The 288,358-nt window shown below is 37.3% G+C and overlaps 1 protein-coding gene across 2 annotated transcripts; it reads left to right on the forward strand.

Moving 5' to 3' along the window:
* The first annotated feature begins 89,866 nt into the window (after window positions 1-89,866).
* On the forward strand, window positions 89,867-212,058 carry LOC108704954 (testican-3). 2 transcript variants are annotated; one of them, XM_041589255.1, is made up of 12 exons: window positions 89,867-90,004; window positions 90,115-90,306; window positions 151,164-151,172; window positions 151,311-151,356; window positions 168,810-168,924; window positions 179,575-179,701; window positions 188,702-188,816; window positions 201,893-202,012; window positions 203,003-203,224; window positions 206,625-206,687; window positions 208,231-208,368; window positions 209,206-212,058. In XM_041589255.1, the coding sequence occupies exons 2-12, from the start codon at window positions 90,115-90,117 to the stop codon at window positions 209,361-209,363; spliced, it is 1,305 nt and encodes a 434-aa protein (XP_041445189.1). In that variant the 5' UTR covers window positions 89,867-90,004; the 3' UTR covers window positions 209,364-212,058. The 2 variants fall into 2 exon arrangements, with proteins under 2 accessions (XP_041445189.1, XP_041445192.1); XM_041589258.1 differs by lacking the exon at window positions 151,164-151,172 and having other exon boundaries at window positions 89,868-90,004.
* Window positions 212,059-288,358: the final 76,300 nt, after the last annotated feature.

A 288,358-nucleotide genomic window follows, 5' to 3' on the forward strand; every position in this document is an offset into this window, starting at 1 on the left:
GTCTATTGCATTAAGTGTTTCCTTAAAGGGTGGTTCAACTTTATTTTAACTTTTAGTACATTATAGAATTGCTAATTCTAAGCAACTTTTCATATTTTTTTTATAGTTTTTGAATTATTTGCCTTCTTCTTCTGACTCTTTCCAGGTTTGGTGGTCACTGAACCCATCTAAGAACAAATGCTCTGTAAGGCTACAAATGTATTGTTATTCCTATCCTAGCAACCGATTGCTGAAGCTGCAAACTGGAGAGATGCTGAATAAAAAAAAACACAAATTAGAAATGAAAAACAATTGCAAGTTGTCTCTATACTAAAAGTAAACACCTTTTAGGAAACTTTTAGTATGTTATACATTGGCCAGTTGTAAGCAACTTTTCAATTGGTTTTCATTATTTATTTTTTATAGATTTATAGTTATTTGCCTTTTTCTTCTAACGCTTACCAGCTTTCAAATGGGCGTCGTTGACCCCTTATAAAAAGCAAATGTTCTGTAAGGCTACAAATGTATTGTTATTGCTACTTTTTATTATTCAACTTTCTATTCAATCCCTCTTCTATCCATATTCCAGTCTCTTATTCAAATCAATGAATGGTTGCTAGGGGAATTTGGATCCTAGTTGCCAGATTGCAAAATTGAAGAGCTGCAAATTGAAGAGCTGCTGAATAAAAAGCTAAATAACTCAAAAACCACAAATAATAAAAAATGAAAACCAATTGTAAATTGTCTCAGAATATCACTCTCTACATCATACTAAAAGTTAACTCAAAGGTGATCAACCCCTTTAAGTACTCTTGAAGCATGAAACACATAAGGCAATAGAGATGTTGTTCAAATAAAAGTTGTTTTGCTTTTAACTCATTTTTTGTTGACCTTTGTGGGTTTTGAGTGCCTAATTCCCGATTGGTAGTGGCAAACCAAAACAGTTAAAAATTACCATAAGAATTTATAAAATGATTAGGTACAGTTTATCGTTGCATTTAGATGATATTTATTAGTGATGGGCGAATTTGGGGTGTTTCGTTTCACCGAAAAATTCGAAAAACGGTGCCGGCGTCTAAATTTTTTTGGCGAAATTGCGCCAGCGTCAAACAGATGCCGGGAAATTTTCGCTGGCAAATTTTTGCGGTGGTTTCGCAAATTTATTCTCGGGCTGCGAATTTGCAGCGAATTCGCACCTGGCAATTAAATTTGCCCATCACTAATATTTATCCAAAACTGTGTATAAATACAAGAATTGCCTTGTATAATATCAGTTTAGCACTGATATCTGAGTTACAACAAATTCACTTTGAATAATAGGTGTCAGATTTTTCCACAGCATCGTCTCATTTCTATAAATACAGTATAGTGTATCCAAGAAACCCTATTACTAATGTACACGCAGAACTCATTCGAATTAAAAATGTTGGCATCTTGGCAACTCTCTGCTGGGCATTGCCGTACTATTGCAAACAATCAAATTCAGACACACTATACATCTGCCATGTTTTATAATCAAAACTGCCTCAAGTAGCATTTATATTTTATAATGAACAGATAGCATCTGAATGTCAACCAGAAGATGCAAGATTATTTGCTGATTTGCTAGTCATCAGCTATGAGACATTACATTTTTTTAGCAGCCGCTACCAGTGAATTATTGAAGCTCTTATCGTTCCGAAAATGGATCACATCACTAGGGTAATTAGCACCCTGCCAGTTCTGCCTATCACAGTTAATGTATCACGAGAGAGATAACTGTTGAGCAATTTTTCTCTTTGATGGCTGCCTTTGTTTACAGCCCATTCGGTATATTTAAATTACATTCTAGCACCTAGAGACTGTGACTGTGACTCTCATTCCGGAATATTGTATTTCTCCCTCTGCATAAATGCCTTTGTAGAATTCAAGAAGTGTGTTTAGGGTCATTGGGGGTCATTTATCAACACTGGGCAAATTTGCCCATGGGCAGTAACCCATGGCAACCAATCAAATTGCTGCATTCATTGTTCTACTTGCAGCTGGCTTTAAAAAGCTATTCACTGATTGGTTGCTATGGGTAACTGCCCATGGGCAAATTTGCCCAGTGTTGATAAATGAGCCCCACTGTCTTGTTGGAATAGCCAACCCCTGCGTAACTTCAACTTTGTGACTGATGCTTGAAAATTATCCTGAAGAATTTGTTGATATTGGGTTGAATTCATCTGATCCTCAACTTTAACAAGGGCCCCAGGCCCTGAACTAGCCACACAGCTCCACAGCATGATGGAACCTCCACCAAATTTGGTAGCAGGTGTTTTTCTTGGAATGTGGTGTTCTTCTTCCACCATGCAAAGCACTTTGTTCGAAAATGACTGTGGCTTGTCTAAATGAGCTTTTACATACAACAAGCAACTCTGTGGCATGAGTGCAGAAAGGGCTTCTTTCTCATCCCCCTGCCATACAGATGTTCTTTGTGCAATTTGCTGTGAATTGCAGAACAATGTACAGATACACCATCTACAGCAAGATGTTCTTGCAGGTCTTTGGAGTTGATCTTTGGGTTGTCTGTAACCATTCTCACAATCCTCCGCATATGCTGCTCCTGTATTTTTCTTGGCCTGCCAGACCTGGGTTTTACAGCAACTGTGCCTGTGGCCTTCCATTTCCTGATTCCATTCCTTACAGTTGAAACTGACAGTTTAAACCTCTGAGATATCTTTTTGTAGCCTTCCCCTAAACCATGATACTGAATCAATCTTTGTTTTCAGATATTTTGAGAGTTGCTTTGAGGATCCCATGCTTTCACTCCCCAGAAGCACAACTTGCAATTGGCCACCTTAAAGGGGAACTCCACAAAAACATAACTTAAGCTTTTTGAAAAGTAAACATAATTTTAAGCAACTTTGCATTACACATTAGTAAAAAATATGCAGACCTTTTGTGATTTTTAATGGTTTCTGACAGTTCCCTAAGCCTAGCCCCCTGCTCTCCTGCTGTTCTTTCTGACTACTTTGCTGAGCTGACTGACTACTGTTACTTTGAATAAACAGCCAGCTGTCCTTAGCCTGCATCCTCCAACCCCATAAATTCCCTGCACATGTGATTTCAATAAGGAACAGAACATCACAGTGCAATGCATTGTGGGTTATGTAGTTCCTGCATGCTGTCTGTAAGCCATGGAGACGTTATAACAATTTCAGTGTTTTAGTTCCTCCTTCCCTGCCAGGATTTCAAATGATGCAGAAAGAGAAGAACAGCATAGAACATGGCATTTATTCATACTTTTTGAAGAAACAGGTAACTGTGATGGATATATTAGGGGTTTCTGTGTTATGTTGGCCTCTTTATAAAATTTTGGTTTGGAAGCCGGAGTTCCTATTCTCATGATTGGACATACCTGCCTATGAAGTTCAAGACTTAACAAGCTAATCCAACCAATTTGGTGTTGTCAGTAATCAGTATTGAGCAGTTACATGCATTGAAATTAGCAAAATTACAAGGGAAGCCACATTTTTGCACAGCCCGTTTTTCACATTTGATTTAATTTCACACAACTGAATACTGCTAAAAATCTTTGTTCAGAAAACACCCCAGTATGGGAAATGAAAGACATACCACTGTTATCTTTTTTGTTAAAAGTGGAGTAAATTATTATGCAGGCTGAGAGGGGTTCCCAAACTTTTTCATATGACTGAATCAGGTTCCAGGGTGCAACACAATGGGCCCATGATCTAGCTTTTTTCAATTATTGTTTGTAGTTTCTTTTCTTCTTGCCAGCAACTGGTGATCCCGGAACCCAACGCGTCTTAGAGAGCTCAGAATCATGCCACACACTTACATGCCTTGCCTGGCTGCCTAATCTTCTCCCAGCAGGTACAGTGCACCCATTCTGACTTGACCCAATCCCAGCAGCGTAGATAATATAAATAAACATTTTTTGAAGAATATAAAAATAATAATTGGGAAAACTAGATGAACCCCTAATGACTCTGGGCCCCTTGACTACTGTATATCCTAGGTGTAGCCTATTGAACAATCCACCCCTGTACCTACAGCTGCCTGTGTGACACAAACTCCTTGTGTGGTCTCACACCCCCAATCTATTGCCTCTCTAGTTACAAGCACTCCATAGCATTATTAATACTGTAACTGGGCTCTCTACATGGTTGCAATTGGGACACATTTTAAGGATCATATCAGGACGAGTTCACCCTTTTGAACTCATAGCTTCATCTGGACAAGTACAAGCAATGTAAGGGCTATTCAGGGCCTCAGTAAAACAGATACCTAAGCTTCTGATATTTACCTCTTTGGCATTCACCTCTGGGGCTTAAAGGAGAACTAAAGCCTTGCTAAAGACGTAGGCTAGAAATGTTGTACATTATGTATTGGGCTTCTGTACCAGCCCAAGGCAACCACAGCCCTTTTGCAGTAAAGATATGTGTCACCGAAGATGCCCCAGTAGCTCCCCATCTTCTTTTCTACTGATTCACTGCACATGCTCTGTGCTACTGTCACTTACTGAGCTTAGGAATCCACTCACAATATACAGTACATTATAATGCAGATTATTACTACATGGCAGCATAACACCCAGTGCAACTAGCATCATAATTTAATAATCAGCCCTGTAGCATCAGTTTATATTACAGACAAACCTCATTTTCTGCTTGATAATTTGTGATGACTCCTAAGCTTAGCTTCTCAACAGCTGCTCAGAGCCCACTGAGCATGTGAGTGTCACAGACACTTTCCAAGATGGTGACCCCCCTGTGACAAGTCTGAATTGCTGGATCATTGCTGTTATTGACAAGCTGAAACTTTAGGCTGGTGCAATAAGTTCATAATACAAAATATGGCATTTTAACAATATTAATTTTTAGGGTTTAGTTCTCCTTTAAATAATTTTAAGAAGAGTATAATACATAACTTTAATGGAACCTCAAGGAACAAGGTAACCATAAATATATTTGTTTCTATCAACAAGGAGAAACAGTAAATACTATAAGTGGTGAGATGCTTAAACTGGTTGTTCACATTTAAATTAACTTTCAGTATGGTGTAGACTGATTGCAATTGGTCTTCACTTTTTATGATTTCATAGTTTTTGGTTTTTGAATTACCTTTTTATATCTGCATCTATCTGATTGCTAGGTTTCAATTCAATCTGCCAAGCAGGCAGTGGTTTGAATGACAATAGTGTTGTACCTGTGAATAGCGTCTGTATAGAAAAACAGGGAGCAAAAAAAGTAACAAAATTGTAGCCTCGTGGAGCAATAATTTTGGTTTTAGGTGGGGGGGGGGGGTCAGTAGAAAAAAGCAGAAGAGAAGGTAAATAATTATATAAAAAAAAAAAAATGTCATCTTGTATTGTAAACTACACCTTGCATAATAAGTTTATTCAGTCGGGGTTATATAGAAGTGCATACTAACTCTGTTCTTCCTATGCTAAGAAATGTATGGTCTTAAAGTGGATGGTAACTAGAACAGCATTAGCCATGATCAACTCTTCTCCCCTCTCTATCAGACTGGCTTAACTGGTGCAAGGTTGTCATTGACCCCCTCACCTTGTTTCACTGTCTCACCACCACTATTACTATGAAAAGGGGATTCTAAGCCCCAGATCCCATCATTTTCCAAAGGGAGTGAACGGTTGGATTACACTATAAGCCTATGGAATTATAGGGAAACAGTCATGCTGTATGCAATCAGCTTCTACGTGTGACATTACTTACATTAGATTTAGCGCATCCGACGTAACGCCTGCTATTAGTCTCATTGCATCGGAAAGGAAGGTATCGCAGGTAAACTCGCCTGTGGAGTTCTACCCTAAATGTGTTTTTTGTTATATGTTCAGATAAACAGGGCAACCAAGACATTGAAACTATTAAAAATGTCCAACTTTTTGATTCTTGCCACAACTGTGGGAGGGAATTGTAGCAGAATGCCACGTCTTATTAAGTCACAGGTAAAGGAAAGGGTGGTACTGTATATTCAGTGTTCATTATCTCTATTTAAAGAAAATTATACCTTCTGAATGAATCAACAGATAATTTATACCATAATCAGTGACATATTAATATCAGTAATTGTTGCCATTTTACTGGTCTGTGTGCTCCCTTGGAGATCACTGGACAGAAAATAATGCAGCTTTTACTGTAACAGGAAGTGTGGGAGTAATAGACTCAATTCATAACCTAACAAGTATGTGTGTGAACACAGCAAATCGTATGAGCTAGGGGACAGCCCACAGTTTATAAAACGGCATTACATATATTACATACGAGCTGTTTGATGTAATATATTTTTATAGATATATGTTCATGGGTATAGTTTCCTTTTAAACAAAGTCAGTCAATTATAAGTGGGTGGATAACAGGTAGAAACAAAGCAATGATCAGTTAGTGCTTTATAAATAGATTAAAAATGTTTTATTTCAGGGAAAGGTAATAGGGATATACCAAACCCACTATTTTGAATTTGACCGAACCCCCTTAACCCTTTGTAAAAGATTTCACCGAATACCAAACCGAATCCTAATTTGCGTATGCAAATCAGGCAAGGGAAAAAAGGAGAACAGCATGTTCTACAACATTTTTTTACTTCCTTGTTTTCTGACGAAAACCAAGTGATTTTAAAGATTCAGTTCGGCCAGGCACGAGGATTTGGCCAAATCCGAATCCTGCTGAAAAAGGCAGAATCCTAGCCGAATATCGAACAGAATCCTGGATTTGGTACATACCTACTATGTAGTGGCTGTACCCCATACCAAGCATGTCAGCCTGCATTTGCATCTCCATTTAAGTATGGAACCAGAATGGCAACATATAGTTTGAGTTGGGTATATAGTGAGATAATTATAACAAATATACTAAAAAGTTATTTTGGGAGAAACCATATAACCTTGACAACAGACATATATTAAGAAAAAAAAGTTTAATCACCAAAAAGTCTCATATACAATATAAAGTTAAATAACAATTTCCCTTTTAATCAGTGCATATTTATGAGACAGCTCCTCCAAAAAAATAGTCTAGAAAAATATTCTAGCGAAAAAAAAAGGGTGCATTCTGGAATACTGTGTGTAGAAAGAAAGCTGTATGAAAGCTTTTTTATCTGGTGTTTCATATCTTGCTCAGTCCTCAAAGCCACCTGCATAATGATGAACTCTGAAGAAAATAAAAAGTTTTTTGTTAGCATACTATCCTCTTTTGGCCTTGTGCTTTTATATCCTTATAATAGGATCTGAATGAGCTTGTGGGCACTCACTAGGTTGCTCATCTGCCTATGAACTACAGTCTTAACAAAGAACAGAATCAACACCTTTTCTGTGCTTCACCTACTAGTGCTCTCCTCCCAGCCACCAGCCTCACACATAAAACAGCCACTGCAGGCTACAACTAAAACCAAAAATCTGCTCCGAGTTACTCTTAAAAATGCCAAATCAATTCACCTAGTTAGTGACCAGCTTAAAGTGGATCTGATTTGCAAGTCTAAATTTGCCTCAATGTTCCAGGTGATGGTGTGAGCCAATGAGTCTACAAAGCTCAATATAACACAATCAGGTTAGTATGTTGGGCTGGATGTTGCTATCAGATTTGTGTTATATAATTATTATTAACAGCTTTCTTGCCTTGAATTCCAGCGAGACAGGAGAATATTAAAGTGCTGGTTTTCTCTGGCATTTTCATTTGATATTTTTTTTCAAAGCAGTAGGATCTAGTGATGTGTGGGCCGACCCGAGGCCCGCGGGACCCGCTGGTCTGGTGGGTTCGGGCCGACCCCTGGACAAAATGTGCGGGTCGCGGGTCGAACTCTTCTCCTGCTCTCTCCCCTTTTGTGACATCACTGCGGGGCGGGGAGGGTGCGGGTCTATAAATAAAGGGGAGCAGCGGGCCCGGGTTGGATGCGGGTAGGGAGTGGGCGGGTTAGGGTCAGGTGTGGGTCGAGAAATTCTCAACCTGCACATCACTAGTAGGATCCAACTGCAGTGCCGGAACCAAATCACCTGCTACAGAAACAGGAAATGGATTGTGCATTTAAATGTTTTTGTCCAAAACATCAACAATATTTATTATAAATAAAGTGGCAGTTTCATTCTAGGGCACACACAGAGGTCCCCCAAAACTACGTTTAGGAAAAGCAAACGGTTACTAGTTCAGTGGTGAGTAGCACATAGACCTGATTTGGATAAAGGCTTGAGTTGTGTTGAGTAAAACATTGACGTGGTTACAAAAAGTAAATGTGTACAAAAAAAAAAAAACAGGCACTCTTTTATTATTACAGAGAAAAGGGAAATATTTTTTTGAAAATGTGGATTATTTAGATAAAATGGAGTCTATGGGAGACAGCGTTCCTGCAATTCAGAGCTTTCTGAATAACGGGTTTCCAGATAACAGATCCCATACCTGTATTGTGTTCTTGTATTGTCAAGACCAAAACAGGGGACTGCTGATTTTCTAATATCGGTTTATAGTCCTTAAAGGAAAAAATATAATGTGGTGCAAATATAATCCAGAACCAGCAAGATAGCAATGCCTGCATAGTGTATGCTAAGCAATAATACACTTTCCAGGGTTTGCTCTCCCTCTGTTATAATAACGAAACAATGTGTAATTTATGTAAAACAGTGCATGATAAATCCATCTTTATGGAAAGTGATAGAGTTTTTTAAAGAATGCAATGTGTCAGACTTGATGCCTTAAATAATGGGGAAAATAATTGTCAAAATCAGCCCCAATTATAAACTGAACCCAGGATTTAGTTTGGAATTTAATTTCTTGGATTTGACCACATCTTTAGTGTTCCGCTGAACACAATCTCAATTCTTTAAAATGTGCGACTTTAAATCTCTGGATAATTTCTCAAATTTGAATATGCAAATGAGGATTCAAATTTGGATTGCTATTTGGTAATTCTCACCTACAATGAATTTAATGCATATATCATTCTTTCATGTATACCTACTTATTGTTGATTCCCCTATAACTACATTCATACTTTCACATGAAATCCTCTCAGTTTAATGCTTACATGGAGTGTTCAAAGACCCCTTGATAACACCATATTCTTTCACTTCCCACGGCTCCCGCACATCTATGAGAACAGCACCCTCTTTTTTCAGCACGTCTTTTAGTTCTTCGAATTTAATTGTTTGTGTTGGAACAGTGGAAAACCCGCGAGCCATAGACCATGCTGAACAGCGAATGCAAATAAATACAATTCACAAATATTATACACAGTTATATATATGTGTGCTGCGCCAAAATAAAAAGATAAGAAGAAAGATTTACTCAGAGCCAGTGCAATTTTCTGCTAAATGGCTGCTGACCTTAAGAGTAGGGATGGTTGAATTTTTTCGCCTTGTTCCGCTGCAGAAATGATGCCCATAGACTTGTATGGTGTTGTGCGTCAAAAAAAAAAGATGCGCGCCAAAAATTTTCAACCGCCCATAGATTTTAAAGGGCATTAATGGGTCAAAATTGCCCATCCCTACTTAAGAGGTGATTCTTGGTATTTTGCCGGAAGGTATGGCACAAGTTGACTGGGAGGGGAGCCTGTGGGAGGAGTGACTGTTCGCGTTAGGACCCCCAATAGATTATTTTGCGGGGGGCCTACAAGCCCAGTTACACCACTGTATATATATTCATTCATTATATTAATAAGTAAATGTATATATAATATACAATGATGTGCCCTAAAACTTGTATGTTTTTTACATTTTCAATTAGATACACCCTATTTTTTTTCCAGCTGGCTTTTTCTATAATTGATCATGTTATCACTTATGTCGCAATGTCCACTGCAGATAAACACTCTCTGGAGTTGAATGCTGGGAGAGTTCAGTGTGGGTCATGTGACCAATGATGTCATAATGCTCACTCCAGATAAACACTCTCTGATATCTTTTAGCTGCCTCAGTTTGAGTGTGGAAGCTAAAGAGTGTGGCTGTGCAGGTAAGAGACCTACAATATTTTTATATTTGTGATGATCTAAAATAAATGTTAGGGCATCATGGCCATTCACACCACTTAGGTAATGTACTGAAAGAGAATGTGGTGTTCCCCACACTACAACTTCTCCAAAAGGACTGTTTAAACAGATGGTTTAGTTAGGAGTTGAATGCAGGGGGAGTAAATACAGACTTCATAGTGGGTCATGTGACCAATGATGTCATAATGCTCACTCCAGATGCAATCTCTCTTATAGCATCTGATTTCAGTTGTGTCAGTTAGAGTGAGAAGCTGAAGAGTGTGGATGTGCAGGTAAGAGATCTACAGTATTTTCATATTTGTGATGATCAATAATTCATGTTAGGGCATCATTGCCATTCACACCACTTAGGTACTAACATAGAATGTGGTGTTCACAACACTATAACTTCTCCAAAAGGACTGTTTAAAAAGATGGTTTAGTTAGGAGTTGAATGCAGGGGGAGTTATAACAGACTTCATGGTGGGTCATGTGACCAATGATGTCATAATGCTGACTCCAGATGCAATCTCTCTTATAGCATCTGATTTCAGTTGTGTCAGTTAGAGTGAGAAGCTGAAGAGTGTGGATGTGCAGGTAAGAGATCTACAGTATTTTCATATATGTGATGATCAATAATTCATGTTAGGGCATCATTGCCATTCACACCACTTAGGTACTAACATAGAATGTGGTGTTCACAACACTATAACTTCTCCAAAAGGACTGTTTAAAAAGATGGTTTAGTTAGGAGTTGAATGCAGGGGGAGTTATAACAGACTTCATGGTGGGTCATGTGACCAATGATGTCAAAATGCTGACTCCAGATACAAACTCTCTTACAGCATCTGATTTGAGTTGTGTCAGTGTGAGTGAGGAAGCTGAAGAGTGTGGCTGTGCAGCTAAGAGACCTACAACTGAACTGAACAGAAATGTTCAAATGTAAAAAGGGTCACTTTTATCTGAATTGCACAAATTAAAAAAAATATATATAATTTATTCCTGATTGTGTTGCCATTGTTTTTTGATATTACTGTATTATGCGTATGTAATTGCAAGAAGTTTATTTGCCTTGTCATGTTTTCATATTGTGTGTTCATTATATTGTTTAAGAAAGTTATAGAGTTGTTGTCGCTAAGAATGTGTTGACATGCAGAGGATGTCTTTTTGAGGTTGATATAGTGCTTTATGTTGTTGTGGTCATTTGAAATCGATGCGGTGTGGAAATAGGTGCAAATAGGCAGTATTGTAGGATTTGTGAACATAGAGGGGCGGAGAGAGGTGGTATCAGTGGGGGCGATGTGTGCCTGGGGCTTTTGCTTTACACACAGGTTGCTCCATGGCCCATTCTTTTACTCTTGGATCATCCTAGAGCAAAGTGATGGGACCTGCTGACAATTTTGTTCACTTGTGACTTGCACTAGTCTTGCACTTGGTCTAAATCTGCACCTTTTTGTCAGATTACCAAAAATGTTGTATTTATTCCTGATTGTGTTGCCATTATTTTTTCATTTTACTGTATTATGCGTATGTAATTGCAAGACATTTATTTTCCTTGTCATGTTTTCAGATTGTGTTCAGAATATTGTTTAAGAAAGTTGTAGAGTTATTGTCGCTAAGAATGAGTTGACATGCAGAGGGTGTCTAACTGAGGTTGATATAGTGCTTTATGTTGTTGTGGTGATTATTTGAAATTGATGCGGTGTGGAAATAAGTGCAAATGGGCAGTAATGTAGGATTTGTGAACATACAGGGATGGAGAGAGGTGGTATCAGTGGGGGCGATGTGTGCCTGGGGCTTTTGCTTTACACACAGGTCGCTCCATGGACCTTTCCTTTACTCTTGGATCATCCTGGGGCAAAATGATTGGACCCTCTGACAATTTCATTTACTTGTGACTTGCAAAAGTCTTGCACCTGGTCTAAATCCACACCTTTTTGTCAGATGACCAAAAATATTGAATTTATTCCTGATTGTGTTGCCATTGATTTTTGATATTACTGTATTATTTATATGCAATTGCAAGCAGTTTATTTGCCTTGTCATGTTTTCATGTTGTGTGTTCAGAATATTGTTTTAGAAAGTTATAGAGATAAGAATGAGTTGACATGCAGAGGATGTCTTATTGAGGTTGATATAGTGCTTTATGTTGTTGTGGTCATTTGAAATCGATGCGGTGTGGACATAGGTGCAAATAGGCAGTATTGTAGGATTTGTGAACATAGAGGGGCAGAGAGAGGTGGCATTAGCGGGGCGGATGTGTGCCGTGGCCCTTTCCTTTACTCTTGCATCATCCTGGAGCAAAGTAATGGGACCTGCTGACAATTTTAAAGGCTAAGCCGAGCATATGTTTAATTTGACTTTTCTCCTTCTATGAAGTAGTAGGTAAAAAGCGCTGAGCGGCTCAAAGGCTAAGCCGAGCATAACTTTAATTTGACTTTTCTCCATCTTTCAAGCAGTGTCGGACTGGGACACCAGGGGCCCACCAAAAAAAACCTTAGACCAGGGGCCCACCAAAAGTTTTTAGACTAGGGGCCCACCCTCAGTACTATTTTCTTCCTCTCCTCACTCAACCTCTCTTCTTCTAGTCTCTTTTCTTTACATACTATAATCTATTATTCCACCTATTTAGCCTCTTTTTTCTCATAGAATAGGGAATGACCATGAAATATGCCAAAAGTTTAGCAGCATGAGGGCCCACTGACACCTGGGCCCACCGGGAGTTTTCCTGGTATCCCTTTGGGCCAGTCCGACATTGCTTACAAGTAGTAGGTAAAAAACGCTGAGCGGCTCAAAGGCTAAGCCGAGCATAACTTTTGACTTTTCTCCTTGTAATAAGTAGTAGGTAAAAAGCGCTGAGCGGCTCAAAGGCTAAGCCGAGCATAACTATAATTTACCATTTCTCCTTGTAATAAGTAGTAGGTAAAAAGCGCTGAACGGCTCAAAGGCTAAGCCGAGCATAACTTTAATTTGACTTTTCTCCTTGTAATAAGTAGTAGGTAAAAAGCGCTGAGTGGCTCAAAGGCAAAGCCAAGCATAACTTTAATTTGACTTTTCTCCTTCTTACAAGTAGTAGGTAAATAGCGCTGAGCGGCTCAAAGGCTAAGCCGAGCATAACTTTAATTTAACTTTTCTCCTTGTAATAAGTAGTAGGTAAAAAACGCTGAGCGGCTCAAAGGCTAAGCCGAGCATAACTTTTGACTTTTCTCCTTGTAATAAGTAGTAGGTAAAAAGCGCTGAGCGGCTCAAAGGCTAAGCCGAGCATAACTATAATTTACCATTTCTCCTTGTAATAAGTAGTAGGTAAAAAGCGCTGAACGGCTCAAAGGCTAAGCCGAGCATAACTTTAATTTGACTTTTCTCCTTGTAATAAGTAGTAGGTAAAAAGCGCTGAGTGGCTCAAAGGCAAAGCCAAGCATAACTTTAATTTGACTTTTCTCCTTCTTACAAGTAGTAGGTAAATAGCGCTGAGCGGCTCAAAGGCTAAGCCGAGCATAACTTTAATTTAACTTTTCTCCTTGTAATAAGTAGTAGGTAAAAAGCGCCGAGCGGCTCAAAGGCTAAGCCGAGCATTCGATTAATTTGACTTTTCTCCTTCTAAGAAGTAGTAGGTAAAAAGCGCTGAGCGGCTCAAAGGCTAAGCCGAGCATAACTTTAATTTGACTTTTCTCCTTTTAATAAGTAGTAGGTAAAAAGCGCTGAGTGGCTCAAAGGCTAAGCCGAGCATGCCATTAATTTGACTTTTCTCCTTCTTACAAGTAGTAGGTAAATAGCGCTGAGCGGCTCAAAGGCTAAGCCGAGCATAACTTTAATTTAACATTTCTCCTTGTAATAAGTAGTAGGTAAAAAGCGCTGAGCGGCTCAAAGGCTAAGCCGAGCATACCATTAATTTGACTTTTCTCCTTCTTACAAGTAGTAGGTAAAAAGCGCTGATCGGCTCAAAGGCTAGGCCGAGCATTTGGTTAATTTGACTTTTCTCCTTCTTACAAGCAGTGTCGGACTGGGACACCAGGGGCCCACCAAAAAAAACCTTAGACCAGGGGCTCATCAAAAGTTTTTAGACCAGGGGCCCACCCTCAGTACTATTTTCTTCCTCTCCTCACTCAACCTCTATTCTCCTAGTCTCTTTTCTTTACATACTATAATCTATTATTCCACCCATTTAGCCTCTTTTTTCTCATAGAATAGTGAATGACCATGAAATAGGCCAAAAGTTTAGCAGCATGAGGGCCCACTGACACCTGGGCCTACTGGGAGTTTTCCTGGTATCCCTTTGGGCCAGTCCGACACTGCTTTCAAGTAGTAGATAAAAAGCGCTGAGCGGCTCAAAGGCTAAGCCGAGCATTCGATTAATTTTACTTTTCTCCTTCTAAGAAGTAGTAGGTAAAAAGCGCTGAGCGGCTCAAAGGCTAAGCCGAGCATTCGATTAATTTGACTTTTCTCCTTCTAAGAAGTAGTAGATAAAAAGCGCTGAGCGGCTCAAAGGCTAAGCCGAGCATTCGATTAATTTGACTTTTCTCCTTCTAAGAAGTAGTAGGTAAAAACGCTGAGCGGCTCAAAGGCTAAGCCGAGCATTCCATTAATTTGACTTTTCTCCTTCTCAGAAGTAGTAGGTAAAAAGCGCTGAGCGTCTCAAAGGCAAAGCCGAGCATTCCATTAATTTGACTTTTCTCCTTCTTAGAAGTAGTAGGTAAAAAGCGTTGAGCGGTTCAAAGGCTAAGCCGCGCATAACTTTAATTTAACTTTTCTCCTTGTAATAAGTAGTAGGTAAAAAGCGCTGAGCGGCTCAAAGGCTAACCCGAGCATAACTGTAATTTGACTTTTCTCCATCTTACAAGCAGTGTTGGACTGGGACACCAGGGGCCCACCAAAAAAAACCTTAGAACAGGGGCCCACCAAAAGTTTTTAGACCAGGGGCCCACCCTCATTACTATTTTCTTCCTCTCCTCACTCCACCTCTATTCTCCTAGTCTCTTTTCTTTACATACTATATTCTATTATTCCACCTATTTAGAATCTTTTTTTCTCATAGAATAGTGAATGACCATGAAATAGGCCAAAAGTTTAGCAGCATGAGGCCCCACTGACACCTGGGCCCACCGGGAGTTTTCCTGGTATCCCTTTGGGCCAGTCCGACACTTCTTACAAGTAGTAGGTAAAAAGCGCTGAGTGGCACAAAGGCTAAGCCGAGCATTCGATTAATTTGACTTTTCTCCTTCTAAGAAGAAGTAGGTAAAAAGCGCTGAACGGCTCAAAGGCTAAGCCGAGCATTACTTTAATTTAACATTTCTCCTTGTAATATGTAGTAGGTAAAAAGCGCTGAGCGTCTCAAAGGCAAAGCCGAGCATTCCATTAATTTGACTTTTCTCCTTCTTAGAAGTAGTAGGTAAAAAGCGTTGAGCGGTTCAAAGGCTAAGCCGCGCATAACTTTCATTTAACTTTTCTCCTTGTAATAAGTAGTAGGTAAAAAGCGCTGAGCGGCTCAAAGGCTAAGCCGAGCATAACTTTAATTTGGCTTTTCTCCATCTTTCAAGCAGTGTCGGACTGGGACACCAGGGGCCCACCAAAAAAAACCTTAGACCAGGGGCCCACCAAAGGTTTTTAGACTAGGGGCCCACCCTCAGTACTATTTTCTTCCTCTCCTCACTTAACCTCTATTCTCCTAGTCTCTTTTCTTTACATACTATAATCTATTATTCCACCTATTTAGCCTCTTTTTTCTCATAGAATAGGGAATGACCATGAAATAGGCCAAAAGTTTAGCAGCATGAGGGCCCACTGACACCTGGGCCCACCGGGAGTTTTCCTGGTATCCCTTTGGGCCAGTCCGACATTGCTTACAAGTAGTAGGTAAAAAGCGCTTAGCGGCTCAAAGGCTAAGCCGAGCATAACTTTAATTTGACTTTTCTCCTTGTAATAAGTAGTAGGTAAAAAGCGCTGAGCGGCTCAAAGGCTAAGCCGAGCATAACTTTAATTTAACATTTCTCCTTGTAATAAGTAGTAGGTAAAAAGCGCTGAGCGGCTCAAAGGCAAAGCCGAGCATAACTTTAATTTGACTTTTCTCCTTGTAATAAGTAGTAGGTAAAAAGCGCTGAGCGGCTCAAAGGCAAAGCCGAGCATAACTTTAATTTGACTTTTCTCCTTGTAATAAGTAGTAGGTAAAAAGCGCTGAGCGGCTCAAAGGCTAAGCCGAGCATACCATTAATTTGACTTTTCTCCTTGTAATAAGTAGTAGGTAAAAAGCGCTGAGCGGCTCAAAGGCTAAGCCGAGCATAACTATAATTTAACATTTCTCCTTGTAATAAGTAGTAGGTAAAAAGCGCTGAGCGGCTCAAAGGCAAAGCCGAGCATTCCATTAATTTGACTTTTTTCCTTCTTACAAGTAGTAGATAAAAAGCGCTGAACGGCTCAAAGGCTAAGCCGAGCATAACTTTAATTTGACTTTTCTCCTTGTAATAAGTAGTAGGTAAAAAGCGCTGAGCGGCTCAAAGGCTAAGCCGAGCATTCCATTAATTTGACTTTTCTCCTTGTAATAAGTAGTAGGTAAAAAGCGCTGAGCGGCTCAAAGGCAAAGCCGAGCATTCCATCAATTTGACTTTTCTCCTTCTTACAAGTAGTAGGTAAAAAGCGCTTAGCGGCTCAAAGGCTAAGCCGAGCATAACTTTAATTTGACTTTTCTCCTTGTAATAAGTAGTAGGTAAAAAGCGCTGAGCGGCTCAAAGGCTAAGCCGAGCATAACTTTAATTTGACTTTTCTCCTTGTAATAAGTAGTAGGTAAAAAGCGCTGAGCGGCTCAAAGGCAAAGCCAAGCATATCATTAATTTGACTTTTCTCCTTGTAATAAGTAGTAGGTAAAAAGCGCTGAGCGGCTCAAAGGCTAAGCCGAGCATAACTTTAATTTGACTTTTCTCCTTGTAATAAGTAGTAGGTAAAAAGCGCTGAGCGGCTCAAAGGCAAAGCCAAGCATATCATTAATTTGACTTTTCTCCTTGTAATAAGTATTAGGTAAAAAGCGCTGAGCGGTCAAAGGCTAAGCCGAGCATAACTTTAATTTGACTTTTCTCCTTGTAATAAGTAGTAGGTAAAAAGCGCTGAGCGGCTCAAAGGCTAAGCCGAGCATTACTTTAATTTGACTTTTCTCCTTGTAATAAGTAGTAGGTAAAAAGCGCTGAGCGGCTCAAAGGCTAAGCCGAGCATAACTTTAATTTGACTTTTCTCCTTGTAATAAGTAGTAGGTAAAAAGCGCTGAGCGGCTCAAAGGCAAAGCCGAGCATAACTTTAATTTGACTTTTCTCCTTGTAATAAGTAGTAGGTAAAAAGCGCTGAGCGGCTCAAAGGCTAAGCCGAGCATAACTTTAATTTAACATTTCTCCTTGTAATAAGTAGTAGGTAAAAAGCGCTGAGCGGCTCAAAGGCAAAGCCAAGCATATCATTAATTTGACTTTTCTCCTTGTAATAAGTATTAGGTAAAAAGCGCTGAGCGGTCAAAGGCTAAGCCGAGCATAACTTTAATTTGACTTTTCTCCTTGTAATAAGTAGTAGGTAAAAAGCGCTGAGCGGCTCAAAGGCTAAGCCGAGCATTACTTTAATTTGACTTTTCTCCTTGTAATAAGTAGTAGGTAAAAAGCGCTGAGCGGCTCAAAGGCTAAGCCGAGCATAACTTTAATTTGACTTTTCTCCTTGTAATAAGTAGTAGGTAAAAAGCGCTGAGCGGCTCAAAGGCAAAGCCAAGCATATCATTAATTTGACTTTTCTCCTTGTAATAAGTATTAGGTAAAAAGCGCTGAGCGGTCAAAGGCTAAGCCGAGCATTCCATTAATTTGACTTTTCTCCTTGTAATAAGTAGTAGGTAAAAAGCGCTGAGCGGCTCAAAGGCTAAGCCGAGCATAACTTTAATTTGACTTTTCTCCTTGTAATAAGTAGTAGGTAAAAAGCGCTGAGCGGCTCAAAGGCTAAGCCGAGCATAACTTTAATTTGACTTTTCTCCTTGTAATAAGTAGTAGGTAAAAAGCGCTGAGCGGCTCAAAGGCTAAGCCGAGCATAACTTTAATTTGACTTTTCTCCTTGTAATAAGTAGTAGGTAAAAGCGCTGAGCGGCTCAAAGGCTAAGCCGAGCATAACTTTAATTTGACTTTTCTCCTTGTAATAAGTAGTAGGTAAAAAGCGCTGAGCGGCTCAAAGGCTAAGCCGAGCATAACTTTAATTTGACTTTTCTCCTTGTAATAAGTAGTAGGTAAAAAGCGCTGAGCGGCTCAAAGGCTAAGCCGAGCATACTTTAATTTGACTTTTCTCCTTGTAATAAGTAGTAGGTAAAAAGCGCTGAGCGGCTCAAAGGCTAAGCCGAGCATAACTTTAATTTGACTTTTCTCCTTGTAATAAGTAGTAGGTAAAAAGCGCTGAGCGGCTCAAAGGCTAAGCCGAGCATAACTTTAATTTGACTTTTCTCCTTGTAATAAGTAGTAGGTAAAAAGCGCTGAGCGGCTCAAAGGCTAAGCCGAGCATAACTTTAATTTGACTTTTCTCCTTGTAATAAGTAGTAGGTAAAAAGCGCTGAGCGGCTCAAAGGCTAAGCCGAGCATAACTTTAATTTGACTTTTCTCCTTGTAATAAGTAGTAGGTAAAAAGCGCTGAGCGGCTCAAAGGCTAAGCCGAGCATACATTAATTTGACTTTTCTCCTTGTAATAAGTAGTAGGTAAAAAGCGCTGAGCGGCTCAAAGGCTAAGCCGAGCATAACTTTAATTTGACTTTTCTCCTTGTAATAAGTAGTAGGTAAAAAGCGCTGAGCGGCTCAAAGGCTAAGCCGAGCATAACTTTAATTTGACTTTTCTCCTTGTAATAAGTAGTAGGTAAAAGCGCTGAGCGGCTCAAAGGCTAAGCCGAGCATAACTTTAATTTGACTTTTCTCCTTGTAATAAGTAGTAGGTAAAAAGCGCTGAGCGGCTCAAAGGCTAAGCCGAGCATAACTTTAATTTGACTTTTCTCCTTGTAATAAGTAGTAGGTAAAAAGCGCTGAGCGGCTCAAAGGCTAAGCCGAGCATAACTTTAATTTGACTTTTCTCCTTGTAATAAGTAGTAGGTAAAAAGCGCTGAGCGGCTCAAAGGCTAAGCCGAGCATAACTTTAATTTGACTTTTCTCCTTGTAATAAGTAGTAGGTAAAAAGCGCTGAGCGGCTCAAAGGCTAAGCCGAGCATAACTTTAATTTGACTTTTCTCCTTGTAATAAGTAGTAGGTAAAAAGCGCTGAGCGGCTCAAAGGCTAAGCCGAGCATAACTTTAATTTGACTTTTCTCCTTGTAATAAGTAGTAGGTAAAAAGCGCTGAGCGGCTCAAAGGCTAAGCCGAGCATAACTTTAATTTGACTTTTCTCCTTGTAATAAGTAGTAGGTAAAAAGCGCTGAGCGGCTCAAAGGCTAAGCCGAGCATAACTTTAATTTGACTTTTCTCCTTGTAATAAGTAGTAGGTAAAAAGCGCTGAGCGGCTCAAAGGCTAAGCCGAGCATAACTTTAATTTGACTTTTCTCCTTGTAATAAGTAGTAGGTAAAAAGCGCTGAGCGGCTCAAAGGCTAAGCCGAGCATAACTTTAATTTGACTTTTCTCCTTGTAATAAGTAGTAGGTAAAAAGCGCTGAGCGGCTCAAAGGCTAAGCCGAGCATAACTTTAATTTGACTTTTCTCCTTGTAATAAGTAGTAGGTAAAAAGCGCTGAGCGGCTCAAAGGCTAAGCCGAGCATAACTTTAATTTGACTTTTCTCCTTGTAATAAGTAGTAGGTAAAAAGCGCTGAGCGGCTCAAAGGCTAAGCCGAGCATACTTTAATTTGACTTTTCTCCTTGTAATAAGTAGTAGGTAAAAAGCGCTGAGCGGCTCAAAGGCTAAGCCGAGCATAACTTTAATTTGACTTTTCTCCTTGTAATAAGTAGTAGGTAAAAAGCGCTGAGCGGCTCAAAGGCTAAGCCGAGCATAACTTTAATTTGACTTTTCTCCTTGTAATAAGTAGTAGGTAAAAAGCGCTGAGCGGCTCAAAGGCTAAGCCGAGCATAACTTTAATTTGACTTTTCTCCTTGTAATAAGTAGTAGGTAAAAAGCGCTGAGCGGCTCAAAGGCTAAGCCGAGCATAACTTTAATTTGACTTTTCTCCTTGTAATAAGTAGTAGGTAAAAAGCGCTGAGCGGCTCAAAGGCTAAGCCGAGCATAACTTTAATTTGACTTTTCTCCTTGTAATAAGTAGTAGGTAAAAAGCGCTGAGCGGCTCAAAGGCTAAGCCGAGCATAACTTTAATTTGACTTTTCTCCTTGTAATAAGTAGTAGGTAAAAAGCGCTGAGCGGCTCAAAGGCTAAGCCGAGCATACTTTAATTTGACTTTTCTCCTTGTAATAAGTAGTAGGTAAAAAGCGCTGAGCGGCTCAAAGGCTAAGCCGAGCATAACTTTAATTTGACTTTTCTCCTTGTAATAAGTAGTAGGTAAAAAGCGCTGAGCGGCTCAAAGGCTAAGCCGAGCATAACTTTAATTTGACTTTTCTCCTTGTAATAAGTAGTAGGTAAAAAGCGCTGAGCGGCTCAAAGGCTAAGCCGAGCATAACTTTAATTTGACTTTTCTCCTTGTAATAAGTAGTAGGTAAAAAGCGCTGAGCGGCTCAAAGGCTAAGCCGAGCATAACTTTAATTTGACTTTTCTCCTTGTAATAAGTAGTAGGTAAAAAGCGCTGAGCGGCTCAAAGGCTAAGCCGAGCATAACTTTAATTTGACTTTTCTCCTTGTAATAAGTAGTAGGTAAAAAGCGCTGAGCGGCTCAAAGGCTAAGCCGAGCATACTTTAATTTGACTTTTCTCCTTGTAATAAGTAGTAGGTAAAAAGCGCTGAGCGGCTCAAAGGCTAAGCCGAGCATAACTTTAATTTGACTTTTCTCCTTGTAATAAGTAGTAGGTAAAAAGCGCTGAGCGGCTCAAAGGCTAAGCCGAGCATAACTTTAATTTGACTTTTCTCCTTGTAATAAGTAGTAGGTAAAAAGCGCTGAGCGGCTCAAAGGCTAAGCCGAGCATAACTTTAATTTGACTTTTCTCCTTGTAATAAGTAGTAGGTAAAAAGCGCTGAGCGGCTCAAAGGCTAAGCCGAGCATAACTTTAATTTGACTTTTCTCCTTGTAATAAGTAGTAGGTAAAAAGCGCTGAGCGGCTCAAAGGCTAAGCCGAGCATAACTTTAATTTGACTTTTCTCCTTGTAATAAGTAGTAGGTAAAAAGCGCTGAGCGGCTCAAAGGCTAAGCCGAGCATAACTTTAATTTGACTTTTCTCCTTGTAATAAGTAGTAGGTAAAAAGCGCTGAGCGGCTCAAAGGCTAAGCCGAGCATAACTTTAATTTGACTTTTCTCCTTGTAATAAGTAGTAGGTAAAAAGCGCTGAGCGGCTCAAAGGCTAAGCCGAGCATAACTTTAATTTGACTTTTCTCCTTGTAATAAGTAGTAGGTAAAAAGCGCTGAGCGGCTCAAAGGCTAAGCCGAGCATAACTTTAATTTGACTTTTCTCCTTGTAATAAGTAGTAGGTAAAAAGCGCTGAGCGGCTCAAAGGCTAAGCCGAGCATAACTTTAATTTGACTTTTCTCCTTGTAATAAGTAGTAGGTAAAAAGCGCTGAGCGGCTCAAAGGCTAAGCCGAGCATAACTTTAATTTGACTTTTCTCCTTGTAATAAGTAGTAGGTAAAAAGCGCTGAGCGGCTCAAAGGCTAAGCCGAGCATACATTAATTTGACTTTTCTCCTTGTAATAAGTAGTAGGTAAAAAGCGCTGAGCGGCTCAAAGGCTAAGCCGAGCATAACTTTAATTTGACTTTTCTCCTTGTAATAAGTAGTAGGTAAAAAGCGCTGAGCGGCTCAAAGGCTAAGCCGAGCATAACTTTAATTTGACTTTTCTCCTTGTAATAAGTAGTAGGTAAAAAGCGCTGAGCGGCTCAAAGGCTAAGCCGAGCATAACTTTAATTTGACTTTTCTCCTTGTAATAAGTAGTAGGTAAAAAGCGCTGAGCGGCTCAAAGGCTAAGCCGAGCATACTTTAATTTGACTTTTCTCCTTGTAATAAGTAGTAGGTAAAAAGCGCTGAGCGGCTCAAAGGCTAAGCCGAGCATAACTTTAATTTGACTTTTCTCCTTGTAATAAGTAGTAGGTAAAAAGCGCTGAGCGGCTCAAAGGCTAAGCCGAGCATAACTTTAATTTGACTTTTCTCCTTGTAATAAGTAGTAGGTAAAAAGCGCTGAGCGGCTCAAAGGCTAAGCCGAGCATAACTTTAATTTGACTTTTCTCCTTGTAATAAGTAGTAGGTAAAAAGCGCTGAGCGGCTCAAAGGCTAAGCCGAGCATAACTTTAATTTGACTTTTCTCCTTGTAATAAGTAGTAGGTAAAAAGCGCTGAGCGGCTCAAAGGCTAAGCCGAGCATAACTTTAATTTGACTTTTCTCCTTGTAATAAGTAGTAGGTAAAAAGCGCTGAGCGGCTCAAAGGCTAAGCCGAGCATACTTTAATTTGACTTTTCTCCTTGTAATAAGTAGTAGGTAAAAAGCGCTGAGCGGCTCAAAGGCTAAGCCGAGCATAACTTTAATTTGACTTTTCTCCTTGTAATAAGTAGTAGGTAAAAAGCGCTGAGCGGCTCAAAGGCTAAGCCGAGCATACTTTAATTTGACTTTTCTCCTTGTAATAAGTAGTAGGTAAAAAGCGCTGAGCGGCTCAAAGGCTAAGCCGAGCATAACTTTAATTTGACTTTTCTCCTTGTAATAAGTAGTAGGTAAAAAGCGCTGAGCGGCTCAAAGGCTAAGCCGAGCATAACTTTAATTTGACTTTTCTCCTTGTAATAAGTAGTAGGTAAAAAGCGCTGAGCGGCTCAAAGGCTAAGCCGAGCATAACTTTAATTTGACTTTTCTCCTTGTAATAAGTAGTAGGTAAAAAGCGCTGAGCGGCTCAAAGGCTAAGCCGAGCATAACTTTAATTTGACTTTTCTCCTTGTAATAAGTAGTAGGTAAAAAGCGCTGAGCGGCTCAAAGGCTAAGCCGAGCATAACTTTAATTTGACTTTTCTCCTTGTAATAAGTAGTAGGTAAAAAGCGCTGAGCGGCTCAAAGGCTAAGCCGAGCATAACTTTAATTTGACTTTTCTCCTTGTAATAAGTAGTAGGTAAAAAGCGCTGAGCGGCTCAAAGGCTAAGCCGAGCATAACTTTAATTTGACTTTTCTCCTTGTAATAAGTAGTAGGTAAAAAGCGCTGAGCGGCTCAAAGGCTAAGCCGAGCATAACTTTAATTTGACTTTTCTCCTTGTAATAAGTAGTAGGTAAAAAGCGCTGAGCGGCTCAAAGGCTAAGCCGAGCATACTTTAATTTGACTTTTCTCCTTGTAATAAGTAGTAGGTAAAAAGCGCTGAGCGGCTCAAAGGCTAAGCCGAGCATAACTTTAATTTGACTTTTCTCCTTGTAATAAGTAGTAGGTAAAAAGCGCTGAGCGGCTCAAAGGCTAAGCCGAGCATAACTTTAATTTGACTTTTCTCCTTGTAATAAGTAGTAGGTAAAAAGCGCTGAGCGGCTCAAAGGCTAAGCCGAGCATAACTTTAATTTGACTTTTCTCCTTGTAATAAGTAGTAGGTAAAAAGCGCTGAGCGGCTCAAAGGCTAAGCCGAGCATAACTTTAATTTGACTTTTCTCCTTGTAATAAGTAGTAGGTAAAAAGCGCTGAGCGGCTCAAAGGCTAAGCCGAGCATAACTTTAATTTGACTTTTCTCCTTGTAATAAGTAGTAGGTAAAAAGCGCTGAGCGGCTCAAAGGCTAAGCCGAGCATAACTTTAATTTGACTTTTCTCCTTGTAATAAGTAGTAGGTAAAAAGCGCTGAGCGGCTCAAAGGCTAAGCCGAGCATTACTTTAATTTGACTTTTCTCCTTGTAATAAGTAGTAGGTAAAAAGCGCTGAGCGGCTCAAAGGCTAAGCCGAGCATAACTTTAATTTGACTTTTCTCCTTGTAATAAGTAGTAGGTAAAAAGCGCTGAGCGGCTCAAAGGCTAAGCCGAGCATAACTTTAATTTGACTTTTCTCCTTGTAATAAGTAGTAGGTAAAAAGCGCTGAGCGGCTCAAAGGCTAAGCCGAGCATACTTTAATTTGACTTTTCTCCTTGTAATAAGTAGTAGGTAAAAAGCGCTGAGCGGCTCAAAGGCTAAGCCGAGCATAACTTTAATTTGACTTTTCTCCTTGTAATAAGTAGTAGGTAAAAAGCGCTGAGCGGCTCAAAGGCTAAGCCGAGCATAACTTTAATTTGACTTTTCTCCTTGTAATAAGTAGTAGGTAAAAAGCGCTGAGCGGCTCAAAGGCTAAGCCGAGCATAACTTTAATTTGACTTTTCTCCTTGTAATAAGTAGTAGGTAAAAAGCGCTGAGCGGCTCAAAGGCTAAGCCGAGCATACTTTAATTTGACTTTTCTCCTTGTAATAAGTAGTAGGTAAAAAGCGCTGAGCGGCTCAAAGGCTAAGCCGAGCATAACTTTAATTTGACTTTTCTCCTTGTAATAAGTAGTAGGTAAAAAGCGCTGAGCGGCTCAAAGGCTAAGCCGAGCATAACTTTAATTTGACTTTTCTCCTTGTAATAAGTAGTAGGTAAAAAGCGCTGAGCGGCTCAAAGGCTAAGCCGAGCATAACTTTAATTTGACTTTTCTCCTTGTAATAAGTAGTAGGTAAAAAGCGCTGAGCGGCTCAAAGGCTAAGCCGAGCATAACTTTAATTTGACTTTTCTCCTTGTAATAAGTAGTAGGTAAAAAGCGCTGAGCGGCTCAAAGGCTAAGCCGAGCATAACTTTAATTTGACTTTTCTCCTTGTAATAAGTAGTAGGTAAAAAGCGCTGAGCGGCTCAAAGGCTAAGCCGAGCATAACTTTAATTTGACTTTTCTCCTTGTAATAAGTAGTAGGTAAAAAGCGCTGAGCGGCTCAAAGGCTAAGCCGAGCATACTTTAATTTGACTTTTCTCCTTGTAATAAGTAGTAGGTAAAAAGCGCTGAGCGGCTCAAAGGCTAAGCCGAGCATAACTTTAATTTGACTTTTCTCCTTGTAATAAGTAGTAGGTAAAAAGCGCTGAGCGGCTCAAAGGCTAAGCCGAGCATAACTTTAATTTGACTTTTCTCCTTGTAATAAGTAGTAGGTAAAAAGCGCTGAGCGGCTCAAAGGCTAAGCCGAGCATAACTTTAATTTGACTTTTCTCCTTGTAATAAGTAGTAGGTAAAAAGCGCTGAGCGGCTCAAAGGCTAAGCCGAGCATACTTTAATTTGACTTTTCTCCTTGTAATAAGTAGTAGGTAAAAAGCGCTGAGCGGCTCAAAGGCTAAGCCGAGCATAACTTTAATTTGACTTTTCTCCTTGTAATAAGTAGTAGGTAAAAAGCGCTGAGCGGCTCAAAGGCTAAGCCGAGCATAACTTTAATTTGACTTTTCTCCTTGTAATAAGTAGTAGGTAAAAAGCGCTGAGCGGCTCAAAGGCTAAGCCGAGCATACTTTAATTTGACTTTTCTCCTTGTAATAAGTAGTAGGTAAAAAGCGCTGAGCGGCTCAAAGGCTAAGCCGAGCATAACTTTAATTTGACTTTTCTCCTTGTAATAAGTAGTAGGTAAAAAGCGCTGAGCGGCTCAAAGGCTAAGCCGAGCATAACTTTAATTTGACTTTTCTCCTTGTAATAAGTAGTAGGTAAAAAGCGCTGAGCGGCTCAAAGGCTAAGCCGAGCATAACTTTAATTTGACTTTTCTCCTTGTAATAAGTAGTAGGTAAAAAGCGCTGAGCGGCTCAAAGGCTAAGCCGAGCATAACTTTAATTTGACTTTTCTCCTTGTAATAAGTAGTAGGTAAAAAGCGCTGAGCGGCTCAAAGGCTAAGCCGAGCATAACTTTAATTTGACTTTTCTCCTTGTAATAAGTAGTAGGTAAAAAGCGCTGAGCGGCTCAAAGGCTAAGCCGAGCATAACTTTAATTTGACTTTTCTCCTTGTAATAAGTAGTAGGTAAAAAGCGCTGAGCGGCTCAAAGGCTAAGCCGAGCATAACTTTAATTTGACTTTTCTCCTTGTAATAAGTAGTAGGTAAAAAGCGCTGAGCGGCTCAAAGGCTAAGCCGAGCATAACTTTAATTTGACTTTTCTCCTTGTAATAAGTAGTAGGTAAAAAGCGCTGAGCGGCTCAAAGGCTAAGCCGAGCATAACTTTAATTTGACTTTTCTCCTTGTAATAAGTAGTAGGTAAAAAGCGCTGAGCGGCTCAAAGGCTAAGCCGAGCATAACTTTAATTTGACTTTTCTCCTTGTAATAAGTAGTAGGTAAAAAGCGCTGAGCGGCTCAAAGGCTAAGCCGAGCATAACTTTAATTTGACTTTTCTCCTTGTAATAAGTAGTAGGTAAAAAGCGCTGAGCGGCTCAAAGGCTAAGCCGAGCATAACTTTAATTTGACTTTTCTCCTTGTAATAAGTAGTAGGTAAAAAGCGCTGAGCGGCTCAAAGGCTAAGCCGAGCATACTTTAATTTGACTTTTCTCCTTGTAATAAGTAGTAGGTAAAAAGCGCTGAGCGGCTCAAAGGCTAAGCCGAGCATAACTTTAATTTGACTTTTCTCCTTGTAATAAGTAGTAGGTAAAAAGCGCTGAGCGGCTCAAAGGCTAAGCCGAGCATAACTTTAATTTGACTTTTCTCCTTGTAATAAGTAGTAGGTAAAAAGCGCTGAGCGGCTCAAAGGCTAAGCCGAGCATAACTTTAATTTGACTTTTCTCCTTGTAATAAGTAGTAGGTAAAAAGCGCTGAGCGGCTCAAAGGCTAAGCCGAGCATAACTTTAATTTGACTTTTCTCCTTGTAATAAGTAGTAGGTAAAAAGCGCTGAGCGGCTCAAAGGCTAAGCCGAGCATAACTTTAATTTGACTTTTCTCCTTGTAATAAGTAGTAGGTAAAAAGCGCTGAGCGGCTCAAAGGCTAAGCCGAGCATAACTTTAATTTGACTTTTCTCCTTGTAATAAGTAGTAGGTAAAAAGCGCTGAGCGGCTCAAAGGCTAAGCCGAGCATAACTTTAATTTGACTTTTCTCCTTGTAATAAGTAGTAGGTAAAAAGCGCTGAGCGGCTCAAAGGCTAAGCCGAGCATAACTTTAATTTGACTTTTCTCCTTGTAATAAGTAGTAGGTAAAAAGCGCTGAGCGGCTCAAAGGCTAAGCCGAGCATAACTTTAATTTGACTTTTCTCCTTGTAATAAGTAGTAGGTAAAAAGCGCTGAGCGGCTCAAAGGCTAAGCCGAGCATAACTTTAATTTGACTTTTCTCCTTGTAATAAGTAGTAGGTAAAAAGCGCTGAGCGGCTCAAAGGCTAAGCCGAGCATAACTTTAATTTGACTTTTCTCCTTGTAATAAGTAGTAGGTAAAAAGCGCTGAGCGGCTCAAAGGCTAAGCCGAGCATAACTTTAATTTGACTTTTCTCCTTGTAATAAGTAGTAGGTAAAAAGCGCTGAGCGGCTCAAAGGCTAAGCCGAGCATAACTTTAATTTGACTTTTCTCCTTGTAATAAGTAGTAGGTAAAAAGCGCTGAGCGGCTCAAAGGCTAAGCCGAGCATAACTTTAATTTGACTTTTCTCCTTGTAATAAGTAGTAGGTAAAAAGCGCTGAGCGGCTCAAAGGCTAAGCCGAGCATAACTTTAATTTGACTTTTCTCCTTGTAATAAGTAGTAGGTAAAAAGCGCTGAGCGGCTCAAAGGCTAAGCCGAGCATACTTTAATTTGACTTTTCTCCTTGTAATAAGTAGTAGGTAAAAAGCGCTGAGCGGCTCAAAGGCTAAGCCGAGCATAACTTTAATTTGACTTTTCTCCTTGTAATAAGTAGTAGGTAAAAAGCGCTGAGCGGCTCAAAGGCTAAGCCGAGCATAACTTTAATTTGACTTTTCTCCTTGTAATAAGTAGTAGGTAAAAAGCGCTGAGCGGCTCAAAGGCTAAGCCGAGCATACTTTAATTTGACTTTTCTCCTTGTAATAAGTAGTAGGTAAAAAGCGCTGAGCGGCTCAAAGGCTAAGCCGAGCATAACTTTAATTTGACTTTTCTCCTTGTAATAAGTAGTAGGTAAAAAGCGCTGAGCGGCTCAAAGGCTAAGCCGAGCATAACTTTAATTTGACTTTTCTCCTTGTAATAAGTAGTAGGTAAAAAGCGCTGAGCGGCTCAAAGGCTAAGCCGAGCATAACTTTAATTTGACTTTTCTCCTTGTAATAAGTAGTAGGTAAAAAGCGCTGAGCGGCTCAAAGGCTAAGCCGAGCATACTTTAATTTGACTTTTCTCCTTGTAATAAGTAGTAGGTAAAAAGCGCTGAGCGGCTCAAAGGCTAAGCCGAGCATAACTTTAATTTGACTTTTCTCCTTGTAATAAGTAGTAGGTAAAAAGCGCTGAGCGGCTCAAAGGCTAAGCCGAGCATAACTTTAATTTGACTTTTCTCCTTGTAATAAGTAGTAGGTAAAAAGCGCTGAGCGGCTCAAAGGCTAAGCCGAGCATAACTTTAATTTGACTTTTCTCCTTGTAATAAGTAGTAGGTAAAAAGCGCTGAGCGGCTCAAAGGCTAAGCCGAGCATTACTTTAATTTGACTTTTCTCCTTGTAATAAGTAGTAGGTAAAAAGCGCTGAGCGGCTCAAAGGCTAAGCCGAGCATAACTTTAATTTGACTTTTCTCCTTGTAATAAGTAGTAGGTAAAAAGCGCTGAGCGGCTCAAAGGCTAAGCCGAGCATAACTTTAATTTGACTTTTCTCCTTGTAATAAGTAGTAGGTAAAAAGCGCTGAGCGGCTCAAAGGCTAAGCCGAGCATAACTTTAATTTGACTTTTCTCCTTGTAATAAGTAGTAGGTAAAAAGCGCTGAGCGGCTCAAAGGCTAAGCCGAGCATAACTTTAATTTGACTTTTCTCCTTGTAATAAGTAGTAGGTAAAAAGCGCTGAGCGGCTCAAAGGCTAAGCCGAGCATAACTTTAATTTGACTTTTCTCCTTGTAATAAGTAGTAGGTAAAAAGCGCTGAGCGGCTCAAAGGCTAAGCCGAGCATAACTTTAATTTGACTTTTCTCCTTGTAATAAGTAGTAGGTAAAAAGCGCTGAGCGGCTCAAAGGCTAAGCCGAGCATAACTTAATTTGACTTTTCTCCTTGTAATAAGTAGTAGGTAAAAAGCGCTGAGCGGCTCAAAGGCTAAGCCGAGCATAACTTTAATTTGACTTTTCTCCTTGTAATAAGTAGTAGGTAAAAAGCGCTGAGCGGCTCAAAGGCTAAGCCGAGCATAACTTTAATTTGACTTTTCTCCTTGTAATAAGTAGTAGGTAAAAAGCGCTGAGCGGCTCAAAGGCTAAGCCGAGCATACTTTAATTTGACTTTTCTCCTTGTAATAAGTAGTAGGTAAAAAGCGCTGAGCGGCTCAAAGGCTAAGCCGAGCATAACTTTAATTTGACTTTTCTCCTTGTAATAAGTAGTAGGTAAAAAGCGCTGAGCGGCTCAAAGGCTAAGCCGAGCATAACTTTAATTTGACTTTTCTCCTTGTAATAAGTAGTAGGTAAAAAGCGCTGAGCGGCTCAAAGGCTAAGCCGAGCATAACTTTAATTTGACTTTTCTCCTTGTAATAAGTAGTAGGTAAAAAGCGCTGAGCGGCTCAAAGGCTAAGCCGAGCATAACTTTAATTTGACTTTTCTCCTTGTAATAAGTAGTAGGTAAAAAGCGCTGAGCGGCTCAAAGGCTAAGCCGAGCATAACTTTAATTTGACTTTTCTCCTTGTAATAAGTAGTAGGTAAAAAGCGCTGAGCGGCTCAAAGGCTAAGCCGAGCATAACTTTAATTTGACTTTTCTCCTTGTAATAAGTAGTAGGTAAAAAGCGCTGAGCGGCTCAAAGGCTAAGCCGAGCATAACTTTAATTTGACTTTTCTCCTTGTAATAAGTAGTAGGTAAAAAGCGCTGAGCGGCTCAAAGGCTAAGCCGAGCATAACTTTAATTTGACTTTTCTCCTTGTAATAAGTAGTAGGTAAAAAGCGCTGAGCGGCTCAAAGGCTAAGCCGAGCATAACTTTAATTTGACTTTTCTCCTTGTAATAAGTAGTAGGTAAAAAGCGCTGAGCGGCTCAAAGGCTAAGCCGAGCATAACTTTAATTTGACTTTTCTCCTTGTAATAAGTAGTAGGTAAAAAGCGCTGAGCGGCTCAAAGGCTAAGCCGAGCATACTTTAATTTGACTTTTCTCCTTGTAATAAGTAGTAGGTAAAAAGCGCTGAGCGGCTCAAAGGCTAAGCCGAGCATAACTTTAATTTGACTTTTCTCCTTGTAATAAGTAGTAGGTAAAAAGCGCTGAGCGGCTCAAAGGCTAAGCCGAGCATAACTTTAATTTGACTTTTCTCCTTGTAATAAGTAGTAGGTAAAAAGCGCTGAGCGGCTCAAAGGCTAAGCCGAGCATAACTTTAATTTGACTTTTCTCCTTGTAATAAGTAGTAGGTAAAAAGCGCTGAGCGGCTCAAAGGCTAAGCCGAGCATACTTTAATTTGACTTTTCTCCTTGTAATAAGTAGTAGGTAAAAAGCGCTGAGCGGCTCAAAGGCTAAGCCGAGCATAACTTTAATTTGACTTTTCTCCTTGTAATAAGTAGTAGGTAAAAAGCGCTGAGCGGCTCAAAGGCTAAGCCGAGCATAACTTTAATTTGACTTTTCTCCTTGTAATAAGTAGTAGGTAAAAAGCGCTGAGCGGCTCAAAGGCTAAGCCGAGCATAACTTTAATTTGACTTTTCTCCTTGTAATAAGTAGTAGGTAAAAAGCGCTGAGCGGCTCAAAGGCTAAGCCGAGCATAACTTTAATTTGACTTTTCTCCTTGTAATAAGTAGTAGGTAAAAAGCGCTGAGCGGCTCAAAGGCTAAGCCGAGCATAACTTTAATTTGACTTTTCTCCTTGTAATAAGTAGTAGGTAAAAAGCGCTGAGCGGCTCAAAGGCTAAGCCGAGCATAACTTTAATTTGACTTTTCTCCTTGTAATAAGTAGTAGGTAAAAAGCGCTGAGCGGCTCAAAGGCTAAGCCGAGCATAACTTTAATTTGACTTTTCTCCTTGTAATAAGTAGTAGGTAAAAAGCGCTGAGCGGCTCAAAGGCTAAGCCGAGCATAACTTTAATTTGACTTTTCTCCTTGTAATAAGTAGTAGGTAAAAAGCGCTGAGCGGCTCAAAGGCTAAGCCGAGCATAACTTTAATTTGACTTTTCTCCTTGTAATAAGTAGTAGGTAAAAAGCGCTGAGCGGCTCAAAGGCTAAGCCGAGCATAACTTTAATTTGACTTTTCTCCTTGTAATAAGTAGTAGGTAAAAAGCGCTGAGCGGCTCAAAGGCTAAGCCGAGCATAACTTTAATTTGACTTTTCTCCTTGTAATAAGTAGTAGGTAAAAAGCGCTGAGCGGCTCAAAGGCTAAGCCGAGCATAACTTTAATTTGACTTTTCTCCTTGTAATAAGTAGTAGGTAAAAAGCGCTGAGCGGCTCAAAGGCTAAGCCGAGCATAACTTTAATTTGACTTTTCTCCTTGTAATAAGTAGTAGGTAAAAAGCGCTGAGCGGCTCAAAGGCTAAGCCGAGCATACTTTAATTTGACTTTTCTCCTTGTAATAAGTAGTAGGTAAAAAGCGCTGAGCGGCTCAAAGGCTAAGCCGAGCATAACTTTAATTTGACTTTTCTCCTTGTAATAAGTAGTAGGTAAAAAGCGCTGAGCGGCTCAAAGGCTAAGCCGAGCATAACTTTAATTTGACTTTTCTCCTTGTAATAAGTAGTAGGTAAAAAGCGCTGAGCGGCTCAAAGGCTAAGCCGAGCATAACTTTAATTTGACTTTTCTCCTTGTAATAAGTAGTAGGTAAAAAGCGCTGAGCGGCTCAAAGGCTAAGCCGAGCATAACTTTAATTTGACTTTTCTCCTTGTAATAAGTAGTAGGTAAAAAGCGCTGAGCGGCTCAAAGGCTAAGCCGAGCATAACTTTAATTTGACTTTTCTCCTTGTAATAAGTAGTAGGTAAAAAGCGCTGAGCGGCTCAAAGGCTAAGCCGAGCATACTTTAATTTGACTTTTCTCCTTGTAATAAGTAGTAGGTAAAAAGCGCTGAGCGGCTCAAAGGCTAAGCCGAGCATAACTTTAATTTGACTTTTCTCCTTGTAATAAGTAGTAGGTAAAAAGCGCTGAGCGGCTCAAAGGCTAAGCCGAGCATAACTTTAATTTGACTTTTCTCCTTGTAATAAGTAGTAGGTAAAAAGCGCTGAGCGGCTCAAAGGCTAAGCCGAGCATAACTTTAATTTGACTTTTCTCCTTGTAATAAGTAGTAGGTAAAAAGCGCTGAGCGGCTCAAAGGCTAAGCCGAGCATAACTTTAATTTGACTTTTCTCCTTGTAATAAGTAGTAGGTAAAAAGCGCTGAGCGGCTCAAAGGCTAAGCCGAGCATACTTTAATTTGACTTTTCTCCTTGTAATAAGTAGTAGGTAAAAAGCGCTGAGCGGCTCAAAGGCTAAGCCGAGCATAACTTTAATTTGACTTTTCTCCTTGTAATAAGTAGTAGGTAAAAAGCGCTGAGCGGCTCAAAGGCTAAGCCGAGCATAACTTTAATTTGACTTTTCTCCTTGTAATAAGTAGTAGGTAAAAAGCGCTGAGCGGCTCAAAGGCTAAGCCGAGCATAACTTTAATTTGACTTTTCTCCTTGTAATAAGTAGTAGGTAAAAAGCGCTGAGCGGCTCAAAGGCTAAGCCGAGCATAACTTTAATTTGACTTTTCTCCTTGTAATAAGTAGTAGGTAAAAAGCGCTGAGCGGCTCAAAGGCTAAGCCGAGCATAACTTTAATTTGACTTTTCTCCTTGTAATAAGTAGTAGGTAAAAAGCGCTGAGCGGCTCAAAGGCTAAGCCGAGCATAACTTTAATTTGACTTTTCTCCTTGTAATAAGTAGTAGGTAAAAAGCGCTGAGCGGCTCAAAGGCTAAGCCGAGCATAACTTTAATTTGACTTTTCTCCTTGTAATAAGTAGTAGGTAAAAAGCGCTGAGCGGCTCAAAGGCTAAGCCGAGCATACTTTAATTTGACTTTTCTCCTTGTAATAAGTAGTAGGTAAAAAGCGCTGAGCGGCTCAAAGGCTAAGCCGAGCATAACTTTAATTTGACTTTTCTCCTTGTAATAAGTAGTAGGTAAAAAGCGCTGAGCGGCTCAAAGGCTAAGCCGAGCATAACTTTAATTTGACTTTTCTCCTTGTAATAAGTAGTAGGTAAAAAGCGCTGAGCGGCTCAAAGGCTAAGCCGAGCATAACTTTAATTTGACTTTTCTCCTTGTAATAAGTAGTAGGTAAAAAGCGCTGAGCGGCTCAAAGGCTAAGCCGAGCATAACTTTAATTTGACTTTTCTCCTTGTAATAAGTAGTAGGTAAAAAGCGCTGAGCGGCTCAAAGGCTAAGCCGAGCATAACTTTAATTTGACTTTTCTCCTTGTAATAAGTAGTAGGTAAAAAGCGCTGAGCGGCTCAAAGGCTAAGCCGAGCATAACTTTAATTTGACTTTTCTCCTTGTAATAAGTAGTAGGTAAAAAGCGCTGAGCGGCTCAAAGGCTAAGCCGAGCATAACTTTAATTTGACTTTTCTCCTTGTAATAAGTAGTAGGTAAAAAGCGCTGAGCGGCTCAAAGGCTAAGCCGAGCATAACTTTAATTTGACTTTTCTCCTTGTAATAAGTAGTAGGTAAAAAGCGCTGAGCGGCTCAAAGGCTAAGCCGAGCATAACTTTAATTTGACTTTTCTCCTTGTAATAAGTAGTAGGTAAAAAGCGCTGAGCGGCTCAAAGGCTAAGCCGAGCATAACTTTAATTTGACTTTTCTCCTTGTAATAAGTAGTAGGTAAAAAGCGCTGAGCGGCTCAAAGGCTAAGCCGAGCATAACTTTAATTTGACTTTTCTCCTTGTAATAAGTAGTAGGTAAAAAGCGCTGAGCGGCTCAAAGGCTAAGCCGAGCATAACTTTAATTTGACTTTTCTCCTTGTAATAAGTAGTAGGTAAAAAGCGCTGAGCGGCTCAAAGGCTAAGCCGAGCATAACTTTAATTTGACTTTTCTCCTTGTAATAAGTAGTAGGTAAAAAGCGCTGAGCGGCTCAAAGGCTAAGCCGAGCATAACTTTAATTTGACTTTTCTCCTTGTAATAAGTAGTAGGTAAAAAGCGCTGAGCGGCTCAAAGGCTAAGCCGAGCATAACTTTAATTTGACTTTTCTCCTTGTAATAAGTAGTAGGTAAAAAGCGCTGAGCGGCTCAAAGGCTAAGCCGAGCATAACTTTAATTTGACTTTTCTCCTTGTAATAAGTAGTAGGTAAAAAGCGCTGAGCGGCTCAAAGGCTAAGCCGAGCATAACTTTAATTTGACTTTTCTCCTTGTAATAAGTAGTAGGTAAAAAGCGCTGAGCGGCTCAAAGGCTAAGCCGAGCATAACTTTAATTTGACTTTTCTCCTTGTAATAAGTAGTAGGTAAAAAGCGCTGAGCGGCTCAAAGGCTAAGCCGAGCATACTTTAATTTGACTTTTCTCCTTGTAATAAGTAGTAGGTAAAAAGCGCTGAGCGGCTCAAAGGCTAAGCCGAGCATAACTTTAATTTGACTTTTCTCCTTGTAATAAGTAGTAGGTAAAAAGCGCTGAGCGGCTCAAAGGCTAAGCCGAGCATAACTTTAATTTGACTTTTCTCCTTGTAATAAGTAGTAGGTAAAAAGCGCTGAGCGGCTCAAAGGCTAAGCCGAGCATAACTTTAATTTGACTTTTCTCCTTGTAATAAGTAGTAGGTAAAAAGCGCTGAGCGGCTCAAAGGCTAAGCCGAGCATAACTTTAATTTGACTTTTCTCCTTGTAATAAGTAGTAGGTAAAAAGCGCTGAGCGGCTCAAAGGCTAAGCCGAGCATAACTTTAATTTGACTTTTCTCCTTGTAATAAGTAGTAGGTAAAAAGCGCTGAGCGGCTCAAAGGCTAAGCCGAGCATACTTTAATTTGACTTTTCTCCTTGTAATAAGTAGTAGGTAAAAAGCGCTGAGCGGCTCAAAGGCTAAGCCGAGCATAACTTTAATTTGACTTTTCTCCTTGTAATAAGTAGTAGGTAAAAAGCGCTGAGCGGCTCAAAGGCTAAGCCGAGCATAACTTTAATTTGACTTTTCTCCTTGTAATAAGTAGTAGGTAAAAAGCGCTGAGCGGCTCAAAGGCTAAGCCGAGCATAACTTTAATTTGACTTTTCTCCTTGTAATAAGTAGTAGGTAAAAAGCGCTGAGCGGCTCAAAGGCTAAGCCGAGCATAACTTTAATTTGACTTTTCTCCTTGTAATAAGTAGTAGGTAAAAAGCGCTGAGCGGCTCAAAGGCTAAGCCGAGCATAACTTTAATTTGACTTTTCTCCTTGTAATAAGTAGTAGGTAAAAAGCGCTGAGCGGCTCAAAGGCTAAGCCGAGCATAACTTTAATTTGACTTTTCTCCTTGTAATAAGTAGTAGGTAAAAAGCGCTGAGCGGCTCAAAGGCTAAGCCGAGCATAACTTTAATTTGACTTTTCTCCTTGTAATAAGTAGTAGGTAAAAAGCGCTGAGCGGCTCAAAGGCTAAGCCGAGCATAACTTTAATTTGACTTTTCTCCTTGTAATAAGTAGTAGGTAAAAAGCGCTGAGCGGCTCAAAGGCTAAGCCGAGCATAACTTTAATTTGACTTTTCTCCTTGTAATAAGTAGTAGGTAAAAAGCGCTGAGCGGCTCAAAGGCTAAGCCGAGCATAACTTTAATTTGACTTTTCTCCTTGTAATAAGTAGTAGGTAAAAAGCGCTGAGCGGCTCAAAGGCTAAGCCGAGCATAACTTTAATTTGACTTTTCTCCTTGTAATAAGTAGTAGGTAAAAAGCGCTGAGCGGCTCAAAGGCTAAGCCGAGCATAACTTTAATTTGACTTTTCTCCTTGTAATAAGTAGTAGGTAAAAAGCGCTGAGCGGCTCAAAGGCTAAGCCGAGCATACTTTAATTTGACTTTTCTCCTTGTAATAAGTAGTAGGTAAAAAGCGCTGAGCGGCTCAAAGGCTAAGCCGAGCATAACTTTAATTTGACTTTTCTCCTTGTAATAAGTAGTAGGTAAAAAGCGCTGAGCGGCTCAAAGGCTAAGCCGAGCATAACTTTAATTTGACTTTTCTCCTTGTAATAAGTAGTAGGTAAAAAGCGCTGAGCGGCTCAAAGGCTAAGCCGAGCATAACTTTAATTTGACTTTTCTCCTTGTAATAAGTAGTAGGTAAAAAGCGCTGAGCGGCTCAAAGGCTAAGCCGAGCATAACTTTAATTTGACTTTTCTCCTTGTAATAAGTAGTAGGTAAAAAGCGCTGAGCGGCTCAAAGGCTAAGCCGAGCATAACTTTAATTTGACTTTTCTCCTTGTAATAAGTAGTAGGTAAAAAGCGCTGAGCGGCTCAAAGGCTAAGCCGAGCATAACTTTAATTTGACTTTTCTCCTTGTAATAAGTAGTAGGTAAAAAGCGCTGAGCGGCTCAAAGGCTAAGCCGAGCATAACTTTAATTTGACTTTTCTCCTTGTAATAAGTAGTAGGTAAAAAGCGCTGAGCGGCTCAAAGGCTAAGCCGAGCATAACTTTAATTTGACTTTTCTCCTTGTAATAAGTAGTAGGTAAAAAGCGCTGAGCGGCTCAAAGGCTAAGCCGAGCATAACTTTAATTTGACTTTTCTCCTTGTAATAAGTAGTAGGTAAAAAGCGCTGAGCGGCTCAAAGGCTAAGCCGAGCATAACTTTAATTTGACTTTTCTCCTTGTAATAAGTAGTAGGTAAAAAGCGCTGAGCGGCTCAAAGGCTAAGCCGAGCATAACTTTAATTTGACTTTTCTCCTTGTAATAAGTAGTAGGTAAAAAGCGCTGAGCGGCTCAAAGGCTAAGCCGAGCATAACTTTAATTTGACTTTTCTCCTTGTAATAAGTAGTAGGTAAAAGCGCTGAGCGGCTCAAAGGCTAAGCCGAGCATACTTTAATTTGACTTTTCTCCTTGTAATAAGTAGTAGGTAAAAAGCGCTGAGCGGCTCAAAGGCTAAGCCGAGCATAACTTTAATTTGACTTTTCTCCTTGTAATAAGTAGTAGGTAAAAAGCGCTGAGCGGCTCAAAGGCTAAGCCGAGCATAACTTTAATTTGACTTTTCTCCTTGTAATAAGTAGTAGGTAAAAAGCGCTGAGCGGCTCAAAGGCTAAGCCGAGCATAACTTTAATTTGACTTTTCTCCTTGTAATAAGTAGTAGGTAAAAAGCGCTGAGCGGCTCAAAGGCTAAGCCGAGCATAACTTTAATTTGACTTTTCTCCTTGTAATAAGTAGTAGGTAAAAAGCGCTGAGCGGCTCAAAGGCTAAGCCGAGCATAACTTTAATTTGACTTTTCTCCTTGTAATAAGTAGTAGGTAAAAAGCGCTGAGCGGCTCAAAGGCTAAGCCGAGCATAACTTTAATTTGACTTTTCTCCTTGTAATAAGTAGTAGGTAAAAAGCGCTGAGCGGCTCAAAGGCTAAGCCGAGCATAACTTTAATTTGACTTTTCTCCTTGTAATAAGTAGTAGGTAAAAAGCGCTGAGCGGCTCAAAGGCTAAGCCGAGCATAACTTTAATTTGACTTTTCTCCTTGTAATAAGTAGTAGGTAAAAAGCGCTGAGCGGCTCAAAGGCTAAGCCGAGCATAACTTTAATTTGACTTTTCTCCTTGTAATAAGTAGTAGGTAAAAAGCGCTGAGCGGCTCAAAGGCTAAGCCGAGCATAACTTTAATTTGACTTTTCTCCTTGTAATAAGTAGTAGGTAAAAAGCGCTGAGCGGCTCAAAGGCTAAGCCGAGCATAACTTTAATTTGACTTTTCTCCTTGTAATAAGTAGTAGGTAAAAAGCGCTGAGCGGCTCAAAGGCTAAGCCGAGCATAACTTTAATTTGACTTTTCTCCTTGTAATAAGTAGTAGGTAAAAAGCGCTGAGCGGCTCAAAGGCTAAGCCGAGCATAACTTTAATTTGACTTTTCTCCTTGTAATAAGTAGTAGGTAAAAAGCGCTGAGCGGCTCAAAGGCTAAGCCGAGCATAACTTTAATTTGACTTTTCTCCTTGTAATAAGTAGTAGGTAAAAAGCGCTGAGCGGCTCAAAGGCTAAGCCGAGCATAACTTTAATTTGACTTTTCTCCTTGTAATAAGTAGTAGGTAAAAAGCGCTGAGCGGCTCAAAGGCTAAGCCGAGCATAACTTTAATTTGACTTTTCTCCTTGTAATAAGTAGTAGGTAAAAAGCGCTGAGCGGCTCAAAGGCTAAGCCGAGCATAACTTTAATTTGACTTTTCTCCTTGTAATAAGTAGTAGGTAAAAAGCGCTGAGCGGCTCAAAGGCTAAGCCGAGCATAACTTTAATTTGACTTTTCTCCTTGTAATAAGTAGTAGGTAAAAAGCGCTGAGCGGCTCAAAGGCTAAGCCGAGCATAACTTTAATTTGACTTTTCTCCTTGTAATAAGTAGTAGGTAAAAAGCGCTGAGCGGCTCAAAGGCTAAGCCGAGCATAACTTTAATTTGACTTTTCTCCTTGTAATAAGTAGTAGGTAAAAAGCGCTGAGCGGCTCAAAGGCTAAGCCGAGCATAACTTTAATTTGACTTTTCTCCTTGTAATAAGTAGTAGGTAAAAAGCGCTGAGCGGCTCAAAGGCTAAGCCGAGCATAACTTTAATTTGACTTTTCTCCTTGTAATAAGTAGTAGGTAAAAAGCGCTGAGCGGCTCAAAGGCTAAGCCGAGCATAACTTTAATTTGACTTTTCTCCTTGTAATAAGTAGTAGGTAAAAAGCGCTGAGCGGCTCAAAGGCTAAGCCGAGCATAACTTTAATTTGACTTTTCTCCTTGTAATAAGTAGTAGGTAAAAAGCGCTGAGCGGCTCAAAGGCTAAGCCGAGCATAACTTTAATTTGACTTTTCTCCTTGTAATAAGTAGTAGGTAAAAAGCGCTGAGCGGCTCAAAGGCTAAGCCGAGCATAACTTTAATTTGACTTTTCTCCTTGTAATAAGTAGTAGGTAAAAAGCGCTGAGCGGCTCAAAGGCTAAGCCGAGCATAACTTTAATTTGACTTTTCTCCTTGTAATAAGTAGTAGGTAAAAAGCGCTGAGCGGCTCAAAGGCTAAGCCGAGCATAACTTTAATTTGACTTTTCTCCTTGTAATAAGTAGTAGGTAAAAAGCGCTGAGCGGCTCAAAGGCTAAGCCGAGCATAACTTTAATTTGACTTTTCTCCTTGTAATAAGTAGTAGGTAAAAAGCGCTGAGCGGCTCAAAGGCTAAGCCGAGCATAACTTTAATTTGACTTTTCTCCTTGTAATAAGTAGTAGGTAAAAAGCGCTGAGCGGCTCAAAGGCTAAGCCGAGCATAACTTTAATTTGACTTTTCTCCTTGTAATAAGTAGTAGGTAAAAAGCGCTGAGCGGCTCAAAGGCTAAGCCGAGCATAACTTTAATTTGACTTTTCTCCTTGTAATAAGTAGTAGGTAAAAAGCGCTGAGCGGCTCAAAGGCTAAGCCGAGCATACTTTAATTTGACTTTTCTCCTTGTAATAAGTAGTAGGTAAAAAGCGCTGAGCGGCTCAAAGGCTAAGCCGAGCATAACTTTAATTTGACTTTTCTCCTTGTAATAAGTAGTAGGTAAAAAGCGCTGAGCGGCTCAAAGGCTAAGCCGAGCATAACTTTAATTTGACTTTTCTCCTTGTAATAAGTAGTAGGTAAAAAGCGCTGAGCGGCTCAAAGGCTAAGCCGAGCATAACTTTAATTTGACTTTTCTCCTTGTAATAAGTAGTAGGTAAAAAGCGCTGAGCGGCTCAAAGGCTAAGCCGAGCATAACTTTAATTTGACTTTTCTCCTTGTAATAAGTAGTAGGTAAAAAGCGCTGAGCGGCTCAAAGGCTAAGCCGAGCATAACTTTAATTTGACTTTTCTCCTTGTAATAAGTAGTAGGTAAAAAGCGCTGAGCGGCTCAAAGGCTAAGCCGAGCATAACTTTAATTTGACTTTTCTCCTTGTAATAAGTAGTAGGTAAAAAGCGCTGAGCGGCTCAAAGGCTAAGCCGAGCATAACTTTAATTTGACTTTTCTCCTTGTAATAAGTAGTAGGTAAAAAGCGCTGAGCGGCTCAAAGGCTAAGCCGAGCATAACTTTAATTTGACTTTTCTCCTTGTAATAAGTAGTAGGTAAAAAGCGCTGAGCGGCTCAAAGGCTAAGCCGAGCATAACTTTAATTTGACTTTTCTCCTTGTAATAAGTAGTAGGTAAAAAGCGCTGAGCGGCTCAAAGGCTAAGCCGAGCATAACTTTAATTTGACTTTTCTCCTTGTAATAAGTAGTAGGTAAAAAGCGCTGAGCGGCTCAAAGGCTAAGCCGAGCATACTTTAATTTGACTTTTCTCCTTGTAATAAGTAGTAGGTAAAAAGCGCTGAGCGGCTCAAAGGCTAAGCCGAGCATAACTTTAATTTGACTTTTCTCCTTGTAATAAGTAGTAGGTAAAAAGCGCTGAGCGGCTCAAAGGCTAAGCCGAGCATAACTTTAATTTGACTTTTCTCCTTGTAATAAGTAGTAGGTAAAAAGCGCTGAGCGGCTCAAAGGCTAAGCCGAGCATACCATTAATTTGACTTTTCTCCTTGTAATAAGTAGTAGGTAAAAAGCGCTGAGCGGCTCAAAGGCTAAGCCGAGCATAACTTTAATTTGACTTTTCTCCTTGTAATAAGTAGTAGGTAAAAAGCGCTGAGCGGCTCAAAGGCTAAGCCGAGCATAACTTTAATTTGACTTTTCTCCTTGTAATAAGTAGTAGGTAAAAAGCGCTGAGCGGCTCAAAGGCTAAGCCGAGCATAACTTTAATTTGACTTTTCTCCTTGTAATAAGTAGTAGGTAAAAAGCGCTGAGCGGCTCAAAGGCTAAGCCGAGCATAACTTTAATTTGACTTTTCTCCTTGTAATAAGTAGTAGGTAAAAAGCGCTGAGCGGCTCAAAGGCTAAGCCGAGCATAACTTTAATTTGACTTTTCTCCTTGTAATAAGTAGTAGGTAAAAAGCGCTGAGCGGCTCAAAGGCTAAGCCGAGCATAACTTTAATTTGACTTTTCTCCTTGTAATAAGTAGTAGGTAAAAAGCGCTGAGCGGCTCAAAGGCTAAGCCGAGCATAACTTTAATTTGACTTTTCTCCTTGTAATAAGTAGTAGGTAAAAAGCGCTGAGCGGCTCAAAGGCTAAGCCGAGCATAACTTTAATTTGACTTTTCTCCTTGTAATAAGTAGTAGGTAAAAAGCGCTGAGCGGCTCAAAGGCTAAGCCGAGCATAACTTTAATTTGACTTTTCTCCTTGTAATAAGTAGTAGGTAAAAAGCGCTGAGCGGCTCAAAGGCTAAGCCGAGCATACTTTAATTTGACTTTTCTCCTTGTAATAAGTAGTAGGTAAAAAGCGCTGAGCGGCTCAAAGGCTAAGCCGAGCATAACTTTAATTTGACTTTTCTCCTTGTAATAAGTAGTAGGTAAAAAGCGCTGAGCGGCTCAAAGGCTAAGCCGAGCATAACTTTAATTTGACTTTTCTCCTTGTAATAAGTAGTAGGTAAAAAGCGCTGAGCGGCTCAAAGGCTAAGCCGAGCATAACTTTAATTTGACTTTTCTCCTTGTAATAAGTAGTAGGTAAAAAGCGCTGAGCGGCTCAAAGGCTAAGCCGAGCATAACTTTAATTTGACTTTTCTCCTTGTAATAAGTAGTAGGTAAAAAGCGCTGAGCGGCTCAAAGGCTAAGCCGAGCATAACTTTAATTTGACTTTTCTCCTTGTAATAAGTAGTAGGTAAAAAGCGCTGAGCGGCTCAAAGGCTAAGCCGAGCATAACTTTAATTTGACTTTTCTCCTTGTAATAAGTAGTAGGTAAAAAGCGCTGAGCGGCTCAAAGGCTAAGCCGAGCATAACTTTAATTTGACTTTTCTCCTTGTAATAAGTAGTAGGTAAAAAGCGCTGAGCGGCTCAAAGGCTAAGCCGAGCATAACTTTAATTTGACTTTTCTCCTTGTAATAAGTAGTAGGTAAAAAGCGCTGAGCGGCTCAAAGGCTAAGCCGAGCATAACTTTAATTTGACTTTTCTCCTTGTAATAAGTAGTAGGTAAAAAGCGCTGAGCGGCTCAAAGGCTAAGCCGAGCATAACTTTAATTTGACTTTTCTCCTTGTAATAAGTAGTAGGTAAAAAGCGCTGAGCGGCTCAAAGGCTAAGCCGAGCATAACTTTAATTTGACTTTTCTCCTTGTAATAAGTAGTAGGTAAAAAGCGCTGAGCGGCTCAAAGGCTAAGCCGAGCATAACTTTAATTTGACTTTTCTCCTTGTAATAAGTAGTAGGTAAAAAGCGCTGAGCGGCTCAAAGGCTAAGCCGAGCATAACTTTAATTTGACTTTTCTCCTTGTAATAAGTAGTAGGTAAAAAGCGCTGAGCGGCTCAAAGGCTAAGCCGAGCATAACTTTAATTTGACTTTTCTCCTTGTAATAAGTAGTAGGTAAAAAGCGCTGAGCGGCTCAAAGGCTAAGCCGAGCATACTTTAATTTGACTTTTCTCCTTGTAATAAGTAGTAGGTAAAAAGCGCTGAGCGGCTCAAAGGCTAAGCCGAGCATAACTTTAATTTGACTTTTCTCCTTGTAATAAGTAGTAGGTAAAAAGCGCTGAGCGGCTCAAAGGCTAAGCCGAGCATAACTTTAATTTGACTTTTCTCCTTGTAATAAGTAGTAGGTAAAAAGCGCTGAGCGGCTCAAAGGCTAAGCCGAGCATACTTTAATTTGACTTTTCTCCTTGTAATAAGTAGTAGGTAAAAAGCGCTGAGCGGCTCAAAGGCTAAGCCGAGCATAACTTTAATTTGACTTTTCTCCTTGTAATAAGTAGTAGGTAAAAAGCGCTGAGCGGCTCAAAGGCTAAGCCGAGCATACTTTAATTTGACTTTTCTCCTTGTAATAAGTAGTAGGTAAAAAGCGCTGAGCGGCTCAAAGGCTAAGCCGAGCATAACTTTAATTTGACTTTTCTCCTTGTAATAAGTAGTAGGTAAAAAGCGCTGAGCGGCTCAAAGGCTAAGCCGAGCATAACTTTAATTTGACTTTTCTCCTTGTAATAAGTAGTAGGTAAAAAGCGCTGAGCGGCTCAAAGGCTAAGCCGAGCATAACTTTAATTTGACTTTTCTCCTTGTAATAAGTAGTAGGTAAAAAGCGCTGAGCGGCTCAAAGGCTAAGCCGAGCATAACTTTAATTTGACTTTTCTCCTTGTAATAAGTAGTAGGTAAAAAGCGCTGAGCGGCTCAAAGGCTAAGCCGAGCATAACTTTAATTTGACTTTTCTCCTTGTAATAAGTAGTAGGTAAAAAGCGCTGAGCGGCTCAAAGGCTAAGCCGAGCATAACTTTAATTTGACTTTTCTCCTTGTAATAAGTAGTAGGTAAAAAGCGCTGAGCGGCTCAAAGGCTAAGCCGAGCATAACTTTAATTTGACTTTTCTCCTTGTAATAAGTAGTAGGTAAAAAGCGCTGAGCGGCTCAAAGGCTAAGCCGAGCATAACTTTAATTTGACTTTTCTCCTTGTAATAAGTAGTAGGTAAAAAGCGCTGAGCGGCTCAAAGGCTAAGCCGAGCATAACTTTAATTTGACTTTTCTCCTTGTAATAAGTAGTAGGTAAAAAGCGCTGAGCGGCTCAAAGGCTAAGCCGAGCATAACTTTAATTTGACTTTTCTCCTTGTAATAAGTAGTAGGTAAAAAGCGCTGAGCGGCTCAAAGGCTAAGCCGAGCATTACTTTAATTTGACTTTTCTCCTTGTAATAAGTAGTAGGTAAAAAGCGCTGAGCGGCTCAAAGGCTAAGCCGAGCATAACTTTAATTTGACTTTTCTCCTTGTAATAAGTAGTAGGTAAAAAGCGCTGAGCGGCTCAAAGGCTAAGCCGAGCATAACTTTAATTTGACTTTTCTCCTTGTAATAAGTAGTAGGTAAAAAGCGCTGAGCGGCTCAAAGGCTAAGCCGAGCATAACTTTAATTTGACTTTTCTCCTTGTAATAAGTAGTAGGTAAAAAGCGCTGAGCGGCTCAAAGGCTAAGCCGAGCATTACTTTAATTTGACTTTTCTCCTTGTAATAAGTAGTAGGTAAAAAGCGCTGAGCGGCTCAAAGGCTAAGCCGAGCATAACTTTAATTTGACTTTTCTCCTTGTAATAAGTAGTAGGTAAAAAGCGCTGAGCGGCTCAAAGGCTAAGCCGAGCATAACTTTAATTTGACTTTTCTCCTTGTAATAAGTAGTAGGTAAAAAGCGCTGAGCGGCTCAAAGGCTAAGCCGAGCATACTTTAATTTGACTTTTCTCCTTGTAATAAGTAGTAGGTAAAAAGCGCTGAGCGGCTCAAAGGCTAAGCCGAGCATACTTTAATTTGACTTTTCTCCTTGTAATAAGTAGTAGGTAAAAAGCGCTGAGCGGCTCAAAGGCTAAGCCGAGCATAACTTTAATTTGACTTTTCTCCTTGTAATAAGTAGTAGGTAAAAAGCGCTGAGCGGCTCAAAGGCTAAGCCGAGCATAACTTTAATTTGACTTTTCTCCTTGTAATAAGTAGTAGGTAAAAAGCGCTGAGCGGCTCAAAGGCTAAGCCGAGCATAACTTTAATTTAACATTTCTCCTTGTAATAAGTAGTAGGTAAAAAGCGCTGAGCGGCTCAAAGGCTAAGCCGAGCATAACTTTAATTTGACTTTTCTCCTTGTAATAAGTAGTAGGTAAAAAGCGCTGAGCGGCTCAAAGGCTAAGCCGAGCATAACTTAATTTGAACTTTCTCCTTGTAATAAGTAGTAGGTAAAAAGCGCTGAGCGGCTCAAAGGCTAAAGCCGAGCATAACTTTAATTTGACTTTTCTCCTTGTAATAAGTAGTAGGTAAAAAGCGCTGAGCGCTCAAAGGCTAAGCCGAGCATAACTTTAATTTGACTTTTCTCCTTGTAATAAGTAGTAGGTAAAAAGCGCTGAGCGGCTCAAAGGCTAAAGCCGAGCATAACTTAATTTGACTTTTCTCCTTGTAATAAGTAGTAGGTAAAAAGCGCTGAGCGGCTCAAAGGCTAAGCCGAGCATAACTTTAATTTGACTTTTCTCCTTGTAATAAGTAGTAGGTAAAAAGCGCTGAGCGGCTCAAAGGCAAAGCCGAGCATACCATTAATTTGACTTTTCTCCTTGTAATAAGTAGTAGGTAAAAAGCGCTGAGCGGCTCAAAGGCTAAGCCGAGCATAACTTTAATTTGACTTTTCTCCTTGTAATAAGTAGTAGGTAAAAAGCGCTGAGCGGCTCAAAGGCTAAGCCGAGCATTACTTTAATTTGACTTTTCTCCTTGTAATAAGTAGTAGGTAAAAAGCGCTGAGCGGCTCAAAGGCTAAGCCGAGCATACATTAATTTGACTTTTCTCCTTCTTAATAAGTAGTAGGTAAAAAGCGCTGAGCGGCTCAAAGGCTAAGCCGAGCATAACTTTAATTTGACTTTTCTCCTTGTAATAAGTAGTAGGTAAAAAGCGCTGAGCGGCTCAAAGGCAAAGCCAAGCATATCATTAATTTGACTTTTCTCCTTGTAATAAGTATTAGGTAAAAAGCGCTGAGCGGTCAAAGGCTAAGCCGAGCATAACTTTAATTTGACTTTTCTCCTTGTAATAAGTAGTAGGTAAAAAGCGCTGAGCGGCTCAAAGGCTAAGCCGAGCATTACTTTAATTTGACTTTTCTCCTTGTAATAAGTAGTAGGTAAAAAGCGCTGAGCGGCTCAAAGGCTAAGCCGAGCATAACTTTAATTTGACTTTTCTCCTTGTAATAAGTAGTAGGTAAAAAGCGCTGAGCGGCTCAAAGGCTAAGCCGAGCATAACTTTAATTTGGACTTTTCTCCTTGTAATAAGTAGTAGGTAAAAAGCGCTGAGCGGCTCAAAGGCTAAGCCGAGCATAACTTTAATTTGACTTTTCTCCTTGTAATAAGTAGTAGGTAAAAAGCGCTGAGCGGCTCAAAGGCTAAGCCGAGCATACTTTAATTTGACTTTTCTCCTTGTAATAAGTAGTAGGTAAAAAGCGCTGAGCGGCTCAAAGGCTAAGCCGAGCATACATTAATTTGACTTTTCTCCTTGTAATAAGTATAGGTAAAAAGCGGCTGAGCGGCTCAAGGCTAAGCCGAGCATCTTTAATTTGACTTTTCTCCTTGTAATAAGTAGTAGGTAAAAGAAGCGCTGAGCGGCTCAAAGGCTAAGCCGAGCATACCATTAATTTGGACTTTTCTCCTTGTAATAAGTAGTAGGTAAAAGCGCTGAGCGGCTCAAAGCTAAGCGAGCATTACTTTAATTTGACTTTTCTCCCTTGAATAAGTAGTAGGTTTAAAAAGCGACTTGAGCGGCTCAAAGGCTAAGCCGAGCATAACTTTAATGACTTTCTCCTTGTAATAAGTAGTAGGTAAAAAGCCGCTGAGCGCTTCAAAAGGCAAAGCCGAGCATAACTTAATTTGACTTTTCTCCTTGTAAATAAGTTAGTAGGTAAAAAAGCGCTGAGCGTGCTCAAAGGCTAAGCCGAGCAATTACGTTTATTGACTTTCTTCTCCTTGTAATAAGTAGTAGGTTAAAAAGCGCTGAAGCGGCTCAAAAGGCTGAAGCCGAGCACTATACTTTAATTTGACTTTTCTCCTTGTAATAAGTAGTAGGTAAAACGCTGACACGCTTCAAAGCTAAAAGGCCGAGCATAACTTTAATTTTGAACTTTCTCCTGTAATAAGTAGTAGGTAAAAGCGCTGAACGGCTCAAAGGCAGAGCCGAGCATTTCCATTAAATTTGGACCTTTCTTCCTTCTTACAAGTAGTAGGTAAAAAGCGCTGAAGCGGCTCAAAGGCTAAGCCCGAGCATAACTTTTAATTTAACATTTCTCCTTGTAATAAGTAGTAGGTAAAAAGCGCTGAGCGCTCAAAAAGGCTAAGCGAGCATAAACTTTAATTTGACTTTTCTCCTTGTAATCAAGTAGTAGGTAAAAGCGCTGAAGTCGGGCTCAAAGGCTAAGCGAGCAATAAACTTTATTTAACATTTCCTCCTTGGTAATAAGTAGTAGTACAAAGCGCTGAGCGGTCTTCAAGGGCTAAGCCGAGCATACCATTAATTTGACTTTTCTCCTTGTAAATAAGTAGTAGGTAAAAAAAGCGCTGAGGCGGCTTCAAAGGCTAAGCCGACATAACTTTAATTTACAACATTTCTCCTTAGTACATAATTAGTAGGTAAAAGCGCTGAGCGGCTCAAAGGCTAAGCCGAGCATACCATTAATTCTGATTTTCTCCCTTGTAAAAGTAGTAGGGTAAAAAGCGCTGAGCGGCTTCAACCGGCAAAGCCCGACATAACTTAATTTGACTTTTCTCCTTGTAATAAGTAGTTAGGGTAAAAAGCGCTTGAGCGGCTCAAAAAGGCGAGACAGCGGAGCATAACTTTAATTTGACTTTTCTCCTTGAATAAGTAGTAGTAAAAGCGCTGAGCGGCTCAAAGCTAAAGCGAGCATCAACTTTATAATTTGACTTTTCCTTCCTTACAATAGTAGAATAAAAAGCGCTGAAACGGTCAAAGGCTAAGCCGAGCTAACTTAATTTAACATTTCTCCCTTGTAATAAGTAGTAGGTAAGAAGCGCTGAGCGGATCTCAAAGGCCTAAGCCGAGCATAACTTTAATTTAAACCATTTCTCTTTAAGTAAGTAGTAGTAAAAAGCGCTGAGCGGCTCAAAGGCTAAAAGCCGAGCCATAACTTTAATTTGAACTTTTCCTCCCTTGTAAAAAAGTTAGTAGGTAAAAAGCGCTGAGCGGCTCAAGGCAAAGCCGAGCATTCCATTAATTGACTTTTCTCCTTCTTACAGTATAAGGTAAAAAGCGCTGAGCGGCTCAAAGGCTAAGCCGAGTATAACTTTTAATTTACATTTCTCCTTGTAATGAAGTAGTAGGTAAAAGCGCTGAGCGGCTCAAGCTAAGGCCGACGCATAACTTTAATTTAACATTTCTCCTTGTAATAAGTAGTAGGTAGAAGCGCTGAGCGGCCTCAAAGGCTAAGCCGAGCAAACACTTTAATTTGACTTTTCTCCTTTAATAAGTAAGTAGGTAAAAAAGCGCTGAAGGCGGCTCAAAGGCTAAGCGAGCATAACTTTAATTTTGACTTTTCTCCTTGTTAATAGTAGGTAAAAAAGCGCTGAGCGATCACAGGCTAAGCCGAGCATACCATTAATTTGACTTTTCTCCTTGTAATAAGTAGTAGGTAAAAAGCGCTGAGCGGCTCAAAGGCAAAGCCGAGCATAACTTTAATTTGACTTTTCTCCTTGTAATAAGTAGTAGGTAAAAAGCGCTGAGCGACTCACAGGCTAAGCCGAGCATACCATTAATTTGACTTTTCTCCTTGTAATAAGTAGTAGGTAAAAAGCGCTGAGCGGCTCAAAGGCTAAGCCGAGCATTACTTTAATTTGACTTTTCTCCTTGTAATAAGTAGTAGGTAAAAAGCGCTGAGCGGCTCAAAGGCTAAAGCCGAGCATTACCATTAATTTGACTTTTCTCCTTGTATAAGTTAAGCTAGGTAAAAAGCGCTGAGCGCTCAAAGGCTAAGCCGAGCATACCATTAATTTGGACTTTTCATCCTTGTAATCAGTAGTAGGTAAAAAGCGCTGAGCGGTCTCAAAAGGCTAAGCCGGACATAACTTTAATTTGACTTTTCTTCCTTGTAATAAGTAGTAGGTAAAAAGCGCTGAGCGATCAAAGGCTAAGCCGAGCATAAAACTTTAATTTAACAGAATTTCTCCTTGTAATAAGTAGTAGGTAAAAACGCCTGAACGGCTTCAATAGGCTAAGCCGAGCATAACTTTAAATTGACTTTTCTCCTTGTAATACGTTGTAGGTAAAAAGCGCGAGCGGCCTCAAAGGCTAAAGCGGCATAACTTTAATTTAAATTTCTCCTTGTAATAAGTAGTAGGTAAAAAGCGCTGAGCGGCTCAAAGCAAAGCGCGAGCATAACTTAATTTAACATTTCTCCTCTGTACTAATAGGTAGGTAAAAAGCGCTGAGCGGCTCAAAGGCTAAGCCGAGCATAACTTTAATTTGACTTTTCTCCTTGTAATAAGTAGTAGGTAAAAAGCGCCTGAGCGGCTCAAAGGCTAAGCCGAGCATAACTTTAATTTAACATTTCTCCTTGTAAAGAGTAGGGTTAAAAGCGGCTGAGCGGCTCAAAGGCCAAGCCGAGCATTCCATCAATTTGACTTTCTCCTGTCTTACAGTAGTAGGAAAAAGCGCTGAACGCTCAAAGGCTAAGCCGAGCATAACATTAATTTGACTTTCTCTTGTAATAAGTATAGGGTAAAAAGCGCTGAGCGGCTCAAAGGCAAAAGCCGAGCATTCATAATTTGACTTTCTCCATCTTACAAAGTAGCAGGTAAAAAGCGCTGAGCGGCTCAAAAGGCTAAGCCGAGCAAACTTTAATTTTAACAATTTCTCCTTGTAATAAGTAGTAGGTAAGAAGCGCTGAGCGGCTCAAAGGCTAAGCCGAGCATTACTTTAATGACTTTTCTCCTTGTAATTAAGTAGTAGGTAAAAAGCGTCTGAGCGGCTCCAAGGCAAAGCGAGCATAACTTTAATTTTGACTTTTCTCCTTGTTAATAAGTAGTAAGGTAAAAAGCGCTGAGCGGCCTTCAAAGGCTAGCCGAGCATAACTTTAATTTAACATTTCTCCTTGTATAATAGTGTAAAACCACGCTCAAAGGCAAAGCCGAGCAATATCATTAATTGACTTTTCTTCTTGTAATAAGTATTAGGTAAAAAAGCGCTGAGAGGTCAAAGGCTAAGCGAGCATAACTTTAATTTGACTTTTCTCCTTGTAATAAGTAGTAGGTAAAAAGCGCTGAGCGGCTCAAAGGCTAAGCCGAGCATTACTTTAATTTGACTTTTCTCCTTGTAATAAGTAGTAGGTAAAAAGCGCTGAGCGGCTCAAAGGCTAAGCCGAGCATAACTTTAATTTAACATTTCTCCTTGTAATAAGTAGTAGGTAAGAAGCGCTGAGCGGCTCAAAGGCTAAGCCGAGCATAACTTTAATTTGACTTTTCTCCTTGTAATAAGTAGTAGGTAAAAAGCGCTGAGCGGCTCAAAGGCTAAGCCGAGCATTACTTTAATTTGACTTTTCTCCTTGTAATAAGTAGTAGGTAAAAAGCGCTGAGCGGCTCAAAGGCTAAGCCGAGCATTACTTTAATTTGACTTTTCTCCTTGTAATAAGTAGTAGGTAAAAAGCGCTGAGCGGCTCAAAGGCTAAGCCGAGCATACCATTAATTTGACTTTTCTCCTTGTAATAAGTAGTAGGTAAAAAGCGCTGAGCGCTCAAAGGCAAAGCCGAGCATTCCATTAATTTGACTTTTCTCCTTCTTACAAGTAGTAGATAAAAAGCGCTGAACGGCTCAAAGGCTAAGCCGAGCATAACTTTAATTTGACTTTTCTCCTTGTAATAAGTAGTAGGTAAAAAGCGCTGAGCGGCTCAAAGGCAAAGCCGAGCATAACTTTAATTTGACTTTCTCCTTCTTACAAGTAGTAGGTAAAAAGCGCTGAGCGGCTCAAAGGCTAAGCCGAGCATAACTTTAATTTAACATTTCTCCTTGTAATAAGTAGTAGGTAAAAAGCGCTGAGCGGCTCAAAGGCTAAGCCGAGCATAACTTTAATTTGACTTTTCTCCTTGTAATAAGTAGTAGGTAAAAAGCGCTGAGCGGCTCAAAGGCTAAGCCGAGTATTTCATTAATTTGACTTTTCTCCTTCTTACAAGTAGTAGGTAAAAGCGCTGAGCGGCTCAAAGGCTAAGCCGAACATAACTTTAATTTAACATTTCTCCTTGTAATAAGTAGTAGGTAAGAAGCGCTGAGCGGCTCAAAGGCTAAGCCGAGCATAACTTTAATTTGACTTTTCTCCTTGTAATAAGTAGTAGGTAAAAAGCGCTGAGCGGCTCAAAGGCTAAGCCGAGCATAACTTTAATTTGACTTTTCTCCTTGTAATAAGTAGTAGGTAAAAAACGCTGAGCGGCTCAAAGGCAAAGCCGAGCATTAACTTTAATTTGAATTTTCTCCTTCTTACAAGTAGTAGATAAAAAGCGCTGAACGGCTCAAAGGCTAAGCCTAGCATAACTTTAATTTGACTTTTCTCCTTGTAATAAGTAGTAGGTAAAAAGCGCTGAGCGGCTCAAAGGCTAAGCCGAGCATAACTTTAATTTAACATTTCTCCTTGTAATAAGTAGTAGGTAAAAAGCGCTGAGCGGCTCAAAGGCAAAGCCGAGCATAACTTTAATTTGACTTTTCTCCTTGTAATAAGTAGTAGGTAAAAAGCGCTGAGCGGCTCAAAGGCTAAGCCGAGCATACCATTAATTTGACTTTTCTCCTTCTTACAAGTAGTAGATAAAAAGCGCTGAACGGCTCAAAGGCTAAGCCGAGCATAACTTTAATTTGACTTTTCTCCTTGTAATAAGTAGTAGGTAAGAAGCGCTGAGCGGCTCAAAGGCTAAGCCGAGCATTCCATTAATTTGACTTTTCTCCTTCTTACAAGTAGTAGGTAAAAAGCGCTGAGCGGCTCAAAGGCTATGCCGAGCATTTGGTTAATTTTACTTTTCTCCTTCTTACTAGCAGTGTCGGACTGGGACACCAGGGGCCCACTAAAAAAACTTAGACCAGGGGCCCACCAAAAGTTTTTAGACCAGGGGCCCACCCTCAGTACTATTTTCTTCCTCTCCTCACTTAACCTCTATTCTCCTAGTCTCTTTTCTTTACATCCTATAATCTATTATTCCACCTATTTAGCCTCTTTTTTCTCATAGAATAGTGAATGACCATGAAATAGGCCAAAAGTTTAGCAGCATGAGGGCCCACTGACACCTGGGCCCACCGGGAGTTTTACTGGTATCCCTTTGGGCCAGTCCGACATTGCTTACAAGTAGTAGGTAAAAAACGCTGAGCGGCTCAAAGGCTAAGCCGAGCATATGTTTAATTTGACTTTTTTCCTTCTAAGAAGTAGTAGGTAAAAAGCGCTGAGCGGCTCAAAGGCAAAGCCGAGCATAACTTTAATTTAATATTTCTCCTTGTAATAAGTAGTAGGTAAAAAGTGCTGAGCGGCTCAAAGGCAAAGCCGAGCATAACTTTAATTTGACTTTTCTCCTTGTAATAAGTAGTAGGTAAAAAGCGCTAAGTGGCTCAAAGGCAAAGCCGGGCATTCCTTTTTTTTGTAACATATTTTTATTTGCTTTTACTAAAAAGCATTCACATTGAAAGATACATAAATTCTTTTTTAAATCATGTATCAAACATTTACTGTTATATCATTTCTAATAAAACATAAATAAAATGTCATTCATATTATAATACATATCGTATTTTGTGTCTTTCTTTTATACAATACCTTCCGCATATTATACTTTAGTTACATTAGCTGTTAGAATCACATGTTGCTTATTCCAAACCAGAATTAACAAAAATTCTTAATTAACAGTAAACACTAATTCATAAGGCTGGTTAAAGATGTTAAAGGAAGATATATATACATAATAATGGATTTTTTCATGCTGAATATATAACCCTAACAATAAGGTCAGAACTTTTAATCATAAACGGTACAAATCATTTGTTATAACCATGCTTCCTATTTCCCTAACACTTTTATTACCAAATATCATTCTAATGCCTGTTCAATTGAAATTAATTCCCTTGCTGACCATATCTTCAAGTAGATTGGGCACTGTGTTATTGATAAGTGCAATCATATGTTCAAAGTTTTTATTACTGTTTACTTTCTGATAAATTTCTCTTAGAGAGGGGATGTTTGACGTTTTCCATTTAGCTGCAATGGATATCCTAGCTATAATAAGTACATGATCTAGTAACCTGTTGAGCGTTAGCTAGCTTTATTACAGGTTTACCCTAGTAGTTTTTTTGGCTTCTAATATCAGCTTTCCCCATTTAAAAGCTAGAAAGAGTCAGAATAAGAATGCAAATAAGTAAAAAATGAAGACCAATTAAAAAGTTGCTAAGAACTGGTCATTGTATAACATACTAAAAATTAAGTTCAGTGGCTTTCAGGTCATAAATGCATATGTGGCAGCACTGGTAGAAATATAATTGTTTGTTTTGAATCTGACATTGAATCTGTTGCAATGAAATTTGGAAATTGAGATTAATTTTCGGCAACTTCAGGCAATATTTACCATACTCACCTAATTTTAGATCTGTTATTCATGTTTTCACATATGTTTAATCGCATCAAACTCTATACAGTGATTTAGTACAGATAGGGGATTAATTATGCAGAAATCCATTATCCAGAAAGTGCTGAAATACAGGTGTTCAATTTAAAAAAAATGTCTACAATATTTACTATTTAAAAATATATTTATACACCCTGTCCCTGATGGTAGCTAAGTTAGCATTATTCTATGTTGGTGGCAAAACAATTTATTTGTCATTTTCAAAGGTGTTTTTGGAAGCCTTAAAAGAGAAAGAAAGCTACAGAGGCAGTTTATTGGCAATATATTAGCCACAATAGTGCAAGCTAGAATGCTATATTTATTCGGTACAATGCTTTACCAGCTCTAGAAACTCTCTCTGTTTGTTTGGATAGCAGCTGCAGTATTAGCTTGCTGTGACATCACTCCCTGCCTCCGTCTCTCCCTGCTCACTCATAGCTCTGGGCTCAGATTACAGTGTGGAGGGGAGGAGGGAAAGGGAGGGGGAGAGGGAGAGAGGAGCAAACTGAGCATGCTCAAGCCCAAGCCCTGGAGGTTAAGCTGAAAACAGGAAGTCTGATACAGAAGCAGACAATAGAAGGACAGATATGTAGCATTTCTTTTGACAAAGAACCTTTCTGATAAAGCTTACTTAGTTTTAACCTTTCTTCTACTTGAAACAATGGTGTTCAAAATCACAAAACACAGGAAAACCCCAAGTCCCAAGCATTGCAAATATCAGATCCCATAATTAGTACTTATTTTAGTGTTTTAATACTACATTATTCATGTTATTGTAAAGAGGAATAAGAGACAATATGAAAGTGATTATTCTTCTTTATATAGCACAATCGCTCCCCCTAGCACTTTAAAGGGATACAAATACAAGACCAAATGGTTTACATATCAAGATAAAATTGATCCATAGTTTTAACTGGATATTTTTAGGAGACAATTGGGGAGCACCCTGCTCGAAATAGCTTATAAGTGGTTGATCTTTGTAACTTTTTTGAGAGATGATGAGACAGTAGACTAATAACTGTTTCCCAAATCTAGAATAGATTTTAACACCACTTTTTTGGATAAGCAGCACAGAACATATTTTCAGTTCCATTGGATCAGTACATTTACAAACTAAGGATATAAATATATATATATATATATATATATATATATATATATATATATATATAAAATGTCCAAACAGTACCTGCACTCTTTCCGTTATAGTATCTGTGGGTGCTATGGTCAAAGAGACAATATGAAGGCTATATATATATATATATATATATATATATATATATATATATATATATATATATATATATATATATATATATATATATATATATACTAGGTCCTATACTGGAGCACAACATTCAAGCGCATCAACTGCCTGGGTGCTGGTTAAAAATCCATACATATACACCCCACCTGAGGAAGGTTCTCGTATTTGGAACTGAAACGTCGAATAAATACTTTTAGCACTTTTTGCATTTACAAGTCCTGTGTGGTGCGGTTTTTTTGATTGGTGTATATATATATATATATATAGTTCTCAAGTAGAAAGCACTCATAGCATAATTTTCATAAATAGTTAAAAAACCTTTATTCCTCAGACCACATGTCAACGCGTTTCGGACCGTCATCAGGAGATATATATATATATATATATATATATATATATATATATATATATATACACAAATATATATAAATAAATATATATATATATATATATATATATATATATATATTATATATATATATAAAACAAGGGAAAGTTGTGCTCACCACTAATTTTTAAAACCATTAGGCGGGGGTGCAATGAGGCTGTGACCACAAAATACATATAGTCAAATACAAGAGTCCTCTGCATATATATATATATTATATATATATATATATATATATATTATATATATATATATATATATATATATATATATATATATATCTTGTTGTAGTGGACAGCACTCCGTTCCAAGACCTTTGTCTGGGTGCTCGGTAAGACAGTATATAAAATAAAAAAAGACCAGCAACACCAGGTTTTTTGTAAGTAGAAAAGTGTTATTGCATATGTAACCGACGTTACGTTTCGGTCCCCTTTGGGACCTTTCTCAAGGTCCCAAAGGGGACCGAAACGTAACGTCGGTTACATATGCAATAACACTTTTCTACTTACAAAAAACCTGGTGTTGCTGGTCTTTTTTTATTTTATATATATATATATATATATATTATATATATATATATATATATATATATATATATATTATGGAATGTGATATAAAAAATGGCATCCCACATTATGTGGAGTCCACTTATTGCAAATATAGTTCCATATAAAACCTGTATTAGTTTGTAAATATGGACAGTATATAATGGGGATTATTTATTAAAGGTCGAGTTGGTGAGGTTTATGAGGTTTTTTTCTACCTAGAATAAACTCACAACTCTAATGTTTGCTTATTTATGAAAAAACACAAATGTAAAAAACTCTCGATTTGATCGAGTTGTCAGCTAAAAAACCTTGAATTCATTGAGTTTTTGAAAAACACCCAAAAAACATCTTCAAATAGTTAAAGGGACCTCTGCCATTCCCTTTTACATGACCTTGACAGGTTGTAGCTGGAGTATTTTCGGATTTGGACTTTTAGCAGCTTCTGGGCATAATAAAGGTCCCCATAGACGCAACGATTCTTCTTGCCGAACGACCGATTTTCGGGAAGTCCGACCAATCCTTCGAAATTATCGTGCGGTTAGTGGGATTCGAACGATCGTACATCTTACGATTTTTCGGCCGTCATCTGTCAGGAAATTGATCGGCCAGGTCAAAAAATCTTTGTCGGTCCCAATGCAATCTATCTATGTTTGCAGGGCCAAGCAGGCAGCTCCCCTTTGTTTTCCTGGCAAATTGGTCTTTTTAGTTGATGGTAAATTCGTACGATCGTTCTGAGAAGATCGTGGTCTCACGATCAGGATCTGATCTTTTAAAAATCTCAACATCTATGGCCAGCTTAAGTCTTGAAAAATTCAAGAAAAATTCAAGAAAAATTCAAGAAAAATTCAAGAAAAATTCAAGAAAAATTCAAGAAAAATTCAAGAAAAATTCAAGTAAAATTCGAGCTTTTAGTGATGCTACCCTCAAAAAAAATTTTCAGAAAAACACAACTTAACTTTTAGGGGGTTATTTACTAAAATCTAGGGATGTAGCGAACGGCGGAAAAAATGTTTGCGAACATATTCGCGAACTTGCGTCAAAAATGCGAACGGTTCGCGAACGTCGCGAACCCCATAGACTTCAATGGGAAGGCGAATTTTAAAAGCTAGAAAAGACATTTCTGGCCAGAAAAATGATTTTAAAGTTGTTTAAAGGGTGCAACGACCTGGACAGTGGCATGCCAGAGGGGGATCAAGGGCAAAAATGTATCTGAAAAATACATTGTTGACACAGGAATGTGAAAAAGCTCACACACCTAGGTGGCACTTGGTTAAAGACTGGGCAAACAATGCCTGCAAGGGCAACGTATACAGTAGTGGGTACGGAATATATTATTGCTGCTGTAAAAACATCACTCAGGTGATGTTTACGGACACGGAATTATTATTGTTATTATTTAGACAGAATGTGAAAAAGCTCACACAGCTAGGTGGCACTTGCATACCTCCCAACTGTCCCTCTTTTGACCACTCAACCCCCTGTCCCTCTTTTGTACTGGAAAGTCCCTCTTTTCTCTGCACTGAACAGCCAGAAACAAAAAAGTTTCTAACTTAATTAGCTTTTGGCAGAGAGCTCAGAACAGCTAACAGGTGCAAATAAGATACTTTGTAACAATTTTGACTCTGGTTGGTGCTGGTGGTGGTGAACTACTAGGAGGAGCAGCAAACCAGTCCCTCTTTTCTCTGAACTGAACAGCCAGAAAAAAAACAGTTTCTAACTTAATTAGCTTTTGGCAGAGAGCTCAGAACAGCTAACAGGTGCAAATAAGATACTTTGTAACAATTTTGACTCTGGTTGGTGCTGGTAGTGGTGAACTACTAGGAGGAGCAGCACACCAGTCCCACTCCCCAACACAGCTAGACTAATAGCACTGGGCTCTTACAGTAGCAAAGTAAAAAAAATAAAAAAGAAAATAAAAGCAGTCCTTACAAGGACTATTGGGTTACAGGCAGCAGTCAGCAGATGAGAGATCAGAAGCAGTGCCCACAGCAGCTACATACAGAGCACTGCAGTAGAAGGTAGATTACTAGTCAGCAAAGCTACCTAACCTAAAATGTCCCTCAAATCCCTGCAGAGTTCTGTCCCTACAATACAGAGCAGTATCAAGTAGATTACTAGCCAGCAAAGTTACTATCAACTGTCCCTCAAATCACTAACAGCTCTCTCCCTACACTAGCTCTTCCAAGCACACACAGGCAGAATGAAAAAACGCTGCAGGGCTTCAGTTTATATATGGAAGGGGAGTGGTCCAGGGGGTGTGGGGGTGGTCCAGGAGGAGAGCTTCCTGATTGGCTGCCATGTATCTGCTGCTCTGGGGTGAGAGGGCAAAAATAAGCGCCAGCTAAGGCGAACCCAAATTGGCGAACGTCGCGCGACGTTCGCGAACATTCGGCGGACGCGAACAGTCGATGTTCGCGCGAATTAGTTCGCGGGCGAACAGTCCGCGACATCCCTACTAAAATCCAAATTTATCTCATATTTTATTTAAAATAACCACTGGCTAAACCCAGTGCAGACCACGAAAACTTCAAAGTGAGATAGGTGCATCTCCCTGACTTATACAGAATGTCGCAGGTCTGAGAGTATAATAAATCTCGACAAAATGTGAGATTTTTTTCATGAAAAATTCTAGTTTCTGCCCCAAAAAGCCCGACCAGATAAAATTAAGATTTAGTAAATAACCCCCTTAATAAATAACCCCCTATATGTGTGTGATTGTGACCATAAGAAATAAACACTACTGAGAGCAAAATGTTGATCACATAGCAGACTTTCTAGTAGACTGGGAATGCATGATATTTTCTGTAATTATTTGAATTCTTAAGTATAATAATAATTATTTATCCAAGCTCAGTCAATTGTGTGGGCCATCACAATGTGCTAGGTAAACTCTCATTATCTCAAATGAAACACACATTTTTTGAGATTCCCTTTCCTCTGCACAGAACAATTGACCTACAGTCAACAACTGTGTGATTATTTCTATGCTTTCGCCTGCATGTGGAGTGTATTGTTATCACAATAGTGCATTCATTCTAATAATGTGATTTACTGATGGTCTTTGGAATAAGAGAATGATTGGGCAACAGGCACAGATTTTATCATATTTCCATTTGTTTCCTATATAATTTACAGTATATTCAAATACTTAGAACATTTATCTATGACCCACATAAGAGCATGGACATCTGCTTTCTAGTGATGAGCAAATCTGTCATGCTTTGCCCAAAAATTTGCCAAAATTTTTGTTGCAACATTTTTGTAGCAAACTACATTAGAGCCTATGGGTGTTTTTTTTTTTCTTGGCACCTTGTTTCTGCTTTGGGGCTACCAATAAAAATTTGGAGGTCAAAATCACATGCATTTTCTGCTAAGTATACTGCTACACACATGCCCTACATTAAGGGGCGGATTTATCAAAGGTCGAGGTGAATTTTGTGAATTGAAAAAATTTGAATTTCAAGCTATTTTTGTGTATCTCAACTAGGGAATAGTCCAAATTCAATTCGAATTAGAAAAAAAAATCGAAAAATCGAATATCGAAATTTATCATGTGCTATCTCTAGTACTACTTCGACCATTCGCCATATAAAACCTGACGAATTGCTGTTTTAGCCTATGGCTAACCTCCTAGAACCTACAGTATTTGGAGTCAATTGGTGGACTTTGAAAATTCGAAGGTTTTTGGGAAAAATTCGATCGAATGCTCTATTATTTTGATTCATATGACCTCTTCGATCAAAAACGGACCCATTCGACCAAAAAAAACCTTTGACTTAATTTCGGTTGGTCTTTTTGAATTCGAATTTCGAAGTTTTTTAAATTCGAAATTTGACCCTCGATAAATCTGCCCCTAAGAGAACCTCCTATCCACTAGGCTACAACTGCTTTTCCAATATAAAAAAAGCTTCCCTGTTGCAAATTTCTAAAAAACATTTCTGTGATTCTTGACCTCTGGTCGAATGGTTATGGTATCTAGTTTTGGAAAAACACTGAAGTTTGTGGCGAATCTGTTGATGGCAAAATGTTTCTCTCATCACTACTGCTTTCCTACTTGATTCCCACACTTCACCTGTACCCAAGAGTTAAACCTATGAGAACCATCTGAGCCAGTACAGACATGATTGCCCTGGGCACAGTAATTTTGTCATAAAACAGAAAACTAATGGGGGGGTGGGTTTAAACTCCAGACAAAGCTTAATGTTGGTGGAATGCAAACAGATGGTCAGATAAAGGCTGCAGACTAGCAACAGCCAGGAATCAAACAGCAGGCAAATGAATGTTCTGAGGGTTGTTCACCTTCCAAGCACTTTGTTAAGTTGTTTTCAGATTGTACACCAGAAATATAGTTTTTTCAATTACTTCCCATGTTTTATTTTTGACAGTTTTTCTGTCAAATGTTCCTGTCTCTGGTGAGTCTGGCAGCTCAATAATCCATATGCAGATGCTGAACTGTTACAATTTGCTACATTAGTTGATACATTTCTCAGCAGCATCTGTGAAATATTTGCAACTATTGAATCAATTCTAACAGCTGCCTCTAATGAAACCCAGAGATTCTGCTCAGCAGGGACAAAGATAAGAAATGTATCAACTAATGTATCAATTTAGAGCAGTTTCTGTCTCCAGATTGGAACAAATGAAGAGACATTATATACAAACAGCTTTAAGTGAAACAAACATACTTTAGCCTTGATAGAAATCACTGGTTGGCGTAAGGTCACTTTCATACAAGCAACTGAACCAAAGAAATTGTTTATTCCTTGCAAAGTCTTCTCCCTTGTTTCACATACCCCATCATCTTTTAGACTATACACTCTATACACTGAGCAGGGCCCGTTTTACCTTTTAAATCAGTTCTCAGTTGCATTTTGTATGTAATCTGTATGTTCCATATATGCACCCATCTATTGTACAGTATTGTAAAATACAAATTTATCTTTGAGCTACAAATAAATATGTTGCAGAAAGTTTCACTTTTTTTTTTCTTGTTTCTGAATTCTTCTTCTGCCTCTTTTCCATCAAAAACTATAGCTCTCTGGGTTACAACTTCATTGCTATTGTTACTTTTTTTAAAACATGTCTTTCTATTCAGCCCTCCCTTATTCATATTCCAGTCTCTCATTCCAACCACTGCCTGGTTGTTAGCGTAAATGGGACCTACCAGTCAGATAGCTGCTGAAATTCCAAACTGGAAAGCTGCTGAACTAAAACCACAATAATTTGCAATGGGTCCTCCTTTTTATTTTTTGTGTTTTAATTATTTTACTCTTTGAGCCAGATTCAATTCAGTGAGAAAACCTTTTCCTACTGAATTGAATCTGGCCCTTTATTCTGCAGCTCTCATGTTTCAAGGAATTTATGTGGCTCTGGTTGCTGCAGTTCCATTTACTCCAGGAGACAGGTAGGATTGGGAATTCATATTGACAGATAGGAGAGGTCCTCTATAGGGCAACATTTTAATAGTTACTAGGTTCAGTAAACCTAAAAAAAAGCATTTTTAACTTGCTAGACAGAAAAGGACATAATAGGAAAGACAATTATTGAATTATTATTATTTAACAAAAATGGAGTTTTTCAGGGCAACATTTTAATAGTTGCTAGGTTCAGTAATCCTAAAAAAAAGCATTTTTAACTTGCTAGACAGAAAGACAATTATTTAATTATTATTATTATTTAATTATTTTATTATTTTTTAACATAAAAAAAGCACAGGACAATCTATAACTTACCAAAATGAAATTAAGGTGAACTTGCACTCCAGTATAACAGCTTTACTGAGATTATACTGTATATTGATTAAAAACGGTGAATAGCAGATATATATCCACTAGGTTTATTTTACAAATAAATTCATGTGCTCACATAAACTGGAAAGAATAGTAACAGTGAGGCAGGATCTGAGTAGGAGTAGGAGTATGGGATATGTGGGGGCCTGTGGGGAAGGATAGCAGATAAAAGTAGCAAAGTTTGCATCAGTTCTAGTAACCCATAGCAATCAATCATCAGACAGCATGTTCTGGTCTGGAAAACTGCAACTTTTATTAATAGAGGAGGAAAGGGATAATCACTAGAGGGGGTGCAAAACTCGTAGGCACCTCCTAGTGATTATAATAGCTGATACCCAGTGCTCCTTTTCACTGGAAAGTGCTGCAGCCTGGTATATAACTGGATCTTCTATTTTCCAGGCCATGTGCATATGCACAGTTGTTTTTATTTCTAAATTACACTGTTTACACTGCAAATAATTCATTCTACCATATAAAATTTAATTTCTGAACCAATAAGTGTAATTTTAGTTGTAATATTGGTGTGTGGGCAGCCATATCAGGTAATTTTGCCTGGTCATTTGCTTTCAGAAAAAAACCAGTGCTGAACTATAGAACTGCTTTCTGACAGGCTATTGTTTTTCCTACTCAATGTGAATGAATAGGGTCGCAGTGGGACCTGGAATTTTACTATTGAGTGGGCGGGGGGTAGAGGCGTGGGGGTGATATCACTCAAACTTGCAGTACAGCAGTTTTTTAGAGCACAAGTTACATGACTGCGGGCTCCAGGGAAACTGGCAATATGTTTACCTCCATGTCAGATTTCAAAATCAAATATAACAAAATCAATTTAGCTCTTTTGAAGAACAGATTGCAGTGCAGAATTCTGCTGGAGCGGCACTATAAACTGATGCGTTTTGAAAGAAACATGTTTTCCCATGACAGTATCCCTTTAAAAGAGGAAATTAGAAGCACACAGCTGGCTTGTCACTCTACTGCACACGCACACTGACTCAGCTTATAAAAAGATTTAAGAAGAGGAAGAAGATTGCTGTCTGGTGCTCCTACAAAAGTACCCTGAACTGGTGAGCTTTCAGTAAACAGGTAAGCAATTAATCACTGGGGGGGGGCACATATACCCCCGTAAATATAACTTTATTATTACACCAATGGCTTAAGTTCATACTAAGAAGACCTAAATCTATGGGTTCCATGAGGTCAACATTGCATTATTATTTTCAGTTATTACCAGTAAGAGTTGTAGTTTGTAATTTACATAGAAACACTATTTTCTTTCAACTATGATAAAAATATGTTGGCAGCCAATTGTATATGGGCATCTCGTTACTAAGCATTTTCCATTTTCCCTAAATACTGTTATTTTGCCTTCTTCTAATAGTAATGCAGCCACTAGCTATTGTTTTAAGTCTTTTTAAATGGAGATGGTGGAAACATTACTGCAAAATTGTTGCAGGAATCATAATAAAAGAGCTGACAGGAAAAGATGAAAGAGAAATACTGTTTACTTGACTAGCTGTGTTGTCTGTATAATTAACTTGGAAATACTTCAAAGCACAATTATGTTCTATTGCATATATTTGTCAGCTAAGCCATAGGAACGAAGTCTTTTGCTCAGCAAACAAAATGCGATTAATTAAGTACACAAAATGCAGGGAAAAGGCCATAGAGATGCACAAAAATCTTAGCCTGTCATACAAAATACAGGTCAGATATGTTGCTAAAAAGCCTCTTAATAGCACGGCCTGTAAATTGAAGATAAAAAGAGCAAATTATATTTATGCTTTATGCACATGCAGTTGGGGCTTTCAATTGCTCTTGAAAATTAGAAGCACAGAAAGCAATGGTTTTAAAATTACACCATGCGAGATATGAAATTGGTCTCAGAAATTTCTGTGGCAGAAAACAGACGGAGTATGTGAACAACAATTTCAAACAAATGTGTATTGTGTATAAAGCCTTTTTAAAGGTTTGTAATAATATAGGGTGGATGAGAAAGCATTTGTCAATCTGTGGCTATGGTTAGTCCTTTTAACGTTTGAAATTCAATTTTTTAATTTAAACCCTTGTTTTTGTATTTTGGTACAATGGAACATTAGGGGGCACATTTACTTAGGGTCGAATATATTTGAACGATTTTTAGTTCGAATCGTTCGATTAGAAGTCGAAGTTGAAAGTCAAAGTAGCCAATTCGATGGTCGAAGTATCCAAAAAAATCATTCGAAATTCAAAGTTTTTTTTATTCTATTCCTTCACTCGAATTAAGTAAATGTGCCCCTAAACATTTACCTGTTTTATTGCACATTTGCATTTGTATGTCCTAAACAATTATGCTAATGAACTGTCACAATGGTGTTTTGTTTATATAGAAGTATTATCACTGTCACCACCATCAAACATTTTTTTATTCTAATATAGTATTTACAAATTATGTTAATACAGGTATAGGGCCTGTTATACAGAATGCTCCGGGCCTGAGGTTTTCTGGATAAGGGATCTTTCCTTATTTTGGATATTCATGCCTTAAGCCTGCTATAAATCATTTAAACATTAAATAAACCCAATAGGATTATTTAGCCTCCAATAACCATTAATTATATCTTATTTGGGGTCAAGTACAATGTACTGTCTTATTATAACATCGAAAAAGGAAATACAGATGAAGCCACTTGGATTTGTGAGTTAAATGCGTCATGACTCAGGGTTAATCAAAGAAACTGTGTTATCTAAAGTTATCTTAACTCATTTAATGCATTTAACCTTTTCATTAGCATACCAAAGCACCATTGTTCACAATGGGGAATGGTTTAATTAGATGGGATGCTGTGACACAATTTTCTGTGTTAAATGGGATAAGTGGGATATCTGTGTTTAGTTATTCTGTGTCAAACAGGCAAACCAAAGTGGCTGCATCTGTACTTTTTAAAAAGCAGAATTATTTTATTAAAATGGAGTCTATGGGAGATTGTTGTAATTCAGAGCATTAAAGGGTTTCAAATAGGAATGCAACCGAATCCACTATTTTGGATTTGGCCGAACCCTCGAATCCTTCACCAAAGATTCAGCTGAATACCGGCAAATTAGGGATGGGAAGGGGAAAGCATTTTTTACTTACTTGTTTTGTGACAAAAAGTCATGTGATTTTGCTCCCCGCCCCCAATTTGCATTTGTAAATTAGGATTCAGTTCGACCGGGCAGAAGGATTCTGCTGAAAAAGGCAGAATCCTGGCCGAATTCTGAACCAAATCCTGGATTCAGTGCATCCATAGTTTTAAATAACGGATCCGATACCTGTAGTAAGAATTAGTAGGAATATTCAAGTTTTTGAGCCAAACTGTTCCTCCTAGCAGAGTGAGATGTGGTAACCGGTAAATGACTTGCAGACTGAGAACAAAGATCTTCATAAAGATGCAACCTGTTGGCACTATTTTAAGTATTTAAAATTTTAAATATCACATTACTGATCTACTAAAATGAAGTACAATAAATGTCACTAGTGTACTAGTTACTGAATCATTAGCAACTGAAGAGCAAAACAGAAAAAAACTCCTGATTGTTTGGTATGGGTTGTACCAGTAAAATTAAGTATCTACTCTGGTAAATCAGTCCCAATGACCAACTGATTCTGTTTTATAAACAACTCCTGAGGAAGCCAGCCATAGCTGACAAAGGTTTTGGGATCCACTAGCCACTAGGGCTTCTGGTCTGCTAATTTGGCTTTAAACACTTTTTTTTTTTTAATTATCATGAATGTTGTTCTTCCCTCTGCTCACTTTGTAATGCAGATTGCTTTTGCACTTTGCCGTTTAGCACTTTTCAAAGGAGTGAAATGTATTTTTTAATTATGTAGCTTATTCGTTTGCGATCAACTATCATAAAATCATCACCACCATTGCCATCATACACGTTTACCTTCACATTGTTCTTTCTTCTCTAAGGAATGTTTCCAGACTTCTTAAAGAATGATCCATGCTCCATCAAAAGCAAAAGGTTTGCTGAAATCTGGATGTAACCCCAGCTGAATATGATTCATACACATTTCTATTTTAAAAATGAACCACTAAGAAAATGGTTTTAAATGGCAGAAATTCAAAAGGTTGCCTACATTTAAATTGATGGCCATTGATCATGTTCCCATGCCCATAAGGGGTGGAGACCAATCACTCCTCCTGTTGCAACGTGAGACATTTTGAATTAAAACACTGGGAACTCTATCACATAGTGGTCTCAATAAATATTGTTCGCTCAGTTGTTTTTTGGATACGCGTTAAAATAACTCATAACATGTCTGCTTTCTAAATTTTGATATGAACGATTGGCTTATACTTGTGTTAGAGTTCTCCTTTGATTCATGTAAAACCAGCTGCTATGGTGATGAGAGCACACTGGATAGTCTGAAGGGAAATTAGGGTCACCAGTGAGGCTGGACAATGTGGGTTTTAAATTTGTAACTTTATTGTTAATTGTTTTGATATGGTAATGCATCTTGAGAAAGGTTTTAGACTACTGATGTGTGGGGCGGGTTTAACCAGACCCGCACCCGACCCTAACCCGCGCTGACCCGTCCAGTTGATGATGACGCAAAAAGGGGCAGGCAATAAGGCACGCATCTATAAAAAAAGGAAGTAGGAAGCCGGCAGAAGCTGGCAAACGGAGGTGCGAGGTTAGCCTGAACCCGCCTGACCTATGGGTAAACCCCCGGGACACATGGGTATTGGGCCGGCCCGCACATCACTATTTTAGACCATAAACCGAAAAGTTGATGCACAATATGTGTTAAATAAATAAACATTTGAAAAGGAGAATGGTGTGTGGGACCATTGTTTTTATATATATATATATATATATATATATATATATATATATATATATATATATATATATATATATATATACACATACACAAGTTCTGTTGTATAAATTTTTAAAACAATGTTATCGGTTTTGAAAAGATCAGTAACTTTGGGACAAATTAAAAAAGCAGGTTAATAAATGATTATTGTATTTTTTAATAAGGTATTCATATATATATATGTGTGTGTGATAGTAAAGCTCTAAATATTTATACAAACTTACACCAACTTTATATGCCAAACAAACAACATCAATAGCGAATGAGAATGAGCCATGGAGCTCAACACAGACAGGAATCTAAGCTAAATAATTCCCTGATTGCCTGGTTGATGCAGCCCAAATTAATAAACAGTCCTGCTACTGAAATATACTATGTATTAAAGTACAGAACAAATCTGCTCTCTGCGTGTCTCATGGGTAATGAGCCACTTCTTCATAAGATAAAAGACAAGCTATAAAAATCTGATAATATTGTATCTATACATTTCTAACGGTTTAGAGGCAATTATTAGACTACAAGGAAAGATACATAAAAACTAATGTCACAATAAAATAGCACAGTGTCAGTAACAGACAAGAGATTAAAGAAGAAATCAGCACTGCATCATTACATGCTCACATAACCACTTTCCATTTCAAACAATAACCAGAACAATAGAAAAGTATTTGACAAATGCCAGCAGGTATTGAATGTAAATTATTTAAAATAATTGCATTATAGTAGTAGCATCCACATCAGCATTTGCTCTAATGATTTCATTTTTTTTAGCCTTAAATACAGTTTTATTGCATTTTTGTTGCTTTAAGAGACTCAGTTCGAATTCTTTTCAACAAATTTGGCAATACTGCAGTTGAATAAAAATCATTCGAGCGAACAATAATAGTCTGGATCGAATGATTCTAATGATATTAGCGTATGATCGAAGGATTTTTATTCGATGTGTAACGACTGAGGGGCACATTTACTATGGGTCGAATATCGAGGGTTAATTAACGCTCGATATTCGACCACAAAAGTTAAATCCTTCGACTTCGAATATCAAAGTCCAAGAATTTACCGCATTTCGTTTGATCGAGTGATTCAAAGGATTTTAATCCATTAATCGAACGATTTTCCTTCGATCAGAAAATACTTAGAAAGCCTATGGGGAAGGTCCCCATAGGCTAACATTGGTGCTTGGTTGGTTTTAGGTGGCAAAGTAGGTGGTCAAAGTTTTTTTTAAAGAGACAGTACTTCGACTATCGAATGGTCGAATAGTCGAATGATTTTTAGTTCGAATCATTCAATTCGAAGTCGAAGGTTGAAGCAGCCAATTCGATGGTCGAAGTAGCAAAAAAACTTCGAAATTCTAAGTTTTTTTCATTCTAATCCTTCACTCGAGCTAAGTAAATGTGCCCCTTAGAAAAATGTTGTAGAAGGTCCCCAAAGGCTAACATAGCACTTTGGCAGGTTTAATTTGGCAAAGTATTGAAGTTAAAGTTTTTTTTAAAGAGACTATCGAATGGTCGAATATTCAAACGATTTTTACTTTGAATCAAAGTCAAAGAAAATTCGAAGTCGTAGTATCCTATTCGATGGTCAAAGTATCCAAAAAATTACTTTGAATTTCAAAATTTTTTACTTCGAAAATTCCCTCGAATTCACTTCGACCCTTAGTAAATCTGCCCCCTAGTGTTACATTTCATAATATGTTTTGACCCTTGACGCAAACGATTTTCCTTCGATCAGAAAATACTTAGAAAGCCTATGGGGAAGGTCCCCATAGGCTAACATTGGTGCTCGGTAGGCTTTAGGTGGCAAAGTAGGTGGTCGAAGTTTTTTTTAAAGAGACAGTACTTAGACTATCGAATGGTTGAATAGTCTAACGATTTTTAGTTCGAATCGTTCGATTCGAAGTCGAAGGTTGAAGTAGCCAATTCGATGGTCGAAGTAGCCAAAAAATATTCGAACGATTTTTACTTTGAATCAAAGTCAAAGAAAATTCGAAGTCGTAGTATCCTATTCGATGGTCAAAGTATCCAAAAAATTACTTTGAATTTCGAATTTTTTTACTTTGAAAATTCCCTCGAATTCACTTCGACCCTTAGTAAATCTGCCCCCTAGTGTTACATTTCATAATATGTTTTGACCCTTGACGCAATGACCAAGGTTTTAGGCACAAGTGTTCTGCACCAATAGATTGTACTGTTGTACGAACCTTGGAGCTACTGCTTGCTTCAGAGTTGGCGCTCGGCACTCACTTCAGAACATGAGGTTACAACGTGCAATAAGTGACTTTGAAGTACTGCAGCCAACTTAGCACTACTACAACTGTACTTGCAGTTGCAAATGGTGTGTAAATTTTTCTGAACAATCCCCAAAGTACAAAGCACCGTCTTCTTTTTATTTGTCAATACAAAGCTTTGTTAATATAAAAATGGATACACCTACGTCTGTACAGTTGTCCTCAATTTTTATTCATTAGTTTATCACATGATGTGCTTTTTACTCCTAGAAATGTGGAAATGTAAACATAATTGAATATGTATTTATATACACAGATAATAAGATAATAATTTGAGCGGCAGTTTAGCTATAAATCTACCTGTCAAAAGAACAGACAATAAAGTATCTAAACGCGTTAGCAAATTTTAATCTATTTTTAGACATGATAATTAATGGGAGATTTGTTATTATGTTATCAGTGGCGCTTCAGGGGCTGCTGCCTGAAGAATTTATTAGAAAAAATATATTGAATTTTCAAAACTCTGGTGAATAGAATCGACCAGAAACTCGAATCAAATTTGAATCGAATTTGATTCAAGTTTTAAAAGCTCGATTTATGTGTTTCTCAGAAAAAAACTCCAAATTGATCCCAGCATGTCTTCCATTGACTAAAACAGCAATTCAACAGGTATTAGGTGGCAAATAGTCAAATTTGAGTTCTTAAAGCACCAGTGTTTATAAATCTGGAAATTAAAATTTTCTAAAAAACTCTAATCGAATTTTAATAATTCGCTAGTCAAATTCGACAGGCTGTAAAAGAACTCAAAAATTCTATTTCAATTTTTCACTTCAACCCTTGATAAATCTGCCCCTTAGCGCTGGAGCGGGTCCTGGACGGCCACATCGCTAGTGTAGTGAGCGCTATTGCACTTGCTGCACTAGGAGAGCTCTTAAAGTTACCAGAGACAGCTTTTTGCTGCCCCTGGTAACTGGCCACCCCATACTGTCTGAGGCAAGGTTCTCATCTTGCCTCTCGGCAGGAGGGGCCCTGCATGTTATTGTCTGTGCATAACACTTGGGGGACCATTTACTAAGCTTGAGTGAAGGAATAGAAGAAAAAAAACTTCGAATTTCGAATGGTCGAATTTGGCTACTTCGACCATCGAGTAGGCTACTTTGACTAGGACTTCGAATCGAACGATTGGAACCATTCGATAGTCGAAGTACTGCCTCTTTAAAAAATACTTCGACCCCCTACTTCGGCAAGTAAAACCTACCAAGGCCAATGTTAGCCTATGGGGAAGGTCCCCATAGGCTTCCTAACAATTTTCTGATCAAAGGAGAATCTTCGATCGATGGATTAAAATCCTTTAATTTAAAGGATTTAATCGTTCGATCGAATGTTTTTTCCTTCGATCGTTCGATATTCGAAGTCGAAGGATTTACATTCGGCAGTCGAATGTCGAGGGTTAATTAACCCTCGATATTCGACCCTATGTAAATTTGCCCCTAAATTAACTCTGTTTGGGAAAAAAGGACAGAACATTTGCAATTGCAATCAAATTTAATGCTTTTCAACTCTATAATTATCTCTACTTCTCACAACTCATCCACTGTACTGAATTAGCTGAGGTTGACACTGGGAGTTGTTGAAATTTGAGTTGTTTTTCGAAATTGAAAAAAAAAAATGGTTAAACTCAATCAATGGTTTTTTTGTGGTTTTTTCTCTATTGACTGCTAGCATATTTACAGAAAAACTTCAGTTGTAAAAACTCAATTGCAGAAAAAAAAGTGATTGTAACAATAATCTCATGTCCCATTCCTTTTTACAAGTTCCACTGTTTAAAAAAAATCTTAAAAATTGCTTGAATGTTGAGTCCAACTCCAAATCCAATTCTTTTGTATAGAAGATTGCCAGGTTTTCATTGTTGCCTAACTATTTTATTTAAACTTGGAGATTTTTTTATGATAACTCTCTAAAATTAGAAGTTTGGAAAACTTAATTGAAAAAAATTGACAAATTGCATATGATTTTGTCTCTGCGACTTTTTGCGATATACTAAATTGTGAAAAATAAAAACATTAAAATCTTGCCTCCTAAAACCTACCAAGATGCCATAGAAGTTAATGGGAAGTGTATTCTCAGCAATCAAGCCAGTTTTTTATTTTTTTTTATTTTAATGGTAGATTTGATTGTTTTAACAAGCACAAAACAAAACTACCCAAAACAAAAGAAAGTAGTGACAGTTGTGATCAGTTACAATGGTGTAGATTTGGTACTGGTACAGACTCTTGCTGTCATTGATGGTTGCTGGTGAGGAAGGTGTCGAATCAGAGAGGTCCAGGTCAGTTGTGTTTTCTTCTATTTAAGCAGGATTTTTCTTTCATTATCATGTGTTTTTTGGGACTTCATATTGTCAACACAACCTAATTCAGTCATTATTAACCTATTCAAGATTTTTACCATTAATATGAAAATCACAACAAAAGATTTTCCTTTGAGAAAGGGTTAGGGTTTGTGGTTTTCACAAAGTATGGTGGCATGTGCTTCATCCACTAATGCAGGTTCTAAAGTGGACCCGATGTATGACACAAGCACAAAAGTGGTTGTCTTTCCAGGATCATTCCACTGGTTGCCTCTGAAAAACATATACTGGTCCAACAGGCAGACTACTGATACATTTTTAATGGAACCTCATATCTGAGATTTCAATAAATGCATGTTATGCCATAGTAATTATATTACTTGCATAGCTGTATTAACCTATACGATCCTTAATCCTTTAATGCAAATATCCCATATAATTTTACAGCGTAGGCAATCTCTCAAACAATTTAATTAAACTACTGTACTGAAACACAGTAATAATTTCAGAAGATGAAAAATGTTTTTAAATTATAATAAGGTTTTGCTTCTGGAAGTCAGAACAATTTCTTAATTGCAAATGGCACAATCCAAGGAGAAATTTAAATAAAAATAAATATCTTTATAAATTATATGATTCCCCAGTGAAGGATTACCACATTTGAAATTATAATGTATTTAAAGTAATTTAAATGTAATCAAATGAAATACAAGGTTGCAAGTCCTTTTGTAGTATCTGCAAATGTGTTTTAAATATTTTTGAATACTTTGGTAAAGAAATATAGAGCATTACCTGAAAATCTTCAAGGTGTGTTTTAAATTTTTGTTGGACTAATTTTAATACATAATGCAGTCTTAGTACAATCATATAGGCAAATGTTTGTCCTCCAGCAGAACTGTTGCTTCAATGCTTACCTGTTACCAGGGCCGCCATCAGAATTCATGGGGACCTGTACAACAACATTTTCTGGGCCCGCCAATAATTAAAAAAAAAAAAAAAAACATTGGTGGCCAGCCCTCCAATAAAAAGGTTTTTTTTAAAAGAAAACATTGGTGGCCAGGTCCCCCCATAAAAGTTTTTAAACAAAAACTTTGGTGGCCAGGGTCCACTCATAAGAGTTTTAAAAAACATTGGTGGCCAGGGTCACCCCATAAAGATAAAAAAAATTGATTGCCATGGTTCCCCTATAAAGGTAAAAAAAAAATTGGTTGGCTTCGACTTCTTTCATCGACTTTGGCTCACTCTACGGCTTTGGCTTCTACTTTGGCGGCTTCAGCTCCTACTTTGGCAGTTCCAGGGGCGTAACTACCGGGGGAGCAGGGGGTGCAACTGGGCCAGGGCCCGCACCCCGGCAGGCCCCCCCCCCGGCAGATCGCGCGCGCTGCAGCCGGCTGGAGTCGACCGCAGCCACAGAGAAATATCACACGGGCGAGGGTGGGGGCGGGTGGGCCCCCACCTAGTTCCGTTACTGGGCAGTTCAGCTCTGCTTCAGCAGCTCAGCTCCTATTTCCTGCTTTAGATTCTACTTCAGCAGCGTCAGCTCCTACTTTGAAGTTTGTTTCTATTTCGCTGACTGAAAGGGGGCCCGGCTAATCCAGGAAATGCAGTACGGCCAGGCCCCCATTAACATTTAAAAGCTGCCGGGCCTGAGACAAAGGACATTCCGAGGAATGTGAGTGGGATTATGATCCCGGGTACTAATTGCCCAGAAGTAGGAAATAAGTGTACAGACCTAGTGATGTGAGTTTACCCTCAGGTTCCACTTAGGGAAAAGGCTGAAAGCTGGGTGTACCCCGAGCGGCTGTTGTGTACTTTGTCCTGTGGGGGACAGCTACCGACCAAAGGTGCTGTTAGTATATGCCTATCCACTATTCTGTAAGATCCTGCTTGTTCTGTATGTACACTCCATTGAGCATTGTTCTTGTACAAGAAATATGTTCATTGGTTAAGTTGTAAGAACCACTGGTGCCCAATTATTGCACCCTGTATCAAGTTACAGTTACACTACACCCTGCCTCCACACCGTTTGCAAGGGCTTACTCCCTAAGATTTAAGGTCTCATCTGGAGCACAATATTGGGAGTGGAGCTTATAGTCAGAGAACGGTGCACTATATTTACTTTAGCGCTACATTTATATAAATAAGTTACTGTGTAGCCATTCAAAGGAGAAAAGGGTCAGGTTACACAGCAGATAACAGATAAGCTCTGTAAAACTTAATGGTGTTGTCTGCTATCCACTATTTAACCTGTGCCATATACCCTTTTCTCAATTAGGGTCCCACCCAAATGAGGGAATTTGCCCATTAGTTCCAATTGCCCAAATAAAAGATGGCTTGCATTTAGGCAGGTTTGTTTAGACTAAAACGATTGAACTTGATGAACAGGTGTCTTTTTTCAACCCAAATTACTATATAGTATATATATATATATATATATATATATATATATATATATATATATATATATATATATATATATATATATATATATATATATGTACACAAATAGTACCTGCAAAAGATAATTTGCCCATTGGCACCATTACCCACTGTGGATTGCTTGCCAATGAAATAAACAAAATACCAAAAATACTTGTAATGTAAATCATATGTAAAAAGTGTATGTTTTACTTCCTATTAATGGGAATTGATCTTTATCAGGTATATGCAATGTGTGCCATAACCAAAACTAGAATTCAGTCTCACACTTTACATAGGAAGCATTGCCAAATGTTATATTAAAAATATTGACAATTTCTTAAAGCCACATGGATTTAATAAGTATGTTTCGTTAGTGTTTATAGCATCCTTACAATGTGTAAGCTGTATCAGTTTTTTCTAAGAAGCCCAAAATAAATGTAAGCATTGGCTGGAAACCCAAAGAAATGAAAATATATCGCTATGCTAAATATTGGAAGAGTTACAAGTTTTAAGAGGAGGTTAAACAAAGAACTATTGTTTATCCAGAAATCAATATTTTAAGAACTTTTCAACAAAAGCCTTTCTTACATTTAAATATAATCACCTATGACATGTTATTCAGGTCCAAGAACTGTATTTTTGAATACCATGCCATGTAGGCTTGTACATTTTTATTACATACCAAAACAAATCTATAACACAGAGGAGTAGTTTAGCCTATCAATGCACTTTGAAAAATAAAAGGTAAAAACTACAGACTAAAACAGTAGAAACTAGAGATGGCTTTGTACAAATGTATTTTAGAAAATGAAATGCAGTAGACAAGAGGTAGATAGTAAGCTGGTAGGAAATCAGTTTGAGCTGCTTTGAGACATTGTCTTGTGGGAAGATTTACAAGATTCCGATGTCTCCAGTTGACATACATCCCAATTGTTCCATTTTTTCAGGCAATTATATTTAAAAATTGAAAAAAAGTGAGATGTGACAAATCTGACACCAGATAAGATTTCCATATACCAAATGGACAGATAAGGTAGCAGATATATTTAAGTAATGTATTTATATTTCTTTTAACTTGAATTTGCTTAGTGCTCACACTAATGACCCTCAGCACAGAACAACTGAATTTCAAGTCATACTGTTATTCAAACTCACCCGCATTTCTCCAAATATAAATATAAAGTGATATCCAGGAAATTTCTACTCACTCAACCACACAAAAGGAAGCCTGCCTACATTAATCATGTTTTGGCTTCTTTAGATATCAGAGATAGTTCACTTTTTTCCAGTTAAAGAGATTCAGACACCAGAAAATAAACTTTTTTTTTACATTATCTTTGAATGCTATTTATAATTTTGCCATAAAAGTATTTGCCTGATGCTTTTACATTACCTTTCTTACCCCCATGTTCCCCTATGAGGGAGCTGCCATATTTGTGCAGCAGGAGTCCATTAGCATTAGAAACTCTAACTGACAGGTTGAGATGGGAAAGTCAGGTTGGCAAAACAGTCAGGTGACAATTACTTACAAAAGCAGAACTATCAGCCAAAAAGGATCAACATGACCTATAACTTTTGATGTAGATTAATATTTTGAAAAGGACATTTTTAGTTTCAGTATCACTTTAAGTCCCGGCAGTACCTGAGTAGCGGAGGGTTCCTCCCAAAGCCAAAGGTGGTTGCTAAAGGTGGAAGAGTGAGCTATGACCTTGACGTTTGCTCTGGGTTTGGGACTCCATTCGTAACACAAGTGGGAAAGGAAATGGGTTTCCTTCAGTTTCCTTTAATGTAGTATTTTGCTCTTTGTAAAGCATTGATAACTTCCTACTCATATATCTGACCTTTATGTATATAATAGGTGACCATTTAGCAAAATGAATAAAAAACTATTTATAAGTTAGATGGGCCGTTTTGCTGAATCAAAAACGTAGTCTTGCACAAATGAGAGAAATGAAAAGGTATTGCACCTGGAGAATAGTCTATTTATGTGTGTGTGGATATGGGGTAAAATAGTGGGGTATAGGAAAAAAACCTTGATCACAATGAAATTGCATTGCTTCGTTCCTTTTGATAGAAATGGCTTTTTAAAACAGATTTTTCAGGAATTCAAGTTTTTTTGCCACAATTATGGAAGAAATTGTAATTACTGCGGAAGAAACGCATTCTTGGATTTTAATAAACTTGTCCCCTAGATATTTGTTTAGCTGGTTAGGTTTAAATGTTTTCAAAACATAATTTATAAAAAGTTGTAACTTATCAGCAATATAGTTTGCATGTCTTACTTGAGAAATATTTCAAGAAAGCAACTAATGCAGTGCTAGAAACGGACAAGGAATTGGCCCATTGATATTAGCTCTGCATTCCGTTGCTGGTTGTGCCAACTTTGCTACATAACAAAAGGCCTGTACCTGTCTTAAGTATGTGGTAATTACATAGCACCTTTTGCTCCTAAAGACACTAAATTTGTGTTATTTTAATAGCATGCAATTCAAGTTCATGTAAATACATGCTCTTGTTCCAGCTACATGACCTTTCCTCTGCCCTCAGCCCATGTGCATACAGTCTACTAAATTTTGTGAAACTTTGTGCCACCAGTTCCTATGCCACAATGTCTTGCATGATTGCAGTGGACACAATTACACTCAGATTCTGGGAAAGAATGCATTGTGGGTAAAAAGGATGGTGAATTCATTAGTCACTTTGCATTTCTTTAATAAATGAGAACTTATGTTCTTTTTGAGATACATATCCTCAGTTTATCTGTTATCTGGACCTTTCTCAGGGCCTTATGTGTCAGTCAGGGCCGCCATAGGGGGGCACAGGGGGTACAGTCATATTATACAGGGGGGGGCGGCTGTGCTGCACTTTTCAAATTAGCCAGACCCCCCTTGACAGTGCCAAAGTCGTGCGCCGAACTAGCGAAGTCCCGAACTGCTGAAGACCCGAAGTCCTGAAGTGCTGAAGATCCGAAGTACCAAATCCGAAGACCCAAAGCTGCGAACAGAGCCGAAAAAATCCAAATCCACAAAAGTAGCAGAAGATGAAGCCCCAAAGTCACAAAAAGACTTAAAGCCACGAAAGGAGCTGAAGGAAACTGAAGAAGCTGTCATTGCCAATGACAAGGAAGAAGAACCCAAGGTAAGTTTCACTGAATGCCAATGAGTTTTTTATTTTATTTTATTAAACCCCTGTCCACCAATGTATTATTTTATTACTCTATAGGCCCCTGGCCACCAAGGTTTCTTTTTAACTTGTAAGGAGGGGCCAGGGCCACCAATATTTTTAAAAAACTTTTATGGGGGGCCCTGCTGCCAGAAAATATTGTTGTACGGGGCCCCTGGTGCTGGTCCTTCATGATATAATTTACTACTTCTTTAACTAGGCTTGAGAAAGTTTTGGATAGTGACAGAAATGTCAGTTGCATATACAACTTGAAATAATACTTCTTGCAAATTAGATTCCCAATGTTGCTTTTATTGATTATATTTTCTTCACTTTGCAAATGGCTGATTGGGGACGGTGTGCTGTACATTTGAATGATTTTATTAAAATTAGAATTCTATAAATACTTCTATCCCTGTTTATACACAGCTGTTTAAAAACTCAAAGGTCAAAGGGTAATATCACATTTCCTACTTTTTGTTGCAATCAAAATACTGCTACTTGTAACACCCGTGGGAACAGAAATGGGTTACCCCCATGCATGATTATTGGCAGAAGAAATCAGATTTTTTTTTTAGTCTGTAATTGCAATCCAAGTGCTGCAATGTTCTTGCCCTGTCAGTAGAAATAAACCTGTGCTGAGTGTAACATTGTTCATAAAATATAGTAAATCCAGTGGGTCAGTAATAATATAGAAGAATTTGCAGAGCTTGCTTTTTTTATTCCGTGCCTTTAGTCAGTTTTGCTAGTTCTATCCTAATAATACTATACAAAAGTCCATCTGTGTAATTAGATTATGCCTAGGGCTCTACAGGACTGCTTCTGGTGCAGCATTGCAACACACCTCACTGCATCCGAGCACTGCTATATTAGCCAAATAATTCTATGTTTCTTTGCAAAAATATACTCAACAAATATTATTTGGTGAAAAATAGCTTTATGCCCATGTCTTGATAATGTCAACGTAAAAGGGCATTAATTGCCACAGTTACTGCTGTTTATATGCAAAAGAATGGCTATTTACTTCATGTCTATTTACTTTGTGCACTTTCAACTGTAACATGCCACGGCACTGTGCACAATGTGTATAAGCACAGACATTATAATGGCACTTCACACAGGGGTGAACGAAGGATTATAAATTGTAAAAACTTGAAAAATCAAAATCTAATAATGCCCAATGCACCTTAATATAAAAATAAAAAGAATTTGTAAAAAGCACTTTGAAAACAACTTTTTTTTTAAAGTATTTTTATTATTCTTCGCAGACTGACACCCCATTGAGCTAAACACCACATTTGCTAAATAAGCATTCGTTTGAGCTCTGGTAACACTTTGCATGAAAATGTATACCGTACTAAAAAAATATCCATTATTGGCCCATAAAATGGCATTTAAATAACAGGAGTCCGTAATTACTTAGATTCCATCTAGTGTAATACAATAACTCTATGTCAATGCCAACACAGTAATATGACCGGCAGCTAATCATTTGAAACATATTGCACATTTTTAATGAAAATAAAATCTAACTTTTACTTCACTAGTTTCAGTATCAATACTGTAATATAAAACATAATTAATAACAATTATTTTGACATTATTAATCTTTGCACTTTAACTTCATGACATGATATTATTGGTTAAAATACCCAATAGAGTAAAGCCTTAAGTCTTTGATTCATTTGTTACGTAACCAGGACAGCCATTTTGGTAATATATTAGAGAAGCCAATAAATGATTCCCAGTAATGTAAATAAATGTTAACTCTACCTTTATACTACTGAAACCTTAAATCAGATGTTTAATAAAGTATTCCTTTTTTAAATATCCCAGTCTCAGCCAATAGATTTACATTTAGGGGCAGATCGAATAGGATTCTACGACTTCGAATTTACATTGAATTCGATTCAAAGTAAAAATAGTTTGAATATTCGATAATCGAAGTACTGTCTCTTTAAAAAAACTTTGACTTCAATACTTCGCCAAATTAAACCTGCCGAAGTGCTATGTTAGCCTATGGGAAAATGCTACAGCATTTTTCTACGTTTTTGAAGTCGAAGTAAAAATCGTTCGATCGTACGATAAAATCGTTTGAATAGTTTGATTTGAAGGATTTAATTGTTCGATTTTACTTAGCCCGCAGAATAGCCAAATTCTATTCAATATTCAAATTCAAAGTATTTTAATTCGATGGTCGAATTTCTAAGTATTTTTAACTTCGAAATTCGACCCTTGATAAATCTGCCCCTAAATCTTTCCTAACTTTTTGTTTTTTTTGTTACTAAACATATCCAAGGACTTTAGTTGTCCTAGACATGAACTTTAATGTGAAACTGTCTAGATTAAATCCTTACACAGTCTTGCATAAAGAAGATTAAATTGGCACTGTCAGGCTTATGTCAGACCTGCACTTTTTTTAATCAAGAATAACAGAGTTCTTAATTAGCAAACTAAAAACAGGCCACATGGTTTATAACCTTATACTATATAATCAGGCATTCGTACACTCCTATAGGGTATGTGGTCTTATTATAAACACACACACACTAACTTTAGATAATTATTGGTTTTCGTCCAATAATCTGAAAAATTCAGGGTTTTTGGGCAATAACCTGAAAAAATCTAGCAATATTGCCTCAAATCTGAAAAATGCTTACGCTACAGGTTTTTGCTTGTTTTTATCAATTTTTTTCCCAACACGACATTTTATAGTTATTTTATTGATAAATACGATAAATCGTGGAAGGAAGTTTCGAAAATTCTAATTTTCTATTCGACCCTTGATAAATCTGCCCTGTAATGTTTTAGGAAAAGAAATTTGCACTGCACATTATTTTTATTTCTTTATATTCTTTTAAAAGGGGAAATCTATGTGGGTTCAAGGCAGTTCCAAGAAATGCCTTGAAAGTACAAAATAGGTACTGCAATTACCTGTGGTGGGCAACCTATAACACATGCCCCATTGCCTATATGGGTCCTACAGCAAAGGACAAATAAATCTAGTAGCAGACAGTCCAATATAGGTTCCTAATGAAATAGAAAATTTTCCAAGAGCAGGTGCTTATCATTAGCATAAAGGGAAAACATGAATAGACTACAATCCTACATCAGATATAGCGACAATAAGCATATTTTAGTACTGATTTTGTAATGCATGTGATGGATGCAACAAATACATGAACATTATTATTACATACATTTTTGATCACATTTATATGTTGAGCAGATATCGTTGTAATGCAGCAAACTGTGGCAGTTATATAACATTTCCATGGCTATTTATACCAGCTGTACTGTAGGTATATTATTTTATGAGGAAGGAGAGCTTACAACCACCCTCAAGGTGATAGAGTGCAATCTACAAGTGACCGCAGGGCTGATACATTTATCTTACAAAATACCTTTTAAAAGATGCATTTGAAAGCTACTTCCTCATTCAAGCCCATGGGAGCTTGTGCTGTTAGTATGTCAATACAGAAAACCTCCACTTGGAAGCATTTCCTACAGTATAAGTTTAATTCCACTTAACGGTAAGGCATGATAGGACAGTTATCTAAAATGAATCACAAATACAGTACTTAAGGGGTTATTTATTGAAGCTTGAGTTTTCAAGGGTAGTTTTCAGTAAAAACTCAAATTTTAGGGTTAAAAATAAAAACTGGAATTGTTCGAGATTTATTATACCCCAAAACTTGAAATAGCTTGAATCTGAAAATACTCCAGCTAAAACCTGTCAAAGACATGTAGAAGTCAATGGCAGAGGTCCTTGAACCAATTGAAGATGTTTGTAGTCATCGGGGTTTTTTGGTGGTTTGCACTCGAAAAATCAATTAATTCAAGAAATTCCTGGGGGTTCTTTTTTTTGCTGAAAACTCAATAAATTAGAGTATTTGGGTTTTTCTCCCCGATTACACTAATTCAAGTTTTTTACATTCTAATTTTTTCATAAATAAGTAAACATTCAAGCTGTGAGTTTATTTGAGGTATAAAAAAACGGATGCACCGAATTCAGGATTCGGTTAGGGATTGTGGCTTTTTAAGCAGGATTTGGATTTGGCCAAATCTTTCTGCCCGGCAGAACCAAATCCAAATTTGCATATGCAAATTAGGAGTGTGTGGGGGGGAATCGCAGGACTTTTTGTCACAAAACAAGGAAGTAAGAAATGTTTTCCCCTTCCCACCCCCAAATTACATATGCAAATTAGGCTTCGGACTCGGTTTAGTATTCAGCCGAATCTTTCGTGAAGGATTTGGGGGTTCGGCCGAATCTAAAATAGTAGATTCTGTGCATCCCTAAAAAAAACCTAACAAACTTGACGTTAGATAAATAACCCCCTTTAAGTTAAGCTGCACGCATTAATCTAGTTTTGCTTCTAAATGCCCTGCTGGTTAATAATATATACTACACACGTAGATTTGTATGTATGTGAAACTTACATACTGGCTAAAGCAACGTTTTGCTTTTTTCAGCAAATTCACTTAGCTGTATAGCATAGTCAACACATACACATAGGCCCTTAACCAAATTACATAATTACATTTAGGTTTATGAGGGTCTGAAAAAAAATCATTGCCTCCATAAAATTTCATAACCACAACAGCTTGAATGCAAAAATTTGGCATATTAGATAATCACGATATTTTTTGTCCGGCATGGTTCCCGGCCTTGGAAAAAAATGAATAGAGCACTGTGATATTATTTTACTTACCTTTCCAAGGTGTCCCTAGAACTGATTTATACTTGTGCGTGTGCAGAAGTGAATTAAAAAACGTTACTCTACTAGGTATGAGCAAGCCAATGATGCCTGGAAATAGAGTAAAATGTTGATGAGACGCGTTGTTTTCTTTTTTCCCCAACCCTGTAATTGTTTTTCTGTAAAACTTCCCTTCTGAACAACTATCCCTTACCTTGAAATTCCCAGATGCCAATCATTCCAGATAATAGATCCCATACCTGTTTGTCCATCTGGCTAATTACACATCTACAACAAAAAAATTCTTAACACAGATACAGCCATTTGGTTGTAGGGATCAGTACAGATGAGGGTGTCATCATTTGTGTTTAACCTGGTAATTAGTGATGAGCGAAAGTTTCGCCATGAAAATGACCTCTATGGGGCAGATCTATTAAGGGTTGAATTGATAATTCGTATTCTCAAATTTTTTTGTTATGGTCAAAACTGTCAAATTGACTAGGGAATTATCCAAACTCGATTTGAAAAAAATTGAATTCGATTTTCAGCATTTATCCTACTCTGGCCATTTAAGAATTCAAATTGGACTATTCGCCATTTTTTAATACATTTCCCCAATCGAATTTCGAGTAAAATCAAATTCATGTGAGTTAAAAAAAACTCACATGAATTTGAAATTCGAATCTTGATAAATGTGCCTCCCCATGACCCATAGACATAAATTTTGCGCAATTTGTCATGCTTCAAAAAAAAATGTGTCGCCCATAGACTTCAATGCATTTTGGCAAAGAGAAAGGGGTCAGATTCACCCATCACTACTGGTAATATGCTTAAGCCATCTGCAGTAAATACATTTTATAAAATATTACAGATTTCCAGCATTTAATCAATTTTACCCCCCCCCCAAAAAAAATCTGTTTTCAGTGTATTGTATGTAATTTCAGTGGATGAAAATTTAGTGGCACATCATGACCATGATCTGATACCTATATAGCCTCAGAGGCTATAAAACAAGTATCCTTATTGATAATACTGAAAGTTAAACTGGAATCTGTTTTTTTTTTCTTAAACATGGTTATTCAGTTTAACAAAATTGTGTTTTTGAGCCTGACTACAATGAAGGCATTAGTTCTACAGGAGCATAATTCATTTCATGAGTTTTTTCATCATTCCCAGACCAGGAACTTACATTTTAATGGTGTTTTGCTTCCCGTGATTTGTCAGCTTTTTTATCTGCAAAATAACCATACATAACAGTATAGCTAGTGATCTTTTAGAACAACTTGACCTCAAGCCAAAGAAATGTCATTATTCTACCTCTCTGCCTCCTTGATATATTTCTTTTTCATTGTTGTTGCATTTCCATTTATTAAAATATTTTACCTCATTAAGTATGTTTTGAAAAATGTAACTCTCATAAATTGTCAAGCAGATGGAATTATTTATTTTGGACTCAGCACCATCAGAGTTCTTAGTAACTATGTTTCATATAGATCTTGCAAAACTTTAAATCTGACCAACTCCTAGATAATGTGTAATATTTAAAGGAGAAGGAAAGGTTAAAACTAAGTAAGCCTTATCAGAAAGGTCCATCTAAATATACCAGTAAACCCCCAAAGTAATGTTGCTCTGAGTCCCCTGTCAAAAGAAATACTGCATTTCTTTCCTTCTATTGTGTACACATGGGCTTCTGTATCAGACTTCCTGCCTTCAGCTTAAACCTCATTGCCCTGGGCAAGAGCATGCTCAGTTTGCTCCTCTTCCCCCTCCTCCTCCCTTCTCTACTGTAATCTGAGCCCAGAGCAGGGAGAGAATCAGGCAGGAAGTGATGTCACACCATGTTAATACTGCAGCTCCTATTCTAAACAAACAGAGAGTTTCTAGAGCTTTTTACTCAGGTATGGTAAAACATTCTACAGAATAAATATAGCATTCTAGCTTGCACAATTGCAGCTAATCTATTGGCAATAAAATGCCTCCGTAGCTTTCCTTCTCCTTTAAACGTATAAAGGAGAATAGTCTGTTTCGGAGAGGCAGAAAACTGATGTCTGTCACACTGATGGAATGCCTGTAACCCCTTTGCTGGACAATATGAAACGAGATTTGCAATTCCATTCACCTAAAGGAATTATTCTAATATATTATTTATATGGAGGGGTAATTCTGGCCCAGTTCCAGTGTCTCCAAAATGGAGACAGTGGTCATGAGGTTTGGGGGCAGATTTATCAAGGGTCGAATTTCGAGGGTTAATATAACCTCGAATTCGACCCTTGAAGTAAAACCCTTCAAATTCGAATACCGAATTTGAAGGATTTTAGCGCAAATGCTTTGATCGAACGATTTTAAGCGATCGATCGAAGGATTTTTATTCGATCAAATACAAGCTTAGAAGTGCTGGGGAAGGTCCCCATAGGCTAACATCGCACCTCGGTAGGTTTAAAGTGGCGAAGTATGAAGTCGAAGTATTTTTTAAAGAGACAGTACTTTGACTATCGAATGGTCAAATGGTCGAACTATTCAAGAGACTTGAGGGGGGCCACATGGGTTATATCTGTTGCTTTTGAATCTGAGCTGAATGCTGAGGATCAATTGCAAACTCACTGAATAGATATGTACCATGTGCCCCCCCCTTTAAGTCACCGACTAACTCAGAGTTTTAGAGCTGAAAAGCAGGAAGTAGTGTTCTGGCGATTATGTTACACATCCAGTCACTCCAGCCTTTATACATTACATTTTTGGCTAACTAACTATATTAGAAACATTTTTTATTTTGCACAGCCTATCTATTTACCCAGTTTTTATTTTCACACTGAACTGTTCCTTTAAAGCTGCCCCTTGGGATTATATAATTCCTGGTGCATAAAAACAATCCAAAGGCACACATACATGTTAGGTCACATGAGCCAATCAATGTGCAATGTTTACTGATATCTATATTCCAGTTTGGTAAGATTATGTAATAGATATAAACTATCTGTTGGTTAAGTATTTATTCTGAAGGTATAGTTTTCCTTTAAGAGATTGACTGTAGAATTTGACAACCCACCCACTTTTTATATTACAAAGCCACTGAGTATTTAATTTTCTCTGGTGCCTAAAAATCGTTTGTGGCAAACCACCTAAAATAATTATGTATTCAATTTAAAATGAATTTGCATTTCTACAAACTATTATATTAACCTCATCAAAATAACTGAGGGGAGAAGAGGACAAACATATAACTGTAGAACAAAGTGAGAGGAATTAATAAATTATGTACAAGGCAACAATAGTATCAATGCAGGTTTATCACCTGCATTTATACGTACCTCCATACTACAATCAAGCAATAAAAGACACAACACGAGACTTGGATCAAAAAAGGCCACCGTGTTTATTTGAATTTATTTGTTGATATTAACAGGTACAACTTCTGCTAACTCCTAACAGAGAACTTTCTAACTAAAAACGTATTCCCCTTTTGGCAGATGGCCCGTGTATAGCACTAGCCCAATGTTAACTTGTCAGCCTTCATTACACCAACTCAACAAGTGCCCCTGTCAACCTTTGTTTCTCATTCCTGCCCCTCCTGAGTCCACTGCCTGGGAGGTAGGCAACAATGCCAGTTAGAGTTCCCAAACTGTGGAAAACCTTCCCGTTATCAGCACCGTCACCTGCAGAGAGGTTGGACTCCTCAAACCTTCCTGCACTTCCACAACAACAGGGCCAACTTGGCCCCCTTATTCCAGTCAAAATTCAACATGCCATAATCTATAACTGTTGGGTGTACCCCATCAGGCCCAAAATATGTTGCCTTGTCCACCTCAAAATGTTTGTGTGTAATACATGGCTGCCTTACACACTTCTCGTTTACCGAGTTACGAGAAAGTTTGGTCTCCTTGGGTCGCTTTACACCCCCCGACACCATGCTAACTTACTCCCAGATTGGGATCCTCATATTTCCTTGATTTCCCCCGAGCTCGGACAGTTTTGATGCTTTAGTGTTGTTTCCTTTTTTTCCTTTTTTTTTTTTTTTTTTTTTTTTTCTTTTTCTCTCCCTACCCTTCCCCTTCTTCTGTCTGCTCTTTTTGTTCCCTTTTTTCTTTCTGTTTACATTTATGGAACGCTGATATTGTAAGCAATAAATCGGAAGGGCTTTCCCTTCATTGGGTTTAGGTATACCTGGGAAGCGTATGACTTCTCTTTTCTATTGTGGATGCCATGCTCTTCCCCTTCTTTCATTTTTTTGTACAATGCATAATGTGTGTTGATCTGAGGTTTGTGCTAACATTGTGCAGATTTTGTAACGTCGTGAATGTAAACTTTATGTTAAATAAAGAGTTTAAAAAAAAAAAAAAAAAATGTTTGTGTGTAATTACAGACCCCCATGGTGAACTACAAACTTCCCTGTGGCCCTATTTATTTTAATGCTGTTTCTCTCAATTGCTGGGATAGAACAAACTCCCCGCCAACGTAACCTAGAATTCATGTCTGACCAGGCTACAATCAAAATTCGGCAACACCCCCATGCCATGAGTAGGTCACATAGGTCACATTTGATATCCTTTATCGTAGCTTTCCTTGGTGTGTGCCCAAAGTTATTGCCCCCCAAATGTAACAGAAGGATGTCTGGGGCGCCTTCTGACCCTACCTTCTCTGTGAATTTTAGCAGAAAATCTCTCCAGATAAAACCCTAAACCCTACCACATTACCGCTGTTGAGCTCTTGTCAAAACGCAAATGCCTGCCATCCTGGCTCACTGCTGCCTGGCTTGCTGCATGGTGGACATATAAATGAGTCCCATTATTGCAATGATGACTGGCCACACACCTGGAACAATGGACAATAACATATACAAAAAACAGCCTGCTAACCACTCACCAGGCTAATTGTTTCTCTCAGACTTAAGGTTACACTTTCTCTTTGACTACATGTCTACGTTGTCAGTGCGCATATAGCTAAGGTGTCTGCGTAATTCCCAACTACCTACCTGACGTATTGCCTCCTCACCTCTGCGTTGCTGTTATGGCACCTAGAGTATTCTCAAGGAATGTGTCTCATATTCAACTGCTGTACAGATTTTTTATAAATACCACCAGGAATTGGTACTGAGACAAATGTTCTATCCTCATGAACTAATAAGGGGCCTTCTCCCCTAGGACTTTCATCATGTATGTTTAAAAACGCACCACTGGGCATAAATCATGTCCCAGGATTTCTTGCAAGCAGACATCTGACCCTTTCCCTCCTGGTCAGTTTTTGACTTACACATAGTGATCCTTAACTACCATGCACTGCATGTAACATCAGAGGCCACTAGCCCACCAGCCACTGATGTGCCTGGAGAAACCAGCTTACTCACTCTGACTGAATGCCCCAAAAATGCTAAACTGTATGCCAAACCAAGTAATGATACTTCAAAACCTGAAAAGCAAGGCCTTCCAAAGCTGTTCCACTAAACGGAAGGAAACTGGTTTCCTTTTATGCTGAACAATATGACCCATCCTGTAGTCTTTTGGTCTCCTTTGTCCAGGGCAACCTCTAACCCTTATATAAGAAGATAAACCTGACATTCTGGAATCTATTACCGAAACTGAGATCCATTCTCTGTACATTTGGCTGATACAGTCTAGGACTGCCTCCCGATCATCATCTCTGCCATACTAACTAAATTATTGTCTCTTGGCCTCCCATTCCTCCCACACCCTGGCATACCTGGCTCAAGTTGAAGGTGCAACAGACTGTCACCAGTTCTCCTACCTCCAGGCCCCTAGCTCCCAAAGCCATTCTGGACAAGGAAGTCCATCTCAGTTTGCAGCCATCGCTAGCTCCCCAAAAATGACTTCAATGAAAATGCAGAGAGAGCATCTGCAATGTTATTGGAAACACCAGGCACATTACTGGCCCTCACCCACATGTTGAGACAAAGACATTTCAGCACAATATATATCTTCAGCCGTACAACTCGAGTGGCAGAACCTGCCATTTGTCCTAACTCAACCTCCTTCCTAAATTTGTCATCCACTACCTCGGGATGCTCCAATGCTGACTTCAAATTTTTTCACCATGTTACCCCTGGGACTGCCTTGAATGGTATAAGAAAGCCATGGAAGAATGAGTTTGGCCATTGCTTTGTCTTTATATTCCCTTAGGTAGGGACGCATTGCATCCACGCTCACTGGAGTCTTCCCCTTTTCTGTTAAAATCCTCCCCCCCTTTTTGTCCCACTCTGCCTTTTTTGAAGCATCTGGGAAATGAATGAGGCCCACCACAACTGGAGCACTTCGGTGCTGCCAAACGTTTTGTCAACTATGACACTTGCCAGTAAAGGTATGGGACCTGTTATCCAGAATGCTTTGAACTTGGGGTTTTCTGGATAAAGGATCTTTCCATAATTCGGATCTTCACACCTTAAGTCTTTTAGAAAATCATTTAAACATGAAATAAACCCAATAGGCTGTTTTTGCTTCCAATAAGGATTCATTCTACTGTATGTACAAGGTATTGTTTCATTATTACAGAAATGGCAATCATTTGAAAAAAATTGGATTATTTGTCTAAAATGGAGTCTAAGGGAGACAGCCTTTCCATAATTCAAAGATTTCTGGATAACGGGTTTCCAGATTACGGATGTCATACCTGTATAACAAACACCAGTAACCAGTTATGAAATGTCCTAGAGATGAGGCGGTAGCACCTCTTCTCCTTACTGTCACCCAATTTTCCCCTATCTACATTGAACCTCTCTAATGGAAGGAGGGAGAATATTTCAACATAATTTGAGGTTTATCCCTAAGGGCCCTTCAAAACATTAATAGGTAGAGCCCTTGTAAAAGTCTGACATCTCTTCCCCTTTTTCCTTTTCTTTATTCCCCATCCTCTGAAGCCAACTTACTGGTTTCCTTTGCCTTGGCTGGGCCACCACTTGGGCCCCCAACAGCCTCCCACTTCCCACTTTACCAAATCCCACTAGAAAATCTCCCATTTAATTGGCACCCTCATTAAGCCCTTGCTATGCAGACTTGTAGATGTAGAAGGAAGCTGTAAAGAATATGTACTGCAGCCTTTACATATTAACCAACCCAATGGCTGACCAGCAGCTGGGACACTGGCAATCGCAGTTGTGGCCCTCTCTTGCTGTCTGTCTCTGTCACTAGCATACAGTTCTGGGATGAAGTTCCTGGGGAAACTTCTCTTGAACTGCTGCTGCTGAACACTCTTCTCCTCCTGTCTGTGCTGGCTTCCACAGGGGCTGTGTGTTCTGTGTGTCCTATCAGTGACATGCCTATTCCTACCTCTCTGGCCGGCTCTTGGATCCCTGCTCCTGAACCAGGGTTGCCAGGTCTAATTTTCAAAACCAGCTAAAAACAGCTACAAAACCAGCCCAAAACTAGCCAAGAGTCACTTCAAACATAGCCTAAAAATAGCACAATATGTGCAGTGAAAAAAAAATTCCAAAAAATAAAAATGTGAAAATACGCCTTTCTCAAATTTTCACTGATTTGCAAATTTTTCCATGAAGTAAAATGAGACAGATTCGCCTATAACCAGGGACATAACTACAGAGGGGGGCCCAGGAGGTATAGGAGCCCCATAAGGTCGTAATACACAATTTCAATAAATATTGGTAAAACAGGTCAACCTCAAGACATTTTGGTGGCCAGCAGATTTTTGCCACAAAATTGTCTAAATTTGAGAAAAGTCACCAGAAAACACAAAAATGCTTAAGAGTAATGGGAGACTGGGGTACAGAGCCCACAATCTCAGTCCCATTGCATGCTGGGTATTATAGTTTCACATTGTTAAACAAAAACTACATTACCCAACATGCATTGGGAGACACAGGCTGGACACATTAGGGCAACAACAAACTTTGGCTGGTTTCCAAAGTACAGACCAGCCAAAGGTCCAAAAAGTAGCCCAAATCTGTACCTTGGCTAGTTTGTACTTTCAAAACACGCCTGGGCTTTAAATTAGTAGCCCAATTTGGCTGGAAACCAACCTGGCAACCCTGTCCCAAACAGTTAACTGTTAAGAGCTGCTCTGAGTCACTCCTCCTTCTGGCCTGCCTGGACTGACTTGCTCTCTCACTCAGTCTGCTGGGATCCTCCCCCTCCTGCACGGACTGTTTTCTCTCACACTGCTGCCTGCCCTCTGCTCTGGGTGTCCATGCTGTTCCTGGCCTGTCTCCTGACTGCCTGGTGGATGAGCCCTGCAGTGTACCTTCTCGTGCTGCCTGAGGAGAGAGACAGTCAGAGCGTCTCCTGCTCTTTGGTCTGAAGCTTACCTCAGGGCTGAACTGTTCAGGTCGCCTTGTTCTGCTTTGCGCTCTCCTGGGGGCTCATTCTCCATGCAGTGACTTAACTAGATATTATTAGGCCTCACAGCAAATTATTTTTCAGGCACCCAAATTATCAAGAGGTTGTCCTGTTTTACCAATTTTTATTGAAATTGTATATGAATTAGGGCCTCATTGGGCCATATACCTCCTGGGCCCCCTACAGTTGGAGGGTCTGCTTCCTCTGTAGTTACGCCCGTCTCCATGATTTTCACAATATGTGGGACTGGGTCGGAGGGACACCAGGAAAAAACCCGGTGGGCCTCGGCTCTCAGAATGGCCTAGATCCGCTCCCTCGATGGACTGGCCCCCACAAAAATGATATATGGCGCCACCAGCGTTCTCACGGCACCCTGGAAGTATGGAACCTGGTGAGCCCCAATGCTTCAGTCCGACCCTGCCTCGGTGCATTATAAAAATATAAAAGTGGTAGCAGGAGATTTTGTAACTGGCTAGCCTGACAATTTCTAAGCAAGGCAATTGATGCTGCTACATATGAGCAGCTTATCTTGATAAAGGATTTAATGAAATCAGTAACTATTCAGTTTATGATTCCATGGGGCATCTCCAAATTAGACCTCTGAATGATTTCAGTAACCTTGATATTCAGCATTGACTGACTATGGGCTTGTACTCGGTGGTTCAGCACAGAGTCGAATACAAACTAGGACCCTGAAGCTGCTCCTGCTCGTGCACAGCAGAAGCCCCGCCCACTAGGCAGTCTGGCTCCCTAAAGTGGTAGGATAGAGACTTTGGCAGTGAGCTGTGTGAGAGGAGACAAGCGCAGGCAGAAGCAGCAGCAGCAGCAGTGGTCCTTGTTAGTTGGCAGCAGCGAGTTGTGTAATCAGGTGGAGGAAGAGTGCAGGGTTTCGCTAGCAAGGTGATTAGACTCTTGCCTCTCACTTGCCATTTATCCGATTGAACAGACCCCCATCCAGCCCTACTGTCTCCAGTCTGATCATGGTTTTCCCCTATTTGTGTCTCTGGCAGATGATGAAGGTAGCCTTGGTTTTTGTGTGTGCAGCAGCCTGCAGTCAGGTCCTGGCATCAGCAGCAGTCGCAGCAGCCGCCGCCTCCACTGGCAGGTCGGACAGAGGCAATTTTCTGGATGATAAACAATGGCTAACCACTGTGTCCCAGTATGACAAGGATGCTGCTGGCCACTGGAATCGATTTCGAGATGTAAGTTCACATTCCGTTGCAATTCCCTGTAGGGGTCCTTCGTTTGTGGAGCAGAAGGATCCTTGTGCATTTAGGCTGAGGGTATTTCTTGGTGACATAGGTGGCTGCTGTCATTTGCCATTAAATGCCCTTACTGCTTATCATGATGCTGATGTGTAGCACTGGAGGACAGGGCAGCGTGCTCCTAACTAATGCAGGGTACCTATAAATGATACATGCTACACAGATGTACTATATATCAAGTGTTACTCTGCAGCATATATTATTTCTCTTTTATGGATGTCTGACTGCAAGGCATTTCCAGCCGTATAATTACCGATGCTGTCCTGGTGTAGTGCTACAATCAGGGATATGACCCCCCCCCCCGGCCCTTCTGTTGTTGAACTACCACCTCTTAAAATCCACAGACTTTTCTTTGAATGTCGTGGTATGCAGGGAGTTTTAGTTCAATGACAGCTTGAGGCTTGCAGTTTGGACATAACTGCGGTATGTGATAATGGTCTCTTTTTAATGAGCTGCTAATTATAAAAGATTAAAAAAAACTCTAGTTCAAAGAAAACACTCTTGAGACGAGCATTTTTCCTCATTATTCCACGCCAGTTCCATCTGTGGAAATTGACCTAATTGCTGCAATTTGTTGATTGCCTCAATCCGACGTGTGTATTTCTTTGTTTTGTCATGCATTAACTTGTCATGATCATATAAAACTCAGAAGTTCCCAGTTAAATGAGGCTGCTAGGATTGATGACAAAGGGGTTAATCTTGCAGGAACGATGTTTAAACAGTTCTACCCAGGTGCTCTTTATTATGGGTTTGTGTGGCAGCAGCTTTTGCTTTGTACCCTGGCCTATTCTGCATGAGGAAGTGTCAGGCTATGAGCCATGATTTAGTCATACCTAGTAATTAAGCCTTTTCATGTGTTTCAGAATCCGCTGCAACAAACTATGACACTGATAAGTACAGGGTTAGAGCAGAATAAAAGGGCTATGGCACTGTGAGCAAACTGCAGAACTGAGCACATAGGCATTATCTGGGTTATGCAAAGAGTGGTCCTTGGGTGTGCCAGCTGCAGAACTGAGCACACTGGAACTATTTGGGTTATCTAGAGTGGTCCCTGGGTGTGCAGGTGGCAAATCTTGAGCACAAATGCAGTATTTGAGTATGTAGAATGGTGCTGGGTCTGCAAACTGAACATATAGGCATTATCTGGGTTATGGATCGTGGTCATGGGCTATGCAAACTGCAGAACTGCGCATAACAGGCACTCTGAGTTGTGTAGAATAGTCTGTAGAGAACAAACTGCATATCTGAGCTCACAGACACTATCTAGGTTATGCAGAGTGGTCCCTGGGTGTGCCAACTGCAGAACTGAGCACACTGGCGCAATCTGGCTTTTAAAAAGTGCTTTCAGCTTGTGCAAAGTGCAAAACTCAGCATATAAGAACTATGTAGATTATGTAAAACAGTCCCTGGAGTGCAAACTGCAGAACCGAGGACATTGGCGCTATCTTGGTTATGGAAAATGTTCCTTGGGTGTGCCAACTGCAGAACTGAGAAGAAGTACTATGTGGGTTATGTAGAATTGCTCCTGGATATGCAAACTCCAGAACTGAGCATGTAGACGTCTGGTTATGTAGAGTGGTCTCTCAGTGTGCTAGCTGCAAGTCCCTGGATTTGCAAACTACAGAACAGAAGCACTATCTGAGTAATGCAGAGTGGTCCATAATATTTGAACTACAGAATTGAATGTATAGAATTTATCTGGGTTGTGTAGAATGGTTCCAAATTGTACAAACTGCAATTCCAAGCACATAAGAGGCAACTTTGCTTGTTGGTCATACCACCAGCTATTTCAATTATTTCCAATGGAGAGGCATTTTTGGGAGATTTGTCGCTTATAAATAATCTCCCTATCGGCCACTGCCCTAAGCAGTCGCTTGGTATGTATCTCTGCATTTTGAGGCTAAAACATATATATGTTTAATCTGTAGCCCTACAGTCCTTAAAGAAGTTATTTGGCTACAGCCCCCAGTATTCACGGAAAGTTGAAATATGCTGAGCAATGCACTACAACATTTTAGAGCTGTAAGCAACTCTCTTTCGTGCTGGTTATTGGTTGTGCAGAAAGAGCTTTGTAGTAAATGTGGGGAGATCATAAATAACAATGCAGAAGGCAACAATTGATATCTCTTCACTGCTGTACATCAGGGATGTGCAACATGCAGCTGCTGTGCAACAGCAACACCCAGCATCTAACTGACAGCTGATGGCATACTGGCAGTTGTGGTTCAACAGCTGGAGGGTTGCAGATTGGACGTCTCTAATTTTCTGCCCTCTAGTTGCTGGTCTTCCTTTCCTTCTTTGACAGGGACCCTCTATTCTGTTACTTTTACTGCCCCCCCCCAACTTATCCCTTTAAGCACAAAAGTAAGTAGTAACAAGCGCATTTACTTTTTGATGCACATTCATCTCTCAGGTTCACAACCTTCTTCTAAATCCTGGTCTTGGCTTTGATAATAAAGCTAGATAGGTCATGAATACTGACTATTTCATGATGAGATCAGTCTGTATTTTAATTTGTGTTAATCAAACCCAGAGCAAGTCCTTTTTCCAAAGTGTTCTTTTTTTTTAATTCACTTTGTGGTCGGAAGAGGCTGGGGGGTAAGACTTTGAACCCAGTCAATAGTCAAATTCATCCAGGAGTAATTTATTTATTATTCCAAAAGCCATTCTAATACAATAATGGGAAATTCCATCACAAAATGACCCACTTAAAATTTTCAACAGTCTAGTTCTTAATCTTCTCTGTTATTTCATTGAGCTAAAGAATTGTGCTTGTTCTCAGCGTGTTTATAAATGTGCCATTTTGTGTTTGCTTTCAGCATTTAACAAGTTGCAGAACAATTGTGAACTATATTAAGAGTGAATTGCTTTCCTTCTCCCAAGGGATTTCATTAGAAAGCTGAAATTAGTTTAATAAGACTGGAAAACATTTTTTCTCAACCAATGCGGATGATTTAAATAAAACATACATGTGCCACGACAGTGAGGCCTTTCCTTTTATACACAAAGCATTCAATGCATCAGTTATTTAATTATGCTGAATAGCCTTTTCCATGGAGTTTGCATGTATTGATTGTGCCAGAAAATGCAGCAAGATAATTACTTCACAATGCCGGAGCATAGTTTGGATCATGAAACTGATGCTGCTTTATTAAAGAGCCATAGAGTCTGCAGAATGTGCATTTTCTTCATCTTATAAGTTTATTTTATAAGAAGTAACATTCTGATATAGTTGAAAGAAATTATTGCAACTCTGGCTGTCTAACTGGTCTTTTTACTGCCTGTTCTCAATGCTGTAAATGCTGACAATGTTCATTAATGGGCACTTGTATGGGGAACATCATGTTCCTAAGGCCCTTCTAGAGATGCTGAGGAGAGGACATTAGGAAAGGACAGCAGAGATGATGTTCAGTTAACTTGACATTGTTCGAAATATACATTATCCTTTAGTAAGATCATGCTGTTAATATAAGGGTGCAATATACACCTGTGTGTTGGGCATATTTTCTGGGAAATAATTTAAAAAAACAAACGTTCAGTAATGAAAGTACTTTAATTTCTAATTTGATATTAGAAGGTAGTTAATTAGCATTTGTCACTGTTAAACCCACTGGTTAATATAGCCTTCTTATTTGAAAGCCTGAATCACACTCAGCAACTGAACAAAGGTGGGCCCTTTTATAAAGAGCTCATTACAGTATGTCTAGTGAAAAGAACTTTCCCAGTTACAAAGAGACAGAGGTTATATTTTAATAAACCATTCTGATGTAATAGGCTGACACTTATAGACTGCAGTCTAATATTTTGTCCTCAGTGGAAATGTCTTTCAAAAGAAATGCAAGGGCAAAGCCAAACAATTAGTAAGAGGATAATGAAGATAACACACAGCCGTACATTTTTTTTATTGTAGGTGGTGCCTATAAGTATGCAAGGTAATAAAGCATATTGGTTATAATGGTCCAGCTGTAGTAAGGTAGGACTGACCTGTTTTAAATCTGATTTAATGGTAACAGATATTCATCCATAGAATTTTAAAAAATTTAAAGGGCAAAAGGATGTGCATCTAGAGCTCTGTAAGAAGAAATATATTAAAAAATTGCTGTAGGGTATGAACAAATAGTTTATGTGTAAGGAAAATTTGAGATGGTGAGAAATATTATATCTAGTATAGGTATTTAGGGTCAGGGCACACAGGCAGATTCAGGGAGATTAGTCGCCCCAAAGAAGAGGAGATTTGTCGACTAATCTCCCTGAATCTGCCTGTGTGCCCTGACCCTTAAAGTGTGTGCCTACAAGCCTGTCCACCATCTAATTAAAAAAACAAGTGTATTTACATGAAGTGAAGCTTACTAGACACTCTTTTGGAAAGTTTTCCACTAGATTGTGGCAAATTTCTTTCCATATACAGTAGCTGGAAGACTGTCTCTGATTGTGCACTGATTTTGGCTGACCAGTTAGGCATTTCTGTTCATCCCACTTTGGTTGAGGGAAGGGCTCCATCCAGGCCAGTTAGTCAAGTTCATCCACTCCAATCTCTGCAAACCATTTAATTGTGCATAGTGGCATTATCTTGCTTCAACAGGACAGGGCCTTCGCAAGCAGTTACCACAAAGTAGAAAGTGAGGAATGGAGCTTCCTCCAAAAATCTCTATGGTAAACTGTAATGTTAAGTCATAATTCCAGAAAACATTATTCCAGTGTTCAAATGCAGAGACCTGTGCACTACTCAAAGGAATGCTTGTAAAGCACATGGTCGTTAGACTTTTATGCGGCTGCTCCAAAAAAATAAAATAAAAATAATGCTCACCATGGATAGTTCTTGTGCTATCCGAGACAGTTTGTAACTTAACAGTTAAGGTGGCCATAGACGCACTGATATTATCGTATAAAACAAAGTTTTGTACAATATTCGTTGTGTATTCATGAGACGAGTCAACCAATATTGGCAAAAGACTTGGATATCGGTCGGTGCGTCGATCGCCAAGTTAAAACATTTTGATCAGATGCCTTTGAAGGCTCCCAAACATCATCAGGGAATACTGCTGAATCATCAGATAGAGGTAGAATTCTATTGTTTCTACCTGTTTATCTGACGCTTCAGCTCTCAACGTTTGGAATGAAAAGAAACGGCCAATGGTCGCAGGGAAGATCGCAATTGTTATGTTTAAGATTTTCAGCTGAGGATATGAATTGTGTCTGGACATTTCCAGACAGCTCTTCTCTCACTTTAAGGCTATGATGTGCTGATACAGGCTTCCAGTAGGCATATACAAGAAATATACAATGTGGGTATACCACATGGAAAAGGTTTCTAAGTTGAAGTAACTATAGCACAATTACAAAGGCAACTGCACTGGTGAGTCATATTGGGCTGGCTGTCAATTATCAGTCGGCTTTAAAGGATACCTGACAATCAGCACTTTGATGTGTAACAAAAGCACTAAAGAACAGAGAACCCCATCAAACAACACAGGTTCTAATGCAAAGTAAGTGATCCTTTTATTAACCCCTTAAAAATCACTTAAAAGCAAAACACAACCCTCCAGATGTGCCAAAACACCAAAAAGCTCCAGGTGTCAGCTGATAATAATTTAATATCAAAGGATTTTACACATAATTTCATAGCGTATTTATTGAATTATCTGAAATGAAGTACCCAGGTAGTATACTTAATTAAATACATATAAATATTTATAAATATATATAAATACAATATATCAAAAAAAAAAATCTGCCGTGCATAAACAAAACCTAGTAGGACATTTCAGTAGCTGGGACATATTAGTTCATAAATATAATGTCCACAGCAATACATCTTCAGCCCTAAAAACATATTGGTAATACCCAGTATACTGTACTTGCAAAAGACTGACATAAATGAAAAGAGATGTCACTGGTCTCCAACAGGGACATCAAGCTTAAACAACAGTAATAGCACCCAGTGCACATGCCTTGCCAATTATTTTGGTCTTTTCTGACGTTATAGACTTACTTACTTTGAGGTTAATAGAAAAATAAGCTCAACTATACTACAAATATGGGATCTGTTATCCAGAATGTTGGGTTTTACGGATAATGGATCTTTCCGTAATTTGGATCTTCATACTTTAATTCTACTATGTAAACATTAAATAAACCCAATAGGATTGCTTTGCCTCCAATAATTATTAATTATATCTTAGTTTGGATCAAGTACAAGGTACTGTTTTATTATTACAGAGAAAAAGGAAATCATTTTAAAAAATTTGGATTATTTGGCTAAAATGGAATCTGTGGGAGATGGCCTTTCCGTAATTCACTGCTTTCTCGATAACAGGTTTCTGGATAATGGATCCCATACCTGTACCACAGAAATCACTTACAGGCTATGTTATAGGGCCAATATACCCACCCTAAAACAGAGAAGTTTTTCAAGATAATTCTTGGCACAAAATGGGGGCATGCCATGACACCTGCACCATGCTCCCACTGTGCGCCCTCAACCTTCTCAGGCATCACTTCCTGAACTCTGAACAGGAAGTGACTTTACTTCTCATACCACAGCTACAATGTCTAGGTGTGCAGTGCTTTGCAGTGACATCACTTCCGGTCTTTGTCATGAAGACACAAAGTAATGAAAGTCATATGCACACACTAAGTAGGAGCTCTGTAGAGGAAACCAAGATGGTAGACTGCCCTGTATGACAAGGGAGGCCTGGTTGCTAAAAAAGTGTGTGCCACTGTACAGTGACATGCAGGAATATATGCATGACCAGATGATCTTATGCTGATTATTTTTAATACGTCCATAACACAGTGAGCACAATAATGAACACTACCTTAGATACACCATTTAAAGAGGTTACAAAATACAACTGAACTGCATTGGAACAAACAGGAATGACTCTTCATGTTGGCAGCCTTCCTCCTGCATGTAGCCATTCAACATCTCCACAAACAGAAACGCCATCTTCTGTATAAGTCAGTGGTTTCAGCCCATCCTGTTTAGTATTCATTGGTAGACAGTTCAGTCCTTCCATTATTTTCAATCTAGCAAGTAATTGAAGTATGTCATGTGTTCAATAACATGTTTACTGACTGGATTACTATTATTTGGACAAAACAGCCCTATGGGTCTGTGTACTTCTATTTCTCTGTCCCATTCTGTACTCACCTTCAAATAACTCTTTAGAAAATATCTAGTTTGGCACAAAATGCACACAAGGCAACAGTGTATCTGAATTTTTGATATTAATAACTACAATAGGCGTTTACCTTTAGGTCTAACCCCTCTGGAGTTAGGGAGGGGGTCCTTGATCAGAATTGCACTGTGCAAAGTGCAATTTCTGCCACAAATCGACATGATTTTTGCCCACAGTTCAGCATGTTTTCCCATAATTCCAGAGTCATTGGTTCTCTGTGGGGAGTTGATGTGATGCATCAAAATGAACCCAATTGCATATGTGTGTGGTAGTAAATCAGATGCAAGAGGTTGCTTATGTTTCAGGAGCTGGGTTTTAATCACTTCTGCTGCTTGCCATTAAAATGACATTCATCAATGATTCTATCAGTTTTCAGCTATTTACATGTCAAATAATTTCTTCTGTTATTTAGAATGTAGTCTTTAGAACTGTAAAATGTACAAAGTGTCGCTGCATAAAAAATACTTTAGTCCGATGAATACTCATTCTTATTCTAGATGTAAACTGGACCCTGCAATATATTCTTCACAACTTAATTTACAAGTGCAATTTTACCACAATGCAACATTACCCCCATATTTCCAACATAATTGCAGCTGTGACGGTGAGATGTGCCTGAAGCAATTATGTCCAATGCATCAAAATGAGCACAATTGCACTTTAAAATGAGTTATGTGTGTGATACTTTAGGTGCAATTATAATGCGCCTATTGATGCTGGCTGCTGTGGGAACCCTGGAGCTACCATTAACATTGCAGTATCTTCAGGGTTCCCCAGCATCAGTAAGTGCACATATTGTATCAGCCATGTAAGGGCCCATTATTACATATGAATTTGTTTGTACATTTGCATTATTTTCCATCTTTGGAATAAATGAAAACTTTAATTATATAGTAGTTAAGGAGAGCTTGATGTTAAATATAATACAGGTATGGGACCTGTTATCCAGAATACTTGGGACCTGGGGTTTTCCGGATAACAGATCTTTCCTTAATTTGGCTCTTCATGTCTTAAGTCTACTAGAAAATCATATAAACATTAAATAAACCCAATAGGTTGGTTTTGCTTCTAATAAGGATTAATTATATCACAGTTGGGATCAAGAACAAGCTACTGTTTTATTATTACACAGAAAAAAGAAATCATGTTTAAAAATTTAAAAATTTGGATTATTTAATTATAATGGAGTCTATGGGAGACGGCCTTTCCATAATTCAGAACTTTCTGGATAATGGGTTTAACGGATCCCATACCTGTAGTATATTTGCTCATATTTAAATATTTTATATTCAGTAATAACCTTTTTTTTAGGTAGATGCTAAACTTTTATCCCATCATTGGCTTGATATACATATTCCAACTTCTATCCTCAAAGAAAATAAATCAGATTATTTTGTTTGGAAGACTTCACAGTGAGGCTTCCAATAACAAAACTGGAAGTACTATTTAGTTTTTGTATTTTAATGGCAGGAGAGACATTTACCTCCTGCTGAAATAAACACAGTTTTATGTTGCTCAATTATCTATACTGATAAACATAATACTGATACTGTTTTTTAAGAACTTTTTACCTAGAAGAAAGTGTCATTTTTAGTAAAAGGCTAAAATTTATATATCTTGGAAGGAGCAGTTTATTATAATGCTTGGCTCCAGTTGAGATGACACCCTTTGCTTTTTAATAGAGGACATTTAAATGAATTGTGAACATGACTGGATATATAAGTGGAGTTAAAGTACTTCAGCATAACCGTTTATCTTATAAACTCAATTATTAGCCGGAGAACAATTTTTGTTAGGAGATTAGCAATTGTTTTCTTATAAAGGAGGGTAGAGTTGGCAGTAACCGCAGTTGTTTATTTCAAGTAGCTCAATGTCCTAATCTAGAAATCCCTAAACTGTGGGGCTGTTCCCCCACCCTATCCAGCAACTGGAAGACCTACATTGGTAGTTGAAAGGCCTAAACATAACAGGATACTATCTAGAGTGAATATGTTTTAAATACTTAAAAACTGTACAACTATTTCCTGTGTATCTAGCGTTTTCTGTATAGGCTGGCAATACAATTCATGCTATGGAAATAAGAAAGGAAAGTCGTTCTATGTTACACTTTACATTTTTGCCAGCAGACAAAACGTTTGTTTCCTCTCTGATCTGCACCCTGTTCAGTAACTGTCTGTCAGTGCTCATGCAGGGCGGCATTTGGTCTGACAACACACAAGTGTGTATTTTCACAATATGCCTGGCATGAGCAGAAACAGGTGGATGCCATACCTGTCAATGCTTATTGAATCAGACGCAGATTTACATTTTGCGTCCGCAGAGAAAACGTTACTAAGAGACCTTCGTTTTAGACCTTACAGTTCTATGCTTCTGGGCCTGTTACTTGATATTCTACTCTTTACTTCATTATAATCATTCTTAAAAAAGTGGATACAGTCCTTAAAGGAGATATCCACCTTTTTGTTAACAAGACCCTTAACAACAAGGCACTTAACAAAATCAATTTAAAAAAGAAGTTTGTATTTATCGGAGGGTTATAACCAGTTCTTCACAGTTTCCTAACAGTTTCCAGTATAAATTCTCTGCTTTCAAACATGATTGACCCAGCCTACCCTCAACCCCGATTGGTCCAGCCCACCCCTGCTTGATCGACCCAGCCCATCCCCAATGCCAGTGTCAAAGCCTGCCCCCAACCCAAATTGACCCAGACTGTCCTCAACCATGATTGTCCCAGCCCACCCCCATAATGAATTAAGTCTGGTGTGTTTGTGATAGAGGACAACAGAGAAAAAAGGCAATGAAAAGTGTTGAGCAGAAGAGGTACAAAGTTTGATGTAAGAGAATGGTATGAGAGAATAGGATAGTAGATGAGATTGGAAAATACAGAAAGGGAGGCCACATTGTTGATAAGAACGGCCCTTGTAGTGAGGGGTTTTATGCTGTTCTTCACAGTTTCCTAACAGTTTCCAATATACAGTCTCTACTTTCAATACTGATTGGCCCATCCCCAACCCTGATCTTCTCAGCCCAATCCGATCAACCCAGCCTTCCCCACTACCAGTGGGTCTCAATTGGTGCCCTGGTAATGAAGGTTGGCACCCCCCACACACATATATCCACTCAGACAGCGCAGAACCTAACATGGGGTAATAGCCGACTTCTTTTTCAAATCTAAAGTAAATTTGTGATTTCAGTGAAAAGTACCTATTCTTAAAATACTTACTTTGACAAAAGGGTGCTCATGTACAAAGTGATTTTGCGGAGGAATACACCTCTGCTCCTTGCGCAAATGAAAAGAATGTGGATCTTTATCTATTTTGGTGTGTTCTTTTTATGGCAAGAACAGCATTAATATCTACTGTGTGTAAGCTGAGGAGTAAATCGTATTGTAATACTCTCTTTTTAAAAGATTGGCCCTATAATCTTTTTGTAAAGAAGATAATAGCATTCCATCTTATCACGATCGTCTTTCTAAGAGCAATAATCTTTGTTTTACTTGCAGAGAGGTTGCTTAGCACATATGGAAATCCACTATTCATCTTGTCTTACCTTCCTAAATCTTATTGGGATTGACTGTGGCCATCTGTGCTCATTACTGTACTGTAGTAACGATCCTTGCAAAAAAATCGTTTTTCCTGAACTACTTTTTCGGATAAAATGTTCACCAAGTTATAAAATAGTTTCTTAAATATTTAAAAACTTGAATGCAATGCCACAGTATATTATTGGATTGCTTTGTGTTCCTTGCAAACTAAGGGATTTTTTTGAATATGGGTTAAAGAAGTCAGATTAATGAACTGTATCTCATGCAGATGCACATTTCTTCTAAATATACCCCGTGTTGAGAGACTTTTATCCTCTGACCTACTGTGATTTCTTATATGGTGTGTACACCTCAGGCTGGGAAGCATTGATTTAGCAGAATAATATTTTGTGCCGAACAATAAAATTATATAATTATATTGTAAGATGTTAGATAGAGATTTGGAGCTTTTTACACACGTACTTTTGCGAGTACAGCAAAGGAAACATCATTATAAAACTGCTACAATGGAAAACTAGTTTATCTTCAAATCTATTATTTACAATTTTCTGTACTTTTTGAAATACTGTTAGCTTAAAAAAAAAAAAAAAAAAAGCTTTTTTTTTCTTTATGAAATGAAAAAGACTGGAAAAAAATCAACATACAGCATGAACCTTAGTTTACTCTTGTTAAAAGCGATTAGCAAGGTTTGGGCACTCTCCAAACACCTAATTACATTAAATGTGTTGCTTTAGGCTCTCAGCAAGAGCATAGTTGGACCTTTATAGCCAATGCACACTGTTAACAGACACACAGTGACTGGTTTGTGCTGTAGCTGGTGAAGAAAAAGGAAGGAAGAAGTTCTAAAAGGCAGTTCCCAATAGTGAGAACAAATAAGGCACTAGGGATTCCAGAAGAACAAGGCATGGATAAATTCCTCAGAGTTTTGTGTAAATGTAATTTTATGAGGCAGGTGATAATTATACACTGAAATATTCAAGTGTTGTGCTGGTGAATGAAATGCACAGTTAAGATGTATTTGCTCTGTAGAATGTAATACAATGTATACAATGCAGTCGGGGCTTCATAGTCATGGTCCTGTGGTGAGTTTCTTTTCACCTGGTTTATTTCACGTGTCCCTAGAACTGTTCTTCTAATGTTGGTAATTCTTCATTATTCCTCTCAGTATACATCACTAAATACTGTGAATAAATGTGCACGTTGCATTCAAATGGTAATGCCTGCAACAATGGGATCCGTTATTTGGAAACCTGTTATCCAGAAGGCTCCAAATGATGGACTCCATTTTATCTAAATAATCCAATTTCTTTTCCTTTTTCTCTGAAATAATAAAACAGTGCCTTGTACTTGATCCAATATAAGATAGAATTAATCCTTAATGGAAGCAAAACCAGCCTATTTGGTTTATTTAATGTTTACATGATTTTCTAGTAGACTTAAGGTATGACGATACAAATTACGGAAAGATACATTATCCGGAAAACCCCAGCATTCTGGATAGCCGGTTCCATACCTGTACTAAAAATATTGAACATATTATACTAAATATTTAACATAAATATACTAATAGTAATTGGTGAATCTGACCTGTTTTGCTTCTCTGAAAACTCACATTTTCATTTTTTGACGTGCGAGAAATTTTTTCACCCATAGGAGTTTATGGGCGTTATTTTCTCAGCGAAACTTGGCAAAAAATCTCGCTCACCACTATAGAAATAACATATTTAACATACTTGTATATGTATGTATAACTTTATTTGTAAAGTGATGTTAAGGAGCCGCAGCACTGTACAGTGCATAAAAGTACAATATATATATATATATATATAAAAGTATACATGGGGGAGACAAATCACATAATAAATATATACAGAATCATAGGACAAAGAGCTTAAGTGTCCTGTAGAGCTTACAGTCTAAGTCTAATATGTATACATATTTCTATACTTTGTTTTATCCTGTATACTATATGTGATAGATCTATGTTGGGAAGTTAAAGTGCTGCTATCTTTAGGAATAAAACTTCAACATTACAGCCTGTTCTTTCATTATCCTCTTTGAGGCTTTGCCTGTCTTTGGTTGTCACATCGTCCTTCATATGTGTCTCTTCATTTGTGTCTTACTAAATCTCAGATGAGAGCTTTCTGTAATCACCACTCATTACTATGATGCTGTCTTCTGGCACAGCAGGGACCATCTATATTTTGATTTTACTAACCAGGTTTCCAATTTCACCTATCACAGAAAATCAAGCTCCTACTGTCTGATAACAGTTCATTATTGTGTTTCAAGAAATGTTCATGAGACGAATCCTTAGGGTAAAGTGGTCATTTTGTTGGAATACTAATGCTTTTGTGTCTGCCCGAAAAGCTAGCGTTATAGTAGGTTTAGTGTTAAATATATTCATTTTTTACGAAGATCGGCTATAAAATGAATGAAGTGTCAGTAAAGGGAATTAGTTCATCATTTTGCCTTTCATTAATGTAAAACTAATTTTGTTTACATATTTTACACAATTTAATTAATCACTGACGACAATAGTTTAATGATTCTGTTGCGGCGCAGGTCAGATTATTTTTTGCCTGAGCAAGCACATCAGTTCAAATGTCCGAGTTGTGGGTTCAGAGCTGCCTGAGCTCACTAGCTTCGCACTCAACAGGTCGCTAAGGATAAATCATTTCCAGGTCCTCAAGCAAACAGTGTACGTGTGAAATATACATGTTATCCTGACAGATGATTTCAAATGCGTATTGCAAAGCCCTTTAATGGATATCAAATATAAATAAAGGTTTGTAATTTTTATTAAAATGTATTTTGTATTATACTCCTCATATCTTAATGCTTTTAAAACAAATTGATTATAAGATAAATAACAGTATTAATGTGGTGTACAAATGGCCTGTAGATGTCACTGTGCTCAGACTTATACTGTGCATACTTCCTGACAGCTTAAAAGTGAAAGTTACTGTTGTGTAATGGCTGCATGAGAGCTTGCTAATAAAACACTGTTATACTCTACTCATCCTCATAACATAACAAATAACATAACAAATAACTAAAGCAAAAAAAGGAAAGCTGTGCTCACCATTACATTTTAAATCATTGGGTGGGGGTGTAATGGGGCTGTGACCCCCAACAGAGGTCCTCTGCACTTATTTATCAATATATATTAAGGACAATGAGACATTTTGTGCATTAAAATAGTAAAACAATCCCTGTTTTGTTTAAAGGGGTGGGCATTCTTTAGTAGCATCATGCACAAACTGTCTGAATGTCCTTAATATATTAATAATGGATTGAGTGCAGAGGACATCTTGTCTTTGTCTATAACAGTATTAACCCCCAATAAGGGGCCTGCTATATTTGAAGTCATTATATTTGTTTTGAAGTCATTATATTTATCCTAATGCTAATGGGAAATTTACTTCTGTTAGGGCATGTGTATATATAGAACAGTTTGCAGGTGCCTGCACTCTTACACAAATGAAGATGGGTACTTGACCATCACTATACGTCCCAATCAGAAACCGTGGTTATCTACTGAGGTACGTCAACTGCTGAGGTCTCGGAACCTGGCCTTCAGATTAGGTGATAAGGCAGCTCTAAGAACGGCAAGGGCAAAACTGTCCAAGGCTATCAAGGCAGCCAAACGTGCATATAGTCATAGGATACATAGCCAATTTCAAGACAGCGGGAACACCAGGCGTTCAGGCTATCACCAACTACAGGATGACAACACCAGTCTGTGGTGATGATGCCTCCCTTCCAGATATGCTAAATACATTTTACTCCCGGTTCGACGAAATGAACAACACAAAGGTGTCGAAGACCATAACTCCACAAAACGACCAGGTGCTTTGTCTAACCAAGACTGATGTGTCCTACACTATCCGCAGAATCAACCCACGTAAGGCTGGCGGACCAGACAATATCCCTGGATGAGTGCTCAGAGAATGTTCAGACCAACTGGCAGATGTTCTCACCAACATCTCCCGGAGCACTGCTGTTGTTCTGAGGTGCTTCAAGGAGTCCATCATAAATCCTGTGCCAAAGAAGCCCCATGTGTCCTGCCTAAATGACTACCGTCCTATCGCACTAACACCCACCATAATGAAGTGCTTTGAGAGGCTGGTCATGAGACACATCAAAGGCCTGCTCTCGTCATCTCTGGATCCACTGCAATTTGCCTACCATTCCAAGCGCTCAACGGACGATGCCATTGCCACTACCCCGCACTTGTTTTTTACGCTTATTTATTATTACATTTTCACGAAAATTTGCTTTGCTGGAAAAAATCAGATTTTCGTGTTTTTCACAATTTTTTCTGAATTTTCACCCAAAAACGCCAAAAACTTCAGGGTATTGCATGAATCCCAGCGCACATCAAAAAATCATTGGGACTTCTCCCATTGACTTATATGCAACCTCGACAGGTCTGAGATGCTGGATTTTCAGATTCGGACTTTTCCATCCTTAGGGTTTAATACATTTCGAAAAATGTGTGATTTTTTTAAAAGTCAGATTTTATTAAAACAATCACAAATTTTTCGCATTTGGAGTTAAGTAAATAACCCCCCATATTGTACAGTATATAAACTTATTTCAGATTAGATTGAGTATTGAGAAATAGAAGTTTATGTACTTTTAAACTAGGCAGGCTTCCTATACCCCTATCAGACAAAGATAATTGTGGATAATAAAGTTAGTGGAAGCAAGCGATGACATTCTACAGCAGTAATAGTCAGCCATAAATTAGGGATCATTTACAAAGTGCAGGACAAATGGGGGTGCAAACCCCCATGTTTTTTGTACACTTGTGTCCTGCTCTGCAGTTTTATGAATTTCTGCAGGAGAGCAATTGAGAACAAAGTCAGGTGTGCCCCATGAATCATGGTCACCATTGTATTGAAGTCTATAATAAACCAGATTATTGGGCTGACGGCATACAGGGCACATTCTCCACCAGCATTTCTTAACCAGCACTTTTCTTTTCCTATCCACTTCAATGAAGAATGAGCTCTGGAACTGGCAGTTTTCAGCCTGAAACCATTAATTTGAAGATTTTACCAGTAAAAATTGCCTGCACCAGATGCAGCACTCAAGTCTACCATATCTGTATACAGAATCTCTCTCTGGCTCTCATATATTCTGTCTTTATTGCTATCATTGTTTATTATCGATTTGCTGTTACCTCATCCTATTGAAATGTGCTTTATAGCTTTTGGGGTTTGTCATGGCAGCAGAACAGAAATAAAACAAATTAAAGAAATTAGATTTTTATTCATTTCATGCTATTATTTCAATTGCTTTGTTGCATGGGATACTTATTAACTTCCATGTAATTCAACTTTCACGTTCGGTTAAGATTGTGTCATTCCAACATTAGGAATATTTGATTTTGTCAATAATGTTGTTTACATATTAACCGGCTGTTATTATTCAGTCAATAAAGTCATATTACCCACAGAAAAAAAAGTGCAACTGGAAAACTATAATGCACTTATGTACTTTCTGAATTGACAGCTGGCCTTTCAGTTGCTTAATTTAGATCTTTTTCAGCCAGGCAACTTGCTCATTAGAGCAAGGAACCTGCCAGAAGCAGTCAGCCATGTTGAGGGAACAAAGACACTGCAGTTTACTGTTTTGTGCTTGGCATCTGTCAATATAATTTCTCAAGTTAGTTTATTTTAAATATTTCATGAGTTTGTTGGGGAAATAGATTATGCATTAATACAGTAGCTTGTTATTTGTTACTGCAATCCGACTACAAAAGTTATTAAACATTATTAAATGATATGATCGTGTAGTTACCCATGGTATCAATTGACTATGATTCATTTAATAAATTCAGGCATCACGTCACGTGCACATTGTCAGCAAAGAAACGAAATCATTTTCCCCGGTGCTATATTTGTAAAAAGATAGACCACAAACTATTTACAGGATATGTAACTTTTCTTCCAGTTATTTTTCTTATATAAACCATGAAATGATTACATAGTGTCAGTTATATTTTGGAAATGTAAGCATCTCCATTTGGTGGGATCTGAATGTAAGAGTTGCTTCATATACAGTAATCTGTCTTTATTACAACTACAGTAGGAGGGCAGCTGCAGGACCCTAGTTCATAGATGGCTAATGGGGTTTCATTTGAATCTCCGGTTCTCCACTGCTTTTGAGCATTTACCTTATACATACTTTGTTTTGGTATTCAGAGACCTTTATAAACCATGCTAAGGCAATGCCACACTGCTTGCTCGGGGGAATCATCAAGTTGTATGGATGCACTTCCTCAACTCTTTGTTCCTCTGTTTAAACTTAATGTGAGCATATAATTCTAATATATAATTCATATTCTTGGCTCCAAGGCAAGTATTTGTGCCTGGAGTGTTCATAGCCAATAAGTCATGGTCCTTGTTTACTGCAAATGTGGCCACATATTTCCAAATGTTATGTTTTTTCCATGTAGGTTATATTTGAGTTACAGGTATGGGATCTGTTATCCAGAATGCTTGGGATCTGGGTCTTTCCAGATAAGGGGTCTTTTCATAATTTGGATCTCTGTACCTTCTCTGCTAAAGAATAATTTATACACTAATTAAACCCAATAGTATTGTTTTGCCTCCAATAATGATTAATTATATCTTAGTTGGGATCAAGAACAAGGTTCTATTATTATTGAGAAAAGCGAAATCATTATAGCAACCAATCAGTGATTAACTTTTTAAAGCCAGCCAGGGGCATAACTAAAGAGGAAGCAGACCCTGCGGCTGCAGGGGGGCCCAGGAGGTACAGGGGGCCCCATGAGGCTCTCATTGATGAGCAATTTGAACATATATTGGTAAAACAGGACAAACACTGGATATGTTGGGGGCCCTAAAATTAATTTGCTGTGGGGCCCAGCAACATCTAGTTACGCCACTGAAGCCAGCTGGTTGCCATTGGTTACTGCCCATGGGCAAATTTGCCCAGTGTTGATAAATGACCCCCACTTTCTCTAAAAGCAAATGCCATAGAATTTATTAAAAGAGTTGAATAAGAAGCACAAATGAAAAAAAAAGCTCTGAACAATTTGAAAAAAAAAAATCTGAATACCTCTAAAACCTCTAAAAATTCAAGTTTTCAGACAATTCCTAATGAAAAAGAAATCAGAAAACCTAGAGTTGATTAAAAAGGTCCAATAAGATCAGTGCATCTTCCATTGACTTCTGTAGGACCTTGAGAACTTTTACCTTGTGAATTTCTGTATTAGAGTTTTTCGTGGTTTTTACACTTAATACATCTTTAGAGTTTTAAAAGAAATATAGAAAATCTGCAACTTTTTAGAGATTTGTAAATCCTGACAGAAAATACTGTAATCAGTTTTATTAGCCCTTCATTTGAGAAACACAGAATTGGAAAGATACAAACTTCTATACAGATACTTTTCTTTGTTTTACTATACTTTTTCTTTTCCCTTTTTTATGTCTCTAGATGAAAAGTGTTGGCAGATTAGGAAAGGACACAGCAGGACCTTGGAAATTAGGGGGAGGCTGAAATAGTGATGCCTTCCAAGGAAGGTTAAACATTTTGCATTAGGGAACTACTCGTTTTACTCATAAAATTGGTCTGTACTATTCATTATAAGCATTATTCTGTACTTGAAAGGGGAAAACCCATGTGGAAGGCAATCAGCGAGTATAGAAAACAACAATGTATGAATACGGTAGAATAGGCATTGTGATAAATGTGTATGGATGAGGTACTCGTAAAATAGGGTAGGAGAAAACGTTTCAATGACAGTATAGCATAACTGGCATGAATACAAAAAGATAAAGGAAACCCTAGCACATGCAGCAACATTAGCAGTGACCTTGGAATTCAGCAGAAGAAAATATAGTCAGTTTTGATAAGTAGATTTCAAGAGGGCCCCTAACAATCTGATATAATAACTCCCAACAATTCATCATGTATTGTATTAATGCAGATGCTTCGGGTTCTCTTCAAAATAAAGAATGGCATTGTATTAACACTCAGATTTTACCTTGGAATTAATTCTGCAGTATGTATGGATTTGATGTATATTTTAAAAGACAATATACTGCCCTTAAATAATGTGGTTTCACACTGAGTGGTACCTACATTTTACAGCTTACCAAAGGGATATTTCTCCTCACAAAGTAGATATTGTATAGTTTAAAATAGCTGAATTTTTAAAGAAATGCTTTTAAATATATATCTATAGACCAGATGTTTCACACAGTTCAGAAATGTGTTTTTAGGGAATAGCTGTAAATAGATGAAATTGATGACCTCTCAAAAAGGAGCGTGAAAGAAAAAGAGTGCATTTAATGTATAAAATATTATGTAATGCAGAAACCACATTATATGTAGAGGGAACAATATAGCACTATCAATCTAATCCCAGTCCATAAAAGCTTCCTTGGGGAGTAGGTACTTGAGCTGGATGCATAAAATAAGGGTCAATGTAGTAAAAAGCATCAAAAATTAAGTAAATGTATAACAATGTTGTAAACATTTTAACGTCTATTATAATAAGTGTAACCCGTTTCTTACCACACTTTCTGTAGATTTGGATCACACGCACGGTTGGGGCTGATAACTGTATGGAAATTCAGTAGACCTAGGAAAATAAAACACACAGTTGTAGTAAACCAAGATGAACTTTATATAACTTTTATATTAATAAAATAATAATGGGTTAACAATACAAATGCAATAATATTCCTGCACTGGGGTAACTGTGGTCTAGAACCTAGTACAGTCTCTCACTCCACTTCAGGTGGATAACACAGTTCAGTTTAGGGCAATTTGACCCTTCCCTAAGAGCTCTTATACCCCAGGTAGCACTACCTGCCCTTGTTTAGGCTGTAGCTCTCATGGCAGGCTCACGAGAAACACCTGTCCTCATACCGGGGACCTACAAATCGCTGAATTGGAAGCAGGGAAATCTCTCCTTCTATGATGAAGCTCAAATCTTGTCCAAGCTGAGCACGCACCTCACTTGTCACTGCTGCTCATTTACTTTCCACTCTCCTCGGATCTAGCTCTGACTGACTGCTGCAGCAGGGGCTCCTTTATCAGCTCTCTACCAACCCTGTGCATTTGGCTCCAAAGCAAGAACTGAGTCCTCCTCTTCTCCCAGGGATACACTGGGACTCCCAGCCAATCGGATTGCTCTCCAGCTTGTAACCAGGTTGGATGATGTCACAGACAGAAAAACAGGGGAAAGGCTTGTCTGATCCCTACGGTTGGGTTAGGGTCGAGGTTTTCTTGACCCACACATCACTGACTTACAAATCTATTGAGGTCTGAATGGATGCATTGCTCTCTAAATACAAATCAACTGTTAATTATTTCGCCTTATACTGGCACATTTCCCTCATTTGATATGTTAAATGCTGCTTTGCTATGTATTGTTAGCTCTGCCTGCTTATGTAAAAACTATAATACAGGTATTAGGATCTCCAACATCAGTTTTCCAAAAGCTAACTAAAAAGAAGTAGGCTTGGGGCACAGGTCTGTTTTAGTTTTTCTGTACTGGAACTGCAGATATTGTTAATATTTATATAATGTTCTACTGTTAAATTCTTAAGCAGAGCTGGAACTGAATATATATTCAAGCAGATTTAATTTTATTGTTCATTAACAGAGCACGCAGATGCTATTATCTTATTTTATAAGGAAAAGAGCTGCAATTTTTCCAGTGCTTAAATTAATGACCATAATTATCTCCTCTGACTGCATGTTCACTGCTGTGTGTGTGTGTGTTTGTAAAATGTTTGTTTCAGAATTATTTGCTGACTGAGGTTTTTCCCTTTAGTCTTCTCATCAATTAATGTAAGAATCTTTGAACATTTTTTTCATCTTTTAGTGTTTAGTGGTGTTTGCTTTACTTTAGGTTTTGGATTCCGGTCTTGATTAGTAGTGGAGGATGGCTTAAGTTCTTACTTTGTTTTTGAGATATATAAGTAACTTCCAAAATAAGCACTTGAATTAATGAGGGTTACAGATTATACCAAAAACAGGTGTCTTGGGACAGTTGTAGTCACAAATTAATTAAGGAAATAAACATTGCATAATGCAAGCAATCTGTTTTAATATGCTGGGGGAAGACAGTCTGGCCAATATTTTGTCTCTTGATGTTAATGAAAGAGACCTCACTGACTTTGAGACATGATGGCCATGTTTGGCTACAGTACTGTGACAAAGGCTTCTCAGCCAGCTGACTGTCCATGAGGAACAGTAGCTAATGGGATGTTGGCTTGAAAGCCGGATAGAAATATCATCAGAAACTGACAAGAAAGATAATGCCAATGTCTGCCTTTTCATTAATATATTATGCACATCATGAAGACAAGCAACTCTGAAACACTTGACTGCACAAGAAACTGAAGACCAGTTGCTATAGTATACTAATCCTATAGTGTACTTTGTTTCGGTAGATGTGCATTAGCATTGCTGCACATAAAAGCTGGCAGTGCCACTATTTGTATTAACTGTTGCGAATTTAAATGATTAAATCAGCAACGCACTAAAATCATCCCTCAAATTCTATGTGTTCACAGCTCTTTAAGTAGCGGTCATTAGGCATTGTATTCAATGTCCAGTGACATCCCAGCCTGTGGTTTCAATGCATTATAAGAGTTTTTCTCTGTTCCTGCCCAGTCTCATTAAAGCTTTTGAGGATTACTACTGGCTATGGAACATTCGATAATATTATACTTTTGTGGCGCACAATGTCTCTCTTTAAAAACATATATTTTAGCTAAAGGGTGGACCTTATTGTAGGATATTTTCTCTCTTTGCAAAGTCAGGCAAATTAAGTTTAGAATTGGGTCTAAAAGATCTAAGATATGTATCTCATGTTTTATATACAGTTTGTTGCAGTTGTTTGCGCTCTGTTTTTACGATTATGTCTCCTGGGTTGAAGTTTTATGGATTTCAGAGCTCTTTGTTTTGAGGTCAAATTTCTGTTTGGCAGATTTTCAGGATCTCTTGTTTTTAGATATTATTCCTCGTGCTCTGATGCACATCTTTTCCATTTCCAAGATGTTGCTTCTACATGTAGAAGGTAGTGCTTGTAACTCCTATTGGGTGAAATCAAACAAATGCAGACTTGTCCTTTTCTTTTTCTTTTATAAAGTAGTGAGTGCTTCTCAAAAGAATCTGTTACCCAGAGAGTACAGCATGTCTTAGGCCTTCATCATAGTGTTGTAATTGTAGGGATATCAAGCACTACATCTTTCTGCCTAACAGCCTTCTTCCAACACATTGTATAATAGTAGACTTCCTTCAAATTGCCTTCAAATTGGTAAAGTCAGATAGGATAGTACTATGTGAGACTCTTGTATAGACTCTGTACAGCTGATATTTCGAGTAACTGTACAGCTTACAACAGTAAAACTGGGTTTTGTGCCTTTGATACCCATGACACTACATGCAAATCATATTAATGATGCCTGCACTCTTATACTTGACTGTATCCGTAGGACTGTGAGCCTGAAGAAGCAATTGTACAGCCTCTACAAGTGGAATTCTAGATGCTATACATACCCTATACTTTATCCCCACATTACGCTAGTTTGAACAATGCTACATTTGAAACGTTGGCACATATTTGTATACAAGGTATTCACATCTTCAAAATCACTTTAAAATCTCATTGTTATTTCTATGTTTTACACATCTCAATGACTGGAGAATGAGTCATTTCTCTAAGAAAGGAAGTCTTTCATGCTCCACCTGGTAAGCACACTTCCACATACAGATGAACAATTCATTATTTTTTTAGTTCTATGCTTTTTTTTCTAATAACAACTTTATGAACGATTTTATTCTATTATGAATCCTTATTCTGTAGAGAGTATCTAATACTTCTGTTCTGTTATGTGTTGTGTGGATTTCAAAATAAGCATATATACTTTTTGATTGTAATTGAACATTTGTGCTAATAAAATGATGTTGTATTTACAGTTATATCTTTACACATGTGTATTGGGTGATTGCAATGTAAACTAACCATGGAAAACTTTTGCACACACATTTTTATAATTAGGGGAGTTTGTAACTCTAATTTTGGCACGTTGGTGTTCATATTAGTGTGAATATACTGTATGAGAACAAAAGGATGCAAGTTTTACTTATAGTCTACAGCATGCTGAAAATGATGATGATGATGATGATATTGATGGAGGTTTACGCAAAGATCTAAGTGTATGACAAATGGCCAACGTTTTGACTGCTTCTGTCAACGTTTTGGTGGCTCCTTCTCCCAAACACAAGTGGTCCTTATTAGTACAAAACACTAATAAACAAAAGTAAAAAATGGGTGTGCTCAAATATTGTAATGAACCTTCCATGCGTAAAACATAAGTGAAATATTGTACAGTTTCATGTGGCCTGTTCCAGAATGCTCGGAATGCTCGGAATTTCCGGATAATGGATCTTTCTGTAAATTGGGTCTTCATCCTTTGTCTAGTAGAAAATAAAGTTAAAATTAAATAAACCCTGGTTTTGCTTCCAATAAGGATTAATTAGATGCTAGTTTGAATCAAGTACAAGATACTGTTTTATTATTACAAAGGAAAAGGGAATCAATTCAAAAATTTGGAGTCTATGGGATATAGCCTTTTCATAATTCGGAGCTTTCTGGATAACAGGATTCCGGATAACAAATTCCATACCTGTACCTACAATAATGTAGATCAGTTAGACTTATCCAAAAAATACCTGTCTGCGTCACAGTTCAACAAGATTGCACTGGCAATTAGGGGCCAATTCACTAACTTCGAGTAAAGGATTCAAAGTAAAAAAACTTTGAATTTCGAAGTGTTTTATGGGCTACTTCGACCATCGAATATGACTTTGAGTAGTTCGTCTCTTTAAGAAAAAACTTTGACCCCCTAGTTCGCCATCTAAAAGCTACCGAACTCAATGTTAGCCTATGGGGAAGGTCCCCATAGGCTTTCCTAAGTTTTTTTGATCGAAGGATATTCCTTCGATCGTTGGATTAAAATCCTTTGAATCGAACGATTCGAAGGATTTAATCGTTCGATCGAAGTAATAATCCTTCGATCAAACTATTTGCGCTAAAACCCTTCGACGTCGATATTCGAAATCGAAGGATTTTAATTCCCAGTCGAATATCGAGGGTTAATTAACCTTCGATATTCGACCCTTAGTGAATCGGCCCCTAAATGTTTCCTTCAATGATTCAAACAGCACATTCTCCAAGGGTCCTTTACTGGATCGACATCTAATTTATACATAGAGCGTCCACCATATGGGTTGTGTGTATAAAAATCACAGTAGTTTGATATCAGAAGGGAGATTTATAATTTTTCATGGTCACAATCGCTGCAAAAGTAATGTGTCAAAACTTGTGCAACTTTTTTCCACAGTTTTTTCTTTCCCTCAATTGCTAGCATATCACATTGTTTGAAAATTTAAAAATAACCCTCAATTTAACTTGTTCGAATCCTTCAAATTACCCCATTTATGTGGTTGTTTAATTTGAATTTTTTTTTAGATTTTTTTGCATTTGACAAATCATGATTATTCAAGTATGAAACAATAACATGAATGTATTCACAATATCCTTTTTTTCCTCATTTTTATGAATTATGGAAAAATGTGATCTTCAATATTTATATATTTTACTCTCAGTGAGCTGTGGATATTGCTATGAGGTGTAATCATGCACAGAAGATTGTATGTGAATTGCATTTTTGCACAGACCATCTCATACCTTAAACATATTTTTGGCTGGTTTACATTCTGTCCTTTAAAATTTTGATACCCTTTTGGCAAATATTTTGTAAGGATCCATTGAGTGTTTCAAGGGTCCAAAATACAATTTTGTATAATAAAAAATATAACTATAAGCAAAAAAACTTGAATGTTAGGACGGCAATTAACATATTCAAATGATTCAACGGAACTCTGCCATTGACTTGTAAATTAACTAGGCAGGTTTTTCGGTGTCAAATATTTGAATTAGAAATGTTTCCATAGTTGAGGTGCTAATTCAAATACAAATTGTGGTATTGGCAATACCACTCCACAGTTACAAATAAGACCCTGCTTAGTTCATTCCACCATCTCTGTCATTTTGGTAGCAGAATTATTATATAAACTTGCTTGTGTTATCACTGCAAAGTTGGAGATGTGATGATCACAGGAAAAAATATAACAATAGGTTAGTTAAACTTCAGTTTAACAAATTACTCTTTATATTTTTCTGCCTTTCTTAGACTTACATATGACCTTCTTTTACTCTTCACAGACATTGATTAGATCAGGCTCTGTCAGGAATGCATTTTTGTTGAAGTTAATTACAAAACTGCCTAAAAAAACAGTCAGTTGTCTCCTTGTGATCATCTGCCAGCTCTGCATTTATATTTTTGTTTAACCTTGTCTGCCGTTTACCAGCCAGACCCGCATTTTAATGCTGTTACTCTCTAGGGCAGGCTCTTCAGCTGTTGCTGAACTAAATGCCTCAGAATCCCTTGCCGCAGTCACCTGCTACCCTGCCTTAAAGAACAAATACACTACCTTGAGGATACTGCATAATATTATTTCTAGATACTGCCACAAGCTTTCACATGGACAGAGTGAATTAATTGCTGGCTGTCTAGAGAGCCATACAACATTGTTGGGATTTGTCCTTGATCTGATTTTGGATAAGTTTGTTCATTTAAAATGGGTTCCTTTTATAAATATGCACTTAATGCTTCATTCGGGCTCTATAAGTACAAAAGTAAATAGTGAAGTGTAAAGTTTCATTTTTCAAATTTCTTATCTATATGAAGCAGAAGAGGGGGTCGCTGACTCTGTAAAATGTTGTAAATGTATACATTAGTTGATACATTTATTATCTTTGGCCAAGCTGAATCCCTGAGTTTCATTAAAGGGGTGGTTCACCTTCAAACAACTAGTTGTTTTCAGATAGATCACCTGATCAAATGACTTTTTTCAGTGACTTTCTATTTTCTATTTGTGATCGTTTTTCTAATATTGAAGTGTGAAGTGTAATTTTTCACCTTCTGAAGTAGCTCCGGGAGGGTGGGTCGCAGACCCTGTAAACTGGTATAATGGATACATTTAGTTGATAAATTTCTTATATGTGTCTTTGCTGAGCAGAATCTCTGGGTTTCATTAGAGGCAGCTGTTAGACTTGATACAATAGTTGCTAATGCTCCAGAGATGCTGCTGAGAAATGTATCAACTAATCGTTGCACAATTGTAACAGTTTAGAGTCTGAATTACTGAGCTGCCAGACATTAATGGGGAAAATAATGTCTCAACTAGTCTTTATTCAATAAGAAATAATTAAAGGATATTTGGTTAATAAAGGAAAAGATACCCAAAGCCATTTTTTATTAATTTCTATGCCATCATTGGTAAAACAGCACTTTGTAGTCAGAGTTAAGAGTCACATTTAGGTGTACCATTTGGATTTAGTTTCTATTGTTGCCATATATTCATGCTCCAATTTTTTCCCCAAAAGTATGTAATTCTTTTCAAAAGCACCGCCTACTCACATCTTTAATACCAATACCTGCTATATATCTGCAGGCTCAACTTTAATCCATGCCCATTGCTTCAAATGGTAAGACTGATCCCTTATCTCTGAACTTCTTAAATATGCCTACAAATTTTAAGTTTTGCAGCTTTTTGTCCTATTATAGCTCATGCATGTCAAGAGCACCATGTATATGTCAGTTCCCTTCTCTACTATTAAAATCTGACTAAAAAAGCACACTTTTTATTTCCTTCTTCAAACATGCCCATTAGGGGATCTGTATGTCATTATTTGCTGCACCTAACTCAAAGAGTTGCAGGAAGGAACATAGAAGGCCATGGCTGATGAACCTTTTTATTCCACAGTGTATGACTGAAAGTAGAGATTTTTGTACTATCTTCAGAAATAAATATTCTTTAACTTTACAGTTATCCACATATCTACTTAAAGGGCCATTACACTCACCAATTTAAAATATAGATTTCACCAAATGATTAAGTCTACAAAACAGTTATTTCTATGTGATATGAGGCTAGCTAAAGTCCAGTTTAATTGTGGTTTTCTGTTACATTATCTGCAATGAAACATGTCCAAGTACTATCCATTTGGTTAAATCAAGTGCAAATAGCAGTGCACACTATTTTCCCTGTGTTTTGGAATGGCGACCCTTCAAGCGCACAGTGTTGATACCATCATTAGTGTCTGATTCCCTTGGTGCAAGTCAGTTGTGGCTATTGACCAAGCCCACCATGAGAATAACTGCCATGTCCAAGCCGGCAGTTTTATAGTTTCAGCTTTAACAACAAAGAAAATATTGTTCCAGAGCTTAATGTGATATTGACCATGAGAGGGGACTGTTTAATTTTAGTCTAAGAATTAGGTTTATGGGGTTTATTTAATAAAACACACTAAGTTTGACCAGGTACAGTAACCTATAGCTACAAACCAGCAGTTAGAATTTACTGGTCACCAGTTTAAAAGCAAACATCTTGTTGGTTGCTATGGGTTACTGCTCCTGGGCAAATTTAGTGGCATATATTACATATGGGGGAGAATGTTTTACTGAATATAAATCCTAAAAAAATAAAACATCTGAATGAAATAAAATGGAAAAAAAAATGTTCCATGTATGTTTTTGTTTCAAAGGTGCACTGTCACAACTACAGCTATATTGTTGGCACCAAGAAAAAGTGCATTTTACAAAGTATCACATTTCATTAAATGTGGCTTTAAGTTGATATCTTGAAGATGAATATGTGAAGTATTGCCCTCCCCCACCCTATGCATACATTCCTACAAGGTTCCTACATCAACTTCAAAATAATCCAATTAAAAAAAAAGCAGAGCACACATTATATTATTCTTAACACTACAATGACTGGGAATAAAATGAAAATATGAATTCAGTTTCATACATAGGTTGTACGATTGGTACAGACGTTTTACCGCTATTAACATCATTTGTTGCTTTAATTTATTGTTGTCTTGAGAACATTCAATTGGGAGCTCTCTTTAGCCCTGTTTTAATTCCCTGACAGGCTATATATTTTTTAGTCCAACCAGCTTCAAGAAAATAATTACAACTAGTGCTCCCAGTACAGTGAAAGTAACTAAAACCTAAACATACAAAACTAAGTTGTGGCTGAGTGTGCCTTAGATAGTTTGGAATAAATTATGCAAAATCATGCAATGTTGATAAACTATTATTACTAAAATTCTTAAATATTCTTATATATTTAACTTGTTTTCTAGTTATCAAGCTAACATGGTGGAATTTAAACAACGCCATCTGGTGGTCAGTACTGCTGACTAGTGATGGGCGAATTTGCGCTGTTTCGACGAAAAATTTGCGAATTTCGCGCGAAATTTGCGAAACGGCGAAAAATTTGTGAAACGGCGCCGGCGTCTCGTTTGTGACGCCGGCACCCGTTTTTGACGCCGGCGTCCGTTTTTTCGGAAAAAAAAATTACTACTGCTGACTGGCCTGACAGTTGGGAGAAAATCTGCTTAGAAAAAAGCATAGAAGACTTATCTTACATTTATCAGATATTTTAAACAGAACAACAAAATACTTTCCTCTTTTTAAACAGAGTAACAAAAAAATACGTTCCTCTTTTTAAAGCAGAGCAACAAAGTACTTTTTATTCTTTTTACATTTTCTCCTTTTAGGTCAGTGTTACGACCTGCAGATTTTTATTGTTATTACAGTGTCATTATATTTGTGGTTTAAAAGCTGCTTATATCTTGAAAACTATAAAAAATGTAAATTGCAAAGGTGCTTCGAAGAGAATTTTACTATAATTTGGGGGTTTACATTTGCTTTAAGTGTTCTATCTAGAACTTGTCATTGTTACCCTTGATTTTTTCTATATGAAATAGCAAAATGACTCATTGCTGGTCAACTATATCATAGAAGGGAACGGGACAAAGGAAACTATCATACTCTTGTTTCCCAGTAGCATTGTCTATAACATAAGCCGTAAAAGGGTTAGCCCCTTGCTTATGCTTTACAATATTTAAACACATTTCACAAGGTAACACATTACTTCAGCAATAATCCTGTTTGTGGAGAACACTGAAAGAGTTCTGATAACATTAATAAATGTTTGCAGAGGCAGATGGCGAACCTTTCAGCAGACGTGAACCGTGAACTTTATATTTATTTTATTGGCATATAACTGCAAACATGTCTAAACATATTATCCAGCCTCCAAAGGTAATATAAAATTATGATTAAGCTGTGACTTCTAGCACAAATGGAACAAATAACGTGCAAGACGACCCTGTTCTGGTGCGTTTCGTACAAGACGATAATTGAAGAAAATGTGCCAATATAAATAAGCTATATTATGTGATACTTAATTCCAGGGCCAAGTTTTGATGACATAAATGACGTAACAAATCAGTAAGGCGTGCTCTCTGATACTTCCTGTAAATTAAAAATTGATCACCTCATTAGAGAATAAATGATGGGAACAGAGACACAATATCAGTGAAGAATAAGAAGGTTCTAGGGTGGAATTCATACATGGAACAAAAACAAAAAGCAAACAAAAACTACACTGGTCTGGGGTTATTCCAGCGAGCACCATGGAGCCCTTCTCTTCTGGCTTCTTCTTTCTTCAAATTTCCCGGGGCAGACGCATGCACAGTAGAATGAAAAAGCCGACTTTTTAGTTCGGTTTTTCACTCTAATGCCCATGAACAGCCACAAAAAGTAAGAAAAAGCTGGAAGAGAAGGGCTCCGTGGAGTATCTCAACTTGCCTCATTGGCAAAACTCCCCTGGCCGACCCTGTAAAATACTTGACCTATTGACCTTTGGTCTGAATGGTAATCATAGAGTTTATAATCACCTATTTACTCAACTGCCACTGTGGCTCCTTTTCTTTCTCTCATCTGCCGATGTCCTTTACACTGGCTCATATGGAGCATCAGCAGATGAAAATTTCAGATGTGCCCAATTGACAATATCTAATAATATCCATGGTATGATATATAATAATAATAATCTAATATCCATGGTATGAGGATATAATTCAGAATCATCTGTCCAACATATAAGTAATGGAACAATAAACCAAAATGTGCCTTATATGATTTTATTAGTCATATGGTCAACACTTTAGGTATCCCAGTTAAATAATTTGTAAAAGTGCTATATGTCATAGCTATTCAAGTGGCAGGAAAATCTGCAAGCATTTCTTTTGCAGCAAAAACAGCTTTCTTGTAACAAGCCAATAACAAACCATGGCATTCCTCATTCGCCTGACATATCACCTAACAGCACAAAACATATAGGGGCATATTTCTATGCACGGTTTGAAGCACAGAACAACACAGGAATGTGGAAGACCATCACTCTGCCTAGTGACCAGGCACTGCGTCTGATGGTGGCTGACGTGTAGATGACTCTCGAAAGAGTAAACCCACGGAAGGCTGCAGGACCAGACAATATCCCTGGCAGAGTTCTAAGAGAATGTGCAGATCAGCTGACATCTTTAACATCTACCTGATCACCTCCACGGTCCCGAAGTGCTTCAAAACCACCACCATTGTCCCCGTGCCGAAGAAGTCATCAGTGTCCTGCCTCAATGACTACCATCCTGTGGCACTCACTCCCATCATCTTGAAGTGTTTTGAGAAGCTTGTCAAGAAACACATCAAAACCTTGCTTCCACCAGCACTGGACCCCCTACAGTTCACATACCGTCAAAATCGCTCAACAGATAGCCACCATCCTCCATCTGGCCCTCTCTCATCTGGACAAAAAAAGACACCTATGTTCGAATCCTGTTCATAGACTTCAGTTCAGCATTCAACACTATCATTCCTCAGCATCTGATAGAAAAGCTGAGCCAGCTTGAACTGAACACCAACCTCTGCAGTTGGGTTCTGGACTTCCTGACCGACAGACCTCAGTCAGTCAGGATTGGAAACTTCATCTCCAGAACCACCACACTGAGCACCAGAACCCCTCAAAACTGTGTGCTTAGTCCTCTACTGTTCACTCAGCTGACGCATGACTGTGCAGCCACACACTGCACAAATCACATCATAAAGTTTGTGGTGGGTCTCATCAGCAATAGTGATGAGTCATCATAGAGAGAGGAGGTGCAGCGGTTAACAGACTGGTGCAAAGCCAACAACCTGTCTCTCAAAGTATACAAAACAAAGGAGATGGTTGTTGACTTTAGGAAGACTAGGAGTGACCACCTGCCATTTTACATCAACGGCTCGATCGTCAAAAGCACCAAATTCCTTGGTGTCCACCTGGCGTAGAACCTCACTTGGTCCCACAACACCAGCTACTTAACCAAGAAAGCTCAACAGTGTCTCTACTTCCTGCGCAAGCTGAGGAAATCCCATCTCCCACCATCCATACTCAAAACCTTCTACAGAGGGACTATCGAGAGCATGCTGAGCAGCTGTATCACTCTCTGGGCTGGGAACTGCACTGTCATGGAGTGCAAGACCCTACAGAGGATAGTGAAGACAGCAGAGAAGATCATAGGTGTCTCTCTTCTTTCCATCAAGTACATTTACACTGCTCACTGCATCCATAAAGCCACCAGCATTGTGTCTGATCCAACACACCCCTCACACTCACTGTTCACACTCCTGCCACCTGGAAAAAGGTACCAAAGCATTAGGGCCCTCACTACCAGACTGTGTAACAGTTTCTTCCCCCAAGCCAGAAGGCTCCTGAATACTCAGGGACCGGACAGATCTCTCTCTCACACACACTCCATCTGACCTTACTATATACCACATCGTTACACAGCCACTGTACGCCATTGTATAAATAAATAGCCATTGGATACAATTGTTCTCTATGAACACATTTGCACTTTATCATGTTCTTTATCATGTTCTTACTACTGTCATATCACAATGATACACCCATCATGTCTGACGTTTAGCATTATTTACTTAACATATTACATTTGCTGGGTGTGCACTGTCTTGTCCTGTCCTTGCACTATGCTGACCTGTCTTGCAGGAGTTTTGTCTGTTGTCTGGTACATCTATGTTGTGTGCAGCACCATAATCCTAGAGGAACGTTGTTTCGATACACTGTGTACTGTACAAACGTATATGGATTAAATGACAATAAACTCACTCTTGACTTGACTCTTTATTTATCAAGGGTCGAATTTTGAATTGAAAAAACTTCGAAATTCGAATTCAAAAAGACCAAAATTAAGTAAAAGTTGTTTTTTTTGGTCAAATAGGTCCGTTTTCGATTGAATAGGTAAGAATTCGAATCGTACGAATCAAAGGAATAGCGCATTAGATTGAATTCGATTCAAATTTTTTCCCCCAAAAAACTTTGATTTTCAAGTCCACCGATTGACTCCAAATAGGCTCTAGGAGGTCCCCCATAGGCTAAAACAGCAATTCGGCAAGTTTTAGATGGAATGGAATGGTCGAAGTCCAATTTTTAAAGAGACAGTACATGATAAATTATGATATTTGGATTTTCAAATGTTTTTTCAAATTTGAATCGAATTTGGACTATTCCCTAGTCGAGGTACATAAAAAATAGCTCAAAATTCACCTCCACCTTTGATAAATCTGCCCCATACAGTTAACATCCAGTTATTTATAAATTTGTATGTGAAATTACCTTTGAAGACATTGCAGAGAAACAATCTCTACTAGTATTCAGCTTTTGTTTTTAGTTCAACTTGCATTATCTGCATGTATAAGCATTACCTAGTTAAACGTGAAATAGAAGGCATTGTGATGTTTATGACTGGATACATTTATTTATTATATATCTGATATAACGATTGAAATAATCCTATAATTGAGTTATTCTGGTCACACAATGAGCAAGTTCCATCGTGCAAGGTTGAACTGATGGATCTGTCCTGGGACTAATTGATCATAAAATGCAGATGAGGCCCAGGCATGTGTAGTTGATGACCCATCTAAACATATACTGAATTAGGTCATTTTGGTTGATCTGCTTTTGTGTGCATGCACCAGAGGTTCTCCAGCTAAATCAATCATTTGGATTTGCTATACATACACAAATCAGGTTTTGAACTGACCAAACGCTAAAAATGTGTGTGTGTGTGACCTGGAGCTAAACCAATACTCAATCCCTTAAAGGCTTTATATTGGTTTTCTACTTTGTAGAAAGAGATCAATCCTTTGTGTTTTTCTGTTTTCTTTAAAAACAGTTTAGAAGTTTTAGGGGCCCTTTTATTATTGACCAAGCAATCGTAAAGGAAACCCGCAAACAAAGATTTGGCACACAACCCTGCGTTCTACTAGGATGTAACCGCATGAAGCACACTGTGTGACCACAGGGCAGGGCAGGTTAGTATTGTGAAATGGATGTGAATACTTGTAGCAGATCAGAAATTGCAGTACAGATTTGTTAGGCAAACAAACAGTAATCAGAGAAGTTCAGGAATCAGGCAGAGAGTCAAACCAGAGCAAGAATAGAAAGCCAATAGAATAACTAGATTTATCAGGGGCAAGATACAGATCTGCAGATTTTGAAAGGAAAAAGTTGGGTGGAAAGTCACACAAAATAGGCAAGCCCAGTTAATACAATTAGATGAGCAGAGATCATCATGTAATTTCAGTACCACAAATAGAGACTTGAACAGCCCGCCTCTGTAGTAATCACAAAAGCCATAGAACTGCAGTACACAAGGCCCTGGGTTTGAGCCCAACCACAGGATGTACTTCACATTTAGTTGTTTGTGAAATGGTAGAATTGTGGTTATACATCCCATGAAAGAAATGTGAATGGACACAAATACCTGGCTGCGTTTAGTTTTGCATGAGCAAAACTGTGGATGCGTTCATAAATGACTCTGTTCTATATATTTCAACTGAGATCTGTTGTGTAATCTGCAGCTGTGGTGGGCAACCTCTTGTTAAATGTGTTTACATATAATATAATTCAGATATTTATAGCTCCTAACAGAGCTCTAACTACCTCAGTACCCTACATATCTCTGTACTAAAAATTCTGCAAGGATATGTCATGTAGCTACCTGGTGGAGACAAATGTGATCCTGAACCAATGATATTACTCATAGCGATACAGAACAAATTGCAGAATTTGGTATTGTTTTTTTCCCTGCTCCATACAATGCACAAGTCATTACTGACTCACAGCGGTGTCATTTTTATTGTAGGGATAATATCATATATAATACAGTGTTTAACCTAATTTAAGAGCAATAAGTAGCTCTGTCATTTCCTGGTATCTACAGAATAGTATTAGTAAATAGTAACATTCTGCTCTATATTGATAAATATGCCCCTATATATTGCAGTAGGGCACACACACATATATATATGTATATGTGTGCGTATAAAAGCATATGTATTTCTGTACACACTTGTATATACACTTTGACTCTGTGCTGGAAACCATGCTATTCTGGAAACAGTTCTTGATTCTAATATTCAGACTGGTCAGTGCCAACCCAATGTCTTACCCCTAAAAACCTATTACTAGGGAGGCATCGAATCCACTTTTTTGGATTCAGCCGAACCCCCGAATCCTTCGAAAAATTCGGCCGAATCCTGCTGAAAAAGCCAGAATCCTGGCAGAATCCCGAACCGAATCCTGGATTCGGTGCATCCCTACCTATTACAGTGTGTAATGTGTCATAATGTGCTCGTGATTGGTGATACGTCCTCACTCTCTCTGTATTCACTCTATTTGCTATACAACCGTTCAAGTTATTATATTTGTTGTTTTGTTTGAAATTGACATTGAATACAAGTTTTAGAAAATGAGGTTAAAACATTTTTAGACAGATGTTCCCACTGAAGATGCAGCAGACCCTGGAGATTTCAATGAAGCATATCATTATTCTGATAATACATTTAATAGATTTATATTGCCATACTTGACTATATTTTCTGTGCTCAGCTGTTAACTTGTTTTAAATAGTGTTCTAATTTATTTTGTAGATTTATAAATTGCATATTTGCAGTTGAAGCTGTTGTGTTGGCTGAAGGGTTATCTTGAGTAGCAGTTAAAGAGCCTTAAGGATCCTTAAATAAATATAAGAAAAATTGTATGTATCTACTACATGTTCTTCTGCTCAACATGCTGTTTTTCCATAGACTTGGTAGCATGAGAGTGTTATTTTAAAAAATAATACAAGTGCTTTAATATATATAAAGTGAGAAACGTTGCATTCCCAACTGCTACAGTGGTCTTCAAAAGCTTATGGTGCCGGTCAAAATATGTTGTTATAAGAAGCAGTAACATTTAACTGCAACCTTCTATGTCCCCTCTATATCATTGTATTCCCATATGGGTGATGGACAGAAGGTACTATGAAACCCCTGAAACGTTTTCTCCCTGGATTTGTCAAGGATACTTTCAGACCATTACTTCAGTAATCAGTTACTCTACGTTCTTGTTTTTGTATTGGACCATTAGATCTTGCAGGAACGTAAAGGAGAAAAAAACCCTTAATGAAAAAAAACCCTACCCCCAAACCCTACAAAGACCCCCCTCCCTCCTTCCCCCCAGCCTGGCTGCCCCCCTGGGCAAATGCCCCTAACTCTTCACACACCCCTCCATACAGATTTTGTCCAGCCTAGTTCACGGCTGGAGTTCTAGTTCTTCTTCTCTTCGGTAATCTTCGGAATGAGACCGGCGAAGCAGTGCATGCGCAGTTGGAGCCATTTTCTGTTTCGCAACAACTCACGAAAATTGCCGAAGCGCTGGTCTCCTTCTGAAAATTATGGAAGCAGGTGAAGATGGCGCCCGTGAACTCCACTGGACAGAATCTGCACGGAGGGGTAAGTAAAGACTTAGTAGATCAGTAGAAGTTGTTCCACTGTGCTTAGATAAATATAGTAGTTATGTTCATGATTCAGAGTAGGGGTACACTAGAAGACCACTATAGACCTAAGTGGGGTGGAAGGAGTAATTGGGATAGTGTATTAGTAATAGTATTTCCTAAAAAACTACATGAACAAATCCTCTGTAACAGCCTAGGACAGCACAAGCTAAAAATACACCCCTGGTTATTTGCAAAAACACAATAATGGAGTAAAAACTATTCTCATGGTGGTATTTTTAATGAGCTTGAATTATTTAATTTCTTTAGTTTTATTTCATATGATATAATGCGGTATGTTTTATAGAGAAGCTTGGAAAGATGAGCTGTGAAGCGACTTCACTTATCCCACTGAACTGAGAATAATGGGTGGTTACTTTATTTTAAGCTTTGCTATTTTCTTGGAAGTATTCCTGTTTACATCACTGAACTGGAAATAATATTTGAAAAGATATTGTGGATATGTAAAAAAAACTGAACTGAGATATGTTAACAAGAAAAGAATTGTTAATGTATAACCTCAGGTTAAAACACAAATAGCACTTATTATTTGGCAGCTGAAAACCCCAACAATCATTCCAGTCAAATTATTATTTAAAATTAGCAGAGAATTCTTTTCTGTGCAGCTGTGGATTAAAACAAGAGAATGAATTATCACCAAATCTATCAAGTTTAAACATGATCTGTATTGGCCTGTTGTTAATTACATACAGTGTTCTCCTTTCACTGATCAAAATAATTTACATTTTCCACATGAGAAGACAAAACTAGCAAAAACTGATATTGGGCTCATAAATTTAACTTAATCTTTTTCATAAAGTAGTGTGGATGATATCCATGTATCTGTATTGGCTACTGGAGTAGTATTTCTATTATCTGAAATGGCTGTATAGCTCCAGTGTGTTCCATCTTGCTGCACTCCAAAACCTCTGCTTTATGTATAGTGGCCACATGGTTGGTATGATTTCCATCCATGACCATTGCTATTTAGGATTTGATAACACAGAAGAAATTAAGAATAGCCAATGGCATAACTATGATTTTATTGGATGGGGGAGTGAACAGTGGTTCACAGACTTAAAGGGGAACTATTGCATAAATGAAAACTTAACATAAGCTTCCTCATACTGAAGTAAGAAACATTCTAAGTACAATCAATTAAAACTTCTGCATTGTTTCTGAAATAATCAAGTTTATATTCACTATCCTTCTGTAACGACCACGTTGTCAGGAACCTTGGTCGGTAACTGTACCTTGCGGACATGTTCATCAACGCCCTCTTGGGGCCCCGGACTTTCTGCTGCGGAATCCAACAAGGAACTGCGTGGAAAAATCATAAGCGAGGTACCGGCAGGGTTGAAGAAAAGACGTAGTCGAAGTTGGGCAACGGTTCAAGGCAGGTGGCCGAAATCGAAGTCGAGAGTCGAGCAAAAAAGTCAAAAACCAGGAATTCAAAAATAGTTACAATGCTTATGCAGGATCTGAAAGCTGAAACCAGCTTAGGCATATTCAAAATAGAAAACTGGCATTTTAAAGCAGTTCTGGCGGCAGAAATTCAAATTTGGCACCTTAAAGTGACGTCATGACGCTCAGCGTCAATAGCGGACGTCACTGGGGACCGACATGCAGAAGTGTGCGCCTGCTCACCATCAACCTGTAAGAGACACGCCGGAAGGTAAGAGATCTTGCCAATCTCCCGGCACGTCTTACACCCTCTCTCAGCATCTGTGTCTCTTCATTCTGTCTTCATGCAGCAGTTGGGTGTCAGATGAATGATCCAATATATCTTATAGGGGGCTCCATTTCCTAGCAGATGAATTAGTGCTCACTCAAATAACTGATTCCAGTACACACAAAATCTAACAAAATAACTGCCTTCTGCACAAATTCTGCATGTAGAGAGCTATGAGGTCTTGTAATTTTAATAGAGTGAGCTCTTCTAGGCAAAAGGAGCTCCCTATAAGATATATTGGATCATTCATGTGATGCCCAACTCCTGACATAATGAAGAGAAACATTGAGAGAGGAATTGTGAAGATAAACTTGATTATTTCAGAATTGGTACAGAATTTTTAATTGATTGTATTTAGAAAGTTTCTTATTTCAGAATGCTGAATCTAATTTGCGTGACAATTCCCCTTTAAATAGCTCTATAACTAGTTATACAAACATTTGCAAGTCTCTAAAACCCTAAAATGATTAATTGGTGTAGGCCTATTTTGGAGGGGGTCCTCTGAGCACTTTTGCAATTTACATGAACTTTTTATTTTAAGGGGCTTCTGAGATATTAGCAGATTTAGACAGGTTAAGACTGCTAGGGAGAGCTCCGCTCAGCAAATCTTTTTGAAGACCCAGAGTGTTAGTGACCCTAACAGTATAGCCACTTCCTGGATTCAATTAACCTTTGGGTTGGTGACTTTTAGTTGTGCCAAAAGCTTACTTTTAACAGTCTAAAAATGAAATATCTCAGTAACCACTTAAATTCATGTAAAGTGCTCAAAGAAGCAAACTGAGTATGTTTACATGTTTAGATATTTTTAGGGTTTTTATTTGCTGGATTGAGCTTTACAAACAAAGAGAAGAATAACCTTCAAGTACGTAAGAGTCATTTCTCTTAGTCTGCAAAATGATACAAATGGGTATAATATATGGTTTTCTATGTTGTTTCCTTTTCAGAAAGGTTTTTAATTTTTAAAATTAAGAACTAAGTGATGCTGCTTTCTTTTCTCCTTCTTTTAAATAATCTTTTAACAAATTCTCCTGAAGAAAGTTCTATAATGTTCTAGGCAGACCCTTTATTTTCTGTAATATATTTAGCATTGTAATCTTTTTTTCTATTCCTTGGAGCAACTGAAACATTCTTCAAAGATTATGTTCTTCATCTCTGCCATTTTTACATTGCCTTTTTCCTGTTTCGTTTAATAGATTTAATTTTATGTCACTTGAAGGTCGTCACTGTAGCATCATCAAACCAATGCTGATTGTTGAAATAAAGATATGTTTAAGACAAAAAAGAATGGCTCTACAAAAAATGGTTTGCATAGATGAATACTAAACTGATGAATATAATTATCATGCGGGTCGTACGTGCAGAAGAGAATGTCGAATATTTAAAGGGGTTGTTCAAATTTCAGATAACTTTTACTTTGATGTAGAGAGTGATATTCTGAGACAATTTGCAATTGGATTTCATTTTTTATTATTGAAGGTTTTTGAGTTATTTAGTTTTTTATTCAGCAGCTCTTCAATTTGTATTTTAAGCAATCTGGTAACAAGGGTCCAAATTACCCTAGCAACCATGTATTGATTTGAATAAGATAGTGGAATATGAATAGGAGAGGCCTGAATAGAAGGATCAGTAATGAAAAGTAACAATACATTTTTAGCCTTAAAGAGCATTTGTTTTTTTATAAGGGGGTCAGCGATGTCCATTTGAAAACTGCAAAGAGTCAGAAGAAAAAAGGCAAATAACTATAAAACTATAAAAAAATAAATAATAAAAACTAGAGATGCACCAAATTCACTTTTTTGGATTCGTCCAAACCCCCGAATCCTTTGTGAAAGATTCGGCCTGATACCGAACCGAATCAGAAACCTAATTTGCATATGTAAATATGGAAGCAGAAAACATTTTTTACTTCCTTGTTTTCCGATAAAAAATCACGCAATTTCCCTCCCCGGCCCTAATTTGCATATGCAAATTAGGATTCAGATTCGGAACCAGCAGAAGGATTAGGCAGAATCCTGCTGAAAAATGCCGAATCCTGGATTCGGTGCATCCCTAAAATAAACCAATATTAAAGTTGCTTAGAATTGGCCGTTCTATAACATAATAAAAGTTACCTTAAAGGTGGACCACCCCTTTAAGTTTACTGCCACTAAAACTGAACAAGAAAGAGAATACAAAATTGAATTGCTTTAAATGAGTCAAGAACTTTATTTTGTTTCTTACGATTACAAAATTTGTATATGACATTTATATTGATATAAAAACACCATTGTAAGGGTTTATAAATCAAATAAAAAGACCTGTTGAATGTTATTCCTCGGAGAAGTATTACAGTAAGGTCCATTTATGAATGTGCAAAGTGGAATCTTTGATGCAAGTCACAATATTTTATGGCTATAATGTCATGATTTCCACAATTCCAAGGTAATTTCATGGCATGCGCAAATATGCGTCGTCTACAATTGTGCCAATGTTTTAAAATGCACAAAATCACGGTTGTTTACTTTTACAGATCAGATGAAATGTCGCTTAAAATTGTTGTAGCAATTCTTTCTGCTACTTGACATTGAAAAAAGTGTACAAATTGTGCAATACATGGAAGGGGCATCCCCATCCATGAGTCCTTGAAATCAGCTCAAAGCAGCTTTATACACACGTAGGGGCACATTTACTTTGGGTTGAATATCGAGGGTTAATTAACCCTCGATATTCGACCGTCGAAGTAAAATACTTCGAATATCGAAGTCAAAGGATTTACTGCATTTCCTACGATCAATTGACCGAAGGAAAAATCGTTAGGAAGGATTTTAATCCATCGATCGAACGATTTTCCTTCGATCAGAAAATTGTAAGGAAGCCTATAAGGACCTTCCCCATAGGCTAACATTGCACCTCGGTAGGTTTTAGGTGGCAAAGTAGGGGTTGGAAGTTTTTTTTAAAGAGACAGTACTTCAACTATCGAATGGTCGAATAATCGAACGATTTTTAGTTCGAATCGTTCGATTCAAAGTCGTAGTCAAAGGTCGAAGTAGCCAATTCGATGGTTGAAGTAGCCAAAAAAATACTTCGAAATTCCTTTACTCGAGCTAAGTAAATGTGCCCCACAATGTATACTGTGCAGTTTTACCATGAAAACAGCTTATTAATGCCCAGTTATAATATATTGGATATATGTAGGGTTGCCACCTTTTAACCCGGTGGAGACCGGGCAGGGGGGGCGGCTGTGATGTGTTGGGAGAGGGACCAGGACGCTGAGGGGGCGGAAGTGATGTCAGTGGCGGGGCTATGACTCATTGTAGGAAATCATGCCCAGTTTTCCAAATTAGGCAGTTTTGACCCGGGCAGCCCTTCAAAAAACTGGGCTGTCCAGGTCAAAAGGTCTTAAAAGTTCAGTCAACTTTTTTTATCACCAAAATGAATCGGGCTAAAAAATCGTGGCTAAAGTCCCAGCAAGTCAAATAATTCAAAAGCGGATCTATAGCTTTTCAAACTGTATAAATTTGCAGTTTGTCGTAATTTCAAATTAATTCTTATAAAAATATGCTTCCTGTTAACATGATGCAATCTAAATTAGCTATACATGATAGAAAAGCATAGTGAGTCAGTTCAAATAACACAGCATTGCAGTGTAATTCAGTAAAAAATATATTGCTTTTAGACTGACTGTATTTCCATTAGTTTGCAGCCATAATGGAATGTGTCAAGCTTATGTCACAATAATCGCCTCACCATAAATTATATGGCACTTACTAAAAACTGGGCTTTCATTGTATGGTACAATAAATTCACTGTCAAACTATTGCATGTACCAGCAGTCAAACGAATGTAAGCATCTCAGAGATAGCTTTTGTGTGAGTTTCAGTGGGGGTTTGTATGGTAAATGTACTTTACTACTTATTAGTGAAATACAAATATATATTTATGCACACACACAACTCCATATAATGCTTTTCTTGATATCGATTTAATAGGGGCAGTTTAGATATAGTAATGATAGATTATTTTCTCCTAGTGCCCAAATACATTACAATTTCTTTACACGTTACAGTCTAGTGAAATGGCATCACAATATGAAATTAAATTCGAGATAAGCACTTATTATGCACTTCCAGTATGTTATGCATACAAACAATCCATATATAGCCATAGACAAAATGTCAGCCATTCCAAGATGGGCAACAGTTTTAAAAAGAAAATTATCGTTGAGATAAGAGGATTGCAGTAGTTGATTACTACTGACAGGTAAGGATTTCCTTTTTTTGAAATTAATGAAGTTAGTAAAACTTTGCTTTTGTTTAGTGGAATGTATTAAAGGGGTAGTTCACCTTTAAATTAACTTTGAGTATGTTATGGCTAATTCTAAGCAACATCTAATCTGATCTTAATTTTTTCTTTCTTATACTTTTTAAATTATTTGAATTCTTTGCCTTCTTCTGACTCTTTCCAGCTTTCAAATGGGTGTCAATGACCCAATCTAAAAAACAAATGCTCTGTGAGGCTATAAATTGCTACTTTGCATTACTCATTTTTCTACTCAGGCTCTCTCCTTATTATAGTGCAGTATCTTATTCAAATCAATGCATGGTTGCTAGGGTAATTTGGACCCTAGCAACCACATTGCTGAAAATGCAAAAATGAAAACCAATAGCAAATTGTCTCAGAATATCACTTTCTACATCATACTAAAACATTAATTTAAAGGGCAGCTGCCCTTTGGTGACTTGTGTGGCTGAGACCATTTCCTTTTAAAGCAGGGCTTTCTTATTTAACGGATTTCTGCCATTACAAGTGCTCATAAACTTACTTTTTCCTTATGCATGCCATGACTTTTTTTCTGTGTATCCATTGCCCATAAAATGCAGCTGCTACATTATACTTTTTAATGGAACATATAATAGCTCTGTACTGCTCTCAGTTACTGAGCTTTGGGACCAACACACAATATACTGAATGTACTGTATATAGTATGTGTCGCTATATAAGGCTGATTAGTAAATAATTCAGATTATTGGTACATGGCAGCTCATAAACCAGAATGTAATAACAAAGCTAAGGGCAAATGTCATATATAGTGAAGGATTTTTAAGTTGTATCACATCACAGGTGCATGCGTGCCAAGTGATTTTCCTTTAAAGTGCTCAAGTACAAACAGTTGGTCAACGACCCCCACAGGTCACAATATAAATGTGCCTCCACTAATCCGAAATAAAGTATGCCTACTCGCCAAACCCAAAGTTTGTCTATAGCGTATCACAAAAAACAGAGGATGATGTCACAGGCCCCCCAATTGATCCTCATTAAATGGAAGGAAATCACCAAATGTGCAATAAATTTATTTAGATGAAAGCAAACATTCTGTTGTACACAACTCACAATATTTTCAAACAATGTCTCAGCATGTAATGATAATCCGACTGCAGCTTTAGCTCAACACATTTCCCATGATGCCTGGCTGTCATACTTCCTCAGAAGCAGCTGAAACTGCGCCTGAGGAAGCGTGCTCCTAAGCAAGTGTGGTGGACACCATGCAAAACGCATTGTGAGCTATAGCTGCAGTGGGAATACCATTACATGCAGAGACATTTTTTGGTATATGTGTTTCCTTTAAGCTTTTTTACTCGAACCAAACCCAGTCAGAGGGTTTTGAATTTGGTGGAAGCCGCAAGCAACACTTTTTGTTACACATCCATCACAAGTGGTTGATCATCTGGTAAAACAGAAGAACCACATTCAGCACTGACTTTATTTGTGTTTGCTGTATTCATCAGAATTTAATAATCAGCCGTGTAGCATCAGCTTATACAGGGCGCATAGGGAATTTAAAAAAATGATTGTATCTCCAGCGCATTCCCAGTGTTTTTGAACCAATGTGGGTGTGGTTGGGCAGCATGCCGTCCCCCTAAAATCCTGCCGCTCTAGGCCCGGGCCTAGGTGGTCTTTCCACAAATCCGGGCCTGAGCTTATATACCAGGCAACTTAATCTTTTTTTCTGTAATGGTATTTGGTTTATAACCGCATATCTCAATGTACATTGAGAAATACTCTTTTGTTTTTCTTTCATTTCTTCTTCTATGTTATGTTTTATTAAAAAGTTAATAAACTTACATTAAAAAAATAATAATTGGAGAATGTCTAGCAGAACTCAGTTCTAAATGTAAGTTAGAAACTCAGTCTGGTTTGGTCCTTACGTACAGACTTGTATTGACTTTTTTTTATGTCTTCAGAAAACAGATTATTGATTCCTCTGTATTTGGTATTGATTCCTCTGTATTTGGAAGGGGTTATCCAGAAGTTCTGAAGCAACTATAGATTTTTAATTTCACTTTAAAATGGATTATTTACAAAAAAAAAAGATTCTTAATGACTCATCCTACAACACCAGGCTAATAAATGAGATCTTGTGGCCAGGAAAGATTGCAAACAACTTGCTTATAATGGGAGCTCAGAAAAGGAAGCAACCTTTGACCTGAAAAAAGAACATCAATGTATGACTGACGTTTGCTACTTATCATCTGAGTGTAGAATATAAACTCTTTATCTGGAGGATCTGTGTGATATGTGCCATACTGCAAACAGAATGTAAAGCAGAAGACAGAACTGCAACCTTATTATAGAAGAACCTCATACCAAATGTAAAGCATGAAGGCTCTAAATGCTATAGAAATGTTGTGAAGTTAGATGAAGGCATTGCAATGTTTAGTATTGATTGCTTGACGCGTCATGGTCCTGTGCACTCTCCGCAAGTATCTTGAATACTTTGCTTGTATTTGTGTCTGTTTCCTCTGGGTATTTTGGTTTCCTCCCATAAATTCAAAAAAATGAACAATAAGGAAGTTATTTATTAAAGGTCAAGTGGTGTTTTTCCCAAAAATTTGAGATTTCGAGGGTAATTTCAGTAAAAACTCAAATTTTTCGAGATTTATTAGGCCCCGAAGCTAGAAATAGCTTGAATCCCAAAATACTTCAGCTAAAACCTGTCAAGGTCATGTAGAAGTCAATGACAGAGCTTTTTGTTGCTGAAAACTCAATAAATTTGAGTTTTTCACTCCGATTACACTGATTCTAGTTTTTTACATTTGCGTCTTTTTCATAAATAAGCAAACATTCAAACATTCAAATTGTGAGTCTATTCGAGGTATAAAAAAACCTCACAAACTTGAGCTTTGATAAATAACACCCTAGCTGTTGTAGCCAGCGCTGCACTTCCACATTTCAATACATTGATGTCTCTGTAAATTAAAAATAATTTTTTAGATGTTTCTTTTCTATTGATGAAGTGGAAATGAGTATTGGATTCCCAGATTATAGTTTTAACTATATATATATATATATATATATATATATAATGCCAACATTTCATATTGGGCTTCTTTTTTATTACCTTTTATCCACCCAACTTGCTTCTGTAGCAGTTATAATGAAGCTCAGTGTGGTTTAGCCACTTCTGAGTTAAGGTTAATGGATGTATTTGTCATTGCAAAATTATTGCTTTATATTGGAAAATAAAACGCATAACCATTAATGGCAACAGCATGCATGCTTCAGTTAGATATTAATTACTGTGTGTTGAGTGAATGACACAGAAATAAGCATGAAACAAAATCGGTATCAAAATATAGCGTGACAAATCTTTTTGTTACAATCATGCGTTTCCTTACTGTCAGAGAAAGCAGGCAGTGAGTGTTTTTCAGTTGGGTAACTTGAAGGCTACATTAGAAATACATTGATTATGACAAGGGGAATGAATTTATCGCAGGCATGTCAGCAATTGTTATTTGTTTTGCTTGTAACTTTTTTTAAATGGCTGCAGAAAAGAGATTTCACGTTTTATTTTAGAAATGTACACAAACTTTTGTGTGATGGATAGTTCCATCTAAAAAGACAGGATAACAGTGTAAAAACACTAATAATCCACAGATATTATATAAACTAATTAACACCTGCAAGTTTTTTCTTTTTTTCTGTGATTAATGTGGAGGAGTGATAAATGCAATTCTGTTGACTAGAGGAATTGAACCCACATAACACCATTGTGTAAATCCTGGTCAACCTCACTATGACTAAGTGCCCATAAATTTCTCACTCTCTCTTAATCTAATAGTCTGCCCTGCTAGCTCATTGCTTATTAAGGCAGTGTGAACTCTTTGTAGCTAAAAGGTGGGCCCATAGGCTCCTTGCACGTATTTGGTGACAGCCCCATGGTGATTCATTCCCTTCACAAGGATCTAAAGCTAAAACAAAAACAATACACATTTAAGGGCAGATTTATCAAAGGTTCGAGGTGAAGTTTCGAAGTGAAAAACTTCGAATTTCGAGCTATTTTTTTGTGTACTTCGACTAGGGAATTGTCCAACTTCGATTTGAATTTTTTTGAAGTACTGTCTATTTAAAACTTCGACTTCGACCATTCACCACCTAAAAGCTGCTGAAGTGCTGTTTTAGCCTATGGGGGACCTCCTACAACCTGTATAGAGGCAATTGGAGGAGTTTGGGAGATCGAAGGTCGAAGTTAAAAATACTTCGGATCGAAGTACGATCGAAGTACAATCGTACGATTCGAAGTACGAGAGTACGATTTGAAGTAGGCGGAATTCGGCCAACTTCGACCCCAAAAAACCTTCGACCTCCATTCGATTGGTCTTTTTGAATTCAAAGTTCGAAGTTTTTTTTAACTTCGACCTTTGATAAATATGCCCCTTATTGTGTAAAGTACCTTTAAAGTATCTTATTGATCTTAGATGTTGTTACTACCAGTTACCTTGAAGATGATCACAGGAAGAAGTGGGTTTGGACATTTTTGCACTTTTATTGTCGTCTAAAGATGGTTGAGTCTAGGCTGAAATATTTTTATTAGCTTACACCTTACAGCATGTGGCCCATTGTTGTATTTCTAGGTGCTAAAAACAGCCAGTTATTAGTTGTTAAACATCTCTAATAGAACTGTACTATGAAACAGTGTCCTGTATTTCATCAAAATAAGCAAATACTGCATATAATTAGGCACACAAGCTGAGACACAAACACATGGGCTAAAACATCTATTTTGCATTTCTGTCTCTGATGGTTGTTTTTTTTTCCTGTGACTTTTGTTTACTAATTTAATATTTTAAATCAGCCATTCGTGCTTTGTGGAGCCATAACTCATTTAGTCAAGCTTGCGTTGAATGGCTTCTAATTTATGCGTGCAATAATTTGTAATCATCACTGGGAAATGTGCAGACAAAATAAGCTGTTTGATTGGGAGGGATGACATTAGCAATCATAATCTTTGCTAATTTTTTCTACTTTTATATTTTAGGATGTACAAATAAAAGCTTACAGAACCTTTCTAGATAATTTTTTGGAGTTGTGTCTGCAAAATAATGTTGTGTTCACACGTTCCTTCTTGCCTTTAACTTACATGGAATATGTGGTGATTATATAGTCTATAGGACTTTCATATGAAGAATGTACTGTAACTTTGGTATATGTATTTATTTGTGTAGTGCTATTTCATATGCCACATATGCACTAGTACTGCAGACAGAGGAACATACTATGCAATATATAAATAATGCAATTTTGCCCCAGAGAGCTTATGATCTAATTGGGTGGGGAAACTTACAAACACAACTTACAAAATCAGTAGTGCCTTTTTAGAATGCGTGGGTCATTGGTCCATTAGAACCACCAATACTGAATAATATATTGTACTAGTTGATTTAGTGGAGGCAAGTTTTGAAGTGGTTGACCAAAAATAACTTATTGAGAAATTCCAGAGCATCAATAGAGAAGTCAGGAGATGGCATTGCATGTGGGTAGTGGGAAATGGTAGATGATTATTTAGCCTTACATTTGGAAGACATTTTGCAGATTTGAACTTGTGGAAAACTTTGTTTAACTTTGTGAGTTAAACTTTTGTCAATAATTTCTTAACTTTTTATTTTGTCCCTTCCCCATAACCTTAATGATTTGTTTATTCATTTGGTTGCTCTAAAAACCATATCTTTCAGCCATTTTTCAATATTTTTCACTGAAGAAGGCTGTCTGCAAGTTTTAATTTATGAATTAATAGACTGTTTTTGTGCTATTACACCAGGTGTTTTGGATTCATAGTTGACCAATGGGGCATAAAGGCATTGTTTGAATGTCTCCACCCATAATTCCTTAAATGAGGGTGAAGTCCTCTCATTTCTGATTTTGTAATCATGTAGTGCATGTTGCAAAAATACCTCTCCGCCCGCTCCTTAAATGAGGGTTAAGGCCACTAATTTCTGATTTTCAAACTGTGTTCTGTTTGTTGCATGTGTAAAAATATGTCTTGATAAAACAAGATTTTGTTGTTGCTATTTCATTGTTATTCTTCTTTTAGGTCAATTGTGAACTGCCCACTTCACAATTAATCCCTGTATTGCTTTTCCTCATGCAGTGTCTAAAGATATACAGATAGAGCTGGGAAACTCTGGGGCACAGGACTGGAGAATTAGAGGCAACTTTGTTATAGGGTGGGGGAAATAGTAATAGTATTTAATGAAAGATCAGGCAATATAAATAGATTAAAGGTATATGTATTTAAGTGGTTAATGAGGATGAAGGTTGTGCCAGCCCTAGAATTCATAGCATCCAGTCAAAAAATTGCTTAATCTATAAAGCTGAAATTCTTGCAGTATCTGCCCTTTGGCCACTGTAATAAATAACACTAATTTTTGCTTAAAGAGAGCTGCCTGTATATTCATTTAGATGAAAGCAACAGCTTTGATCCATGCTTAGTCTTTAAGGTATTGTAATAAATAGGGATGGGCGAGTCTGTCGAAAATTCACAAAATACGAAGTCAGTGGGTGTCAAAATAATTGTGACGCGCGTCAATTTTTGATGCGAGCAACAATTTTTATACTCACAACTATTTTGTCCAAATGCATTAAAGTCAATTGGTGTCCAACTAATTTTGACTCACTTTTTATGGACGTGACAATTTTTTTGTTGCTGTGGATTTATCGTTGTCGAATTTTCGATGCAGTTTTGAAAAAATATTTGTGGGTCGGCGAAACGCTGAAATTCACTGCGAATTCATGCCTGTCGAATTTATTCACTCATCGCTAGTAACAAACACAGATGTTTTATATGGTTAGTGGGAAAAAACAACATATATAGTTGTTGGACTTGAGACTGACAAAAGAAGGGTATTTCATAATCTACAGTCTGTTTTGCAGCATTATGTGTTGCACAATAGTGTTACAGTACTTCCCCTCATCTCACTGACTGTACATCATGGTTTCATATTATAGACAGGTAAGATGAAGCAGATCAATTGCAGCTGACACAATAAATAGATAAGTAGAGACAGAGAGGTAATTGGAAAATTTGTGTTTACATCCTAAGTAAATAGCTCTTAAAGTAACTATCAAGATGAGGCAAGTCAAGCAATGGTAAGGGAGTATGCCGATTACTGGATTAATATATGCTAAAGAACAAGAAGCCGAGTGAAACAATAGAGAATGTGACGTAGAATAGGAAAGGTAGTGTTGCTATGCATGTACAGTATGATTAACGGTTCTGTATAAGAAAACACTAAGGGGCCGATTCACTAAGCTCGAGTGAAGGATTCGAATGAAAAAAATTCGAATTTCGAAGTATTTTTTGGGTACTTCGACCATCGAATTGGTTAAATTCGTTCGAATTCGAACGAAATCGAACGAATCGAACGAAAAATCGTTCGACTATTCGACCATTCGATAGTCGAAGTACTTTCCCTTTAAAAAAAACTTCGACCCCCTACTTCGGCAGATAAAACCTACCGAAGTCAATGTTAGCCTATGGGGAAGGTCCCCATAGGCTTGCTAAACTTTTTTTGATCGAAGGATTTTCCTTCGATCGTTGGATTAAAATCCTTCGAATCGTTCGAACGAACGTTTAGCGCTAAATCCTTCGGATTTCAATTCGAGGGTTGAATTTCGAAGTATTTTTAACTTCGAAATTCGACCCTTAGTGAATCTGCCCCTAAATGTACCTTTGTGACATGTAGGGTTAGGGTTGGTCTGGATCTGAGAGGTTATATGAACGTATAGTAGCAACAGTAAATTAATTTAACATCCATGTCAGCAATTTGCAAATGTAGTTACATGGAGAGTTAAATCTTTCAAGTAGAATTCATAAAAATGGTGACATTAACACAAAATTAAAATAGAGATAGAATTATTAGATTGTTTTGTGCTATTCATAAACCAGCCCCACATTTCTAAATGTGTCTTTTAAAAACACAGTTTTCAAATGTCCTTTGTACAAAATTGTATACAGGTATATTCACAATATTTAAGTTCTCTTTATTTTTCCTAAACATGTCAGTTTGCCATGAAATCATTCTCATATATATATTATGAGTATAGTATTTGTACTAATGATTGTGCCTTTCGGAGTAATAATTCACTCCCTCTTTTATTGGTACAAAATATACCAATATTCTATTTGTTACTTGTTATACAAATACTGATGAGGCCCCTATTATTATTTTAGCGTTAGACTAACCCTAAATACATTGATGTAATTCATTTTCATAATTTGAATAGGTCTGCCGCTTTTAAATTACTGGTGTGACTGTATATCCTTACTTCCTCTGTACCATGGGGTACAAAATGTGTAAGATATCTGTATGTGGGATCTGTCCCTTTAAATAAACATTTTTTTGTTTTGAGTAATTTCCAGTTGCAGGATATTTTTTATATTTTGGCTTATATATAACACATGGTCCTGGAGGTTAAATCCCGCTCCCATAGGCACACTGCACCTGAAAAATATATAAAATGGAGATTAGGTGAGACAATGCAGAGCAGTAGAACTGAGCTGACACGGGAAATTGTTACTTTATCATTTTGATCCATTTTGATCCATTTTGATCATTTTGATCATTTTTGATCATTTACAGATCAACTCACAAAGAGTAAGTGAACTGTCCTTTACCAAAGAAAGTTTGTCAGAATTTTAGCAGATTTATGTTTGTGAATATGGAGAATTTACACCTCTTTTAGCACCAGTTTTACTAAAACATGCCAATTTTGTGAATTCCCCTAAATTCTTTGGTTCAGTCAGCTATTACCTTCCTGCTAATGACAAGTAACATGGTACTTTCTATGTCAGTGTTAACTTCCATTTTATAAATTATAAGATATATGTTCATGCTCTTTCCCTTCTCAGAAGTAAGCTTGACATTCTTAGAAATAAAATCACCCAACAGTTTATTAGATATCTGTACTGTTGCCAATGTACATAATAGTAAATTTGAAGTCATTAAATTGAAATGTCATAGTGGAACATCAGTTACATTGTTTTATGTTAATATTATTCACTCTGCCATTCAAACCAATGTCTGGTTGTTAAATATATTAAAACAGCATAGATGTGCTTTAACATTTTTGTGACTTTTATCATGGCTAGACAATGGCATTTTAAGACAATTTGCAACTGATCCCTATTTTTGTTCTTCCTTTTCAATGATTATTTTCCATCTCATAAAATTATTATATAGATAATATTTCTGATTTTTTCTGTGGTCAAGACCAGTTAGTATTTCATACAGCCATGAACTGATCACTTATTAATTTAGCTTGTGCATGTGACTTTTGTAAAACCTATTCTTATATCCTTTGAGCACTTGAAGAATAAGTTACTTTTAGATTTTAGATTGTTCTCCTATTTAACACTATTTCCTAGGTCTCCTGTGTGCTGTTGGATATCATGTGTTTTTTGAAGGGGGCACCACTGCTTGTTTGCCTTAGCAAACCAAAAACTGTAAATTATTAAATTCAAATTGCACACCCAAACTGTATTCTAAAAAAAGAAAGTATATAGTGGATATAACACTACAACTGCTACTGATGTTTTACATTGAGAATAATATGCCCCTATTGTAAAATATAAATATATTATTATACAATTATTATACAACAAAGGTATTACATGAGCATATTAAAGCACATGGACCCCGTGTAAATGTATCTAGATCACAGGACTCAGCTAATATAATATTTTAAAACATGAAGTCAATTTTTTTGATAATATATAGTATCGGTGTTTCATGTTATACACAACACACTGAGGACATCACTAAGCATCATTAATAAGGACATATTTAACAAGTTATTAAATCAGAATGTTATACAATGCAATCATTCTAATCGAGTCTAATAATAATGTGGACTTTATTAAATCTGAACTAGTTTATATGAGAATGTTTTTAATGCTTAAACTTCTTTTAAAAAAATAAAAAGAAACCCAAATATTTTTTAATGTTCTGAAAATGTTGAATTTTAATCATTATATAGTAACCATTTAATATAGGAATTATAGATTTCTTCTACAAGTTACGGTTAAGCCAAAGCCTGTGTTGGAATATTAGTACATGGCTGCTAGTAAGTGAGGAAAATTCTACTTTATTGGTTTCTGGTTTTGTATGTAGGTCATACTTTTGCTTAGTCAGGAGATAAGGAGTTTTTTGGTAGTTGGGTTTCTCAGCTTTGATTCTTTCACCATCCCTAATTAAATATTCATGCAAATGTTTGCAGCACTCCTCGAAGTTTTACCTTGGGGATTTACATTACATCTGTTCGGTGTTCTGCCTATAATTACTAAATCATATCTGTAACCTAGTTTTTGTAAAGAAGTTCGTTTCTTCTCATAGACTACAGTAAGTAAACGCCATTCAGGATACTATATTGCTTTTTATTAGAATTTCTCTTTTATTGGTTTTATTTCTTTTTATCGTTATGTTTATTAATTTTTAATATTCTGTAAAGTTGGGCACTTATGAATCATTTTTTCGTTTTTATCATTTTATACTGATTTGAATGATGATACATTTATAGTTAAGCCTCCAAATGTGTTATAGCATCAAAGAAGATTAGTATAGAAGAGTCAATAACCCCTTTAGTGTGTTGGGTCATTAAACCAGGCAATGAATAGAGCCGAATTTCTGTGAAGGATCAAATGATCTGATTAATACCCGACCAAGTTCCCAGGAAAAAAAAAACATTTATTGCTGTCTAAAAGCTCAGAGGCCTTGTTTTTGAAGCTGACTATGGTATTGTAAATTGCAAAGCTTTTAGCATTGCCTCTGTTTGGAAGAACTTTGTTCATGAGATGCAACTGGGGCAGGACATGGATGCCCCTAGCTTATGAAAGCCAAGTGCTATGTGCCATGATTTTTATTTTAATCTGGTGCAAGGTGCAGAGTGGAGACTGGAGAAGTAATTTCCCCAGATGCAGCAGGTAAGTGCATGGGCTTTTGCTCTTGTACAGTGGCGTAACTACCAGGGGAGCAGGGGGTGCAATTGGACCAGGGCCCGCACCCCCTCAGGGCCCCCTGGCAGTTCACGCGCCACTGACTTCTTCAGTGTTTCCTGGCGTAGGGAGGGGGCGGGGGCCCGGCTGCACGTCCCACGCCTGGGCCCGCCCCCTCTAGTTACGTTGCTGCTCTTGTAGGTAGGGCACTGTTAAATTACTGTAATATATTTTTGGGGTGTTGAAACTCAATCTATATTTACAGTACATTATTAGAGAAATGTAATTAAAGTCATGCATGAAAAAATATTGTATAAATAAAAGCAAAATTTTATAGGTATCACTAGGTATCTAGAAAACAGAAATAAATGGAGAGATAACGTTGAAATGTAAGCGAAAAGCACTCATTTATAAATCCATCTTAGTAGAGACACATATACATACAGTAGTGCATTCTGAAGTGTATTTTCTGTGTGGCATTAAATTAATGACCCACTTATTGCTTCACGTTACATTGATGCAGTGTAATTAGGGACTGATGAGCTGTAGCTGAAGTCCCTGACTATTGTATTTTGAAGTGGTTTCACCCTACTTACTACACATAATATCAAGAACATAAATACTTAATTTTCCTTATATGTTTTCAAACTGTATTAAAGTGACACTGACAGATTATTGAATGAATGTGCCAGAACCCCTTTAAAGAGCTCCTTGAGACACATATAATTACTAGTATGTTTTTATCAGCCAGCTGCACCTCTTCAGTTCTAATGTAAACAGTTCCCCAGGTGGGTCTTGACCCACTTCCAAGCCAGGCAGTCATGACTGAACGTGTCACCGACTAACATAGATAGAGGCAGGCAAGGAAGCTAATTAAATAGCTATAGGTGATGCCTACCATGTAAATATTAAGATCTAAGGGGCATATGTATCATCAGTTGATCCTTGAGAATGAAGTAAGGGATGTCTGAAAGAGCTATTCATCTTGCAGCCACTTTGTCAGAAATGTATTATATTTTTTCTTTGTGTTAGAATTTTTTTTAAACAATTATTTAAAAAAATAAAAAGCTCACCAGGTTTTAGGTAGTGAGCTTTTTATTTATTTATTTTTTTAAATGACAATAAAAAAAAGTCCAGAGCAGGGAGACAAAAAGGCATTTGGTGCCAGAAAGCATCAACTCATAAGGGGTGGGTCCCCCCCGAAACGTTGATGTTTGGTGACTGAATAAAAGGGGATATTCCCCGACTGCATTAATCAGCGTGTGTGCGGATCCATTTCTTATACACGTTGGTTGCTAAGGGACCCGGCCGGGTCAACGGAAGGAAGGCACCACCAATTGCAGGATTGGTGAACTACAGGTGTGCGGTAGGAGAATTACATTGATTTTGATCATTCGACATCTAAAACCTAGCCTATGGGGAACCCTAGAACCCATTTGAAGTCAATTGGTGGACTTTGAAAAATTTTTTTTTTTTGGGAGGGGGGGAAATTTTCAACTTGAATTCGATCGAATGTGCTGTTACTTCAATCCGTATGATTTGAAATTAGTTTGAAAACAGACCTATTCACCCAAAAAAAAAACCTTACATTTTTTGATAAAAAAATTTCTTTTTTAATTCGAATCTTGAAGTTATGGGAGTTAAAAAAAAAATCCCATTACTTAGAAATTCGACCCTTGATATATCTGCCCCTAACAGTAACACAGTCAGATATATTTTTTTTTAATAAAAGCAACAATCCAAAATTGATAATAGTTACTGTTTCTAAATTAATTAAGTTTGAGGAAGTTACCTAGATATCCATGTAAAAAGCTATGTAGAACATTTTAAATGCAGCTTTTATCCAAATGTCTATCATAATACTCAGGAACCCATTACCAATATGCACATGTTCTGTACCTAACTATTCTTCAATACAAAAAATGCATCAAAAGTCCATTAGCTGCATGAGCATTTACTTGACATTTTGAGTTAAAGCTTTTTTTAAGTGCTTTGTACCTGTCTGAATCAATCATTTATCATAGTTATTGCTGCAAATAATATTTAGAAACCAAAGCAAATATCAGCCACTGGCAGATAATGAATAGGTAAATTTATATTTAGATCTCTGAAATAACATGTATAAATAGGAAATCTTCAACTACAGAATATACAAACAAAATATGGGATTACATTCTAAATGAATATGTAATTTCTACCATGCCATAGGTAATGTTGAATAAATGATGCATTTGAGACTCCTAATAGATGAGAAACAATATCTCAGCCATGAAACCTGCTCTAACAGTTATTAAAGCTCATTAGAATTTGAGAATCTTCGCTAAATTCCAAGATTGAAATTTGAACCTGTAAAACAGAAGAACTTTTCATTTTCTGTTATAATTTACTCAACCAAATCTGTCTCATGGGAGTAAAAATAATTTATTTTGGAAAATAAATAGCAAGATGTGTAAAACAAAGGCATATGAAATGGGACAGTGCATGCTGAAACTGCAACTAAACGCTTAATTATAAACTAAAGGACAAATGTATCAAAATTTAAAAATTATTTTTGCATGTTACAAATGTGTCTAGAACTTTGGTATTCTTTCTAATAATTCTCTCTAGAACATCTATGAACAAAATCTTTGCTAATTTTCTATCTACTTAAAATATATATATATTTCTTAAAAAAATTTTCTCAGGTACTGTTAGGTAGTAAGAAAACATTAAAAAGATTAAAAAGATTAAAGAGGAGGTCAACTTTTGCAAATTTAAGATAAAAATTGGACAAAATAGTCACTGTCATGTTTTTTTGTAAAATTAAGAAAATATTTGCATAACTGCATAGTCACAGACCGAAGAGTCATTCATTTTTTTATGTGGCTGAATCAACTGGGGACAAAAATAAACAAAGTCCCTTAAAGGGCATGTAAAGGCAAAAAAATAAAATCCCATTTTACTTTCTTTAATGAAAAAGAAACCTATCTCCAATATGGTTTAATTAAAAAATGTGTACAGTTTTTTATAAGAAACTTGACTGTATGCAGTGAAATTCTCCCTTCATTTACTGGTGTGGATAGGAATTGTCAGACGGTCCCTAACTGCTGAACAGGGAAACAATCATACTTATGAACAGCAGGGGGAGCCCCCGCCTTACTTCCCAGCCATGCAGAACTCAAGCAGCTTTGTTTATGACGATCCCTAAGCAGCCCAGACCACACTGAGCATGTGCACAGTCTTAGTCTTGCAAAGATCTTACAAGATGGTGACCCCCTGTAGCCAACTTTGAAAGCATAAATTATTTGTTTGATTAGGCTTGTGGTGCAGTAAGTTCATGTTTATATTTAGTATACAAAATGCAACATTTCTAGCCTTGTTCTATTTTAGACTTTACATGCCCTTTATGACAATTTCCAATGATTTCTATAGAACATCATCTTGCCAATACTTGCCAAGTATATGGTTTATAGGTTTCCCAAACCTATTTGCCTTACATGTAGGGATGCATCAAGTCCATGATTCAGTTTTGGAATCACCTGAATATCAGGATTTTCACAAGAATTCTGAATAAATCATCATAACTGTTCAGTTGAACCAAACTCTTAAAAGCATCTGGCATTACAGCTCTGGACAAAATTATTTAACCTAAATCCACTCTATAATTATATAAATAATTTATTAATAATTTAAATATTGTTTTGTTTGTTTGTAGCAGCTTTCTCACAGAGCTAACAACTAACAAAATACATTTCTTCAATAATGTACTTGTAAAATGTACTTGTCTAGCACTTATGAATACACCACACACTTGTGTTAAAGCCACCACTCTGTTTTTATTTTAATACTCAAAATTACCAATAGGGGTTTTAACTAAAACCATACATATCACATACCATCATTCATTGTATGCATATACTGGAGAGTTTCTCCAGTACCATCACAGATGTGTTACAAATTAGCTTTGCAAAAGTTTTTATTTCTGAACAAATTATTGCATTCTCTTAGAGTAAAATTCAAGATTCTTTTTTAATGGAGAGCCTGAAGAATCATGTACAGGTGCCACTTTGACAATTGATAGTTATGAAATCCTGACTGCAAAAATTTTAATGAGATTGTGTTGCATGTGTTTAAACACATATTATATACATATTTATACTTTCGATGTGCAATTGCAGAAAGTTTAGCTCCCCCTCATGGCTACAATGATGCTGGAAATAAACAAAAATGCTTCATTCTGGTTCAGAAACATGGTGATTTGTGTCCAAAATGGCACTTTGCACGCTGCACTTGAGTTTGTAATTGAGCTCTATAGGGTTTTATGTTTATTTGTATCCATAATCAAAGAAGAGTAAACAAAACATTAGTATTGGAGAAATGTGTAACATGGCTCACTGGTTTTATGAAAACTCAGTCTGGAGAATCCTATGAGGGTATTTACTAAGACTCAAATTTTTGCAATCCATCCATGAATTTAATTGATTTATCAAAAAATCAGAATGAAAAAGTCAGTGTGGGAAAAGTCTCGACAAAATCATGCAACAATTCAAATCATTCTACTTTTTCGAATCTGACGCTCAAATTGTGCAACTTTTAAAATAACCTTGACTTTTTCCGATTATTGTACAAAAACCAGTGCAAATCACAATGTCAAGAAACATCTTCAAATTGTGAAAGGGACAGCTGCCATTGACTTCTACATGACTTCAACAGGTTTTTAGCTGGAGTATTTTTGGATTTTTAGCAACTTCAGGGTATAATAAAACTTGGAAAAAAATTTCTCTCAAACTTGCTATTGAGCATAAGTTTAATAAAAGCATGGCAGATAGTGAGTTTTTGATTCAATAAAATTATTTTCCCCATTACGTCCTTTTAGAAAAGCTAATAAAATAAGTTATTTCTGGGGAACATACAGCAGTTGTTATATGGAAAGAAAGCCTGTTGCCAAGTTTTGTGTGATGTTAATGATGTCTGCCCCCACCCCCAGCTGAACTGCTATGTTATATTGAGTTATATAAGTGCATGATATTAGAACCAAATTGATAAAATGCACATCATTGCAGTATCCCCATCACATACTGCATCTGCCCACAACTGAGAGCCTGCTCCCATTACTGACCAAAGTGACTGGCTGAAAGTGGTAACTTAATTTCTTAAATTATTAGGTTTGCAAGATGAAAAAATGTATGCAACCTGTAATTTGTATAATGTACTCTGGGTTTTGTTGTTCTTTATATGGTATACCTCTAGTACTGTATATGAGACTTTCTTCAGATTCTGTTTGAAGTATGATCAGAAGTGAAATTTGTGTGTAATTATTGAGGCAGATATCAAAAGATAAAATGGTGAAGCAGTGAAAGAAAAGAAGAGAATATTTGTCCTTGGAGATAGTCAAGGTTGGACGGCCCATCAGGATACTAGGAAAAGTCCCATTGGGCCCAGCAGACAGTGGACCCTCTTGCTAGCCAAACCATTTGCCTCTCATGGCAATTCTCCATTTCTAAATGAGAAGAAGAGCAGAAATAAGAGGAAAGATACAGAACAGTGAATTTAGTCTCCAAAGTAGGCTGACTGTCTAGGGTTTTCTGGTGAGCCCCTGATCCCTCAGTCTGACATTCAACATAGTCAAAGTAAACTGTAATTCTGATCAAGAATGATAAATTGATAATATGAAACATAAGGCAGAAGAATGTTCCAGAATATGAAAGCAGTACATTATTTTACAACAAATTGGCATTATGGAAGGTGTTAGAGACGTAACCGTAGAATAAATCATTATTGTTTTGGGTAAACTAAGGCTCTGCATAGACTGTGTGGCTCCACATACTGTAAATAATCACATAACACAACAAAAACTGAATACGTCTGTGTATTTCTTATCTCTAAAACAGACCTAATCCAGGTCATCCATAGAAGTGCTGACAGGCAGATGTTTGAGGGCCAGAGAACATGGGAGTAGGACAAGAAAATAAAGGAAAAGGTTTCAGAGAGTTCATTATTTTTGTGAAAATCTTTAGATGCATACATACAGTACAACTATACATGGCTACAACTTCAACATAAATTACTGGTATATGAGTAGGAAGGGGAATGTAAATGTGGACAGTAGAAAGAGAAGAGGCAAATGACAGCAGCTATGAGAACATAGTGTGACCTACTCTACTACTCTTGTCATAAAGGGATGCACTGTATGACTGTATGACCATTCTTGATAAGACTTACAGGTAAGACTAAAAAAATAAGGTTGTGACATCCAGATTTTAGCAACTGACCAATATGATCGAAAACTGACCTATTAGGCCAAAAAAAATTTCAGTTTAATTTCGAGTGGTCTTTTTGAATTCGAATTTTGAGGTTTTTCAAATTCGAAATTTGACCCTTGATAAATCTGCCCCCTATATGTAAGAAGTGTTTGCATACATTAATGAATATAAATAATGTGTGTGGCTCTTTTTTGTATAGCGTTTGTGGTCAGATGGCAAGGTCTATATTTTAAGCCTTAAACCTGTAAATCCAGGTTTCAGCTCTTTGTGACCACCCACAGGCCATTGGCAGTTCCCTGATTTGAAACACGCCCTGAATTGAAAACTCAAGTAATATTTCTACATATTGCTGCATACAATAGAAATATCTATTTTTTTTTTGTTTTGTTTTGTTTCACTGGATCTGTCAAAAACAATGATAAAGATGAATTATGTAAATATTTTGCAAAGTTAAAGCTTATTGCACATGTTGAACTGTTTGTAGATTTAAGCAGCCCAGATACTCAAATGCAAAATCTCTTATTGGCTTAAATTTCCTCTGCTCATATGTGAATATTGGTATAATTAGAATGGTAATTCTGAGTGAGGATATTTGAAAGTAAATATTTAAAGAACTTTCCCAAAGCAGACTTTTGCTTTTGCAGATGTCCCTCGCTATACAGAGAGTTCCTCGTTTGTGGTATTCAGAACATATTTTGGATAATGGCTATTAATGTTTAAGCCCATGTAGTTAGTCCCTGTCCAACAGAATTTACAATCAAATCTTAGTGGCTGGGACATAAAGAAATTAATTGGCTTCACCAAGGCAACAATTAGATGATGCAGAAGTCATCACAATAATCAGGCCTTGAATTAGAGTCACGTTGCTTAGTGAGTTATCCATTGTTGCCGATCCATTCTGTTTCCCCCGAGGTTGTGGTAGTCATTTTCTTATGTATAAGTCAAAAATAGTTATTTATTTTAAATTCACCAGCATTTCTTGGTACTTTTATTTGGAGAACATACACATCTACATGTCTTCGTGATCTAAAAAGAACTATATACCGAAAATGTGTGTTTGCATGATATATTTTCAAAAGAATGGATAACCAAACTAGAAAACTGTATAACTGCTCAAAACTATAGGGCAGATTTATCAAGGGTCGAATTGAAAATTACAATTTTCGAAATCTTTTTGTGGTCAAAACTGTCAAATTCGACTAGGGAGTTATCCAAACTCAATTCAAGTTTTTTTTTTTTTAAAAAAAATTGTATTAGATTTATGAGATATTATAATACTCTATAATTGCCCTTTAAGAATTAGAATTAGACTATTCGCCACCTAAAACTTTGGAGATGTTTGCAGCCTTTCCGGACGTTTGAGGTTTTTTTCAGAGAAAAATCTTGAATTGAGTTGGATTGAAATCGAATTTGATTCGAGTTTTCAGGTCGCTTAAATTTTGATTTTAATGATAAAGTTCGACTAGTCGAATTTCGAATTTATGGGAGTTTAAAAAAAACATGAATTCCAAATTCGACCCTTGATAAATGTGCCTCTAAAAATCTTTTACTATATCTATCAAAAATAATCAGGTTACTGATTATCTTATGTTTTGATTCTAAATTTGAATGTATGCACACAATGGATGTGAAAACAGCTGGAGCTAAAAGCATTAAAGCTGCAGAAGTGAAATTACATATTGTACCAGTTTAATTACAGTTTCTTGCAGCTTGTTTGAGATTTTTTTAAACATGTTCTAGTACAGTAGTATTTCATTGTTGCAAAATTCCCACTGTGAGAGAAGGAATAACCTGTGATGCCTTATTATGTGTTATTTTCTTTCTACAAAAAAGAATGAAAACTTTAAAAAATTCAAGTGAAACCCAATGTGACTAATACTACATTAACAAAATCTTTTCTTTATAAGTTTTCTGTAAAGTTACAAGTATTCTAACCCAGTAATCTATGCTTTTTTTTTTTTTATTTATTTTGCTTGCTTGCCCACTCAGGAGGTGGAGGTTTGTATGATTTTTGTGTTTCTTTACTATTCCTGTATATATAATATTTATCTTTTTTTTGCATGTTATTATTTAGTTGACTATTGATGTTATTTTTAATATTGGACCATTTTTAGTCATTTCTTTGTTATCTTTCAGGATGATTACTTCCGTGCTTGGAATCCAGGTAGACCTTTTGATCAAGGTAATTATATTTTAAAAACGTTTTGTTATGATTTCACGTTTAAAGACATATATTACCATTTATTACATTTTCCCACAATATTTTATTTTCTTACCTTGTGTGTCTGACAGGAGAATTAAGGCTTAACAAAGAAGTGGGCTAAAAATGCTTAACATTAATTTTGGGGTTCTATACATACCCAATAACAACACAGCTTAGTTCTCCTTGAAAATGTTTTTTTAAAAATTGTGCTTAATACTGTACAGTTTTTCTACTTGCATGCAATTCAGGCAAGGCTCGTATAGACTTCTCACTCCCCAAACATAGCATTTGCTGCCTTTTGAAGTGTCGAACAACAGGGTAACAATTGTATGTATATAGTTTTTAGGTAAAATAACAAGACAAGTGCATTATTTGCATGGAAGTACTGTCTGTGTAAAATAAGAGTTCAAGAATTAAAATAATGTACAGGTATGGAACCTGTTATCCAGATTTTTTCCTTGAAAGCAAATTTTCAGGAAAAAGTGATAATAAATAAGCGTAAAAAACCCGAGCGTATTTGATCGGAGTTTGTAGCAGAAAATGTTGAGATAAAATCGGAATTTGATAAATAGCCCCCTTAGTCTTATAGAAAATTATGTAAACATTAAAAAAACCCAATAGGCTGGTTTTGCTTCCATTAAGGATTACGTGTAACTTATTTTGGATAAAGTACAAGGTACTGTTTTTTATCCAGAGAAAAAGAAAATCGTGTTTAAAAATTTGTATTATTTAGATAAAAAGGAGTCTATGGCAGGGGCCTTTCCGTAATCTGGAGCTTTTTGAATAATGGGTTGCCAGATAACAGATCACATACCCTTATAATTGCATAGTTGGTATGAAATCAGCATATTGTAGTATAAATACATACCGCAAAATACCCTAAAGTGTACTAAGTGTAGGGCACTAAAGTGTAAAGATTAAAGCAGACACATATGGAATATGAGAAATCCCAATGTTTTAGAGCAAAGTCCTTTATCGTTTGGGTTCTGTTTGGTGCCTAAATTTTCTTGAAAGGAGAACGAAACCCCTTTGGCTCTAAAATCCCTCCCCCCTCCCCTGTGTTTAACCCCCTCCCTACTCCCCCCTGGCCTACCTCCCCCCCCCGGCAAATGGCCCTAAGTTGCTACTTACCCCTCGGCGCAGGTCCTGTCCACAGAGTTCACAGGCACCATCTTTTCCTGTGCAGTCTTCTACCTGGATTGCCCGGCATTTGGCGGAGCATGCGCAGCAGGAGGCATATGCCGGTTCAGCTCTACTGCGCATGCACCGAAAGTCACAAAGTTTTCCGATTTATTTTTTCGGAAACTGTGTGACTTTCGGCGCATGCGCAGTAGAGCTGAACCGGCAAATCCCTCCTACTGCGCATGCGCCGCCAAACGCCGGGCATTCCAGGAAGAAAACCGCACGGGAGAAGATGGCGCCTGTGAACTCTGTGGACAGGACCTGTGCCGAGGGGTAAGTAGCAACTTAGGGGCATTTGCCCCGGGGGGGGGAGGCCAGGGGGGAGGAGGGAGGGGGGGCAACACAGGGGAGGGGGGAGGGATTTTAGCACCGAAGGAGTTGACTTCTCCTTGAAGTAGAACCGTTTTGCACTCTGCACCGTAATCAAGTTCAAATAAGTATGCATTTCTCTAAAACAAGAGTTCTGCCATGTCTGAGAGTAGATTTGTTCAGAAGTTATTGCTTGGTTAATCTGATATTTTTGCTAATAAATGGCCCCGTGGGTTTCTATTTGTATGTGGTTTTTTTTAATACAAAGAAACAACATGCCTGGTGTTTCTATTTCTATTTGTGTGAGTGTGCACACAAATATTTAAAATCACTTACAATATGATGTTTAAAGTAAGCAATTATAATCCTGGAAAAAAAGGATAAACGACTGCTTAACATGGTGCTGTTTTCCTCAATATGTTGACATGCTTTCTTGTTTAAAAAATGAATGGAGCCAATGATCTGAGGTTCCATTACTCTTGGAATTACTTACCAAATCTAAGCCAAGTCTTGCGTCCCATGCTGCTTTGCATTCAGATTCTGCACCTTTTGGCTTTTGACTTGATGCAGCTTGCTAACATGAGCAAGAGCTGATTATATCAATGGAAAGGGAAATAAGAAAGCAGGATTAAATGTAAAGCAGTGAGGCGCAGTCTTTGTAAGCAATGACAACAAACTAGAAATGACAGTCTTTTAACCAAGCTGTCAACCTGAAGGATGGACCTTTTCATGTGTGCATTTAGTGGCAAGGATGATGATGGGGATAATGTGTGAGCCCACCTTTATGGGTCAGAAACACAATTTAGCTTAGAGCAATAACTTTGAAAAATTGTACAGAATATGTAAATATTAGCCTATGGTAGAATAACCTATGGAAGTGTGCACATTAAGAAGATATCCTGTAAAAGTTCATAGGGCTGATGTGGAGAAATGAGCAACTGTGTTTTAAAATTGTGACTTTTATGGGTTTTTTTGCTAGTATTGTAACTAGCAAATACAAAACAAAAATAAAGTCTTACTTTACTTACTTTGCTGGGGTCATCACAAATTATAAAGTAGAAATTGAGTTTTGCCTGTCATATAAGTTGTGTTGGTTTCTGAGCTGCCATGTACCAATGATCTGAATTGTTTGCTCATAAGCCTTATATTGTAACAATTATATTATATATATTCATTATATTGTTCATGGGTCCCTAAGCTTAGTAACTAACAACATCACAGAGCATGTGCAATGAATCAGCAGAAAAGAAGAAGGGGAGCTATTGGGGACATCTTTGGAGGCACAAATGCTCACTGATAAAGGGCAGGCCTCTGGTATCCTTGGGCTGGTACAGAAGCCTAAAATATAAAATGCAACATTTCTGCCCTACTTCTTTAGTTAAGATTTAGTTCTTCTATAAGAATATATGAATTAATGACATAGAGGCCCATTTATCAAAGTCCGAATTTATCTCAATATTTTCTGAAAAAAGCTCTGACCAAATCCACACAGGTTTTTTCACCTTATTTATTAATATTATTTTCCGAAAATGTTGTTTACGGGAAAAAAAACGTTGAAGAAATCGTGAAAAATAGGAATCATGTTTCTGATTCTTTCAGATTTTTGCCTGAAAACCATGAAATCTTTGGATTATTGCACGAAACAAACCCAGCACATCTCAAAATATCTTTGGGACTTTTCCCATTGACTTATATACAACCTCGGCAGGTCTGAGATGCTGGATTTCGGATTCTGACTTTTTCCATCCTCAGGGTATAATAAATACAGAAATATTTGTGGTTTTATTTTCTATTTTATATACTTAAAAAACACACTTTTTTTGGCATTCAAAGTTAATAAAAAGCGACCATTAAAAAATGAATGGAGCCAACCAGAGATATTGAAATTACTTACCAAATTTAAGCCAAGTCTTGCGTCCCATGCTGCTTTCGGACTTTTTCCATCCTCGGGGTATAATAAATCCTGAAATTCGGTATTCAGAGTTAATAAATAACCCCCATAGTGTCAGATGATACTTCTTCCCCCCTGTGTTATGCTTTATTTTGTGCCAGATGTTAATGGGAAAGGTGGATCATTATAGTACTTAGGAAAAAGGAGGAAGATGGTCAGATTGAGGTTTTACCAATAAATACAGATGAAAAGATAGAGCATGAAAAGTTACTTCTATGCCTTTTTCCCTACCGAAATTGTGATTAATGGATAGTGGTCATTTAACCTTGTGCAGCTGGTTTTCACAAAGCAAATATAGAAATTCCTAGTTATCAATATAGTCCACTCAAAATTGTGTACTGGTCAGAAATGATGCCCTGTTGGTGAAAAGTAATTTTGTGTAGGCAGCATTGTCCCTCTAACATTTTGACAGGGTCAATGAATTCAAAATTGTGCCACCTGGGCTGCAAAGTCATCATCCCATGACCTCACTGTGTAGGACTCATGGGGCATCACAACACCATGAACCAGTACCAATTTTAAAATAAAAAGCCGCAAAGCTACAAATGTTCAGTGCCTGAATGTAGGTAATTGTTTTCTGAGTTCCTGGGTGTGCTCGATTTTTTAGCCTGTTTCTGAGTATTCGTACTGCTACTTGTGTTTCTTTAACCTTTTAGATACTGGGTTATTTGACGTTGATTTGTTCTACAGTGTCCTGCTTCCTCCGAAGTTGGAAACCTCTACTCAAAATAGCATGTGGCGAAAATATTTTTTTACATATCGCTTGCAGAACAGGGAGTTAAAATTATCATGATACATATTTTGCTGAATTATAAATTGCAGGTTTTGCTTAATGAACAATAATCAATTTCTAATTATGCAGGTGATAACTAATGAGAGCTCTCAACCAAATGTACATTTTGTTGATAAAGTTAAATATTGACACTTGATGCAGTGTTATCTTTGATAACATAATGTAAACATGAAAGAAAGCATCAGATGAGACAAAGTGCCTTTTTACATAATTAAAACTGTAGTTTAAAGTTCCAAAGCCACCCCACCCAGTAGTAGCTGCTTGTCATTAAGGGGAATGAGAGCAGAGGGTTTCACAAGTGAACGATCTGCCATACTTCGCCAGACCAAAATTCGTTACCACTACGCTAATTCACTAAAATGCAAAGTTGTATCTGGGCAGCCGAACGCTGGCGATGTCCCTGCGGATTTGATTTCTGGCAAATTTTCGTAGCACAGGCACTTCACACCTATGACTGAAAAACCAAGGCTGGTCTCACAGTCTGAGAAATACTGATACAATATATAGGCTTTAGAGCTGATTTACGGCTCTTACCCATGAGTGTTTGGTTATGCGTTCCCCTGTGGTGGATTTTATATGTGGTTCACCGTGGAACCACATGAGTTACCTCACCCATTATTACTAATAGTAGGTGAACTCACGATTCACATGGAACCACCGAACCCAGGGAAAATTAAATTGATGTTTTCCACCTGCATTTTATGGTTCCATGGTCCACAGGGAGTATGAAAAGGAAGCAAAGAATGGTCTGTGTTCCTTTTCAGTGGGATGCATTGAAGAGCCATGATCAATTTATTTACCCTACAAAAATATGTGCTAAATTTCACAAGTGCGGTTACCAAAAACCATAAATTAGCAATTTGTTTTTAACAGTCTACTGGTTGCTATTGTCAGTTTTGCACTTGTATTCATAAATCAGCCCCATGTGTCTGCTATGCTCACTCCATGGTTTACTTGGCACAAAACTTGTTTGTACCCAAAACTTAAGTTATAACTTTACAGCTTAAAATCATCATACATTGGTTCTACAATTCACTTTAAGGCAGTGTTCAGTGTATCGTTTTCTACCATGATACAGAGGCATTAGATGTATTTTAATATTTCAAGCATGATTTTTCGATGTATAAACACCATACACTACATTTTAGTGTCAACCCTTTAAGGATGCAGCAATTGTGCTGTATAAGTTACCACTTAAACATTTGGTGAGGGAAAAAAAAAGATTTACTTTGCAATGTTCCCACATAGCTCTCTGATTCACACCAGGCCAAGATACAGCATGCTAGCAATTATTTCAATTGACATGAAATTGCAGAGTAATTATGGGTTACAGGTGGGACTGGGTCGTTCTAAAAATGGTGTTCAAGCTGATGGCTTGCAGACTGCAGTTATACTGTACATCTTAACAAATTTAAGGGTTAGCGAGAATTTTAAAGTTGGGCTTCTGTGCTGTCTCTTGATTTTATTCCATGTAAAAAGCTCTTTTTGTGCTGTATCTGAAGGCATTTGGCTCTGTAATTTATATTAATCCGCCTACCCTATGTTAGATGATGAGATTTTGTTGAATTTGTATAGTACATTCAGTCTGTGGTGGGTAAATCTAATTTTAAAAAAAGCAGTTTTAAAGAAAATGTTTATTTGAACATTGGTGCAACATTTCCTTACCATCTGTGACACACAAACACTTTGAAAATATATTAAATAAATATAAAATAATATATTGCAATGCCTCATGAAATAAGAAAAACAGTACAATAACAAATAATGCTGTTACTGGAGTATGTAATCCTGTATATATATATATATATAGTATCATTCTAGAAGGTTTCACTTTTAGCAGTTCCTGACTCTAAACCTGTAAGTTTGGCTTTATTTTGGAATGTACAAAACAAAAAGAATGCGTGAGCAGAATGGGATGAAAATGCAAAAAAAAAGGGGACAATGTGATAATAGAAGAAAAGATTTAAAAAAGAAGAAAAATGCAGATGGCCAATTAGAAACAAGGAAACAAAATATAGCTTGCAACAGCAGCACAATATTATGAGAATACAGGATTATATAAAGCAGCAATACCCATCCCGTTCTTAAGCATTTATTTTGCTTGACTCCTCTGTTTTAATATACTAATGTATTTTCCATGTTGATTGAAAGAACACAACATACAAGGCATTCTATCACTGCCAAAGCTCAGCAATTTTAAAGCTATATGAAGATGGTTGGTAGTGATGGGCGAATTTATTCGCCAGGCGCGAATTCGTGGCGAATTTGCGCGTTTCGCCGCCAGCGAATAAATTCGCGAAACGCCCGCGAAAATTCGCGAAACGCCCTCGAAGATTTGCGTCAAAAACGGGCGCCGGCGTCGAAAAAACTGCGCCGTTTTGTGAATTTTTCGCTGTTTCGCGAATTTCGCGCAAATTTTTTGGCGAAGCGACACGGCGCAAATTCGCCCATCACTAATGGTTGGCCATACAAACCTGTCACAACATGAATGAGGATACTGTTAAAGTTTGGTTCTAAATCTGTAACTAAGCCTATGAAATCTATAACTGCCTATGTCATTGTGGCTTTTTATTTTATTTATTAAAGTGGACATAAAAAGCTGTAATAAAGGTCCTAAGGCATAGAGGTGGGTCAGGCAATTAGTTTCATTTTCCTGATGTCACTCCATACATTCCTCCTCCCTCCTCACCATATAATTGTGTAGTCAGTGCAAATGCATGGGTATCATGTTCCCCATTCTGGCACATAAACAAGATTGTGGAGTGATACAAAGCTTGCCCTAATAAACGTGTCCACAAACTACTTGCTGTCTCCTTGCTGTGACTGTGAATTCCAAGACTGAAGGGAACAAGATTTAAACAATTTATATAGTTTAAGTAAATTTATTTTGTTTATCAAACACAATAAAAATTTATTTGGAATTAAGTGACGGGTCCCCTTTAAAGAAATTACAGAAAATGAAAACAAAAAGGTTATAATAACTCATCTGGACTTCACACTGGTGAAACAACTACGCACTGGGCTTTATTCTTACAGCACTTTAGTATGACTATTATTTGTGAAATAGGACAGTGTACCATATTGTATTTTTTTCCATCACAATTTAAATTTATTAGGAGTTTCAGGTATTCAGGTACCCAAAATTGTTGACTACACAGCTCTGGTTAAAAGGACAAAAGGCTATCAAGTTCAACCCCTCCAAATGACCCCCATACAAATTCTGTATATTCATCTGGTTCATTTATTTATTCTGGGGATTCAAATTCAAGAGAGTGCTCCTTAGTGCTCACTTAACAGAACACTTGGACCCCTAGGATTGGGGGCTCTACACTGAGCTTTAAAAATCCTTGAATGATGCTCAAGTTAGAGGGCGGGTGGAGAGGACACTTAGAGGTCTGCAGTCATTCTTCTAATGTCCCACGCATTGTGACATTGTTGCCTTTTATATAGTTTGCACACTGCATGGGGCACTGTGAATTACCCCTATGCAGACCTATTCAAAGCCATGTCTGCTGTTAGGCAAGCTGAGAACCTTATCTCAATCAAGTTTGTGCAAAACATGAATTTGATGCACTAGCTATGCAGCCCCCATGACCCTCTCCAAAACCAGGAAATGGCACTGGAACTATTAATGCATACATACACACACATACTATATATTGTGGTAGAGTGACCAAGAAAATGTGTAAAATGTATGTTTTGTCTTTAATTTCTCCCCAATAGGAGATGTAAGCTGCAAAAAACATGTTACTAAATGGAGAATGTTTCCTCTGTTATATTGCTGTCTGGCCCTGGAAGCTTTAGTATTCTAGAAGGAACAGGCACATTGGAGCTCACTTTCCACAGGAATGGTGTCCTGTGGAAAAGTATTTAATTGTAGTGAGAGTGTTAGGTTAGGTTTCTTGTCTGTTAGGAACTCCCAGAGGGGCTGGGGTGCTGCCTGACACTACAAGGAGCAGAGAGAGACATGACCAGGTGACTAAGAGTCAAAAGTGATTGAGGAAAGCCAGAAGAAACAGGTGCAAACAGGCCAGAGGCTGGTGAGCTGTTATCCCATGAAGGGAGAGTCAACAGGGCTTAATGAAAAGCCCAGAATATTCTGATGGAGTGTGGAAGCCATCCTGTATGGTGAGAACCCCAGAGCGGGGAGAAGTTTTGAATATGTGCTGATGAAAATGCTGATGAACTGTGTTCCTGTGACTTTATGTTGGGAAGAGTTTGCCAAAATATACCTGTGTTTTTGCCTGAAGACATGATGTCCCTGTTTATATGCTCCTGACCCTACTCTTACCTGCCTACCATAGCTAATCCCCTTAAAAAATTACGCGTACAGACAACCAGCTTGTCACATTTGGTGTTCTGTTGCGGGCTGCTTAAAGGAATTGTTCAGTGTAAAAATAAAAACTGGGTAAATAGATAGGCTGTGTAAAATGAAAAATGTTTCTAATATAGTTAGTTAGACAAAAATGTAATGTATAAAGGCTGGAGTGATTTGATGTATAACAGTCAGAACCCAACTTCCTGCTTTTCAGCTCTCTTGGTTTACACTGACTGGTTACCCTGACTACCAGGCAGTAACCCTGCTGCTGGGGGGAAAAAGGGATTGGGGTGATATCACTCCAACTTGCAGTACAGCAGTAAAGAGTGATTGAAGTTTATCAGAGCACAAGTCACATGACTTGGGGCAGCTGGGAAATTGACAATATGTCTAGCCCCATGTCAGATTTCAAAATTTAATATAAAAAAATCTGTTTGCTCTTTTGAGAAATGGATTTCAATGCAGAATTCTGCTGGAGCAGCACTATTAACTGATTCATTTTGAAAAAAAATGTTTTTCCCATGACAGTATCCCTTTAAGACAGAGACATTTTGTGCATACTGCTACTGAAAAATGCCTTACCCTTTAAACATAACAGGGATTGTTTATCCATATATTGCAATATATTTAAGCTGGCCAACTACATCAAAGTCATCCCATATCTGGCCAGTCCTATGCTCAATTTTCATCTGATTCATTAAGAATTCTATTGCTTCATTATACATTTTACAAAAGGACTAAGTTTTACCTGCAACTTACTAGCTGCTTTCAAAGTAAAACTCCCAAACTTGGCTGCCCTTTTATTAGACACCAGTGGGATCACCTGACTATAGCTCGGAAGGGCGGGAGCTACAACATGGAGCTGGTCACTGCTCCTGTATAACTATAACAAACAAGGGAAATTTGTGCTCATCACTAATTTTTAAAACCATTAGGCGGGGGTGCAATGAGGCTGTGGCCACAAAATACATATAGACAAATACAAGAGTCCTCTGCACTCAACCCATTATCATATATATATATATATATATATATATATATAAATTAGTCTGAAAGCCGGCACAGCACGTCAATAAGTCAAAGTTGCCTAGGACTTATCAAGTCAAAAATGGTGTTTATTCAGAAAAAATAACTAACGTTTCAGCTTGCACTCAAGCCTTTCTTAAAGTGAAGATACATATATATATATATATACACACACACACATCTATACTAAACTAACTGTAAATATCTCTGTAGCCTTGGTGTTTATAAACCATTTCATTTTTTTAACATGGATTGCAGTTTGTTAGGACAAGTTACTGTATGCTAAGGATATTGGCCATGATGTAGTATAAAATGAAAAATTATAGTTATACATATTGGGCAGATACATTGAGGCTCAGTCTTGCTAGCATTATTGCTTGGTAAAATATTTCCGACACCGTGTTGGTTCATACCAGCTTGGAAAATAATTGTCTGAAAGATTCACCCTTTCTGGAAGTTTTCAATATAAAATCTTATTCAAAAAAGTCTATTTGGATATTTGGATGTCACCATACAACATATAATTCCTGGAAAAAAGATCTAATTTGAAAGTTTTTTTTATATTGAAGTAAAATTGAAAGGAATTTAATAGAACTCTGTAACTTCTGTATATTTTTCTATGGGTAGGCAGCTAAGAGTTCTGTGTCACCATTTTCTTTCAATTCTCGTTGGTGATGAATCTTTCCAAATGCCACATTATCCTGTCTGATAAAATACTAAGTGCCACAGAGCAAACCTATATGTTGTTTTACAAAAAGAATTGATATCAAAATGAAAAAGGAATGTGCATTTATGTAAGAAAATAATAGTGGTACAAATAAATTGCTTTAGGTGTTAAAAACAGCTGTGTGGTTGCCATTCGGTAACCCTTCTTTCATGGCTCTTAGAATACTGAATAGTTTGAGAAACTGCAGGGGTCTTTGTTGCATGGGGTTTTTCCAGTTTTCTAACTGTAAAGTATTTTTTTGTCTGCCGAATGATTGACAATGCCTGTTTTTATTAATATCTCACAAACCATGTCTCTAGTACTTTATATTGAGTTCTAACTGCTGCAATTACTGCAGAGCAATTTCCTTTCATTTAACATAATCTCAAGATTGGAGACTTTAGGTTTGACTTCTAATGGTTTATACAAAGACAGGATGTATATTTTATCTGTCCAAAAAGTTCTGTCCTTTGCTCCCCAATGGATTCCTAAATCTTTTTTTTTTTTTTAAATAGAGGTTGAAGTCTTCCTTAATCTGTTTATTGTGCAAGAAAATATTTAATATTATATAAAAACAATATTTATGCTTTAACCTGGAAAATGTGTTCTCCTGATCAGATTTCTAATTCTTTCATACACAAAAAAACATTGAGAGGAAAAAGTATGCAGAATAATTTTTATGTCTGCTCCATCTGTATATCATGAACAAAGTTTACATCTTTGATACATGTCAGATAATTTTCTACGAAGGTGTGCTTTGTTTGCATATTGGAAAATTGTAAGAGAAAAAGATTGCGTTGGTTGAACCTTACCAGCCACCAGGGATCTACAGCTTAGGGTGAATGATTGTGCCGTTTTGAGGTAAGAACAGTAGTTCAACTACTAAATTGGGACTTCAACACAAACATCTGTAACCTCTGTAATAGGTAATGGCTTTGTATACCCAAATTCAAGCATATTAAACTTGTTTATAATTGTTGCCCTTTTTGCACATACTTTCTGAAGGGGACACAATATATAATAAAGGTCAAAAGTGAAAAAATATTAATAATAAATCTCAAAAGTGATAACAGAACAGGTATCAATCATTGTTTACTAGAACACATCAATAGTAATGAGTCAAATCAACTGGGCTTGCTGTATTTTTTTTTTCTCTTGAAGGTTCATACACTGGCCTTCTCAATTCAGAATGACTTGTACAAAGATATTTCTGTAGTCAAATATCTTTGAATCTTGCTCCAATCAGCATAATCTGTTTAGTATATCCATTATGGGTTCAGAATAATTTTGATGCGTGCATAAAAACTTTTTGAAAACATTCGCGGGTGGAGAACGCGAAAATTTGCCACAAATCAATGTCTGGCAAATTTATCTGTCCATCATTAATGAGGTGTTATTTAACCGACCAGGAAGAGGTGCACAAACATTATTGTATGTGGCAGACAATAGATGTTGCACACATTTTCACATATATACATATGGCTTCTTTTGAACCAGTCCTTTACGTCCAGAATGTGAACTTGGTCTATAAACGTGTTTCCTTTTTCCTTTAGATATAGGTACACAGCCGAGTTCTGATCAGAGGAGCTGACTCTTCTGTGCTGCTCCATTCGTTGGTGTAACTGTTTAGTTTCTTCAACATACATGTCAGAGCACTCCTCACTGCACTTCTTACATGATGTTACTCTTCATGTGCTTTGGTATTGGGTCTTTTGAATTAACCAGTTACTGCCTGTTTTTTGCTGGGTTTAAAGCAGACCGGGATGCAGTGTTTATTAAAAATGTTTTTCAGACACTTGATAATCATCACGTTACCTCCATGAGGTCTCTGACCCCACGCTGTCTACTACTAAACAGATTATGCTGATTGGAGCAAGATTCCAGGATATTTAGCTCTAGAAAGATTTTTGTACATGTCATTCTGAATTGAGAGAGCCAGTCGAATGACTAGCAAAACATCTTTAAGAAATACTGCAAGTCCAGTGGATTTGACATATTACTATAGATATACAATGAACTGGATGAATGAGAACCTTTACAAACATCTTATCTTAATAGAACACAGTTGTCTTTATGGTTTTTCTAATCTGTTCCATCCTGTTTAAGTTTGGGGGGAAACTAACATCTCTCTCAGATTTGCTAATTGCTCTGTATAACAGAAAGTGCTTTCTGTCCCATGTTACATCCTTAAATCGTATATTTCTGTTCAATAACCCAAAAAGCAAAAACAACCAATTTTTTTTCAATTTATAAGTAAAAAGTGACCTGTGATGAAAAATGCACACATATAAAACACAACACAGTTAAAATTCTGGTGCTTACCAGCCTTTACACACAATTCAGTATGTACTGCCAGTAGAGGGATTACCTGGAAATGAGTGGGCACTGGGCCCACATCTACTTGATTTTGACTAAGCCTTCAAATCCATCATACAAATATGTGTCAGTGCAGCATTTTAGCAAATATTCTGCAGCAGAGTGACTAGAGAGATAAAAGAGGTAATTTTCGTGCATGTCCTATATTTTGTTTTCAGTAACATCTCTCTGCACTTGTCCCCCACTGACTCTGCGTACAGAAGAACAAACTTATAAAACTGCAAACAATTCTATAAAGGAAGTGTGGGGGCAGGGAGGGCCTGGACCATGGGGTCTGCTTCTTTTATAAGTGAAAGTAATCCCCCCCCTCCAGCCACATCCATACCTACACAGAGGACCCGTGTGGGCAGCTGGTGGAGGGAAGGCTGGGTAGGTGTGTGTTGGGCCCCTCTGAAGATTTTTATGGGTGGGGCCTGGTGAGCCGTTGTTATTCCAATGTACTTAATTTAATACAGCGCAGCAGCAAATGAGGCATAATGCACTGGTAATAAACTTGCTTAAGGAAGGAAAAAGTTATTCAGCAACATTATTACTCATTTATTTTTAACATTGTTCAAATGATGTATTTTCTTTAAAATGCTTATATAATTTATTCAGAACACTTTGTATGCTGGTGACATTGGCATGCGTAACTGTTTCCAGATGTCTTGGTGCCTCAGTACAACATAGGATTTAATATCTTGGGAAAAAAAGATGGCCAAGCGTTTCTGTTTTTCAGACAATCAAGTGTAAGACAAAACCATCAGTCTTTCTTAATCACATTGTTATTTCAAACATTACTCACATTCACATCCGTTTGCTCTAGCCCTAAGCTTCAAAATAGCCTGACAATTCAATTTTTGGTTTCAAATAATACATCCTTTTGGATAAGTTAATAATGTGTATTTAAGACTAAATCTTGTCACATTTGGCAATAATTATAACAGGAAAAACATTTTCTTCTTCTACCAGTATTCCTAGACTGATTGATTGTAAAATACAGAGTGTTTGCCTCAATAGATGAATGTGAACGTCAGTCATTGTAAGAGTTTACCACTGGAAAAAAAACTAGGGTTGAGAGTGTAGCTCCATAAATATGGAAATATTTTTGTTACATGTGTTTAATGATTTTTTTTGCTGCATATAAACTATAAGAGCCAGTGTTAAGATACTCTGTAAATACTTACATTGACTTGGTATTGAAGGCTTTATTATACTGTCAGTGGCTGACAAAAGACACAAGAATTAAACATTAAGCAAAGTTGAAATGAACAAAGCTGTGGGATGGATAAGATGCACCCACAAGTCTCAGGTTCTGTTTCATTTGGTATGGTCCAAGTAGAATGAAGGAAAAGTAATATAATCCTGATATTTAAAATGGCTTTGCCATCTTGCTTGGCATTTATAGAAATCATTATGATTTTTATGAAGTAGGAAGTTGGACAGTGGGGTTGCATAACATGTAACATACAATTTGCTAGAGCATTTGATAATGTACCATTCCACATAAATATTTGCTCTCTAAACTAAGGTTGGTTGGTCTGTGATGCAGAGCTTCTTAAAACATCTTGCACAAAGGGAAATTGGTGATGATTTTCTAACTGGAATGGGGTTCTGTGTTTGCCATTGACACAAAACTATGCAGAACAACTAAATCCATTCAGGATGTGGCATCCTTTCAGGGAGACCTTGAAAAACTGGTGATCTGAGATGTTAAATGGCAAATTCAGTGTTAAAGGGATACTGTTGCAGGAAAACATGTGTTTTTTTTCAAAATGCATGAGTTAATAGGGCTGCTCCAGCCGAATTCTGCACTTCATTCACCCCTCCGGCTTGGGTGCTACTCTCATTTCTACCACTAGGTGGGATTTTAGCAATGTAAACATGAGCTAGGTAGTGGTATAATACAATGGGAAGGGAAGAAACAATAGCTATGTTAAAGCACTTTCATCCCGAAAGTGCTGGTTCAAAGCTCAGAATCAGACACAATGCACTGAGATGACTGCCTCCACACCAATATTACAGCTAAAAAAATACATTTGTTGGTTCAAGAATAATACTTCAAATTGTAGAGTGAATTTTTGGGAGAGAAAGATATCCCTTCCTTATTAAATGAAACGTGTTTTTAATTGCCTACAAACATCTGTAGAAGAAAAATGGAGATATATACCACTTATTATTAACAACTCATTACTATGTTTAACTGTGGTAAGATAGTTTATATGGGACTACTCAACCTTCTTAATTTTCCTTTTCCTACTTACTGATGAAATCTGAGCATTTACATTAATTTCATTGGATGAATTTGGGAAACTTCATTTTTGGCACATAATTTATCACTATTTATCAATCTTGCATATTTCAAAGCTGCACTTAGCAGTGGAATTGAATGGTTAAGTTTTGAAAATCTAAAAAACACTTTTTTTAATTTTTTTTAAAATCTTTAATTCTTTCAGTTGATTATCAACTTAGCACTGAGTCACTTTAGCTATTAACGGCACACTTAGCCAGTTTAAGCCTCATATGAGAAAATTAATGAATTGAAATAACTGAATCCACTGGCACTTTATGCAATATATGTTTTTTTATTATTAAGTGTCATCGAAGGAACCAATTTTTTGAACAATATATATAATGAGTTGTTAATAATAAGTGGTATTAATCTCCCTTTTTCTTCTTAAGTCGTCACTCTACAGATGTTCGCAGGTAATTAAAAACACGTTTCATTTGATAATGAAGGGATATCTTTCTCTCCAATCAATAACTTTGAACACACTGACGTCAGATCCCTTTCTTAGTCAATTTAATTAATATATCAGTGGATAGATCTTTTTCTCATTCAAACAAAAAGAGTGAATTATTTGCAATGTAAACAGTGTCATTTAGTAAATCATAAAAATCATGACAGAATCCCTTTAGGCTTAGTCCACACCTGGCTATTCAGGGAAATTTAGCGCCTGGCGGCTAATCGCCTCTTATTTGAGGTGACTAATCTCCCCAAACCGCTTCCTCTTCTTCTGTGCTGGCTGTAATGAGAGTCGTCTGCGTTATGACACACACGGCGCTTCGTTTTCCGAAGTTTCCTCACGAGGAGATTAGTCACCACAAAGAAGAGGAGATTAGTCGCCTCAAAGAAGAGGCGATTAGTCGCCAGGGCGCTAAATCTCCCCGAATCGCCTGGTGTGGACTAAGCTTTAAGTGTTAGGTTATGTACTTGGGATTTAAAAATCTGCAGATCACTTGACAGTATATCCTTAATGAGAATGGATGAAGAGAAAGATGAATGGAGAAGGACCTAGAAGTACTTGTGGATAGTGATAGGCGAATCTGACCGGTTTCGATGAAAATGTTCGAACAATTCCCTTTTTTTTTTTTTACGAGTGACAATTTTTTTCACCCATTGAAGTCTATATGGATGTCATTTTCAAGTTTCACTCATCACTACTTGTGGATATTTATCCAAGTTACTGCAAGCAATAATAATACAACTCAACAAGATATTATCCTGTTAAATGGGTTATTTAGGAGACAGTAGTTTGTTTACTATACAAAGCACTGGTAGGACCCCAGAATCAGAATATGTGGCACAGTTTTGATCTCAAGTAGCCAAAAGGTATACTACTGAAATATAGAAAGTCCAGAGAACAACACATACATTGTTGAAAAGCATGGAAAATACCTGTTAACAACAAAGGATGGCTATCAAAAATGGGATTGTTTACACTGTAGAACACACTTCTAGGGGGGGGAATTATCACTATGTATAAAGATATAGAAATACAAACCTCTCCAAAGATTTATGTCCCCACTTAATCTCTCCAGAGTAGACGAGGGCATCCATTGACATTGTTTACAGTGGGAGCTGTGAAGTTGTCAAAGTCTCTCCCTGAAGAGGTTGTACTGGCAGATAGGTTAGTCTCAAGGGTTGAATGTCTCTCTCTAGTGATAAATACATTTGTAAATTTAGTACAAAGTTAATACAGGGATAAATTTGATTGCAAATTGCCTTTCTTTTCCTTTCTCTGGATCATCTAGAAGTAGGTAGCATTTTAATTTAATGGACATGTCTTTTTATCAGCATTAGCTACTGTGTAACTGATGTGTTCATAGTGTTGCCCAAGATCAGGGTGACAAACAAGCAGAACCACTGTTACTATGCATTATCACCATTACCAAGATATTTTCATAAAATGCAAATAAATGACTGCATACTGTATATATTAAAAATATTGTTTTGTTTAAATGTAACTAATTCTTTTTTTATGGTAATATATTTGTGGAGCTCAAATGAACTTCCTTTCTAAAAGTAATTTTAAAAGCAGAGACTCACTAAGCCTAGTTTAGCAGCCAACTTAATCTTTGTAATTGGCTGGATTAATGAAGTGGCAGATGTATTGGATTAAAACTGGACCTGAAGTGGCATGACTAAGAGAAGACATGTAATCCTGAGCAGCAATGTGACATGGCAGTCATCCCTTTTTGAATTTAAGATGATTTTGCTCTTTATTGTCCATATTAAATGGCCTACGTTTAATCTACAAATAGATGTAGGACTGGCTCTACATCATTTATGAAGATATGGAGAATAGAGTAGACTTATAGGATTCTCTAGTGAAGGAAACTAAAATATTCTGCTATTGTTCCTAAATTATATACTACATTACCATCAGTACACTTTGCATATTAATACTTTGTTACTTTTAATTCTGTATATGTATGTATGCATGGTAAAAAAGACAAAAAACATGTAAGTGATAATTTAAAAACATGTAAGTGTTTCTATTTTTTTCAGCCTTAGATCCAACTAAAGATCCATGTTTAAAAGTGAAATGCAGTCGTCATAAAGTTTGCATTGCTCAGGATCAAGAGACTGCTGTTTGCATCAGTCAAAGAAGACTCACACATAGGTATGGATTTTTTAAATTTTATTTAATCCGATTTGCAATTGCCCATGTACAGTACCTTGAAATTGTTACTGAATACATGTATCTTATTTGTGCTTTACATAGAAAGTGGTCATCATATTTATTATTTGGGAGCACATGGCTAGTTTAATACAACTAACTACATATAGAGCAGGGATGTCCCTATTGTCTGATCTACCTGAAGAGGCTCCTTTAACTACAGTTAAATAAATATGAGAAAATTAGTAGCTTTAAATTCATTCACGGTTATGACCCACTTGCTTGGCAAAGCCATTTTTTGTAGAAAATTTACATTTTTACAACTTTTTTTTATTTTTAAAGGAAGTTTAGATTTTATCTGTGGTCAATATATTCTGAGGAATATGGAAGTGAAACTGTGGCCTTGAGGGACTAGGTCAATTATAAAGTTCAGAATTAGGGAGAACTATTTTATGAGGGGTAAGGAGTTTGGTTGAGAAGTTAAGAGGTGGAACTTGTTGCACAAGAGGCTCCTTTAACTACAGTTCTTCTGAATATGAGAAGATGAGTAGCTTTTTATTCATTCAAGGTTATGACCCACTTGCTTTGCAAAGCCATTTTAAAATATTTGAATTTGTACAACTTTTTTTTATTTTTATAGGAAGTTAAGATTTTATCTGTGGTCAATATATTATGAGGAAGATGGAAGCCAAACGGTGGCCTTGATGAACTAGGTTGATTATGAAGTTCAGAATTAGAAGGAAGTATTTTATGAGGGGTAAGGAGTTCGGTTGAGAAGTTAAGAGGCTGAACTTGTTGCACATTTGTGGGTTTTTTTTATTATTAATATGAAACCTAATAATTTCAGGTGTGGGATTTACTATATGGAAAGTGCAGGACCTTGAGTTTTCTAAATGGAGTTTTTGTGAATTTGGAGCACCATGCCTTAAGGCTACATAAAGTATTTAAAAATTAGAACAGCCAATTTTTTTATTGTCACCAAAAAGGTACTGTTTTATTATTACAGAGAAAAAAGTAATTGGACAAAAATAAGAGTATTCTGAATAATGTTTTTTTTATGTATAATAGATCCCATACATTTTCTGTGTAACTACAAGGTCAGTGGTTTCTGCCAGAGTACATTTGATTGATGTTAGCTATTGATAAGAGTATGCTTAAAGAGCAGGAAATACACCAGAGTTGTAAGGAGAACTGAAAAGATGGATTATTGCTTCAATGAAAGTTGGGGGAAGACTAGATAGAGAAGATACCAAAGCATGGAGAAGAAGACAAAGCAGGGTAAACGGACATCTCTCAACTGTTGTCACAGGATAAAAAGCAAGTGTCCTTTTGCTATTTAAAAGGACTCAGAGAATGGCACTTCAGATATGAGAGCACCATGTTTTTAAGCTTTGCATCATGGCTTCTTGATTTATTCACTGCTCCTATAGAAACCGTTGTTCTCCCAGAATGGAGCACAATCATTTTGGCTTCTTTCAGTATTCAGCACTGTAATACACTCAGCAGTTAAAAAGTGTTGTGTTGTAAACGTATTTATATATGTATAAATTGATCCTATCTTCTCACATTCTACCCACACTGTGAGTGTGAAGGAATTGCTTCCTTAATTCATCGTTGGCAAGATCAAGGTTGTTGCTCAGACACATTTAGCTGTTTGCACAAACATGAATGCAATGTAAAGGCATATACTGTATATACTGCTTCTTGATATGAGGCAGGTAAAATGCATTTGGAAGGTATTAGTCACTGAGGGTTTTTTTTACCTTCAACTGAATTAACCCCATCGTAAATCAATAGAACCAGTTTCCCCAATAATCTTCTACTGAGTCTGTTTTATATGCCTTTAAGTCTAAAACTATAACATCTGAAAATTAAAAGAGGAAAACTAGAAGAATATAATTTTGCAATAGCTCACGATTTCAGAGAGGTTTTACTTTCTACTAAATTGCAGTCATCACATACTGTATTGCAAATTTAACTTGATGTGATATCAGATGATGTACCTTTGTGCCTCAAGGCAAAATATTAAATATTTAAGGCTTCTGGAGAAAAAATGTAAAATATACTCATCCTGAAAATAGGTTTTGACTGTGTGTATTTTCCATTGTTTTATGGTCTGGGATGTGCTGTAACCTGAGTGATCAAACAGCATAACACTTGAAATGGTTCCCAGGTTGCATATTTTTCTGTCCCCATTTCCCCCTGGCATTCAGAACAATATTTTACCTCAAGTACCTTTTTTAACATGTTAGTGTGCAACTGTAGCTAACAATTTGTAGTTGAAATAGAGGAATGAGGAACAATAGATTGTTATTGCTAAAAATGATGATTCCAGGCAGAACTACATGGGGTGGTATCATTTACACCTCTTCCTTGTAGCTAGATATCACACCATCATTGTGAAGTGACCAATAACATGTACTAAAGATAATTTATCATTTATGTCATGTTATATGAGAAACCTTCACTGTCCCTTGTTCCTGGCAGAGGTGCTTTGTCTGCAGTGATCCAGCAGCAGAGTAGCACATGCAGCATATGAAGCAGTTACATTGAAGTGCTAGTCTTACTTTAACTCACACTAACCTCCCCTCATCTGCCTACATTGCCCCATCTCAAAGTACCTTCCTTGCAGGATCTTGTGTAATCTTTAGAAGGTATCACTAACTGGCCTCTGCATTGTTCAAACCTCAAATTCTGACAGTAAACTCCTGCATTGTTCATACATATAACACCTCTATTGTTCAAAGCCCTAAAGCCCTATACTGTTCACACCTCATACCCAGACTGAAAGTACCTACATTGTTCACCTGTTCTCACTTCTGGAGGGGCACCAGCATTATGTCATTGTATGTAGCACAGTTTGAAGGGTTTATTTTAGAATGGTCCTGATAGGTTTCCCTGTCTCCTGCTCTATTCTGCCTGCCCTATGATGCCTGTGTGTGCCATACTCTGCCTGCCCTATGCTCCCAGTGTGCATTATTCTGCCTGCCCTATGCTCCCTGTGTGTGCCATACTCTGGCTGCCCTATGTTCCCTGTGTGTGCTAAACTCTGCCTGTCCTATACTTCCCTGTGTGTTCCATACTCTGCCTGTGCTATGCTCCATGTGTTCCATATCCTGCCTGCCCTATGCTCCATGTGTGTGCCATACTCTGGCTGCCCTATGTTCCCTGTGCGCTATACTCTGCCTGTCCTATACTTCCCTGTGTGTGCCATACTCTGCCTGCTCTATGCTCCCTGTGTGCCATACTCTGCCTGTGGGACGTGAGCCTGGTAGTTTTTTGTTTGCAAAGAATTGTGCATCAGGGTGCAATCAGCAAATAATTTCCTAATACATGGCACTTTGCACCTATATTGTGCATTTGTCCATTTATGATGAATGAGGCCTTTTACATGTGGAATTACTTTCCCAAAGTTATTGAAAATATTGTGTTAATTACCTAAATTTGCTTCTCCATGCATGGTAGTTTTCCATTGGTTTAGTGTACCAATGTAACTGTGTTTGTAGATAAAATTAATGTTTTAAGAAACCCACATGTCTAATTAATGCAGTAGTGCCATTCCCACAACCCAGTATGCAGGGATTGCACTTGGTTTTTTTGAGAAGCCTGAAAATAAAGACCTAACTGCTGAGAAAGTACTTTATGCAGCCAGGTTGCTACAGCTTCATATAGGGGATTACTAGCAGCAACTGCTTCTGGTCTTTGTGCATTTGGGTCTATATTTTCTTACTGTGTAGCTCTTTAAAAAAAAAAAAAAGTCCTGCCGTTGGCGCTGTCATATTAGACAATAAAAAAATGAATGTCAGTGTATTTCAGTAAATATGGCTTGTGCTGAATATACTTTCTGTCTATTGTTTTAATTAATAAATATGTATGTTTTTTGTTATTCCTTAAAGAAATAATGAAATTTAAAGTCACAATCTACTTTTTGTTTTTACAAGTGCAGTAAAAAGGAGGACCAGTCAACTAGAAAGGCTCTGTATTAGCAAACCATTTCCTATACCCAACTTTGAAATATAGTGCAGTTCATTTTACAGGTGATGTCTCTGTGGACTGGTGATTTATTTTGGTTGTCCTGTTGTAAGAAGAGATGGTAGATTGCTACTTTACATTCAATTTCAGATTGTTACCTATTTAATGCAAGAAATTACAAAAACATACATAATTCCTAATTAAAACAATAGTCAAAAAGGTATGTTCAGCACAAGCCGTATTCCCTGAACAAAAAAGGTGGCATACTGCCCATAAAATGTTAATTGAGGGTTTCAAGGAATTAGGCTTTTCATTATTGAAACATAGAGGAGTTTACTTGTTTTAACGGTTTAAGTGTATTATTATGCACAATTTTAAATACAGTATATTTTAAATAGATAGAATAAAATATTATTATGGTTGAACAATGAAGAGCTTCTTGCTGAGAGAGGTAATTGAATTTGAATTGGATCTTTTCAGCTACTGATGTTTTCATTATGAAGCTCAGTTTTTCAGTTCTTTAGTAGTAGAAATAATTTTTTGTTTAGAAATAAATATAAATAAATATATATATATGTATCCAGGAAGCTCCAAGTTATTTAATGGCGGACTCCCAAATTCTCCATTTTATCCAAATGATCCAAAATTATTTTCTTTTTCTCTGTAATAATAAAACAGTACCATGTACTTGATCCAAACTAAGACAGAATTAATCGGTATTGGAAGAAAAACTAGCCTATTGTGTTTAATGCTTAAATGATTTTCTAGTAGAATCTTGTATTTGTCTATATGTATTTTGTGGTCACAGCCTCATTGCACCCCCGCCTAAATTAGTGGTGAGCACAACTTTCACTATATATATATATACACACATACATACATACATACATATAATTATTTTTTTTTCTTATATAGGAGATTTATACAGGAAATTCTCATTTTAAATGTAAGCGCCATTTTAAAAGATGCATGGGAATCATGTTTATCTATTATTGTCTAGTTATTGTAGTCATTGTACTACATTTCAGTTTGCAATTTTCATTGCCATCCCCTTTCTTGGTTCTTGGTTCTTGGTTCGGTAATCCAGTCAATAGGATTAGAATTTTAGTATATAACAACTTTTTCATTTTTATTCCTTTATATGCTTTTGCATTGTTTCATACTCATACTGCAAAGTAGAGACAGAAACTTGGACATAACAGGAAACTTTAAACAACTAAGAAAGTTTTTTTTTTTGTTTCATATCAGAATTATGTAAAAACATGACAAACTGGAAATGTCAAAGACAGGTGGTTGTATTTGCAATCTGCATTATTGGACATCTGTTATCAGACTTTGAAAACATATTTTCAAAAATAAAAACATATTATTATTATATTTCTGATGTCTATTGAAGTTTTATGTTATATTTCTGATGTTTATCGACGTTTCATGGAAAATAACAAACTTTTCTGCAAATTTAGTTCCACAGAACTTCAGCTAATGCAACAACTGATTTTTTGTTACACTTTCTAAGATCCTGTGGATTGCTCAATAGATAAGTTTTTGATACATTTCTATGAGACACTGTGGATGTAAATGTGTGTGTTTTTAAGAAAAGTTCACTAGATAAAATCTTGTAAAAATTATTTATTTATTTATTTTTACACATTTTTATATGTATTATTATATGTATTTATAGATTCTCACTTGATGTCCGAACACACAGATTTTGGATAGAGGCCTAGAAATTAGAATCACAGCATATATTTGAGATGAGCACTGTCACTTTAAAGATGCACTTTTGGATATATGAATGGTTCACACATATGGGAAATTGTAATGAGGGATTGATTCTGATTGGTTGAGGGGATGATATAATGATGTACCACACTTCCTGTCAATATCCTGACGACGACTCATGCACCAATAAATAATGTTTTGATACACGCTGGATGGCGTTCGCTGTGAGTGCTTTCATGTACTATATATATATATATATATATATATATATATATATATATATATATATATATATATATATATATATATAAAATTTAGCAGAAGGACCCGCACTCCACAGGGCACATTTACTTAGCTCGAGTAAATGAATAGAATAAAAAATACTTCGAATTTTGAACGTTTTTTTTGGCTACTTCGACCATCAAATTGGCTACTTTGACCTTCGACTTCGAATATAATGATTCGAACTAAAAATCGTTCAACTATTCGACCAGTCGAAGTACTGTCTCTTTAAAAAAAACTTCGACCACCTACTTTGCCACCTAAAACCTACCGAGCATCAATGTTAGCCTATGGGGAAGGTCCCCATAGGCTTTCTAGCCAATTTGGGATTGAAGGAAAATCGTTCGATCGATGGATTAAAATCCTTTGAATCGTTCGATTCGAAGGATTTAATCGAATTAATCGTTTATTCGAATAGCGCTAAATCCTTTGACTTCGATATTCGAAGTCGAAGGATTTAACTTTGACGGTCAAATATCAAGGGTTAATTAACCCTCGATATTCGACCCTAAGTAAATGTGCCCCCACATGTAGTGAATCAAACGTATTTATTTAACGTTGCATATCCAACGTTTCGGCACACATTAGGGCCTTTCTCAAGTCCTTGATATTTTCTCTATCTCACTCTAAGCACAATCCCTCACTCACCCCTCGCTTACACTCAGTAGAGCAATAAAACAAGTATAAATATCCAAAATAATACACTGGAGGTGGGAAAAAGATGGAATTTATTCCCCAAAAATGCATACCTATTAATATTGGTTGTCCACAAATTTGAAAGCTAGACCATGACGAGTGGTGCAAGAGACAAATTCTTGTATTCTGCTACAAACCGATGAAATGGGTTTTATAGTATGGCAATTCCTTGCTTTATAGTTTGATACTTACATTATCCAGAAGAATTGTTAGATGTACAACGTCTTTGGCAAATATCATCCTGTAACTGTAAGGCCCTACATGTCTTCTTTAATGGTATTTTTCCTGTATATTCATTTATGATTTACAAATGCATGTCATTGAGCATGTCTTCAAGTGATCTAAATGTGTTGTATAAGGGTAGCATCAAAGTATACCATTACTCACCCTCTTTAAATGAATTATTTAATAAAGTGTGAATATGTTATTCTCTTTTAAACTATATATCTAAGAAGAAGTTTTGCATATAGACCATGGTCATGAGTTCCTGTAAATTAACACTTTGAAGCTGTGCGCTAAGGCAGTATTGACCTATCAGCTTCTTGGAATTGTGATAAATCTCTCTTCTGATGATTTACAGAACCAGACCAATAGATAATGCTATAGGAATCTCCCTTAAACAACTTAGACATTTCTTATGTAGGGATGTGCTCATTGCATTAATGAATTTAAAAAAAGTGAGTCTGTAATGATTTAAAAAAACATGATAAATGCACAGATATATAGATCAAATTTATTGAACCTCCTTTTTTATTTGTAGCAAAGAGCACAAGGATGTGTTTATGTTTGAGGAGCATGTAGCAGTGTAGGTACTGATCAAATACCAGCTACTATTTTATTATTACTGAGAAAAAAAGGTCATTTTTAAAAATTAGAAGATGGAAGATGGCCTTCCTGTAATTTGAGCTTTCTGGATAACTGATCCCATACCTGCAATATTGACAGACATATATATTGACAGTTATTAAAATTAAATCCCATTTGTTTGTTGTATGCAGATGCTGGGTTGCTTTCTTCATTACAACATCTGTAGCTCAAATATTATTTATTGTACTTGAAGGTTTTCTGTCATATTTAAGCCTAACTTGCTTGACAAGCCTGGTATGATTATTACACACTCTCTTCTCTTTATTTTATACACCATTATTATTTGATGGACTGGTGGAGTAGTAACCCTTACTCTGTGGTTGCAATGTCTGTACCTTTACAGCAGTCTAATTAAAAGGAATTACTATAGTTTTAGCCACAAGTTTTAGGTATAGGATATATAATGCATAAACCTCTCAAATATGGGTATGCCATGTCTCATAGTGCCCCATTTAAAATATTTATTGATATGTAATAAATTCGGACAGTATGTTGTACTTTGTTAGTAAAAGGTATTTTAGCTAAGTTAGCATAAATCCATGCTAATGGCTAAACAATCCTAATGGACTTTCTGTTTAAATGTTTTTAAGTAGACTCAAGGAGTGTTGCTCTGTTAGCTTCTGAAAAATCCAGGTTCCAAGCATTCCAGACAATAGATTCCACACCTGTATAGGAAAGTTAGAATAAATATTTGCAAGCTCTAAGAAGAGTTACTCACAAATGCTGACTTCCAGTTTGAAATTCTTATGTTATTAGAGCTTGTCGTGCTTTACAAATTAGATAACTAAGCTACTTTTCTATAAATACGTTTATTTGTAAATTTTTAAATGGTTAATGCAGGAAAGAAAAGTCATGCAATCATGCTTATAGTCTTAATTATAATTCTATATATATGCCTGATGAGGCTGTGGGAAATAGGATTATAATTATTATCTTTTTTTGTATAGAAGCCGTGACACACACACAAAAAAACCCCCAAAACTGTTTCCACTAAAAATGAGTAGTTTTTAATATCATCCTATGTCTAAAATTTGCAATTAACTCTTCTATAGATATTAAGGACAAATACAATTTTAAGTATAATGATCCATGTTGTTACCAGATCATGTAAAAAATACATACTAGCTCTAGCACTTGATGAAGGGGCTTGACCCCGAAACGTTTGCTTATTGGGATCTCACCGAAATAAAAAGATAATGATTTGAATTGAAGCAGAAGCATTGAAGTGAGTGTGCCATTTGTTTCTATTTTTGTGGATACTAGCTCTAGTAGACACTGATTGACACTATCTAGAGCTGTACAGTCTTTAATCCACAAAACTGAATTAATTAATGCAGCCAAAATTCCATATCCCATAACTAGTATTTATTTTATTTTTACCCAAGTGGATAATATTGCATTAGTCAACACTGACCTTCATTTGCCAGTTCGCTGCCCAGTTCTCCAAATTTAGTGAAATCTTTCTACGTCCTTAGCAAACATAGAGGCAGTACTTATATTTGTGAATAAATTAAAAAGCAAAGAACCAAGGACAGACCCCTGAAGTACTCCAGTAAAAATTATAAAATATCCATTTATCACCATGTATTGTAATCTACCCTTCAGCTAGTACAAATATTGTGTTCAACGCCAAGATTCCTTAATTTATTCAGCAACCTTCCTACATAAATACAAACTTTATTCAATCCCTCTCTCCCTCCTAACAGATAATACAAAAATTCACAGCCCGGTCAAATGTTTCATTTTACCAGGTTATAGCAGAATTTTTGCATATTCTACAGTTTCGATTTCTCCAAGCAGACAACAAAGGTTACTACTTTTTAAGTCAGATTCGTTCCTGATTATTGAAGATCCTATTACCACAATCTGTATCCCAGGTTAAAAAAATCAGATCCATTCAGAACTGCCATTCCACAGTTCACACTCCCATCTTCCTGGCAAATCTGCTGGGTTGCACAAAGCAAGCATCAACCTCCACTTTTCTTTTCTTCACACTAGGTTTTGTTTCTGTCACCCAACTGATGGCCTCATTATTATGCAGCAGTTCCCACCATCACTACTTTTGTTAGCTAGATCCTGCTTAGTGAGCAAGAGAATTCAATCAAAATTTCAATCTCAGCATTGCAATTTGCTTTAGCGCCTTGAAAAGAAAAACCTTGGACAAGGTGAAACTACAACAATCAAATAAACAAACAACAAAATAGCAAAAAACAGAAGATAGTTATCCTTCATTGTTGCTTTATTCAGCCACCAGCCTGTAAGTAAACCATTGGCCAAACATCTAAATTTAATTTAAACTGTTTGAAATCACTCCAGCCATTACATTTGCAAGTATTAATTAATATGTTAATGTATTTTATATGTAAATACATATGTATATATGTACTATAAATACCACCATAGGATCTATTATGCAGAATGGTTAGGACCTGGGGTTTTCCGGATACGGGAGCTTTCTGTAATTTGAAGCACCATGCCTTAAATCAGATAAAAAATATTACACAAACTCAAATTATCCTAATCTGTAGCTTGCAGTAATATAGTGAAGCATGGCCCTTACATGTGACTTGCAAAAAGTGTTCTACGCCTTGTTTTGGCTCCAGTATGCATTTATGCAGCTTAGTTAGGACCAAGTACAAGGTACTATTTTATTATTATAGAGAAAAAGGACTTTTTTAATAACATTTTATTATTTGCTTAAATGTAGTCTAGCGGAGATGGCCATCCTATAATTTGGACCTTCCAGTTTCCAGAGATCCCATACCTGTACTCTAGGATCATAAAATCATTTAACATGAACATTGCATAATCTGCCCATACAACAATTCTTAATCATTTCTAGAAAGCATTATTTTTTAGTTATAACTGTATTTTGTTGGCATCTACATTAACATAGTTGATATAATTAAACTATGCCACAAGATGGAATGGTGGTATAACAGGCAGTAAAAGTTAAAGGTTTTAATGTATTTTATTCTGCACATTGGAGTAGAGTTCACATTAGATTATAATTGCTAACAAAATTAAATGGTAAAATTATGAATGTTTGGAAACACAGTTTAATGTTATTGTTGTGAGTTCTGTTTGGGAATAAAATCTGTATTTTTTTTCTAGCATGAAGGAAGCTGGACGAAGCTATAAATACTGGAGAGGTGTACCACTTTCATCCAGTTGTAAGCAATGCCCTGTTATAAACACAAATCCAGTGTGTGGATCTGATGGACATACATATTCATCACAGGTTAGTGCAAATATCACCATACTTACTATTTTTATTCAAATGCTTTGCTGCTGGAATTCAGTTAAATAATCTTGTAGCATGAGGCTAGTACACAAAGAGCCAAACATAATAATTGAAGCCCAAACTGTAGCAAGTCATCCAACATTCTGATAAAGTCTTAATTTGAAAATTTGCTGAAAATGTTTTAGTGTGGGAAGTAATTTTATTATAATGGATATACAGGTATAGGGAAACTCTTGATTGGGAGAAACACTTATTTTTTTTACTTATTTTTCCAGAGGAAACATTTCTTGTAAATGAAGGATTTTTATTTAGCTCATTAAAATAGTAGGAAATAATCAAGAATGTTTGCTTAATCTAAGTAAAACTGCTCTTAAAAATAAAGGCCATTAAACATATCAAATTTGGTAGTATGGTCAGGATGAGAACATATCTCTCACCTAAAAAATCAAGACTCTGCCAAACCATAGAATGTGTTCAGTCATATTAATATGTATTATTTTGTATCTTCCAATTTATGGGGCAGATTTATTAAGGTCCAATAAATGTTTGAAAAAAACAGCGCTCAATAGCACGAAGATGGGCTAACAAGGAAACAAAAGAAATAATACCAATATAGTGTAGTATTTATCAATAATATCGATACACCGCTTAGTGAGATTCAAATATTGCTAATTGGGTGCCCCCTTAAATTCTGCTTATTTCATCTGTGTGCCACTTATTACACTACTGTGCAGATCTGTGCAGTGTAGTGAATTAAATGGTGGGGTACTCACAGACGTTAAATGAGCATTAAGGAAATGTTTAGCGGTAGCCTCTCTGTGCAGCCCAAACTCCACCGCTCTATAAGAACGCATTGACATAGCGTGAAACCATTACCATTTTAATCGCTAGAAAAGTTAAAATTACACTCACAATGTTAATATTAAACCTTGCATAAAATACTTAGGGGCAGATTTACTAAGCTTGAGTGAATTTTCGAAGTTAAAAAAGTTTGAATTTCGAAGTAATTTTTTGGGTACTTCGACCATCAAATAGGCTACTACGACCTTCAACTTCGATTTGAACGATTTGAGCTAAAAATCGTTCGGCTACTCGACCATTCGATAGTCGAAGTACTGTCTCTTTTAAAATCCTTCGAATTCAATACTTCGCCAAGTTAAACCTACCGAATTGCTTTATAAGCCTATGGGGACCTTCTACAAGCATTTTCTAACTTTTTGGCATTGACTAAAAATCCTTTGATTGATCGATGAAAATCATTCAAATCATTCGATCGAACGATTTTTATTGGATCAATCGAATGCTTATTTTAGCACTAAATCCTTCGAAATCGATATTCGAATTCGATGGATTTCAATTCGATGGTCGAATTCGAGGGTTTTACCCCCTTGAAATTCGACCCTTGAAAAATCTGCCTCTTAAAGTCACCACTTCGCCGCTTTTCGGGTCCTCCAAGCAATCGCCGGCGTCTCAACTGCCGCATGTAACCCATGGCACCTGTGGATGACGTCACTGCCCGACGCATTCCGTCTTACGACTTTCTCACTTTCTCGAGCCCTTGAGAAAGTCGGAAGATGAAACGAATCTGAGGGAGAAAAGACGGCATTTAACCGGCAGAGGAAGTGGACTACCAGAACCTTAAATTCCTTTTTTACTGCAGATTTATTAAGGGTGAAATTGAAAATTGAATTTGAAATTTTTTTTATGGTCAAAACTCTCAAATTCGAATTGTCGATTATCCAAACTCGATTCACATTTTAATTCCAATTCAAATTTAGCAATTTGAACGTTTTCACGAAAAAATCGATCAATTCGAACATTTTCATGAAAAAATCGAGCAATTCTAAGGTTTTCATACAAAAATTCTAGCAATTCGAACGTTTTCACGAAAAAATCATGAAAATCTGAAATTGACACCGGCGAATTTTCACCAGCGAATTTATTCGCCGGCGGCGAAGCACGGGAATTCGGCGCAAATTTGTGCCAGGTGAATTTATCTAGGAGAGCAAATACATGTTCCCTTAAGGCAAAAGCAGGGCATATTGCCCCATTGTTGATAATTGAATGTATAGTACTCTGTCTTCAGCCTGCACTTCATAAAGGAGTCATTCCTTGTTTAAGCTCCCTAATGTTTAATCTTAAGTAAATATATAAGGACAAACCTTCCAGAAAACTCTGAAATATTGAAATCCTGCTGAAGGAAACATGTTTTTACCGATTTTCTTTTTTTTGTGTTATAATAAAACAGTACCTGGCTTGTACTTGATAGTAAATAAGCTGCATCAATCCATGCTGTGGGTAAAACAATACGTTTTCAATAAAACAGAGCTCCCAAGCATTGCAGATAGTACATCCTATTCCTATACTTATAACTTGGTACGGATGAAGCACCAACTCTGCTTTATTTTGAAATGTGTGACTTGGTACAGATAGAGGACAATTTTTTGAGCTTTACTTGATATAGGTAGAGTATAAATGGCTGAATATGCAGATTGCATAGTGGCAAAGCTATAGTAAATCTAAAAATTATCTAAATTTCAATATGCAGGTATGGGATCCCTTATCTAAAAAAAACCAATATCCAAAAGCTCCAAAATACTTGGTTGTAGACATGAGTTTTTCCACCAGCGTTTTGCGTGTTTCTGATTTGTTTTCTTCCTTGTTATCAGTGTATATTTTTCCTTTAAGGATACCAATAAGTATGACAACTTCATTTTTGATACCTATAACTTTGTTATATAGAACAATGATATACTGTATTAAATAACAATCTGTAATTTTCATTACGGTGTTACTTTCCATCACTTGAAAAGCAAAGATCCAGATATCCAAGATGCCTATTTGTATATTTCCAAATGTTGAATCACTACAATCACTAAATTGCTAAATAAAAGATTTACTTTTTGCCTTTTTTTCATAAATAGTTTGTTACATTCCTTTGGCTTTTGTTTCTATGTGTCTCGACATATTGACAAAATCTCGGAAGAATCATGTTGTGGTTTGGAAATAGCTTTGTGTGGATATTTTATCCGTCTTCATTGCTGCATTGAACTCTTACTTGTGTCTGTTGGAGACTTTGAACATTGTGGCAGGTGCCAGATTAAAGCCCCATATGGCCGTTATGGATTTATCATAATATTTTCTATGAAAAGTTTTTGCTTCTTAGGATTTATTTAATGTTTCTTCGACAATGGTAATTAATTTCCCTTTTTTTTTTTACTACACACACAAGTAAAAACAGAATTTCTTTTTTGTGTAGGGGCACTAACATTTTGGGGAAAGTCGTTCTATCAAAGTTATTTGCTAATTCTATATCAGTCATTAGATTTATTTTTTAAGTAAGATATTTTATATGTAAATATTTTTACATTTTTTACCCTTTCATATTCAGACGAATACATTTACACAATACATTTTAATAAGAGCTGTGGGATCTTATTCATTCAGTCAATTGCTCACTTTTGCAATTGTGCTTCTACAGAGCAAGGTGAAATGAGTGGCTGTAAGTTAAAAAATCCTTTCCTTACATCAAAATTACAAGACTCTACTTGTACTCAGTCAGTTATTTTCCTCAATGTATACAATTGAGGAGGCCAATTAACAGCACCACCTCTTTACAGGTGCACTTGACTCAGACCAAACAAGATGTCAGTGGCTGACACAAGATATGGTACCTAAATATTTAAGCAAAATCAGTATTAACAAGGTCTGAAAGAAAGTTGATGTAATTAATCTAATTAAAAATGGATTACAATCTCAACTTGCCAATTATAGGCCTATAAATCTGATGTTTATTGTGGGCAATCTATTCAAAGGTTTGTCAAAGAGGTGGTTCAGCTTTCAGTTTTTTAGTTATTGAATGGCTAATAGTAGTGATGGACAAATAAATTCGCCAGGGATGGATTCACGGTGAATTTCTGCGTTTCACTGGCTGCTAATGTTTTTGTGAAACTGCCTCGAAAATTCACTGGTGAAAAATCCACAGCAACAAGAAAGTTTTCAAAATTTGCGCGCTCATAAAAATTGTTGCGCGTCAAAATTCTTCAAACACTCATTGACTTTTATGCATTTGGACAAAATAGTCACATGTATAAAAATTGTCAATCGCGTCAAAAATTGTTGCACATCATAATTATTTTGACGCCCATTATCTTCAATGCGTTTCACAAATTTTCGTCGTTTTGCGGCAATCGCTAATGGCTAACTCTAAACAACTCTTCTAATTGGCTTTTATTTTTTAATTTTTATCGTTTTTGACTAATGCGCCTTCTTTTACTGACTTTTTCCAGGTTCCACTGAACCCATCTATAAAACAAATGCTCTGTAAGGCTACTCTTTTATTGTTATTGCTACTTTTTATTACTCATCTCTCTATTTAGGGCCTCTCCTATTCACATTTCAGTATTTTATTCAAATCAATGTCGGGTTGCTTCCTAGCAACCAGAAAGTGACGAGGGTTTTTTGCCATGAGATTTGTGAAGTTGTAGGATTCTCTCCCCGAAGGGATTGTATTGTTAGATACAGTAGTTTCAAGAGAGGGCTGAATGACTTTTTAGAAAGTGATACAAAAACATTTACTGAAATTATCTCTCAGTGCAAAGTTGAACCAGCAACTGGTCCAGTTGTTCTTTTGGGAGTCATCCCAGCCAACCTTTTTCACTGATGAGCAACATTCAGATTTAAAAAAAATTGGGGAGCAACACAAGCACCGAAAATGTTCCTGGGTGGTGCCAAATAAGGGCAGTGTTTGGCTATTAGTAGCCCTTATGTGGACTGACAGCCTACAAGAGACTCTGTTTGGCAGTACATCTGATTTTTAAGCAACCAAAACTTGCCTCCAAGCCTGGAATTCAAAAATAATCACCTGCTTTGAGGCCACTGAGAGCAACATGCAAGGGGCTGGAGACCAACATGTTGCTCACGAGCTACTGGTTGGGGATCACTGCATCTAAATTAACTAACTAGGCAAGGTTAAATGCCTGAAAAAGGTTGAACTTGATGAGCATGTGGCAACCTCATATACCATGTTACTGTATTACTCATTTCACTTCATCCTAAAAGTCCTTCCCTTGTTGTAAAGGCAAGCATGCATAAAAGCCATGGTACCACCTATAAAGTGTAGCAGAATCCTAAAGGATTTTGATTATGTGCACTGTATGGACAATCCATCCCAAAGGGTTGGAGGTGTATAAAACGTATTTCCGCAAGTTTGGAAACGTAGTAGGAGAACCACTCATTTTTTTTAGTATGGCAATGTACTTTATTAAAGAAGAGGACATTTTGAAAGGACAAAAATGGAAAAGAGAGCAACTGTCTTGCGGAATATCTGCACAGTTGTCCTTGCCTACTGGATTTGACTGAATTGAAGTGTTATTCCAATCATATGTGTGTTCTCCAGTAGCTGTATGAATAGGGGAATCACTCCCACTGGAGTTAAAAGGGAGAAAAAAAATTCACAGCTTGGAAACAGTGGAATCTTTTGCAGTTTTTTCATTGGCACTCAGTGCTGTCATGTATGTTCTGCCTTGAATATTGAAAATAAATTCAAACCTGTAGTTAAAAAATTAATTCTGTAAGATCTATTAATTAGATCTGCAGCTGGAATGCAAACTGTTAATATTCAAAAACACTTATAAAAATAACACATCCTTCAAATATCCTGCTGTTTGTAAAGTATTTTAGGTCACTTAGCTGTTATTACTTGACATTTACTGTAATTACCGAAATATTTAACTTGATTGTTAATGAAGACTGCAATCAGTGAATGTCAGTTTTCATGTTCCATATATTTTGCTGAGATGCAAACTCCTCTTCAATAAGCACCGAATATTAACCTTAAATCAATCAAGGCAAAAGAGCATTTACTTTAACCAATCTTAACAGCAAAATACATTTGTAGACACCCTTTTTTTTATTGATCATTTTAGGTAATAAAAGCAGATTTTTGGCTGATGGCACATAGGACATTTCCTTCTTCAGGCACATTTTGTCACCTCCAGTACTAGCAGTTGTTATCCTAACAATGTGCATAAGAGTAATATCAGGTGGTTCCCATTGAAGTCAATGAGAGGGGGCATGTATGGTATCTAGTCAGGAAAAGAGTGAGGGTGGAAGTGTGGCCTTCTTATTCAATGTTCTGTAAGCTATGGACTTCTTGCTAATGCCCCATCTTTTGTAATGCAGTAATACTCTAAACTGACCAGTCTCCTTCTGTTCCTACTTCAAGGTCCAAGATAATGAGAGGCACTTAGTTACAACTTGCATGACCAAGAGGCACTTAGTTGATTTGATACATCATGAGAATTTGCCCAACGTTTCTTAAATATTTACTAGAGTGTACTGTACCTTTACAATTGCAAAAATGCATTTATACTACTCAACGTTAAAGGAGAACTAAACCTTAAAATTGAATATGGCTAAAAATGCCATATATTATATAATGAACTATTGCACCAGCCTAAAGTTTCATCTTGTCAATAGCAGCAATGATCCAGGACTTCAAACTTGTCACAGGGGGTCACCATCTTGGAAAGTGTCTGTGACACTCACATGCTCAGTGGGCTCTGAGCAGCTGTTGAGTAGATAAGCTTAGGGGTTGTTGTTGCAAATTATCAAAAAGCAAATTAGGTTGGTCTGTAATATAAGCTGATGCTAGTTGCCCAAATTTTGATGCTAGTTGCACTTGCTTCTGTGCTGCCATGTAGTAAATATCTGTATAAATTGCAGCTTTATATTGTGAAATGTATATTCTGTGTTCACTATATATAATATTGTGAGTCAGTCCCTGAGCTCAGTAAGTGACAATAGCACAGAGCATGTGCAGTGAATCAGCAGAAAAGAAGATGGGCAGCTACTGGGGCATCTTCAGAGACACAGATCTTCCCTGCTAAAGGGCTGTGGGCTTTGGGCTGGTATTGAAGCCCACAACATAATGTACAACATTTCTAGCCTATATATTTAGTTAAGCTTTAGTTCTCCTTTAATATTTAAACTTTAAACTTTTAATCATTTTCCTACTATTTTGTGTTAATTATGACAAGTTAGCTTATCACTGTTTGGGGTAGGAACTTCCCCCATGTGTGATTCACATTTTGGGCCAGATTCTATTCGAAGAGAAAAAACTTTTCTCCAAATTAATTTTCAGTTTTTCCCATGGACTTCAATAGAGTTTTCACGTGATAAACAGCGAGATAAGTTTTTCTGAATTGAATTGCATCTCAAATTGAATCTTGTCCATGACTTTTATCATTTAATCTGGCCCGTTATTCTTAAAATGGAACCAAATTTGTTGGCTTTTGTTTAAGCCTCCAGTATTTGTTACCCTTTAAAATATATTGCAGGTGTTTCCTTTATTTGTGTACACATTGTCTCTATTTAAATGTAAAGCTATATGCTATTCTCCAGCCTCTATCACTCATATCAATTTTACGATTTACTACTTACGGTTCATTTACTCAATCTGCTATTGAGAACACCAGAAAAATAGATTTGCTGCTTTGTTTATTTGAACATGCTTTTTGGGTATGCCTTAGGATCCAATGCTACATCACATTTGTTTTACTTCTAGGTATTTTAAATGTATTTTAATGCATAAACACTATAAAAACTCTTTGTCAATATGCCAAATGTATTTGAATAATATGAAATCCTTTGCAAGACTGGTTTTGTGCTGTAATAGAAAAGTATTTGCTATCCATAAAAATGGTATAAAATATGAACTATTCATCGGATTCAAATGAACAAACATTCCTGGCATAAAGGTGACATCTAGTGATTTGAATGAAAACTGTTAAATTGTGTTTTATAGAAACAGTTAACTGTTTCCTGTAATCCCTAAACATATAGAACACGTGTTTCTGCATTATACATTAGATGGCTGAATACTGGGCCCTTATCTACATAAAAATAAGATGGGTGATGATCAGCATCTTCATTTATGCTTAAAGGAGAAGGAAAGCTAACGAGGCAGTTTATTGCCAATAGATTAGCCACAATAGTGCAAGCTAGAAAGCTATATTTATTTGGTAGAATACTTTACCATACCTGAGTAAACAGCTCTAGAAACTCTCTCTGTTTGTTTAGGATAGCAGCTGCCATATTAGCTTTGTGCAATATCACTTCCTGCCTGAGTCTCTCCCTGCTCACTCATAGCTCTAGGCTCAGATTAGAGTGGGGACAGGAGGAGGGAGGATAGAAAAGGAAGCGGGAGTGGGAGAGAGGAGTAAACTGAGCATGCTCAAGTCCTCCCCCTGGAGGTTAAGCTGAAAACAGGAAGTCTGATACAGAAGTCCATGTATACACAATCAAAGGACAGAAATGCTGTGTTTCTTTGACAGAGGACTTAAAGCAGCATTACTTCAAGAGTTAACTGGTGTATTTATATAGACCTTTCTGATAAAGCTTACATAGTTTAAACCTTTCCTTCTCCTTTAAAGGAGAAGGAAAGTGAAATTCATTAGGGGTGCCAAATAGTAGGCACCTCCCAGTGATTGTAATCACTTAACTGAAACCCTGGGCCAGTGTTTCTGTTAGCAGAGAGCTGCACCGGCCCGGGCGTGAACACCACCTATCGATCATCTTTTTTCCTTTTTTTCTCTGGTGGCCCCGTGCCAGCGAATGTGCATTAAAGTGAAAAGGCTATTATTTTGCTTAAAGTTCAACTTGCTGATGGTACTTGCTGAGATGTACCCCAGGCTGGTGCAGTTTTATGTTAACATGAGCAACTGCTAGGGGTATCAGGTTGATTATAATCACTGGGAGCTGCCCAACATTTGACACCACTGCTGATAGGAGCACCAGCCTGGGCTGTTAGGTAAACAAATACAATCACTTGGGGGTGCCTAACATTTTGCACCCCCAAGTGGAAAATAACTTTCCTTCTCCTTTAAGCAATAGATCATGTTCAGGTTCATGTGTTCTTACCCATTTCACATTATACAGGGATGTAGTGTGTGTGATGTTTTACAAAAGATTTATAGGTTTCCATTTTTATTTCAGTGTAAACTCGAATATCAAGCATGTCTCTCAAGTAAGCAGATCTCCGTGAAGTGTGAAGGACATTGTCCCTGTTCACCAAACAAATTGAAAACTGCAAGCAAAACAAATAAAAGGGGTAAGAAACCATTACATTAGAGATGATGTACATTAGCAATAAAGGGTATTTGTTGCACTACTGCCTTGCTGTTATTGTAATCTCCCTGATATATATTTTTACCTTACAGTTGTTGCCATAAATGTGTTATCAGTCAATTTATCATAGAATATTGAACAAAATTAGATCAGTCAGTTTGCTAAAGCAATAGTCATTTACTTGTGTGACCAAGCATAAACTCTGCCAGCCCTACTCATATTGATCCAGGCAAAAGCGAACAAACCCCAAATTTGTTACATGTTGTTATAATTATTATTATTATTATTATTAACAACAAGTATTTTTGGTGCATACATGAGAACATAAGAACATACAGAATTACATACATAAAACTTACAGAATTACATATACAATATAGCGACCAGTAACCAATAAAAAGGTTAGGAATGCCCTGTGCAAAAGAGTTTACAATCTAAAAGGCAAAGGGATTAAGACACAAGGTGTGGGATTGGGTAAAATCAGAAATAAGCAAGGTGAGAAATGTAGCATATGGTATTGCATTTGGTAGCTAAAAAGAATGAGGGTAGGATTCTCTAAATTAGTGTGTTTTAAGAGATCTTTTGAAAGCAGAAACGTTCAGAGAAAGTTAGACAGAGATGATTCCAGAAGTGGGGTGCAGGGCCGCTCCGGCCATGAGGCAAGGTGAGAATCTTGCCTCAGGCAGCACGGAGCGGCCAGTTACCAGGGGCGGCAAAAAGCCGCCTCTGGTAACTTTAAGAGCCGAATTTCCGTTTTTTAAAACGGAAATTCGGCTCTTCTAGCGCAGCGAGCGCAATAGCGCTCACTGCACTAGCGATGCGGCCCCTCGTCCACCCGCTCCGACGCTGGTAGTAAGAAGAGCGGAGCAGGAGGAGGGGCGGCATTGGGGCTGCTGCCTCAGGCGGCAGCAGCCCCTGAAACGTGCCTGGTGGGGTGCAGCCCTTGCAAAACATTACCTCTTGAATCTGAGTAGGTAAAGAGAGAAGAGATTGAGGAGCTGGTCAGTAGAGGTCTCACAAAGAGGGGGAACACCACCATGACCCTAAAATAGTAATTGCAAAGTTTCAGACGTAAAAATAAGATCATGTCCCCAATTTCTCTGTTTTAAATTTGTATGCCCCAACTGTAAAAGAAAAATCTCTATGCTGATATATATATATATATATATACTGTATCTCCTTTCCCGTGGTTTCTATGGATGTTCTTTAGTCAGTTCCACTTTACTTTTGAAGGAAAGCCTGCGCATAAAGACAAAACCTCAAGGACATACAAGGTCTCATTAAAGAAGATAAAGGTGTACTATGTCTCTTCCTTGTTCCTAATTTAAAAGGGCACTATCAACACACATTCAGGTTTAAGTCTAATTTCTTCCATTTGAAGGGATGCTAAATGAATATATAGAATTTAAAGCCGTACCAATAAGAAAAACATTTTGAAAATTCACTCTTTATATAGAAGATATTTTTATTTTCTATAAATTGCAAGAAATTGAACATTTCAATTATTTATAGGTGTAGACAAATAACCCATGTACTTCTTCCTTCTTGTCAGTTCTGAGTGAAATTCTGCTAAGTCAACAATTGCTTTATAATAGAACTTGACTGTACTAACCTGATGTCTAAAGTACAGAGACAATGTAAACTGTAACTCTATCTATCTGTATTGTCTTAGGGTATGGGTGGACTTAACTTTAAGTAGTTTGTGTGGTATACAGCATATACTTAATATTACTAATTATAGTACAGGTATAGGATCCCTTATCCGGAAACCCGATATCCAGAAAGCTCCGAAATACGGAATTGCTGTCTCCCATAGACTCCATTTTATCCAAATAATCCAAATTTATAACAATGATTTCCTTTTTCTCTGTATAATAAAACAGTACCTTGTACTTGATCCCAACTAAGATATAATTAATCCTTATTGGAAGCAAAACCAGCCTATTGGGTTTATTTAATGTTTAAATTAATTTCTAGTAAACTTATGGCATGAATACCCAAATTACGGAAAGATCCGTTATCCGGAAAACCCCAGGTCCCGAGCATTCTGGATAACAGGTCCCATACTTGTACTATTATTGATGTTGTCAGGATCATTTTTAATAACATGTAAAAGGGCTTAAAAGACAAATAAAAACTATTATTTGAACTGACTGACCAGTGATTTCTTTCCTGTATGACACAAAATCTATTCTTAGACACAAATGCTCTGCCGTTACTGTTTTTTTAAAGGATCATTAGCACTAAAAATTAAAGATGATAGAATTAGTTATTTGCATCCTGTGCATGTAAACGTTTTCTCCTTTTAAGCAGAAGGTTTTTTTTATTGCAGTATGTTTGCTATAAATTGTGCTGGACATCTTTTACTGGTGCCTAAAGATAGCCCATTCTATAACATACTACTAAAAATTTTCCAAAATTCCACAAACATTATCATATGATCCAAAGGGGACAGTAGGCAATGTTAGAATTCTTCTCCAACTGGTTTGATAATTCATTCTAGTGGCAGATGATGAAAATCTCCAAAGAGATGTAGATAAACACCAGAGCAATAACAACAAGATTCTATTATATTCCACTATTTAAAATAGCCATACTGTAATTGAAGGAGCTGCTTTGAATATCTCTAAATACAAATCACACACTTCCTTTCTTAAAGCCATTGTTTTGAATCAAGTATTTGATTATGAATATTCAGTATTTCGGCCCAGGACTCCTGTAGTATAAAATATGTGTATTTTTTTAAATATTTAAATTGTGTAAAAAAAAATGAGGGCTATACACAATGGTTTTGCTCTCAGGGTTGGAAGTTTTGGTTACACTGATACAAGTTCTTGCTTCTTACATGGGGTATTTCCTCTGTTTATGACGCTAAACCTAAAAGATGACAGTCCATGCCTGTTAGTGACTTGGTCAGCTCATAATGTTCCTCTCTTTCAACCCTAAGCTTTTTCTTCATGTTTTTAAAAGTAACATTTCGGTACGATTGTCCTAAATATTCATTTTTAATATTCAAAATCTTGTTGAAGTAACGGTGAAATAATTTTGCTGAGATCTCGACAGACGAATTGAGAAGATGATTTGTAATGTGAAGCTAAACATGGTGTGATTGTATTCTTAGCCTCAGGTAACAATTACCTCATCTCTGCATAAAAAGACTGAGAAAGAAAGTGATCGACCAAAAAGTGCCATTTGCAGGGAAAAGGCAGTTTGGAGTAGAAGAGATTTATGAGATGTATCTCTCTCTGAAGCAGCAATCTGCAATGCACAGGTTTAATAGTGAAAAACAAAAAAATGTTTTCAATTTGGAGACTGATGTTTCAACCTCAATGTTTTCAAAGTGCATAAACCCAAACAGAAAAGCCTAATATATATATACTTTAATATAATATAATTTATAAACATAACGCTATTTGAAGTCACCAAGAAGTCCAAGCCATATAAAGCAAGGATTCTTAATCTAGAGTTCAGGGCCCAAAAAAAGTTCTTGATGTGTTTCTAAACCAGTTTTGACTGTGCAGCCAATTCTTTATCTTAAAGAAGAAGTTGTAAATAAATGTGTAGAGAGAATTATCTTGGGAATATAAAGAATTGCACTAAATCTGACTTTTTGGGATTCCTTCAAATCCTGAATTCTTCATACAGGATTTGGTTGAATCCCTAACCAAATCCAAATTCTTTCCCTCAGGCAAGAATTGGTGTTCTGTTTCAAAGAATTGATTTGATTGACATCACATAACTGCATTGTAGAGTTAGGATTCAGTTTGGCCAGGCTCTTGGATTTGGCAAAATCCTGCTGAAAAAGGCTCGGATTCGACTGAATTTCCAACTGTTTTTCTGTGGTGAGCTTTAATTTCACATTAAATCTGCACCGTAGCATCTGAAATGTCACTGGCAATACAAAAAAAACATAAGATGAGCATCTGCTGTGGATTAACCTGGGGTTGTAGCTCAGTTTTAAAATACAATATTTTTGGGCATGTTCTTTTTTAATTGTCCTTTAAAGTTTGAGCAGTACTGCTATGGAGCATGTTACAAATTGATTGTCAATATTACTAGCACTGAAGTGGCTTAGCCTCAAATGTTTTCTGGTATCTCATCCTAGCAAAAGAAAACTTGGATTTTTTTTGCAGAAGCATTTAGTGGAATGTGCATTTGTTTCCATTTTATTTCTATGGCATGAAGGCTTGTGTTTGCAGCAGAGCCGACACTGTGCACCTCCCATCAAAAAATATATAGGGGCCGATTCACTAAGGGTCGAATATCGAGGGTTAATTAACCCTCGATATTCGACTAGGAATTAAAATCCTTTGACTTCGAATATCGAAGTCGAAGGATTTAGCACAGATAGTTCGATCGAAGGATAATTCCTTCGATCGAACGATAAAATCCTTCGATCGAACGATAAAATCCTTCGATCGAACGATAAAATCCTTCGATCGAACGATAAAATCCATCGAATCGTACGTTAATCGTTAATTAACCCTCGATATTCGACTAGGAATTAAAATCCTTTGACTTCGAATATCGAAGTCGAAGGATTTAGCACAGATAGTTCGATCGAAGGATAATTCCTTCGATCGAACGATAAAATCCTTCGATCGAACGATACAATCCTTCGATCGAACGATAAAATCCTTCGATCGAACGATAAAATCCTTCGATCGAACGATAAAATCCTTCGATCGAACGATAAAATCCTTCGATCGAACGATAAAATCCTTCGATCGAACGATAAAATCCTTCGATCGAACGATAAAATCCTTCGATCGAACGATAAAATCCTTCGATCGAACGATAAAATCCTTCGATCGAACGATAAAATCCTTCGATCGAACGATAAAATCCTTCGATCGAACGATAAAATCCTTCGATCGAACGATAAAATCCATCGAATCGTACGATTCGAAGGATTTTAATCCAACATTCGAAGGAATTTCCTTCAATCAAAAAATCCTTCGATTCAAAGTTGTAGTCGAAGGTCGAAGTAGCCCATTCGATGGTCGAAAAAAAAAACTTTGAAATTCGAAGTTTTTTTACTTCAAATCCTTCACTCGAAGTTAGTGAATCGGCCCCTTAATGTTTACAAGTAAAGGAAAAAAGAAGCTAGTGTTGTGAATATCAATATTGCTGTATATTGTACTTTGTTGATCAGGGGCTGATATTTTGTGTCAACTAGAGCTATTTGTATTTGAGCTAAGTTAGAACTTTATCAACATGTGAATGTTTTAATCTATAATTGCATTGCTTACTATATATACAGGACATGATTTCTCCAGTTATTTCCCTTTATACAGATGAGTTAAGGGGGCCTTTTGAGGTGTTTTTCACTAAATCATCATCTCTGTATGCATCACATTGCAGGGTTTGTCTTGTAGCTGTCCACAGAGACAAACTCAGTGCTACAGAATGTATACACTTTATTCATATAAAGAATGTTCTTAGCACACAGTTAGCTATTGGCTCCTGATTATTATGAAAGATACATTGGTGTATATCTCCTATAAAGCATAACAAAAACACAGAGAAAACTAAAAACAAGGAACTTTTTTAAGAACCCAATATTAAAAGGATTGGTGATGTATATTCCCCCAGCGTAAGTTAGAATAACATTGCAAAATATATTAAGATCAGTAAGTCTTTCATTTCAACTTCAGGTTAAATAAACTACACTAAGGGGTCCTCTGTAGCAGATGAGCTCATGACAGCTTTATGCCGCAATTAAAAGGAGGTCTAGAAGGACCAATAGAAAGCAGTAATATATTAGTTTGGTATTACAAATGGTTCCACTTCAGTAATTCTGGCCCCGTGGTCTTATTGTTTGTACTAGACAAGAGCAGAACTGTAGGAGACATAACAGTAAATTGTTAAGTAACCCATAGAGGCTTTGGACTCTGAAATTAATGAGATTCAACTATGCTGAACCCTTTGATTAGACTGCACTACTTGAACCTATTCACATTAAGGCTAATAGTTGGGTTACAGAAAACAGACATTTAATATAGCAATAAGTCGGGGGGAAATCTGCTTACTCCAATTTCAAATCCCTTGACTATAAAGCTGTTTCACTGGCAAGGTTTTCACATTTCTCTTACTGTATGTGCTGGAATTTAAAGGACCAGTAACACCAAAAACAAAATGAAAATACGTTTACATATATTTAAATCTAATGCACTGTTACTCTGCACTGGTACAATATGCATGTATGCTTTGGAAAATACTTCCATAGTTTATATACAGATATGTAGATATAGATATAAAACACTGAGACTGTGGTTGTACTGAAAAATCTCTTACCTTTTGTTCCTCCAACCCATTGACTCTGTTTCACCAACAAGTTGCATATTGGAATAGTTTGTGGCTTACATTTTGTGGTAACACCACCACTCAGTGGTACTTATTTAGTTAAGCTCCTGCTGGTAAAGAGACCTGTGACTACTAGTCTTTAACCTTTCTTCTGTCACCACTTATTCCTGGTTGTGTTACTGGATGAGCCTGACCATTGCTCAGAATTAGAGGACATTGGTACCCTAGGGACATACAGTAAGAGACTGTTGGTTTTGGCACCCCAAGCATGCTATACTGTGAGAGGTAGTGGGTTCTGGTACATCACCATATTATACAGTGAGCTCCGGTGCACTGATCACATTATATGGGTAGAAGCACTCAGTATTGGTACCCTAATCACATTATAAAGTGACAGATAGTGGATGCTGATAACCAAAGCACATTATACAGTGAGATATGTGGGTTCTGACACCCCAAGTACAATATACAGGTGTACGTTCACCACAAATTAATTATTCGGTAATAGCAGTGGTTGCTGGCAGTCTAGTGATGGGCAGATCAGACCGGCAAAAATTTGCGAAACTGCAAAAACTTTACCTAACGCATGGGCATCTTTTCACGTGACAAATTTTCAAACCATACATTTTTTTTAAACTATCCATTCAAGTCTATAGGCATTATGCTCATCCCTAGCTGGCATGTAAGGCACATTATACTGTTAAAGTAAGTGGGATCTGCCACCCCTTGCAACCCCTTACCCTCACCCCAAGTAGAATAACTTCAGCACCTCTCTCCTTTTGAATGTATTACTGCATGCATTCTAGGCTGATACCATGATTTGCTTGCTTCTGACCACTCACCATATTAGCAGCATGCCAACATATGGAACTTGGCAGATGAAGATTGCTCTAGTACAGTTGCAACTATTTGGTAACACTCATGTTAATATCTCACGTGCCCTTTAAAGCAACAAAATACTTGAAAATTGGGCCTCCTGTCTGATGCAGCAGCATTGACATGACTATGTCAGTCCCATTCATCCTAATATATCACTATCGGGGGAATGTAATAAAAATCGCTAACGGAAAAACTATTCGCAATGCGAAAAGTTATGCCTTTGCGCGAACAAATTTTGCTCTGTGCGAATTTAATATAGCTTTTGCGAGCCCGGAAACTGTTTAGCGACCACTTCCGACAGTGAAAGACCGTTTGCGAATTTTATAGTTTGCGCCAATGCGCAGTCAATGTAATAAAACTTCTTACTGAAAAAGTCGTTATGTTTGCTCCAAATGATTACGACACCTTCAGGCACTTCTTATGAGTGCGCAATTAAAATTCGCAATGCGCAATTAAAATTCGCAATGCAATAACAGTTTAAGGAACAATATTACATTGCGAGATGTGGATTTTTAGTCTTATTGGTGCGAATTGTTTTGCTCTTTGCGACTTTTATTACATTCCCCTGAAAATATATATTTCTTATCTGGTATTCCCTCTTTTATTCTAGTTAAGTTTGAAATCAGATCCCTGTGAATGGGATGCCTATTATATTTTAAAATATCTGTGAATATCCACGTCCCTTTAGTGCTAGTTTGCAAAATTTAGGGCATGTGTGGACGAACTGTGTCCCCATATATGTTTTTAAACAACTCCTAGTCCTAGCATCCTTCTGCATCATTAGCTGTTGGTGTGCCAAGATTTGTAGTTAACATCAGTAGGGTCACAGATTGCTTATATATGAGATATGACAAGGTATAGATTTTTAAGCTGTGTATTTTAAACTGTGGGTGCTTTGGCTCTAGATACATTCCAGTTGCTATAGTTTAATAAAACATTACTGATGATCTATAAAATAAATAAACCTATGTATATCTGCTTATTTGAAACCCCCTCTCTTTCCCTTGCTACTTATTGCGGAAAATGAGTTGTCATTTCCCTGCTGTAGGGTAGTGCTGCTCTCTGATTGGAGAAGTAGCTAGAAAGCTCCAATCAGAGCACAGTTCTCTTTTACAGACAGAGTTGGTATTTCTGTATATGTTACATGGAGCACTATCTAACTGAAACTAGTGATACACGAATGGTGACTGCTTGGAAAAGGCAAGATATTTAAATATCTGTCATCACATGGATCTCCTTCCTACCAGTTAGATAGATCGTCCATGTATAGTTACTGATAGGGCTTTCAGTCAGCAGCAGGCAAATCATAAGAAAAAATGCCTATTAGGGATGCACTGATACCACTGTGGAAAGAAAGGGGTCATACATTGCTTTTATGCACAAATATATTTTATAATTAATTAATATAATACATTTAGGGGGTTATTTATTAAGGTTCGAGTTGTGTTTTCCATTAAAATTTGAGTCTTCGAGTTAATTTTTTTGGTAAAAAAAAAACAAACTTTTTGAGATTTATTATACCCCCACCCTGGAAATAGCTCAATTCCGTAAACCTGTTGAGGTCATGTAGGAGTCAATGGCAGAGGTCCCTCCATTTGAAGCCTGCATGATATTCAAGTTTTTTTCTGAGGGCTTTGCTCGAAAACTTGAATAATTGAATTTTTTTCCTACGGATAACTCAATTAATTTAAGTCTCAGACTCGCAGAATCATGTTTTTTTCATTTCAGTTTTTTTCTTAAATAAGATACCATTCGAGTTGTGAGTACATATAAGGTATAAAAAACTTCTGACCTTTGATAAATAACCCCCTTAATAAAACATGAACTAAAAATAAAATAAGTATTACAAGTTTTTTTTTAATTAAGGCCGTTTTCTGCACACATATATATCTTCTGAAGGAAAGGGATAAAAAGAATTGTAAACAAAGATACTAATTGTAAAAGTCCACTTTCCTTTTATTTTCTACATACTATTGCAACCAGAAATATTTTTTCTTGGCTTTCTTTAGGCATAAGATACAGATGGAGGGTTACACAACTGTTTCTGACACACTGCTGATGTCATCACTGACACGGCAATCAATCAGTTTGTGTTTCAGAAATCATTCAACCAGTGTAGAAAAGTGATGCCGTTATTAGACTTAATACAGTCATTGTTGGAGAGCTGAAATGGAACAAAAGCAAGTGCACAGCTGATGGAATTTGACAGATCTCTTGAGTTGAAAGCGATTGAGCTAATAATCAACACATCAATTTCTTTAAATATTATACATGGTTTGTGATTAACAAGCAAATGTATAACTAGATAGATAATTCCCTTGCATTCATTTTGGTGCTTTTTTGTTTAAAAGAAAAGGAAAGTGCATCATTGGCTATGATTTATCATAGGAAATATATTTTTGAAGATCAGCAATACACTGCATAGTGCAAATGAGTTATTGTGTTATAACTGTATAACCTATGGTGTGCATTTTCTATACATAAACTAACCATAAGACGCAAATTATCATCACCAAATATTGAATAAAACCTAAATTATTTTATTACAATGATATCTTTTATCGTAAAATGCTATTTCATTTAAAAATAATATAGTAGGGACAGAATGAAATGTGAACTATATAAAATGGTTGTTATTGTTGTCCTATACTTTTATACCACTAACAAATAGTGGCAGATTTATCAAAATGTGAGTTTAGATTTTAATAAAAACTCACCCACATTCTATTCTATTCCTGTAGTTATATACAGTAGTTATAATGCAATATTTAAACATTCACACTCGTCTGTGGCCCAGAGAACTTCACAATTGAATTTATCTGTGCATTGATAAACTCGAATTATCAATTTTATCAAAAGCCAATTAACCTACCAGGGTGATCTTGGAATGTAGCCAATAAAACCCAATGAAAATGTGTGGGGGAACAACTACCCCTCATCTGTCTGTGAATCGAGGTCTAACCAGTTGGATGGTCTGCAAGACGATCAATCAGATCAGTGTGATAAGGCATGCATACAGTTGACAAAAACTATTTACAAAAAGGCGTTCAATGTCTGAAATGATGTAAGTTGGGGTAAACTTACCCAAAAAGATGGGGGGTCCAGGTGCTCAAGCCCCAGACCTTCAGCTCAGGGATGCAAACAATTGCAAAATAGAAAAGGCTGGCACAATCCGGACCAAACTCCACAAGTTGATGCAGTATAAAAGTATTTATTAAGCAAAAAACATCACAGCGTTTGTGCCTAGAGGCACTTAATCATAGGCTGAACAACTACCCCTCATCTGTCTGTAAATCGATGGCTAACCAGTTGGCTGGTCTGCAGGCCGATCAATCAGATTAGTGTGATAAAGCATGCATACAGTTGACCAAACTTTAAGATATTCAACAATACATGAGACTTTTGTCGGTGAACATGGGGAGGGTTATTCACTAAAATCCAAATGTATCTAATTTTTTAAATAAAAAAACACACCCAAACTCATCTGTCAGACCCATTATTATATTAATATTAATCTTTGATTTTCATGAAATGATATAGACTCTTAAAAATAACAGCAGGGTTGATAATTACTGACTGTAAGAGTATACTGGACAAAATAATACAAGGTTTTTCCTTTTCTACTATTATGCAATGGAGCTTGCTTTCTCTCCATATTCTTGAACTTTTGGATATTTAAAACAATATCACTTAATATATTTTCTGGAATATTTTTTTTCTAAAAGAAGTTCTTCTGTGAAATGGATAAGAAATGCTGAAATCTGAGAAAGAGATAAAAAAAACTAGGGAGACATAGATCAGGAAAGTCAGGTAACGACAGACAAGAAAAGACATACTGTACATATGTAGCGCTCCCCGGGGTACAGCAAGATAGTGAGTGATAAGACAGAATGAGACAGAAAGTAAAAGAAATTGAGATACAGTCATGCACACACAGCAAGAAAATATCACATTTAAGAGAAAGTACTATATAGGCAGAAACTGAAATGGAGATATGGTAGATATTATTATGAACAAATTATCGCACATTAGGCTGTTAATTTCTTACTGGGATGCAACCATGCTGCTGTATTTTACTTAATAGATATGATAATAGGAAATTGAGGCCCTAAATTGATATGGTATATTTTCCCATATAATGAATACTACAGGTAAGGCTTTAGGTAATAACTATTTAAAGATGTTGAAAAATTAATAGTACAGTGATGGTGTCTGCATACTGCTGTGTAATTCCTTTGTTGCATTTTCTCATGATATTGGCCCTTACAATAGTTTGAATTACTTCTACAGTAGATAAGAAGCAAGAACATTGTGACATTCTATGGGCAAAAAGGAATCTGGCTTTATTGTAAAACAACAACATTGTAAAAAATCTCTTGTAAATTGGCATCCAGTGGTTTAGATTTAGCAAGCAGGTTTACTGTTCCTGTTATCACCAAACCTATGGACTTTCTGTGCTTCATGTGAATTATTTACATGGTTCTTCCCAATGAAGTGAAAGCCTTCAAGATGAAATCTACTGTATTTCTCATACCTTAAAGCGGATATATTGTTGTTTATCTTGTTTTTTTCTTTAAAGAACATACAGTAATTGTAACACATCTGCTGGTTGCATTACATGTGTGGGAAGCTGATATGACATTTGATTGTTGGTTGGCTGACTTTTTTTGTAATTATCTTGTTGGATGATTTTCTACATCCAGAATAATTGTTATAGAAAAAAATAACCTTTGTGTATCTTGAATCTGCCTAATATATATATGCTTTTTTTGGTCACTGGAATTGATGAAATTCTTCGATTAGTGAAGACCTGAGGCAGTAGACAAATATTGGAGTGAAAAATTTGTCTAATTAAGTATGCATCTGTTTGATTACTGTCTAACCTTTCTCAACTTTTACTGTCTGTCTTTGGTCATTAAATATTCATTTGTAAATCTATCAAGTAAAATTATATTCAGGATAGATCTAAATTGTAGTAAGACAATTTAATGTTTAAGCTTTTTAAATGCCACTAACTGCTCTGAGTTTGATAGAAGAAAATTCTTCCCTTTTGTTGGTTAATTCATGTAGCCACTTAAAGTCCACATTTACATTTTCTGAAAGCTGGCCGATGAGAATTAAATCTATAAGTTTGTCAGCACATCTCTTTTCAGTCTTCGCATGTGCAAAAAAGTTAAATATTTTAAATAAACATTTTTCATCAGAGGGGTTTTATTAGTCACAGAAAGATACAAAAAAGATCTAAAATTATGTCAAGCTTCTGATGACTGGCTTTCTTCATGACTAAAGCTGGCCATAGACGCAAAGATCTGATCGTACGAATCGAGGATTCGTCAGATTTTTGGACTGTGTGTGGAGATCGGACAGGGAGACTATCACTAGCTTTGGTCGGACATAAGTTTCGTATGATTGCTGTCAGGGGCAGAACATTGGCTGATCTGTTCTTTTGTACTTTATTTGATCAGAATGGTTAGTGGCAGGTCGGGAGATGGGGAAGTCTGATCGTATGTTGATTCATACGATCGGATCTTTGCGTCTGTGGCCATCTTAAAAGATCTTTTACATTTACTTAAAAGTATACATTCCTATCAATGTTGGATGAGGTAAAACAAATAGATGTTATTTTGTATCTAAAAAGAGGTAGGGAAGAGTTTACTTGTTACATTTTTTCTAACACCATAAAGTTATCATGAGTTATATCATCAAAGACTCAACTTCTTGAACCTATCAGAACAACAAATGATTTGGAATTCTAAAGAAAGATTTGGTGATACGTAGATTAGTTTAACAGAAAAGTTGCTGGTTGAGGACACTTTTCCTGAAAAAACTGGTGGGAAGATCATTCATGGGATTGGATTTCTTTCTTTATTTTAGTGTGCACAGATCGGGAGTTCCGAGAAATTGCCAACCGACTGAGAGACTGGTTTAAAGCACTTCATGAAAGTGGGTTCCAGAATAAGAAGAGCAAGACTGTAACCAGAGCAGAAAGAAGCAGTAAGATGTTTCTGTGTTGTACTAATTTATGTGTCTAGCATAGGAAATGTAGAAGTCTCGCATGAAATCATGTCATTTTGTGAAGCAATCTTATGAAATATGTTAGCATGAGCTTAACAAAGTTTTATGTTAAAGCTCACATTTCAGAACTATAAGTATAAAACAAAACTATGTTTAAGTCACTATGTTATGTACGGCTCCCTAAATTCAGAACAAGTGCTAAGCTCCCTGGTAACGGCTCAATCTTCTGCCGGTAGCAGCTGCCTTTGGCCTCGAGAGGAGCCCTCAGCTACACAGATGTCGCGAGGTCTTAACTTGAGAGGAGCAAAGCAGATGTTCTGAACGAGCAAAGGGGCACCTGCGTTTCCAAGGTTTTGGACAGAAGGCATCAGTTCAAGAAGTAGACAAAAAGCGTAGTCAGACAGGCAGTGGTCGGTACAGGCAGAGTTCAAGCAAGGTAAGACAGGTCGGGGTCAGTACAGGCAGCGTTCAAAGAGTAGTCAGGCAGGCAAGGGTCAATATCGGCAGAGTTCAGAATAGTCAGGCAGGCAACTGTCAGTATTGGCAGAGTTCTGAATAGTCAGGCAGGCAACTGTCAGTATTGGCAGAATTCAGAATAGTCAGGCAGGCAAGAATCAAAACCGAAATCAAACAAGACCGAAATTACACCCAGATACTAACAAGTTAGATCTAACAATGTGCAAGGACTTCTAGCCCGAAGCCCTTTAAATAGCTTAGAGTTTTGCGCCAAAGCACAATGATGTCGCAAGGCGTGTAAAGTGCGTGCAGCGCGCGTCTTAGGAAGCCCAGGCACCAGAAGAGGAGGCAGCACTACGCGACCCCACTAGACCACCAGGGTATGTTACACACTATAAGTATATACTTTACTCCCCATGGCCTATTCCTGTTCCTAAAAGCTTTTTCAAACAGTGCAGAATGCTCTTACATACAGTATTATGGATAACGTATCTTTTTTTTTTTCGCTCATAGGGTTTGATACCAGCATTTTGCCAATTTGCAGAGATTCACTTGGATGGATGTTCAATAGACTTGATACAAACTATGATCTCCTGCTGGACCAGTCAGAACTTGGAAGCATTTATATTGACAAGAATGAGCAATGCACAAAGGCCTTTTTCAATACATGTGATACATATAAGGACAACTTAATATCCAACAATGAATGGTGCTATTGTTTCCAGAGACAGCAAGGTAAAATATGAAGGAGGGTAAATCATGTATTCTTAAAGAATACATACAAATGGGTGATTTTAGCTGTTTATTATTTGCAAAAGTATATGCAAAGCAAATCTTAATTTGATGGTTTTATTTCAACAATGGTTTAGTTGTGTGTTATATATGAATGAATGATAAATTGTAAACATTCACTTTGGAGGGTAAATCTATTTTTCCACAAGAATGTTTAATAAAATAATAGAATTAAAAAAGAAACTGCAGCAAGAATAGAGAATATTACAAATGCACAGTGGTTATCAAATAAGGAAACATGCAGTTAAACTGCATAGGCTAGCACATTTTTGCTAGAATTGTAGGGTACATAAACCATTTGTACATGATCTTATGTGTTATTGGCAGTTTTAATATGTTTTAATGGATGTTACTTCAATCTCCTATTGTTTGCTAGCGAATGTTGTTTCCCTCTTTCCCACTGGGGAAAAAAAATTAAATGTTGTGAAGGATTAAGTATCATTAAGTATTTTGTATATTTTGCTAATCTTCTTGAGTTTCACTGGATATTTATAGCATATAGACTCAAGTGGTTGTTGGATTCCAGCTCCTCTGTTTGTAAGCACTTGATTTGTATATTTTATATTTATAAAATTGAGTATTAGGTAGATTATGCTTGAAGTGAAATCTAGGAAAGAGATCATTTTGTAATGCCTTGACCCAGTCTTTCATTTTTCAAAAACTTGAGTGTGAAGGGCATAAGGGAAATCCATTAGTATTTGCTGGGTGCCACAGTTGGAACAGTATCCCATACCCAAGTATTTTCTTACCTACAGGAATATGTTTATATATTTATAGCATATAGACTCAAGTGGCAGTTAGATTTCAGCTCCGTCAGAGAGAAGGAATTGTAAAAAAAAATATATATATATATATATATATATATATATATATACTTATCACACAAACCGCACTCCAAGGACTTGTCAGGTGCAAAAATCAAAATGCCTTTATTTCTAAATAGAAATAAAGGCATTTTGATTTTTGCACCTGACAAGTCCTTGGAGTGCGGTTTGTGAGATAAGAATATAATGATAATTTTACCAGCACCCAGGCAGATGTTTTTTTGGTAGAGAGTGCACCTGACTAGGATTGTTCTATATATATATATATATATATATATATATATATATATATATATATATATATATATATATATATAAAATCATGTTTTTTTTTGTGTTATCTTAACTCCATGCTAATATATCTGAAACAATCAGTAAAACCTTAGCTTGCACCTAGGATCAAATAACCAGAAGGCTCCTGTGACTAGGTACTTAAGCATGTATTAAAATTACAAGTGAACTTTTTTATTACAACATTGGTGTAATGTATATTATCCCAAAAACCAGATCAAACCCCTAAATCTAGTTAAAGTCTCACACTTCTGCCTATTACCGCTACCTTTCCCTTCGGGAGGAGCCCTCCACTACTGGGATGCCGGCAGGTGTTAAAGTGAGAAGACCAAGGGGAGAGCTCTGGGCAGATAAAGGAAGCGAACGTGTATAGCAAGGATGAGGAACAAGGGGCGTGGTTGAGGAACAGGCTAGGTCGATACCAATCAGGCAGAGCAGTACAAAATCAGGAGTCAGGAAAGTAGTCAAGGTCACAGACCGGGGTTAAAATCAACAGTAGCACAGTACAGAAACAGGATCCGAGAGAATGGTCAATGAATGGGCAGTGGTCAGGGCAGAGGTCAAGACAGGCAGCAAATAAGGGAAGTCATGGACAGGCAAGGGTCAAAGAACAGAGATCAGAACAATAAGTGTACCCAGGAACTATTAAGAAATAGACCTAAGTTTGCCAATTCGAAATAGGTGATGGCATCTTTAAATATTAAAATTGCGCACCTTGAGCGGTGATGTAATTGCGCCAAAACATCATTGTGCTGCGGCAGAACATGTAAAAGACTGCTTGCCCAAGAAGAATGTGGACCACCGAGTACCCTTACAATTGGGTTATCTAGTTAAAAAGCTTAGACTCATCTCTTTAATATTTCACACCATTAAAATGACATGTTGAGGAGTTCATTAATAATTAGCTTCAATTTACCAAAGTATTGGCTTTCAATGTTTCGGCATTTGAAGCATATCGCTGAATATAAAATTCAGATTAAAGGTGTCTGGACACTGTTACTGTTATATGATTGTGTACACTGCCCCAAAGGAAAAAGTTGTTACTATAACAATTGCAACATTCTGTCTTGGAACTAAAAAGTCTTCGGTATAAAGAAAGCAAATTGACAACTTTCTAAAGAACCACCCTCGTACCGTGTTGTAGAGACAACTAAGAGACTATACTAAGCTCTATAGTTAGTATAGGTATGAGTATATAGAATTTAATTAAAAGTAGGGAGGGGTGTGTGTATGGATGCTGGGTTTTCATTTGGAGGGGTTGAACTTGATGTCTTTTTTCAACCCAATTTAACTACTGTATGTAACAAGAGGTCTCCCAAGAACTCAGCAGATTTTGAAGCAAGCCTCTCATTATTCTTTGTATCTGGCTGAATGACAATATTAATCTTGCACCATCCTGAGCCCTATTATGCTACAGAGTGCAGGGTTGGAAATGTTTACCTAAAGGTAAAATGGAAAGGAAAACATATTTTAGAATGTTCTGAATTAAGTAGTTTAAATGTACAGTATGGTTTTCTTTCTAGCATTTAAACCCCCATTTATTTCTGTTGCAAAATTCAAAGACTAGAAGACTCATTCAAATTAAGGTCATTTTTTAAATGAAGGTCATTTTTATTTGCATTAATGAGCAGATGAGTGGCATTGCTAATGAGAATTTCAGAAAGACATGGAACCCTTGGCTCTCACACTTAACAGCAATCATTTTCTTTATAATAATGTTATACTTGAGCCTGTGCATGATGAAAATGATTTATAACAGTTAACTGATAGCTCCAATAATTATTTAGGATATATATTCTGTTTAATTGATTTTTACAATACAATTGAAACATTTTTGTATATTTTATTTATTTGATTATGTGCTTATAGAATACAAATCAGGGGACATTTATTCATAAAGTTGGGTAAAATGATTTGCACCCAAGATCAATTGGAAACGGCCCATTTAAAAAGTTTGGTTGTTTTTACACACGCTTTGTGGCACAGTAGGAACAGTATCCCATCCCTAATCATTTACTTGTATATTTACATGTATGTGTATATAACAGCCAAATTATTCTACCAACAGAAATGAGCTTCAGTGGTCATGTTAAGTGTGTGTGTGTGTGTATATATATATATATTTATATATATATATATATATAGATATAGATATAGATATATAGATATATATATATACACCATTGAATGTGGCAACCACATCCATGTCTCATTTATTTTTTTGGCAGATCCCCCTTGTCAGACAGAGTTAGGTAACGTTCAGAAACAACAAGGAGGAAAGAAGCTCTTAGGTAAGTGAAGAAGATATTTTTTGGTGTTTTGTGTGCAACATTGGTTTATATTTTGTTTCTCAAAGGGCCAATATACAATTGTAGGCAGCATGATTATTTCATCCATATTTAATCTATTTTTGCAAATGGGTATTGATTTGCCCTTAATACCTGCATCTCTTTCCCCCAGTAATCAGGAAAGTTTGTTTGCATGTAGATCAGTGCTCTCCAACGTCTGTGATACCCGAGGCTGGAATTTTTCAGGTCTACGTGGTGGAGGGTCGATAATGGAAACCAGTGTTTACCACTCCCCCTTTTAAACCACACCCACTTTAAATCACACACATGTTATATAAAATGAATGTTAAGATCATAGCCACATTAATGGTGGTAGCACAAATGAGTTGGTGCTCACTGGGATATCACTCTTCAGTCATATGTGAAAAAAGTTTGCCTCCTCCTCCCCTGTGGATATCACAGCAACCCCCAGCACCTTGGGGACCCCCTAACAAATATTTCTAAATTCTAACAATCCCCACCAGGTTCACCCCCTACAGGCAAAGCATAGAATACACAGGCAGCACAGGGAAGGCAGAGGATGGCACACACTTACAGAGTAGGGCAGGCAGAGTATGAGACACACAGGTAGGTTAACACTCTAAGATGAGCAGTATATAATGTACTATGTAACACAATGCCAGTGCTACAGACTGTAGGAGTTGTGAACAATGTGGGCACTGACACTGTTCACATCTGAGGTGTGAACAATACAGAATCTTAAAGGTGTAAACAATAGATGGGATTACAAATGTGAACAATACAAAGCTTTTACAGCATGAAACAGCAAAAGTCATAAATATGTATTCGAGTACAGACATATTTGTTCATTAAAACATTAAACACAGGTGTATACTGACACTTTGAATCTTTTGAATTAATGTAAACATGCCATCACAACCATGTGAATCAAAACGGCTATATGAACCAAAGTGCTTTTCACCATGAACCCAGTTTTGTCCCAAACATGCCCTATTCCACCTAGAGCACACCCCTTGCTTTGCTTCTGCTAGTGGCATATATATACGGTGATTCCTGAATAATTCTGGAAAGTTGTCAAGTATATAATCATTTCATGAAGAAGGATATCTTCCTACACTACTGTGTATTCCCTTACTTGTATTCATTTCCTTGTTGTACCTGCTTTTCTTCATGAGGCATAAGATGCATCACACTCTAAAGCCATGTACATTGTATCTGTGTATCTGTGTATTGAATCTGGCACACATTTTTGACAATTTGTGTATTTGTAATATGTTTGCAGCATCTTTTGTTTTTATTTCTTTGTGGACTTTTTAAATTCCGTATGAGTAAATGCTTACTAAAACGTAAGTATTTATAAATGAGCTTGCCACCTAAAGTGTTTATGACCGTTTGCAATGAGTATCTCATGAGCAATGTGTAAAAAAAATGTGTTATTAATGTACAGTATCAAATGTAATTCATGCTTTCCTTTCATTGAGGAATTCCTGCAGCAGTCATTTTTTGTGCATATTTATTTTTGCAGGTTATTACATACCAGCATGTGATGAAGATGGGTACTACAAACCAGCTCAGTGCCATGGAAGTATTGGCCAGTGCTGGTGTGTTGACAGATACGGCAATGAAGTTTCAGGATCCCGGAAAATTGGCCCTGCAGAATGTGGTAAATCAGATATCTGTATATTTATTAGCTTCTTCTACTGTTCTCTTTAGTTTTTTTGCTGAGGATTTTAGTGATGCACCATATCTGCCATTTTTAGATTTGCCTGAATATGCCCAAGATGAATTTTAAAATTTACGCTTTATAGACCTCGTTTACTAACAGTCAGCCAATTGGCTCTAGAGCAGAATGCTGGAAACACACTTCACATTGTGACATTCATTTTTTATTAGCCCACACCTCCAGTGGAGGAAATATTTTTATGATGAAAGGGGCCCTTTAAGGTGCATATTTTCTAACGGGTAAACGTTTCAGAGAAAATATATTCTAATATAAAGTACACCTCAATCGCAACTTATGGTGTGAATGTTACCTTAGGAAATCTTTACAATCTTAGAAAATTAAAAACACTCAAATCTTTATTGAAATCCGAGTTCACTATTCTAAAGAAAACGCAAACATGAATAAACTGGAGAATTTTATTTTATTGCTATTTATTAAAGAAAAACCCTTCAAAAAGTCAAAAAAACATGGCAAGTAAAAGCAAGAGAGGCTCAATAGAAATCAATGGGAAATTAAAAAAGTTCATTAAAAAAATTCAGTTTTTTAACCTCATTAAAAATCAATGGAACAATGCGATTCCCGCTGGCATGCATGAGAATATTCTGTCAGTTTTTTTCTTAAATAAGCAAGTGTGTAAAAAATATTTGCACGAGTTTTGTCTTCTTGACCTCAAAAATCAGTAAATAGCCCTCTTGTAAGTAGATGAAGGATCGGCCCTTATTTTGCTTCCATTTTCAACAAATATTTCAGCAGAATCGTAATTTTGTTTATTAACAGGAACTGATTCTGAAACATCCGGAGATTTTGGTAGTGGGGATTTTCCCGACTGGGCAGATGAAGAGGATGATGAAGATGAAATGATGAATGATGAGGATGAAATTGAAGATGATGATGAGGATGAAGGTGATGATGAGGATGAAGATGGATATATTTGACATTAAATAAGGCAGATTTATTCTATTTTTCATGTCAACGAAAAGACATCGCGTAGAAAATACCTTTGCTCACTTAACCACCAAGATGAAAAGAATTTGAAAACAACGTGTATATTTTGTATAATCATATCAAGTATTAAAGCTGGAGTCATAGACTTTTGTTTAACAGTCATTTATGTGCTTCTGAGCTTTTATATGCTTTTGACAGAGAGAAAACACATTTGAAGTATAACCTGAAGAAAACGTAACATTTGTACTCATATTTTGAGGACAAGAATATTTTTTGAGGAAGCAAAAGCGACGAAATCATACCAGTTATTTGTTTGCTGTAGTCTGAGTTGCCCAAATGCTAACAGTCAATGAGCCACCAGATCTGGATCTCCACTCCTTACTGCAGGACTCCATGTCACGTGGGATATATTGGGTTCCAGATATGCCTACTAATATGCAAGTGAAAAATTTTGAAAGTATTAAAATATTTTTTGGCTTTGTTAACATAGAATTCTCAACTGTAAACCCAACGCATACATATTTCCTCAGATTATGCAGAAATGTGTTTAGTTTTGTGGGAGAAGGAATATGGTTTTTGGTGTGGCAGTTTAATTCTAATGAGAGTTTTTGACCTGATAGTCAGCATTGGGTATTCGCCCAGTGGTATCCAACTGAACAACTATTAATTTAGGCTGCATTCATTGTTTTTGCATGCATTATAAGATACTCTGTGTACCATGGGTGTCTAAGCTCAGCCATCCAACTGTTGTAGAACTAAGAAAGCAAAAGCTGTTTAAAAAAATTGTAGTTCAACAGTATTTTGAAAGCTGCATGTTGGACCCACCTGGCATATTCATTATATATGAATAACTAACTGTATATGCTATACCTGGTAAGAAATTGTTCATAAAGGAAATCGCATTCAGTATTATAATATTACCCTAATATGTTTTGGAATATTTCATGTTTGATATAGTTCTTTTAATTAGCCGCTTAACGATACAGAGTGTCTTTCAATCCAGTTAAACCTATAAGCGATATATATATTTTTATATATCTTTAAGCTCCTTTAGTCACATAAGTGGAAGAAATAGTGAATAGATTTCAGAGTAATTACTACAACTATTATGTTTTCAGACTGAAAGGAAATCCTGTTAACTCGAGTAATAGTTCTTTATTGCTTCTATTTACCAAGCTCAGGAAAAGAGTGCCTTGCAGCCCATTAATATGTCTCACTTGGCACATATCTCCTTTAGATATTGTTGCAGGTTTATTAGTCATTAAGGTTTGTTCCCATCTACAGTATGCTCAGAAAGTAAGGCAGCTGAATGAAATGTTCTTCTGCAATACTAACCCTCCCATAATTGTACTCCAAAGGCTATTGAGTCTCTACATATTTTACTTTATTGTGCTTAGTACAGCAGGAACCTATGCTAGATATAGGATTTGTGTTTTTTCTGAAGAAGCGATGAGCAAATGTAAGGATTTTTGTTGCACTGCTATGCCTGATAATTTCTATTACTGATCTTTTCCTTGCTGACTATGTCCTCTTAGAGCCAGGTTGTCCTCCTTGACAACGACACATGGTCCTCTGCTGGATGGCTAAGGAGATACAGAAGGTTTTAACAACAGAGAGAGAGAATAGCAGGGTCTTGTAGAAATGTAGAAGATGCTAGTTACGTCTTTGACACTTTTATGGAAGCTAGAGAAAGCAATGAAACATTTGAAATTAATTTTTCCATTAAGCGCATTCATAGGGAAAATAAAAACAGGTTTTAGTGGCACTTTTTTAACCTATACCTTTTTAAATGTGTTAGAAAGAATTGCTTTCCTTGCTATAAAGTGGCTGTTTAAAATTTAATGAAAAAATAGACTAATAGCAATGAACTTTCCCTTTCGTAGGTGCCAATTTCAACAGGGTAGACCTCAAACAGGAACCTCAGAATACTTGGGCCGAACTGGTGAGTGGGTGGGTTTGGGGCAGATCGTAAACTAGGATACCAGGAATTCTTGACCTGCATGGGCATGAATATTCCTGTACTAAATGGTGGTAACATTTGCATCAGTGATGTTTTATTTTTGGTACAATTAAGTGCATTCTTTAACTCCACAAAACGACAGAAATGTAAACGGGAATTGAAGAGCTTTATTTTTGTCAAACAGCCTAGTATAGTGCTGCAGATGTTGTTTCTAAAGGGCAACCAAGATGAAGGGCTGGACCCCATATAAAAGCTATAGGGCAAGGGCTGGCCCATAGCCCACAAAATAGTTTTTATCACTAACTGGATAACCATGGTATATTCCAAAATCTTCCAAAAGATCAAAGTGGATTTTAGTATAATTAACCACGTTGAAGTGTATCCCAATACCTTTGTCTGTTGCTACAGTAGTTAAACAAACGCATTTATGGGGTGCCTAGTAAATAAGAGAGGCTACGCAAGCATTAGGATAGTTGTAACACAAGGTACTTTATCATAAATCAAAACTGCTGCCCCTTGTAACAGCCAGAGCAGAATTCTGCAAATTTGTTTAGCAAAGGGCAGTATTGGGTCTCTTGCATCAGGCAACAAAAAAGCTTAGAAGTACCATTACCTGCAATCACCCCAGCAGTTGTGAAAGCATGCATGTGACATTTAATTTAACAGCAAAAAACAAAGAACGGATTGCACACTCGATTTGAAAAAATCATAAACAAAATTTATTACAAAGAGAAAAGGTTACAAAAAATACCAAAATAAATGGTGAGGCCAAATCGTTTCGACCATAGTGGTCTTCCTCAGGGGCACAAATAAAAAGTAATTATTTTTTATTTGTGCCTAGGTCTTCAGCTGAGATTGAAAAAAAGTCTTAGCATGATGACGTTTATATAAGATAGAAAAAGGCTACTTTAGGTATGTACCTAATATATATGCCAGTTTTCTATTGAGCTGGGCAAGAATTATAAAGACCCGTCCTGCTTGTTACTTTTTTCATGAAGATGCCTAACTGAATAAGTGTTTTGAGAATTTCAGCAGATATTGTGTCCTATGAGTGGTGCTGAGCTGTTAGTTGCACATTCCTGGTATAAACTGATAATGTATTGATACTTTATAAGCGTAATTCATGGGATGGCCAACTGCATCCTGGTGACGTTTAAATACATCTCCTCTCAGCAGAGTTACAGATTTCCCCAGCTGGCTGCATTAATTCTAGATTAGATACTGCTGCGGGGATTGAGAAATGGGTCATTTTTCTTTTTTTCTTTTACGTAGCGTGAATTGGATTATGCTTATAATTCTTGTGTATGTTTGCATTTCTTTCTTAAGCTTAAAAACGCCTTATTCTGTATAATTATGTTGGCATGTTAATTCATTAAGTAGATCTTTCAAAACTCCACTACCTTCTTGTATATTGGCTTCAAGCCCACAATAAAATGGGAAAAGCAAGTAAAACTTTCCACAATTGTTTCCTTAATTTCAATGGTGGTGCCCCTGTAATTCATCCGTTTTGTGTTACTTTCTTTTAATTTGATTTGAAGAACATTATTGAATAAAATTACTGTTTATCTTATGAAAAACTGAGAAAAATGCATTTTCTTTTATACAGTTTATGTATAGTTTGCAAAATAAAGACTCTTGTAACGAATATGTGAGTATTTATTTTAGAACTATATGATTTTAGAGTGTGGATTTGGTAAAAAATCAATGTATGCAAGACAATCTCCCTACTGATTGGACACGTTAAGTATTTCTATATTAAATCATGACGGTGGAACTGCTTCAAATGGACTACAGGATCCCTATCTCTCTCTCTCTCTCTCTCTCTCTTTCTCTGAAGTACATGAATTTAATAGAAAAACGTTTAATATGTTTCTGTAGACTGAAGATTAACTTGTGCTTTCTTCATGTATGATAAACACTAGCCTGGTCTGGGGTAACAGATGTGTATAGAAAACGGATCCGCACACACACTGGTTAATGCAGTCGGGGAGTATCCCCTTTTATTCAGCCACCAAACATTCAACATTTCGGGGGGGGGGACACACATCTTCTGTGTTACACTAGTGTGCCAGGGTTGGGGTTTAGCTGGCCGGCTGTGACGGGTGGTAGAAGGTGCAAGGGAGTCAAGTGCTGTTGAAAGGGCATCGTTGTAGAGAGAAACTGCCATATTGGGACAGGAGAGAGTATTAATATGAGATATGGATTGTGCTTATACTGTTGATAATTGTTGTGGTTCAAAGGCATTAAGGTTTCTGTACGTGTGGGTAGAGAGAGATGGTTGTGAAGGTGCAGATGAAAGCAGTATCTGAAAGGAGAGTAGATGATGGTCAGACAGAGGGAAGGGTGAGTTAATTAAGTTGGATGGGCAGCATGAGTGGCAGAATATAAGGTCAAGAGCATGACCCTCGATGTGGGTAGGTGAGTCGGTCCACTGAGAGAGACCAAATGAAGCTGTTAGAGAGAGAAGTTTAGAGGTGGCAGCAGAAGCAGAGTTGTCAATGGGGATGTTGAAGTCCCCTAAAACGAGAGCAGGTGTCTTGCTGGAGAGAAAGTATGGAAGCCAGGCAGCAAAGTGATCCAAGAAGGTGGAGTAGGGACCAGGGGGGCGATATATGACAGCAACACGCAGAGAGATTGGAGAAAACGAACATATGCTGTGGATTTCAAAAGAAGTGAAGGAGAGAGAAGTCCGTGTAGTTCGATTTTGAAACCTACATTTGGGGGAGAGAAGAAATCCCACCCCACCGCCATGACGGCCACCCAGTCTAGGAGTGTAACTAAGTGAGGGCAGCAGGTGAAGCAGTGTCTGAGGGGGAGAGCCATGTTTCAGTGATTGCAAGAAGGTGAAGGGATTTAGCTATAAAGAGGTCATGGACTGCTGTTAGTTTATTGCAGATTGACCGTGCGTTCCAGAGGGCACATGAGAAAGGCAGGGACGGTGCTGGCTTTATGTGAATTAGTCAAATACAAGAGTCCTCTGCACTCAACCCATTATCAATATATTTAAGGCAGAGACATTTTGTGCATACTGCTACTGAAAAATGCCTTACCCTTTAAACAAAACAGGGATTGTTTGTCCATATATTGCAATATATTTAAGCTGGCCAACTATGTCAAAGTCATCCCATATCTGGCCAGTCCTATGCTCAATTTTCATCTGATTCATTAAGAATTCTATTGCTTCATTATACATTTTACAAAGGGACTAGGTTTTACCTGCAACTTACTAGCTGCTTTATAAAGCAAATTACTTGTGATTATACTGTATGACCCAATGTCCAGCTTTCCCACCTTGGTTCTTTATATTTCAGCCACATAAGGGCTTGTATTTGTTACTGCTGCAAACCAGATACAGGAGGTAAACTGCAGCATTTATTAAAGTGAAAATAGATGTTGCATTTGTGAGAAATGGGGCAGAACCGAGCAAGATCTTAGAATACACTTTTATTCTATAGAAACATGGGCATTTCTAGTGGCCCAATAGCAAGTGCCTATAGTTTCAACATGCAAGAGGAACCCTGTACTCATCGCCTAGTGTTAGGTCACATGTTCTTCACTTCTGGCATTGTGGGAGTTGCTAGATGTCTGTTCTTCACCAGATCCATTAGATAAAGTTGTACAAAGTCCATAATAGTCTCATTGGAGGTAAGGATTATGCTTGTCATTTCATGCATCTAGTTTATTAACTGTAAGGCTTACAACATAAGATGTAGGATTTTTCTCCAAAATCCACTACCTTGCCCTGTTGGCATCCTTTAAAGGGGACCTGTCACCCAAAAAAATTATTCAAAATAATATTTTATCACATTAGTCAAGCAAAATAAACTTTAATTACAGTATATAAATTATTTGAATTCCATCAGTCTGGGAACTCATAATTCTAGCAAGCAGACAGGAGCCATTTTGTGGACACTGTTATTAAGGTAAGCCTTGCATCATCTCAGAATCTTGTTTGGGCACCAGAATGGGGGACACGATGTCCATTCCCATGCCCTGGCTACACAATTAAACGGTGAAGAGAACAGGGGAATGTGTGGAGAGCAGAGACATCTAGTAAGTGCTGAATGGAAAGTGAAAGCAATTGTCTGCCCCACCTCTATGCCTAGGCATAGAGGAGGGGCAGACAATATTTGATTGACAGCTCAGATTTTTAAATGAGCTTACAACAGCTCTGAATGCTTTAATAAAAAATAGAAATTGGATTTTATGTTTAATTTGAAAAGGACTTTTATTATACAGATTCTTGCATCTGGGTGACAGGTCCACTTTAACAATATTTAAACCAGCAGGTCCAGCACTTCATGCAACCTTAACCCAAGTAAGTCATAGCTGACATATAGGGTCAGATTTTTTAAGGATCAAGTTGTGTTTTCCATGAAAAGTTCAAGTTCAAGGTTAGTTATCTGGTCAAAAACCAGACCCTGGAAATAGCTTGAATCTGAAAAAACACCATCTAAAACCTGTTGAGATCATGTAGGAGTCAATGGCAGAGGTCCCTTGAACCATTTGAAGATGTTAATAGCCTACATGATGTTTGGGGTTTTCTGGTGGATTTGCTCAAAAACTCAAACAATTTAAGTGATTCGAGTTTTCAGGTTGTTAACCCCGTACCCGCTGATTCTAATTGTTTCCATTCAATTTTTTTTTTAAATGAGAAACCATTCGAGTTGAGTTCATTCGAGTTCATTCGAGGTTTATAAAAGCTCATATAACTCTAAGGGGCAGATTTATCAAGGGTCGAATTGAAAATTTGAAATTCGAATTGAAAATTTGAAATTCGAATTGAAAATTTTTTTATGGTCAAAACTGTCAAATTCAACAAGGGAGTTATTCAAATTCGATTTTGAGTTTTTTTAAAAATTCAAATTCAATTTTCGAGATTTATCATACTCTGGCCCTTTATGAACTCAAATTCGACTATTCATCACCTAAAACCTGCCAAATTTCTGTTTAAGTCATTGGAAGAGGTCCAGAGATCAATTTGGAGTTCAAAATAGAAGAGGGGAATGGTGGTTAGCTCAGCTTTTCCAAATGATATGCATCCAATTCCAAATCCAAATCCAACTTAAAAGTTGCTCTGTGCTGCAACTGCTGCAAAAGATCCAAGTATAGGAGAAGGAAGATGAACTCCAGCAGTATTACTGCAAACAACTTTTTATTCCAGGCAGTGGTAAACACAGAGATCAATTTGGAGTTGTTTGCAGTCTTTTTTCAGAGAGAAAAATCGAATCGAGGTTTTAAAATTCAAATCAAATTTGATTCGAGTTTTTGGGTCGATTCCATTCATCCGAGTTAAAAAATGTAAATTTATTAATAAATTTTGATTGGTCAACTTTTGAATTTAGGGAAGTTAAAAATTCACATAGATTCAAAATTCAACCTTTGATAAATGTGCCTCCAAAATTTGACCTTTGATAAATAACCCCCTAAATGCACAAAGTACAACATTTGAGACGCTAACTAGTTTTGAATTTGTAGAATTTACCTTTTGTCTCCTAGTACAGAAATATTGTGCAGGACATTTTTATAAGTTATGAAAATAACGTTGAACTATAATTTATCATGTAAAAGTTATCTAAGGTTTACTTGACCCTGAACACAAAGAAAGCTCAACAAGAGCTCTAAAAATGCATTTGGATGTCTTTACTTTAATAGAGATTGAATTCTCCATGTCAAGGTGACATTAATGGCATACAAAAAGATACAGCTACAATACACCATTATTGTAAATGACGTGGCCATTTCACACAGCGCATGCCATGTTCAGGATAAAGTTCAAGAAAAGAGTATCCCATTAGATCTATAATTGACATAATTAATCCCAATTAGAAATCTGCACATTTCTTATTAATTACAATCCAGTAAATAACTAACCATATCTTTCTCTTTAATAAATGTAAAAAAATGTTGACATTTTGAGAGTTTGGACAAGGATAAATGCTTGCTGCCAAAGTTCTTTAAAAAAGCTAAAAATAAAAAGGTATTACAGTTCAGGAAGAAAGGTGACAAAAATATCCAGTGTCCATGAACCCATTTAGAAGCTTCACAAAAATGAATATCTATAGGAGATATCCCAATCATAACCCACTTGTAACCAAGGCAAATATGATTATAGTTAATAAGAGACTGGAATATGAATAGGAGAGGGCTTTACAGAGCATTTGTTTTTAGATGGGGTCAGTGACCCATATTTGAAAGTTAGAAACAGTCAGAAGAAAAAGGCAGGACTTCTGGGAGGTGGGTCCATTGAGCGTTCTCAATTTTACAGGGTTCAGTGATATCCCTTTAATATCTGCCCCATCCGCACGCCCACACATACGCAGGGAGCGATAATCGCACACTTACCCCTGCACGCATATCTAGAGGGGAGCTGATGAAATTCAATCTCCCCAGAGGCTACAAGCTTCTCACTATATGAGAGATGTCCTACATAAGATGACAGACCAGGATCTTACCAATCCCCTAAACCATATATGGAAAGGAGTCAATACTGTACACTCTTACATTCACAAACTCATCAGGATAGTCCTAGATCACTGCTTTTGGGAAATGGTCAGATGCCACGTCAACTCTCACAACACCTAGGGGCCCCTTTACTTAGCTCAAGTGAAGGAATAGAGGAAAAAAAACTTTGAATTTCGAATGTTTTTTTTTGGCTACTTCGACCATCGAATGAGCTACTTTGACCTTCGACTACGACTTCGACTTTGACTCAAACTATTTGAACCTTAAAATCGTTCGACTATTCGACCATTCGATCAACTATTCGAACCATACTGTCTCTTTAAAAAAAAACTTCAACCCCCTAGTTCGCCACCTAAAAGCTACCGAAGTCAATGTTAGCCTATGGGGAAGGTCCCCATAGGCTTGGCTATATTTTTTTGGTCGAACAAAAATCGAAAGATTCTAAGGATTTAATCGCTCGATCGAACGAATATCGCTAAATCCTTCGACTTCGATATTCAAAGTCGAAGGATTTAACTTCGACAGTCGAATATCGAGGGTTAATTAACCCTCGATATTCGACCATAAGTAAATTTGCCCCCTGAAGTCATTAAATTTCACTCCCACTCTTTGAGAATGATACCATCTAGCAAATACTAGATCATACCTGACCCCTTTAAAACAATTTAAAATGGGCATACTTCCCAATTCAACATGCATAAGATGTTCAGAAACAGATGCCAATCTGATCCAATGTATATGGTTATGTCCAACTATTAATGCACTCTGGTTAGACCTTTACAAGTACTGGCACTCATTAACCAAATAAACATTCAAACCCAGCATAGAATGGGCAACATTTAGCAAAATCAGAAGGACACACTGAATATCTAAAGCCAACAAAGCATTAGCAGGAAGATTAGCAGCAACCAGAAAAGCCATACTGCAAGAATGAATTTCTCTTACCTCACCTTCCAAGAGTCTAGTAAAAAACAAATAACACTTTCTGTTCCACATGGACTCTAAATAAAACTATCCAAACGAATAGGTTCTTCAGTACCTGGACCATGTATATTCTAAGCCTTCCTCCCGACATCAGACAGCTCACGGTTTCTACTTTCTGCTATATCCCCTGGTACGACTTGGAGTGCCTGCGAGGCACTAATCCCCTGGTTCTACCCACATTGATTTCAACTTCACACTGAAACCAGTTGCCTCCCAGAGTCCATCAACATATGGGTAATTATGGACATCTTGTACATCCATACTTAGGGCAAATAATGGGCATATTTAATTTAAGTTTAACTATTTTGTTTATTTTGTTGCTACTGTTTTCTAATTAAAAAGAAAATGAGTCTTCAGCACTTACTCTATGCGGTAACTATGGAAGTGTGAACACCGCCACCCCATCCTAAAAGATTTTACACATTGTGCATCCTCTTGCATTTGTTTGTGTAAAATACATGTTGGAAAAAATGCACCCATAAGACTTTTGTATAAATCAGAATATTTTATTGGTCATTAACGTTTAATAACTTGACTGTACCATGAAACAAGTGAAATTAAATGTTTTGTGCTGGACGTCTAATAAAAACATTTAAAAAACAAAAAGGCAAATAGTTTAAAAACTATAAAAGATAGATAATGTAGACCAATTGAAAAGTTACTTATAATTGTCCATTCTGTAACATACTAAAAGTTAACTGAAAGATGAACCACCCTTTAATTGATTCAATTCCTCCTTTGAGGTTCAACAATCAAACCTTAGCCCATGACAGTTACAGATATATGAACAATTGCCATTCAGTCATAGTTCTTACAATATCCAGTACATCAAGTAAGAGTTTACCCAAAATCTTTCTCTAATTGACTCTCAAAATGGGCTTCTACCAGTATCAAGGAGAGAAAATAAGCATCTTTCCCAAACATATCCCTAAGTACCCTACAAATCTCTGACCCCCAATGGGGGGAAACCAATGCTTTAAGCCCTCATCCCATAGGACAAACATTGTTTCATTAGAGTGCTGATATATTCCAAGGCAATGATGCCTACAAGCTCTCTGACAAGTGAAATGGTTCTTGTATGTTGTGTTGTCTTGAAGAAAAAGACCACGGGTCTGGAGTGACACAAGTGACTATTCTTTTCAGCAAGTGCTATTTATAAAGTACAAAATGAGTGCAGCTGTTTTAAGCTGCAATTTTTATTTACTATTAGAGTAGAATTAAACTCAGTAACTGCTGTCCAGCTATATGTCTATTTAGAGACATATATACAATTGAGTTCTTTATGTCCCCAAAAAGTGTGATTCAAGTCTGATTCAAGTGTGAAATGGCTGCGTAAGTGTAAGGGAGGAACTCCACAGATGATTTTAGAGTGATCCAACGCGCTGCGCAAAAACGCAGGCGTCAAATCGGATGCAACGGAAATAAGGTAAGTGAATGCATTGTCGGATGGTGTCGCAGCTTTGATCAGACGTGACACAAATGTCAGATGCAGACGCTGCGTCTGCATCTGACAGTCATGACGGATCAACGAAGTGACTTCATCCGACATTTCCATTATTTACCTTATTTGTGTCGCATCCGCCGTGACTACTGCGTTTTTGCGCATCGCGTCGGATCGTACGGAAATCGTCCGTGAAGTTCCTCCCTTAAGCAGCCCCACCAGTGCTATTAATATCGTACAAATTAAGTGCAGCAGTTTTGTGTTGCAATTTTTATTAGAATAGAATGAACCTGCTGTCCTGCTATATGTTTATTTTGAAATATATATAACTGAGCGCTTTATGTCCCCAAAAAGTGTAATTCAAACCTTGCAAAAATGGTTGCATAAGTGTTGAGCAGCCCCACCAGAGTTCTGTACATTTACAATTCCTCACTAAAACTGGTATTTTCTCCCACTGAAAATAGTAGAACTTTTCTTGAGCAAGCATATATTTCACACATCACTTCCTTTGCCGGGTTCATGAGTAAAGGCTTAATCTGCCAGCACAGCGAGCAAACCAACATGCTGAGTAGTGCACATCATTATGCAACTCCTTAAGGCATTTTCTGAGGAGCATCTTTGTTAAATGTTACTTCCTTTAAAAGACTAGCAACACCTGAAATGTATTTGTTTACATGTTGCTTGCTTCCATCCTGTACATTAAAAAAAAGTGTCCTTTAAAACATAAATTCCCCTGTTTATTGTGGTGTGTTTGCTCTTTGCTCTGGTGTCTTTAAACACACTTTATGTTTTGTCTAAGCAAAGCCCTACCTGACCTACTGTGTTCAATAGAACCGAATAGATTTTCAGGCACTTGCCCCACAAACCATTGTGCATATGTGTGAACCTTGTGTATAATTGCATTTATATAATTACATTTCCTGTTGAAATCATTGAAATCATTAAAATTATTTTGCTGCCTCAAATCATATGGAATTTTGTTATATGATCATGGACACCAAATATTATAGGGGACTTTCTGCAACCTGCACTAAGGATGATCTAACCTTAAAATCAATGAATGTAAAATTTCTCAGGGCGCTTTTCTAAGCATTTTACAATTGATATTATTTATTTCTTTCGTTTCAGACCTATTTAAGTTTTTATTAACTGCCAGTATAATGAATTTTATAACAACAGTGCAACCTGCTATTACAAGTAACCCGTCATTAGCTAATTCTGCTCACAGCCCGTCTACACCAGCTGATCTTCTGCTTCTAGACTCCCTTTCGCTCATTTGCAAACAGGGGCCAGAAACCAATCAGGCAGTTTGTACAATTGTTACATTTGCAGGAGATTTTTCAAAGCTTATTGTGTATTGTTAAAAAACTGAGGACATTTTGGAAAATTTACCAATGTTTGTAATAGAGCCCCAATGTTTCCATCCTAGATCTTGTGTCAGGGCAAAGAGCTCCTGGAGGTGATGAAAATCTTCTAGCATCCTTTTATAGAGCCCAGGTCTTCCTATAACTTTCCACAAACTTAGACTCAACCTAAGGGATTGCATCTAACTGGTGAAGGGTCGAATCTGTGCGAAATGCATTGAAGTCAATGGGTGTCAAAATTATTTTGACGAGAGCGTCAATTTTTATACACACGATTATTTGGTCCAAATGCATAAAAGTCAATGGGCGTCCGGATAATTTTGATGTGTGACCATTTTCTATGCGCGCACCAGTTTTGACACGTGACAAATTTTATCGATATTCGGGATTTTTCGCGGGTCAATTTACGCCATAGTAAATGTATAGTGTATTCGTCTGCGGCGAAAAACGGAAATTAACAATAAATTTGTGTCTGGAGAATTTATGCGCCTATCATTACATCTAACCATGACCTTCTATGAAAACCAGTTACAGAGCTATGAGAATGTCCTCTATTTACCTTTCTTTTTACACGTTCTGCAAAGATTACATTATTAATTTTCTATATTTTTGTTAAATTGCAACTTTTTTTTTCTCCAGTTCAACAGCTATTGCAAAGCAAAATGCCGTTAGCTCCTTCCAAGAAATGTCATTCTAAACAGTACATTTGGTTTCGCTAATTGCTTTCTCTTATTTCCCTTCCTTCGCCTTCTTATGTGATGTAAGGTCTAAAAAGTGAATAAAAATCCTTATTTGAATTTATAGCTATTAAACAGAGTTTTATTTCATAATAATTTTTACAAAGGAATTGCTAACACACTTCATGACAGCAGTTAAAGTTCCCAGCTCATCACATTGCCTAGGTAACATGTGCAACCCCATCTGCTCCAGGGTCACTTCTTCTTTAAGGCTTGATGATATGTGGCTTTGCCCTTGGAGAAAGATAATAAGTGTTCTAAGCATGGTTATTCCTCCCTATTGTGTCCTTGAAATGGAAAAATCATATTCTAAATGCAGCTTTTTATTCCTTTAGATGCTAATATTTTTCTTCCATTCTAAGTCTGACCACTGAATGAATGAAAAAAAGAGGAATTATGGTGAGTTATGTCAATAGAAAAGGATAAATACTTAAATGGATTCCTTACAGCATTACACCACAGATGACAGTGATTAAGGTAGTGTTGGGTTGGGGTGTCCCAGCATCCCAGTCCGACCCTGAATTAAGGGGCTTAATCATAAACCATTGAAATTGAGCAAATTCTATTTCAGTGCATTTTGACATTTTTGTACAGAAACAGAATTACTGTATAAAGCATGGAAAATGTCAAACTGGAAATTAAAGAAAAGTGAAATAGTTTAGGGTCAGATTTATACCTCATGCCACTTTCCAATTTTACTCTTCCCCTATAATATGAATACTGAGAATTCTTGCCCAGTCCCAGTTTTACCCTTGCACTAAGCAAACAAACAGTAATATATAACAATATCATATACATATATGAAGCAGAGGCCCTTACATGTCTGGCTGCAGGGGGAAGCTAAAATATAATAACGCCATAAACGAAGACATAAGATTTAGAGGTACATGAATGGGACGTGTTACCCAGAATGCTCCAGTTCTGGGGTTTTCCGGAGAGCGGATCTTTCCGTAATTTGGATCTTCATACCTTAAGTCTACTAGAAAATCATGTAAACATTAACTAAACCCAATAGGCTGGTTTTACATCCAATAAGGATTAATTATATCTTCGTTTGGATCAAGTACAAGGTACTGTTTTATTATTACAGAGATTAAGGAAATCATTTTAAAAAATTTGGATTATTTGATAATAATGGAGTCTATGGGAGATGGCCTTTCCATAATTCAGAGCTTTCTGGATAATGGGGTTCCGGATAACGGATCCCATACCTGTAGATGTATGTAGCTTATGGTGCAGATTTAAATTTAAAACCAGGTCAACCCAGCAGAGTTGCAGCAATGGTACAGGTATGGAACCTATTATAAAGAATGCTCAGGACCTGGGGTTTTCCGGATAAGGGCTCTTTCCGTATATTAGACCTCCATACCTTAAGTCTACTGAAAAATCATTTATATACAAAATAAATCCAATAGGATTAATATGTTAGTTTGAATCAAGTACAAGGTACTATTAAATAAAAAAATTTAATTATTTGATTAAAATGGATTCTATGGGAGACGGTAGTGATGTGCGGGCCGCCCCGATACCCGCGGGACCCACGGGATGGTCTGGGACCATCTCGCACCCCCCTTTGCGGATGGCGGCCATGCGCTTGCTCATCCTGCCCCTTTTGTGACATCATTGTCGGGGGCGAGTCTATAAATGGAAGCCGGAAGTCAGGCTAGGAGACGGCCATTCCGTTATTCGCTTTATAAATAATGAATTCCACACTTGTACTTAAACATGTACTTTATTTTATTCAGTATTAACCAGTTCAACGTTTAGGGGGGTCTCCACCTACTTTAGTCAGGAGGGAGGTGGAGATGACTCGATTGAGACATAAGAAAGGTATCCAGGGAGCAACACCATCATTTGCCACAAGTTATTGAGGGGAAGTGCGGCCTGTTGGATAAAGGAATTCATTACTTATACTATACATATCCACCTGTGCTTTGCTCTTCTTTCTTTCCCGGCTGGAGGCACAGACACCACCTACAGCAGTTTGTAAGGTCTGTAATTACGCGCATCAGTGTCAGGACTCCTGTTTCTTCTTTCTCTATACTGCATGATGTTTTCATTCCAATGAACAGCCAGTTTGCTGTCCAGTCCCCCACTTTATTCAAAATTGTGTAAACTAGAAACATCCTGCATAGAACCTATTGTTTTGCCCAATTTAGCATGATCGGCACATCACTGGCAAGGACGGCTTCAGCATTCTCAATTTCCCTTAGAATAAAGCAGTTAAAAAACATTACATAAGCCATTTGGTATTGTGTATCCTAATTTCTAGATGCAATGAAGGTCTTTTACTAACAATCATATTACAGATTACAGCTGGGCTGTCCAACTGGAGCCCTAGAGAAATGTAGCACAACTGGATGCTTACGGCTACATTCTTTAAGAACAGGCTTGGACCATTATCACAGTGAGCTATTTAAAACCGTATGTAAGTTTTTCATTTTTGAAAGGGTAAAAATAAGATAAAAAAAAAGTCTTGCTGTGGCAATTTTTTGTACGGCCTTGCTGTGTTGTTTAAAACCCTGTAGGAGCCTCAGTAACTTTGCTTAGTCTGATGGAGTGATATCACATCATGCTGGCTGCTAGAGAATTACTGTCTCAGAGACATGGGGAAGGAATATGTCAGTTTACTATGGGAAATGATCACGGAGCACTGCTGTTCCTGTAATCTGCAGACATGCTGATAGAATGAAACATTGTAGAAAACAAGACATTACATTCATTATTACACTTCATAGTTGATCCATCTGATAACTGCTGCTTTATAGATCTTGGGAAGGGTTTAAAAAAACAGTAAATACACAGATATACTGATTTTAAAGGTGTTTATTTTCAGATTTCCTCTGGCTCCCATTCAGTATTTTACATACAGAAGCTACTTGCTGCTCTTCACTAACCCCTAAAATAATGTTTTAGAATTATGTACCCAAGAATATTTCTTGTATCTGTAGAATATAATTACAAACATTCACAAAGTACAGCGTGACGTCATTTCGGTACTTCGGCAATTTACCAACGGGTAACGGGTAACTTTGCTAGTGAAGGAGATAGACTCTAGTGGTACTTCCCTTCCAAGGCGAATTTGTGCTCTGGCGAATGGATGTAACTAAGCAAATTCACTAAGATGCGGATATTACTGAACGTTACCTGTTGCGCCAGACTTGCCTTCGCCACCTCGGACCAGGCGAAGTGCAATAGAGTAGATAGGACTTCCTCAAAATAGAGTTGAAAAATGTCCCAAAAAACGCTGGCAACTTTTCCTTTTTCCAGGGTAATAGGCTGATTCACTGCACATGCTCTGTGCTGCTGTCACTTACTGAGCTTAGGGACCCACTCACAATATACAGTACACATAGAATATAAATTCACAATATAAGACTGACTAGTAATTAATACAGATAATTACTACATGGCAGCACAGAAACCAGTGCAACTAGCATCAGAATTTAATAATCAGCCCTGTAGCATCAGCTTATATTACAAACAAACCTCATTTTCTGCTTGATAATTTGCAACAACCCCTAAGCTTAGCTTCTCAACAGCTGCTCAGAGCCCACTGAGAATGTGAGTGTCACAGACACTTTTCAAGATGGTGACCTCTTGTAACAGGTTTGAAGTCCTGGATCATTGCTGCTATTGAGAAGCTGAAACTTTAGGCTGGTGCAATAAGTTCAGAATATAAAATATGGTATTTTTAGCCATATTAATTTTTAGGGTTTAGTTCTCCTTTAATAGATTGCTTACTATAATATAAACTAGGCATAGTTTTTCTTTAACTGCTGAACAAAGTTCACATTTCATCCGTGACACTCGGCACACTTAAAATGTAAACACACAAAATAGGACATTTTCTACCAAGAAAAAAATGATAATATTTAGCAGACACTAAGCAGATATTTTATGTATATACAATATTTTACATTTCTGATGAGACTGCCCATAGATATTTGTTGATATCCACTGTAATAATTGTGTTATTATAGCTTGTTTTTTAAAGCTTATTCTAAACAAATACAATGTTCTTATGAATTGTGCTTACTATAGAGGAATATTAATGTTGTTATAGTTTTAAAAAATCAATTTGCACAGACTATATGAACATATAGGTTTATCCCTGATACATGGAAGGCTGGGTAATTCCAAAAATGTTTTTTGTTTGGCCATAAATATATTATTCCATGCTGCTACTGCCTGCCTGTGCTTCTCATTGGCATCTTTAAGGGGTAGTGACACAAGAAGAGGAATCTTTAAAGTAGAGATGCACCAAATCCAGGGTTTGGTTCTGAATTTCACCAAATCTTAGCACTTTTTTGCCGAATTTGGATTCAGCCAAACGCAAAAACAAACCCTTAGGGGGGTTATTTATCAAAGGTCGAATGTTTCAGTTTTTTATACCTCTAATGAACTTGAATACACTTGAATGAACTTGAATGGTATCTTATTTAAGAAAACAATTGAATGGAAAAAACTTGATTCTGCGAGTTTGAAAAAACTCTACATCTCTTGAATTATTCAAGTTATCGGGCAAAACCCTCCGAAAAAACCCATGAACATCATGGAGGCTATTAACATCTTCAAATGGTTCAAGGGACTTCTGCCATTGACTCCTACATGACCTCGACAGGTTTATTTTCAGATTTGAGCTATTTCCAGGGTCGAGGGTATAATAAATTTTGAAAAATGTGAGTTTTTTAACCTGAAAATGTAAGTTTTGACCAAAAACTCTAAAACTCTAATTTTTGTGGAAAACACAACTTGAACCTTAATATATAATTCCTTCAAAGTCATATTACTATAATGCTCTGGACAGCATACACTCAAGTGTTTTATTCTTCTCCACCTTGAATATGAAATTTGTAGTTTAGATTTGGTTCCATATTTGGCCCAATCACTGCATTTCTAATTGAAGTTAAAAAGGGAGGTTCTGGCAAGACAATCTGTAAACTATTGGGATTTTGCCAAGAGTGAAAATGCAAGTTGTACCTTTATAGAAGCTAAGCAAAATAATAGAGGAGAACAAATTCATATTGAGAGGAATTAAAAAATAAAATAAATACATTTCCTAGTTTAGAGACCATTCGAATTAAGATGGGATCACATCATGTATATACAGGTAGCTATAGATATGTATAGTTATAAATGTCAAAAATATTGGCATTCACAGAAGAACCTGAACTGAGTTGATTTTGTATTATGTGACCTATAATGCATTCTGATCTTATGTAATAGGCAAGAAACATAAAGAAAACATTGTCAAATGTAATTTGTTATTCATTGTTTATCACATTAATTCCCATATGTTTATATACAGTCTTACTTCCACATGATGTTGCAATCTCTAGTCTCCCTCTTAAGAACACAAATCCTAACAATACATGATTTATGTCAGACTATGAATGCTTATGTTAAAGAAATGTATTAATCAGGCAAAATCAAAATATTACGCAATCTATTTTTTAAGCTGCTCGTGCCCCATATGTGTGCACTTGGTTTGCGATGTAAAGGTGATTTGTAGTCGTTTTTGTACATTTTATATTATCCTTTGTAAACTGGACCTCCCTTATTTCTCTGCTTTGCTCAAAGTAAGAATTAGCAGTTTTCATATTGATTATTATAATGAATCATTCATGGCTCATCAAACGTATGGGTACCTCTACTGAGCTCTACACAGATTCACATTCAAGATGCTTTTTTGTTGCGGATTTATTTATTTTTAAAAGTTTTTTTTTTGCATTTAAATTTTTCATTTCTTTGCATTTCTTTCTGATTTCTGGGGCACTGTTAAAGCAATGCATTCACCTCCAGCCGTGCTCTCCAAATGGCTTCAAACACCACGGGCCTGGTATGCAAGTTTCTGCTGGGGTAAGGAGCCCCATGGATTTCCTTTTTGCTTATTTCTAATCCCAGTAACAATATCAGTATTGAAACCGTCATTATATAAATGATAAGGTATTTTTAGGGTAAGGCCACACTGGGCGTTTCGGGGAGATTTAGTCGCCTGGAGACTAATCACCTCGTCTTTGCGGCAACCAATCTCCCTGAACGCCTTCCCTCACTCTGTGCTGGCTAAAATAAAAATAATCACACGCGGCGATTGGTTTTCCGAAGTCAGCCAAAGTTTCCTCATGAGGCAACTTCGGACGACTTTGGAAAACGAATCGCCGCGTGTGATTAGCGCCCGAAAGTTTCCTCATGAGGCAACTTCGGCCAACTTCAGAAAACAAATTGCCGCGTGTGATTAGCGCCGGCGATTTTTCATTTTAGCCAGTGCAGAGTGAGGGAAGGCGTTCGTGGAGAAAGACAAGGCGATTAGTCGCCAGGCGACTAAATCTCCCCGAAACGCCCAGTGTGGCTTTACCCTTAGGTGTTGAGAGAGGTGCTAATTCAAGATTATAACCTAAACTTGTAGACAGCTTGTTTTGATCTCGCTAGTTTTTATCAGTACAAGATATTGGAACATGGCTTCTGAAGGTAACCAACAGTCCTCACCTTCAAAATCCACTTTCCAAAGGCTGAATCTGATAAGATCAAAACTGGTTATCTGCAAATTGGAATGTATCTGCGCTAGCAAAGCAGCTGTTCTGGATACATTGTTGCTGATATGTGTGAAGAATGTGAATTGAACCCCCTCAGTTCCTCCTTTTGTTTACTTTCTAGTTCATCAGAAGTCATGTTACAAATTACAATATATTGTATTTAGAAGATCTAGCGAAATCAAAACAAACTGCCTGCAAGCTTGGATTTATGGCTCTGCATCCTAAAGGTGGTCATACTCAGCCGTGCAGTGAATATGTATGTCCTTGTGTGTCCCTGTGCAAATCTTATCCTAACTGATCTTAAGTCTCCCCCCCCCCATGCCAGGGCACCCCACAGTGTTGGTACAAATGATTTATACAATGCAGACAGAGAACAAATCTTAAATTCATTAAAATAAAGTCAGAAAGACTTCAAGCTAAAAAACGGAGAAACGGCACAGGCTACTTATGAGATAACAAAGGCTCTGTAATAGAGTACAATGGGATTCTACAGAGTGCATCTGTTATCTGCTATGTAACCTGTGCTTTGAATGGCTGCCCCCATGGCTACTCAGCAGCTTGTTTATAAAAACTATATTTCTAATACTAGTATTTCTAAAGCAAACACTTCAGTTGTACCAGTGCAGAGGAAATGGTGCATTATATATTAATTACTTTATAACAATTATTATTTTTGGCATTACTGTTCCTTTAAAGATTGTTCTTTATGTGTCTCTAGGAGAGAGAGACTATATAGGCAGTGAATTGATGAACATGAAACCACTACACAGCCTAGGGCCCAGTTTTGTCTAAAACCATTTCTGCATTCGGGTGAATAGGACAATTAGAACAACAAATATAAACTCCGAACAAATGAACATCCTCTTCTAATACCTTAATCATTCAGTGTCAATCACACAACACTGTGGTGTCATCACATTTAGTGATGGGCGAAAATACGCCGGCGTCCAAAAAAACGGACGCCGACGTCCATTGTTTTTTGATGCGGGCGAATTTTCGTGGCGAATTTGCGTGATTTGCCGCCGTCGAATACATTTGCGAAACGGGCGTGAAAATTTGCTGGCGAAAACTTTCTGGTGTCAAAAAAATGGGCACCGGCGTATTTTCGCCAAAAAAACGGACGCTGGTGTCAAAAACGAGACACCAGCGCAGTTTCATGAATTTTAAGGCGAATTTAAACGGTGCAAATTCGCCCATCACTAATCACATTATTTGCATCACTAAGTAAATAGAACTTATCGTGCCACACACACTTGTAGTAGTACATTTTGCTATCATTATATTTTTATAATTCCTACTTTTGATACCATGGATTATGCTATATTTCCAGCCAAACAAAAAACATATTCAAAGCACCATGCTATAATTTTGTTAGTATCCAGTGAGTCTTTAAAAGCAAAAATCTAGGTGTTCATTCATGTGTTGTGGATTATTAAAATAGCGTTGGCAACCTTAAATGCTTTTACTGGATATCAGCTGTTTATGTTTACAGTGCTAATTACAGATATATAACTGTCTGATACTCACTAGTCATAACAGCATAATGAAAAATGTCTCTCATCACCCTGCCTACACAGCATATTTCTACCTCCCAATCTCTTCCTCATTTTTTATTTTTGGCATCAACATACACTGGAATGGTTTTATATTTTCAAAAAGAACAGGTGGAAAAACAGTGTTCTAAATGTTTGTAATTTATAAAACTCACCCCAGGCTCCAGTTTAAACTGATCAATGGGTTGGTTGAATATTGTTTCTGAAAGATGTTTTTGCTTTTATCGTTCACTAAAAATTGAATGATTTTTTTCCATTCAAAGTGAAATATCAGTTTATAAAAAACAAATAATAATATACAAAATGACTACTTTAGGGGGTTATTAACTAAACTCCTAATGCAAAAATCATGAAGAATTTGTGATTTTTTTTAATAAAATCTGACTTTTAAAAAAATCACAAATTTTTCGGAATTTATTGAACCTCAAGGATGGAAGTCCGAATTTGGAAATCCGGCATCTCAGACCTGTCGAGGTTGCATATAAGTCAATGGGAGAAGTCCCAATGATTTTTTGATGTGCTCTGGGTTTCGGGCAATACCCTGAAGTTTTCGGATTAAAATCACGAAAAAATTGTGAAAATCACGAAAATCAGATGAAAAAGTCTGAAAAATTAGTGAGAATCAGTTTTTTTCCCGCAAAGTAGATTTTCGGGAAAATGTAATAATAAATAAGCATAAAAAACCCGAGTGGATTTGATCGGAGTTTGTAGCAGAAAATATTGACTATGGGGCAGATTTATCAAGGGTCAAATTTTGAAGTGTAAAATACTTCGAAATTCGACCATCAAATTAAAATACTTCTAATTTGAATATCGAAGTTGAAGTATGTTTCACCGAATTTGGCCATTGAACAATCAAAGTAAAATTGTTTGATCGAATGATTTTAGAGTACAATCGAACGATTTTATTTCGATGTGTAAAGACTTAGAAAATGGTTGTAGAAGGTGCCCATAGCACTTCGGCAGGTTTAATTTGGCGAAGTATTGAAGTCAAAGTTTTTTTAAAGAGACAGTATTTCGATTATCGAATGGTCGAATATTCAAACTATTTTTACTTCGAATCGAATTTGTAGTATCTTATTCGATGGTCGAAGTTATCCAAAAAATTACTTTGAATTTCTAATTTTTTTACTTCGAAAATTCCCTCGAATTCACTTCGACCCTTGATAAATCTGCCCCTTAGTGTTTATATTAGATTGTATGTTCTATTATTAAAGCAGCCATGTTCCAGCCAATACCAGCTACCAACTCAACTACTCCTGAGTTATTAACGCATTGGTCTCTATAGAGTCATAATTATTACCTACTAAACTAATATCTGATCACCCCTCTGTCAGATACCTATTTTGAAATATGGAAAGTCCTGACAGATGAAGCCATATAAAGCCATTGATGCTGCCCTTTCTAATTGGATCTGCCTAGGTAAATGTGATTCAACTCTTTGTCCAATTTGGGCCACCATCATAGTGGCGAAATCATTCAGACATCAGCCCATTTTATGACCTCACCTCAGCAACTAGGGGCCTATTTATTAAACCTTGAATTTTTCCGGTTGAGTTTTTAAAAGGAAAAAATCTAATTTTTAGAGGGAAAAAAACCTCAAGATTTATTATACCCCGAAGCTGCTAAAAATCCTAATCCAAAAATACTCTAGCTAAAACCTGTCGAGATCATGTAGAAGTCAATGTCAGATGTCCCTGAAGATGTTTCTTGACATTGTGATCTGCTCTGGTTTTTACATGATAATCTGATACATTTCAGTTGTAATTCAATAAAATTGAGTTTTCGGAAATAGTCGCAAGATTGGAATTAACACACCATTCTGTTTTTTTTTTTCGCACCGACTTTTTCAAGAAGAATTATTGATAAATTCAGGAAATTTTGGTTTGGGAGTTTGGTCTATTTTTTCTTTTATTAGAGTGAGAAAAGTAGAGTTTTAATAAATACCCCCCAGTATAGAATACATCAGTGCAATAACAACATAATATTAAGCCAAACGTTCTTATAACATCAAGTTTAGAATTTGAATAACATGTAAGGCCTAGCAATAATTAAACAGAAAGTTTACATTTAAGTTAGACAATGAGGTTCTTCAAAAATAAAAATATCATGGTTTTTATGAATGATGCAAAATAAAAGTGACCAATCAAGTTTTCCATTCCCCTCCCGTTAATTTGAAAGTACTTTTTGTCTGATCTAATTTTATGTCTTTCTCTTTTGTCTCCTGGGTAAACCAACTTTATCATGCTCGCAGTGTCGTTGACATGACCTTCCCAGTTTTTAGCTTAAGTTTGATTTGATTCCTATAAATGCCACATTCGTAAATTGATTTAATATATCTTAAACTACCATGGCAGAAAATTACTTGATTCACTTTCAAATTAAAGTGCTAAAAATTGAAGCTCTGGTAATTTTAAATTGCTTTATCCTGAACACGGCAATTAAAAATAATTGCAACATTTCTAATGTTTTTTAAAGTGATTCAGTATAGAAAGGACTAGGTTTTGGCCTACTGCAATAGAAATGACGTGACTTCCAATTATAACAGTGCTTCTCATTTAAATAAATACTATAATCTGGGGCTGACGGGGTGTCAGCAACTTGCAGGCCACAGAAATAGAAAGTTATTGAGCTGTTTCAGAATCAGTAAAATATATCAAATACAATACTGCAATATGATAATTAACAGTCTTCTTTCTGGGTGCTTTATATTAGGTGATGGGGCAAGTCATTTATAGACAGTGGCCCAGTGAATAATACACAAATGCAGTTTTTAACATTGCTGTCATTTGTCACAATTTTAGAAACAATGTGACCGTGGCTGCACCAGATTGGATCTAATGATTGCAAAAGAATTGACCTAAACAATATGGCAATTCTCAGTGTGACAGTTTTCCAATCCATTGCTTAAGGCAATTGGAAATCCCATAATGAGACTAGCAGCATTATTGTAAATCTAAATCAATAATAAACTTTCTGTAATAAAAGACCTTTCAGCTTGTCCTTTATGCCATGGACATTTTAACTTGGAATAGCACAATGGCACACATTCTCAATAACAAGGATAATTTGGCATTGGGGATTGAGTTAGTGGTATGGAAGTCCATGTAAACAATTCATGTTCTGGAATGTTCTTTTCCAGAATAAGCATTTCCTTTTGTTACAAGAGTTAATAGACCTGAAATGTTCTCACTCTTTTCTAATGCTGTTATTAAAGGAGAAGGAAAGGTCTTCTAACTTGGGAGTTACAAACGTTAGGCACCCCCAAGAGATCACCTGAAACCCCGGGCTGGTGCTCCTATTAGAAGAAAACTGCACCAGCCGAGGATCCTTCCAGCGAGGACATGAGGCTCACAGAGCAGCTACTGACAGGGGCCAGTGTAGTGGGGGAGGTGGAGAAAGGACAGTGGAGTCTAATAAGAGAGGCAGGTTTGTTCCAGTCAAGAGTGGAAGTAGGAAATGGAAGGGCAGGAGGGCTGGTCCACAGCTTGTCCAAAGCAAAAGATCACATTCAAAATTATGTTCGGTAAAATGGCATCATGTGCAGTAATCAGCATGGCTTCATGAAGATATAGATCATGATAGATCATATCAGACACATTTAATATTTTTTTTGGAATTACAGTAGATTTATTTGGATTTTGCCAAAGTGTTTCATACAGTACCCCACAAACCACTGCTTTTTAAACTAAGGTCTGTTGATTTTAGTGAAGTTGTTTGCACATGGATAGAAAATTGAACTACAGAGGGTGGTTGTTAATGGGACATTCTCTACTTGGAGTAAGGTTCTTAGTGGGGTCCCTCAGGGCTCGGTATTGGGTCCACTTTTATTTAACTTCTTTATTAATGACTTAGGGGAGGGTATTGTAAGTAATGTATCAGTGTTTGCAGATGACACAAAACGATGCAGCCCAATTAATTCCATCCAGGATGTGGCATCCTTGCAACACGATCTCTACAAATTCTGGGAAGCTAAGTGGCAGATGAGATTCAATGTTTATAAATGTAAAGTCATGCACCCGGGATGTAAAAATATCCAAGCCACGTATACTCTTAATGGAACTGCACTAGGAAAATCTTTGGTAAAGAATCTTGGAGTCCTTGTAGATGATAAACTTGGCTGTAGCAGGCAATGCCAAACGACAGCTACAAGGCCAAACAAGGTCTTGAGCTGTATTAAAGGGGCATAGATTCATGGGAGGAGGGGGTCATTCTTCCACTTTCCACAGTGCTGGTACATTCATGTGGCAAGACTTTGTTTAGAAATCCCCCCCTTGGAAAACAGAAATTCTAGCTTTTTGGCTTTGCACAAAGTACTGTTTTACATATAAAATGTTGTTTACTGTGGGATGCCATAGAGTCTGGGTGGGACCAAGTTTGTTCCACATTTTTCATAGAATGATATAAATGGAGGAGGTGGTGTGGTTGTTTGAGAAAGTTATTTTCTGGGGAGCTAAACTTTAGTGAATCTACCATAAAGAAGCTAAGTGCACTTCATGTTTTCTGGGTATATATCTCCTGTGAGCTCCTAGTCACAGTACACTCCAGTTCATTGGACACAAAGGACACCCAAGGGTCTTATCAGATACCTTGACAGATACATACCTTGACATTTCAAACATTTCAGTTCATCACATGAACCTTTGTCAAGATACAAAAAAATATCAACCACCACCACTTAAAACACAAACTGGAGCTTCCCTCTGCTCTATTATAACATTCTTTAAATATGTGTATGCAGTTTAATTAACTAACATGCTTATTAACCTATGCAGCCCTGTACCCACAGTCAACAATATATTCAATTTCAAAAAAATAAAAATAATATGGATTCAGACATGATAACTATATGATATTTTAATAATATTAGTACCCCCTCCCCCAAGTACCCTATTTTCTCTACACTATTGTGTAAAACTCTCAAAGAACTAAAAATCAGGCCCGAATTTGTGGAAAGGTCACCAAGGCCCGGGCCTAGGGGGTGGCCTGCTGCCCAATTAAACCCACATTTGTTCAGAAACACTGGGGATGCGCAGGAGATACAATAGTTTTTTTTAATTTTCAGTGTGCAAATCCCCATTGCTCCTGTCCCGATGATGATATTTTGCTTGAATAAAGGGAAGGGGACAGGAGTGATGAGCGGCAGCAGGCCTAGGGTCGCCCGCTATGTAAATCCGGCCCTGCGAAGGATTGTTTTGACAAGGCTTGAAAATGAATTGTGTCCTATATAGTATTATTGGTAAACTGTGAGACAAACAAGTGATCATAATGCAACATAATTCAATAAGCTGGGAAAACCTCACAGCAAACTCCATTTTATGAAACATTCCGAAAATTTGTATTTAGTGGATGGAAAGTTCAGCAGATGGTGGCTGTATATTATGTACATATAAAGCAGCAGGCAGCTGTATTAATCTCTTTTGTTTTTCTCCTTTCTTGCCAACAATGCAGAAAGAGCTTCTGCAATTTTTGGCTTAGATGTTTATTTCGATAATAGGCTTTGCTGAAGGGTTGGGGGAAGAGAGAAAAAAAATACTTCGTTTCACGGTCAGAATCTGATAATCCTTTTGTTTGTAATATGAGGTTTGCGATGTATAAATATGGGCAAATATTTTTGGCTATAAAATGGATTCTTCATATTGTGGAGTCATATTTTAAAGTGATGCTGACACATCCCTGTGGCAGTTTTATTGTTGTATTATGCTATTAACAAAAGTGTTCCTAAATAGCCCCCAGCCCATCAGTATTTACCCTTCAACCAGGCTAAAGTTGTCTGAACAGCTGGAGTTGGGAGTGTGGTGATCCTGCCATAGGGTTGGAACATTTGGTTCACATTTATTTTCCAGTAGGTTTGCAGTTTCCCCCATGGTTGGCTTAGTATCAGTACAAATAATTACCGCTGCTCTGGTTATAGGAAAATTATCTCTTTAAATGAACTCAGATAGTTTGAATGGAAATAAAAAATGGAAGCATATTTGCCTTTGGTTCCCCAGCTGTTGCTGAGATGCAGCTTCCAATGCAACTAATCACTTGCCAGTTATTTGATATATAGCATTATGTACAGGGACTTGGTGTTCAGCATGCCCTCCTATTACTGTTTAAACTTAATTAAACATAATCAAATAAAATAGCAGGTGATTGTTTCATCAACTTAGCCAACTTCAACAATGTTGGGATGCCCTCTTGAAACTGGCACCTGTTTTCATGATTAGGTGAAGGTGATCTTTATGTGGAACAGTACAAAAACGGTATTGAAAGATTTCAATCTGATCTTAAAAGCTTCCACATTTGGGCATCCATGCCCCTCCCCCCTCCCCAGTGGTGCACATGATTTCAGTATCTCTGGTTTTCAAGTCATGGAGTTATTTCAGATATTGAATACTTGTATGTGCCAGGAATTCTGTCTGTTTTAGTGTCACAAGAGGGTTATGTAATAAAAGGCATTAAATATGCCCAGGTACAGGAACCTATAGCAACCAATCGGCAAGTAGCATTTACTAGTCACCTGTTTAAAAGCAAACATTTTAATGGTTGCTATGGGTTACTGCTCCAGGGTGGACTTAGTACCTTATTTTACAAATGGGTGATTGTGTTTCATTATATTAGAAATAAATGCATTGTTGTGTAAAGTTGTGTAGTTTTGAAACAACTTGCATTATGAAAACGTTATACAGTAGTTACATATATTGCATTCTGTGGTTGCATTGGGGAGTGTAGCTTTAGCTTTACTTGTGGTTCTACCTAAATATATTAAAGTATGGCATAGCACTTTAGCAGAACATAATGAGGGTTATTTATCAAGGTCTGAAGTTATCTCAGTATTTGTAATATCCAACTTCGAGCAACTTCCCGAATGGACCTTATTTATGAAGAAAAAATAGGGTCTGGCAAAACTCTGAAAACTTCAGAGATTTTCCCAAAAACTCCAAATTGCTCGGGTTTTTCCGCAAAAACTAAAAAATTTTTGGGAGTTTTTTTGCTCTGAATCCCCAACATCATCAGATTTCAGTATGGACATCATTGACTGATACAGGACCTCGAGAGCTTTTAGATGCCGGGGTTTTGGATTCAGAGTTTTTAGACCATAGGACTTTAATAAATCTCAAATAATTCATTGGGTTTTTTTTGCTCCGAAAACTACGAATTATTATTATTATATCAGGTTCGGATATTCGGAGCTTGATAAATAACCCCAACATCTCAAGACACATTTGCCAGAAATGGCTTTCAAAGCACTTTTATGACTTTTTTTAATATAACATCATCTTCCAAATACCATAGAATCTTAGAAAATGTTATATGTGGAAGACTGTCTCTCTCCATGCAACAAGCACACCACTGGTCTACAGGCAACAATAACATCTACAGTAAATTGAACCTGCTCCAAGTAATCTGCTACTCATATACCTAAACATATAATGATATCCCAAGGTAATATTCAAGAACAACCACTTAGCTTTTGCTTCCATTACCTTTCAAGATTTTTGCAGCAAGTCCTTGACAGTTGGCTTTAATTTGTTTCCTTAATTATGAAAGTGTGTGAAAGATTTTTTCATCAGGTGTATAAAAAAGGATGCGTTAGATTATATTCAGTATTGAACAATGAACTATTCAATAGCTTTAAGCAGATGTGCTCTTCAAATCAAGTTTAACTGGAGCACTGAGAGCCATTCACAGCTGACCTTTCCTGGGGAGTTATAATAATGCTTTAGACCATCTTAACTCACATTGCTCTTCTAAATGAGCTTTCCTGATACAAATGCCACTGATAAAGGCTCAACATGTGTCCACAACCTCAAAGAGCATTGAAGTAAAAAGGGCTCAATACAGAAAAGTATGCTATATAACAATACATTTATAGGAAATATAACTCTGACTTTAGATGAAAACATAATTATGCCTCTTTATAGGTCCCTGGTGAGGCCTCATCTGGAGTATGCAGTGCAGTTTTGGACTCAGGTCCTTAAAAAGGGATATAAATGAGCTGGAGAGAGTGCAGAGACGTGCAACTAAACTGGTTGGGGGGTGGAGTATTTTAACCAAGAGGGAGGACTGTCAGTGTTGACAAAACTGGTATAGGACCTGTTATCCAGAATGTTATCCAGAATGATTGGGACTTTCCAGATAAGGGGTCTTTCCATAAGTTGGATCTCCCTACCTTAAGGGCCCCATTTACTTAGCTCGAGTGAAGGAATAGAGGAAAAAAACTTTGAATTTCGAATGTTTTTTTTGGCTACTTCAACCATCGAATGAACTTCTTTGACCTTCGACTTCTAAAAATCGTTTGACTATTCGACTATTGGATAGTCGAAGTACTGTCTCTTTAAGAAAAAACTTCGACCCCCTAGTTCGCCACCTAAAAGGTACCGAAGTCAATGTTAGCCTATGGGGAAGGCCCCCATAGGCTTTGCTAGCTTTTTTTGGTCGAACAAAAATCTTTTCGATCGATGGATTAAAATCCTTTGAATCGAACGAATAGCGCTAAATCCTTCGACTTCGATATTTGAAGTCGAAGGATTTAACTTCGACGGTCAACTATCGAGGGTTAATTAACCCTCGATATTCGACCTTAAGTAAATTTGCCCCTAAGTCTACTAAAAAAAACATTTAAACATTAAATACCCCTGCTACCTCCATTATACCTTTATTATGTCTTAGTTTGGGTACAAGATACTATTTTCTTATTACATAGAAAAAGGAAATCAATTAAAAAAGTTTAAATTATTTGATAAAATTATTTGATTACAGCTTTCCTGTAATTCAGAGCTTTCTGGATGATAGGTTTCCGGATAATGGATCCCATGCTTATACTTAAATAAAGCAGTGCAAACTGCACACAGTGGTCACTACTGAACAGTTTATTTATGTGTCTCGGATGGAGTAGTTGTAGCAACAGGAGAGAGTAACTTTTAGCAACATTTAAAGTCCTAATAGAGAAGATTTTGACTTTGTATCCAATACACAACTATAGAGCACAATCCATACACAGGTATGGAATCTATTATACAGAATGCTTGGGGTTTTCCAGATAAGGAATCTTTCCATAATTTGGATTTTCATACCTTGAGTCTACTACAAAATCATTTAAAGATAAAATAACCCCAATAAGCTGGTTTTGCTTCCAATAAGTATTTATTATATCTTAGTTGGGATCAAATACAAGCCACTGTTTTATTATTACAGAGAAAAAGAAAATACTTTTTAAAAATATGGATAAAATGGGGTCTATGGGAGACTGCCCTTGCAGCTTTCTGAATAACAGGTTTCCTGATAACAGATATGTATGATAAAAATGTACTGTATAAGGATAATTGTGTCCAATAATTGTGTACTGAAATCAGTAGCAAAGAGGTGTATACATCATGATTTGTAATCATATATTGATTCACTTCATAGCCCATGAAAATAAAAATGTCTATCAATTGCCTGGAGGAATTAGGCAGTTTCAGGATAGTGGAGCTGAACATGAAAAAAAAATCCTGACTTAATGGCTCAGCTTGATGTAAAGAATGAGTGAATAGCATTTATCCCTCCAAAATATGTACATCCAGGGGATAAGTACGTGGAACTACTGAAATAGCAGGCATCCTTTATTGGATTTCATACTGGGGTCTGTCAACATCAAGAATATGCACAAAATGTTAATCCGCTGGTAATATTTCTCTTCCTTCAAGAATTAAGAAGCAGTGTGGGTGCTGGAACACCCTGCCTAGTTAAATCATTACACATGTGAAAAATCCACAATTCTCAGAAAGATTTAAATCTAAATATACAAGTATCAGTACTAGCCAATTGTCATGGCTGAATCAGATCTGTATAAACATCATTCCCTCTGAGGTGACAACACGTCCAAGCACCACTTCACTTTGCAGTTTCATTCAATTTATATTTGTAGGGGTCCAAGATATGTTTAACCTTGTGACTCTATGGAATTAGATTTGCTACAGTTTCTGTACAACACTGACAATAGGCACAACCTTTGTAATAAGGTGAACAAAGCTCTATAAGGATAAAAGGCCTAAGACAATAGTGCAAGAGTAAAATCTCACTCCTTAGCCTTCCTTTACACAGCACTAGGGATGGGAGAATTTGACCCGTTTCGTTTCGACAAAAATTCGCCGCCGGCGAAATGTCGCCGACGCCATGCAAGTCTATGGGCATCATTTCCGCGGCAAAACAAGGCAGAAAAATTTGCACATCCCTACACAGCACTTGTGTCTGGGGCATTGCTGTGCTCAACAAGCACCTTAAGTACAGGGCTTTGCTGCACATTCAACGCTCACTAACTTGGGAATCTCAGTAATGTTGGGGCATGTTCCCAGACGGCCATTCAAACATCATTTTGTAGGGCAAAGACTAATGCCTAGGGTGATTGGTGTGGGGCATGGCAAAAAAAGTGCAAAAATCACAGCAGTTTATGTCTTTGGACCATTCCATACATATAATGAGCGAATCTGGGCCATTTCGTTTCGGTAAGAAATTCATGAAGCTACTGAAAGATTTGCAAAATTCCCTATGCCTGACTTTTTTGTCTCTGCAACTCTTTTTGTTGCAAATAGTGACGGGCGAATTTATTCGCCAGGTGCGAATTCGGGGCGCCAGTCAATAAATTGGCGAAACGCCCGTGAAAATTCGCGTTTTTTTTCATTCCAAATGCATTGAAGTTAACGGGTGTTTTTTCTCGTGTTTTTTTCTTCCAGCTGAACTTTTGTTGCAGTTTTGTGAAACAAATCAGCTGATGGCGAAATGTGGAATTTCAATGCGAATCCAAGCATGACAAAAAAAATTCACTCAGCAGTACAATATAAAATACTAAATTCCAAGACCAAGCCAAAAAAAAAGTGCGAGCACGTTAAAAAAACATGACAAAGCACATGCAACTTTTTTCTGTTAAAGCATTTTTTTTCTTCTAGCACAACCTTATATAAGAAATAAACATGTTAAAATATTTGCTTTCTGTGACCACGACACTCAATGGGAGAACATTTACTTAGCTCGAGTAAAGGAATAGAATGAAAAATACTTTGAATTTCGAAGTATTTTTTTGGCCACTTCAACCATCGAATTGGCTACTTCGACCTTCGGCTACGACTTCGAATCAAACGATTCGAACTAAAAATCGTACGGCTATTCGACCATTCGATAGTCGAAGTACTGTCTCTTTAAAAAAAACTTCAACCACCTACTTCGCCACCTAAAACCTACCGAGCATAAATGTTAGCCTATGGGGAAGGTCCCCATAGGCTTTCCTAGCAATTTCTGATTGAAGGAAAATCGTTCAATAGATGGATTAAAATCCTTTGAATCGTTCGATTCGAAGGATTTAATCGTTCAATCAAACGATTTTTCCTTCGAACGATTTGCGGTAAATCCTTCGACTTCGATATTCGAAGTCGAAGGATTTAACTTTGATGGTTGAATATCGAGGGTTAATTAACCCTCGATATTCGACCCATAGTAAATGTGCCTCGTATTGTTCCATTTATTTTAAATGAGGCTGAAAAAGTGCAATGTTTTAATAAACTGGAAACCTGAAATTATTTCCATATTCAGTGTCGCTTCTGCTATATGTGCACAGACTGGACAGCTGCAAATACGTGCAAGCGTGCAAGTTTATGGCACCAATAACTGAGTCCATGTTTGCGTGACCGCTATTGCGGCTGTGTTTATAAATGAGCCCTAAAGCCTCTTCTTCCTTCATGTCTACTAATTGCTTTACAATACTTATGCTCTTACTTATAGATCTGACGTTATGACTATGGACAGAAAATAAGAATTTAGGAAGAATGGTGTAGAAACTCATATGGAAACATGAATGCTTCAGTGAACAAACCACTCTGTGACAAACTGCATTGAACCTCTATTTACAAACCAGGATGAGAGGCAGTAAATAGATAAATGCATTGATACTTGTAAGAGTATTCTCAGATCCGTTTGACTGGCAATTTGCTTGCTACATAAAGCACATTGTGACATGAACATCAAAGTGCTTTGGAAAACCACAAAGGTGAACATTGTCTAATGAACTGCAACCCTTTGTCGAATTTTCAAACCTTAATTATCAGTACCGCTGGCACAGAATGAAACAGATGTTTCATTTAGTCGGTTTCGTAATTAACCCATAGGCAATCATTTTTAAGCAATCCAACATCTACTTCACTCAACAGACACAGAGGTGGGTGAGGTCATTGCCAGATTTTAATAGTCGATAAGGCAGATTGCTCAGCAGTCTAGTTCTTTGTTTTACAAAACAAATATTTCCCTAGAGCTTCGAGACAGCGGGGCATAATGAAATTCTTTGTCATGCTCCCTTTTTCCAGTTTTTATTTCAAGATTTTAGGTCACTAGTGTTAACGAGCAAGGCACACTTAAGGAAACCTTTGAAAATAATTGACAGTAATTATATCTTAAGTGTTTCCCTTTTGTAAATGAGCATAAACCTCCTTTTTAACAGTAGAAAATGGGCTTTTTAGGCATTTTTTGTTCGTACTGATTGCTTTGGTTCATTTATACAGTGCGGACGCTGCTGAGGAACTGCTGAGGGGGAGCAGGATTACAGAGAGAACAGTGGGGTTATGACCAATTTCAATATTGGTTTGCAAAAATGTCCTTATTTGAAATTTTTGGGGTGCTCCAAAAGATATTTCTGCACAACCTAGTAACTTGGAATCAAAAAACAGCTGAGGGTCACTTTAAACACTCCTTGAAAATACAATAATATCCAAATCTCTGGAGTACAATGACAATAAAATTGTGAGAATCATCAAAGGGCTGCGGTCAACCACATGTGATATAGCTCCAAACTAAGATATTTTTAATCCTTATTGGAAGAAAAAAACAGCCTATTGGGTTTATTTGGGGGCAAATTTATCAAAGGTCGAGTGATAGTGGTTTTTTTTACCTCGAATCAACTAGAATGACCTCGAAACTCGAATGATATCTTATTAAAAAAAAAAACTAGAACATCTAAAATTCAAATGAATGTTTCCGACCTGCAAACTCGATTCAAATTCAAATTGAACTCGAATCGAGTTTTTCTCCGAAAAAAACTTGAATGGCAGGAAGGCTATTAAAGGTGAAGGAACTCTTTTAGAAAAAAAACCCTGTACCCCCCACCCCACATAGACCCCCCTATCTCCTCCCCCCAGGCTAAGTGCCCCCCCCGGGGAAATGCCCCATACTTTATACTTACCCCTCGGCACAGATTCTGGCAGCGGACTTTGCGGCATCCATCTTCCGGGTCCTTGTTAAGCCGACATACCGATCTCCCATCATTACCGAGGACCCGGAAGATGGATGCCACTGCCAGAATCTGCGACAAGGGGTAAGTATAAAACATGCTTGACAAAGGGGTTATGCCCCGAAACGTTGCATCCGCAAATAAACGAGCAAGGGTTTCCCTGCTAGAAATATCCTGTTGTGCCGGTGATTTTTCTCTTCTCTGACTGTTCTGGAGGTTGCCAATACCTCCTTCATCGAGCACCAGGTGTCACGAGATTCAGACGGCCAGGGTGTGCGAGGTGACTAGTCTTTCCTTCCTAAGTATAAAATATGGGGCATTTCCCCGGGGGGGCAGTTAGCCTGGGGGGAGGGGTTTACGTGGGGTGGGGGTACGTTTTTTCTCCCACAGTGTTTCCTTCTCCTTTAACATCTTCAAATGGGTCAATGGACTGCTGCCATTGACTTCTACATGAACGTTTTAGGTGGCGTACTATCAAATTTGAGTTGTATCCAGGGTCGAGGTTTGATAAATCTCAAATTCGAGTTTGGATTTTTCCCAACTCTAATTTGTGAGTTTTGACCAAAAATCCAACTCAAAAATTCAAATTTACCGTTCGAACCTTAATAAATCTGCCCCTTAATGTTTACATGATTTTCTAGTAGACTTAAAGAGATACTGACACCAGAAATAAAACCTTTTTTGCATTTATCATAATATTGGCTTTGCATGCTACTTATAATTTTGCTGTAAATTTTTGGACTGATGCTTTTCCATTACCTGTCTGACTCCCTGTGTTGATCTACATATTCTGACTTATTTGTGCAGCAGGAGTCCATTAGCATTAGAGATGGGACAGTCAGGTTGGCAAAACAGTCAGGTTTAGGAAATTCAACTAACAAAACTTACAAATTACTTGCAAAAACAGACCTCTCAGCAAAAAATGATCGACCTGACCTATAGGCCCATTTACTAAGGGTCGAAGTGAATTTTCGAATTCAAAAACTTAGAATTTCAAAGTAATTTTTGAGTACTTCGACCATCGAATAGGCCAAAATTTGATTTGAATTGAAAAAACATAGACTTCGAAAATCGAAGTACTGTCTTTTTAAAAAACTTCGACTTCGACACTTCGCCACCTTAAACCTGCCGAATTGCTGTTTAGCCTATGGGGGAACCTCCTATAACCTTTCTGAGTGTTTGGCTAAGTTTTAAGTAGTGAAAGTATTTTTTTGCAAAATACTTCGACTATCGAAGTATCAAATTCGATGGTCGAATTTCGAAGTTTTTTAACTTCCAAATTCGACCCTTAGTAAATGTGCCCCTAAATGTACATTCATATTTTGAAAGTAGTTTTTTAGTGTCAGTATCATTTTAAGTGAGAAGACTCAAATTATGAAAAGATGCATCGGGAAAGCCTCGGGTCCTCAGAATTCTGGATAACAGCTCCCTTACCTGTAATATGACTCTACAGGGTTCTGTTTCATTTAGTTTTTTGCAGTTTTATTCTGCCTGTGGTAAATAAAACCCCCATCATTGCCTTAGATACTAGTGATGGGCGAATTTCCGCCTTTTCGCTTCGCGCAAAATTCGCAAAACGGCCTTTTTTTTTACACCGGCGGCCGTTTTTTGATGCTGGCAGACTTTTTTTGGTGAAAATGCACCAACGTCCAAAAGACGGACACCAGCGTCCATTTTTTTTATGCCGGCGAATCACGCGAGTTTCGCAGATTTATTCGCCAGCGGCGAATCATGCAAATTCGCTGCGAATTTGCCATGAATTCGCCATGAATTCACGCCTGGTAAATAAATTCGCCCATCACTATTAGATACCACTGCTACATAAATGAAACCAGAATTATAGTGAGTGTGCTTGCGAGATAAAGCTACAGGTATCAGATCAGGTGTGCAAGCTGGACAAGGTACTGGAAGAGCATTTATCACTTGGTCAATTTATACTATATCTATGTTAGATACTGCAATGCCATGTAAGAATGATCATGGCTTGTATTTTGCATTATTATAATCGCAAACACAATGCCTCCTTGCACAATGCACCACAACCTCCTGCTCCTTTGTATTTATTTTCTATTTCTCAGTGCAAATCTATGACCGGCAAAGCATTCTCTGTTTCACCTCTCAACGGTAATATTATAAAAGCAATATAATTCGCAAACAGTACTAAAAGATGGAAAAGCCAAGTTCTCCTCCCTGAACAATATTTACTTGAACAATGCTAGTAGTTATTACAAGGCCACTTGTGCTTTACTATATAGGAAAGCCTTGCTAAGTGTTGATTCACAAGGGCCCATTACAGCTTTGTAACTTGTATGCTTTGTATACCTGCTGCAGAAAATATATAGCCATCAAGGTTAATGATGCAACAAAGTAAACAGCAGAATAATAAATTAATATCTGAAAATACAGGACTTCTGCTGTAGTACCCATCATGGACATTGCAGTGAGTGGGAGCAATGTGGGTAGGAGAAAGGTGTTAGAATCAGGATAGGATCCCTCTGAAACAGAATAGTTTATATACTGTATACTACTGGAACTGCACAATAGTCACAAGGCTTTGTCACACCTGTGGGATGGCATTAAAATGACATTTTTAATCTCAAAGAGATTGCAAAACAAAAAATGCATGAAAATACATATTGTTCACTCTCCATGATGGTCTCCAATTCTGAAAAAATGTGCATCATCAACTTACTGCACACCTATATATCTACAGCACGGGATAAATCTATATGCAGTGTATAGGGTTGCCGCCTTTTTTGGCCTTCCTATATTTATATCTTTATTCCCTATTAATAACATTGGCATCAAGCACCTGGCCGGTACAAAACAGGTTCAGCTCTGGGAGACAATGGGCATCAGTTACAAGGAATGGCAAGATTCATTGGTGTAAAAATGGATCAATGATAGACACAGTGAATAATTTGCAAGTTTATTCATGAACATTGAAGACCCTAAGATGCAGGTCTAAATCCTCTAAACACTATCAGTTTCATTAACCCTATAATAATAGGTATTAAGGGCAGCTAATAACCACCAAGACTTGATAGAACAAATAATGATGGAACGGAGATAAAACTGGGTTCTGAAGGATGACAATAGCATTTCCCATGGTGTAACCAAGCACATTCTTAATTTTTCAGTCTGGATTTGATTTAGCTTTTATAAGCAAACAATGTTTTGTATTTGATGGTAACTAAGTTAACATACATTTGTGCTGATGGAAAAACAATCCTATTGCTTTTTTAATGTTTTCAGTGCTCCAAATCAATGAAAGGTCTGTCGCTTTATTGTCTGGGGGCATTTCTTCTGATCGTGAATGTATGACTTGCCATAAAGCAAGACAGAACTGCTGTAATTTGTAAGAATGGGAAATAAAAAGTCAGACTAATACCAAGAAATGGATTATTTCATATATGTAAAAAAGTAACAAAAACTTCACCCCCAACTCTATACAGGTATGGGACCTGTTATCCAGTACACTTGCGATCTGGGGTTTTCCATAATTTGTATCTCTATGACTTGTCTACCAAAAATTCATTTAAACATTAAATAAAGCCCATAGGATTGTTTTGCATTCCAATAGTCATTAATTATATCTTTCATATAAAGTTATATACTTTTGGATAAAGTACATGGTACTGTTTTATTATTACAGAGAAAAGGGAAATTATTTTTAAAATATTTGATTAAAATGAAGTCTATGGGAGACAGTCTTCCTCTGATTCGGGGTTTTCTGCATAACAGGTTTCCAGATAACGGATCCCATCCCTGTACTACAGAATGCAATCAGGTTTTCAGGCAGTGGACAGTAAACACATTTTATTCTGATGTCAGTTTGAATCGATATGGAGAAATTTTTAAATAGTCTGATGTCTAAAGTTATGCTATATATAGTAAATGAAAGCTGATGTTTCCGTGTGTGTATCTGTGCAAAAGGGCTCAAATGCATGAAGAATATTTACAGCAAACAGCAGTTAATAGATTTATGAATGCATTTTGCAAAGCTCACGGCAAGTCATGTTCTTGACTGGCACAGCTCCTACAGTCTATCCGATGCACACAGTAACGTTAATAATAATATAGTCATTATTTCAGCATTAGTTATAATTGCATTTTAAAGGAGAAGGAAAGCTACAGAGGCATTTTATTGCCAATAGATTAGCTGCAATAGTGCAAGCTAGAATGCTATATTTATTCTGTAGAATGTTTTACCATACCTGAGTAAAAAGCTCTAGAAACTCTCTGTTTGTTTAGGATAGGAGCTGCAATATTAACATGGTGTGACATCACTTCCTGCCTGAGTCTCTCCCTGCTCTGGGCTCAGATTACAGTAGAAAAGGGAGGGGAGTGGGGAAGAGGAGCAAACTGAACATGCTTTTGCCCAGGGCAATGAGGTTTAAACTGAAAACAGGAAGTCTGATACAGAAGCCCATGTGTACACAATAGAAGGAAAGAAATGCTGTGTTTCTTTTGACAGGGGACTCAGAGCAGCACTACTTTGGGGCTTTACTGGTATATTTAGATGGACCTTTCTGATAAGGCTTTCTTAGTTTTAACCTTTCCTTCTCCTTTAAATGATGTTCTTTTTTAAATCAGTCTCATCATATTGAAAATGTTATGTAAGGTTAATGCAGTGTCATTTAAAGTAATACTGACTGATAAATACAGAATTTCCCTTTTTTTGCCCAAAAGGCTGCAGTTGGTTGTGTGCTGGCTTTCCAAAGGGATGCTGGGAGCTTGGACATAATCATGACACAGTGGGGCATTTACTAAGTGTAGGTCAAGTTAAAAAAAATTAGCACAATGTTTCTGATATATACGTGTCGTCATGTATATATCAGGTCTGTTAACGCCTGCTTTACTGTTTGTTGGAATGCAGTAAAAATCCACTGCACGGGAATGCACGTCAAAACAACCTTGTGTAAGAGCCCTTGTCCTGTGGCTCCTCATGTCTAATTAATTAATTACAATTCTTTATTTAACAGTCCTACATAGAACAAATCAGCCACTAAGAAAAAAAGGTACTTGTGGGCTTCTCCTAACAAAGGATTTCTATGAATTACTACCTCTCCACGGAAGCAGGCCCAACTGTTCACTCGAAACTATAAAAGCTTAAAGGGTTTTTTTCAGTTCAGTTGGTTGCACATTGTTCACCAGAAGCAAAAACTTTTTAAATTGCTTTCCAATTTTTTTATTTTTTCCCATTTTTTCCAAAATTGAAATTTGAAATGTAATGTTTCTGACTGGTGTTTCAGTCTGGCAGCTCAGTGATTCAGGTGCAGAATTGAAACAATTGTTACAATTTGCTTCATCAGTTGAGACAATTTTCAGCAGCATCTGTGGAATGTTAACAATTAGTGATGTGCGGGCCAGACCCATGGGTTTACCTGTGGTTCGGCGGGTTTGGGCCGGCTCCTGCACAAAATCTTCTGGTTGCGGGTGGGTCGGGGTTGAGCTTTTCTCCTGCTCTCTCTGCCCCATTCATGATGTCGCTACGGGGCTGGTGCGGGTCTATAAATAGAGGGGGAACGGCGGACAACAGCATTGCCAAATATTACTTGTGTTGGAATGTTTTAAGCATCATTAAAAAGAAAGCCAAATAACGCATGAATAAAATAATCTGTGTACAAGTCTCTGTACAAGTGTAGACTTGCTGTTTTGAATACGGCCATCAATCATTTTTACGATTTACAACATGCTGTAACTTTCAAAGAAAATACTTCTGAAGCTTAAGAACATGGTCTGTAGTTTATGGAAGTTAGTTGTAATTCTAGCTATTGGTTACAAGCAATGAACATCATTAACATATTTTATTGTTGCAGATAAGAGGAGCATAAAAATTTCAAAGCGATACACACAAGCTATCATTGTCATGGCACCTTACAGATGGTTGCCCTAAGTGTAGGGTAGATGTAGGAAAATCATACTTAGAGATAGAGTTCTCCTGGTTGTCCATGTGACTATTAGGATTGATAAGGGCAAAAAATTCAAAATAGTTTGAGGTCTAGACAAACAACAACATTCTCTAGTCCAGAAAATCAGGCAAGAGTTGGGCTGGTGGCAAGAGACAAGTCAGTTACCAGTCAGGAATAAAAAGATTTGATACCAAAGAAACACCTTGGAAGTAGAGGGACCTATAATGGGGCACAGACTTGGCTATTTAATCCTGAAATGCATCACCTATAGAACAACATCAACATGAAGTAATTGTTAACATAAAAAAAAAGTCAATACTGACAGATAGAACCATGAAAAATGTTTTTGGTTGACTTTCGGGTGTGCACATTGTCCTTGTCATGAAGGAGTCGGCTTTCTCGTAACCTCATTGTGCATCTACATGCAAATCCACCTCTGTCATATCATTTTTTTGGTGCTCATGCCATTTGGTCTATATTGAAAAACCCACCCATGAAGTTCAGGATAGGACCCCCAGCAATGGTCCAGAATTGCTATGGTAGAATGCCAGTATTCAAACATTTCTTAGAAAAGGTTCACCCAGCAGAAGAACCAAAAAAAATTCCAAGTAACTGATCTTTGGAATTAAAGCCTCACACAGACTAAACAATGACTCTAAGCTGTATACAGTGTAACCTCAATTTTACATACCATTTTTTGTGGTCCCACCAAAATATAATGTATAATGTATTTCCCTGATTTTACATTTTCTTGGTTTTAAATAATTTTTAGTCCAGTGAAAAATGTAATATATATGTTATATATTTATATTAAGGTAAGATACAGTTGCAGGATTTGCAATTTGCCATATTTTCAGGGAAAGAACCTGCGCCTTTCCAGTGAAAACACGGTTGTCTGCCTGCTTTCTGCAAATTAACTGCAGGTGCTTGGTGTGCAATGATCAGTGAAAATGGCTTGAAATTTAGTGCGTTGGAGCCAATGGGAAGGCAAATTTACATTGCAATTAAGATATTTTAGCTCTGCAATAGCATATATATTGCCATACTTTGCTAGAGAAGGTCAGCTGTGTTACAAATGTTCTAAAAAAAAAAAAAAAAAGGCTCACATTTTGCCAATTTCTTACAAACACATTGCTTAGACAGCTTCTCAGACAGATGGGGGGTCTTGGGAGGGCTCCAATCTGATGTGGAAGGCAAGGGGCACATAGTGATGTCTGCAAATTGTCTGCATTTTTCCAGCACAAACTCTCTCCGTCTTTTGCTATTCTCTGTGCTGTGCTTGATGTTTGAAATGGAGAAACTTTGACTAGAGCCTCTCCCTATAGCAAAACCTACTTTTCATCAGCTAGAAGAGAGCTACAGCATCCCTTGTGCCTGAGCAACAAAAAGTGATACAAGCCATTTCATCAATATCAAAAGAATAGTGAGGTACAACAACCCCCCCCCTTTTCCTCACTGTGCATTATGTCTGCAGCTAATCCTTTCCATCATTTCTGTATTATATACTGCCTGATATTCTCATTAATCTCTTCAATTCATAAACTGTATAAAGTTATACAAGAGACCCAACTTGACACCACTGTAAAATAGCACCATCAATCAGGAACATAAATGATATCATCAATAAATATTCATGACTCAACTATTTATTGTCCTTAAAAAGTCATAGTTCTGCCTTATCTGTGCTAAACAATATTTCTCTACCTATCATTCAAGGAGATGCCTTTACCAGGCCCATGGTATGTATATAAGTCAGTAGCTCACTAAAGTAAACATGACAAGGACCAACTTAACACAAATTCATTCTATTATAATTTATACAGTTGATAATGTTGATACTTTACAGTTCGTATTGTCCTCGTACAAAAATCCAGCGCAATGTCCTTACTTCTTATAATATAAAAAAACATCTGTTTTTAACGTTCTACATTAGAGCACTTATCAATGTGTGGTAGTTTAGGTCACCTCTTCATTATGAGATGTTTACACTCTGTTGCATTTCCATTGTATTATTTTGTAGATAATGACCCTTTTTCAGCCTGGTGTAATATCTCATCTTCTTCATTTTCCCTCTCTGTAGGATATCTTCAAGGCTCAATACTTGGTTGGGTAAATGAATAAATCATTTTGTTCATAATAACACCTGCATGTAAATGATAGCATTATATATCCTCCCCCTCAATTCTTCATTATGTTTATTACCCATTATCCAGACAGCTCTGAAATAGGAGAAGGCCATCTCCAATAGACTCCATTTTGACCAAATAATTTACATTTTTAAAATATTTTTTAAAGATTTTCTTTATCTGTTTAATAATACACCAGTAACTTGTACTTGATCATAACTAAGAAATAATCCTTATTGAAGGCAAAACAATCCTATTGGGTTTCATGAATGTTTCATATTTTTTTTTAGTAGACTTATAGTATGGAGATCCAAATGACAGAAAGATGCAGGAAAACCTCAGGTCCTGAGCATTCTGGATAACATGTCTTATACCTGCACTACATGTATTTTGATAGCTTTCAGAATTCATTATTTGAACACCATACACAATGATGTGCCCCTCTCTCCTTAGCTGGATGGATCTATTAATATAAACCCCATGCAGTTCAAATGTTACAGTTCTTTAGCCATCAATTTGTCAACCAAGGAAAATCAAATTCAAGATTTGTCTTGGGATTTAGGCAAACAATAGTTTTGCAGTACGACAGTCAGACACAGTGAGTGTTGAAAATTGTGTATGATCTGGATAATTGATAACAAACATTTTGCTATGAATATGTACACTTAAATACGAATATATTTGATTAGGATTTGCATTATCTGGAATTCACTCAAATATTTTGTAGAAATGTAATGTTTTTAGCTGTATCAAAAAATAATAGATAAGTAGTGATAGGCGAATCTATGGCGTTTCGCTTCGCTGAATAATTCACAAATTTTCCGCAAAATTTGTGAAATGGGGAAAATTTTGCAAAACGGGGAGTGGGAGTCCGTTTTTTTTTACACCGGCGCACATTTGCCGGCGTCCATTTTTTTTGGACTCCAACAGCGAATCGCAGGATTTCGCCGCAAATTAGGGCATGGAGAATAAATTGGCCCATCACTTTCAGCGCCAAAGTTAAACATTTTTAAAAAGAATCGGATTTTTGGCCTAAACTCAGCGCAGACCATGAAGTTGAAATAGGATCTTTGCCATTGACTTCTACAGGACCCTGTCAGCTTTGAGATGGCGGATTTTCGGATTCGGACTTATTTCAGCCCCAGGGTATAATAAATACCGAAAAAATCTGATTTTTTTTATCTAAAAAAAATCTGAATTTTTCATGATTTTGTATTCGGAGTTTGATAAATAACCCCCTAAAATAAGGCACATCATACATACAAACATTCAAGGTCAGTTACAATTTAGCTAAAGCAACAAAATAAATTGTGGGCTGCATTTGTTTTATCACACAATTAATGCTACAGTGGAACCTCAGTTTTACATCCCCTGATTTTAAGTTTTCCCTCCCCTTTTTTACATCTATCGTAATATTGTCTTCACATACTATCTATAATTTTGCCATAAAAGTATTTGCAGATGCTTTTACATCACCCATCTGATCCCCCATGTGTACCTCTCTGAGGGGGCTGCCATATTTGAGCTTTAGTAGTATGTTAGCATTAGAAACTCTAACTGCCATGTTGAGAAGGGACAGTCAGGTTGGCAAAACAGTCAGGTTTAGGAATTTCAAGTAACAATTACTTACAAAAGCAGCCCCAACAGCAAAAGACGATCAACATGAGCTATAGGTAACTTTTGATGTAGATTAATATTTTGAATAAAACTATTTTAGTGTCAGTATCACTTTAAGGTATGAAGGTCCAAATTATAGAAAGATCCATTATCCGGAAAACCCCAGATCCTGAGCATCCTGGATAACAGGTCCTGCACCTGTATAGTGCATAATTCTAACATTCTGAATTGAACATGATACTGACACCTCACCACATGCATCACTTATGTAGCAGTAAAAGTAAATCTTCTTTTTTAATTCAATTCATCCTTGGATCATGGGTCCTAGAATGAGATTAGAAGCCTCAGATGACCTTTATGTTACAGGAACTAACCAACAGGTGGCAATGTTGTTACAAAAATCATTATATTGGCAATTAATAAAAACTTAAATAGCTCTGAAACTGAAAAAAATAAAAAATGTAAATAATGTAAATTGCAAAAGCTCCCTGGGCAATGCAACACTTTTTTTTAAGGTCCGTTATCTTTTAATGAACAAGATAATGTCAGCATGTTACAACTATAATAAAGATCTTTACTTGTTTCCTCTACAATAAATGATGTTGTCTAGTAACAAAAGATGAGCTTTCTGCTGCCCTATTAATCCATAACCATCTAAAAATATTTTTTTTCATTGATTTTCTGTCATGGAACAGTCAGCAATAGAAAGGTGCATTCATTGTCAATCCCACCTGGAAAAACTGAGCTCTGTATAATAAAGGAAGACTCTCTGAAAAACCCTCGGTACAGATAATGCCTATGCAATTCATATCGATCATATATTTTCTCTACAACAAATGACATATTGATTATAGCATTGGGTTTTGGTTAATCTATATACTGAATGACTGGCAGGGATTAATCACACAGTGATCAGAAGGATTATGTTATGTGATGTTCTCAGTATTAAGCACCCAGCTTCTGCATACTGTGCATATTCTTTTATATTCCTACACCGTAATGCATTTGTGTTTATGGAGGCGGGGAATCTAACCTGTACAAATCTCTTTATATATTTGCATGTTTCCTTATAGCCAGCAGCATCTAACGATCAGTGATGTTATGGGAAATTGTGAGCAGAGAACATGAGATAGTATCTGAAATTGCATTTTGTAGACTGCGTGTGCTTAGTCAATGACCCCTATGGTATGTGGCCAGAAAAGGAGATGGAGCTTATCATAAAGAGGCAGGGTTTAATGGACTGAGTGGTTTGGAAATTTGCTCTTCATCAAAATCACTTGGGTTTAGATTAAAACTGGTAAATCCATGGGATTCATGGAGATACATCAGAAATTATTACAGGTATGGGATCCATTATCTGGAAATCCATTTTCCAGGAAACGCAGAATTACGGGAAGGCCATCACCCATAGACTCCATTGTAATCAAATAATTAAAAATTGAAACAATGATTTCCTTTTTCTCTGTAATAATAAAACAACACATTTTACTTGATCCCAACTAAGATATAATCAATCCTTATTGGAAGAAAAACAATCCTGTTGAGTTTATTTAATGTTTAATTCATTTTTTAGTAGACCTAAAGTATGGTGATCCAAATTATGGAAAGATCCCTCGGGCCCCGAGCATTCTGGATAGCAAGTCCCATACCTGTATCATTGGGCCCAACTTTATATCCTAAATGAACAGCAGGCCATTGGGCACAGGTGAAAGAGCAACGGATCTTGCAATACATTACTGAAAATGCTTAGAAATCCTTCAAAAAGGAAGGACAGTGAAATGATAATCCATCTGAAATATTGAAAGGAAAGTTGTGCATACAAGAAAGTTATCAAACAACAAAAAGTATGGAATAGTGTACTGTGTTTTTGCAGAGTTTATATAAGAGAGAGAGAGAGTTGATTGACAGAATGAAGATATTTCTGCGGGGAAGCATTTTTGCTGTTTTTTGCTAACATACTGATTGTTCAGTTTGGTGGCAAATCAAGAAATGGAGGGCTACTGTTTGGGCAACCCGGATATACAGGTTAGATTATTCACCTATTTATTCAGTCATGGCCATGGCCTCAGCTTGTACTATACTAAAAAAGGCAACAAGTAACTATTGTATTGTATACTAAATTAAAAAATGTAATTAGAATTATATTGTCATTCCAAAAATGACATTGCTTAGGATAAACTCCTAATAAATCACCACTAAAAACAATACCCCATGCAGTCATTGAAATGTAATGCAAAATACTCAAAGCAACTTAAAAAAAAACGTATTTTTCAGCTTGCTATAAAGTATGTTCTTCTGCTGAAGACTGACAGAATATAATCTACTTTTCTATAACACATTAAATGGATTTTAAAGATTTTGGAGAGATTCCAGAACTCCCCAGTGACACAGAACAGAGACACATGTTAGACTTAATGCTTTCACTGAGTGAGAAAAAAAGACACTTCTGGAATTCTATCAAAAACTACTAAGTGCTTGGAGTGGATTTCCATTTTCCAATATGCCACAAGGCAAGATAATGGCGCTTTTCATAAAGTTTTGTTTTATATGCTTGGTTGGCTGCTCATGATAGCAATTGTTCTTGTATTGTCATGAGAAAACTAATCTTTCTTACCTTCATTTTTTCTGACATTAATTTACTGAAAAAATACCAAGTGCCAAAGACAATAGAGGAAGGACCCAGTAAATGAAATAAATCCTTATACTTTCTGTAGCAATACTGAATGTCATTTCTATATGCTATAATTCAATTGACCAATCACCAACAAATTGGGCTTAAAATTCCCCATCCTTTTCAAAATAAAATAGTTAAAATTTAGAACTTGGGCTTTTCACAAAATAAGTGAAATCGAATTATATGGCATCTAAATGCATCTTCCGGTAATTGGATTGGATAATTAAAAAAAACATTTCAAAGTAAAATTTTTGGAAAGCCTGGATAAAAATATAAACGTATAGTCAGCGGGTTATGGAATACAGGATAGTTTTGAATGTTTTTTCTCTGTAGTATCTGTAGCGTTATCAGACGGAATGCCTTAAATCACTATTGTCACCAGGGAAGGGGAGTTGGATGGCTTTAAAATGCAGCATTAAGGGGCCAATTTAGTTTGTAGTTTGTACAACGTTTATTTCTCCGAATCATCCTCTTAAGCGCAAAAGAACAATTTTTTCATATAGTTACTTAATCCACAATCTTTTCATAATGTCTCAAGCATAAAAAGCAAAAAAATCTACGCATGCAAAAGTACGGCAAGTAAAAGCTTTCAAGGCCATGTAGAAATCAATGGAATTGCGGAAAATGTTCATTGTCGTACGAATTATTCTTTCTTTCATGAAAAATGTGTGGTTTACAAATTATTTCAGCAGCTTTTTTCATTCGTAGTTTTTTTTATTTGGATCTTTTAATAAATTTCATGTCACTTCCGACGTTCAAGAAATAGGGTTCAATCGTGGTTTCAAAAAGTTTTAACACCACTAAAATTCGACTTTTAGTAAATGGCCAATTGTTTTGGCACTTGATAACATTGGGCACTTCTCATGGAGTGACAAAACTCCTAAAATCATCCTGGGATTCATTACCTTTAATGTTCTGTTTATGAAGCACTGAAATTCAAAAATGTTAACATATGCCGATACATTTTGCCATCTTTTTGCCTATTTATACATCTGACAAATGTTTCATTCTAATACAGCTTCGATTCACTTCCACCCTAGTTAAAAATTAATTTGCAGACTGCTTTGATAAAAATGATTCTGGAATGCATTTGCCAATTTTGGTCTGAAAAAAAAAATCATTTTATTTCCTTTTGAAGAATGAAGAACATTTATTAGACATAGGGAGAGAATAAGTTATGAGCCAAAATCTGATAAACGTTATGTAAATGCCATTTCTACTCTGACAACTACATTACTCTCTACTACTGGTGATTTTTTTTAAGCTTTAAAAATATGCAATAGGAACTGAAATATTGAATGTGTGGCCAAGTGGTAGATGTATTACTTTGATGCTTTATGATCATTTTTACAAGAGAATCTGGTGCATAAATTTAACCAACAGCCAACCACCAGCAAAATTGATAGAAATTTAGGGCTCAGAATGTTTTGATGATTCAGTTATACTGGTGAGAGCAGAGTCTGGAGGAAGCAGACCCCGTGGTACATGTAAAGAACTCCCTCCGCCGACCCTCCTTGCCTGCGAGCAGGGGAGAATGCAGATGGGTAGAAGACACCGACAGGGATTGGGCCGGCTGCCAGTGGGCGCCAGAGGGCCTGGTAGGGGTCTCTGTGCGCAAGTGCCTTCCAAAGATATTTTGGCAGGGAGCCCCAGCACACATTAGTTACACAACTGTAAAACAAGTGTAAGTCTAAGGATATCAGGCATTGACCGGGGTAGTTCACATTTTTTGCACTTAACCACGCAGTAATTGGGCGTTGCTGCAATTCTTTTCTGAGGGCAAGGGTTGGCAGTTAGAGTAAGCACTGTTGTGTTAATAAAATGATTTAAAAATAAAGTAATGATGGAGACACCCATTGTTAATTGGATCTGTGTGCACAAAGGGCCATATAATGAATAGTAAGCCCATGGTTGGTCCCCTATAAAGGTAAACTAAGGCTAGATGGGGAGTAAATATTTTAGTAGTGATATGATAATGAGATATTAGACCGTGGTATCAAAGGTCAAAAAGTTATTCTAAATAGCAGAACGAGACAGGATTTTGCAGTATTAACAGCACATACCCCCTGTTTGCCAATGTAGACCACAATGTTTGCTCCATTGCACACAGTAAACCATTAGTTTGGAAATATGTGTCTCTGCAGAAATGTCTTTGCCATTTAAAAAAATTATTGCAAACTGTTATAACGCTTTTCTGTTACTGTAAATGTCTAGCAAAGGGTATATAAGCTTGGACAGATAGGTGTGATATCTGCAGTTCTCCATGTTATACTTACTTTAAAGGGATCCTGTCATCGGAAAACATATTTTTTTCAAAACGCATGAGTTAATAGTGCTACTCCAGCAGAATTCTGCACTGAAATCCATTTCTCAAAAGAGCAAACAGATTTTTTTATATTCAATTTTGAAATCTGACATGGGGCTAGACATTTTGTCAATTTCCCAGCTGCCCCCAGTCATGTGACTTGTGCCTGCAATTTAGGAGAGAAATGCTTTCTGGCAGGCTGCTGTTTTTCCTTCTCAATGTAACTGAATGTGTCTCAGTGGGACATGGGTTTTTACTATTGAGTGTTGTTCTTAGATCTACCAGGCAGCTGTTATCTTGTGTTAGGGAGCTGTTATCTGGTTACCTTCCCATTGTTCTTTTGTTTGGCTGCTGGGGGGGAAGGAGGGGGGGGGTGATATCCCTCCAACTTACAGTACAGCAGTAAAGAGTGATTGAAGTTTATCAGAGCACAAGTCACATGACTTGGGGCAGCTGGGAAATTGACAATATGTCTAGCCCCATGTCCGATTTCAAAATTGAATATAAAAAAATCTGTTTGCTCTTTTGAGAAATGGATTTCAGTGCAGAATTAACTGATTCATTTTGAAAAAAAAAAAAAATTCCCATGACAGTATCCCTTTAATGTCATTGTGACAGCTTCCCAGGACTCATCTTTTTCTGTCTAATAAACAAAACTCGGGTATTCTGAAGAACCTTGCCTTAGTAATAAGGTTAAGCAAATTACCAGCAGAAATTTTTTTAACCAATAAAGGTTTTATTCCCCCTTTTTGAATGCTATTTTTTTGTTAGTCTTTCTTGAACCTAATTTTATCAGTTACATCTCAGGCTAATCACCACTTTTCCTATTATCTATAATAAGATTATGTTATGTAAGATATAGTAGCCAACACAACAAACAAAATAAGCACAGGCAGCAAAATGATTAACATATGAAGATGTAGGGCATGTGTATGTCTGGAAGTGCAGTGAGCAAAGTGCAAGTTCAAGCAATTGCCAAGTTTTTTTCCCACCATGCAACGTTTTTCCAAGAATTTTTGCATCATTGTGGTTGCACTTGATTATATAGACACAAGTGAGCATCACCTATTGATGCTGGGCATGAAGGTAACCCTGGAACTACCCTCTGGTCTGAAGGTGGGGGTAGCGACCAGGGTTCTCCCTGCATCAATAGGTGGAGCAGCACTTGATTTGGAGAAAGCAGATAGGACTAAGCTGTGTAGAGCACAATAGCTTTAAGTAAAATGTTTTTAAACACAATTGACAGGGAAATTATGGCGACTGCAACTTGTGGACATACAGTACATGAGCTTTAGTATGTTAACAATGAGGCAGCATGCAACAACTTTAAAAAAGGGGAAAGACGATGTCAGAGGCAAATTGGATGCCACTATAAAAGTGCTCTATCTGTTCTGCACACAAAATAGCATTTCTAGTAAATATCAATCTACAGAATGTTCTCTGCTCTGCAAACATTGCTGATTGCTTCAGTCAAGGTTGGTTGGAAGCTTATGAATCTCCCTTCAGTTTTATCAATATGATACTACCTAATACTTTCACATCTTTCAGGTTTGCAGTATTTAATGCAATACTAATTCTTTACCATTGTCCAGCTGCATAGTTTATCAAAATTAATATATTTTTGCAACTGTATTATTTTAATTTTGGAGGTGTAAAAATTAGGGATGTAGCGAACGTCGGAAAAAAAGTTCGCGAACATATTCGCGAACTTGCGCAAAAATGCGAGCGGTTCGCGAACGGTTCGCGAACCCCATAGACTTCAATGGGAAGGCGAACTTTAACATCTAGAAAAGACATTTCTGGCCAGAAAAATGATTTTAAAGTTGTTTAAAGGGTGCAACGACCTGGACAGTGGCATGCCAGAGGGGGATCAAGGGCAAAAATGTATCTGAAAAATCTGCCTGTGTGTGCTTGGAAGAGATAGTGTAGGGGGAGAGCTGTTAGTGATTTCAGGGACAGATGATAGTAAGTTTGCTGGCTAGTAATCTGCTTGATACTGCTCTGTATTGGAGGGACAGAAGTCTGCAGGGATTTGAGGGACATTTTAGCTTAGGTAGCTTTGCTGGCTAGTAATCTACTGTTCTCTTTAAACAACTGCCATACGTTGACCTTGTAGGCATTGTTTGCCCAGTTTTTTTGGACGCAGCCACTGAAGCACAGTTGCCATAAAAAATATGCCATATAAATGCTGAAAATAGTAATTTTTCGCCATACGTTGACCTTGTAGACATTGTTTGCCCAGTTTTTTTGGTTGCAGCCACTGAAGCACAGTTGCCAGAAAAAAATATGCCATATAAATGCTGAAAATAGTCATTTTTTGCCATACGTTGACCTTGTAGGCATTGTTTGCCCAGTTTTTTTGGTCGCAGCCACTGAAGCACAGTTGCCAGAAAAAATATGCCATATAAATGCTGAAAATAGTAATTTTTTGCCATATACGTTGAGTCAACGTATGGCAAAAAATGACTATTTTCAGCATTTATATGGCATATTTTTTCTGGCCTCTGTGCTTCAGTGGCTGCGGCCAAAAAAACTGGGCAAACAATGCCTAAAAGGTCAACTTATACACTACTACAGCGGTAGTAAAATAAAAAAAAGTAAAATAAAAAAAAATGAATATTAAAAAAAAAAATTAAAGTTGGTGCTGCTGAACTACTAGGAGCAGCAGATTAGCACACCAGTCCCACTCCCCAACACTGCTAGACTAATAGCACTGGGCTCTTATAGTAGTAGTAGTAGTAGTAGTAAAACAACAAAAAAATAAATAAAAGCAGTCCTTACAAGGACTACTGTTATTGCAGCAGTCAGCAGATGAGATCAGAAGCAGGACAGCTGCCCACTGCAGCTACATACAGAGCACTGCAGTAGAAGGTAGATTACTAGCCAGCAAAGCTACCTAAGCTTAAATGTCCCTCAAACCCCTGCAGACTTCTGTCCCTCCAATAACAGAGCAGTATCAAAACGATTACTAGCCAGCAAACTTTCAACTGTCCCTGAAATCACTAACAGGCAGCAGCTCTCTCCCTACACTATCTCTTCAGCACACACAGGCAGAGTGAAAAAACGCTGCAGGGCTTCGGTTTTTATAGGGAAGGGGAGTGGTCCAGGGGAGAGCTTCCTGATTGGCTGCCATGTACCTGCTGGTCTGGGGTGAGAGGGCAAAAAAAAGCGCCAACAATGGCGAACCCAAAATGGCGAACGTCGCGCGACGTTCGCGAACTTCCGGCGAGCGCGAACACCCGATGTTCGCGCGAACAAGTTCGCCGGCGAACAGTTCGCGACATCTCTAGTAAAAATCATGTATAATAAATGTTCTATCCAGTGGGCCTTTTGCATATAGCCTCCATGTCTGTTCCATATTCTAATGCTGCTTTCTGCATTATAACCTTTATCAATGATTTAGAGCAACGTTCTCTCATTTCTTTTGAGGGAAACGCTATTAGTGAAATGTTACTTCTCCTTACATATGAATTGGACTCCCAAGGTTCTGACTACTCCTTTGTATTCCTTGAAGGTAAAACTCATCTGCTTTTTATCGAATCTAATTATTTGTTTCTCCAGAGATCTTACATTCATATCCAGAGCACTGTTAAAATTTAAATTCCACTTAAAAAAGCTTTTCTATAATTTAGTGGATGAAAATAAAACGGGCCAGGGATACATTTAAAAAATATTACACGTCATTTGCAGCATCAGGAGATTATGAAGCAGAACAAAGGCATTTGCAAATGTTTTCACAGCAATGACCTTTTTAATCTTAGTGGCGTGATGGGTTACTGAACACCAAGAGGTGATTTCTTTTCATTCTCAGCCTATATTGACTTTTATCGTTTTAAAGAGCAGCGGACATAGAAACACTATTAAATTTAGTTTAAAAAAAACTTGTAAAATTATATGCTGCGATGAGTAAAAATACTAAGAGTTTTGTTTATTAGCCAATTCAATATTAAAACCTATGTGATATAAACTTAAAAACAATTAGTGCTTTTTGGTACTTTAGTAGATCATTAGTGATCGGTGAATTTATTCGCCAGGCGCGAATTCATGGTGAATTTCTGCCGTAAATTTGCGCTGGCGTCAAAAACGTTTTGCTAATTTCTCACCATTTACCGAATTTCGCGGAAAATTTTTGAATTTTTCGGCGAAGCAAAACGCCCCAAATTCGCCCATCACTATAGATCATTTGAAGGGGGAAATATCTTGTGTCTGATTACATAAAGAAGTTAAATGGATTTTCTTTGGACAAACTAGCTTTTTCCAATGAAATGAATTTTAAAGTTTGATGTACAGTATCATGATTCATTAGATAGTATCACATTCTGTTGGATTTTTTATTTGGTTATAATATTTTTTTCTTATTAATTTATGAATTTTGTGTTCTCATTAGTTATTTTGTTCCTGCTTGTAAAGATATTCAGCCTAGTGACTATAGGGTACAAAATGTGTTTTTAGATTTGTTATTTGAATACACTTTATTTACTTTTTATTCTTGGCCTGAACATTGTTTTTGAGTGTGCAAGTCCAATTTTCATTTCGACAGTGCATCTGTATGCTATCCTAAAGCTGGCACAGATGAGCCGGCATAGAAGGGCAACTTAAGAAATACTCAAAGGATTAGGAAAGGACCCACCAGGGATTTGAACTTGGAACTCGACAGGCAGGCAACAGGCACTTTAGCTGCTGCATCACAAATCTTAATGGGACACTATAAAACTTAATTTGTCTATCGCTTTATCCTTTATCAAAAATGAAATCAGTTGGACTATACACTCCTAAAAGATCCAATACTTCTTTATTAAGATCTGTAGGCTAACTTGAGTTTTGCTGCATAAAAAATGGATGTTTTCAAAACGTCATACATTTTATACACAGGGCATGTTGTTGTGTTCTAAATAAAATCTCTTAAAAACGTTAATCAGACTCAGACTGGAAAACAAAGTAAATACAATCATTCTTTGCTCTGCATTTAGCTCATTAAAGCTTATAGAAAAGCTAGACCCGAAACCACCCACACCCAGATTCTCCCCTCTATTTGTAGACCTGCAACAACCCCCCCCCCCACGATAATGCCATAAAAGTGGCGGGCATGCGCCTATAAAGTTGGAAGCTGCCAGTGTAAGGTCGCAGGTGGGGAGAGCAGGCCACGAGTCCCGCGGGTATCAGCTTGACCCCCACATCACTACTATGTATGGCTGGAAATCTATCTATCTATATCTATCTATCTAATTAAAGGGCATGTAAAGGCAAAAAAATAAAATCCCATTTCTGCATTCTTCAATGAAAAAGAAACCTATATACTTTAATTAAAAAATGTGCACCGTTTTTATAAGAAAACTGACTGTATGCGTTGAAATTCTCCCTTCATTTACTGCTGTGGATAGGAATTGTCAGATGGTCCCTAACTGCTGAGCAGGGAAACAATCATACTTATGAACAGCAGGGGGAGCCCCCACCTTACTTCCCGGCCATGCAGAACTCAAGCAGCTTTGTTTATGACGATCCCTAAGCAGCCCAGACCACACTGAGCATGTGCACAGTCTTAGTCTTGCAAAGATGTTTAACAAAGTTACAAGATGGTGACCCCCTGTAGCCAACTTTGAAAGCATAAATCATTTGTTTGATTAGGCTTGTGGTGCAGTAAGTTAATGTTTATATTTAGCATACAATATACAGCATTTCTAGCTTTATTATATTTTAGACTTTACATGCCCTTTAAATATGTTCAACCTATAATTTCTCTTAATTACAGGTTTTTTTTACACAATTAGCTTCTTTACCACCTCAACCTCCACATGATTAATTATATGACTTTTTAAAATCATTTTTTAAAAATGTTCTTTGTTATTTCAACTAATTTGAATATATATATATATATATATATATATATATATATATATATATATATATATATATATATATATATATATATATGTTTAACCTCTGGTACCTACACTCCAAACTTTCTGGCACCGCTCATTAATCACTGCAGTAAAAATAATTGATTTAATCTTTGTCAAATAATGTAAATAATATAATGGGTTTCTTGTAATTGAGTTGGACATTAATGATTACTTTGTGACTCATTGATGTTTGCTCTGAGGTAAACAGATCTTCCATCAACTATTAATTTCATGTTACAACCAATTAGAACGGCTCATATAATTAGAATGAATGCCGTCTAGAATATTTTTATGTAACTGTTTGACCTTAAAAGTGCTAAGAAGTCTGAAACAGTCATACAGTACATCAAATGCTGTGCTAAATTGTTATAACTAGTATTTTCCAGTACAATTGTATCTAATAATAAAAGTAATAAATAAGAAAATAACTAAACTGTTTGCATTCATCTGCTAAACATCGCACAGACCAAATATACTTTATAACGGAAAGTATCTGGACACCTGCTTGTCTCGTTCCATTCCCAATGACTTTAACATAAGGTTGGTCCACCATTTGCTTCTACATCGAACATGTTTGGAGGGATTTGCTTCCATTCTTTAACAAATTAATTTTGAGCATTTAGGCCTGGCTTGCAGTCACTGGTCCAATTTATTCTGGACTCTTTGGAGGAAAATCAAGTTCTTAAACTGCCATCACCTCAGACCAAAACAACAGGGAACTGTCTTTGTGCTTCATGCTGAAACAAGTAGCCACAAAGTAGCAAGTTGTAGCCTTTTAGGTTTTGTTTCACTGCAGCTAGAGATGTACTAGTAAACCTAGTATAGTTTGGTGAAAGAAAAACATGGTCTACGGCCTCATAAAAATGTTGATGTCATTATTATGAATCTCTTGCCTTTCTCAACAACCAATATAATTGAAGCCCTCCTTGTCTATCTAAATAGTGGTTTAGGCACCATGTTTGGAAGTAATTGGCAATGTGGGAACCTTTTCTATGAACAATAGTTGTGGTATAGTGGAACGGTAGGACAGAGTATGTGCTATGGATCAGTGAACTATCCCCAAATCCATGCTTTACTAGGAATTCATACTTTCCAGGGGCAACAGTTTTTGCAGGGTTTTTTTAGTCACAAGTTTATGATGATAAAGTTGCTAAGTTATCACCATACCAAATTAATGTAGAATCTGGTATTTGGTGTGCACCGTAGTTTAGTTTTGGTTTAGTAGCATGGGGATACTGAATGAAGCAGGCCCTGTTATTACTTCTAAACATCAGGTAACACTTGCAATCAGGCCCGGACTGGTAACCTGTTTGTTCGGGCAAATGCCCGCGGGGCCGCTGTACCCTGTATTTAAGTGGGCCGCCCACTGCCTGATTTGATGCGGCACTTGCTGCACTATTAAACACTTCAAGTAAACCTGTATTCATCAGAACCAGGGGGCCATGTCAGGGGATCGCAGCATTGGTGGTTCAGTGGGTGGCTTAAACTCTCCGTTCAGTGATCATTTGCTTTTCCTGGCCCAGGCTTGTTCTGCGCACTGAGAGAGGTGCACGCAGGCACAGCACGGGTCTGACCAAGGAGATTACAGAATAGTGTAAGGACAAGAGCCCAGTGAACCACCAATGCTACTCCGGAGCTTGACCTACAAATAAATCATTAGAGTGAAAAGAAAAACTGACACGAGTGTGTGTGTGTGTGGGAGGTAGGTATGGAGATTCATGGAGAATAAGGAGACTGGACATAAAGAATCGTGGAATAGAAGGAGAGGCACATCTAGAAAAAGTAAATGGCACACTTGCTCTTCTTTACCCAGTTTTAGTTTAAGATCACTGTCTTATTGACTATGCTGTGTTTCTCAGTTGTCTGCCAAAATTCAAAACAGAAGCACAGAAAGAACTTGCAAAATCTCATAGCATAACTGAGAGCAGCAAGTATTCAGCAAAACAACTGATGAAAATATACTCATAATTTCAAGTGGCAAAGAACTGGTGTTGCCTTCTGCTTGCTTTTCTTGTGGTGTCAGCCCCCACTACCTCTCACTGTCTACAATGTGCATCGGATAACAGTATCTATTGCCTCTCTCTATTTATTGTGATTTCGATTTCTGTGCCCCCTGCTTTCATGACATATTGTGCATGGGGTGACAGTCCCTGTTGCATCTTGTATAATCTGATGGGAGTACCAGTACCCTAACATTAAATGTATAATGTACTGCCTAGTCACTATATAATGTGCTTGAGGGTCCAGTGTCCTCTTCTATTACGTCTTATAACCTATACATAGAACCCAGGTTACTATTAGTCTACTGCAGAATAATCTTAATATTATGCTGTTGCTCTGGGTTATAAGGCATTCAGCAAATGTTTCTGCTGCTGCTGCTATGGTGCTCCGAAAAATCTTGTAAAAATAAATGTAGAGGTTGGTGGATTTCAGTGGGTGTGGCCTAAAACAACAGGCGTGGCCTATTTTGCCACCAAAACTCTTTCCCTTTGCCCCCCCCCCAGACAAAAACATCTTCTGCTGCCTATGTCCTGACATATATAAAATATGCGTGTGTATAAGTAAAACACCATCACGCATTAATGTGTGGGCTGCTTTGATTTTTTATTTTTTTTTGCCAGGGCTGCTTTCTACTCCCAGTCCGGCCCTGCTTGCAATGATTTCTTTTGTAATGGTTTTGCCATTTATTTAAGCAAAACAAATTAAATGAATCTTGGACCAAGATCACAAACTAATTATGATCTACAACGTAGCCTGTGTTAATATGTTTCAGTTTCTTGGGATGAAGGTAACAAGTTTATTCTGCTGAACACAAACTGCCAGCACAGCAAAGCCAAAACAAAAATGCAGTTAAAATTAGGCAACATAATTGTTCATTTCTACAACATGACCTTGCTTATTAACTTCTGTTTGGCACTTCTAGCTCACGCAGGGCTATTATTTTTTAATAGTGCCCCAGTGCAAAAGCAAATCATAGAAACTCGCGCTTTACATCAGTGAATTGTTTCCTGGAAGAGAGCAAAGCGTCTCATTATTGCATCTTTCTGAGTCATCACATACCAGTCTAAGCTCATCCATTAGCTGGGATAGTTTAGGACCTTAAAGACACAGTATATCTTTTGTTTCCTTTTGTTTTCGTCTAATGAGCACACCAATAAATGATTATTTACACTATTTTTAAGATGGCTTGATTCACTGTGTTTTACCTTCAGAGGTTTGACAGTTAAGGGAAGATTTATCAAAATTCAGGTTTGTGACTTGAGAAAAAAACTCTGCAAGAAACAGCAATTTAAAATTAAAAAAAGAATTCCACATGAATAAACTTGACAGTGTTTACAGTGCTTTGGTTTGTGTGTAATTACAAGTAATTTGTCTTTTTCATGTTGGGGAATGAAAAAAGGCAGGTGCAGAAAAAAGTTTCATGAGTTTTGTCAGTTTTTTACACAATTGCATTGATAAACCTTTATATACAGGATCTCATACAGTCTAGTGATGGGGGAATTTCTCCCATTTTGCTTCGGAATTTTGGCGCCGGCGTCAAAATATTTTTGACGCCAGGGACAATTCTGACAACGGTGACAATTCCAACGCTGGCGACAATTCTGCCTCCTATTAAAGTCAATTGGCGCCTAGAATTGTATTGGCGGCGAAACACAGAAATTTGCCGCCAATTCATACCTGCCGAATAAATTCGCCCATCACTAATACAGTCCATTTGATGTCACTTCACAAATGGTACAATATACAATCACTTCATTTACTTCCCTGGATGGTATTGGAAGATTATTAGTTTCAATCCAAGGTAGTGCTCACTAGTCCCCAGTGCTCACATTGGTGTTTTCGGAAGGAATCTCTTTATCCCTCATCCTAACTGCTTCAGTTCCTATAGTGGTGGGTGACCTTGAAGGGCACTATCCCCTCTGGTCCCTTTGTTGGAGCCTCAGGATAATTGCCCTAAACCTAACTCTCACTGTGCTATTACAGACCCTTCTTTCCTGCCACTGACTCCTCCACTGAGACCTCATAGTTGAGGCTTTCCAGCACTGATCACCTTCTTCAGCAAGAGGGTCCAAAGCGAAGAACCACATAGTCCTTTTAAAAAGTAGGTACCCCTGACACCCCTGGTCAATTACAGAACTGCCTGGAAAGGGAAACTGCTATATATATATATATATATATATATATATATATATATATATATATATATATATATATATATATATATATATATATATATATATATATATATATATATATATATATCTCTGAACTGACAAGACAATGAGTTCCTTAAGAATTAAGGGATGATTAAGTAGGTGGCCCAGAACACACTGGCAAGGGATGGATACTTTATGTGCCAATAATTCTTAGACAATAGTAAATATAAATAATTAAGAACTAAAAATAATTGATAATGGATTGAATCCCTTGTCGTAACCATGGGTTGCAATGTTTTTTGCATATTGGCTCTACCATGATGATCAGGTAAATTATAGCTATAATTGAGAGCATTTACCCTTTAAATTTAAATTAAATAAATATAGTGTTTAAAATTAGAATTTGGTTGACAAAGGAATGGAGTCTGTTTAATCTATTTATAAATTGTGTAGATTTGGACCATCCATTTGATTTGCAGAGACATGTGGAGTTTTCCATATATTGGTTTTATCTATGGTTTTAGCATTTTTTTTTTATAATCTCTTTTATTTTTCAAAATTAGATACATTGACAGAGAATAATGTAAATATCATTTTCAGTACAGAACATTTCAACTGGTTCACATCAGTACAACTTCATTCAGTATAACATACATCAAAAGCATTGTTTTACTCAAGGTTGTAGAAATACATTCCATGGGGCCCAAATTTGTGTATGTTTCTCTACCCTGTCTTCTAATAAAGCCGTTAAATACAACAGATTCTGTGTTTGGGTAATTCTTGCAATTACGGCATGAACATCTATAGTGTGTTGCAGCCAGTGTTTCGCTAAATTGGTTCGTGTGGCAGCTAAGATTTGTCCCATCAAGGTATTCTGGAGCTTCGTGAGGCCTTTGGATGGACAGGCTAAAAGAGTCGTTGTGGCCTCAGGGACTATATGCGTATGAAATACTCGCTCAAGTAGGCTATAAACTTCTGCCCAATATTGCTGTGCCACAGGACATGTCCACCAGATATGCAGATAATCCCCAACTGCTGTACAACCCCTGAAGCAAGAATCGGGAGTGGAAGGATCAAAGCGATGTTTCCTTGCCGGTGTGATGTGGTTTTAGCATTTTTAAGGAGGATTAATGTTCACTTTTATTGTCTGATGCACTATATTTATTGCACTCTGTCACTTTAGCATACTGAAGTGACAATATTTTGTCACAGTTGATTTTGATCCACACTTGACAAACAACATAATAATTATCATCGCTATGTTACTTTATTCATAGCAACCATGGATTCCATTAAATGGACACAATCATTTGAAGTGCACTTGTTCTATGTAAAACATGCTCTTACCAAGTTTATCAGCATGAGGTCTACTAATTGTGCACTTTTTACACCTGATGTATAACTCATTAATGATGCACGCTGTGAAGGGAAGGTCTGATGTGGGTGGGGGGTATTTAGGTTCACTTGGTATTTGAAACATTCACATCCTGATGACGGTCCCTTGAGGTACCGAAATGCGTAGATGTTTATATGATTCAGTAAAGGACTTCTAACAACCTTTATGCCGTGAGTGCACTCCAAACGAAGTAGCAAAGCCTGGGTGCCAATCTCGATAGAGGCAAACATCTGGGGGAATAGACAGCACACCAAGGAGACTTTAACAGCAAAATAAGCTTGAAAACATCGTGTAGGTTTTTTAGACCAACGTTTCAGTTCCTCACAGGAACTTTCGTCGACAAAAGTTCCTGTGAGGAACTGAAACGTTGTCTATTTTCCCAGATAGTATAAAATTAGTATATAATTCCCCTCTTACTAGAGCTAATATTCTTTAGGGCAAGTGGACAAATTCACACCAGTACATGTATATTGATCAATAATATATACTGGGTACCAATGATCAAATGATTATTTAAACATCCATGCATATTTACAATATATGCAGTAAGTTATTGAATGATTATGTGGTCTACATCATAGTTACCACCAGCATGAAGAGAAATATGGAGCTTATCTGCTGTCAGTTCCTCTGGGTCAGCTGTTGCTCTTTACAGGGAAGCAGTGTGTGGGGTTGTTTCTCATTGAGGTTAGCCTTAGTGAGAAAAAAAGACATGAACTTGTGGGGGGGGGGGAGACATAGAAGATCATGTGATCATTTACAGATTTCTTAAAATGTAAGTATTTTGAAGATAGGTTTCTTTTTCAGACCTCATAATGGGATTTTATTTTTTGACTTTTAAGATGTTACTCCATAGGAAAAAAGTCACTAAGTGGCAAATGTATCCCCACCTAAAACTTATCAAGATTATATAGAAGTCAACAGTGGGTTATCTGAAGCATTCAAGCAAACTGATGTTCAAACCATGTGCGACTGATACAATTTTTTTCTCCGATTTGAATCGGCATCCAAGTAACAGTAAGACTGCAGACTTGTAATTAAAATAACTGCAGTGGTTTTATTTATAATTCACACTAGTACCCAAATTGCATGTTGTTCTTTCTGTTTCTAATGCTAACTACAATGTTGCCTCTCAAAAACAAGGTCTAACCAACCAAAGAAACCATAATAGATAGATGATAGATAGATAGATAGATAGATAGATAGATAGATAGATAGATAGATAGATAGATGACAGATAGATAGATAGATAGATAGATAGATAGATAGATAGATAGATAATAGAGAGATAGATAGATAGATAGATAGATAGATATATGATTTTTTTTATTCAAATGTATCAATGGGTGAAAGTTAGAGTTCACCATCTGATAAATACACTTCTAAAACTCCCATAGGAATGAATAGAAAGTGAGTGAATTTATTTGTGGTGAGCTCTAAACTCATAAATCTGACCCCGAGACTACCAAAAATATTCAATCAACACAATGGGTCTGTTTTGCCACCAATATAGATTTATGGCACTTAGTTAACATCAAGTACTGTTTTATTATTACAGAGAAAAAGGAAATAATAAAAAATAAGTGGGCTCTTAGAGATGGTAGGTTTTACCAATTTGAATCCTGAATTTTACAACAACGTGAAACTAATTTGCTAAGGGGTAAAACACAGAGGATATATATATATACTTTGTTAAAAACAAGATTATGATGCCCAGGTGAGTCACTGCAAATGCAATAAACCTTGGGAATCATAGGGAAACAGTGGTTTTGAAGATGCAATAAATAAATTATATGCCATATGAGCAGCTGTAGTCTCCAGGCTATGGCGAAATCATCTGGGCTAACGTTTATCATTATCAGATATATTGTTGGCATTCATTTACATGCGGATAACATTTTGCCATATATTTCTTCAGTCATCCTATGAACTTGAGCTGTGATGTGACTGGAGCCATGAAGACTGTGTGGAAGCCGTACCTGCTGTATTTCTTTTCAGTGCTCTTGGCAGCAGGGAGTGGGCCTCTTCTGACAATGCTGCACTGCTGTTTCCTGAATCTATGAGTTCCATATGTTTGTGTTCTGCTGAATATACTGAACATTTATATACTAAAATGTACAGTTCATTACCTCAGTATCACATTAAAGGGATACTGTCATGGGAAAAAAAAATCTTTTCAAAATGATTCAGTTAATAGTGCTGCTCCAGCAGAATTCTGCACTGGAAAAACAGCAGCCTGCCAAAAAGCATTTCGCTCCCAAAGTGCAGGCACAAGTCACATGACCAAGGGCAGCTGGGAAATTGACAATATGTCTAGCCCCATGTCAGATTTCAAAATTGAATATAAAAAAATCTGTTTGCTCTTTTGAGAAATGGATTTCAATGCAGAATTCTTCTGGAGCAGCACTATCAACTTATTCATTTTTAAAAAAAATTTTTTTCCCATGACAGTATCCCTTTAACATAAACTGTTAAAAATGTATTTTAGGCTTTCTTTTAGAAATGCACATACTGGATGTTTTTATCATGTGCTCCTTGAATGAAAATATAGTTGGGTGGCAAACTGCTAAATAGGGTAGCCAAATCAAGGCATCTAGACATGTGTCAGGCCCATTTATTAAAAGTCGGATTTTAGAGGTATTTGAGTTTTTTTAAGCCGTGATTAAACTCGGTGTCTCTAAAAATCATGAATGCCGTAAAAGTTATCAAAAGATCTGAACATAAAAAGTATAAACAGAAAATTCTAAAATTCAAAAAAATTGAGATTTATTAAGTGTAAAAACCATGAAAAACGCTAATACTGTACAAAACTTTGCCAAGTAAAAGCAGTCAAGGTCCCATTGAGGTAAATGGAATCCGCGCTGATCCTACTGGACGTTTTCTTTAGCCATTCAGATCTTTAGAAGTTTTCGAAAAGCTAGATTTTTTAGAGGTTTTAGAGATATTCATATTTTTTTAGTCTGTCAGTACTGGGCCAAGTAAAGCAGATTCCTATTCATGATAGTTCCCCTTTAAAGGGATACTGTCATAGGAAAAACATTTTTTTTTTCAAAACGCATAAGTTAATAGTGCTGCTCCAGCATAATTCTGCACTCAAATCTGTTTCTCAAAAGAGCAACAGATTTTTTTATATTTAATTTTGAAATCTGACGTGGGGCTAGACATATTGTCAGTTTCCCAGCTGCCCTCAGTCATGTCAATTGTGCTCTGATAAACTTCAGTCACTCTTTACTGCTGTGCTGCAAGTTGGAGTGATATCATCCCTCCTTTTCCCGCCTAGCAGCCTAACATCATAATGGGAAGGTAACCAGATAGCAGCTTCCTAACACAACAGCTGCCTGGTAGATCTAAGAACAATAGAAAAATCCAAGTCCCGCTGCGACACATTTAGTTTGCTCAATCTATATTCTTCTATTTAGCACTTTAGTCCCTATTCTGGTGGGTCTGGTGTACTGATTGAGCTATATCTTTTTGGTGACTCTTAGGGAGCTGTGCTACCCTTGCCCTACTAATTTACCGTTGCTATAGACCCTCAGTTTAGGAATAAAGCCTTCAGTTTGACTATTGACCATTAATTAGGGTCATTATTATGTTCATATGTGTTGCTAGAAATATGTTTAAATTCCCATTTCTCTATGTATGTATTAACAACATTCACACAGTTATTCAGTGCTTTAGATAAAAATTATTTAAAGGGTTATAACAGTACAAACGTCTTCTCTTTCACATTTTCAGCACATCTGCTGGCACTATCATAGAGCATGAAGTCTGGAGCGCCGCTGGCACCATTTATTAATAATGTATAAGTTAACACACTGAGTAAGCTCATCAGCAGTTACTGGAATGCTTTTCTAAAGGCATTTATTGTAAAAGAATGCAGTAATGCACTCAAGTTGAAGAGGTTACTTGAAACAGAACAGCAAACGTCATGTTCTTGTGCTTACCATCAGAACATTACTGCCCCTCTTATAACTATGTTTAAGCTATAAAATATAGAAATAAACAGAGAAGGACATGCTTGGTCATTAACCAAACATTCATTTGTAGTCACATGATGCAATATGCAAGCAATTTATAAAACATTTAATTTTATGCTTTTTCATTTTAATTTTGACAATAAAATACCATTTTAAATTCTTTCCTAGGGTAAGAAAAGCTGTTAGGAAACCATAGAAATGTACTTTAGGGTAAGAACAGTAAAAAAGAATTCACAAAAAGAATGGAAATCTAGTAAAAACATAGATATTTCCATTTTAAAGGTTTAAGAGAAATGAACACAGACAAACTGTAAACAAGATACTAAACAATACTGGGGATCACAACCATGGCAAATGTCAAAATGTTAAATAAAATTAAAATCGCAACCTACATAACGAAACCCAACCCACGTACTGTCAAGGGGCATTATTGAGAAAGTCCAAATAAGAACAGTTAAGGACGGTTTTATATGTGAGGAAAGGCCAGGCCAGGTTGTTTACATCGGAGGAGGAGAATACAGTAGATCTGACCATTCTGTATAGGGAATCACAATACAAATTCTCTGATATCTTATTTACCAGTAGATTCTTCTAGAGTAGTGATCCCCAACCATTGGCTCCCAAGAAACATGTTGCTCACTAACCCCTTTTATGTTGCTCCCAGTGGCCTCAAACAGGTGCTTCATTTTAAATTCCAGGCTTGGAGGCTTGAAGTTTCAATTACATAACAATTTGATGTACTGTAAAGTTCTCATGCTTGGTTTGTTCACCAACTCTTTTTTACATTTGAATATGGCTCACGGGTAAAAAAAAAGTTTGGGAACCCTTGTTCTAAAAGATGCAATGGCACCCATTAATATTAGAAGATATGAGGCTCTATCTAAAGGTGCAAAAATTGGCATTTAGATTGAGAGCTGGGAATTCTCTCCGTGGCAGATAAGAAAGGGGAAATACAAAAATACAAAAGGCTTTTTTCCCAATGAAGAATGGAGTTAGCTTCAGATGGGTTTTTCACCTTCCACTGAGACAAGTCAGCCATTGTTATGTATAAGAAAGTTGATAAATGCATGTCTTTTTTCAATTGTACCTACTGTGTGCTGAGAGTAAAGAAGAAAATTAGGGGAGATTGTGGATGCACACCTAAGGCCAATTTCAAAAAGTTTAAAGCCCTGTCTAAATGATTCAAGTAAATATGCAAGTGCATGTAATTTTGAAACAGGGTTTTTTTGTTACAAAGTTATGATCATAATATTGATAAGCCACCATACCACGTCAAGGTAAAACCCCACATGGTGGTCCCTAACTTATTTATCTTTAGTCATAGTAAAAAAGGAATTTTACCTCTCTGTAGTAACAATTCTTTATGTAAACATCTCCTGTGCTTTGGTTTCAAACTCTGTGCTAAATCTTCCCCCGCCAACTGCTAAGCGGCTTTTAAGTGGGAGAGACTGCCTTAACCAACGCCCATTTTAGAAAAGTAGAAGTCAGGTGTTGTAATTAAAGACAAAGTAGAGTGATATGTGCAGTTGCACAATAGTGTGTATACATGTGTAAGTGAAATGTGAAGGTGTGTATGGTAGTGGTAAGGGGAAGTGTATGTGTATTTGGGAGTATGTATGAAAGTAAGCATAGAATGAAAGGGTGTAAAAGAGAAATAAATGAAGGACACAATAAGTGTGTGTACATAGAGAAGTGTCTAATGGGACGTTGGTTTTTTCACGGCTAGATCCTCCCATGCCGCTAGCATCTATGGCTTTTAAGGGAGACAGATTGCACAAACCAAGGCACAACAAGTGAGGGGGACCACCAAAAGTAAAAAGGGGTGGGTATGAGGGTGCAATAACCACATGAGCTTAGCCAAAGCTCCTGGCAAATACAAAACTAGGGGAGATTGTGGATGCACACCTAAGGCCAATTTCAAAAAGTTTAAAGCCCTGTCTAAATGATTCAAGTAAATATGCAAGTGCATGTAATTTTGAAACCGGGTTTTTTTGTTACAAAGTTATGATCATAATATTGATAAGCCACCATACCACGTCAAGGTAAAACCCCACATGGTGGTCCCTAACTTATTTATCTTTAGTCATAGTAAAAAAGGAACATTACCTCTCTGTAGTAACAATTCTTTATGTAAACATCTCCTGTGCCTTGGTTTCAAACTCTGTGCTAAATCTTCCCCCGCCAACTGCTGAGCGGCTTTTAAGTGGGAGAGACTGCCTTAACCAACGCCCATTTTAGAAAAGTAGGCGTCACACACACTTATTGTGTCTTTCATTTAGTTCTCCTTTACACTCTTTCATTCTATGCTTACTTACATACATACTCCCAAATACACACACACTTTCCCTTATCACTACCATACACACCTTCACATTTCACTTACACATATACACACTATTGTGCAACTGCACATATCACTCTACTTTGTTTTTAATTACAACACCTGACTTCTACTTTTCTAAAATGGGCGTTGGTTAAGGCAGTCTCTCCCACTTAAAAGCCGCTTAGCAGTTGGCGGGGGAGGATTTAGCACAGAGTTTGAAACCAAAGCACAGGAGATGTTTACATAAAGAATTGGTACTACACAGAGAGGTAATATTCCTTTTTTACTATGACTAAAGATAAATAAGTTAGGGACCACCATGTGGGGTTTTACCTTGACGTGGTATGGTGGCTTATCAATATTATGATCATAACTTTGTAACAAAAAAACCCTGTTTCAAAATTACATGCACTTGCATATTTACTTGAATTACTTAGACAGGGCTTTATACTATTTGAAATTGGCCTCAGGTGTGCATCCACAACCCCCCCATAGTTAAAGAAGAAAATTACTGACTTTCTCATTGCCTGTGGCAGCATTCCATTTAATGTACAAAACTGAGCTTTGTCTGAGTTAGTAGATTTAATATCTTGATTGAATTCAAGTCATGCAGTAAGCAGCCAGTTTGTTCTTAATACATAGGGGCCCATTTAAGAATTTGCCTAGTAAAACCATGGAAGACTTCTTAAAATCCTGCATGGTGTCTTCATTCGAATCAGTACAAAACAATAAATAGGGGCACAAGAATCAGTGTCTAAAGCACTCACCACATAGATTAGGTAGTCCAGGTGCACAAGTCCCCGATCCTCAGCTTGAGGAAAGGATAAAGCAATAGCATAAAATAGGAGGTATCCAGTCACACAAGAAACTCCATAAGGGCCTCCAAAAAAATTGTAGATTCGTTTAAAACGTGTTAGTGTTACTAAATACCTCAGGACCTCCTCACAGACACTGGAACACACAATGGGGAGAAGATTTGAACCCTATTACTCAATGTACAACCTTGTGCAGGGAACCATAGGGTTAAAACTCCTAATGATTTGGGGACCCTTGGTTGCTGTAACCTATGCCCCTGGGTGAGATGTTTTGTCAATTGGATGTTCTGACCAGTTTATAGTCAATACAATGGGAGGGAGAACATGATTCTTCGACTCCATCTGTTATACAAGGCCAATTCTGCTGAAGATTCCGGAGCAGTATAGAAGAATGTCCTAAGGAAACTGAGCCCTTTGTGATAGTTGGAAAACATGGACCTGGTGAACAAGATATTTAATATGTAATAATACAGCTCAGATTTGTAAGACAGACAGGCAAACTGTAAAGAGCAGCACTTGGATCTAACTAGAATACTCTTCCTGAAAGTGAAGGAACACCCTGATGGACAGGGCACCCTCCTGAATACAAAACTGTGCAGTCCCAACTAAGAGAGAGAGTCACAGTGTAACCATGCTCAACTTTAGAGTAGCTAAGAGTACACTTATGGACCAAGAAAGGATTATATTTGTATCACAAAATTACCTTCTCTTCTTTCTCAGCCTAGTAGCCTATACCACATTTCAAACTGTCACGTGAAATTTCTTCACAGACAGCACATTCTTAGACAAGACTTTTTTTTCAGAAACAGTTTTCTCTCATTTACTATCAACTCAGGTCTCCCTTTTTGGTTTGCAGTCTGACTAGCTGTAGATAACCACATATTCTGTACAGTTCCGAGCCAGACAGTCAGGCCTCCTATAGGCTACCAGACCACATAGGGGTACCAAATGGCCAATCACAGCCCTTATTTGCACCACCCAGGAACATTTTTCATGCTTGTGTTGCTTCCCAACTCTTTTTACATCTGAATGTTGCTCATTGGTTGGGGACCCAGCTGTAAATTCTAAAGAACAATGACTTTAACAACCCTATGGCAAGAAGTATTAGCTGCTACAATGATTTTATTCATCTATACAGTATTTACTTTTGTTGTGCTTCCCTCTTCTCTGGAAGATTTCCAGTACAACAGTCCCCCCAATCCCCCGCTGATAGCAGCCCTGCTTGCAGTTAATGAGTTATAATAAGCTGTTGTAATTCAGCCTCCCTTGCATGATTTGCCAAAGTTCATAAATTAACTCATGAACTTACTGATTACTTATATTAACAGAGACATCAACCAGCCTCATGTTGTGAGGGAAATAATGATTCATTCCTGGCTTTAAAGATTTTTTTTCATGTTATCAGTGGTGATTGCACCCCCCACACCCCCATGGGGCCCGATGGAGCCACAATAAGTTTTATCAAGGGTGACAGGGCAGGCGGAGATTTTGCAGAGTGCGCCAGCAATTTGTATGGGGGTCTGGCATGGGGCCCGGTTGCACATCCTGCACCGGGGACCACCATTGTCTAGTTACACCACTGTATGTTATCATTTAGTGTGAAGGGAATTTCAGTCCTAAATAAAACAGGACTAGATCATAATCTCCCTCATGACATTGAGTTGGTTGAAGTCTCTACAATAACCCTTCACAGACCAATGTGATTCTCTTTATACAGAAGTCAAAATTTAGACTTTAGAATCTTCTTCCATTTTATGAAAGGTTTTCAACAAATATTTGGGGTAATTTTTCAGGCATCTGCTCACCATTTCTCAAAAATTGCAGAGGTCTGCGGCCATTTGCAAATAGACGAACACAGAGGGCAGAATGGAAAAAAATTAGACCTGTTATCTCACTTACTATGATACCAGATATGGTTTATACAAATGTAGCTTAAACTGCCATGACACATGCTAATTACAGCACTAGTTTGGCAAGGTAAATATTGCTATAAAATATAAATCCAATGTTGCTCTAAATGCCGAGAGACATAAATATTTGTTTTAACGCCTCATTTTTATTTGTTTTATTTTTTTGTAGGAAAATCATTGTTTCATTTTACATATAACAGTCTATTTGATTACTCAAAGTGATCCAGTTCCAAAGCACAAAAGAGGATTTATGTTTTGATTCATGTATGTTAATCCATCGGCGCCCCAGAACGTAAAAATATAAATTTAATTTCTTTAGTACAATGCATGTGGCAAAACATTTCTTTGTGGCACAACACAGTCACACTGTAATACCCAGTGGCTCAAGTAATTGTCATTGGAACACAATGAAAAAAAATTAATCATACATAAATGTGCTTCTTTTAGATAACTGCTGGAGTTCAAATGACAGCAGAAATGAGACTGATATCAGCAAATAGCACATTTCATTATTAATCTTTTTATAGTTACAACATTTCTTAAGTATGAGACTTCTGCTTATTAAAAGTTTTGTAGATACTTATAAAGCACATGGAAAGTCACTTTATTTATCCAATTAATGAAAGATACAAGCGCAAAGACATAGCTGAAATCTAAAGCTCAAGTTACTCATTTTATTTTGCCCACTATTGTTCATACATGTAATATATTCACTGATGCGGGAGGAGATTGGGATGCGCCTGTCATTAACTGGCTGACCCTTTAATCTGACCATGATTGTTGTGTGCATTAACCTGGCAACTCTCTGGTCAGCACAAAATAGCCTAGTTAATAGCAGTAGCCGGTAGACCTAGGAGCCATAACTGGAAAATGTAAAAACCTGCCCCACGTGTATGACTTACCTTAAGGTAAGCAGGCGGCATGTTAGAAGGTTAGAAATATTGCAGGGAAGTATCTTGTAGTGATAACTCCAAAGCTAATGACCTTGCTGAGTAATCTTGAAATTTTCACTACTCATCTAAGCAGCTTCTTGGAAGGGAATGTCCCAGCATTTTACTGAAATTCCCAAAGTCCAGTACAATGCTTCTACTTAATCAGCCAGGAGATATCTGGGGCCATGACCTCCCTTATGTTTTTTTTTAAATCATTTGCCCTTTCTGTCCAAAATATGCACATTGGTGTCCCTTTTTCCCCTCAGTGTAGATAGACAGATGAGACTTCACTTGAAGAGTTGGCTTTCTTATGCTATGCCCTTGCCAATATATATATATACCTGTGCTCTCTTTGCTACATTGGACAGTGGGTACTGGGAACCACTCAGTGGTGTAACTATAGAGGAAGCAGACCTTATGGTCATGGAGATGGGCCCAGGGAACAGGAGGGCCCGGACTGCAGGGACTACTTCCTCTTTAACTCCCAAACAGCAGCTCTCTTATCTACAAGCAGGGAAGGGGGATGGGAGACTCCGACACGCGGTAGGCAGACAAGAGACAGGGAGTGGGTGGATGGATGAGGGGAGTGGTCGGACACGTGGCAGGGAGTGGGCATGAGTTTGGTTGGAGATCTTTGTGTGCCGGCCCCTTCAAAGATTTTTTTTGCAGGAGGCCCAGCACACTCTAGTTACGCCACTGGTAAAACTGTCCATCATTCTTTCAAACCTCATTTTTGGCTTATATATTCTTGAATAAGTTTAGTGGGACCATTGTGATTGGATTTCAGTGATTGTATTATGCTATCTATCACTCTATTTGTCTATCTATCTATCTATCCATCTATCCATCTATCCATCTATCATCTATCTCTCTCTCTGTCTATCTATCATCATCTATCTAAGTAACTAACTATCTATCATATATCATTGATGTAACTATCTATCATCTATCTAAGTTCTTTCTGTCTAGTTTCTATCTATCTATCTATCTATCTATCTATCTATCTATCTATCTATCTATCTATCTATCTATCTATCTATCTATCCATCTATCCATCTATCATCTCTCTCTCTCTCTCTCTCTCTCTGTCTATCTATCATCATCTATCTAACTAACTATCTATCATATATCATTGGTGTAACTATCTATCATCTATCTAAGATCTTTCTGTCTACTATCTATCTATCTATCTATCTATCTATCTATTCCTCCAACTATTACATATACTACATGAAGAATAATACCTGCATTACTGGAATAACGAGAGAGTGGTATTAATGACCACAGCATTGTTAAACTCTAGTGGATGCTGAATTGAGATAGTAATTATTTACTCATTTGACAATTAAATTGTTTTCCTACTGCAAACAATTCAACCATGCTGTTTGTCAGTAGTGTATTGCAAACTGCTGCCTCAGCCAATAAGAGCAGGTGAAGTCAGTGACTTACAGCATGAGTAGTTTAGTTGCACTAAAAGGTTAGTCTGAGAAACTCATATATAAACACCTGTAAGAAAAAAAGAAAAAAAATATTTGTGGGAAAAAATTAATAGTCTTCTACTGCATTTGTTGGCTTTTGTAATGGAGACAGTTCCCCCTTAATATACCTACAACAAAATGAATAAGTATATTTTAGTACTATATCTCTATTCTCCTTTGAGATGCTGTCAGATTAGAAAACAAAATGCTGATGGGGTGAAAACAACTCACCCAAGTTAATTATTCCCCTGTTTAGAGTTAGGGACAAATATTACATGCAAATGACTCTCTTTAAAACGACTATTTTCATGTTGGAAAAAGCAAAAGAATACATTACCTATGTGAAGTTTGCATCCTTAAGTGAACGCTTCTGATAATCAAACTGTAGCGCATAAAATGCAGAATTAAGTTGAATTTTATTTGGACAATTTTATTTATTTGAAGAAAGAAGCTTTTGAGAGATGTATTCCCTTCTTCATGCCAAGCAATAAAAAATAACCATTATATTTTGCATTCAAGTCATGCAGGTTCTCAGTGAAGTCTCAGTGCAGGTTGATCTGACCTGCTAGATAATGCCCTGCCACTCACTGTGGTATAACGCAACGGTGGGATAATATCAAATCCAAATGTTTTTATATTAATGGAAACAACAACATTAAAACTTTCATAACACATAAAACACAATACTTACATTTAAATGGCTTTTCTTATGGTTTGTTTAGCTAGAATGAGAACTAATTGTGGTGGGGTAGCAGTGTTAAACACGGCACAACAGTTGTGCTACAACAACCTTCTGTAACTATGCAGTCTTTCCACAGCAGACTCCACTGATCATTTTATGTTTTACATTACTTCAGCTGACTTCCCCCAAGGCCGAATCCCTTGCTTTTCTGTATGTGATTATAAAATAGAAAAACATTAAACAAAAAAATATCCGAGGGCTGTGCCAATGTCAAAGAGTAATCATTTTCATGTTGTGACCATCTGCGGGAGTCCTTTGCCCTCTAGAGCTGCTCGGCGTGTACACTAAATGCCTTAGTATTTCATAATTTACAAATGAGCCAGCATATTTTCCAGCTTGTTAAAAAGTAAACTTTACAAAGTCTGGCCAATTTACTGTAGATCATAAATAATAGATGACAAAGTTGCACAGTTTTACAAATATATGCACTGATTATGTTGGATCGTTGTGTTCCGTATTTTTGTTTCCTGCAAAAAAAAAAAAGAAGAAGAAAAAACTCATTTAAATGTAAGAGCCACTTAGCACCTTGAAGTGTATCCAAAATTGAATTTTTAAGTCTAGAAAAGAGGAGTGAAAAACACAATTAGAGGCATACGTAGTACAGACAAGTTCAGGCTGTCTTTTTAGTGCAAATATTTACAAGGTTGGTCTTGGTTATTCTGTGACATCTGGTCTGGTTTTATTGAAAAAGCTTTGCGTTGTGCTGTCATCCAAATTAAAATGCAAAAGATCATTCCCTGTTTCCAGTAGGTTTACAATATATACTGGATGTTCCAAAGCAGGCTTCATAATTATTTCATTTGAGTCTCTATCTTGGGAAATGGTATGATATTTTTTTATGTTTTTAAAGCCCCAGAATTCCTAAAGCACAATTCTTAACAATATTAATAAAATATCAGCAAACGCTAAATTATGATTCTAATAAATAACTGCAAGTTACTGCTTACAAAGAGAATAGAGACAAGCCATTACTATTAATAACTGCACCCACGCCTTCTCACTTAGCAAAAAATCCTGGAAGTAACGTAATAATGTAAATCAGAGTCCTTGGTCTTTAATTTGAAACTACAGGGCTCATTTAATAAAAAGTGAATATGCCCCAGTAAAGTTATTAAATGAGAACAAAACTCTTATTGGATGTTCTAAATAACTGACATGGTGAAACATAGAACCTAAGTTGGTTAATTAGACCCTAGACCTTTGGATTGACTTGGAAGAAGGCAAAGGTGATATTGTTCAAAATGTAAAATGGAAAGCAGGGAGGTATTTGTAGCAGGCTATAGTAAAGCAATTCAAATCATAGTATTAGGAAACATTTGTATCTGCTTTGTCAAGGGCATCCACCAAATTCAGGAGTTCCAACAATTTCCTTAATATTTTTATAGGAAACCTAATACCCTGTGTTGAATGGGATAGAGGAGCACTTTCTCTTTTTAAACAAATAAGGGTGACATTTTGAAGGGATTCTGTCATGATTTTCATGGTGTAGTTTTTATTTCTAAATTACACTGTTAACACTGCAAATATTTCACTCTACCATATAAAATTTAATTCCTGAACGAACATGTATTTTTTTTAGTTGTAATATTGGTGTGTAGGCAGCCATCTCAGGTCATTTTGCCTGGTCATGTGATTTCAGCACTTTAGGATGGAACTGCTTTCTGGCAGGCTGTTGTTTCTTCTACTCAATGTTACTGAATGTGTCACAGTGGGACCTGGATTTGACTACTGAGTGCTGTTCTTAGATCTACCAGGCAGCTGTTATCTGGTTACCCATTGTTCTGCTAAAGGGCTGCTGGGGGGGGAGGGGGTTGATATCACGCCAACTTGCAATACAGTATTAAAGAGTGACTGAAGTTTATCAGAGCACAAGTAACATGTCTGTGGGCAGCTGGGAAACTGACAATATGTCTAACCCCATGTCAGATTTCAAAATTAAATATAATAATATGTTTTGTCTAGTTATATTTTAGTTGGGATCAAGTTCAAGTTACTGTTTTCTTATTAAAGAGAAAAGGGAAATAATTTTTAAAGGGATACTGTCATGGGAAAAAAAGTTAATAGTGCTGCTCCAGCAGAATTCTGCACTGAAATCTATTTCTCAAAAGAGCAAACAGATTTTTTTATATTCAATTTTGAAATCTGACATGGGGCTAGACATATTGTCAATTTCCCAGCTGCCCCAAGTCATGTGACTTGTGCTCTGATAAACTTCAATCACTCTTTACTGCTGTACTGCAAGTTGGAGTGATATCACCCTTCTCCCTTCCCCCCCCCCAGCAGCCAAACAAAAGAACAATGGGAAGGTAACCAGATAGCAGCTCCCTAACACAAGATAACAGCTGCCTGGTAGATCTAAGAACAACACTCAATAGTAAAAACCCATGTCTCACTGAGACACATTCAGTTACATTGAGAAGGAAAAACAGCAGCCTGCCAGAAAGCATTTCTCTTCTAAAGTGCAGGCACAAGTCACATGTCCAGGGGCAACTGGGAAATTGACAATATATCTAGCCCCATGTCAGATTTCAAAATTGAATATAAAAAAAATCTGTTTGCTCTTTTGAGAAATGGATTTCAGTGCAGAATTCTGCTGGCGTAGCACTATTAACTGATTCATTTTGAAAAAAACATGTTTTCCGATGACAGGATCCCTTTAAAAATGTGAATTATTTCATTATCATGGAGTCTATAGAAGAGGACCTTTCTGTAGCTTAGAGGTTTCTGGATAGCTGATTTCCGGATAATAGATCTTATGTCTGTGCTAATGACTTTTCAAAGTCACCTAGTAACTGTTATCCTCTAGTGATTCTAGTTCCAAGGCAAGATAACATACAATATAACAATATAACATATATCATACAATTTATAACATAAAGTCCATAAGAAAGTCCCTGTAAACACAACAAGATACTGGCATATACTGTTTTAGGAAGAGAAGAAAAACAGCAAAATAAAAAACCCATCATATGTTACTTCTGCAAGTTAAATGTACTCTCTTTTACATCATTTGCAGCAATAATATGGATATTCTGTGTAGAGAAAGCTCCTAAAAAATAGAAAATCATGAAGCTACATGCAACATATTTTTCTAAGGTTTTAGAGAAAAATTAGAGAAGGATATTTCAGAATTTCCAAAAACAAATTAGCCCTGAGCACTATCCCATCTGAATCCTTGCTCCCCAAATACAAAGGATATGCAGGGAAAAAAGTTCAAACAATTCAGACAATCATTAGGGATGTAGCGAACTGTTCGCCCGCGAACTAGTTCGCGCGAACTTCGACCGTTCTCGTCCGCCGAATGTTCGCGAACGTTTGGGAACGTTCGCATTTTGAGTTCGCGTTCGATCGTTCGACCATTCGACCATTCAAATTCCTTCGACCGCTAAAAATCGAACGATTTCCATTCGTTCGAACGATTGTAAGCATTCGATCGAATGAAAAGCATTCGATCGAATGGCTTCGATCGTTCAATTCGAATGAAAATCCTTCGATCGAATGATTAAAATCCTTCGATCGTTCGAATCGAACGATTTTAGCGGGTGTTCGAAGTTCGCGAACTGTTCGCGAACGTTCGCATTTTTTGCCGGTGCGTTCGCGAACACCAAATCGGCAGTTCGCTACATCCCTAACAATCATTATCATAACTGGAACAAATCAAACTGTTCCTTTAATATTTTTTTATGAAGGTTAATGGAAATTCCTGAATAGACCTGATCTGCAGGACATCAGCAGGACTTTGACATATGGAGCCAATTGCAGTTTTATTTTAGGCAGGCTCCAACTGGTTAATTATTCTTTCTGAAGCACCTCATGTCTCCTCGCTGAAGTGATGATGTTGATTGTACGGGAGAAATCATTCGGGAAAGCTGTTGAACCTTGATAAGGAACATAGAGAAAACGTAATGAAGTGTCACATCTCTTTTTAATTAAGCCTTCAATCATTGTGAATTATTATGTGTATATTTTTCTTCTGTTATTGGCAGCCGAAACCGTTATTGTAGGAAATAAAATTATCTCCATCACCAAGAAAAACAGATGTATGAAGTTATTGTTAGCCTGTGTCATGTTCATTAAAGCCCAGTGAATGTGCATCTTAACAAAGCACTTGTCATTTCTCTCCTATTCAATTTCATCATGGATAGAATGTCAGAGAATTTCTCTAAAACCCCAAATGTCCATTTTATCAAACATTTCTTTTGCATATATATTTTTTTTTTATTTGGCTTGTTATTAAACTGTGAACAAAAACTTCAGAACCTGAATAGCCGCATACTGTATCCAGCACGGAAATAGGAGCAGCCAAATGATTAGACATATAAGTATCTATTCTTATTAAACTATGAACAAAACTTCAGAACCTGAATAGCCTCATAGAAATAGGAACAGCCAAATAACTAGGCATATAAGTATCTATTCTTTAATTAAAAACAAGGATTTCAGTTTTTGAAAGGTCTTCCTATTCATAAAGACATGGGGGCAGATTCACTAACGGGCGAATTTTCACCAGCATCAGCTTTGCCCCCATCGCACCACTTTGCCAGGTGCAAATACAATACAAATACGCTAATTCACTAAAATACGAAGTTTCATCCCGGGCGTCAAGCGCTGGTGACTTTTTGCTATCGTTACCTTGGCTGTACGAGCATTTCGTAGTGAAGATGTGCTAGCGTTCATTTGTGCCTAGCAAAAATTCACTAGCGATCTTGCGCTTAGGTCAATTTGGATAGGGCGGGAAATTTAAAGGGATACTGTCATGGGAAAACATGTTTTTTTTCAAAACACATCAGTTAATAGTGCTGTTCCAGCAGACTTCTGGGCTGAAATCCAATCCTCAAAAGAGCAAACAGATTTTTTTATATTCAATTTTGAAATCTGACATGGGGCTAGACGTATTGTCAGTTTCCCAGCTGCCCCCAGTCATGTGACTTGTGCCTGCACTTTAGGGTGGAACTACTTTCTGGCAGGCTACTTAATGTACTTAATGTAACTTAATCAGTCTCAGTGGGACTTGGCTTTTAATATTGAGTGTTGCTCTTAGATCTGTATAAATAACTGGTTCCAAGGGGCCGATTCACTAACTTCGAGTGAAGAATTCGAAGTAAAAAAACTTCGAATTTCGAAGTGTTTTTTGGGCTACTTCGACCATCGAATGGGCTACTTCGACCTTCGACTACGACTTCAAATTGAAGGATTCGAACTAAAAATCGTTCGACTATTCGACCATTCGATAGTCGAAGTACTGTCTCTTTAAGAAAAAACTTCGACCCCCTAGTTGGCCATCTAAAAGCTACCGAACTCAATGTTAGCCTATGGGGAAGGTCCCCATAGGTTTTCCTAAGTTTTTTTGATCGAAGGATATTCCTTCGATAGTTGGATTTAAATCCTTCGAATCGTTCGATTCAAAGGATTTAATCGTTCGATCGAAGGATTATTCCTTCGATCGTTCGATCGAAGGATTATTCCTTCGATCGTTCGATCGCAGTTTTTGAGTTAATTAACCCTCGATATTCGACCCTTGGTGAATCGGCCCCCAAGTGTTGCCTTTTACGTGCCTTCTGCCCTACCTTTGTCCATAAACGGCAAATATATTAGTATAAGTGAAGTAGAGCCAGGCATTTGCAGATTTACTGCAAAAAGTCTTATTTCACGACATGTTTCGGGCAAAGCCCTTTATCACTTGATAAAGGGCTTTGCCCGAAACATGTTGTAAAATAAAACTTTTTGCAGTTGTTCTTAGATCTACCAGGCAGCTGTTATCTTGTGTTAGGGAGCTGTTATCTGGTTACCTTACCATTGTTCTGTTGTTAGGCTGCTGGGGAGGAAAGGGAGGGGGTGATATCACTTTAACTTGCAGTACAGCAGTAAAGAGTTACTGAAGTTTATCAGAGCATAAAATGATAATTAATCATTTCTATTGTCCTCTCTAGGAATTTGTATAGGCACCATCATGTTCCTAGTACCGATACTAAGATCACTATGATAAGGACATGTGAGACATCCGTAATTAAAGGAAACATATTGTGTGAAAACCAAGAATGTGCCAGTGCATTCTATTCTTGAAATATTGAATGAATGTGCTTGAAAACTATTGTTTTTCTTAGATTTATTGAAAATGTCAGCAAAAACGTTACTAATCCCGCCCATCTGTTCCACTTCTTTCTGCCTCATTTCCCAGGTTGTGCATGGGCGCCGGCGGCACTCAGCACACTGCACTGTAGGATAGGAACCAATCAGCAACAAGACTGACCTAATAGGGAACAGAAGCGTGACTGCAGGGCTGTGATTGGCCATCCCCCTCCTACTGTGCTTCTGGCAGGGACTGTTAGGACACGCCCACCTCTAATTTGAAACATGGGCCTATTTTTGAAGGTAATGTTAACTTTTGCCACAAAGTAAAACCAGCACCATATATTATTTATTATTGTTTACAATATT

This window comes from Xenopus laevis, chromosome 1L (assembly GCF_017654675.1).
Source record: "Xenopus laevis strain J_2021 chromosome 1L, Xenopus_laevis_v10.1, whole genome shotgun sequence".
NCBI lineage: Eukaryota > Metazoa > Chordata > Amphibia > Anura > Pipidae > Xenopus > Xenopus laevis.

Coding starts and splice junctions, on each gene's coding strand:
- LOC108704954 (XM_041589255.1), top strand. CDS start 90,115: ATGATGAAGGTAGCCTTGGTTTTTGTGTGTGCAGCAGCCTGCAGTCAG. Junction 202,013..203,002: donor AACCAGAGCAGAAAGAAGCA/GTAAGATGTTTC, acceptor TTTCGCTCATAG/GGTTTGATACCAGCATTTTG. Junction 206,688..208,230: donor AGGAGGAAAGAAGCTCTTAG/GTAAGTGAAGAA, acceptor TTATTTTTGCAG/GTTATTACATACCAGCATGT.